We start from the raw sequence: 288,358 nt of genomic DNA, 5'->3' as shown, positions 1-288,358 counted from the left end.
GCGAGTTTGGAACAGTGCTAACTATTTTTATTTATTGCGGATTTCTTGCTCACAAAATTGCCTTTTGAAGCACAGAATGCAAGAAATCGATACGATTATGAGTTATTCCGGTAGCCCTCAATGACAAAGGACTGACCAATTAAACAGAAATGGATATTTCACGGAAACTGACAACCCAAACGTATTCAAATACTTTATTTTAAGCAGTACATCTATTGTTTATTACGGTAATACGTGCAAAAAGGGACATTACATTAATGGTCATTTTTGAGGCTGTAGACTGTAAGGACATTCTTGAGTATTTGACAGAAGCAAAAAATAAAATTTAAGTAGAACACTGATGGCCTCTGGCATGTGTCACCCCTGGACACCTCTCTTGAGTGACACAGAAGAAGAAAGGAGGCAGAGCAGGTGAGCTTAGGAGTTCTCCGTCTTGGGCAGTGACAATTGCTTGAAGCGTCTGACACCTTAAAGAGGCTGGGACACAGATGGGGATTTAAGACCTGTCATTGGTTTTTGGAGATATTGTCACAGGAACAGGTCCTCCTGGATGACATAAATATGCACAGATGAAATACATACGGAATCAGAGCCCTTTTACAGTGCAGAGCACTTTAAATTGCAAGACATTTGGTTTACTAAAAAAAAGTATAAAATAAATTACAATTAAACAAGTATAAATTATAATTACAAATAAAAATATACACTATATATATATATATATATATATATATATATATATATATATATATATATATATATATATATATATATATATATATATACTTAATACATTTGAATGAAAATGGTAATCCTTTAAGTCTTAGGTGAAAGCTATACATGTATGCTATTAAAGAAAAAAAAATGAGGTATTGTAATGGATTGTGAATAAGCTATGCCGAGTTGCTAAAATTATGCCTATATAGCTATTTGGCAATTGTATATTACATTAATGTAATCCAAAATCTAACATTACCTGTATGTCCATTTAGATTTTGTGCCTAAATCACATTTAATGACAAAACATTAACTAGTGAGGGATTCTTTACAGTGTGCAAGTGATAAGAAAATCTTATTGAGGACAGCATATTGTTCAGTGCCATTTCAAAAGCATAACATGAGGTCTTCACCCTGTGATGCTGCGATGCAGAGCTGAATCATGGGCTGTGATCTGCACTGTACCATTACTCCATGCTAGAAAAGGTCAAGAACTTATCTTGTACAGTTTTTTTTCCCTTTCTGTGCAAATGCTTTTCTTTTCACTTCGCTCTTTGCTTCCAATTAACTGAGTAGGCGTTTTATCCCATAATTAGTATCTTCATTTCCTGTCTGAAGCCTCATTATCAATGCAGCAAATTCACCCACAGTAATAGCTTCTAGTACTTAATGATGCCATTATTCTTAATGATACTGTTTTTAGCTACAAAGGAATAATTACAGTTCACTTCTACTGGATATGCAGTAGATATGCAAGAAAACGGTGTATATTTTTCCTGTGTGTGTGTGTGTGTGCATGTGCGTTTTGTTTTGTTTTAAGATGGACACTTGCCTGTGATTATATTTTTTGTTCTATTACAGGAAGTGTGTATTGGAGAAAAACATGACGAAATGGAGCGGCAGAAAGTGAGATATCAAAAGCTCCTCACTCCTTTTTTCCCCGTCGCTGTGGAGCACATTACGCATTCACAAACATTTATTAGATGATGTCACTAAATATTTAAACATATTTTTATGTAGGAGAGCTTGTTTACATCTTGCTTTTACTCATCCAAAATATCCATATTTAAACACTGGCTATGAACAAATTCACAAATACAGTTACAGTTTACTTAATGGAAAATTTCAGTTGTTTTATAATGTTTTGTAGTACATCCAAGAGATCTAAAATGAAACATTTCTATTTCACCAGTAAGTATATAATTTCAGCTAAATTAAATTGAAAATATTTTTTTTTCTATAAACTAAAAAATTGTATTTTGAACATGGTATATGTGGTGGTGTGATGAATTGTGATATATCTTACTTTGTCTCAAATGTGACAGTCTTCAAACAAATTTATCTTGTCCAAAGATGACACATCCAAAACAATGCACAATAGCATTGATAATATCTTGCATCTTTCTAAATAATAGTTACATAAATCTAATGCAATAAAATAAATAAAACAACACTCCAAGTAATGCTAAATATTAATATTACATACTGTTTTGCATAATGAAGAAACAAAAATCTAAAAATATTACAATTGATTTTAGCCATCTGTTATACTGTACATTATGAGATTTGCTGAATAATACACGCTTCTTCTTCCTCTTCTTGTTTAAAAAAATAATTAAAAAAAAAGATTAATTTTATAATCTAGATGGTGTCGAATCCTGACAATACCAAAAAAATGTAAAAATTCCCTAATTTTGACTGATAACTAACATGGCACCAATATAAAAATAATAACAAAAAATAAATTAATATGCATGCACACACACATACACAATAAATGACAATTTAAATAAAGAAAACATTTAAAACATTTAAATACACCATGTGCGAGGGAAATGCTGTTCATAGGAAAAAAAAAAAGTTTAAAATTGCTGCATTCAAAGTCTTGTTCCGATGCCAGTTCAATTTCCTCTAATGTCACCAACTTCCGACTCTCGGTACTTGACAAAGCAGGCCATATTAGAGTGAAGTCAGCCATTTTAACCCTCCTATTAAGCCTCTCTGAGTACTCATTTGACTTTGGATAGAAGTCTAGGTGTCCTGCTTCTGCGGTCCAGCCTCGCTCTCAAATGTCCCACTGACCAGATGTCCAAGTGTACGCCGCAGAACGGAGCAACATCCAGTCCATCTTTCTGCTGTTCGAGGTTTCAATGGCTCATTCTACTGCAACAGAAAGGGTTTCAGAAGCTATTAAAACGGAGGACGTACCCTACGCCACAGGCGATTTTAATGGGGCTTTGAGAGCCAGCATGTTACAATTGCTAATTGGTAGTGTGAAATAGCTTGTTGTGTTTTGCCATGTACACTGGGCCTGCCTTTACATTGCACAACCCTGGAGGCAAGAAGATTGTTTTAGAGTAAAAAGCGCGACATCGTTCTTCTGATACGGCAGCGTATTCGCACGCACTTACAAGCGGCGCATTCAAATGTTCACATTAGCCAGAAAGGCTGATGTGCGTGCTTGTGCGTAAGAGCTGTTCAGACATCAGGCATGAGAGGCTTTTGTTGAAAAGAAGGACTTTTGTCGCGTGTTTAATTGAAAAGATGCTCGAGACTGCCTAAGGTAGTCCTCCTCTTTGCTCGCAACATGAAACAGCATTTTAAAAATGTAATGCTAATCTGGACAGGACCAGAAGTTTGCATGCAAATGAGCGAATGAATATGCATGGCCGTCATCTTATGGTTTGCGAAAAACATGGGATTCTAAAGCAACTAAACAAAGGTCTTTGTTGTAGCTTCTCTCTGATACCTTGCCAGGGTAATTTCCATCTGTCTGCTCATGCTGAACTCCCCTCTCTCTCTCCATCTATCTCTTTTACTCCCTCTCTCTCTCGCACTCCTGCACCCCACTCAGTTCTGGCATTAGAACCACAGGAAACAGTGTCCGTTCCTTTACACGATGCGACAGTCTGTTCACCTACCCAGTGCTAACGCGGCGTGATGTGCTTGTTGGCTGATCAGAGAGCCGCTGAGCTGAAACTCCTGACTCGCACCTGAGACACTCACCCCTCCACCCGCATCTCTCCTCCTGTCCTGTGAACACACGCTCGCTCCTCCAGCCCGCGAACTCCTTCTGTCCCACTAAATAATGCACCTCTCCGACCTCACAGCCGCCCCGGCTCCTGCTGAACCCAGGTTCTGTCCTCTGCGCTCCGCTTTCCAGAGGAAAATGTTGTTGCTCAGTCTTCGGTCGTGTTTTGTAGAAATGTTAACTTTGCCGCAGATGTTTCTGCTGGAATTCCTGGAAAGAAGTAAAAAAAAATAAATAAAAATAGACACATATGAGACATGTGATAAGACTAAGGAACTATGAATTGAATAAAATGTGCATAGGACCTGTTTTTGTAAGAATTTGTTAAGAAATGTTTGAGATCAGACAAAGTTACACAAGGCTGAAAAGTCACAATGACAGTTACATACTGCGGTTTATAGTCGAATTTAAAATCGCTACTATGAGAAGCAATTGTGAGTTTTGAAGTGACACTGTAGATAAAATACTAATCGTTAGATATTGTGAGTTATAAAGTTTAAAAATTGTGATTTAAAGTGGCTTTGCAAGATATAAAATAATACTGTTACATAGTGTTGGTTAAAAAGTTGCAGTTTGTAATTTTGTGAGTTACAGCTATCAGAAAAAAAATATCAAATTTATAGTGGCATATAAAATAATATTGTTAGATACTGTGAGTTATAAAATGGCAACTGTGAGGGAAAAAGCTGCAGTTATTAGTTGGAACTGAAAAAGTTTTTTTTTTTTTTTTTTTCAAAATGATATGACTTACAAAGAATACAATTATGAGGAAAATTGTGGCAATTGTGGGAGTCAAAGTAAAAAGTAATATTACATATTGTTAGTTATAAAGTCACGATTGCTAGAAACATAATAGCAGCTATGAGTTATTATTAAAGTTGCAAATATGAAATAGAAATAAATGTTGCACTTGTTTTAGGTATTTTGAGCTATAAAGTTGCAGTCATAAGGAACAAGATGTAACTCAGAGATTCAAAGCCACCTCGCGAGATATAAAGTAATATTGTTACATATAAAGTCATAATTGATCATCATTAGGTCAAAAGTAAAGCCATAATTGTGAAATACAAAATTGCTTTTGTCTTATTATTTATTTATTTTTACTCTGAGTTTCAGACTACTAGTATCTATTTCTCATAAGAACAACCCGAGAAGCAGAAAACTTTAGCAAAGGACTCTATACTTTCTACTATTAAGGAAGTATCACTTGTGATTTGTCCTTCCCGTGGAAACTTCCTCTTCCTCAAACCTGCATAACACCCTTTCCCCAGTGATTTTCCTGCCAGTCTCTTTTGGTTAAGATGCTCGTCCTGATTCCAGCAGAGATTACACATTGACTACTTTATCTAAAACGAGCGAGGTATTCGCCGATCATCTCGGCAAATGAATATTGTCACTCAGATTTTTCAAATCCTCCGCTTGTGCTCTTTCTTTGATCAAATTTCTCAGTAAAATGAAGAAGAATCTAAGCGTGAGGGCAAGTCTACATTGTCCTAATTTCGCTAAAACTAGTTTAATCATGAGACATGGAGACAATGGATTTTCCAATCATCTAAAAGAAGCACTTTTGGGATTGCTTGCAGTGATGAAATGACGTTGTTTCGGTGGTCAGAGACGCTTACAAAAATCTTCAAGTCGAGCTAAGGAGATTGCAGTGACGGCTGAACGTATGTCATTTTATTAAGTTGAAAGCACGATTTAAAAAATATGCCTGGCCTTAAGCTGTAAAGCATGTTGAAATTGTGTGAGCATTTAATAAAGACACTCAGACATATGGCAGAGTCTTACTAAGACATCTGAGGTCAAGGGGGAAAAGTACTACAAGGCTGAAACAGCAGTTAGAGCACTAATCTCCCACATAACCCAGGAAATGACAAGCTATCGCATCTCCAACGATGAGCGTTCAATCATTCGCTGCATTATAGAGAACTTTGGAACAAATATGCAGTATTAATACCGCTGCATGATGCCAGCAAGAAATTATAGCATTAGACATACATTGATTTCTTCTTTTTAATTTGTTTAATAGTGGGCCTGCTGAACATATATTTTAAACGTTTCGTTTCGGTGCCTCACACCGAGCATGTTAGACAAGATATAAGATGGATCTCAGCGAATCGGTCCTTTAAATCAGATTTAAAAGACTTTAAAATGCCTCTGGGATGGGATTAGAATATGGCATGGAAGAAATCTGGAAAGTGAATCCTCCGAATCAATCAGGGATCCCGATGCAGAGGATACGACTTAACAAACTGCTTTGTGCTATATCTAATCTGTCAAAAGAAGACTTGGTTTTATATCAAAAAGCATCTTTCAGATCAGTTTGTATTAAATTGATTTTTAATGTTTTGGACTATATAGTCTATAGACTATGAAGTGAAAGAAAGGCTGTGAGTTCAATGTACTGTTGTTTAACAGCATTGTTCAGCTGACAAAATGTTTTTCCTAAAGACTTGGTCCCACTTTATATTTAAGTGGCTTTTTATCTACTATTTACTGAGTTATGCAATGCAGTTATTGGGTACGTACATGTCTTTACATTTCACTTATATTTAAAAAATACATACAAATGCATAAAAAAAATTGTATAATTACGCTTTTACACACCTGTTCTTAACCTTACCTGTCAAAACATATGAACGCAATAGGTACATTGCACTTATTTTGTAATGCAAATATCTAGTACTTAAAGCCACCTAATATAAAGCGGGACCAAAATCTCTATAATACAATTTAGAAAGTTTTTAAAAAAAATGCTTTTTAATACATCTACACAGTGCAAATGCACGCCACCTTGTTTTGCAACATGGAAATGAGCTGTTTTCAACACTTCTGGTTACGAAGCCGCTTCAGTACAAGAATAACAATGTGGAGTAAGCATTAAAACAATAAAAATGTGTTCGTGAGCACGCTAACACGTTCAAAGTAATGCCAGTTTGTATCAAGCAGCATAAAGGACCGAAAGCAGAAGCTAATGACGCCAGAATGACATTAAAAATAAGTGTTTGTTAATAAACTTGGCATTTAACTGTAAATCTCGTGATCGCTTTTAAACATTTCGAGCACTTAAAAAAGACTTCACTGCCATTCTCCACGATGGCATGCCTCGACCAGCAGGGGGAGACATGTGCTGTGTGTGTTGAACCGAACACCCACACACAATAATCTATTCTCACCTCTCCCCCCTTCTGCTCTCCTCTCTCATCCCCTCTTTTCTTTTAGAAATGAAGGCCTGTGGAGAGAGAAGGATACCACCCTCATAAAGCGTTTGTGCCGTGCGTAAGGGAAAGGGTGGGGTGGAATGTCACATCAGATAGGTCAAGTGCTAATTTTGCTCCTATCTGTCAAAACAAGACACAGTTTAGAAGCGCCACTAAATGCCAAAGTCAGATAGAGAGCACGGGTTACTACCTGCTTTCACCTTCAACTCTTTCACCTGCCCCTACCACTAATACGGACCAGCAGAAGAATGTCAATGTTATTCGTAAGAAACAGATCATTTGTTTTTTTTTGTTTTTTTTCCCTGCTCTTTATTGACACAGATCCGCTCGAGGGTAAGGGTCACACAACTTTGACTGTTTGAGACAGACTTTGGAGTTTGGCAGCGTGGAGTGATGGTTCTGACTGTGTGTGTACATGTCTGATTATCTCTCTGTGTTTGAAGTGCTGATTCACACACACTGATCCACTCTATCGAATAAGCAAACAGTGGCGTAGGGGGCATTATCACTCCCTGCAGCAGGACACATTTTGGCAAGAAGACAGCAAGATGGGTTATGATGTTTCTACGTGTAAAACAAAGTCTTTAAAAATACATCTGATAACGCTGATTAAAATTTGAATTCGGGCTGTTAACCTGCAGTGTGGCGTGCTGCACTTCATTTAAAACTAGTTTTAAAATACTTGTGTAATTATACACGCTGTTTTTATGACCTCGTATTAACTGAGTGGTTACAATGAATATTAGGACTGTTAAAATTCGGTTGTCACATTGCAGGAAAATTTAAGCCAACTACAAAAACCTCAAAGGGTAAAAGAAAAAACAACAACTGAAAGATTAACTTGATGGATAAAAATGATAAGGGCTGTTTTTTACCAATTTCTTGCTGGACATTTTTTTTTTCATACAGTTCACTGCTTAAATGTCTGTAACAATATAGTACACACACACACACACACACACACACACACACACACACACACACACACACACACACACATACAATCCATCAATAATATTAATTTATTTATTGTACATAATTACTATTTAATATGTAATCACATATAGTGTATAATATGTCAACTTTTAAAGGTTTTAGTAATATTTTAAATTTTTTAACCTGCATATATTTGATCAAAAATACAGCAAAATATGTTATACTGTGAAGTATTATTACAATTTAAATAAATTGCTTTCCATATGAAATTTTTTTAAAATATCATACACACACACACACACACACACACACTCACACGTACGAACACATACTGACCCTAAAAGATAGTGAATATATCTATTATAGCACATTATGAAAAATTAGATAATATATAAATTACATTGGGCTACACATTACATATAAACATTACATGTTTAACACTAAGGTGACGTACTACAATGATTTTGATCAAATCACGCACAAGACATGCGTGTATGTCTGCTAATGATCTGAGCAGTGTGTGTGGGCGCGCACATATGTGTGTGTGGGAGGTGGATAATGTAAATACAATATGTGTGTATCTCTCCCTAGAGGACGCAAGCATTTATAAGAGGGAGCTGCTTTCGGTGTCTCATTAAGAAGCAGATTTTACATTAATTAAATTTTCATTCAATTTCCAGGTGTTTGATTTTCATTATAAGCTGTAGGTCGTATTCAGATCTCCTGCCCTTTGGCTGAGGGTTACGGGGTCATCAGGCTGTATTTCGTCAGGCTGACCCCTCCCCGGCCCAACCCAGCCCTCAGGGGCGCAGTTAGCAGATTTACCCCCACCTGCCTGCCCCCCAACTGGAGCTCTTATCGCCCCATCAACTATTCCTCATTTTGAACATTCTCTGATGTTTTTCAGAGCACGAGAAAAAAAAAAAAAGGTTCCACCAATAGCTTCATTTGCGCTGACAGCTTTGTGAGTTCATGCCAAAAACAAGCCCCCCTTTTTGTCTTGAGTCCTTAAATAACATCCAGTGACAACAACATGGTTCAATCAAAAAAACAAACTACTTTCGAGAGACCCCCAGGACGGCCGGGTCGCCGTCTTTCTCTCGCCTGTCCGTGCGCTCTTTTGTGCTTCCATGAGGGACGACCGTGTGCGTCTCACATCCGTGACTTGTCTATTGTGCGAATATGTATTCAGAATTCATGTCGCTTTTTGTTTGACTGACTGTCCACTTATCTGCACGTGGCGACCTGGGAGAGGGGTTGCAAACCAGAGCAATCGTGAAAAAAGGTGCTATTGTTAGCGAATGCATCATGGGGACTTCATTTATTGCGGGTTGTGCCTTAAACAAGTGTGTGGGTGACGCTCACATGACTTAGACACGCTCACATATCTGAGTATAATGACGGGAATCCAGAAAAACGACGTGCGAGCGGAGATGAATTGGCCTCAAGTTTCAAAGAGAGTGTGTAATGAAGGCTGCGTGCATGAGGAAGCAGCAGCGCTGGGCATATTTGGCCACACCTGAGCCCCTGTTGAAGGATGCAGTGACATCCCCCAATCGCTTTCTCTCTATAACAAGACATAGAGGTTACTCACATCCAGTCCCTGATCCTTCACATCACAAGTGTCATGGTAATTCAAACACGTCTCTGCAGATTAAATGCAACTTTCAAATCATTTGCATCTAGTTTATATAAAAAAACCCACACCTTTATGTTAAGGTTGCCACGTTTTCATGCTAAGCGGTTGATCACCCTCACGTCGTTCCAAACCTGCAAGGCTTTCTTTCTTCTGTGGAACACAAATGAAAATAATCCGGTGTTTTGCTAAAACATTTTCAGTTCCCATTGACGTCCAGGTCTAACTGTATGGACAAAAAAGTACAGTGGAAATCAATGGGAACTGAAAGTTCAAAATAATTTTTATTATTAACTAAATCATACAGGTTTGAAACACCACGAGAGTGTGTATTTTCTTAAAGTGGACTATCCTTTTAATTGTGTATTTTTTATTTAATAATTAATAATGACAAATCATAATATTGATTTTAATTTCAGCTATAAAGTCTGAAATATGAAAATCACAATTACGAGAAATAAAGTTAAGATACAAAGTCAAATCGCAAGATATAAAGCAAAATTGTGACATAAAGGGATTTAAAGTCTTACTGTAAGACAAGCTGCAATTATAAGTCATAATAAAATATATATATATTCATTTACTAGAAATAAAACCGCGATTTCAAGAAACAATGTTTAAATTTCAAGGTATAAAGTAACATGATAAGCTATAAAGTTAACATTTTGGGTGGAAATGGGAATCCATACGTCAAGGAGAAGAAGTGATCAGTGACCCAAAAACAACAACAAAAATAATAAAAAGCTTTGCATCGTTTTGACAACGTGCTTTACAAGTTAAAGTATGCTGTCAGGGTGTCATGGCTTTAAGACACTCAGAATGGAGCAAAATATTTTACTTTTGAACAATGCAAATGTGCGGTTCCAGATGTGGCACACAGGCAGACATGAATTTGTATAGGTGTGTACATGTGTGATCAATCTCATGAGAGGCATGATCTGTCTCTTTGAGTGTAAAGTGACCATGTCTTTTATGCCGGGGCTCCCTTGCGATTGTCATGCACCGCTGTGCGTCTAATTGTCGAGTGACGTTAATCCCTGGAGAAACGCTCAAAATGCCATCAATGGAAAATCTACAGTATCATTTGCCTCATTAACATTAATATGTTCAATAGCAACACCAGTTTCATGTTTTATTACTTTACGACCCGTGACAAGATGTTTTTTTTTTCCTCATCACGCTTAAAGGGATAGTTTGTGTTATTACAAGCCGATATGACTTTCCATCTTCTGTGGAAACACAAAAAATACATATTTTTTCAATGTATGTTTCAAACTGATCCGGTTCACTGAAACAATACGAGATCTAAAACAACATTGTTTGTTTTTCTTGCATATTTCTATGTATGTATGTATGTATGTTTTACAGAAAGGCATTTAAATGACAAAAGCATGCAAGATGTTGATAAAAAAAAAAAGTAGATTCTACCTGCTTTACTAAAGCGAGCAGTTCGAGGTTAGATTAAGTAATAGCTTGAGGGTCACTTTTGGAGAAGCGTATATCAAACCGATAATACTTCTCAGAGAAGTGCACCCGTTCTTATTCCTCTCCACAGTCTTAAAAGAGCAAAGGGGAACTCCTTTATGCATGAAAGGAGAAGAAGTGAACAATCATGACAAAAGCACTTCACGGACACTTCTCGAATTTCCCTTTTTCAATTACCTAGAACTTCCTTTAAAACGCAACGCCACGGTGTGTTGCTCCTGACAAAGGGAAACGACTTTCTCCATGTCCTGAGCGTAATTGCCTGGGGGTCTGAGGTATGTTCAAAGTTCCAGTGATGTCTTACTTCAGTTTTTATGGTCTCTTATCATCTTTAAAATAAAAACACACACTTCAGACCTGACAGACACACTTTTGTGTCAGCATATAAACAACAGGTTTGAATGTGCTCCAGGCAGTATTATTTGTAGACGCTGTTATATTCGATGTTTGTTATTTTATGGTTTAACAGCGTCAGCAGATGTCACTTTGGGAGAAAGACACACCCAGCAGTTTCCTGGGAAGTGACTGCACCTGTCTTCTGCTATCAGATGGTGTAAAAACTACTATTATAAATAATTATTAAGTGCAATGCATGTAAGGTGTAAAATAAGAAAATACGGATGAGTCTCAAGCATAAAATTACATTTTCACTCTCCTTTTCAGCTGAAAGCTCAAATAGTACATAGCGAAGGAATAAAGGACTGAAAAAAAGAAATAAAAGCGTAGTTTATCATCATGATTTAGTCACTCCAATGTTTTTTCATAATTACATGACTTTCAAAATCTTTCAGACTTTGTCATATTTAATAAAAAAAATTGCTCATACAATGAAAGACAAACACACACACACACACACACACACACACACACACACACACACACACACACACACAGGTATGGAAATACATCAGGGTGAGTGAATGATGACAGAATTTTCTTTCTTTTTTTTTTGGAGGACAATTTCTCTAAATATATAATTAAAATAGCAAGTTAAGGACAAGTTACCCTTGAATGTTGCAGGCTAAGCCAGGTCGTTACTTTCTCTTTGGGTTAAACAGCGCAATGGCTGGATGGGTCTTTAGTAACCTTGGCTGGAAGAGAGCTGTTAGTCCCTCCCTGAGGTAAAGGGGATTTAGACCCAACATCCAGAGCTCTGCGTAGGCCTTCTCCCTGCCAGGAGCTCTAACTCACTCACTCCAGGCCATTGTGTTCTCAGCACATTCCCCTGGAAAAAAAAAAAAACGAAACAAAGGAAAAACAATGATGGACAAAAAAGCCCACACCGAGGGCCATCTGCTCTCCCCGGAAGCCGTGGAACTGACCTCCTTGTCACTCTCACTGTCCGTCCCATCTCCCTAAACGGTTCTGCGAGATGGGAGAACCCACCGGCACCGGGCCAGGGGAGGCATGTCCTCTCACCTTGAGAGAGTCGGACGAGACCTGACAGACTCCAGGACTCAATTTCACCTCTGCGAAATAAAAAGAGGTGAGGAAAAGAGAGACCGAGAAAAACAGAGTGAGACACAAAAGAGGGTGGCGGTGCAAAGGAGTGGAGTGAGGGGGCAGGGTGGAGGGGAAAAAAAAAGCCTTGTGTTGTTTTGCTTTGTAGGAAGGCTACTTCTGTTTTGCCACATTAGAGCAGTTATTTTATAACAAAGAAGAAGAGGAACTTATTAGGAATTCTTTAGAGGAGCCGTTTCTTTTCACCAGTCAGTCGTGTGGGAATTAATTTGCAGTACAATAGGTCACGCAGATGGTGGCAACAAATCTATCACCCTTATGATTGACACTTAAAAAAGGCAAAGTTTGAACAAATTGAACATCTTGAATATACTGTGGATAATTAACTAATGTTCTGTTGCACCATTTGGAGCTACATGTTTAAAACGTAAATAAATAAAACGAAAAAGTATCCCTTTGATTTCTTTTCAGATCTGTCTCGAAGCACATTAATTCGTGGTAGTTTGTACATGGGGTCTATGGAACCCCTTAACATAAAATTTTAAGTACTTAAAAACATAAAACAGACAAAAAACTAAAAGCAACGCTTAATAGAACAAAACGCAAACAAACAAAGATGAAAAGCAACGCACGATGAAAGCAAAACTCAAACAAACAACTAAAAAGCAATGCGAAACAAAACGAAAAACAGGCAACAACGAAACAAGCAAAACTAAATAAAACAAAAACAACTTTGTTTTTGTTCGCTCTTGTTTACAAACAAAAAAAAAGTTCGGCAAAATATCTTGGCACAACATAATGATCCCAGGTATAAGGGCAGAGAAAGATAAAGAGATAAAGAGAATGTGTGAGCTGAATTCCCATCAATCTGCTTTGTCTGTGTTTATTTGAAAGGAAAAACCAGGCTACAACAACACACTGTGTCATTACAGTGTTTCCTGTTGCCTTATGGAACGATATGAAGCGCTCTAGCAAACACATCTGTTCTCTCACTGAGCAGATAACAGTGCTACAGATCTTGTTTTCAGGTGCTGGAAGAACATCGGAGGGTGGGAAAATTGTATTTTATGAGAACCAGTTGTAATACTGTTCATATCGTTCTTCAGCATATCTGAGGGCAATTTATTTCTGTTGTATTTGTTCCTCATGTTTCCCATAGTGTAGCGTAGTTCCAATCAATATTATTATACTTTTTCTGTTTTTTTAATAATGTTCCTTTCCTGTGTTTATTGTTATGATGTTTTACATCGGAGAAATTGAACTGGAAAAAGCGAATGGATTTAAAACGGTGGTTTAAAAACTAAACCTGTATCACGAGAGAATATGAAATTCAATCAGGCTGCAATCAATGAATTAATCAAGTAATCATGAGTGCAAAACTCGGTAATTAATGAATAGTTTTTACATTTATTATAATTCTTAATGCTTTCTAATTTTGACACTACAAGGCGTTGGATGTTAAATGGATCTTTGTTTGGTTAACTGAACTAAAACCCCATCTTTCTCAAAATTACCATTGTTATTGTTTTGCACCAATGGGCTCCCTTCGTAAGATGTAGAATTATGTAGCATATTACAAACTGACGCACTTTATTACGTGAATATCATCCGAAAATTAACCACCTCATTATTGCAATTATGCATTACACACTTGTGCATGTGTTAAAAAGCTTCACCAATATTTGTTTTGTCAATATCCCCCGTCATCCATCTTACTCTTAACTTTGATGACCATTTATCCAATTATTGTGTCCATAATGGCTTTTCATCAGCTCATCTCTCCTTCCCAGAGATGTGCCTTAGCCATTTACCTTTCCTGGAAATGTCAGGTTGTGTCAGAGTTGTTGGCAAATGTTGCTGCAATTATCTTGACTACTCTGATTCCTTAGGGAGGGGAGCTGATTGCTGCTAATTTGTCAGTGTGAGCGCGGTAGGCCTTACCGTAGACCAGTAAGGAGAAGATGGGACGGCAAAGAGCGAAGGATAATCCTTTGAATCTCGACTCTAAAAGAGCGCCACTGTTTTATTTAGTAACAATTATTTCATTTAAACCCTACAGATTCTGTTTACCCCACAACAAAGCTTTCAAAAAGTCCATTTCTGTCCAACTGAAAAGAATATAAACAAATAAAAACACTTGAGTTTCTTCAGAAACCTTCAGAGAAACTTCATTGAAAGCTCGCCATCGACTGGCCCCCCTTAGCGCTGTCTTTACTTGGCCTTCTGCATTTAACGCTTGGACGCAATCTAACCATTTAGATTGAAGCCGGGCACCGTTTCGCCGTCTGAACGCTTCTCAGAGAAGATGGACATACTGTAGATGAGGTTAAGGTGTATAAAACAATACCTCTTTCCAAGTTGCTCCTTTCCACTTAGCTGCTGCTTGAAGGCAGCACCAGGTGTCTCTGCTTTCTCCTGGCACTCCTTCTCTTGAACCGGACCAAAAGAGGGGGGAAAAAAAATGAAGGAAAAACCCGACAGCCACTCAACCTTCACAACCCCCTCCTCCAGAACTACCCCCCAACCCCAGGCAAAATGTATCCATCTGATTCTCGCCGCTTCTTCCTTCACATGAGGAAGAAGTGCCAAGTGCAGCTAATGTGCTGCTGGAAGCGTGGAGCGTTTGTGACACTCCTCAGCGCAAACGTACAGCTGGCATGCTCACAGACAGGTGGCCTGGCAAGAAGCTCCTTCCAAAGGAGCCGGCACGGCCTGAAAAAAAAAAAAACAAAAAAAAAAAAAAACTCTCTTCTGTTTGCCGTTCCCTCGCTTTCTTTCTTTCTTGTGGCGCTAGTTTTGTTATAAAGTGGAGCTGCGTTTCACAGGGAGTTGCATTGTGTTTGCTGAGCATATGCGTTACATATGTTCAAAAATAGTTAAAGGATTGAAAAATAATAATGAGTCAACTGAGACACGCTAATTAGTTAATTGGGCACTGAGAGTGCTTTTCGCGTGACATGCAGTACACACATTAAACTAAACATCTTAATTATTTTTTGACGTCTACGATGTAAAAAATGTAAAGAAACTGTTCGTAATCATCTACTTTAAAGAAATATTCTGGATTCAGTACAAGTTTAGGTCAATCAACAGAATTTTGATTTCGACACTAAAATAATTTTGATTTGCTTTTGTGGTTGCGGTTATGACGAGGCGTTTATAATGGAAGTGAAAGGAGTCGGTATTTGGAAGACGTTTGATTGATTGTATGTGACTCACTGCAACCCAGATTTTTGCTTTTGAATAGAGTGGAAATTCATTTTTGTGCAATAAACACAATGCCACAAGTGCTGTTCATTTAAGCATAACTTGTACTGAACCCAGAATATTCCGTCAGGCAAATAGTTCAATCTGCATTACCTGATCATTTTAGCTTCCTGCTAAAATCATTCATGGTTTTGGTTTAAATAAACAAGCGATTAAAGAAGAAAAAACTACAGATCGTCTGTTAGGGATTTCAATTTTTATCTTTAACTAAAAGTGACTAACGTGAGAGAAAATACAGTTGCCTGTTGGGTGTGGGGAGACTGTGTTTATGAAGACAGACAAAGGATACACATCTTGGCTTTCTGCTTTGCTTTGGCACTTTCCAGTGGTGCCAAAATGGGCAGTGCCAGCACTTTGTGCCCGCTCTGCCTTCTCCTCCATCTGCTGGGGCAAGAGGCCTGAGAGGGTCAGTGCCCGCTACTCTGTTCTCCTCTTGTCTCAGCCTGGAGCTACTGTGGACACACTTAATGCAGCCTGCAAAAGGCTAACGCTCATGTTCCATATGTTCTTCATTTATCTCCCAACCAATCCCCAAGTAGTTACACATTTAAAATGGCGTTCATAGCAATAAACTGTTCTTTGTGTTTGATTTGCTGTAATAGCTTCAAGGAGCTTCCATCTCCCCCCAGACACTGCCAGTCGAACAAACATTTACAGAGTCGTGTTTCCATCTCCTTAAGATGAGTCTAAACTAGCCTAAAGCGATCTTAACTACCTCTGGGAATTACTCAGTACTCGCAGCACAGCGTGTGTAACAGCCTAGAAAATCACTTAGGAGATTTCCCCACTCCTCAGCGCCGATTTTGTCATTTCTTTTTTACCTTCATTCAGCTGTGATGGTCTTTGTTTTCAGTTCTAGTCTTGATTCTACTTGTATGTCAGCAGTAGCCACCAATGCCATGATAATACTAAAAAACTAATGTATTAAAATAAAATAAAACGATGAATTCAGAAACCTTCTTATCATTTGAAAGCTATCTGATTTTAGTTCAAAAGTTCAATAGTTCAACCAGAAGTGGAATTATGCAGATTATAAAAGGATAATATTTCGAATAATGTTATAGATGCTATACTATTAAAACTGTAATTGGGAACTGAAGCTTTTAAATGAAGCTTCTGAAGAAATTTGCTGGTTGTTTACCCTCAGGCCATTCACAATATTGATTAGTTTGTTTCTTCGTATAAATAAATTTAGAGCAATTTAGCATTACATCACTGGTTAACTAATACCCTCTACAGGAAATGAGTGCCATCAGAATGAGAGTCCAAAGAACTGGTTAAAAAACAAAAGGCTTTTGACCAAAATACAACTCTATAATTCATAATAATACTTCCTCCAGTGACAAGTGTGCCCTTATCTCACATCAGAATGCACCAGCATATTTTATTGTAGTGGTTCATCTGTAAATATTTCACTCCTGATTCAGTCAAGGTGACTTTTTTCACTGGAGAAAAAAAAGATAATATGGTTTGACATTAAATCTGGCCTGATGGATTCGTATATTACAACATGCAGCTCATATATTACTTTTTGTACTTGCATTATTGTAATATGTCTCATCAGCTGTTTGAACTCTCTTTCTGACGGCACCCATTCACTGCAGAAGATCCATTGGTGAGCAAGTGATGTAATGCTGAATTTTTCCTAATTGTTTTTCCTTTTTTAAAAAATCTTAAAAAATAAAAGTCTTTAGGGTTTATGACATATCTAGGTGTATTGATTAATAGATTAATGTTTTAGCTTGACTTCAGTTTAATTTGACTGTAATGAAAAGAGTGGCTATAGTGAATATTTGTCAAAAACAAATCAAAACAAAGAAAAAAACTAAAGAAAAAAAAAAGAAAAAGGGGAAAATATAAAGTAGATATATAGTTATTAATTTGTAAGGGCAAGAAATTCCTATAATATCACTTTCTGGGTAAACTCCACCTCCTTACGGTTTTACAGTAGCAACAATACCAAATCACAAAAGGATATGATAAATGTTTTGAAGTGACTGTCCTTTCCTGGGGCATAAGTCATACTGTTATTTAACATGTTCTCTTACCGAGCTTGGCTGTGGTGTAGCGTGTAGCTGCTGTGGGTTTCTTACACAGAACAAGAGGTCTCAGAGGTGCCACGGGCTACAAGAGTAACGAGCAGGGCAGATTAGAGTCTTTCTCCAGCTCCGCTCCAGGCTGCCCAGTCAACTGTCACCACGCTAACACGACCTGTCGCTGCTCTCAGCGCCTCTGTGCACTTCCTTTCCTGTCAGACACTGTTTAATACAAACAATTAGCATTGGGAGCTAACGGCTAGGAGTAATTTTCCAGCCGGTGCCTGGAGTCACTGCACTACTTGTCAAAGGATCTCACCAGAAGCTAGTGCTACTCCTGGCTGAGCATGATATGTCTGTTGTGTTGCTAGCAAAGTAATCGTTAACACATAACAGCGTTTTAAATTAAGAGGAAAACAAAACTGTATCAATGTGATTCATCGTATACAGGCTACTGTATATCATATATTTACTATGAGTTTGAAGATAATCTATAGCAACATAATCAGCATAAATTGTGAAAACACTTTTTCAAAGACAACATGTGGTCTAATTTTAAATGCGCTTTCTTCGTTTATATATACTTAACTGCTAAGCACAGCCTTGAAAAGCTTCTCTCTGAAATTAATTTTTTGAGAAGTTGAATTCCTCAAAAACTGCAAGAATGAAGACAAAACAGCCTGCCAGAGAATATTCCAAGCATGCTTCTCAAAGCGGTCAGAATTATAAACGGCCTCTTGGTAATTGAAATCTTGCGGCCCCCAAGGAGCAGGCATTTAACTAATGAAAGCTGTGTTCAAATGAAAGTGGGACTCTCTCATTAACAAGCATTAGAATGCTCTCAAAAGAGTCATGTGTAGGGTGAAAGCACGTCATCAAAACAGTCTTTGCTTGAAAGACTCTGGAAAAATATTGTAATAAAGCCAAGATCCTTGCCTAAACAAGTTTCAAGGCCAGTAAAACACAATTATAATGATTGCTCGGAGGGGGAGTCATCTTAATACATAAAATCTTAATTAAAAGGCTTCTCTGTGTGTGCGCACGATCTGCGTGTCTATAATAGGAGGGGTAAAACAAACGTTTTTTTTTTCCTTCTCCCCCCTCCCAAATATTTTAAACTTCACTGCAGGGTGTCATGCTGATATCCATTTGAAAGACTGACATTTTGTGGACGTGTGAAAAAACGACTTTGAATGTACCCAGAATGACACTTATTTTAATACGCACTTAAGCAGGCAAATCCATGGGGTAACCATGTCTGCCCAGTTGCCCAACTGATTTGTAAATGTGACTACAAGGTGAATGAGATGAAAACAAGCCAACCAGTTTTGGGGGATTAGGTATTTGATGTCATCATTTACATACATGCAATTCTTTATGAATTTATTCAATCCTATTTATATTACAGTCTGGTTCATACGTGCAAATAATGCCAAACCTCTTCATTTCATCTAATATGCAGCCTATAATTATTTAAAATTTTGTTTTATATACCCTTGTTATTTAAATAATGTATAAACAGTTATACTGCAAATACACAGCGCACAGAATATATATACAGAATATATATCCACAACTATGAAAACGTTTAGGGTTTTAATTAAAAATAGAAATTAATATCTTTATAAAAAATATAAAAATATTTTATTACATCTTATTTAGCAGGCTGACATCCATAAATATGTTTTAATGTTGAAATTAATTATTATGATAATTTACAATAATATAATGTAATATAATACATGCAGAAATCTAGAGTGAATACAAATGATTATAATCTCAATCATCAGGTTCATCTGCCAATCAAATTGTTTCATTTGTACCAGGTGGGTTGAGTCTGAGGCTCTAAGCGAAACTGAGACAGCACATTGTTTAATTTGTTAGTTGTTTTGCTTTATATTTGTATTTATATTTATATTTGCATTTATATTTATATTTGTTTTTGATTGCCTCTAGCCTCTTTTGTACTATATGTTTACTATGACATAACTGTGAGGTGTGATTTTTATAGAGTGCCCTATTTGTTATGTTATGAACACGCCTTGTATAGTGTTCTCTCATTGGCTGTAGGTTGTCGCCATCATTTCGAGTCAAAACTAGATTTCACAGGACTGTAAGACGCTGATAGGGCACCTGAGATAAATTTCTCTAGCCACACCCAGATCAAAAGCTACACTTCATTTTGAGATCTAAATTAATTCAGGAGCAAAAGAGAAAGAAAGTAATTGAGATCTATCTGTCTGGAAAAGGTTATGAAGACATTTCTAAAGCTTTTGGAGTCCAGCGAAACCACAGTGAGAGCCATTATCCACAAATGACGAAAACATGGAATAGCGGTGAACCTTCCCAGGGGTGGCTAGCTCAACAAAATTACCTCAAGAGCACAACTCTTCCAAGAGGTCACAGAAGACACCACAACAACATCCAAAGAACTGCAGGCCTCACTTGTCTCAGTTAATGTCTGTGTTTAGGACTCCATCGTAAGAGACAGGGCAAAAATGGCCTTCATGGCAGAGTTCCAAGATGATACCTGCTGTTGAGAAAAAAAAACAAAGGCTCATCTTAGTTTTGCCACAAAACATCTTGATGATCTCCAAGCCTTTTGGCAAAATACTCTGTGGACTGATGAGACAAATGTTGAACTTTTTAGAAGGTGTGTGTCCCATTACATCTGGCGTAAAAGTAACTCAGCATTTCAGAAAAAGAATGTCATACCAACAGTAAAATATGGTGCTGGTGGTGTAATACTCTGGGGCTGTTTCAGGACCTGGAAGACTTGCTGTGATAAATGGAACCATGAATTCTGCTGTCTACCAAAGAATCCTGAAGGACAATGTCCAGCCATCTGTTTGTGACCTCAAGCTTAAGCGAACTTGGGTTCTGCAGCAGGACAATAATCCAAAACACACCAGCAAGCGGAAAAAAAAAAACAAATAAAGACTTCAGAAGGGCCTAGTCAAAGTCCTGACCTAAATCCTGTTGAGATTCTGTGGCATGACCTGAAAGAGTTCATGCTCGAAAACCTTTCAATGAATTACAACAATTCTATAAAGACCAGTGGGCCAAAATTCCTCCACAGCACTGTAATAGACTCATTGCAAGGGATCCCAAATGCTTGATTGCAGTTATTGCTGCTAAGGCTGGCCCGACCAGTTATTAGGTTTAGGGGGAAAGCATTGTTTTCACACAGGGTCATATGGTTTTGGATTCTGTTTTCCCTTCATAATAAAAACCTTCACTTAAACTCTGCATGTTGTTTTTACTTGTGTTATCTTAATATGTAAATTTAGTTTAATTACCTTAAACATTAAAGTGTGACAAATATGTAAAAACATAAAAAATCATGTTGGGGGGCCAACACTTTTTCACACCACTGTATGTGCTGTAGGGGCCACTATAGGTTCCTCTTAGGTTCAAGCTGTCTTCTCCTCACAGATCAAGGAAATTGTTAATCAGATCTATATTTCTTAAACCTATATGGGTGCTGTTGTGTTTTGACAGGTTTGTTGAACCAGCTGTAGGGATGATGTTTCAGTGTGTCAGCTTTAATTAAGTTGATGCCTGTGACCTTAGGGAGAGGCTGAGGCATAACAATGGCCTTAGAGCCTTGAGTAAATACTCAATGACTGTCTTACTGTCATGTCACCCAACACAAAACAAACTCTCCTGTTCTTTATGAGTAGTGTTGACATCTGCTTAGTATCATAATGAATGTGATGAGTGTTAATCGGTCAGGTTACAAGGTACATTAAGATTTTATTTCAAGTTTTTAAGTCGGCCTTGCAGGGTAAAGGTTTATGGCAGAAATGAGACAACATTAGTGTATTGGGTTAGTTTAGCAGATGCATATGGTATTTTATGAATTCACATTTCAAAATGAACACTATGATTTGGATTGTTTTAACAAGTCTAATTTTTGCCTTGGATTGTGGCCACTCGGATGCTCTGTTCTTTCAACAAGTGCACTTTAATAGTATCATCTCCTCTTGTTTCACTGTGGTTGAGCAGAGCACTTGGCTTGGGCAGTTGTTGTTGCCACAAGCAAGCAATCTTCACACATATTCTCTCCAGTGCCCTTAATGGATACCTACATCAGCCCTGTGACATGAGCCTCAGTAATGGTTTATTTATGGTGACCTGAGTGTGTTCTGGATGTCTACTTCATTTTATTAATTGAGTCCCGCTTTGATTTACACAGGTTATTTATTTGTGTGCACCTCGATGTAATTTAGATTTGGTATTAGTTCCTTTGTTTGATTTTGCTGGGTTCAACATGTTCCTCGAACAACATCTTTGTTGAACCTGGAACAACATTGTGATTAACCAATCAGATAAAAAAAAACCCAAAACAATTTATAGTTTTTGTGAAGTTTAGGCTTACAATCAGTGTTTGGTGCTTGTACATCAGTATCATCATTTCCTCTAATTTTAGGCATTACTCATTAGGTTAGATTAAGGTGTAGAGATATGGTCAAATAAAATTTTTGGATTAAAATGTTCCAGGAACACATAAACCTCAATATCACTTGCTAACTAATTATCCTATTTAATATGATTTACTTCTTTATGTACCTGTAAAAACATTTTGTAGTGTACCAATATCTACAAAAAAACCTTACAGAAGATTCTGCTTTCTGAGCTGTTAAGTGCCACTCCTTGAGAAATTAAAAAAAAGGTTTTGTCTTATTGGAAACCTATTAGCTGTTATTTTATGGCCCAAATGGAAACCACACATCTTCTCATTGTCATAGCTTTGGTAATCAATAAATGCAGTGCCCATTTGGATAGATCAAATTTTATACCTTCAATGTTTAGACCAACTCATGATTTAAGACATCACCCAGCCAAAGTGAAATTCCTCTTTCCACTTTAGGCACTCTTTAGAAAACTGGATTCATCCCAGAGGTCACATATCTCTAGCCCATCCTATTTTAGATATCTTAATGGTCTCTTGAATAGCTTTGAGTTCTGGAGGCAAAATGAGATTTGGACAGTAATGTCAGATTTCAAGATACCTTCAGAAAAGCAAAAAGAGCGGGAAAAGGGTCATTTATCTCTTGAGGGGTTGGAGGTCGACACAGCATAAGTGTATCGGCGACATAAACACAATAAAATTCCATATTGACGCACGTTTGTGAGTCATAAATTCATTGATGGTCTACCCATTTCTTTACTTTAGATGCCTCTAAGCTGTGTCTGCTTTGATGCTAGAGGTTTTAAGTTACTTGGTACATTCTTGTGTTTCATCTAAACACGAGCAGTTCGAACTGGGTGGAGGTCACGCTCGCACACCCACGCACACATATTGAAGCAGGGCCGCTCTCACAAAACACCTGCATTGAAGGAGCACCTGTCAAGGGGACGGGAGGGAGGGGGGCCAGGGCCGTACCTCGTCTTGTCTCCACGTATTGTCCTGCAGCAGAGCACGAGAGGGGAAAAAAGAGCGAAGAGGGGCCACCTGTCTCCCTTCATCGCTCCCACTCCTTCATCTTCCCTTGGAGCGATTACACCAGGTCTCCGACACTAATCTAATTATACTGCTAAAAAGAAAGAGAGACACCGAAGAGGAGCCTTAGTGTGTTCTAATTAAGGCACTGCCAGAGGTTGGAGACAATGCGAGCCGTGCTTTTTTCACATGCGATTGCAAGAGAGTCATAAAGAGTTTTGCTCTCACTTAAGGCAAGGCTATTGTGATATGTAGGACATCCGAGGGGTGGGGGGAAAGTATAACTATCAGCAATCTGATGTAAAGGTCATGCAATGAGAGAAAGAGAGTGAGAACGAGAGAAATGGATGGAGGGAAAGAGTGCACTAGGGCTATATGAATCATAAGTTTTGTCAAAGAGGTAGTGGCAGGGACCGGTCTATACAAGCAAGGTCGCAGTTCAGCGTCGCGCCTCAGGACCCGCTGCTCTTAAGCAGCCGCAGCTGCATTGTTCTCGCTCCGCCGGTGGAGACTCGCTGTGTCCATCCGATTAGCCACTCCGTGACCGTCCTTCACTACAGTATCACATACTGTTTACTGCGAGGGAGACCTTTAGTGAGGAGACAGATTGTTCACTTTGAAAGAGTCCTCTAGCCGGCCTGAAGCGCCGTTTGTGCATGAGAGTCCTCCAGTCCTTCAGGAAACTCCCACACACGCTACTCTCCACCATTATGCAGCGACAAGAGGCTTTAGCCAAACAATATAACATGCTGTTATTTTGCTGGCCATTGTTCTGTGGATGTAATTGATGAAGTGATGGAACAAATGCGTAATTTTGTCTTTGTCTTAAAATGTTAAGCGTTTGTGGCACGCCGTGAAAATATTAAGGTATACTCTTAACGTTTAAAGGGACGCTTTAAACTCACACTGCGCTTTTCTGATGGGCTGTTCACACTCATTTTTTTAAAAAAAATGTTTAATCTATGTACATACAGGTCAGTTTTGTCGCATCTCACTGTTTTTTGTATTTTTTGCATCTCGCACCATGAGTACTGCTTTTAAGACGTCATGCCAACCAGCTCAATTTCTGTCTAGCTTTTTTAAATGTGTAAAGCAGATTTAAAAGTACATTTAGAATGCATTTACAATACAGACTATGTTTCTAAAAAGTAGAAAGAGACTTTTTTTTAAGATCGTAGGTGTTTGGATAGTTTCAGGATGAACTAACTAGGATGAAAACTCCTGATTGTTGCACTCAGTTGGGATGATGAATCAAAAACCATTTTTTCCTTTCAGAGTTCATCTTTGACCTTCACCACCTGACTGAATTGTAGCAACTACTTTACAAAAGACTGAAGATTAGAGCCAGTCTCAGATATTGTGCTATTTTTTAAAACTTGACAGGAAACCGCCTCTTGTTGTTGCTTCAAGACTTTCTACAGTGGTTTCTTTTTTTAGCTTTTACTATATTTCTTGTAGGACTTCATCCTACAAGACTACATCCTGGTGACGGAAGACTGTACTATATGCTGTGCAAGCACTTCCCTGGATTTCTTCCTGTCCCTAAAGGATGTGACCTTTTAAATGCTGTTCAAACTCTTTGATGGGCTACTCAAAACACCATACAAACTCTTTCGCTAGGTTTTCTGTCTGTTAGTTCTACATATTTTTAATGACATAAAAACAATTAGGTTACAGTATGTTACTATACTACTTTTCATAAGTTTAACATGCATATATTATTATTTCATCATGTATTCTTACACTTCAATGCAGGACAAGATGATACACTAGCCTAACCAGTACTTTCACATTTAACAACATTGCCATTAAAACCCAATCATGTTTGCATGTTTAACAGTGTTAAGATTAATGTATTTATTTATTTATTTATTTATTTAATGTTAGTTTTATTAACATTTTTTGACTCTGTTATTTATTTATTGTTTATATACTATTATTATTTTAACCTTGAGAAGCGAATGAACTTTTACTAGCTTGTCTCCATGTTAATCAATGACCTTGAGCTGTTCATTACATTATTATTGTTTCAGATTTATATATTCTACACATACTCATTCACACAAGTTGAAGTAAATGCATGTCATGCGCACTGATATTTGACCTTTCTGTTGGGAAACGGTAATGAAGGTTAATTATTTTAACCAAGTCATTCATCAAGGTGAATCTTGATTCTGCGTTCCAAGTCGGCATCAAAACGCTACGCTTTTAATATCAAAGTTGCTATTAATGCTTGTGAGTCACGAAGCAGCATGATCTATCTTCTTCCATGTGCTGCAATAAATGCTTCCCTTATAAAAGCTCATGCTTGTTCCACGATTGTCCGGTCCGGCTCACAGACGCAGCCAAGATATCAGCAGTCAGGAATCATTTTTTCTCCAACCCCTCCAAACCTCCCTCAGTGTCACATGCTGGGTTTGACTTTGAGGCACAGTCCTTCGTTCCAGCGCCATTATATCACATCTTCTTCTGTTGCCCAAGCCTGAGGTGCCTCGGGCGTCTAATGCCTTTTAAGAGCCATCACTGAAAAATGCAGGATCCATCAGTGTCCTTTGAGGCTGGCTGTTTTGGCATGGAGGCAGCATGGTAACAGCTTGCTGGAGTAAGGTGACATTTCTGGGTATGCAAAGTAATAGGAAGGGAGGGAGGGGAGGAGGGGGCGCCAGAGAGGGAATCCTTGCGGGAGAGGGGGTTGCTCCTCAAAGCCCTGCACCTTTTGACTTTGCTTGGAGTAAAACAGATGCTAACAGCCTTAGTTATGGTGTAGATACCACAGCGCACTCCAAAACAGGCCTAATGAAAGGAGGGGCGGGGGTTCGGGCCGAGAGAGAGACTAAAAGGTGTTCTGGAGGTACGCCGTCCTTTCTGAGGCTGTCAGGGCGGGTTATTTTTAATGGAGGCTGATGTGGGGGGCACGTTAATGAGTGATGTGTGGACAGCTCTTGTTTGTGCCGCCGCGGCGGAGAGGGGGACCGCAGAGGCTCGCGTTCGTTTGTCAGGGAGGGAAAGATGCAGGGAAATGGTCTGTGTGGACAAAGCTCAAGGTGAGACCAGAATAGTTGTAAAGGGGTGGGTTTTTAGCATCTTGCTGCTTGTTTTTCTTTTTCAAAGTCACTTGTTTTTTTCTTGGCCCGAGCATAAAGAAACAAAAACACAAAGATATGAACCGTTCCGGAAAGATTCTGCGGCGCTTTTAAACCTTTGCTAGACGTGCGGGTTACACAAAACACACCATTTATTCTGCTCGGAAAACAGCTCACTCTTTACAAATATTTGTAAAGATTCCATGGAGTCTGAACGCTGTTGCTGTTGTGTGCTCGTTCTTTCAGGATAATTTATTTACTCACTCCTTGCATTTTTCTGATGCCTCGCAGCGTCTCATACATAGGCCACATATTATAGTAAATTAGAGCTAATTCACTCATGCTTTCAAGATTTTTGATCCTTTATCCCCGCACACAGCCAACCAAGTTGACAAGGCTCTGGAATATATAGGGACATTATTTAGTGAGATTTTGTTTGAAAATAAATGTCATGAACAATTTTGGGCTATTTTCCATTCATTTCCTCCTATTTCCTTTTTCATAGGGTTTCTTAACATTTGGGAACATTTCCACAAAGGCAGATTTTTATTTAGTACAAATTATAAACAGATAGTTGTTGTTATGTAAAATAAAATAGAATAAAATCTTATAAATTAAATGTAATATATATATATATATATATATATATATATATATATATATATATATATATATATATATATATATATATATATATATATATATATATATATATATATAATTAATTACTAACCCTAACACTGACAAAATATTTGGTTACAATTTATTTTAAGGTGTCCTCGTTACTGTGTAATTATACATTTAAGTACTGAGTAATATTCATTAACTACTTGTACTCTATAGGAGTAGGATTATGGTTTGGTTCAGGCTTACTTCCATGTGATTAATATAATAACAATAAATTATGCATAAAATAAGTTCATGTAACACGTATAACAAGAAACCTTAAAATCAAGCCTTACCAAATATTTTATAGTATGTATTTTCTTCAAGTTGTAATTTTGCACAAAAAAGGTGAAAATATTAATAGTGTGTATTTACAGCAGCATACAAGACAAAGTCTGGAATTTTATTTCATGAAATGTTTTATGAGTTCGCCTGTCCATATAATCCTTATGTGATGTGAGTAAACAGATTTGGCTTACTGTTGGTAACGGAGAGGCTTGAGCACAAGATTCAGGCTCTAAGCTTCTCCTGGACCATTTAATTAATGAATAAGTACTTAATGGATATTAGAATCACGGTGATGATGGGGAGGAGGAGGGAAGCCGGAAGAGTTGTTAGGGGAATGAGGCAAGCGGCTGCTCACATACCCTTGTGATATGATTGACAGGATTACATGAACAAGCTCCTCATGAACATTTGTTTAGGACTTCATTTAAAAATGTCATTTCTACCACAAAATAAATGGTGATTTTTGATGTGATGAAAATTACATCTCAGTGGCCAGTTCAGGGAAAAAACTATTGTGAATGCGTTTTAAGAGAGTTTAAACACTGTAAGAAAAAAAATTGCAAAAGCTTCTGGTAATTTTCTGTCAGTATCCTTTCATTTCCTTTAACTCTAATACACTCCGTATACAATGTCGAATTCAAAATACAGGTAAAACACCCGTGAAAAATCCGTATGGTAATTTTTAATTTAGGTCGATGGTGAATCACAAGCGTTTTATGAGAGACTTACTTCAAGGCTCCCGTCAGCTGACCATGAGTGCTCTCTTTAAACTTTAAAGGAATATTCTGACTTCATAAAAGTTACCAAAAAAAATACATATTTTAATAAAATAAAATTTGACTTGGCCCTCATTTCCTTAAAAAAGCGAAGGCCCTACTAATAGAAGTACTGGAGATTTTAATAGCATAATGATTTCATAATGCACTTCGATATAAATATTCTGTTTATTAAATTTCCTTTGGTAGTAAGCACTATGCTACACAATTTGAAATGAACACAGAATATTCATTTATGAGTTATCTGAGCTTGCACTGAAAGTTTCCGAGCATGGGCTGAGAGCTTGGATACTGCTGCAGTCCCTGTCAATTTTATCTCAGACAGAGATGCAGCAAATTGTGGCACCCTGTTGTCTTCCCTACCTTGGCCCACTGAACCGAGAAGGTCCTGGTGCAGGTTCTGCTGAGCTCAGGAAAGAGGGATCCCTGCTGAGAGAAGGCCTTTGGGGGCAGTGTGGGGCAGACGTGCCAAAAGGAGGTGAGGTTTGAGAGACACGGGACACAGGGGGTCAGTGAGCGCTCTAACCCCTTTGTAATAATGTAGTCTCAACCTGCAAATGCGTGCGTTCATGCACAAGCACACGGCTAATGCGGGGTTGCAGTATGATGTCTGTATCAGACTCTCTCACTCTCTCTATTTCTTTTCAGTGTGCCCGTGGCAGCCCTGTGCACTGAGATCACAGACCTCGAGCTGGTGGGCCTGCGTCCCACTCCTGCTGTAAGAAAACCTGCTTCAGTGGCCCCTCGCTCCCCTCACTTGTGATGGAGAAAAAAGGATCGGATGAGGATAAACCAGAGCTGCTTAATTGGATTCCTGTCTAGGGACGGTCCAGTGTGGACACAGAGGCAAACTGTTTTAGCCATAAGCTGGTTGTGTGTGAAGGAGTGTCTGCGTGTGTCTATGCGCTGCGAAGAGAGCAAAGGATGTATGTGTTTCTCCATAGCCTAAAGCAGCTTTATGATGGCCTCGTTTCAGAAACTAAACTATCGTATAGAGATTTAAAACTAATGCAAACACAGACTAAGAAATCCAAAGATCCAAAATTTCAGAAAAAATTGCTTTGTGTGAGAAATAGTCCAGAATCCAAGCATTGCTTAATAATTTTTTTTGGGGTCTCTTTTTGGGGTATCAATTAAAACTATTATAAAGTAATTCCATTATGCGACATAAAGCTGAAATAGAGAGATAGAGAGAAAAGATGCTAAAAAATTGTGAGTAAATAAGTCTATATGTTTACATGTCACAAATCCATTTTAAATATACTATAGCTATGGCAAATGGGAAAAATATTGGTTTAGATCTAAGTTTAAAATCTAAATTTAAAATCATCTATGTTTGTGTTTTACAAACTGAACCGTATTTTGGCTAAGCTTTTCCTTTCAAGCAATTATTAAAAAGCAAACCTTTCGAATTAAAATGTGTTTGTTTAACATAATTTGATTTCCTGTTTTTCAAAATGTGTGCAACTTGAATGATGTCACAATTTAACCACTTTCAGCCTGATGGGTTCAACGGCAGTGCTTTGTCTTGTTCCAGATCTGAACTTATGTTATGTAGAATGTCATCAACAATAAGAGATAATTACGTGATACAATCGGCAGGACAGTGTGGGTTGTTTTTGACAAAGAGACGGAGAGATTCAGTGAAAATATAGCAGATAAAATGATGCAACCAAGACATTTCACCCCTCCGTGTGCTTCCATTAGTGCTCCAGAAATTAACTGGGGCCAGTAATTATACACAGTGTTTTTTTTCCCATCTAATTCTTTATTTAACCTTCACCTGGTACACGTCTTTTCATGTCATTATATGTGTGTGAAAAGGACACACAAAGGACAGGTTTTTAAAATACACGTTTAGCTATTGTAAGCCATCTTGTGTGAAACAATTCTGGGTATGTCATATCTAAAGCTTGATCTGTTCATGTTCATAATGAAAGAGATTTTAAATGGCTCAAACAATACCGTCTACGCCGCTGAGAACTAATTTAAAGTTGCAAAGGTGTTTTAAATGACAAAATTGCACTTCCGATCACTTTCGGACTGACAATGCATTTATTCACAATTATTTTAATGCCAATTGCAGTACAGTTGTCCTAAATATTGCCGCCAAAACGGTATTTGCTACAGGCAAACCGTAGCAGAAATGAAATTTTCATCTGGAGCTCAGTATTGAGCGCTCACACGTCACAATGCTCATTGGTTTCAAAGTGAGGAGGCAGTCAGACACACACTGTACGTTCGGGACAGGTTATACCTGTCACACGGCAAATTCAGATCTGCTCGTGATGCATACACCGATCCCTGACTGACTGAATAATACACACGCTTATAGAAAAGGGTCAGGCAGAGCTTGGAGAAACTGATGTTTTATTTACTCAGCTGAATTGTTTATTGGACCGACATTCACTTGCTGTTTAGCTGCTGTAACCTGAGATTCAGTGCCCTCCAACTTACTTGTCATGTTTATCTCTGTTTTTTATTGGGAGGATTTTGAGGAAATGATCGTTATATCGAGCACAGTTCTTCAGGTAGAGATTTAGTACAAGCGGATGATTCGTTAGGGGAAAGGTCGAGAAAATTTTGTAGAAATTTGAAAACAAAAGTGATTTAACATAAGGTTTCAAACAATATTAGCTTTTATTAAAAATTGTACTTGGACTTAGCCCTTATTGATGCTGTTATCTGACGCTATGGCAACACAAATAAACTATTCTATAATATCTATTCTCAATATCACACAGATCATACGGATTTATCGTTTTGCATTCTTGATGTAAATGAATAAATTACTGTCACTGTTTATCAAAAAAGTGCTTAGGTAGAAGATAGAGCCTTTAATCTTTCTAGTGATGCACAGTTTGTGACGTTTTAAAGTGAAACAATAATAATCTGAGGCTGCAATAATCTTTGCAGGTTTTCTTCAAATTATTTACTGAATCTCGACTGCATTTGATGTCATGTGTTGTTAAAGCTGTTTTATGTTGGAGAATGATTTTAAAGACTTTTAAAAACTTTTTAAAATTAGTTCTCATTGTTCTGTAACTTATTCTGTTCTGTAACTCCAAAACAAAATATATAAAAGTTGAAAATAAATAATTAACTAAAATTTACATTTTAATTTTCATTAATTCAACATAAAAGGTCTGTTCTATTTAGTCTTCCCATATATGTATAAATTGCTTTCATAAATATATAATCAGAACATATGGATACTTAAAAACACTCTATTTAACAGAACAGCAAAAAGTATTAGCAATTTAGCAAATTTTTTTACTTTTTTTTTCTTCAATAACTAACACCACATTATTAATTATATATGTGTTCATTGATTTCAGAAAATTCCACTATTTATGTTGTCATGCAATGTTTTATGATGCAAAGATAATTAAAGCATCCTGTTATAATATTATTATAAAATAAACAAGTTATTGAATAAAAAGTAATAAACAAAAAAGATTATTTATCTGGTGTTTATCATCAATGGAACATCAAAGAGATGATTGTAAGAGTGTAATAAAATGTTCCTTATTTAAAAATAAAATAAAATAAAATAAAGGAATGAATACATTGGTAATTTCGAATGATCATCAATGAAGAAAATTATTTTTTGTAGTTACAGTATGCAATCTACCATCAGAGGTAACTAGGCCACGCTTACCAGCTCTCCTTATGAAAAACTGAAATTATGTAGAATCTTCGTGAACTCATAACTTATTCCAACATTTAAAAGCATCCTTTCATCACAAATACAATTGGTCCAACAAGTAGACTATTATGGCGCATGATAAACAGACCAAGAAAAAGAGGTCAGATTTGAAACAATGCACAACTGATTTTACTGTCGTCATGTCAAAATAGTCATTCATGCGCGCTGCATTTTAACAATTAAAGGAAGAAATCGTGAGAAAAATCTTTTCTTTTCTCCCAAAACACACTGTTCTGAAACTAGACAGCTCGTCCCCGCCAACAGACAAAAGATCAGTCTGAAGTTCTTCTAGATCGCCTTGTTTTTGCTTGGCAGGGGTTGACAGTGCTGTAGTGTCTCATTACCATGGTAATATAGGGTTTGAAGTAATTACCCACCGCAGATGAATAGGAGACATATCGGAGCACACTTTGCAGTGGCCTCTTCCTGACAGGGTAGAATACTCGCCTCGTGTCCCTTTTGTCATCAGCAGCTAACTGGCTACGAACACCTTAATGCGCAGGTTAACGCAAATCCTGTTATTTAAGAGTAGAGATCCATTCTTTCACTCTCGTCAATTATCTCCCTTCACGAGTCGTTTCTGAGGAGCAGTCGGAGAGGTCTCTGGTTAACTCTCACTCCTCTGCCATTTACCTCATCCTTGTTTTTTAAGCAATGGGAAAAAGCTTTCAAATGCGACTGAAAATCATTGTTTATGGTCCTCTCTCTCTCTCAGGATGATGCTTTAATTTATAGCTGTCATACTGTGATTTGAAAGAGGCAGAGCAAAACTTGGGATCACTGTCTTGTCTTTTATGTGTGCTGAAGCAAAATACATGTAAGAAATGACATTAGCGTGACCCGCGGGATCGCGCAAAGTTTAATTGGGAGATATATGACATTGGTGTGGCACTAATCAAAACGCTTAGATTGTTAATTACACTCAGATGGTTTATCCAGTTGTATAATTCCTGTTCATTGTTTCAAGATAAGATATCAATTTCATTTAATAGCTGTAGTTTTTATGTCATCCTTCACTGAATGTCTGACAGTGTTGCAGTGACATGTTTAATAGTCAGAATGCAAATATGAACATGCATGTTCCAAAAACTAGTTTTATAGCTGCCTTTTTTAAAGCGACAGTTAATCCAAAACTGAAAATTTCACCATTTATTTTCATGATGTTCCAAACTTTTTCTTTCACAGAAAGCATACACTTGAATTTGTGGTTTACGGTGACTCTCCATAGGCATAACGAATAATTAAAAATAAGTAAATAATAATAATAATGTATTAGTTTTATTTAATTATTGTCAATTTTAAGAAACAGCATTTACAGAACTTTTAATCTACACTCTTAGAAATAAAGATAAAAGCTGTCACTGGGACAGTACCTTTTAAAAAGGAATACTTTTTATGCACACTTTAATTACTAATGTGTATCTTTAAGGTATCAAATATCCTGTTAAATGTACAGTAAAGAAATCTCTGGCTAGCATAAATATAATGTAAAAATATGGTGACAGTGTTTCATGTTCTACAAATTGTACTGTAATATTTATTGATAACCACCAGAATCATACAGATGGTAAAATAAAGTCACATGATGAAGCATTTTAGTTAATGCAAGAAGCCTGTCCTTAAAACAGCTGAATCATCAGCACAACATGCATGACTACAACAAAGTGCAAAAATTACCTACATAATAGAAAACTAAAAAAACGTCATTATTGATGCATTACCGATCCAAAAAAAAACAGAAAAAAACTTTTTTAGTTTTTAACTTCTAGAAACTACACATTTTATAGTGAAGTTGCATATAATGCCATCTGACTGTAAAGTGTACAGCGTTTGTGTACGTAACTTACAGTTAATCAATTAGTTTTTACTATTGCATTTTTCTCTATAAATTACAAACATTTTACAGTCTGGTTGTACTCTCCAGACTTTCTTTTCACAGAGAAAAATAAGTCTGAGCACCTTGTGTATCATCTGTTTTCCTCCATGTTGCTTTTTTTTTTTCCTAACAGCATATAGTTTCATGCTGATAGCAGTGTGGTTATTTCTTCTTTCCTGTAAGTGAAAAAAAAACATCAAATTGCCTTGAAACACATAGATGTGAGCTGTGAGTAAGAATCATATTACGTGTGATTTGTGCCTGAAAGTTTCTTACATACGTAACCTCAATTTGCTTGTTCTGACCTCTTTTCTCCATACTGCCATATGTTTAATACTCACACTGTCTGTCTGTCTCTCTCTTTCTCTCTACCACCCTCTCCCTCTCTTAGTGCATAGCCACACAATTGAACTATCCAGAGAATGTGTTGACGGCTTTAATGACATCCAATTTTAGAGTCCTTCACATCCATTAGTGGCAATTACCTTACCTGAGTTTGCATTAGTGTTAATACCACATTCTTGCAGGCAGGAATAATGAAAATAATATGACAGTTATGATATGAAATGTTGGATCAATTTTCATCATCCTGAGGAAAATGGGCAGCTTCCATGTTTTACGCTCCACCTTCCTCAACCTCAAATTACGCTGCCTTGGAGGTGCAAGAGGAGACGTGAGACTCAAAGAGAACACACTCTCCCATGATACTTTTAACTGTGAGAATTCTTTTTTTTTTTTTTTTTTTACATCTCCTTGACTTTCTGTTTGTAATACTGGCAAATTGACTTGCAAAGGAAAGCTTTCTTAGCTATTTACAACAGTAAAAGTTGTTACATTTATTACAGTAATTAATTAACGCATTAATTAATAAATAACAACAACAGCAACAGTGATAATAATATCAGATGGATGGTGTATGGCTTAATAACCATTCTAAATGGACAACAAATTATTAGTTTGTGTTTTTAAATGATGTTATGGACTTTTTATATATCAGAAACTTTATGTTGCCCTCTTCTGAATATGTAAGAGTTCTGCATTTATATACATATTTAAGATTGCAGTGATGTTTAATAATCAAACATGCATTATTATTATTATTTTATTTATTTACTGTATTACTCTTGAAGGGACGGTATATATATATATATATATATATATATATATATATATATATATATATATATATATATATATATTACTTTCCACTTTCCAAACCACTTTGAAGCTTGACTAGAACCCACCAGGCTTTTTCTTTAAATAAAATAGTATTATTATTCTCAGAACACCATATCTAAATATCACACACCTATAATGTTGTGGATCGACAAATGATACATTCAAGAAAACATATTGTGCCCCCCGTCTGATCTGTACAGGTAGTTTTGCGCATCAATTAGTGTTGACTGTAACGATGCCTCTGTGGTCATCTCTTTAATGTCTATCCATTCACCCCATCATAGCCCATGCGCTCACTCACGCTCCGTATGTAGTCATTGTAGTATCTGAGGGCTAGCCACAATGTTGTTTGTTGTGTGAGCTGCTTGAGCAGGGATAATGTGGAGAACACTTAAAAGCTGAAGTCAATGCAGCCCAGGCCTTGGGAAATGCATTTGCTCTGAGTACTGCTAAGGCCCTGTATGCTGGCTTTGTGCATCAAGGATGAACTCTGGCATTCTGACCAACAGTTTAGCACGCTGTTAACAGAAAGCGCATGCTCTTTGCATGCAAAGCTCTATATTCTCTGCATTCATGTTTTAGAAGGCATTCTACGATTTTATTTAAAATGTAATTAGACTACAGACACACTTTCTGGTGAGATCTTACAGTGTGCTTCTTTTATCAAATCTATCAAAATCACGTTATTAGCTCACCAGTGTCATTGAACGTTTTCTATTTGCTAAAGATTCCTGAAAAAAAATATGAAACAATTTTCAGCAATGTAATATTGTGAGATGTTTCTTTTTTATCACCAAATCAACATATTAGAATCTTTCTAAAAGATCAATTCCCACTAAAAACTGGAGTATTTTTTTCTGTATTTTATTTAATCAAATGGTCTTGGTGAGACTAGGGCATTTTAAAAAATTAAATGAAAATTAAATATTTAGTAAATATATTATATATATATATATATATATATATATATATATATATATATATATATATATATATATATATATATATATATATATATATATATATATATATATATATATATATATATATATATATATATATATATATATATATTCAGAAAAAAACCTTTATAATTGCCTCACTATCAGCTTGAAATTGGATTGAAATTCTCAAGTGTGTATGATCTGTCAGTCAAGAAATCCATCCTAATTAGGTTAAATTATGAATAACCTCAACTCTTGTGACAGCACTTCTTCACGACTTCATGGACTCTACAAGTTGAAAAAAAGATTATTCTGTTTCAGGGAAAATTGATACATTATCAGATTCTCTATTTGACTTTATTTAATAACTAATTAAAGGGGTCACACTTGTACCTTGAAGTAAGATTTTTAATGGCAAAGGTAATTATCACAATTGTCTAAATTACAGCTCAAACTTCATTTTCACACTTTTTTTTCTCCCATAGGTGAACAGTGAAACATACTGCTAGGGTTTCAGTACACTCTATGAAATCTACTTACTCATACAAAGTGTCAGTCTTACATAAAAGCCAGAAATGTTTAAACAATGGCTATTAGTTTGAAACATGCTTTTCTAGCGAGAACCAAATCTCTTGACGGTAAAGCGAGTCACATGGAGAAACGAGTACAGTGGAGCACAAGTAATCAAATAAAGCACATTTCACGGACTGCAACTGCAACAAGACCTTTTCATGAGAGGAACAAGGAGCGGTATGCGCTCGGTTAGCGCTGCGGGCCCTCTGAGAGTACGCTATGGCACGCTGTGTTTTTGAAGTTGTAAAAAAAACATGCATAACAATCTATTGAACAGTTAATAAGCTTAGTTAAAAAAAGAACAGCATTCAGGGATGTGAGTGTGTGTGTGTGTGTCCTCCAGTGGGCCGGATAATTATTGTCTTTACCAAGTGTTCAGGTGCCCCTGGAGTGCGTCGGATGGCTAAATGCCGGCAGTAAACAAATTAACTGGCTGACGTAGCTGCAGACTTAGCGCTCCTCACTACCCCGGCGTCTCTGCACGTCTGAGGGCCACCGTTCCTCGGGGACGGAGCAGAGGCTGTGTGCGGATCTTAGGATGTATGTCCATTCAACCATGCCCAACCATTATCTGCTACAGTATATTCAAGATGCTGGATCGGTTTTAATTACAACTTCAAATATTAAGTTTCAACTGAATCACACTAAAAATGTCATGTGGTATATCTAAGTAGATCTTTCTTTAATTTTTTTTCTTATAATTTAAATACACGTGTTAATTATTATCTTTCAAAGACTGTAAATATAAAGTCTTAAGTAAAAAGGTATAAGATTTTTGGTAAAAATTATTATTTCTTTTTGCACCACATGACATACCAGGGCTAACCTAATTTACATTGACACACAGTCACCTGTTTTCACACACACACACACACACACACACACACACACACACACACACACACACACACACACACACACACACACACACACACTTTACTGTTTTTCTAAGGTTTTCGCTTTTTTTTTTCTAATTTTGATAATGATGTCAGGACAGATGTATCATTGACTTTATCTTTTCCCAAAAAAAATTTACTCAGAAATTAATAACAGGTTATGAACATAATTCATAAAAGGTGTTTATGCAAGTCATTGTATGCAAACATTTGAATACATTTTTTAATAAATTATTAGGTATGACAACTTTATATAATTGGCCTGTTATCATGTTTGTATACAATATAGACATCTATTACCGTACAGTATAAAAGTTTGACTTTGCAATATCCTCCCCTCTGGAAGGTAACTGATACTTTTATTCACCAAAGGATGCAAATGATAATGGTTATTAAATTGATCAGAAGTGACAGTAATGACAATGATACAAAATATGTATATTTCGAATAAATGGCATTTATCAACTTTCCTGTTCATCAGAGAATCCTGAAAAAAGACACTGTATTGTGGTTTCCTGACTTGATATATAAAATGCATGTGTGTGACAGAATGTGTGCGTGTTAGGAGGAGCTGAGGTTGGTCTGTTGAGCTCCCTCTGCTGTCTCCAGCAGCACACACCGTCACACATTCGGCTGCTGTCAGATCTCCAGCATAAACCGCATGCTGGGAGAGGATGGAACGTTTGGATCTGATGATTAAAAACAAAGACGAATTGGCCGCACTGAATTTGATGAGTTAATTATTTCACAATGTCGGACCTCTTGAGCCTTTTATCATATTCTAAGCGACTCGCAGAAAAGTGCAATCCCAAATGAGGTATTTAATATCTTCAATGACTTCGCCTAGAAACAAATTAGATGAGATGGAGAACAAATTGAGGCCTTTGCTTTTCAAATGTTTGTCCTGAAAAACAAAAAGTTAATCTAACGTCTCCAGTTCTCAAATTTGAGAAGTCATCTCAGCAATGTCTCAAACGGTGCTCAGATGTGCACAGTATTAGCACATATGTAATAGCATTTTATACTATAGCAGACCGTTTCTTATTTTATCTCATGACATTATGGACATACAATTAGAACATTTTCTGAAATTAGTTGTTTATGTGAATTTTTCAAGTTAATGTTGAATCCTTTGTTGAATATTACGTTTTTTTTTTCATACACGCTGATATTTTGGGAGAAAAACAACAGTCGCCGAGGCTGTGCTTAATGACGCAAACAGCATGAACCCCTCAGACCTGTCTGCTGCTGCTAAAAGCGTCTACGTCCACCCCTGCCAGATGAAGACATACAGCCTTAACACCCTGATTCCAAAATCTGGCACTCAGCATAATCTCTAATCTGGAGATTTATCCCCCATATCTGTAAATGGAGCGAACTGCGAGAATTAGGAAATGATAATAAAAATAAATTCATCTAAAATGTGTCATCAAGGTGCCCGGCAAGACACAACCGCAAATGATGATCTCATTTTTGTCTCGTTTTCAGCACACCTCGCGCACCTCTTGGAAGCTCCAGGAAGCATTAGGCTTCGACGTCCCTGCCAGAGATGCTAAAAAAGGGAGCCAAATGCATATCCACACAAGCAGGAAGTGAGGAGGTTACCTGCGTGTTTGTCAACAAGAGCAAAACAAATATGATTTTTCAAAACTCGCCCTGAAACGCACTAGTCGGAGGCAATCCAATTTGTGTTCAATTAATGGGAAACGTTAAAAAAAAGGAGAACGCACAACAAAAGCAAGCACAACAAAAAGTACTTCCATGTAGAATCAATAAACGTTTTTCTCCCCCCCGCCCCTTCCCTACATAAATTTTGAACAAGACAGATCTGAATCTTGCATGATGAAGACATTATGTGTCATAATAATTAGGAGCACAGACAAAAGAACAACTAATCAGCATGCAAATGTATGCAGGCTCCAGTGTTTCAGATGAGGCAGATTTTCTACCTTTTTTTTTTCTTTTTCTTTTCCTTTTTTTCCATCTCAATTCATCTTCATTGCTAATCATTTGAGGGCTGCCAAATGTTCACTGACACTAATGTATTACAGGTCAAGAGAGGCAGGTCTTCACCTATTACCCCCAAAACAATGTGCTTCCATCCTGCTCCCACTTCAGCTTTTGCAGCAATTACTGCCAGATGCAATCACGAGCCTTGAATAGGAGCAACTGGGGCTTGTTTGTGGCTTGGATTCATTAAAAAGGAGGGCGAAGAAAGGAATAAATTACTTAATTGTAACAGGGAAAAAAATGCCAGCCAAGAGATGGGCAGTATATGGCCCAGTGCGTGAATAGGAGGCTAGTGCACTCCTGGAATGGAATTGTGGGATAGCTAAGTATGGCCCATACACAAGATTTTGGGTGTCCTCCAAAACAGATGGCTCCACATACCATCCGCTCTTGTCTTTGTCAGACGGCTGGCCGCTTTTGTTCGTCAGGGCTTTGATGCGAAGTTCACAAAGGAGACTTTTGGAGAAACACAGACAAACAGAAGACTTTGCTATATTCCTGTTGTGGGTTTTGAATTTTAAAATCAATCTGGATTTGTGCTCTTCTAAACGGCTGGGAGACTGTTGAAGAGGGACGTGTAGTTTGTGTACCGCCTGAGAAAGTAATGACACCGAGACGCCTGGATTTCGAGCTGTAATTGGAAAGTTCATGGCCCTGCCCACTTAGGAGGGAGGGGTCAGGGCGGTGACACGGGGTCCGTCTCACCCATTCATGAGCCATGAGATCACGTGTGGCCCCGCAGCTTGCAGGTCCACCCACTTAAAAAAAGATACATGGTGGATTTGCGTTCATTGTTAAGGTTCGTAATGAATACATTTGTTGATTGTGCGTTATGAACCCGGTGCACTGGGAACGCTGCGATATAATCGAAAAGCCTCCACAGCAGCGTAATGAAATTATTATTTATTATTATTATTAATTATTATTATTAATATGTATAGACTAATTTCATGCTGTTTGTGAGGTGTAATGTTCGGAATCCTTTGGTTACCAATTCCTGTTAATTTAGTACAGACTTATTGGTTTGTTTTCCTATGACCTGCTCATGCTCCATTGACCATTAGGTTTAAGGCTGGGGATGCGACAGCTTTGTTACAAATCATACATTTTCCCATAAATCACTAACCTGAAAATGAGCTGGTTTGAAAGCACCAACTGATGCCAGATTTAATGTCAACAACTTGTTTACTTGTGCATTTTAACCAATTGTGACATACCTATACCTTTCAATATGTATTGCTTTGAGAGGAAGACTTAAATGTTGGTCTTTTCCTCACGCAGCCTTATCACGTTGCTTCAAAAGTCAAACAAAAAAGGTTTTTGAACCCATACAATTACTTTGTGTGTTAATATTTTACTTGAGATGTATGGAAAAGAGCAGCATGACCGTTGTGCCCAGCGTCTGATTTGTGTTGTACAGATGAAATGGTACGATTTTGGAACGACATGAGGGTAAATTTTCATTCTGAGTGACTTCCCCTTTCAAGAGACACCCAAACTGAGATCGCATATCACGATTACTAAGATGCAGATGCAAATGAAAGAGAAACTGAAAAGGATAAAACAGTCTTAAAAAGTAGACGATAAGATTCTATCAAATAACCCTTCACAGCTCCGAGCGAATAATGTCTTGGATTCGTAGATGAGGCCCTGGAGTATGAACACTGTGTGAGGGATAATCAATTCAATCTATTAAGATCTCCGTCTGAAAATGAAAGCGCATAAACAGCACTCGAATCCCATAATGATGGGCGAGGATGTGAGAAAGCTCTTGGAAAGGGAATAATGGGTATAACAACAGAGTGCTCCACACAAGAAAGGAAATGAGGGGGTATTATAAAATCAACAGAGAGCAGCTCACTAAGATGGGCGGCCCTGTGTACACAAAGTACCTGCATATGTGAAGTATGCATGCATCCACAGTACTTGTCTGCTCATTGTTGCCAGTTTTTTCTTGTCAGACTCATTTTCTCCACAACGTCTCCTTGAACAACCCCACCCACCACCACCACCTACCCCCTCCGGTACCCAGAACCACTTGTCCGCCACTCCTGGTAAACAGAGGACGGCACTTAGATAAGCAAATGATGGGGATACTGGAGAATGGGACTGTCTTACGGGGAAGCTTTCAGAGCTTTCTGTCTGGGGAGGGAGGAGAGCTTCACACAATGAGAGAGGATGGGGAATGGGGGGAGGCAAGGGGAAGCTGGAAGACGCAAGGAGAACCGGCACAGAAAAACAGAGGGTGGGATGGGATGCGCTTGGGAAGATGCTCTTGGCCCGGCTCCTTAATGGTTCCTCCTATAGTGGCAGTCATTCAAGGGTTTCCATCACTCATTTACATTTGTGAGCCGTGTCACTCACACCTTCAGGCCTTTGTGCTGCTCTGACCGACACCAGAGCCGTTAGAGCTTTCAGGATCGCTCTGAGTGCACAATGACGCTGAAGATGAAGTTGTCGGAGCTGCTCAATGGTGCTTCAGAAGGGACATTGTTATAAATATAGAAACAGATTTCTTTAAAGGTGCGAATAATTCCACCTATAATAGTGCTCAAACAGGGCAGTGCCGTTTCCAATGCTTGGTTTTTGTTCTTCACAGTGTGGAACGTCTTTCCCAAAGGGACCATTAAAAAATGGAAACGGGCAAAAATACTGGAACGTATCAATAAGATGAAGAACAAAGAGACGAAAAATCTTGGAGCCTCCTTATCTTGGCAACCACTCAGCTTCAGATCAGACAAAGGAACCAAGACCATCCAGACCCACATGTGCTTTGAATACAACGTAGCCGTCCGCATATTCTTTGTGCTTCCTGTCTGTTTATACGCAGACGCACAATGCGTGGCTTTCTTGGCACGGTGGCACACGGGCTGGGGTCAGTGCAGACGTGACAGTGGCGAATCACACCTGATAGTCAGCCGTAGATATGCCCTTTGAGACCAATTATTTTCTAGCTGTAAGTAATTTTCAAGCGAAGGGGCTTCCGTTTATGCGGTGAGTCGAAGGATGATGAGTTGCCTCTTCCATAAGTTTGCGAGTAAAGTCTGGGGGGACTCGACAAGCGGTGTACCTCGCTGCATGGCATACTTCTGAATCATGCAGCAGTCGTTGGTAGACTGGTTTAGGAAGGGGGATACTGACCTTCTGGAGTCGTGTGACGCCTCAGGCAGGGTCTTAGGGACGCGGTGCCACTGTGCCAAGATGTTCAGTGCAGTTCGGTCTACTCTATTATCAATGAGCAATGTGCATTGATACCTGTCATAGGACTGAGACAATGCTCATTAATGCATTTGCATTTGGTATGGAAAGAAAGGTTATTGTTAGACAACCATAGGCCTTGTGGCCTTTTTTTGTTGATGCTTTTTATTTTTGTCCAGTGGTATGAAGTGCATTAATACGAGAGAAGAAGAGGGTCAGAAGGGGGATCTGCAAAATGGATCTACTTTTAAATATATAAAGAACTAGTTCTTTATTTATTTAGCCACATTTTTTTTTTGATTATTTGTGTTCACTATGAAGAATTGTTTTTGTAATATTCAACTAGGCTTGTTTGGCATCAGCAGTCTGTACTACTGCAGCTGCTTCATTTGTCTTGACGACGTCTATTTCCTTTAAAAATCACCCTGCTTATATTCTAGAATTTCAATAGAAGACGTTTCTGAGGAAGGATGAAGAAAAAAAAAAAAACTTTAGCTCGCCGCGGCACAAATCACAAGGGCACTGCTTTTTAATTTAATGTTTTTCCTTTTCAATATTTTCCTTTTTTTTTCTGCCCTCAGTTTTCACCAATTATGTACAATTATATCGTCCTACCCCATGAGTTGCTGAACATCGCTTTCCAATTTACAGTTGAATGGAAGGAGAAACAACAGGCGCAGCAGAATGCTCGGTTACCCGAGCTGCACTTACGATGGAAGGAGCTTTTGTGATGGCCATCTTTTGAATTCGCAGTTGAGGTCATTAATTAATTTAGAACCTCACATCTATCACAAGAAGCAGAAAGAATGCAAATAATACAGCTTCCTAATGTGGACAGACAAAAGATACCAAGTAACTTCTTTAATTAAGCAAGTTCTATAAATATGCCCCCTTAATTTTGTTTCTTTTCTGCAAATTATTGTCTCTTGCAGATGCCATTACAGGTGTACAGTATGTAAAGGATAAAATGCCCTGGTCATTAAGAGAACATAATGGCAATCTATAATAAAAAAAAGGAAAATAAAATCAACATAATAAAACAAATTAATAATCACTAAAACAATAAGAATGTCCCTCTGTCTTTGTTGACCTCATATGCCTTTGACTGAAGAGATGAGGGTTTTAAGCAAGGAATGCTGCTATTCTTCTTCATAAAGACATGGTAGTTATAAATGTAATCAAATGTTTAATTTTAAACTACCATAGAAGTACCATTTGTTTTTGTGTCTGGTTTGATAACAATATTAGAAAAATCTCCATCGTGTCTGTCTGTTTATTGAAACTAAATCAGTAAGTAAATTGAATTAAAATATGAAATTTAACATTGACTTATTTAACATTTATTAAATGTTCTGTTTTTCTGTTGTTCAATATGAATTGCATGTATCGCATGAATGTACTTCATAATTAAGGGATAATTCTACTGGCTAACAATATTATACACTTCAGTTTTCAAGTGTACACATGAACCTTTTGATGTCATTGTATATTCATGGCATATCCATATATGCTGATTCTCTATTCAGGAAGCATTTCTTTTTACTCTCAGTGTTGAAAACAGTTGTGCTGCCTAATATTTTTGTTTAGGATTCTTTATAGACTAGAATTATTTTTCTCTTTGTTGTTAAGATTTTTACTGTCACGTTTTGTTGAATTTCTTTTAAATCAATACAACTTTTTGAACTGCATACCAAATTTTTGAATGGTGGTGTACAGTATGTAAGTGTAAGTGACAGTAAATGGCTTCTAACATGTCATTTTGTGAATGAATGAACAAAAACTGTAAAAACCAGTGAAAACAAAGACACTCTTCAGACATTCAAACTCTTTGACTGACAGCAAATGGAAATTGGCAGGACAATTGTCAGTTTGATATGGGCTTTCATTGATTAGCAGTGCTATGAATATCAGAAGGACAGTTATATTTTTTATCATTATGTTGTATAACCCAGACTGAATGGAGGATTATACAGTCGTTAACTTCAGGTGAGACCCTAGCCACTCGTTAAGACCTGCTAGTCGATCATGTTGTCATAATCCAGGGCTTCATACCTTCATTAGTGACATTAGCAGTCAATGCAGGATAGCCTGCAGCGAGCTCTACAAGGTGAGACAGAGACGAGGGTCGCTAGAAGCCCCCCCACAGCTAATTACACCGCCTGCCCTCTCGCTGCAGGAGGGGCTAAAGATGAGGGGGAGGGGCAATATGTGAGCATACATCCATTGGTCGTCTTTAGAAGACCCTGTGAAATCAGTTTTGAGGCGTTTAGTCCATATCTGTCAGCTTTGAGGTCATCTGGAAGATAGCACCTTTAGCAGATACATGCATTTAAGGTTTACATTCTTTTTCCTAAGGGAAAATTAACAGAAAGTATTGCTGACATAATGTCCAATTTTCCAACCAAATCAAATAATGCTAACTGGCGATCACATTTAGCCAGTCACGTCCATTGCTGTGATGCAAGGCTAAAAGCTATTGGTTCTTTTTGGGCTTTTTTTTTGGGATAATGCATCCTATTTTCCTGTTTTAGTAGGAAATACAGCAACAAAATAGCACATGTAGAGGGATTCCATGTAATTCAGTTATTCGGTATCTTCTGTGAACTACAGTATCTTCTGAAGCAAAGTAATTTGCCCCAAAATTTCTCTCAGGAGTTGTGGATGAAAAGGCAGCCTTTTAAAGTCAGTAGTGTTGGATTTGAATTCACCTCGTTGAGTCTGAGTTGAATCCAAGTCCTTTTCCAATTACATTTGAGTAGGAGAACTTTATTAAGGTCTTGTTGCCAAAATTTTATGTTTGACTTTTTTTTGTTGTTTTTTTTTTCAGAATGTTTCTTACCCCCCCAGATACTGTTGCTATGTCCAACAAGCCATGCCGCTCTCACACTACACATTATGTGTATAATACGTAGCGAGGGAAAGAGAAAACTGACAGAGCAGCAACAGACAAGGTAGGTTTTATGGATATTTAATGTGACAGATCGATGTAGTTCATCTCTTAGTATTTACTAGTTATATCACAAAATAAACATGAATGCACATCAGAAGGTAACTTGTTTCAAGACATAATTACACACCATTTTTCAAATTCAAGGCCACAAATGTTAATCTATTCTCCTGTCTGGTTTGTTTGTAGATTGATTGGCATTATGATTGGTCGGATCACTTGTCAATCCTGACAAAGGGCCAGGGTCCAAGTACCCCATTACTTGAATACAGGCATATACTTACATGAGCTAGTACAAGCACTCTCAATTTGTTCATTTGACACTTGTTTTGTTTTCATAGTATTCATTGTGCCCTCATTGTTGTATAAGAAATGAGTAACAGCTCTTTCCATTGTGGAACCACACAAGAGAAGTTAAGTTATTGTGAGAGAATAAACAGAAAAATCAATAGCAACAAACCAGGCACTTACAAGCTGTCTGGACAAGATGTTTTTTTTTTTTTTCTGATTCACGGACATGAAGTGTCCCTATGCTCTACAACCACATTTCGCCGAAGGGGGCAATAGTGTTTATTGATTTCCTGCCTGTGCTGAAGTACGATCCGAACATGAGTAGACTGACCTCAGGTTGTTTTGTGAATGAAAAGGCGATAAACAGCAGGAACATGAGGGAAATACTACTGTGTCATGTCGTGAGTAAGCACCCCTCGTCTTTGATTTTGAATGAATTATTCGCCATGTACACAACTGCTGTACTGTCACTTTTTCAAGTCTTTAAATATTTATTAATTAAAGAAAAAATATTTGGCCTACTTGCTCTAGTCTTTTCTGTGAGAAACATTATGCATATTTTATTTAATTATGTAGCATATTTAAAGATATAGGCTACTGTGAATACATCAATATTACCACGAGTGATTATTTTACCCAAACAAAAGACGCCTGTTCTTACTGACAGCATGCTTCTCACTCTGATGGCAAAATATTGACTGTGATCTTTATCAAAGCGACACACATATTAATGAAAAAATAAAACATGACCATGGAACACAAAACCAAGTTCTTCTTTTTTTTATAAGCCTCTATTATATCTGTAACAGAGCCTTTGTATTTCATAATGAGAGCTCCTTTTACCCGCCAGGAAGGAATACGTCCCATTTTGCCGTCCCGCCAGACGAGATTACACGAATAATTGTTCTTTAGGTAGCACTCGACGTCGGGAATAAAACACACATATGTTTCCAAGTGTGAATGTTGACATTTGCATGGCGAGGAGCCACTTAGGGTCATTGTTTGGTAACAATATTTGAGTATGCCCTCAGGGGTTTTTCTCTTTTGTGCCGAACCATTTTCCATGAAGGCCATTTGGCCACATAATGACACCTCCAATGCACTTTCTCCCTCTAATAACTTTTTTTTACACTTGAAGTCTCAACTACACCCCTTTTGTGTCTGAGAGCCTGTTAATTTTTTATGATAAAAAGCAAGTAAGGTTCACTAATTCTAGGACGAGTGGCATTTACTGTATTACATACCCCTTGTTGAACACAAGCCTAGTTGAGATATTAGCACTGCGAGATGTCAATCACTCCAAAAATGAACTAATTCACAAAATGTAGCATCGTGCGGTTTCATCTGAAAGCATGCTCTGAGGAAATGTGTGTCTGTATAAACGAGACCGGGGCTTGTTGTTAAACTTTTTAGCTCTAATGAAATTTTTTTAGTAGATTATTTAGTTGTAAAGGTCAACAGAGGGACATTTTGTCTTTTGATATGGTGCGCGTTGTTACATTTGGGACCTGCCACTAAACAGCCTATTTTTTAAACCTTTGGCAAAAATTAAAACAGTAAAATCTATTATTTAACACAAAACAGCATATTAAAACAATTTCGGAAGAATCACGTGATACTGAAGACTAGAAATTTCAGCTTTGCCATTGCAGGAATAAATTACATTTTTAAATCGGAATCGTTTATTTTAAATAGTAATATTTCACAATATTATGGTTTTTGATCAAATAAATGCAGCGGTTACGTACAAAAACCCTACTAGAGAAAAAGCTAACTTTTATGTATTTCACAAATGACATAAAACAATACAGTTACTAAAAAAAAAGGCAATCTTTTGTTACATCATTTTTTGATGTATTCTGCTGCTAAAAATGATAAATATCTTGACATCTGTTCTGTATCTTGTCAAGTAGCGTGTCTGTATATGCTAGAATAACCTCAGCCCTCACTATCCAGTGTGACAGGTGGTACAGGGTTCTAACTGCTCTCTGCAATGACCATACAATCAACTCTTTCTCTAATAGCTGGTAAGAGCATTGTCTGCTGTCCAGATCCAGATGCCAGTGTCTGTAACATTGCAGACACATCCAGGTTCCAAAACTACTCGTTATGCCGCATACATTCAAATAAATATACGTTTCTGCTTATTTTCCTGCCCTCATTTGAGAAATGACTCACTCAGTGCACATACTTTTTTTTTTTTTACTGAACTACACGCAAAGGTGAATTGGTGTACTGTTTTAAGCAGTGAAAGTAAAATAACCAATGCAGATCGGTTTCACTGAATCATCTCACACGACCGAAACAGACAAACTACAAAACAATTTCAGCAACTGCAGAAAACAACCAAAAATGCAGCTTTTTAGCTCTTTGCATTCATATGCTGGTTTTTGAAAGCTGTCACCGAGCATCAACAGGAGGGGAATTGAAGAGAATAGAGCAAATAGTCAGACAAAGTGAACAATGGCAGCAATGAGGGCTCTTCAGAAATATGGCGAGAAAGAGTTGGCCGCAGTGGCGTGCGTGAGTGGACAGATGTGCTCTAATGTGTTTTGGCTGGAGATCAAGCGCATGGCTACACCCAGAGACGAGCTAAAACAAAGATAAAGATGTGGTAATTCTTCTGCAAGCATCATTCAGAGACACTAATAACTCCTGCTACAACAGGGTTATGAGAATATTTTGGACATGAAAGCGCCACATGTGTTAGCGGCATATTGTATGAGTAACTGGAGATTTTGAGGTTTTTACGTACTTGTCCCATTCTGTTGCTGAAGTGTGCGTTTGAGCTCGTCCGACACTTTGAAATGATAGAGAGAATCCGATGTTTGGGTTTTTTTACTCACCTAACTTTTTTCTCCTTGATCGAAAATAAAGAGTGAACTCTTCAACTGTCCAAAACAACAAGCACCGCAATGTGTTTGACAAAAGAACACAATTATTACAATTACAGTGTCTCTCTCATTAGCTCCAGTGTATTCCAGTGTAATTGATGTTGTAGCTGACACATCAGACATGAATATACTCTGCCTCCTTTTGTTTGGGAGTGGGGGGCCTGATTTGCATTCTGTGTGCTTTTCGGGTGATGAAGACTTCACTCTATTAGTCCATTAGAGAGAAAGGGAGGGAGAGAGGGAGAGGGAAAGAGAAAGTAAGACCGAGAGAGAGAGAGGAGCGCCGCAATCTGCAACTCGCCGCTTGTTTGAGACTCTGACCCCCTTAGAAATGCCACTTTGCTTCACACATTAGCTGCTTACAAAGAAAGAAAGCTAATGTATCATCTAATTGGGTGAGCCACTGCATCTGATTCCTCTCAATCAGAGTATTAGTTCGGTAATTACCCATCTGCCTCGGGTGGAAAATGGCAAGGCGAACACCAAGCTAATAACATGCTCAAGGGCTCTCCAGAGCTGACAAGATGAGGCTGATGTTGTGCGATGCAGTCTCAAACTATTTCAGCACCAGGGTGAAAACATTACCTAGACCCAGTTTGCCAACTTTCCCAAATTGAGTTTATTCAATTATTTACTTAAACACAGATTGTTCCATTTTTCTATTCTTTTTTTCCTTTCCGTCATTTTTTTCCCTCACTGCTGTAAACCATGGCCGCGCTCGTAAGTGTGCTCTTTTGAAAAAAAGAACCGATTTTCAAGTGCTTTTAGGATGGAAGAGAGGAAACAGCGAAATTATCTAATATTCCGACATTTGGCACCTTGTTTTTGCATCTCCCTTTCTTTTTTTGCGATGCCAAAAAGTGATTGAGGTGGTTAGTGTCTTCTTTTTTCAAATAGAACAGAGAATAAAGAATAAGTCCGCAATAAATGTTTACCAAAGGATTGATCAACCATTGAATTAGTAAATGTACTCCAGCTTTCTTCTCTGGTGTTCATGTTTTTGTGTTTGCAATTTGCAAAAGTTCACCCAAAAATTTTAATTGTAATCATTTACTCACTCTCATGTTGTTCCAAACCTTTATTTTCTGTGAATCTCTTATGATGTCAGTCAGAATATCCACATTGGTCTATTTCACATAAGTGAGTAAAAAGTAAAAAAAAATATATATATATATATATATATATATATATATATATATATATATAATCCCAGTTATATTGGAAGTCATATGACAACTTTGTGGAAATGAGCAAAATTTTATTCACTTTGTTGGTTAATATTTAAATGTTAATCAGTCTTCCTTAGAGCTCGTATTATCTCATCTCATCAAATTTGTAGGATTTGAAAGTGCATATTTCAAAACATATATTTAATATTTTTTAGCAAACATATATTATGATGATATGTTATTTAATAGATTATATCAAATAAATATTTCAATATAAAACAATGTGTATACATAAATTCATCACAATCTCACACATGCTGAGCATGAATGAGACCTAAACGCGTTTTTTGAATGATGGTGTGCATTCCAAATTACTTCAGGGGACTTAGAATATAGCACACGAATCACGTTTATTTATTTGTCATATTCATTGCATGGAAAAAGCAGCATGAACATTCTTCAAAAGTTCTCATTTTGTGTCCCATTGAAGAAAGAAAGCCATACAGGTTTGGGACAACATAAGGCTGAGTAAATGTTCACAGAATTAAAGCATTATAAGTGACCATTATGCGTTTTGGGGCAAATGCTAATTTAGTATATCACAGTAAAGAACAGCTTTAATTTACAGTTAATGTAACCTGTGAAAACATGCTTACACAAATACCGCAAAACACACCTATACAAGCCCACTGGTCATCATAAAGGTGACAATTGTTTAAACCAAAATCAGTCTTGGTATTAATTATTTTCAATTAACCGCTTGTCAGATGTGCAATTAATGTAATAATAGATGACAAACATTGTCATCATAAACAGGCTTTATCTCTTTCATGGAGGCCTATGTTAGATCGCACTGGAATAGGAGGATTATGATGTGTAACGTAAGCCATAATTCACAAAAGGTTTATTCTACTCTATGAATGCACGGACCATAATTGTGTCTTTTAGATGGCTTGATGAGGGAACCATAGCATCCACTCATAGATAAATTGCAGTCCAAGTTGGCCAGCAGACGTCCTCGTAGATCAATATCCGCAAATTACTCAAACAAAGGCCAATAACAAGACCTTTTTGTTACTTCATACCGTGCCTATGTCTTTCTGTTCTACTTGCCCATAATTAACAACAGTGAATTTCAAACGATTAGATCACTCAGATGTAATCTCTTATCGAGGGACACACAATGTCATTTAGTTGTCAATGAAGATCTTATCTACTTCCCTCCCTCTCCAAAACAAGTATAGATTTTCTTAAGAATGTCCATGGGAGAGTGAAGTGAAGGGGAAGAGAGGCTGCGCTGAGATCTGAACTAGGTCTCGGCAATGACTCTCATCACAGATTAATATAGAAAGTGATGAAGACACTTTGTTACAATTTGTACAAAATAGCTGTGAAAGGAAGCGGACATCATATGTTACTACACTTTATCTCTCACTATAATAATAATAATTGTGTGTAAATGTATTTTATTGTAATTTCATAGACAAGTATGAACACAGCAAACTACTGATTGATCTTATTAATTCAAATCTGTATCTTCTTTTTGTGTAAAAACTTTGGTGATGTAACAGGTCACCAGAAACTGGCAATATAACACACGCTGTATTTATATATAGTGTATATTTTTTGTGTTCCACAGAAGAAAGCTTTAGAATTATTAAATCCCTGCAGTATTGTAATTTTATCAATTAACTGTCCCTTGTGAACACTTGTAGTGTTGTAGCGCACCTGTAGTTAAAAAAAAAAAATATTTGGACTTAATATAATATTAATAATATATAAGGTCATTTAAGTATACTGTACTTAGATTGTTTCCTAACACATTTGATTGCACTTTTGTAATAATGTTAATTTTTACTTTACAATATTTACTTTAAAGTCTTACTATAAAGCAGATTTTAAATAATATCAAACAGCTGATTGACTTTCATTCCAATTGTCCCCCATATTTTTGTGCTCATCACAAAAAAAATTATACAGGTTTAGAACAATTTTTTGCATTATTTTGGGTAAACTATCCTTTTAAAGTAGACCTACTATATCTAGAAGTAATATAAGTTATTATAGTATGTTTACATTAGATCAGTGTATTAAATGACAGCAGAACAATATACCAGACATATACTGTTGTCTACGCTGTATGACCCAAACAATAAAAAAACAGAAGATCACTCACTCCTCTGGACAGAATAGCTTCTATAGCTTTAATAAGAAAACATTTCCTACTTGAATGCCGCTTTTAAATGTTCTAGTGTGTCCGTAAACATGACGTATTGTTTGCTGCTCGCTCAGGGTGGGTGTCGATCAGTGGTCGTGGGCGGAGCCTGTGCAAAGTGATGTTGTGTTGGACAGATTCTGCAAACAGCGTGTTCTGAGACACTGCTTATGATTTATGGGGATTGAAAAAGAAGCTGGTGGATTTTGTCATTATTGCTACTGCCAACACACATGTTGATCAAACAACATGTAAAGTTAATTTTACATAATAGGTGTCCTTTATGTCATACTTGATTCGAAAAAGCACACCAAAGTTAAGTGTTTGAAGTGTATTTGTCAAAGTAGACCTTAGGGTTCACAGAATAAGTTGACATATACTTGCAAAGTTTCTCATAGTCAGTACGTTGTATGTTGTGGACCCATTAAAATAAAGCGTTGGAAGATATCAAGCAGACTGTACTAATACTCTAATGACTGCTAGTTGACATGTAGTTGCTGTTACTAGAATGTCTAAAGTGGACTATCGAAATATGTTACCCCCTTTTCAATGTATGGCAAAAGTTTTTGCTTTCAACAAGGGCTCCCTAAGTATGACTGAAATGTCCAAACACTTTTTTGAGGCTGCTGTAGACTCTCCTAAGGTATAACACCATGTGATGTACTGTAGCAATTAAGAGGGTGGCGATATATAAATCTCCCCTGACAGGCACTGGGACATCTTGCATCATTTAAGGTCAAAACGAATGCAAACGTTAGCAAGTGAACCCCCTCCTTGAGCAGTGCCCTCTTTTTGAGTAGAGCTACTTTCTTTCTGTCCTGTGGGGGAGGACAGTCCCTGGTTTCATTATCTGTTAAAATACGCGCTAAACACTAATATGTACAATAAGAGATTGCTAAGGCCCTGGATAGACAGATAATCTGTTATTGGAAGGCATCTTCGTCTATTTAACACGTTTCAACTATGGGTCTCGATGCATTATATTGTGTCAATCCGACTGATCTGCTGGGGGAAAAGAAGGTAGATATGGATTAGACAAATCTGAAATAATCTGCTGAAAGCTCAAAAGCTTGAGATGTCTAGAGTTTGGGGGTTTTTTTGGTCATTTGTTCATTTTTAGGAGGTTGGCAGCACAAATAGAAGCTATAGACATGATGGACATCTGGGGTTGACAGAATGACAGTAACAAAGAAGAGTTAAGTTTTACTGCTCTGTAAATAGACCACATGATTTGACCTCTACGGGTCATGTTGATGACAGCTGTTTGGACCTGGTCATCACCCCTTGTTTACTCTGTCATGAACAGCTTCTTGGTTCCAGCACATAATCATTTGGGTGAATGGTGAAGGATTGTGTCACAGTTCAGAAATTTTACAGAAAATAAATCAGTCATAAAAACTAGAAGTGTTGCAGAAATGCTTGTGCGTGAGTTAGATATCAGTGTCAAGGTAAGCATGAGATGTCAGATGTGCTCTTGCAGGCTAAGAAGCCTGTACGTGGCCTTCAAAATATATGACCAGAAATCTGCAGCTAAAGACAAAGATTTGATTTTCAACAGCATTCCATTAAAAGTCGCCCTGAATTCTTCTCGGTTCTTTGACATTCGGAGTCTTCTTCAATACAAAAGAATCTTTCGCATACTTTGAATGTTATGTTTTGGCAGGAAACATTAGCCAACAAGTTTGTTTACACACTGAAGGACTGTGGGTACACGCTGACAATAAGAGAGAGCAGTGGACAATTCATTCGAAAAATGTATGATCATTTAAATTAAGAATCATCCATTCTGAAATGCTTGGATAAGGAAACACGTGTAAATAAAAAGACCAAAAGTCTAATAACAAAGAACATATATGAATACTTCAGGTGTATAATATAATATAATATAATATAATATAATATAATATAATATAATATTTCTTCATTTTTTCTGGTAAAGCACACAAATTATGATGGAAACCATTTTTGCAAGAGCTGGTATTGTTATTTTGAACACAGAATGTAAATGCTGATTTAGTTTGATTTTTCTTTTATTTTGCGTTAATTAAATTTAGCTCTCCGAATCTAAATAAAATGAAGAATTCAGACTTAAATAATTCAGACAAAATAATTCTCAGAACTTAGAATTGCAAGATCTAAACTAAATCTCAAAACTAAATTTCTGACTCAAGTCATAATTCTGAGACAAAAAGTCACAATTATTTTATTTCATGGCAAAACAGGCTTCCATGGTATTAGAAAGTGCACTGGAGAAAAAAAATAAATAAAAAAATCCAAGCTTTATAAATCCAAGTTATAAGTTGTGTTTTGAAGTCGCTTTAAGACAGTCAAAACAATTCGCTCAGAAGGACAACAAGAACAATCAAAACTTGTAATTCCTACAAAGGAAAAGAGGAAATACCCGAGTAGAATGTGAGAATACTTATGAGATTACAGTTTGGATTAGTAAATGACACTTGATTCACATAAGGATCTTATTCAAAGCCCTGGAGCTAAGCTGTCTGTTGCTTAAGATTTTCCAGCTAAAAGCCCCTTCGAGATGGCATATAATGAGACTTTTAATGTCATTAGGGGATTGCTAAGGACAGACAATTACTTGCAGAAAGCATTTGAAGCATTTGAATGGAAGAGAGCATCTTGCTGGAGGCTGGGAGAGGATTCTCCTTAGCATGTCTTAGAGATGCTTACTGAAGAAGCCATTGTAATTAGTTCAAATGGTCACCAGGGAGAATTGGGGCTGAAGAGCTGCAACCCAAGGTCTTGGGAGAGAGAGGGAGAAGGGTAATAATTATGACAAAAGGCCCTTGCATGAATGTAAACAGTGCACTCTTTCATAATAGGCTTGATCAAATGGTTATTATTTTCATATTTGTAGACTTCATCCTTTTTAGTCCAAAACCCCCAACCTGCACAAAGGGGCAAATCGGTGACCCGGCCATGATTGAATTTGCTTTGTCACTCTATGTTATTGGTTTTACGTTCATTGATGCAAAACGCTCTAATTAAGACATTTAAGGTAAAAGAAGCATAACTTAATTTGGTAGACATGCAAATATTTCAAGACAGTTAATATAATTAGATTTTTTCTGTTGTAATTTTTAAGTACATGCACTTCTAATTAAATATAAAAAATAATTATACAATAAAGAATTGTCACAATACAGATCAATTGTGTAACAGATATCTTTAATTATTTCATTATTTATATTTTTTTTTTATATGTATTACTCTGCTTACAGTATTTTTCGCAGTAATCACATGGTGGATGCCAAAATCCATCATAATTTTATAAATAATACAGTTTTTGTGTGTGCGCGTGCCATGGAATGCAGTTGTAAGAGTTTTTAGGCAAGAATGTAGTTTGTGGTTTGTTAATAAAGACAATGTCTATTTGAAAATTTGCCAGGAGCTGCCTGCGGCCTTGTACAGAATTAAATTTTATTATTTAATATGTAGCAGCACATGACCAAGAATTCTGTTCATGGATTTTATTGCATGCAGATTGGCTCTGTAAGACTTCACAGGCCTTAAATGTGTTCAGCACACTGGAAAAACTTGCTAGAGTGACAGTGAAAAGAATCCCAATCTAAGCTCTGGGTACAAGAAACCTCCCTGTGGTGAAAGAAGGAACTCTCTCACTTTATTTCATGTTCTTCATGGATTTTAACCCAAGGCTACGTTGGAAATGGAATACTAGCTTATTTCATGTACTTGAGAAATATAGATTTTCTGTATATGGAAGGCTAAGAAAGGTTAAAACTATCTCTAAGAATAAGTGTATTTAGTCTAATAAATGCTGTATGACATAAATTGTGAATTATTTTAGCTAAAGCAGTTGTTTTTCTGGTCACCAACTTTTGGAGGGCGTATACAAAATGTGCCCATTTGGATCCATCAGTGCCCCAGCAAGTACATCAAGCTCATGTATTTTTTTTTTTTAATGGAGTATCAGTTGATGGAAGTCCTGTTGCTTCATTTTCTAGATTCCTCTCTGTCTGGATAAGTTCGGTACATGCATACTACCAAGTGGACTTTTTGTTTTTGAGCAGCATGTACTTTACCACAGCTTCGCTTTAATACTTAACAATAGTATCTTCCTTCAGTTTAGTTCCAACTTTGCTCTAACACCTGTTTGTAATTTTCAAGTGAACCAAAAGATTTTGATTCGTTCATTCAGGTGTGTTTGATTAGAGCTGGAACAAAATTTAGCAGTTTCATTTCCATGAGCAACACTGACACACCTTTCACATGATTTGTTCCATCAGATGCCTTGTCTTGGCTTGCCAACAGTGTTACACTGCTTTACTGCCTCTATAAAAATGATTTACGAGGAAATTGAGATAATTAGAACCGAATTGAGGTGACAGAAGCTCTTACGGGGCATCTGGTTATTATGCTGGGAAAGAAATGAGTTTGTTAATTTGTAAAGGACAAGAGTAATTAAGGCGCTAGGACTGACGCAGTTACTTAACTGAAGTTAATGGGGGAGGGACCAAGTAAATGCAAAACCTCACGCCTCGCTCCTTTGCAGTGTAGATCAGAGATGATAGGGCACGACTGAGCATACGCTAAGTTGTTTTTAAACACTAAGGCATGGCTAAGAACGTGACCATTGCCCCTAGTCATTTTCAGAAGGATCTTAGTATGACTAAAGGCTGTTATTACAAGGTCTCTAAATTACTTGCTTCTGATTGGGCAATCGTGGTTCTATAGTTTGTGTAATGGCCATTAAACTGGATGTCAAAGAACCTCCTTAAACATTCAATTCACTGCAGGCTCCAACTGAAATCGACAAAATGGCAGTATACTTTATTTCCTTTTTACATAGATTATGATTTTGGGGCAGATTATTATTGAATAAACGCATGGTTTCTTACACAATACTATATCATAGCAAAACATTTTAGAGTATATGATTATTACAACTAAAATTTGCATTAGATTTGCATTAGTTTGCCCACCTGGTTCAGCATTTCCACAGGTCACATGATAAAAGAGTTGTAAGACTTGTAGAAACAGTGATATCAGTGGTTTAACCATAAAGTTATGAAGCAACGAGAATCCTTTTTGTATGCAAAGAAAATAAAAATAAACACTTGATTCAACAATTTGTGTCCTCTTTGACTCTCCTTGTCACTGTAGCACCATTTTTGAGAGTATCTGCTGGACTGCAGTATCTGCAGATACACGTTGTTCTGTGTAAGCTGCGACACGCAGATTCTGGGTCGGTATATGATAAGCATATAACTTTTAGATGTATAAAATATGTAATGAATATAACATTTTCAAGGTCTTGACCATCTTATTGGGTTTTTGATTTTGATCGCCTGGATGTACATTTAACCGAATACACTTTTTAACACATTCAGATTGCTGGTAGGATACTTCGATGCAAATCAGCTTTGAAATGCTTTTGATCTATCTGATCGTAATTAAAGATAAATATGTGAGGTTTTATGCCTGAACCCAGTATCACAGTGCAGCTGTAATCCAGCATTGTACTTGATGGGCGAGAAGAAAAGGGTCACTTTATGAGGCAAAGAGTTGTTGGTTTGTGTTGCAGATGCTTATGTTGTCTCACTGGGAGTCTCAGTCTCCTACCCGATGGCCATGGCCTTTGTGGCTCTGACATCTCTCATATCTTTTATTTACTTGTTGTTCAGTGAAGACCTCCTTCAGGCGTTCACCGCCCTCAGGCTAGCTGCAGGCGATCAGCACAGACAGGTCACTACAGCTGGGGCCGTACCATCACTCCTGCGGCTCATACCTTCTCCTCCCCCAGCTGCTCCAAGAGCAGTCATTCACACCGTAAGTAACAATTAATAAGATGCATTATCCCACATTAAAACACATCTAGCCCATCAACGAGAAATACAAGTACCACTTTTCTGCTGTAATGATGCTGGTGCTCTGCTGGGATATCTGCGAAACTCGTTCAGACTTGACAACCGTGTAATGACGGAACTGTTACTACAGGAAACAACCCGCCATAGCTGTCTTTGTTGACTAGTCCTGATCCTTTATTTGAGAACATAATTCAACATTAAAAGTGTCTTTATTCCACCACATGCTGGCCTTGACATACCACTAGGAAGGGGCATAAAAGTAGGAAAATAAATTATTTAATAATTTAAATAATTAGTAATAAATTACATTTAAATTGTAGATAAAAATTATTTTATTTCAGACAGGAAAAATAAATTGGTCAGAGCAATGCAACAGTAAACGCAGGAGTAACAAGAAAAAAAGCTAATTATTTATCAGCAAATTATATTAGCTGTGGATTCAGACAAAACAAATATGGGCACAGTCACAATATACAATATTTAACAATATATAAATAATAATAATTATTATTGCTTGAACCCAACTGTTTTTAAATTACCACCAACAAAGAGAGGTTTTAGCCCCAGAATGAGACTATAAAGTATACTTCTGTTTTGACTTGAGCGTTTAGTGTATACATACATACAGTAGTGTGCACAAACACAGGTGCTCAAGAAAGTTTTATCCCCAAACATTGTTTACATTATTTCTGTTGAGAAGTTATGACCAATAATGTCTTTGTACTCATTTAAACTAGAGTGTCTCTTAACCCTCTTACACCAGGATTGTTGTTGTTGCAATATCCAGTATTTTGTTGTTGTTTCTTTTTCATCTGTGAAACAACAATCCGGAGTGCATTGCACGCATATAGTGTTTGCTTAAATAGCTTAATTTGGCAATGCAGCCTAAAGCTAACCAGATAAACTCTGACCTTGCTGTACTTTACAACATTGTACCAGGTGTCTGGGACCAGCAGGTTTTTTAGACCGGAACCACCTTTTCCTCAGTGGAAACATTCTTAACTTCAAGTTTGTGTCTATGGAAAGAGGTGTAGGTGAGAAACTTGGTGGTGAGGATTGACCACTCCCTTCTATTTGTCCAACCCCTTCAGCTCAGTGTTGGTCCATTATAGTTGATAGACGGTGCACTACTACTTTTGGTGAAGCTCCAGCGCTTGACTAGTTTTCCTGTGAAAATACTAACTGGGTTGTGCTTAGTGAAGCCTACAATTCCTTCGCAAGCAGCTGCATCCTTTCTTGAGATGTGGCTGCTTTTTCAGGGTGTGTGCTGTCAGGTCGTTGACAATGAGGACAAAAATCCCCTGTGATTAAAGAGCAGCAGTTAGACTTGGAATGCGGCCAATGGTTCAGTCCAACTGCTGAAAACCATTTCCATGAGACATTTCTGTTATCCGTTTGCTTTAGCACACTGTCATGCCATCAGCTTAGCTCTATGCTATTACAGCAAACAAATAAATAATGGTTTCTTGGAGGTTTTTTGTTGGATGATAAACACATTCGCTCAGCGGTCTATCATTTCTTCATGTTCGTCACATGCAGCCCCTACAGGTCTTAAGTCTTAAACATTTACTGTCTCGGTAATCGAGAGTGAAAGGTTTCGACCTTCATGACCGGGAGAAAATGGTACTTTCCTACCTGAGCTTCTTCCTGTTTTGTCCGAAAGAGTGATTCTGCTCAGGGCCGAGTAATGTGTGTACAAAGCCACAGTAATGCTTTTAAAATGCTTAAAAATAATCTGCAAACTTTTCAATGGCATGTGTTATAAGAACAACAACAACAAAATGGCCACCAAAAAGTCTTTGGGACTCAAATTCTGCAAAATTGCTAAAGAATTGTATCTTTAGCCTTACATTTACCATACTTTGCTACTTGTTATATATAAGGGGTCAATATTTTCTTCTTTAGCACTGGTTAGTTACCACATGCCAGTAGCTGCTGTAAATCCACCTTAAAGGAATAGTTGATCCAAAAATGAGAATTCTGTCATTCCTGTCCTCAAGTAGTTCCAAACCTGTATGCATTTCTTTGTTCTGCCAAACACAAAGGAAGATATTTTGAAGAAAGTTTGTAACCAAGCAGTTTCGGGTCACAGTTGACTTCCATAGTATTTCTTTTCCTACTATGGAAGTAAATGGTCGACTATTCATTTAATGTTGTTCTCGAGCTTTCTATTCACCAAAGAATCCTGGGGGAAAATTTGACCGTTTTCACAAAATTATTAAGTAGCACAAATGTTTTTAAAATTGATAATAGTTAAGTAAATCACTTTTTTGTCTTCACTTTATTGTTCTATAAAGGAAAAAATATATATAATAATAATCGCCATGTTTATTATTCATACATTGTCAGAGTTGAGTTACCTACATGTTTTTCCATAGAGAGCAAATAATTGGCTCATGGGATCTTATTTTACACGCAGACCTCTGACACTCATCAAGAAACAAAAAGGCAAATCATAACTAGGACAAAGGCCCGTGCTATCAGCACTAAGTGATTCATGCCAAGCCAATTATTTTAAGTGGAGACTTCATTAAGACATTAATTAAAGAGTGCCCTGATATGTCATGTTAGCTATTGAATGTTTTGTTAGAACCAAATGTTTTGTAGAATTATATTTTAAAATTTAATTATTCCAGTCGGTGCACCGCTCTATATACAGGTAGTCAGGTTGTTCTTTAGGAACCAACTGCAAGTGGGCATTAGTTAAAAATCACACAGTAACGCTTAAGCCACAGTTACACTAAACTTTGAGAATGCAACATTTGTATAAGACAAAGTGTTTGATTTATTCTCTGTAACTGGTTTCTTTACTTTTTAATTCAATTGCTTAAGTGGTATGACATAATACAATTCTATTGTTTCAGTTATGTTATGTATCATAAAAACAGCATGCGCAAAAATTAAAATACAAAATAACAAAATGATGTTCAAAGTCAGAACAGTTTAAAATGAGTGGCCTTTTAAAGCTAACAGTTAGAACTCGACCTTTCGTATTATTTGCATAAATTCAACACTATAATAGAAACAACTTTTAGAATGACCTTACAGGACAGTAAAATTATACCTTTAACGGACAAGTTGAAGCTGTAAAGATGTAGGATACTTAGGGAACAATTATATATGAACTACAATATTTGTCAATTCATCATTTGAACAAGTGTCACCTTTTAGAAAGCGATTATCTCAGATTTCATATCAAATGTATATGTGCTACTATACTCTTGGGACAGAAGGCAACATTTCCAGTTTTTGTTTAGTCATGTAACTGTAACATTTTTCAATGCTCAAACAAATAAAAAAAATGTCTCCTGCCAAAGGAGGGCTGACCCTTAAACACTGCTTCATGAGTTCAGTATAGCTTGTAAAAATTGCTTACATTTAGATGGCTAAGAATTATGTTAAATACAAAAAAAAGTTTAATAATTGTGCCTAAAACTATATGAAGGTCAGTGTACTTCCCAACACAAATAGCCTGTCAAAGACTTTGTCAAACCACAACTCCATCTGACCAGGCAGTTAACCTTTTCTTTCAAGAGTCATTCAACTCTGTAAAACTCTCCCTTAAAATCACCTCATACATCTGTGCTTTCTTTTGAACAATGTTCCTTAGACCACGTACAACCTTAGAATGTAAATAGACAAATAAGCGGCGTCCAATATCACAGGGTTTGTCAGCGCCCTAGTATAAATATGATGTACGATCCAAGCAATAGATGTGACCTTGTCAAAGGCGGCACCTAAAATGTTGATGAATGAAAGGAGAGGGGGATAAGGTAAAGTAGGCAGGTGATGGGAGGGTGACAGTGATGGAGAACGCTCTCAGAAAACGCTGCTGTTTGGGGTGACAGGTGTTCGAGAGATCCCTCAGTCGTAGGTTCCAGCACGAAGAGGAGCGATCGGAGGCATTTAGCGGGGAAGGAGCCAGATTCTTCCAACGGTCATTTAATGAGAGGGAGGTGGTATCGGAGCGTGAGGTATCTATAAGCTATGTAAAGGCTGATAGGACGTTTCCAAGTCTGAAGATAGCTTTGATAGTTGGACACCAGCCAACCTAAAGTTAATAACTAGTCATAGGATACTTTTATTTTACATACACTATGTCTATCACATAACTGCGACATGGTGCTATCTTTTCATGGTGTCGTCACATACATCAGGTGAAATCTAAGCTGACTTCTAACTAATTCCCTCAAGAGATGTATTGGGGGGTTTCTATTACTATATTACCCTCATAAGGCTTGCTATCTCACGCCAAGATGCAACCTTAAGCAAGGACTCTGGAAATATCCGTCACATGGAATGAGCAGTCTGGCATGAGCTGGAAATAAATCATTTAGCTTGTATAAACTATCAGCGGGTTGGGAAGTTTATGAACTTCGAGGTGCATTGGGTCATTAATCATAACTGAGGCTGAGGACTTAAGAGGAGATTCTCCCACCCACGCTCACCCTCTCTCTATAGCTCTTTCTTCGTCTTCTACTCCTCATCCTCCCCTGTATTGTACATCCCACACTCCTTTGACAGCAGATTTTAAAAAATGATGTCAAAAGGTGATAATTCAGGGAGAGAATGGGGTTGGAATAGATGGATTAGCCTGGTATCTAGAGGTTGGATGTCAACCCCCAGCGTTCTGCTTTCTTTACCCTCTTTACACCTGTAATGGAGTGGTCAGAAGTAAATGGGGGTTAGTTTGAAAAGCTCTTACTCTGTGGAACAAAACTTTAACTTCCTGTCCACTAGTTAAAGAACAAAAACCAGCGTTGTGCCACTTAGATATGTTCGGTCGTCAGTCATGGAGCAGTAAACAAAAGGGGTTCGTTTGAAACAGGTTTATCAGGTTTACTGTTGCCACCAGGTACCGTGCAACCAAACACCAGTTAGGACAGGTGAAAATTGTCCTCTTTCAATTTCAGTGTCATGTCAATTTCAGTGCAATTTGGCTACTCTGGGTTTTTTTTTTGACAGTCTTTAGAATTCTATAAGTAGCTTTGCTACTACATGTGAACCAATTCTCAATAATTTGCAACTGCATGTCTACTAACTCTCAAGAGTGGACTGTTAGGGTAGGTTCAGGGTTAGAATAAGTTGACATGCTTGCAAAGTTTCTCATAGTCAGTATGTTATGGACCCATCAAAATAAAGTGTTTTAAGTGAAGATATTAAGCAGACAATCTAGTAATACTCTAATGACTGCTAGGTGGCATGTAGTTGCAAAGTTACATACTCTTAGTATGTCTAAAGTGGACTATCGAAATAAAAAGTTACCTTTTTTATCTCCTTTAAAATTTCTATATTTTCTTAAAGATTAATAAGTATGACATAGAAGGGCGTTTAGCTAGCAACGATTAGCTTGATGCCATGATTTTTACTGTATTATTTAGACCAAACTTTAATACATTTTTAACACATTGTATTGAGATTTCACACCGTATTAGTTAAGACTCTTATGTGCATAAGATGTGATATAATAAGATTAAAACAGGTTTTAAATTTTTCTTTGGGAAAAAAACAGCTGGGCTATGTTTGGAGACCAACTTAAACCCATCAAGATCATTTTATATCAGCATATCAACTTAGGATGGTTTAACAAAAGACTTCTTTTTAAATAACATACTGTCTATTTAATTGCTTCAATAAACAGTTGGTGTTCAAAATCAACATATTTCTCTCATTTGGTTTACAATATAAATGCACCTTAAAAAGCGATGCTAACCTGCTTTCAATGTGTCTGGTTATTCCTTTACCCGGGGTTAAATTGGCACATAACCTGAGGTTAAAAAGATGTTAACCCAGGGTTAAAAGACTATTGGATGCATACAGTAGACCTGTTTTATATGCATGTTAGATATTTATTAAAAATATTTGAATATTCCTAACATCGCATTCAGAGAAGTCAACACCTCTATGCTCATACCGAAACTTGAGAAAGACAATGGGGTCAGTGTTCACACAAAAAAAAAATCTTCATGCCGTTGGGAAAATTAGAGCTTTAATTAAATATGCTCCGTAGTCCGGGGTTCAAAGATCCTTGGCTCCTTGGTGAAGGCAGTCCATCTGTCCAGCAATCCCTCCAATTCCCACCCACCACCTTTAATTAGTGGTGGATACCCGTGCCTCTCACTAGCTGATCCCATCGCACGCGCAGAGAAAAGTGAAAGAGTGAAGGAATCCATCTGTCTTCTGCCTATGGTGAAGAATCACAGATTAACACACTTCTGTCCATTGAATGCTGGGAATTCCTCTCCTCGGGTGTGAGCCAGAGGATCCGCAGCTGTTTCGGCTATTAATAAATGTGGCGTGTGCATGCGCGTGTCTCTGTGTGTTTGTTTGGATAGTGTGACTGCCAAAGCGTGGCCTTGAGTGTAAGTCCAATCGTTAGAAAGCAGCGCCTTGAGAAATTGAGTTGAGAGCAGAGGAGTGTAAACTGCTCTTTGAGCCGTAATCCTACAGTGGGCCTGTGATCTCTAGTAATCACTCCTTCTGTTCATTCTCATCTCACTTGATCATGATCTTCTAAAATTCCAAAAGACATGAGGAAGTACGAACATGAGCACCTACACGATTCTACACACAGGCTGTTGAGCATTTGCTCATGAAGAGAAATTCAGATAACGGTGCCTGATGAGGATGTTTTGAATCCGAGTGCTTCAGCCTGATTACATTCAATATGTTTGGCACTGATTGGTTTAAGCAATTAGCAATGATGTATTAGCGACCAAAGCGTGCAGGTTTCTGTGCACGTTTCCAGCTCAACACCCACCAGAGAACCCCAAAGAATATTTAACTGTCAATACAGCGATATATATATCCTTTTTATAACTTTTTCTTTCAAAAGGTGTAAAATAAAAATATTTTCAAATGAATTCCCCATTTTAAAAAGTGAGCATAATCACTTTGGCTGTATCAAAACATTGCCCTGTCCTCTTGACATAGCGACATGGCTTAACCAATAACATGAGATTAGAGTCTGGCCTTCTGTTTTTTCTGACCAATAAAAAACATAGATTTGGGAAATCTGTTTGTGTTGTAATTTTACCCATAAATATATTTATGACATCATCTAATGTCCAAACTCATTTAACGCTGCATTTGAGGACTGAGTTCCCAACTGAGACTTCGCAACTGAAAAGGTGCTGAAGTGTTTTTTGTGCAGATTTTCACAAGGACAGTGCTAACAGTGTTGTGTTTTTGAGACCCATTTAGTATACCTTTCTGTGAAGGTACCAAATCCCAGGCATGTTGTTAATAAGCAGGCTCTTTAGCACCTTGTAAATGTGGAATGTCATATTCAAAATGTCGTACATGACTTTTGAAAGATTTCTCTTATTTCTTTCTCAGTAACATTTCTTTCAGCTAACTCAAACCTTCTTTCAGCTTTGCTCAATTCATTGAAGCGTCTGTAGTTCATTTGTATGTATGCACTTTTCAGACAATTTGAAATTTCTTCAAGGAAAATGGTTAATTAAAAGTTAATCTACATAGAATTTTCTTTGGTATGCTTAAAAAGGCAAGACAAAATCATTTGCCTTTAAAAAAATCACTCATCCAGGTAGTATGAATCAAGGAAATGTCTCCTTTCTTTATGTGACATTGTATATGCTACCATTATCTCAGGAGGTTTAAGAGAGGATTGTCAAGCGTGGACAACCTCAAGGCTGTAAGTCCATCTCCAGAGACCTTGATGTGCATATTTCCATCATATGTGAGTCACAGAGTGTTCAACTCCTGTCATCTGCTATCTAACTTTTTTTCTAGAAACATAAGATGACTGAATGCCTCAGAGAGAAAAATATAAAAGCACTAAGAAACCTGGAGAACTAGGTGGATGGATGGATGGATGGATGGCAGAAAAAATAGTCCAAATTCACAATTGCAGATTACTTAAAGAAGCAATTCACCCAAAATTGAAAAGTCACCCTTATTCACCTTCATTTACTCACCCTTGAGTAGTTACAAATCTGTATGAATTTCTTTGTTCTGTAAAAAAAAAAATACTATGAAAATAGGAAAAACAATACTATGGAAGTCAATGCTGACCCAGAACAGCCTGGTTACAAACGTTCTTCAAAATATAATTCACAAAGGTTTGCAACTACTCAGGGATAAGTAAATGATGACAGAATTTTCATTTTTCTGATCAACTATTCCTTTAATGCCAGAGATAGTTAGTCTACACAAATTTACACAGAATCACAACTGCTGTACATGATGTATCATACTGTCTAATGTTGATTATTGATTCACATGCACAAGAGTCACTCTGACTGATATGAAAGATAACCAAAACAGTCATATTACTGTATCATTTTTAAAACATGACAATAGTTTACAGTAATTTACAGCTGACACGTTAAATTGTGTTATTTCTATATTAATAATGCTAAGTATACAGCATCTGACAAATCTTCTGTGAACATGAAAGAAGTTTTATAAGAATGTTGCATGTTTCCTGGGGCCCTTCACTGAAGGTCATTAACATAGAGAATGCGTGGTGCGATCCTCAGACGCTGTTAAAATAGAATGCTGTAATGCTCTTAAAATAGAACAGAATTAGAAAACATTACGAGGTGGCTTTTGCAGCAGGAAAAAAAGCCCTCATGCCAGCTGAATGCAAAGCATGGGACAGACTATTCTTTTAGGCCCATCGTATATCACAGCGACTATCAAAAAAAGGTCACCCGTGTCTCGCACCTACAAAACACTTCTGCTTCTACAACTGAAGGGTAAAGAAGAGGCCTACTTGCTCAGGAAATTTCAAACCATTGTACCTAAAGAAGAAAGAAGCCTTTGAATGAATGCAGATTCCTTTCAAAGCAAAAGAAGGTGTCTTCAGATTTTTGTTCACGCCATCTTGTGTCCAACACAATTCCCTTTTCTTCGGATACTCAAGTGTTCTATTGTAGGGCGCTCTCATACGCTTATCATCAGAGCGCATACGGAAACTAACACCCAAGAGCGGACACACACGTACGTGCACGCACATTCACACCTTGCAGAGCATCATTCAGATGCACTTCCCCAAAAAGTGAACGTCCAACACACTCACACAGACTCACACACAAACTCATGGGCAAACATTTTCATGGCTGTCAGCAGGGACAAACATGTCGAGGGCTATAAAATTTACATATATGCTAAACACTTGAGTGGCAAATGCAATGTGCTAATACTGAGCTGATGAGATAAAGCAAAGGTGGAACTGACACAAGCCCCCTCTCAGCGCAAGTCAAAGTCAAACCCTGTCTCTCTCTCTCTCAGCTCCTCCACACGTTTGTCTGGCCGGATTAGCGCTAGTGTATTTACACGGGCATCTCTCTCTCACTCTCCCTGTTTCCCTTTCTTTCTCTCGCCCTCTGTCTTTCTCCCTCGCTCCCGTTCCCTGCGAAACAGATGCAGCCATTGATTAATGGGCTGATGGTGGTTAAAAAGTCGAAAATGTCAGCGAGTATCTTCTCCAGCAGTGTCACTCTCCTCTGCAACAGAACAATGCTTCTAACTGAGGAGCGGGGCCACGTGCCAAGTATTCCTCACAATGGGAGGTCATGTGCCCGCTCCCCTACTGCAAGTAGGCAGATATGTATACATCTACATAAGGACAAACTTGGAGGTTGGGTGGTAGTTGATGGGAGGGAGCGGTGGTTGAGGGGTTGGGAGTGTGCTGTGGCTCGATACGGGCTAATAATAGGGCATCACATGGGTACGTCAAGTCAGTTCGGACAAGTCCTTGCTGGCAGAGGTTAATCAAAGTGCTTAGAATTAAGGACCTTTTTTTTCACACTGTTGCCCGCTAACGCTTCCAGTTCAGAACAAGGCTTAGGGGCAATGCACATGTGATGGGAATGACATCGACAATCTGAGGCCCAGCGCCCCCGAAATAACCTTCAGATTTCAATACCATCGATCAGGGGGAGGAATGAGTGCCTTCTGCCCGCATTCTCCACCAGGACTAATTAAAGAATAGCCAGCTAATCGCGTGAATGGCTCAACCCTAACTTCTCTCTCCTACCGCCCCAGAGTGAACGGAAGGAAGTTTGAGGTCGAAGTTAGTGCTCTTGTTCTTCTTTAACCGCGCTGTGCACTCTGAGCGCGGGACAGCGGGATGAACCGAAGCCACCGCCGGCAGAAAGATTCGAACGATCTTTTTTAATTGCACATCGCATTAGTCTGCATGGCTTGAGAAAAGGGAGGCCATCGGATTGGGCGGGGTTGGGCAGTTTGAAAGATATTCGATTCAAAGTTGGAGACATCAAGATGAGAAATGCGTTAACGCTCTAGATAATGTTGCTTTAGAATAGCTATTCTTGTGCTATTAGCATAAATGCTGCTTGTGTCCGTGTATATGCACGTATGTGTGTGTGTGTGAGAACAGAAGTTTGAGTATTAGCGAGTTAAATGTGTGTGTCGTTTGACCTTGGTCACTGCTAGAGAGGCCTAGTTTCTTGCCAAACTAATCAATAAGCCAAACAGGCAGAAGATGAGTATTTAGAGCATGGGAAGCTAAAGTCAAACACAGATAGGTTATCTACCCAGCCCAGAGCGCACTCCTGTGCAAATATTTTGCTAACAAATTTTTCATGGTAACTTGCTTATAAAACGATGTCACTCTCTTCCTCTTTATCCCCAACCTCTTCTCTCTCTCTCTCTCTCTTTGCTTTCCCCGTCTCTCATCATCCAGTGAGTATGGAAAGACTGCTGGAGCCACGTGGCTTAGTGGCCATGTATCACAATGTTACCACAGGTCAACAACTTGTCTCTAGGGATCAGTCAAACAGACAGAGGGAATTAGAGTCATGGAGCAGACATAAGCCTTTCATATTCATATGGAAAAACTGGGGGATCCGATGCAGGGACAGGGTTAATATGTTACTCTTCAAACCCTTTGATTTAGCGGACAAGGTTTGCACCATTGTTTACCTGAAGTGCATCTGAAGTGCGGCAACCAAATTAAAATCTTTTACATGTTTAATCACACATACATTAACATAATGTTGAACCTTTAACATAAATAAATGAGGCTGTATTTTGTTGTTTGTCCAAGTTTACTTTTAAATTTTATTTTATTTGTCCTCTCTTTTATTTTATTTTATTTTTCCTCAACTTATGTTTACTTTTAACTAGTAAACTAACTAATTAACTAAAACCAGTGTGAGAAATTGGATCACAATGGGTTTTCTTCACTTTTTTGTGACAAGTAGTACTAATATTCTAAAAAGAAAATGTGTTTTTTTTTTTTTTATTGATTCATTCAGTGGCGAGTAAAGGCTAGAATACTCTACATAACAGAACAGAAAATCTGAACAGATTTTACAACACTAGGAATCATACATTTGCCAACTTTCTAAATGGTTACAGAGAAAAACTGGGCATCATAAACTAAATGACTGCGGATCACACAGTACCGGACTTTTAAGTTGTTCCGAACACAACAAACTGACGCAGAAACATGTGTCTCATTGCTAAGATGACAAATCAAAATTATATGCGTTCTATAATCAGCTCAAAATATCAAACATGTCTGATATGCTCTGACTGGATGGATTCAGAAGAATAAAAATTTTAAAAAAAAACCAAATACTGATCATCATTTCTGTGAAATCTCACAGTGTCCAAAATCTGACAACTGGCTCAGAAACTAGCGTCAACTTGTCCCAGACTTGTCCAGAAATCTGGGTAAAAGTCATGTAGTGTATTCTGCTCTTAAGAAATATTTATGGCCAGTAAATATTCTAATCCACCTGCTATTGGAAGGTGTGGCCAAAAGCTAATTTTGGATCGTGACTTCATTCATTTATCCTCTTTGAGGTTAAAATAGTGTTCTAAGAAAGTTTCCTCCCACTGGGTATGATTTTATGCCAGTGTTGTTCGAAGCATGATGCACATGTAAGTGTGAGATGAACTGCTCAGAATATCGCTGGCAACAAAGAAAACAGAGAGAACTACATTTCCAGTTGAGATGAATTGAGTTTTGTTTGCTCAGCTGACGCCACACTACAAGCCAGCGTGCTGATATAAAAAGAACCTGTCCCACTATTTACATTTATTTTCATAAAGTCTGTCATTATGTCTTTAATTGTAAGTCAAGGCTATGATCATTGCTGATGGTAGACAAGAGCAAACAATGGTGTTTTGAAGACTACAGCAATTTCTCCTCTAAAATCTTGCCTCAGGCGAAAATGTTGTCTCCGCAGCATTTTTTAAGACGTCGAGAATACTGTTGTTAGAAAACAACTCCTTTTTGCGCTGTATAAACAAATTGTGACCTATTAATGTCTTGTTAGATTAAATAGCTGTCCTTCTGTCCTGGATAAAATCCTGTAGCCTATTAGCAAAATGACTTTCACATCGCTTGGATGCCTCCTGTTTGTTTGCTTATTTTCATTTGTTTTCCCTTATTGTTATTCTGTTGGTTAACAGCGAACATGCATTCTCAGACTATACAGTACAGAATGAGTGTATCATAAATTTGTTTTTCTCTATTACCTCTCGCTCTCCTTTCGCAGTAAGATTTGTGGCAGTAAAGTATGTGATCCTCGGCAGGAATCATCTCCTCTAACATATGGGTGTCTCCTGGTCCAAAAGGCTTCTCTGTGGGCCAGGTGGGCATCTGCTCCTTAACATTCACACAGAGGAGACTGCTTTGCCTTCAGCAAGATGGACACAACAAACGGTCATCTTTACTGACTGAGACCTATTTTACATAAAGACAACTTTAACAAAGCTTCAACTTTCATTCGCCTTCGTACAGTAAATATCCAAATCATCTAAATGATACAGAAAACCTAAACGCAGGCGTAGCTTAATGTATTAGTTCAGCAGTGTCTGTCAGAGCAATTCAAGTCTGTAGGGCATTTGTTGTGCTATGTGTTTTATCCCATAGACTCCTGTTGTTTGTGCGCAACTGTAAAGGCTTTTACCCAAAGTGTTTTACATTGCTTTTGATGTACATATTTTATCAGTTCAAATATTCCCCAGGAATTAAATCCATGATTGTTGTGTTGCAAGCACAATCAGCAGCTATTGTTTGAGCTGCCACTGTTTTGATAAAATACTGTAAATGGAAAATACAGTAAATGGAAAAAAAATACTGTAAATGAAACAACCATAAAATATAAGAAAAACTTATTTAAAGCTGCACAATGGGTCAAATGTTTGACATAATATTTATCTGTTTGTTTATTTATGTTCCGCAAGGACCCATTAAATTGATTAAAAATGACGGTAATGTCTTTGTTAACACTTTATTTTAAGGTGTCCTTGTTATACGTTACTTGCACTTAAAATATAAGAATTAATTAGGCATAAATATAATAGCAATTAATTATACATAATTACATGCAAGTAACCCTAAACTAAATCATAATCCTAACCCCAACATGTAGATAATTAAAATTAGTTAGTACTTAAATGTATAATTACACTGTAACAAGGATACCTTAAAATTACCATGAATTTTATGATAATATTAGTGCTGTCAAACGATAATGATTAATTGCATTATTTGTTTACATATGTGTACTGTTTATATTTATTATGTATACACACACACAAAATATTTTAGAAAAAAGTGTTATGTTTATATTCTTAAAATATTGCTATAATATAAATCGTGATATAAATACAATATAAATATGTTTAAATATATACTGTGTGTGTGTGTGTGTGTGTGTGCATGTGTATGTGTATGTGTATGTGTATGTGTTTTCTATAATAAATATACACAGTACGTTATATGAACAATTAAAAAAAAATGTATTAATAATTTGACAGCAATAGATTATGCAAAAGATTTCTTTTAGAAATAAATGCTGCTCTTTCTCTCATTTTTTTTATCAAATAATTCTAAAAATAAGCCTGCAGTTTCTACACTTCATTAAGCAGGACAATCATTTTCAAATGTGATAATAAGAAATGCTTCTTGATCACCAAATCAGCATAGCAGAATGATTTCTCAAGTATCATGTAACACTAAAGACTGGATTAATGGCTGCTGAAAATTGATGGACTGCACATTACTCAGCAAATACATTCCCTTTAACGATCCATTATTAAATTATTCCATGCTAAACAGCAGTGACACATTTTCACAGGAGAAGGGTGACAGATCCTGATGCATGTCTCTCACTTCATTAAGTTGTCTTGTGAGGGTTTCACTGTAATCCTACGGCAAGTGCTGCCAGAGTTTAATCAAGATGATGGCTGCCATATGTCTCAGCTTGTGTTTTGAGACTTCTTCCCTCGAGCTCCTCATTCTCAAGAGCATTTTGCACAGATTAGTGCAGCTACTCTCTCTCTCTCTCACTCTCTCATTCTCGGTTTCTTCACACTATTAATCTCCTCTGTCTCTGTCGGTCTATCTCTTGAGAGAGGGAACACCAAGACAGTTCACACATGGCGTTTTGCTCAATTAATGTGCTCGATTTTACTGGAACCAAATCAAGGTGTGTGTTTTCTGTTCGCCTGCTTAATTTATTTCTTAATATAGTTTAAAGACTACAAATTAATCTGTCAATCAATTGAAAAATAATTACATTACATGCCTGGTATCGTCCATACAGTTAATGAATCCCAATTTATCACAAAATATCAACATATGCTACACTTTACTCTTAAAAATAAAGGTGCTTAAAAGGTTCTTCACAACGACGCCATGGAAGAAGCATTTTTGGTTTCACAAAGAACCATTCAGGCAAAGCTTCTTTAAAGAACCATCTCTTTATTACCTTTTTAGAATCTGTAGAACGTTGTTTTGCCATAAAGAACCTTTTGTGAAACAGAAAGATTCTTCAGATGTTAAAGGTTCTTTACGGAACCATTTAAACAAAAAGGTTCTTCTATGCCACCCTTTTTTTGTTCCACCATCATTTCAGAATTATAGAGTGTTTACGTATCATTTGGGTTGGTACTTTAAGAAAACTAGTGGAAAGTATCAAAGCTTGTAAGCCATGAACTTTTGCAATGTGATATTTCAGAGTTCACTGAGGGAAAATGTAGGACAGGAATCGATTCGACTGAAAAAAAAGTGGCACATCCTTGTCCGTGTGGAAACAATGCCGTGTTTATAAAGTTACAAAGTGAAACACCACTTTTAAAGATTAAATAACAATTTGTCACGTTGGTCAGGATAGTGACATCATTATTACAGTAAACTAACGATTAAAAATATTACACAGAGTATGGAAATAAACCAACAATATATTTATTTTCTCACAATCAATTAGCATATGATGTATTTAATACATGATTCCTTCTTTTTTTTTAATTAAACATGCTTTTAAACTTTTTGTGACAAGATCTTTTATGCTTTTATGCTCATGGCGAGTCTTTTATGCTCACCAAGGCAATCAAAAACACAAATGTTATTCATTTAAAAATATCTGTTATGTAATATATGTTTTCTTTCTTTCTTTTTTTTTTTTAAATGTCATGTATTCCTGTATTGGCAAAGATGATACAGTCATTAGTCATTATTCCAGCTTCTAAATACTGATTTGGTGCTCAGGAAACACTTTCTTTTATTAATATTAAAAAGAGTTTTCCCGCTTCCTTTCTTTTCTTGATGAGTAGAACGTTCAAAAAAAAAGATTTTGAAACAGAGTCTGTATAAAATGTATTGTTTTTCAACTGTTAAATGCAAAGACCTTTTCATGTTTGAGGGTGCGCTGTATGTGTGAGTGTGTGTGTGTGTGTGTGTGTGTGCCTTATCTTGCAGAGTCTGCTGAGCTATGAAGGAGGTGTTCCGGACTCTCTGCTCTCCTACAGGATGACAGCTGGTGAGGAGCCGGCCTCTCCAATGAGGAAATCAGCGACATGCAAGAGGTGAAAAAGTCTCTGTTTCCTCCTCTCTCCTCTTCCTCCACGGCCAGCTCATCTTTTGAGAAGCATTTCTTTTCACCGTGTCTTGTACAGAAGGTCACTGGCGGAGGATGTTCTGGGACAAAAATGTCAAAGACATATTATTTTTTCTCCGTCCATCATCCTTACTGTTTTTTTCTCTGCGAATTATCACGAGGATAATACGTATTTGGCCATTCTTTTGATAAGTAAGAGAGTGCTGCTAAAGTTTGTGAATACAAAGAGTACAAGGAAAAACATGACAAATAGACGCATGTGCATTATGCTAGCGTCCTCCGGGTTTATCTTAACCCGCTTATTATAATCACCATGGAATTACATCCACTTAGAAATGTTGCCGCATTCAGGCAAACCCACCCTTGACTTTAGTCGTACGGTTCTTCATTGTGCTTCCGTTGGTAATGTTTTCTTTTTGTAATTTCCCTCTTCATAGGATCAACGTTTCACACATTTCAGTCTGTGACCAAATGAATTAACACAAATTAAGGCGAAGCGTGCGAGCCTTCCTCTGTGTGCAAGTGCTGGAGGCAGATAGACACTTATCGTAAGCTCTTTACATTGCTGTATTAATTCCAGCCATTGAGGGGGAAAACAATTTAGAGGCGTTCTTGTCTACAGCAGACAAACTTGATGCGGAGGACCGCATTGATCAAAAGCCAGTTGGGTCGAGACAGCTGCAGTCATGTGGTTTTCCTGGCCAAATATTTTCTTTCTTTTTTTTTTTTCATTGTGAACCACGTTTGCGAAAGTGCTTTCGCGTCTGTGCTAAAAAGCAAAAGTGGAAAGAAAAGGGCCGAGTTTGCCGTGTCTCCCAGCGGGGCAGGGGGAGAGAGAGAGGGAGCGAGGATGGGGTCTCTACGGGCTCCGCTGGCTTCAGTTGAAGGTGGCGGGGATGTCACACGCGGGCATTGTGTCATGTAAACGTCTCTTCACTAATTAATTTCTCTCTGGGTTGCCGTGTGAAACGGCCCTGGTGTGATTCGACCCTGTGAGCTTGTGTTCATTGTCTGTACAGTGACAGGGAAAAGTGATGTTTTAGAGAGAATAGCGTGATGTCCCTCTACACGTAAGGGTCAATGACAAATAAAGATGTCCGAGATGATGAAAGGAGGAATCATTTAAAAATCTAGTTCACAATGCAAGTGCCAAGTTATTGTTAATGTTAATTTAGCACTTAAGCGATGGTGGTTACATCCAGTTGAAAACATTTTTTTTGTTTTTTACGTCATGTGGTGTAACCATCATGGTACAAGTGATCAAATATTATCAAAATAAAAAATAAAAAAACAAATTGAAATGAATTTAATCATGAACTTTTATCAAGATTATTCCAAACGACTTGAAGTAATTTTCAAGTTTTAATTTATTTATTTTTTATTAATTGTTTTGTTTATTTACTGTCTTTGACACAGTCATGAAAAACTACATGGTCTTACTCTGTAAAATAATTTCATGTTTTAATGTTTCATTTTTTTGTGTGTGTTTTTTTGTCACGTGACAACAAAATGACTTCTTGCATGTTTGTTACAGCAAAGAATATGATGTATAAATTAAAAAATATATAGTTCATATTTGAATCATTTATATATATATATATATATATATATATATATATATATATATATATATATATATATATATATATTTTTTGCTTTTTCAACTAAATTAAATATTATGTTTTTAAGTTTATTTCACCAGACAGTGACACCAACTAGACTTTACTTTAAGCACTACAATCAATTAATTACAAATTATATAAATAAATAATCAAAATAAATCTAGAAATGATTCTTCATAGACAGAACAAAAATCCAGACAAAAAGACCTGCATGTTACTGACCTGTATAACTTTCTCTCTGTTCCCTTCCCCCCGCCTGTTCTCATAAAATTCTCAGGTTGTTGACATACTTAAGACAGAAGCTCACTTTTCTTATGTTGGCAAACATGACCACCTGCCAAGTCGTATTCAATAGACAGACCTTAACCACAAATGATAATGCGTGCAATATAGAGACAATAGATAAAGAAAAATTAATACAAAGGAGCTTTCTGTTCAAGCCCTGTTTTCTTTACAACTACCTCACTGGAAGACAGGGGATAGTCCATTAGGGACACGTTGATAAGACAATATTTACTCAGGAGGAACAAGTTCAAAGAGACCATGCTTTTTAACCCCGGTCTTGAAGCTGAGGACATTGAGACTGGCAGGTGTTTTTTGCTGAGTTGTTCTGTGGTGATTCAAAAGATCTTTTTTTTCCTCGGTGGCATTAGGAGCTTGACGTCTGTGTGAACCACTACAGTTTGCATATTTGTCTTTATTTATTCAGCCTAGAGCATGACTTATTGTGATGTTGATGGGATCTATCATATAAATCCTATTTCCAGGGCACAGTTTAGCTTTGTCTTAAACAAATAAAGAGACAACAGTGAGGGTGTGACTCAGTCCAGGGCATGGCGTAGAGGAAGAGTTCACTTAAAACTGAAAATTTGTTCATTATTTATGTGCTTCATCCATATGTTGTTTTTTCTCCTCCAGTGAAACATTAAAACACATTTTTGAATAATCTGTATGCAGATCTTTCCATACAACAAGCGTTTATAATGACCATGTGTGTGGAAAAAGAGCATAAGACATAAGCAATACACTCTTAGTCTTGTAAAGTCATTAAGGTTGTTTTTGTGATACAAGGACTCGGCAGTAATTTGCCCTTATTCCAGTACTCAAAATGGTATGTTATGTTTTGTTAATATAATTTTGGTGTCATTAGTTAAAACATGATTTTTAAGAGCAAAAATATAACTACTCGCATCAGTTACTGACCCTCATGTTCATTCATCTTTAAAACACCTTAATATTTCAATAAAAATAAAAGATTTCTGTCTATTTGTTTTTTCTCATACATCAAGCTAATAAGAGTGAGCTTATTTGTCATATTTGATGAGTTCTCTGTATTATATATAGTGTGTATATTATTTAGACCACATTTATGTTTTTTGGGCCTTCTAGTTTTGTGGAAATGTTCATGTTTGAAACAACACGACGGTGAGCGAATAATATCCAAATGGTATGTTTTACTGAACTCTACCCTTAATCTGCATGAGAAAAAAACAAAGCAAATGCAACGGTTCCAGCGTTTTTTTATGGCTAACAGAAAATCCAAACCAGATATGCCATCATAAATGAAGCATATCACAAATGTACAGTCCATAACCATAATGATCATCTGTCATCCTACGGCACGGTGATTCTCATGCGAGAGTTGTACATGCGCAGTGTCTTTATGGTGTGGTAATACACTAAAAGCTCCAAGGGCACGGCATCCCTGTGCAGATGTGCTCTTTCTTCCTCATTACCCATCAGTGCTCCAGCGGAGCCCTGATTCGGCCGGCCACAGCAGGCATGATATCACCCATCCTCCGCACGCGCTTGTGTGTATGTGTGTGTCTTATCCATGTTTGTCCCTGGAACCCTTCCAAAAGTGGCTTTGCCACCCCGCTAGCCAAATAAGCAGAAGAAAGTGCAGTGTTTTTCTGCCTGGACGAACCCGACCTTTGCTTTTTCTTGTGCAAGCGAGCAAGCAGGTGACCGCTGCCCAAGTCGATCACCTCCTCCGGGTTCGCCCGTGTTTACCTTCCCCGGCGCTGTCGTTCTCTTGCCTCTGGACTTTAGATTCCTGTCTCCCTGCCAAAGCCCGGGCGCTTCCAGGGTCCCTTCTCCCGGAATCAAAAAGCAGCTAAAGAGGTTAATGCACTCAAGTAAGGATGAACAACCAGCTGTTAACATTCTCATATTTAATACCTAACTCATCCAGAAGACATCAGCCACAGAGATGGAAGGGAGAGAGTCTGGAGCTTATGGCGCTCACATCTGCTTTGTACATTTGGGTTGGGAAGAGTATCTTAAACACTTGAGAATGACAATACCCTGAGATGAGCTGGACTTAAGCAGAGATAAAAGCAGATAATGGAGGGTCAATGTAGGATGATGGGTCAAGAGAGCATAACTGTCCTTTTTTTATTTAGTTTCGGGTTGATGCTGCTTCTTTCGTATCATATTAATAGGGATAACAAAAATCAGCTCAGCAAAAACAAAACCGGCCCTTAAAATGTCATCGAGTCTATAATCGAACTAAAGTTACCACGGCAGATCTCACGTCCTGTGTTTGTCCGAAAGATCTCCGCCGCTACGTAAGCGATGCATCAGTCCGGGTCAGATCTCCGAGCTGAGACGGAGATGGAATAGGGCTGTTTTTCTAGTATAGCAGAGGTGGAAAACAACTCTTGGATGCAGCTGTGTGCCACTGCGCACCTGCCCTTGACCCCCTCAACCTGAATGGAAAAAAGGAGATTCTTTTTCCAACTTTCATGTGATTCCAAACAGGAAATTTTAGGAAGGAGGTAAGAGAGGTGGAAAAATAGTTGGCATGTAATTAGGTTTTATTAATTTCTTTTTTCCAGGTGGAGATTTACGACTTGATGGTGTTACAGTCAGATAAAAACACCTGCTTTCTTGGCCGTGACTCTTTGTGCAAATTTAATCACGCAAAAAAAAAAATGGGGGGTATAACAGAATACTGTATAAATTTAATCACGTATATTTTTAAAATGCCAACTGAAGACCTTGTACGGCTGCTTATGAGGGGAAAAAAACAAGTGCTTATTATTGAAAGAATAGCTGTAAAGATCCTCTCACATGCTTGTCATGATTTAGGGGGTGAATAGACATGACAGCTGAGACTGGAAGGAGAAAAAAAGCTCACACACGCAGATGCAGCCAGCACCATGCCTTTAGCCCATGACCGTCAGCTGTTTAGCAAATCTGTGTTCCTGAGGGGAGTCCTGTCCATTATACATGCCGCACTAAAAGGGACACTTGGCCATTTTTTTCCATCAAGACGTCCAGGTTATTGTACTATGCTATGCTATGTTTCAAAATCTAGTAAGACCTATTTGAGCCACGATTCCCTAAATACATAAGATAATCTCAAAGGTTATGCCACCTCATTTTAGTCATTCTCTGGCAACATCCCATGTACCATGTATTCATGGTGAATGTAATCCCAGAGTGCATTGCGATACATTTAATACTGACAAGCTTTGCATTTTCATAATTTTATAATAAAAAACACTATTTGGTACTAATCCCGGTAAAAAAAAACAGCATATGCTGGTTAGGTATGTTTTAAAGCTGGGATGCTGGTTTAAAATGGCCCTCTTGCTGTTTTTTCTCTGGTCCATTGCCAGCATATGACCAGCATAAATTAGCAAATGACCATCTTAAATGAGCATCCCAGCTTTAAAACATACCTAACCAGCATATGCTGTTTTTTCAGCAGGGGTAGGTCTTGTAGACACCAGTCGGTACCTTTAAGGTACTAACATGCAACCTTTTGGTACAGAAGTGGATCTTTTAAATGTGTACTGCCCGGAAACAGCCTTCGTAGCTTTTTCTCTTAAAGTAGAGAAGTACATTTGTGTTTAGAGTCTCACGGTGTTAGCTTAGCAGCATGCTAACATCAAACTATTAAAACTGAGTCAGGTTTGTTACTGCATGAGTTATGAGTAAGCATGCCGTCTTGAAAAGAAGCTCCCTGATTTAGTAGTGCACTACCTAGGGTATCAGTTACTTCTATTAGCACTGGTTTTAATGAGCAACTGTTTTGCAAGAAAATCATTCAGAGTTTAGTCTAATAAATCCCTTGCTAGTGTCCCAGTATGTGTTCAAAATCCACTGATTCACTGCGTAGTGAACTAGGGAGTGCACTGAGACATTTTTTGGGACAGAGCTCGTATTACTCTATGTGCGGTTCTTAAGAAAAGGCCTGCTTGATCCATTGTGGTGGCCTTTGAATGTGTATACTCAGATGTTTTTAGGTACTTCAGAAGAGTCTTTGTTTGAACTTGACTTGCAACCTAATAACTCTTATTGTGTAAAGGCAGATGCAGACGCTCACACACCCACACACACAAGGAGCTTTTGCCATGCTGTACAATACACGGTCAGTTGAGAAGACGAAAAGAGCCGTATGCCTCTGATTCATACAGCACTGTTTAGTGATATTTATAGTCCATTTAGGGGTGTTTCCTCAGTTCAAACACTTTAAAAATACACTTATTATTTGCAAGGGTACAAATGGGAATACGTTTTACAGTCATGCCAGAAGTCACTTGTACAAAACAACTGTTAGTACCTTAAAGCAAGGAGTTTCCAAATTAGCAGTACTTCTTTTTTACCTCAGTCATGTATACCCCTATGACCTTAAATATTTTATTTTCACTTTTTTTTTTTAATTAATGAATTTAAAATAATCTATGCATTTTATAATACATTTTTGTTAACCTCTTTCGGTTATACTTTATTTTAAAGTCGTCCTTGTTCAGTGTTTTTATACCTTTAGCAATATTAATTACCATTTATACTATACACTCTCTGGGAAAAAAAAGGTACAAAAGCTGTCACTGGGACGTTTACACCTTACTTACCTATAAAATGTGCATTTTAGTACCTCAAAGGCATAGATTTGAACATGAAGTATACATATTAGTACATAAATGGTATAGATTAGCACATTTATAAAAATATACCATCTATGTGACAGCTTTTGTACCTTTTTTTTCTTGAGAGTATAGGGTTAGGGTTAGGAACAAGGTTTGGTTAGGGTTAGTTGCATGTAATTAGGTATAATTTACTGTTATTACTAAAGTTTGTAGATGTTTTTTTTTTGTGGCAATGACACTTTAAAATAAAGTGTTATCTCATTTTATTTACTTAATACATCATTAACACTTCTTCCACAATCTCAAATTCATGTCGATGAACCATGTTTGGGACTTCTTGAAGTGTTGTAATTTTGTCTCTTTTTATCTTATTTTGCTAAATAGAACTCATTTGACATTAAAAACATACTCTTTTCATTTACAACAAGTTTTAAATGTAACTTTTAAAAATTTTACTTTTTTTATTATTAAACATTTACATTCACATTCACAGTTCGCCGTTATTATTCTGTAAACACTATGTACTTATTTTTGTCTTATATTTGTCTTATTTGTACATTTTCCGTACATTTTTTTTCTATTGAGTTATTATTCGAATGCATCATTATCACTTCTACCACATTCTTGTGGAAAAACTCCCATTAGGGGAACCCTATAGCGGTGCTGTTGTTTTTACGCTTTCCCTTTTTTAAAACTTTTCCAGTGGTCTCCCGTCTTTTATGCAAATCACTCTGGTGTGGTTTAGGAATTGGAGGACCATAGAGGTCATTTCATTGGCTGACCTTTTCTACAGGGAATAAAACAACACTGAAAACAAGGCGTGTGCCAGGGGAGCGAGGTGAGGAGGTGGGCTTCGCGATCTCGGAGGTGTGATAGAAACTTTGGCAGCAAACTGAGCCAGGTGGACACTGCAAGGCCCCCAAGTCACCTAACAATTTTGTCACTCTTACACAGCTCAACACGCCAAGCTGTATTGGTATTAACCCAGCGCCGTATGCGCCGGTGTCAGACAATAACAGCCTTCTGATCATGAAATTATGTGAGGGGATTGAAAAAAAAAGGATTGTACAACTAGTTCTAGTTCTCCACCCCTGTAATTGAAATCTACCTCTCGGCAAACAAAGAGAGGGCATTAGCAGTGTCCTCCCAGTGTTTAGAGGAGCCACTCAATATGTGCTGTTGGCAGAAGAATAGAATCGTTATATCACAACCTTCAGTATTCTTGGCCGTCAAACAAAAAGAGTCATGTGATTTTCTGAAGACATCCTCATGTGACTGTGAAAAAAGAGGACACTGTGCCGGACAATGACGGACACCGGCATCTCTTCCTCGTTCTGCCTCTCGCTTATGCCTCGTTCTGTCGTCTTTTTTCCCCCCTCTGCACATCGAACAAAGGCGAGAGGCTCGGCTGAGACGATCTGTGCACAAAGCAGGAAACTTTGTGGTTCAGAAGCATGTCATATCACAAAAGGCAGGGATCAGGAGGATGTGTTGCTAGGCGCCGTGATTGTGTCAGCACTGCTGGCCAGAACATTTCCTTACAGGTGAACTTTTAAATGGAGACTGACAGATATATGCTTCCTGCTATTTTACAGAACGGCGGAGCCCGAAGCAGCCCCCAAGATCCTTTGCATCACTCCTCGAGCCAATCATCTCTGTTTGAGGTACGTGACATAGCGACTGCCCTCCTGTAAAATCCGGGCCCATGGGACTGCTCTGTTTCTCTGTGTTTGGGCAGCTTGGCACGGTTCAAACAGGGTTCAGGAAAGTGCGCGCTCGTGAGGGTACGCGAGATCTACAGGAACCCCCTTCATGTGCTCGGTCTGCGTTGGAGAGACGGCCTCGCAAATGAAGAATTGTAGCACTTTTAATCGCAGGCGTCCAGTGTCATTACAAACACGCTTCCACTGTGACCCGCAAAGTTGAAAGGGCATCGCCAAATATGGTTTATGACGTATATTCCTGTGTCTGTCAGCGCGTGTCGCTCTGCCAAAGTTTAATTTGACCCCGTTTCAAAACAACTAATTTCCTGTGGAATTCACATTTACTCTCCCGAATTAGGCCAGATGATCTTTGCAAAAAAGGTTTTCAAAAGGTGGACGAGGTGTGGAGGATATATTTATGTCTTTGACGTATATCGCTGGAATCTGTTGCTTTTTAATTGCCACCTTGGAACTTGAGATAAAAATATTATATTTTAGTTATTTTTTCCATGTTTAAATGTGTGCGTGTGTGTGTGTGTGTGTACAAGAAAGTATCAGTATTGTCAGAGTTTTTCCATCTTGCTCCTTTTATACAGCAAAAACACTATAAATTGTTCAAAAGTGACAGTAAAGACATTGTTCTACTTCTAGTAATAACATAGAAATCTGTTATCTTAAATTGTTGAAATCCTTCAAAATATTACTTTTTTAATTTTTAAATATTACTATTACTTCAAAAAGTGCTTTTTATGTGTGTAAACATAAACAAAAACATATAAAGTCATTATTAAATATATTAAATATCTACTAGAAATTTACATAAATCTACACCATTTTCAGCAAATTTTCATTTTTAGGTGAACTATTTCTTTAACCATTAGTTCTCAAGTTTTTTCAATCTGCAGCGATCTGTTTGCAGACTTCTATAATAATAACCAATTGTCACACAGTTCACATATTTAATGCTGACTAAAGCTAATTTTTTTGTTAATATTTGAACTGTTTACCTATTTTTTTTTATTTTAGGCAGTTATCTGGAGCGTTTAATGTGAACACTTTCATTAAAAACAAAGAAACAAATAAATTAATAACTCGTCTGCTTCAGTGTGATCAGTAACATACGGGGAATGTTACTGATCATACTAATGCGAATGAGTTATTTATTGTCTAAGTGTTTCTTTTCTGTGCGCTTTGTTAACTTTTTTCACGTTTGACTATTAAAAAGTGTCTGATTTGTTAAATTCCAGTTTGTTTAGTAAACGATCAGTTAGTGTCGATCATTTACAGTAGTATATTCCCTAAAAGGTATGCTATAAATACACACAGATTGTTCTATACATAAATGGTTCTCGCGCGCTTTTTATGTCCGCGCTCAGAACAATTTTCACCAGCTAAAGGGTTAAAAATACAGCAAGACTTTGCAAACTTGTTTTTCTGCGGTAGACTAAATGGAGTCTTGAAGTAATTCTTCCCAAAGTCAGGCTGTTGAAAGATAATGCAACGGGGGAAATCCATAACGGCTCCCCACGATTATGTATCCAGGATGTCCCATTCTGACTGACAGTGTCCTCACTGGCGGGACCCCTGCGGGGGGAGAGGGAGGTGCAAGGAGGTGAAAGGACGTGCCAAGGTCAAATGTGTCTTTGCTCTTATTTTCTTCCTCTTTTGTGGGAGGAAAACATGTTCCAGCCAGATGGCCGAGCCGATCGCGAACGAGAAAGAGAAAAAAGTCTGATTGTTACTTGTATCTTAAAGGTCCTAAGGGTCAAAGTTACTGGATAAATCAGTGGGAACATGAATGGCGTTGACAGGTGTTTACTGATTATATTTAAAAAAAAAAACAAGCCAGTTAACTGACGTGTAAAAGGTTTTTATACTGTCAGATTTTGTCTCGCTGCCTTTTTTCTCTTTCTGTTTTAGCAGCTCCACGAGCGCAGCCTGAAAAAAGCATCTATTCTGAGGCATTTGCCTCGACGTTAGTCAGACTATTGACGCTTTCCTGTTTGATGTCTCTCCTAGCAGTAACATCAAACAATCAACAAGCAAAACCTCTCTCAGCGATGACCGAGCGTAAGAAGTATTCGTTTCATTTTTCCGAGGCACTGAAGTGCTAAACGTGTTTAAAGAAACCTCCACAATGCGGCCTCCCAGGAGGTATTTGGAGGCTAAACGAGGTTAAAAGGAAGTTTTGTTGTCTCAGACAATGTTGCTATCTGTCTCAATACACGATTTCCCTTTCAGTTTGCATGTTCTTTTGCCTCCGAACAATTTTCCTTCCCCTTTCATTTTTGCCCGTCGCTCAGATCAGGCATGCACGGCTGTTATGTGGCAGTCAAACCAAGGAGCGCCGAGTGCAAAAGCGCCGTTCAGTAAAATAACCTTGCCAAAGGGTCTTTCCCCCCACCCCTCGCGCACAAAGCTGGCTCCATCTTTGTGTATTGAGTGAGTTAAATCAATGGCAAAATGTTGGCACTTTTCACAGGACAGTGACCAGGAAGCCCTCCCCCGCGTGATTGACACTTGAAACGTGTGCGCGGACGGAGCCAGGGGCGCTGCTCCACGCTTGAAGTCTCTGCTGGGGATAACAACTGGTGACATCTGCAGAAGGGGCCGACAGAAAGGCAGTTGAAAGCCATGTTTGTTGCCTTGGCCCGCTCAGATCTTCCTGCTTTTATGAAGCCTCCACCCCCCCCTCCTCTGCTTTAATATTATGATTCAGCACCTGGCTCTTTTGAACCTTGCTTTAAAACTTCAAAAGAGGAGGGTGGCATTAAACAACATGAAATAGGTATGGAAGGGGGACGACGGTAGGGTGTTGGCAGTAAGGGCCGAGAGGGCACGGGGACGCCGGGCGGATGATTGAGGTAAAAGGAAGAAGGACGCTCCGGCGGCTTGATTTCGCTCTCTCATCATCTTAGCGGGGATATTTCTTTTTATTTTTTTCTGTGCGACCGCTTCTCTGCCGTCTTTAGAGTTGTGTGCCATTACCGTTTTTGTAACATCAGATAGCGGTCGGGCATAATGAGGGTTTTGAATATGGGGCCGGTGGGCTAATGCATACACAGTTATAGGGATAATAGAGACAGAAACCGATAGGGGTGTGTCTGCCAAAAACAAGTAAGGGATGCCGCGTTTGTAAACGACTGAGGAAAATGGTGGAGGGAGAAAAATAATGGAATGACACGCTTTCGTTTCACCGCCTCAGCCATGTGGTGTTAATAACTGGTGGTGGTGGTGTTCAACACAGTCTCGCGACTAATCGGTACGTATTTTATGAGGTGGCTATTTCGGACATGTTTGTACGCTCATTCTTACATTTTTTTAGACGGGAAGGTTCATTGCCGGGGTTAGGTGTAGGTCATTTGTACAAATTCATACGAATCGCCAACTCGTTTATCAGAAATCGTATGAATTTGTATGAGTGAGGTCGTACGGATTCGTATGAATTAGCCACCTCGTAAAATATGGACGTACTGCCGTGAGATCAGGTCGGTGTGTAAACCGAGGAGACTTTAATCGGCAAAGTTCACACGAAATGGAAAAATTATGTTTTCATTTACTTGTGACATTAGACAACTTTTTTTGCGTGTGTTTCTTTTAGTGGACCACAAAAGGAGAAACTTGAAACAATGTTCATGCTGCCCTTTTTTTTATAGAATTGGAAATCGCAAATGTCAAGTAAATTAAATTTTGATTCTTTACACACAGACATCACAGTATATCGGTAGCGGCGATAATCATTGCATTTAAAAAATAAAGTAGCGATATTCTCTGGTGAACACTCCAGCATAATAAGAGGTGGTTTTGCATCTGTCATAAAACAGAAAAAATAAGAAAGTGAAGCCAGTTAGAGACTCACACCTGTAAAAAAATAAATAAATAAATAAGATAAATTGTCTTTTCTAGTTTTGGGTTATAATTTTTACCTATATTGTTTTATTTGTACTTAAAATATTCAAATTTACCATATTGATTACGCTTTTAAGGTTTTTTCTGCCCTCCCTTTTTTGCCTTTTTTTTTGCTCAAAATTCCCCTTCTGCAAAATTCTTCACTTTGTGCTTCACAAAAAAACTCTTTAATGCTGTGTAAAATACATTTGGCAAATTAGGTCAATAGGTCTTTCTATGTTTAAAAATGTTTTAAAAATTGTTTAAAACTATCAGAAAAGTTTCTTTTTTCATCAGGTGTTGGTCTGATCATCACATATGCACAGACAGAATAATATATCCTAGTCACCCAGCTTAATAAAATCTAACACAGAGAAGACGAACTGTTTAGAGAGATTAAATTAATTTTTTTTGAATATCAACAGTAATTTTGTTTCATAGAAAGATGAATCCACATATTCCACCAAAGTAAATGTCCTGCATATTTTAAGAGCGCTAGCACTGGGAAGTGACTGTAAAATTAATTAAAGGCACATATTATACCAGCCTCCTTTCAGCCGAACTGCACATTCTTTTGACGCCACTTACCCTTGATACTCACTTTAATAGTGATCTTTATTGTGGCAAGATCTGAAAAGTCAAAAGTAATTACTTCAGCTCAGCACCATTAAAGGAAACTCTTCCTTTCCGCCCGATCCGTGCACCTTGCTCTCAGACCTGCCGTAGCCATGACGCCCTGAGCTGACCATAAAGGCCCTGGGTAACATTGAGTCAAGGACGCTTAATGGATGCTAAAGCACAAACAACGGAGCTCCAAGCATGCCAGAGCAGACCTAACCTGGGGCACAGACATCAAAATGCAGGTTGGAGATTTGACATTCCTGCAGGCACTAAATGCCTCGCCAGTGATTTAAAAAAAAAAAAAAAAAAAAAAGAAAAGAAAAAAAGAAAGGAAAAGTCAATATCCCCCTCCTGTTTCTAAACGCTCACTATCTGATGAGCACGGGTAATGCAGATCTGATTCTGCTGTGACAAAAGGGCCGCGCTAAGGACAGCCTGAAATGCCTCTCTCGCTTTTTTCCATTTCCTCTTACTCACACACTCTGTGCGTGTGTGTGTGTGTGTGTGCGTGCGTGCGCGCTCACACAAACGCTTGCCACTCTTTGAGCCCTTTGATAATAATAACGACACTGGGAAAGATTATCACAGTTGGCCGCTCCTGAACTTCAAGGTTAAAGGAGCACTGCAATTGTGGCTTTGTGTTTACCAAAGAAAGGCTAATGATGAATTAATTAGCTATGGACTACGTCTGCTGTCTCCGCATCTATCTGAGGACCTTTCACATGCACTAAGTGGAAGAATGCTTTCAGTCATAAAGAAACGTGAGGCACTTGTACTGTATGTAATGCGCTTAATATAAACCCCCTTATGAATATACATTAAATGAATTAGCATGTCTTCTAATCAAACGCGCTATTTGCATTCTTACCTACTTTGAGGGTTAAAGACATTGAAATGTCATGTTATTTACTAGCTTTATTTTTCTCTCTGTAATAACTAATGGATTTTCATTTATCGTCAAGACTTTCTAGGTTAGATAATAACAGCAAAACCAGCAAGTTGTAAGTCCTAACTCAATTTTGAATGTTTAAAGGATGGTGGATCAAAGACCATTCACATATTTGTATTTAATACCCTGTTAATTAAAGATGTAATGAATTTAATTCAAGTTTTAGAATAGTATATGAGCTACAGCTCTTTTTCTGTCCTAGATTCACTTTTTGCGATTTTTCACTGCCTTTTTTACAAATCACTTCATAAATGGCCTTTTTATTTGTCATTAGTTATGTTTTAGACATGCAGTTTTATTTAATTACTGACTTGGAATTAGCATTTGTACTTATGTACTAACCCGGTACAATTTAAAAAATAAATGAATAAATAAATAATTTAAGGTTAAGGCACTTACAATAGAAGCAAATGGGCCAATCCGTAAATATTAAAAAACATAGACAACAAGACATAAACAATAGGCATGCCAACGTGATTTTGGTCTGAAAAAAAGCGCTTATTAACCTTTTCTGTGTAAAGTTATATTCTTTTTTCTTAGTTGCCATGACGACATAATACCTAAAACATCCATGAAAAGAATGACTTCATAGCTCAGATAATAATAGTAGTAGATTTAATGTAATAAAAGTGCTTTTATAAAATTATAAGCTTCACATTTCTGCTAAATCCTCCAAAATTGGACCTCTTTATTTCCACTATAAGTGACTTGTTTGCATGACTTTCCATGACTTTGCTTCTTTAATTGATTGATTGATTTATTTATTTATTTTATTTTTTTGTTATAATGCGGAGGTGGTCAGGACTAAAGAAAGAGAAGATCTAAAACAAACCATAAGAAAAAGGGGCGACAGGTGTTTCCCTGAACAGTTTCGGCTCTCCTTCAGTGGACTCACAACTGGAAATCAGGAGTACAGGCACATGGGGTGGACAGTTTGATGGATAAATTACACAAGAAGTGGAACTTAAAACCTGCTGTAGCAGACTCATACTGCGCTCCTGCATGCTGGGATGAGGGCTAGAACAATCGCAAAGGCACAGTGAACAGGTCTCTCTCTCTTTCTCTGTCTGCTCAGCCATCGGCCACAGCTAACCTTCATTTACCTTTGCCTTGGGGGAATCTGGAACAATACTGCAAATTAGAGCTAAAAAAGTTTGGGTAGGAAAAAAAAAAAAATCAGGAATGATGAGGAATCAACAAACCATTGGACCTTCTATTTCAATTGATCAAGTCATACTTCAGTATATCTGCGTTTAAAGGAAGATGATCTTGAAAATCTTTTGGAGAAGTTTGTCAAAATCACACATAAACACACACACACACACATTACATACAGTACAAGTTCACTATTTAAAGTGAAGCACTTTCTGCATATTTTTAATAAGCAATCTTATCTTAAAACAAAAACAGGGGAAAGCGCGAGAAGGTAAACAGGAATAAAGAAGTTAATTAAAAGTTATGCTATTTAATTGAAATGTGTCGTTTCATCCTGCTCCTTTGAGACTGTCCTTGGAATCTTTTATTCCTAAAATAAGATGACACTCAAGCACGATACATATCAAAACAAAGCAGAGATGCTTTTGAAAATGCCTTAAGCATATCCTTGTAAGTATTTGTATGGATGCATTTCTCAAGTGCCAGAAACACACAATGATGCTTTGTCTTGAAACCTTGAAGGGCTTTTTCTAAGAAATCTTTTATGGTTTTGCTTAATGTGGATTTTGAGCAATGTTGTGTCAGGATTTCTTAAGCCAACCAGATATAAAGGAGTGAAATATGTACAAGAGAACATGAAGTCTCTGTTAATATTAACATAATACAAAAAATAAAGAGAAAACAAAAAACACTGAGAACTAAATCAGAATAAAATAAATAGATAGATAGATAGACAGATAGATGATAGATAGATAGATAGATAGATAGATAGATAGATAGATAGATATCCCTACTTATTGCAGAACTAGATGTTATATTATTATAATAATCTAAAATATATGTGTGTGTGTATATATAGATATATGTGTGTGTGTGTGTGTGTGTGTGTGTGTGTATATATATATTCTGATCAGTAAAGTTTTTTGCTCTCATTTAAGATATTAAGATATTTCAAACGATAAACTTAAATAATATATATGTGCTTTCTGGTGAAAGGTGTCATTATAACTGAGCCGAGGGAGGTGAATCGTGTTGGTTACAGCTGCCCCAACCTGTACTGAAATGAAAAGGGGTCACAGGGTCAAACTGATAGTGCCGCCCCTCTTGTATAAATATTTTACTCCATGTGAATCCCATCTTTCAAAGCTCAGGACATGCTGACTGAAGGTTTCTTCAGGGCGAGGCCACAGGTTGACGGACACGCACAAAAAACCGGGCCGACCAAACAAAGGCCATTCAAGTTGAGTGGGAGACAAGGCTGTCTACTTTGGTTTCTTCATGCACCGCCAGAAGTATTAAAACGGTTGAAAGCCTTCAGTGACAGAGTCTCTGAGCTGCTGATAATGTGAGACATTGTTCTCTTAATCATTGTGGAAAAGATGAGAGAGTGAGAAAGTCACCGGAGTGTCAGGGTCGAGGGCAAGCCTCGCGGAGGAACCGTATGAGGACCGTACAGTAACACGAAACAAGATTTCAAATAAAGATAATCAACAGTTTCAGCATGGTTCCTATTGTGCCGGGACACATCCTGTCTCGATCGTCAATAGAGGTGTCAAAATGCAAGACAATGCGCAAGAAGTGAAGGAGGGAAACAGTAGCTTCTTGTTATTGTGATGGCATGTAACATGAGCTCCTTAGAAGACTTCTTCTTTCATCTGAGCTACAGATCTTTTCTCATGCTGCCCTCCCTCCCACGAGGGGTCGAGAGATTCGGAGTTCACTAACAGAAGGAAGACCCTTCAGGTGTGCTGTTACAAAACGCGCACATTCGCTCTCGTGACCGTCTTTGACTAAAAGCGTTTTTGGGTGTATTTCTAATTTACAAAATGATTATTTAGTGGGTGTGTTTTACATTTAGAGATTACTGTAGGGTCATATATATATATATATATATATATATATATATATATTTAGAATCAAAATTTGGTGAGCACAATAACCACATATTCTAGAGTTGAACAGTTGGCTCCTTTTGGCTCCTCTTCATTTAAAAATATCCAAGTATCCCAGTTTTCCATATAACAAACAGAAGCTGTCTTTTGACTGTGTACATGTACCACAATTCCACGACAATTACATTTAAATGTAAAAAACCCCCAGTTATTATTGTATACCGTGGTGGCCAAAATGATTGTATTTTCACCAGATATCTCCAAGATACTCCTAGAAACATACCTGCATAAATAGATTTTTTTTTTATTAATGAACTTCTATTAACTAAACTGAATCAATATTTGGTTTGAGCATCCTTTATGTTTAAGCAGCTTTTCACCTCTGTGCACCTGCTCATAGTTTTTCAGGTTGCTTTGCAGGTAGGTTTCTTGAAACATCTTGGAGACGTTCCCACAGATCCTCTGGGTTTAGTCTGTCTCAGTTTGATCTGTTTCTTCATGCCATTCCATACAGACCGGATGATGAGATCAGATCTCTGGCTGTTGTCAGATTCCTTGTGCAAACAAAAATATCACTGGATTATTACAATTAATGAATGTTTTCTTTACATTACAATTAAACTCAGATTTCCTTTTGACACAGGATAGAAAGGATAGACTTTTTAACAATTTTTAGCTGGTAAAAAAAATACTAGCGTTCTAATTATTTTGGCCACCACTATAAAATTCTCTATGAATACTCAAAATGCGTTCTCTCCAGTTGGTCATGTTTGATCTCATGTAGGGTCAAATTATTGCCTATTGCCATTGGGGACATCTAAATCAATCAACCAACCAATCAGTGAACTATAACTAAAAATGAATAAAAATAAAAAGGTATATAACACCCTTGTTTCAATTTTAAGCGTCCTCTTGGTTTGTTGTGTAAAATTATAGCTCTGTCATTTATTTCTTTAGTTAATGTCTTGCAAAAGCAAGATTGCTCCTGATTTTTAACATCTATGTAAATCTAAACGCAAATTATAGCTGAATATTGTAGATGTTTGTCCATCGCCATAGTAATACACGTCTTTAGAGACAGCATCCACTAGCGTGAATGAAAGGAGGGCAGTATTTGTGAGTGGAATATATTTTAGAGAAGTTATTATCTCAAAGCCTCACTGGCTGAGGTGAGGAAAGCTTTCAGTGTAATTTGCTCTTTCCGCTAGCCAGTTAATGTACCTGCTCTGTGGACGGAGAACTGCAGTGTATAATTACCACTGCATGCACTCTGCTTACTAGCATGCCAATTATTCTCACCAGTTAGTCTAGTTCATCTAATCATGTTTTTTGTTGTTGTTGTTTTTATTTTTTTTTATTTTTTTCAAACTATCTGGGGGGGAAATCCGTTTTTACTCCACCAGCATTTTCATCCTACATCTGTGTGATTTGCGAAGTGCGCCAGTGAAAAGTATTCTATACGTATCACTGCTGTCTAAACGTTAGCGCTGATGCTAAGCGCATTTTTCATTGCTCAAGGCCACCTGTTTGATGGAAAAAAGAGTGGCTTGTTTCTTCCTAGTTGCCCAGTTAATTGTTAATTTTACATCTGCGGCACCAACAGCTAGATATTAAAATCTTAGCTACATTTGAGAAGCCAAAAAAGAGGATGCGGTCTACGATCAGATGTTGTAACAGACGGAGAATGTGCGCACGCTAATTTGTCGGGGTCTCTTTTGCCCGGAGCGCTCTATCACTTAGCACCAAGCTGTTGTTCTCTTGTTGGATAAGAACGGGTTAAAAATAAATAAGCATGTCGCAGTATGTCACAACAAACAGATGAAGGGGAGAAAAAAAACGCGAACGCAAGACGCGAATTTGGCTCAAGAGCCGTTCGGGGGTCTCCCTCTTGGTCTGAGCGTTCTTGCGCTAATTTGTGTGAGGGGAGTGTAATCATGACAAACATTTCTATCATTACCAGGTAATACGAGTTAATCGTTTGGTTTACACTCTCCGGCTGACATACCATTAGAGACTGTGCAGACACTGTAACTAGAGCATTAATAAATTCAAAATGTGCCTATTAGGATGACAGCTTTGGAGGTGCAAAGGAATAACAGTTATCACTTGGCAGAGGCTGATCTCGCCCCATCTGCTGAGACTTTGCATATATTTTCAGCTTCCTGAGCAATGATTAGGGCTGTCAGAACCTCTTTAACCTTCTAACTGCTGGTCCCAACTGGCCCTAATTAGAGATTAATGATTTCTAAAGACACAGGCTGTGATGGAAACTGCCTCTGCTGTTTATGTACAAATTAAGCACCAATTACTTTGAGCATCAGTGCCACTATTGACGTGCGGCTGAAATATCAGATGCGGAAAAGGCCAATTGCGAGACTACAAGCGAAACTGCTTCCGTTGGTTTCGCCGGATGAGTCGGTGACGGCGACGTACCTTCGGAGACCGATCCGGCCGGAAGAGACGCCCACAGCGCTCGCCTTGGTCAAAAGCCCGGATTGTCCCGAAAAAGCGACCAAGCAAACGAGTTGGCGTTTCCCAAAGCCCCTTTCCAGCGACACGCCCACATTCCTCGTGATTTCCTCTCGGTCAGAAGCCCAAATTCCTCCCGAAACCGACCCGAATCGGGCCAGCGCTTCACAGGGCCTTTTTCCAACGGTCACAAAAGTCATGAAATCAAACTACGCGCAACTATTTGATCTCGTTCTCAGATTGCTGTCCAAAGGCGCTCTCGAACAATCAACCAAGGTGCTTCTTTCATCTCCCTGCTCTCTCTGAGTGCTCTCCACTCGTCAGGAACGAGTAAACAGCGCTAGTATTGAAAATCACGGCAAAAGATGTGATTAATCTTTCATCAAAATCTCTCTTTTATTCCGCTTTATGATATGCAGTGTCTGTCATTCCTTCATTGAGGGAATGTGGAATATCTATAAAATATTTAGAGTGCATTTGCTTCCTTTTTGTGTGTGTTGGGGCTGAAATGTTGGCTGAGCCGTTCGCTCGACTCTTTGAGGCCATCTGGAGAGCCGGCTCACGTGGGAGAAATCCAGCGAGGCTCTCTCTTGCGAGCCGCCCAGCCTGCCCAGATGATGGTAACCCCAGAGATTCGGTGTCGCGCTGCATTGTGGGATCAGACAGCTCGCGGGGACGCCGAGAGAAACAAAGAGCCCCCAGCTCTTGCCAGATCAATCCGACGACATCAAAGAGGCTGACAACTACACAGCGCCTATCAAAAGTGCACCACTCCGCCTGGCTCGCAGGTTCGCTTTTTTCGGACGGCCCTAGTTTAGCGTTTCAACTCCAGCCTCACCCCTGCGAGGATACGGCGTGTAATTTCGTGCATCTGTACCGGGGGGGTGTGCGTGTGCAGATGCGGGTGTGAAAGCGTGTTAACGTGTAATAACTTCATTACGTGGATTCCTGGGGTCGCTGGGAGAATTGACATGACTGGCTTGGGTGAAAGAGATCCCGTGCACGCTGTATGACAGCTGGGCCGGTGGATCAGGCCACTACTTCCTGTTGTGTGATCATTACGGACAATTTTGCACAGTGTGACTGCGGCTGCATCGCTCTCTGTGGACTCCTTTTAAGGTCATGATGAATTGACCCTCATGTTCTTTTTGCAGACCCCAAGACCCTTTTAATTTCTCAGTGAACACGCTGAACCCTTACGAGGACTCGTTACACTGCAAGAAGTGATTCAAGTCAAGATGCATTTATTTAAGAAGAAAAAAAGTCTTGAATGTTTAAAAATGTTTCAGAAAATTAAGAGGGTTTAAGCTTGAAACAACAACAACAAAGGTGGCCAGTGGGGTAAGAGAAGTTACACCTAATTCAAAAGGAAAACAGTCATAAATTATTGTAGAACAGAGTTCTGATCAGAGTTTTGATCAGGACATTAAAATTATTATTTTCATGCTTTGTTATTTTTATGCTTCATTAAGGTCTTTGATTCCATAATAATAATAATAATAATAATAAAAACCTGAAAAACTGCTGAAAATTACATTTTGAAAATAATATATATGTCTCTGGTTCTGAAGCTTAAGTAATTGTAATTTCAGATTTATTTTCTTGTTATAATAAAAAACCTAATATCAAAAGAAAACTTAACATTTATGTCATTTTGCTTTTAAAATTACTTCTCTTGATTTAAGGAAGATATTTCTAGTGGAAAACACAAAGACACTAATTAAGCTCATATATATATACCAGAACTTAATTACACTTTTAATTACAATTTTATAAAGAACGAAAATGACATATATAATAATAATATGATAATATTAGAAAAATATAACAATAATATTTTATTATTATTATTATCATTATTATTGTTATTATTATTATTTTTATCCTTTTTTTTTCATTTCTTTAATGTTTTTTTTCTCCCCATGGTAACATTGATTCCAAACAGAAAAGGTTACAAAGTTAAACAAGGTGCCAGCAAAGAGGAATTAGTTATTAGGTCGGGAAATCTTAATAAAAAGCCCTGAAAGGAAATAAGAGGTTAATTTTGACGTTACTATTATTATTCGTAACATGTTTCATTGTGAGTTTTTTGGAACCCCAATAAAATAAAATGTTGAAGATAAATAATCTCTTTAGTGAATTAATGCCTTATCACCACTACAATGAAAAATACAAATATAAGCAGCCACTGTAATGATCCTGACTGAACAGGCCGCACGGACGCTTTGGAAGGCAGCAAGATCAGAGCAAGACTACTAAGACCACAGAGTAATCTACTCTCTTCTCTCCATGCTGATCTGCTCTTGTCAGGAGGTGTTGGCCCAAACCTCCTTAACTTGGCATGGCCTGGAAAGTCTCACGAACACACACTCCCACACACACAAGACAAAGAGGTCTGATGGCCTGCCAGCACTCGGGCACTTTTGTCATGTGTGCTCATGTGTGACGGGGTGAGATCACCCAAACCACATGCACCTGAGTCCCTTTTCTCCACTATTTATTCACACTAATCTCTTCACTTTGGAGGAGAGAGAGGGCAGCAGTCCTCACTGTAAAAATTAGGTGTTCGGAGAATGACTGTGACTTTATTGAGTTGAAAATATTCAATCATTAAAATAAAAAGTTGTGACTTAAAGCCTGCCATTTAACCGTAAATTGAGTATAGAAGATTTCTGAAGTTGTATCAACTTGCAAAGAGTTCTGTCTCAAATTGAACGAGACAGCTGAACTCATGAACAAATAATTCAAGGTCATTTTTGTGAACCATATCAGCCACTGCACAGAACAAACAAAAAATACAACTTAATAAAGAACCAAAAGATTTGTTCATGAATCACTATTACACTCAAGGAGAGCTAGAGTGGGTGCAAAGATTTTCAGCTAATAATGCAACATGAGAAAGTAAGTACAAAAAGACCATTTTATAATAATTCAAATTGTTTGATATTACGTATTCTATTCTATTCTTTCTTTCTTTCTTTATTTATTTATTTATTATTATTATTTTTTACAGAAAATCATTTATCATCAGAACAGACAAACATTAACTGAACCACATTTTTTTTAATACTATAATCAAATGAAATTATGGAAAATATGCAATAATCCAAATTCATATGTTATGCTTTTGACGTAGGTTTTTACTTATAGCTGAAAACATAGTTTATCTTAAACAGTTCTTAGTAGTTCTTAAACAGTGATTTTGATACTTTTTAATTATATTTTTGTCCATACAATGAAAGTAAAGTTTTTCATACGAAAAATTTGCTTTTGTGCTCCACAGAACAAAGAAAGCCATCGCATTAAAAATCAATAGACAAAGGTGAGTAAATGATGACAGAATTTTCACTTTTTGAGTGAACTGTCCTTTAAATTACAATTTCAAACAAAAATATACATTCAAACATCCACAAGAGCGCTTTTTCTTTAGATAAGGTAGACATGGATCCGTACGGTGACAAATGCACATTAATACTATTTCTGGTGTTTAATGGAGAGTTCGACTGTAACCGTGACATTCATCATTATTTTGAAATCAATGCATTTTCAAAAGCCCGCATCAGTTAGTTTTAAACTACAGTCTTTCATCACAGAATACTGGATAAGCACTTTAATAGAGGTTAATTTTTTTTTTTCCGAAGACCCTCAAGTGCAGAATATTTTGAGATTCACCCCATGAAGAATAAAACACTAACTTAATTGCAGTCAACAAGTCCTGAGTGGCCTTGGCAAGACCACAGCATGCTCACTCCTTTTTGAATTATTATTCCTTACGTCTTTGTTGCAAGGTAAATGTGAAATGTTTTTTGCTCATAGTGGGGAAAAGTGACCTTCATAATCTAAGGCCATTTATGGTAATTAGATTATGTTTTCAGGCAGGATTCATATGCATGCATAAAGCAATGAAGGCTTGAACAATGATGGTAAAGTACCGCACATAAGGAGCAGACCCTTAACAGACTTCTCTAAATTAAGACTAAAAGCACAAGTGCCCCCTCTCCACGTCTTTGTAATAAGACTTTTTAAAAGCAGCTCAAACTGTGTGTTTTTTTCTTTTTGTCTCTAATGGATTTTTTTATTTCTCTCAAACATGCATAATAATTAAGTTCTTCCTTATTAATTATAGATGCGGTTTTCTTTCATGTGATTTTTCCATCTGAGCTCAAAGCCTGTCCATAACGGCAATGCTTTGTGTCAATGACATGCAAGGTTTTCCTGTTATTTGCACAAAGCTGCTTTGCCTTGCTCTTCCGAAAGCATTACTTGAAGAAAGGTTTCTGATGAAGTTGGGGTATTAAACCTGTGGCCAACCGAACAAATAACATCAGCGTTTCTGTACGTTTCAGTCTACTTTGCTGGTTTCTTTCAGAGATGCCATTATGGCCAGTACTTTCCAGAAATGTTCTGTGCAGGGTTTTTTCTTCTTCCTGCCGGTGACTCACTCTCACACACACACACACACACACACACACAGACCGCAGAGCATTTCCTCAGGTCTGGGTTCATCTGTAGACCACTGCTAATGGCTGCTGACAGGTCAAGGTCGGGTCAGAGGGTAATGTTTGTTGGATTTACTTTTGCCTCACGCTCTTTGTGCTTTGCTTTAAGGTGTTAAAAGGTGAAATAAATAACAGGTGTAAAAGTTATTCTAAAAACTTTCTATCATATACATATTTATTTATACACGTATGTAGACATTACCAGTCAAAAGTTTGAAATTATTCTTTTATGTTTTTTTAAAGACGTTTCTTGTGTCCACCAAAGATTTATTTGATCATTTGTTTATTTTCATTTACATTTCTTTGTTTAAAAATGCAATAAAAACAGTAACAATTTTAATTGTCTTATTGTCTAAAATCATTAGAATATGCTGTTTTGCTGCTAAATTATTATTAGTTGTTATTGGCGATCAGTTATTAATAATGGTTCTTATCATTAATGTTGAATACCATTTATGCCACACAGAAACAGTGAAACATTTTTTTCAGGATTATGAACAGAAAGTTCAAAAGAACAGCATTTGGGATGTGTGTGTGTGTGTGTGTGTGTGTGTGTGTACAATATTAAGCCGTAAAAACATTGATAATGATAAAACTGTTTATTAATGCATGAAATCTGCATATTAACAGTAATACATGCTTTTAAAATACATTTAAAAAAAAGACAGGTTTCAACAGTGTAACAATATATTACATTACTTAACATTACGTAACAATATATTACATTACACATTACAGACAGACAGACAGGATACATATGGACATGCTATCATTTCAAAACAAATATAGTAATTTATTCAGATGATATAAACCATATTCTTAACCTGTGCTGTCAAATCAGAAAAAAGCAAAGTTGATCAGCGTCTCTAGCGGCTGCCGTTCAGACTTTAGCCTTCACTGGCAGTCCTGTATGTGAGAATCCTTGGCACAGAAGGCCATCCCAGATCCTTACTCAAGAAGCAGATGCTAACTTACTCCTAACATATGCCCAGGAGTAAGAGGAGCCACTGCGGAGGATATTAAAGCCATGACCCTCGTACCAAGCCACGGTGGAAGATTTAGAGTAGAAAAAGCCTTTTACTTTCTAATGAACGCTCTAAACGCCAAGCTCCTTCTCAGAGAAACCAGAACAGATGGCCATGAGACAGATTCCGAGAGAGACAGAGATAAGGATTTCAGCAATGTTTGTATCTAAGCAGGCTTAAGGTCTGACGATAGTGTTTACCGTATTCACGCTATAATACCGCACGCAATCTCAAATCATCTGACAGCACATGCATGTATTCTCTGATCTCGAGGCGTTCTGTTGTTTTTCTGAAACTTTGACCCAATGTTGGGGAGTAACTAACTTGAACATTTTCTAACTAAGTAAACTTTTTCATTAACAGTAGTAACTAGCTACAGTGATGTTTAAAGTGGGTTTACTGAACCAATTAAATGTAACTTTAGTATGATTCATTATGTCTTGTCAAATATATATATATATATATATATATATATATATATATATATATACACACCAACTATAGTCAAATGTAATTTTTTATATATATATATATATATATATATATATATATATATATATATATATATATATATATATATACTTTTGCAATAATATCACAGAACAAATGATTCATATATATTATCAATATATATATATATATATATATATATATATATATATATATATATATATACACACCAACTATAATCAAAATGTAAATTTTTTTTTATATATATATATATATATATATATATATATATATATATATATATATATATATATATATATTAAAAAATATATATATAAATAAATGAAGTTTATATATATATATATATATATATATATATATATATATATATATATATATATATATATATATATATATATATACACACACACACACACACACACACAATAAAGGATTCTCCATTACTATGAACCACCAGTGAGAAGGCCCTGGGAGACTGTCCTGGGAAAGTTTCACAAGCGACAGGCCTAGATCCTAAAGCACCCACTGGCCTGTGCTGAAGGGGCTTTTTCATTGTTTTACTGTATTATCTATAAATTGAATAATGCCTTAATCTGGGGATCCGATGAAAGGGATTTTGCCACGACATACAGCCGTGATAAAGTTCACAGTGCGAGGGGAGGGAGGGGAAGATTACTCGTCTCAGAAGGGGTGGCCCTGTGCAATGTAGGCTACATTTTAACATCACAGTTCTTGGGCGGTCATGCAAGAAATCAACAGCTTATAAAAAAGCATACAAGTTGCAAACTGTGACAGATGTCTCAAAGATTGAGATCCCCCTCCCCTTTACCCCACTCTCTAAGCTGGGAGAGGACATTATGTAGACATCCTTGACCTTTTACGTCCAAATCATGTGACATTCATTAGGTGTACATTTATTTCTATATACCTGAGTTGTATACTTATAACCTAAAACTTCTTAAGTAAATTTTGCACAATTGTTTGCAAAATCCATGTATTGTTTGTCCGTTTGCACCCTGTTCTATTACTTCAGTATAAACTAGCTCTCACACACAGTCTATTATTAAAGTATGCAAAGCATTTAATTAACCTTTACTGTAATTATATTGAGTGTCTTAAGGACTTAGTTGTTTTGAATTGTATCTTGATGAGGACAGTGCTTTAAGACAATGCTCTATTTATATGATATGTAAATGAGGCTTGGAGATTATGGATAAAGTTTTTAATTAGACTGATCTGCAATAACGGAATAAATAAACAAATACTGTTGAAGATCAGCTCGGAATAAGTAAACCCGTTTAATTTACGATGAGTTGCAAAGCACAGTACATTTTTAGAAAGTATGTAGGAAATTAAAATGTTATAAATAGTTCTAGCTCTAAATTCTGATTGGGTGAACTGAGTTGTAAACATAATCATAAATACACACCTGCTACCGTTAAATATTATTATATTAGAAATATATTAATTGAAGTAATATTGATATATAATTATTTGTGTGTGTGATATATAGTATATAAAAATAGTATATATATATATATATATATATATATATATATATATATATATATATATATATATATATATATATATATATATATACGCACAGACACAAAAATATATATTTTAGATCATTTTAACCCTGTAATGCAAGATCCTCCATTGCTTATTTCTTTCTAATACATGTAACTGCACATAAAAACAACAAAATCGTGTTCTGTGTGTATTAGCACCTCATGTTCCACTATATTAATTTCCCATTTTGTTTATATTAAGATATTAAATCAACTGCCGTAACACAATTCCAATGTGTCTGAAAATATTTCCTACTTCCTGTAAGGCCGTCTCCTATTAACCCTAATGATGTGGGATTATGGAATTAAGGCTCCATGTTGCACACACTCCCCCCAGTCCCTCAGTAAATACTGTAAGCCCATTCCTGCTCCACAAAAAAAAAAAAAAAAAAAAAAAAAAAAAAAAAGTGAAAGCTCACCGTCTGCTCTTAAGCTGCACACACAGAAGGGTCGTGATCCAATCCAGAGCCAGGGAGAGTATGAGAGAAGAAAGAGGTCTGACCATTTTTAATCCTTGTCCTTTTCATTTCTCCTACCCGTGGGATTGGAGTGATTTTATTTAAACTGTCGGCTTGAGCCAAGGGATTGAAAATCAGGATTTGAGTGATTATCGTTTTATGAAGAAAAAAAAAAAAACATTATGCATGTATATTGTGAGGCACTGGTGTGTACAGACATCCGGGCATGATGGGAGATGGGAAATCTCTATTGTCCAGGAGATTGTGGAAGTGCATTCTAGTTTAATATATATATATATAAGGGTCTATGACTGTGGCAAATTACCCGCTTGACCCTTAAACTGTATTTATTATGTCCTTTCAGAAACCAAAACAGAGAAATGGGGATAACATAGCACTTTCAGTTCAGTCTGCTGTGAGAGATTAGTCCGTGATGGAAGTGAAGTGCTCGCTGCCTTCGAAACACGTAACAATACGCCATCGCAGTGCTTTCTTTGTTCTGTCAAATCATTTCAGTACGCTGCGTGTCACTTTAACAAACCATATTTCTCCTTTAGACAATAGATACGATACAAAAAAGGAAGCAATCCAGTTAATTCTCAGAAATGGCCACTGGTCTCTTCCTCCCACTGCGGACTCTTGCTGGATGGCTGAATCTCCTCAGTTATTCCATCTATTTGAACAAGAATGGGTTTAAAGGTGAAGAATCAAGTATTTGTTTTAATGAGTTAGCCATGACTAATGGTTGGGAAAGATACTCTAAACCACTCCAACCGTTCAATCTCACATGAAACAAGGCAACTGTTTGAAACAAAAAGGACATCTGGTAAGTGTAGTTCACATACATTAAGAGGACCATTGTGCAAGCTTTTTTGGGCCTTTTAAAACTAATTGACACTTTTTGGCACAGTCCATTTACTTTGCTGAGAAGCAACATTTTGGCTCTGCTCAAGAGATCCTTTGCATCCTTGACACAGATTTTACAGAATTTAGAAAACGGAGAAAAATATTATTACGTTAAATCCCATTCGGAGGTATCTTACACTTGACTTTACATTAGCAAAACGAAGGTTTAAAATGATCCTGTATGAATGCCAAATTCATTATAAATAATGTCAGTGAAGTTTGGATCCATGCGCTTTTATTTTGGTCAATTAACATTTTAGGCAAAAACAGACATCGCACACTTAAATATGTTTAGCATAATTTATTGATTAAAATAATACACACTACTTTTTAACCTTTTTCACACATTTAATCAGAACAGAAGAGTATTCCCAACGCATTGTTTGTTCTAAAAGAAGCAAAAAATTGCATGCAATATGAGATTAAAATAAAGTAGAAAATACATTACGTAAGGCATGTTTGTTGTTTCATTTAGATGCATTATGTGAGGCATATGCACTGAGCCTCCCTGGTGTCATTTAATGATTCCGATGTGACAGATGTTTACTTATTATATCAAAACATGACTATTAAAACTAGCTTGTGCTTAACCACACAAATACATATGGTGAAATTTGTTGTCAGGTCACCCAAATCCTGAAAAATTATCTGTTGAATGACAAAACATTCTGTGGTCACCGAGCACAAAATATGAAAAGAAGGCCTAGATGAAAAAATAAAAATGGCCACGTTAGTTCTTTCAGCCTTTTTTTTCTCATGACATAACATTTTATGGCCTGTTGACGATTATAGGAAGATACACGGTTCTTCCTCTGTGTTTACTGCCCGACACTTCCCCATAATAGGATGAACAAAAAGGTTATCACTACACAATCTATCGGTTCTTTTCTTAAACCTCCACTCGAAATTACCTCATCATCCAAAATAAACTGCATGTCATCCCCATTATACATGACTGACTGAACCCAAAGAAGCTAGTGTCTGTTTGAGTAAGCTAGCCCATTATGCCACACATACATAATCCCCTTTAACATCCTTCCTGTTCTCTCTTCATCCCACTTGCATCCTCTCCACAGAGTCTTAAAACAAAGTACGAAACAAAAACGGGCTCTCCTTAGTCAAACAGCCATCGATTCTTTGGTGCATTTCAGCTGACATCCTCATAGAGGCCAAACCAATGAAGTGGGTCAAGATATCGGGCACTTCTGTGTCTTTGTGAGCTGAAAGGGAACGCTGATGCCAAGTCATTTGGAGTGGGGTGATTGTGGCAGATGGGCCAATGCTCCAAACTGATTCCTCTTCTCTCTGTTCTATTTTATGAGATATGATCACCAGGGATTATGGCTTGTCACAACTTCATACATAAGTGACTGTCCTCAACCCATAGTTAAGGATCAAGGGAAAATCTCCTCTTTGGGGACAATGTGAAATCATTCTCACTCTAGCAAAAAGTTTGATCTACTCAGTGCTAAAGATTTTTTTTTCCTCAACTCAGTTGTTGTGTCCTACAGCTGGGATCGGTTTTTCTGTAGCATGCATTTTCCCAATGAGATGTTCTGAAGGTTCTGTGAGCTTTGATTGTAAAAAAACAAAAAATAATAAATCGGCTCTGTCAATGATTCTTTCTGGAATTCTAACAAAGTAATATTTATTTCAATTCAAATTAGCAATAATATATAAATAACATATAACTCAGTTTAGTTTATAAAAAAAAAAAATTATAAAGCAGGCTCAATTATCTCATTATCTCATTTATGTCTTATGTACAACAATATCGTAAGTCGTAAGCAGATGCGTTTGATATTTTAAAAAAGAGAGAATCGAAAGGAATTTGACTCGAATCTTATAAACGAATCTTATGAGTCATTTGTGTGAGAATCTTGCAAGTTGCACTCACAACTGTGGTTGTGTATTATTTTTATTAAAAAGTGTCAATTACATATTAAGTGACTTTAACTATCGTGTACTTACATTAATATATAAATCAATAATGTGGTACAATTAACTTATTGTGTACACACGTTTTTACATTTTTAAAAATACCTATATATAGTTACATCTAATTTCTGTAATTACATTTATAATTACATTGTTGACCCATCCCTTACACCTCAACTCACACTTAACTCACCCATACCACCAAACCTGTCTCTAAACTTACCCGTATCCCACCTCAACAGCAACAAACGTGTTTTCCAAAACAGTATGACCACAATAAAGTATATCAGTAAATAAAAACACCTAATATAAAGTGCGACCGAGTTACTCGTTCAGGAATCATACTTCACAGGCAGTGCTTTCTGTTTTAAATTCACTAATCAAACTGATTCATACGAAAAAAAAAATATACAGTGTTTCCCAATGTGAATTCATTAGCTCTGTTATACCAACATTTCTGGTAAGACAACAAAAAAAAGAACGAAAACAAAACTTTTGCAAGAACCTCTATATATCTATTTCAGTTCGTTGTTCCAACATGTGCGAAATTCATTAATGCACGTCGGTTGGTTGCCGAGTTTTTCTTAAAAACCTCAAGCCCTTTTACCTCATAACAAAAGATATCACAAGGGTTTTTAGGTGTGATTTTAAACCAAAACATTAAAGTGTTCTGACTCATGGAACTTTTTAAAGTTAAAAACCGCTTGGGGTGACTTTTGACTTTCATCCATCAAAAAACTTGAGATGATTTGTGATGCCTCTTTACGCACAGAATAAGGCATCAGAGCATACTGTAGTAATTAGGGAGACTTCACGTATTTTCCGTTCCAAAAACACAAGACTTGCCTGCAGGGACTATTTTTCAAGCCAAAATTAGTCCCCAGGTACCAGCGCTGCCTCAGACAAAGCGCCGCAAAAATTAGACAGTGAGAGGCCCATCTTTCTGTTAAATGACCACTTCCCCTATTTAGCTCTTCAGACAGGAAGTAGTCACTAAGAGAGAGAAAAAAAGCTCTTCCTCAAAATGGCTTAAGTGGACAGACCCGTTTGAAGACAGAGTAGTTTAGACACGTGCTCACGCGCTCAGACGACCGGAAGTGACCTCTCCTGGCTCTGACACACAATATGCAGGATGTTATGGTTTACTTTACGCTTCACGGTGGTGTGCGGACAAGGTGCGCACTGCCCTTCACTCATGCGCTGCCATGATTTATAGCAGAAATGACCACTTTTTCCCTTTAGGAAGTCTTTGAGAGCTTTAACGAAGGATGCAGCTTTATGGTTCGGGGGTCTCCTTTTATACCTGGGCAAAATTCATGTCTGCAAGCCCATAAATCAGGTGTACGGAACTGGAAGGGGAAGGAAATTAGTTAAGATCAAGTAGTTAAGCTTCAGATAAAAGGATTAGAGGCGATTAGTGAAACAATCAGTCACGAGCAATTCAAAACATGTCAAAGTACAGTATATTCCGAACAAATTAGCCGGCAAATCATCCTCGCTGCTGCAACAATGCGGCCTTTCATGCTCATAAGGTGGCAGCAGATAGAATAAGACATGAAAGAGAGGAGGACACGGGTACATGCACCTGTTGTTTGTTTTTCTCCAGAAGGAGCAGGTTGAGAAAGTCGACCGGCTCCTTGGAGAGGCTGAGCTCATGGATAATGCATTACGCTCAGATGATGCGTGTCATATGGTCAAACATTGGTAATGAGCAGAACAACACATCACCTTAACATAAGGAACAACACACGCTTAATTCCTCTTCCCTCCCTCGCTCTCGCTATCATCCATTATCACCACTCGCTGAAAGACACTGATTTACCAACTGTTCCTATCTTAAAACAGTCGAGTATACATCATTATATATATGTGATGCTGCCATTATGGAATATTGTCCCTATACGCTGTGACAACTGTACAGTGTTTAATTTACAGCTATTATATATTTTTTTTAATGAGTGGAACAGTTACTTTAAATAACCGTACTTACAGATAAACCATAATTGGTTGCATTTTATTTTTTTATTAGTTGCGTAATGTTTTAAATAAAACAAAGATTAAGAATTTATCAATTCAGGCATCCTATTTTAAAACGTAACATTTAATTAAATTCATAGTGTTACTGGTCATTTCTATGTCATTTTTCAAGAACTTTGTTAGCATTTTGTGAGTTTTTTTTTCCTTCACAGTTAACCAGTGGAACAAGTGGTTAAACAGGCCATAACTGTCTTTTTTATTTTTAATTGATTAACCAGTCAGTTAATTGATTCATTTAATTATTTAAAACTTCTTGTTAACAATGTGATTAACACTGCATATATACCGAACTGAAAATTTAGATTTAAATGCACTTTGCATGAATTATTTTATTAGTTTTTTTATGAAATTAAAAACTCGATCCCATCTGATGATTCTTCAAAGCTTTCTTATCTAGTATTTAGTAGTAAGAGGTGAACCAGTCAGGCCTACTAACATAGATTCCATTCAAAAACAACAATACCTGTTGCCACTGTACACCAGCCAGATGTCCTGCTTTCTGTACATGCCCACACCACTGTTCAGAAAAAGACCACATGGTCTTTTTTTTCCCGTTTCACTGATGTTTTGAACTAATACAGCTTTGAAGAACTGCACTGTCATTTATTCTTATACATCTATGACGCAGGCCATATTACAAACTATAATAACACGTATTTATATTTCACATGGCAGCTCCGAGCGGACCTCTATGCATTTTTCTAAATGTCAGTATCGCATTGTAATTACGGAAGCAAATCTTCTGGGAGAATAATTATAAGCATCCCGTACACCGTTTTTTTTCCCTTCTGTTTTTCATTTCAGCGCCAAAAAAAAGCTTGTAAACAAACCGCAAAGCACCACGAGAGGTCGAGCAGTTTGAGTGCATCGCCATTCACCTGTACTGCTAAGGTAAATCAAGCATGGGGCATTTCAAAGACTAATTGCCAGGTACATCTCAGCAGAAAGAAGTGTTTATGGGTAATCATCAGCAGGTGGGGTGCTTAATATGGTGGATGGGTGGCCAAAAAAACCTCTCCGTTTTACCAAGCCATGGAAAATGACCCAAATAAATGCAGCACGCTCTGAAACCCTTGCATTAGAATGAATCCCTAATTTTTGACTAGTGGACGTTTCAAAGGAATCTGAGACTGATCCATAATTTTAATCACAAATTGATTTATTTTGATGCAAGATCAACATTTGATTTGTCCAAATTCCAGCAGGATGCCATTATCCAACTAAAATCCTCAAAGAAACGTGGCATATACTATGAATACAAATAAGACGATGAATGCCTAGACATAGCCATTTTTCTATTCATTTAAGTGTTAAACTGCAGCAAAAATAATCCTATACCTTTCTAACCTTCTAACCCATCATCAAATGGACACAAATCTCCTTTTCTGCCAACTAAACGCAGACATTGTTGCTTACAGCCGTGACCTGACGTGGCTCCACCCCTAATCAAATAGATTACCACTTGAGTCAATTTAAACAGTGCGTTATTTGATCCAGAGTCAGAAATAGACATATTAGTACTTGCATTAACATAATCAGGCATTAACCGTTGCATGCTCAGTACAGTAAGTAAAGTATCATGTCCTCCTTCAAGACAAATTTCATTCAGGTAGAGTGAACATAAGCCTAATTAGTAATTATTTACATATTTTCACTATATTATGTCGTCGTAACATCCTTGTTACCGTCCAAACAGCCTAAGGCTTTTCCTTACGTGCTTGTCGGAAGAAAGAGGCAAAGTGTATTGTGATTTCATTGAAGGGAAGAATAAGGATAATCCTAATTGATTTTCATTAAGTGCGCTGCTGTAGAGCCCATGACTGGCCTACTTTCTGGACGTTCGAATTAATCCTTTATCCTCATTTTTATAGGAGGAAAAAAAATTCCTAAAGGACTCTCTCAGTAGCGATTTATGTGTTCAGCAATTTGATAAAAAAAAAAACAGGGGATGAACACTAATTGTCTATTGTTTTTGTGATTATTCATTCTCCGGATCTCTGTCATCTATTTTTGCTATTGAAGTGTTCATAGCGCGCAGAATAATATATTGTGACATCATTTGAACAGTCTCTCTGTGATGATGATGCTCAAGTGAACAGTGCTTTTATACAAAAATGTAGCTCAAATAATTTCAAACTAAGCGTTGTTTAACTGGCTAGCGTTTCCTTTTCTTTCTTCTAATGCATGCAATGCAGAAGTTGATGAACACAGCCGAATAAGCAACCGAACCTGTGATCTCTCTTATGAAATGTACACATAAATGAACATTTCCCCAAACAATTTTCCATATCATGTAGATCAACAGATCAGACTGTAAAAAGGATTTTTTTTTTCTCGTGTTTTAAGCAAATATGCTCTTCAAAAAAATCCATTAAATAGCAACAACGTGTTTATTTTCATTTTATTCAGATCCACAAGCACATGCATGAGCTGACAATTTCATCAAGGCTAACACCGTGATGCAACAACCCTTTCAAAAGGTCCTCTCCCCTCAGTATTTTTTTCGGGGCCATTTCCAGCATTCTAGGTCTTTTTTTTTTCCTTCTTCTTCACAGAGTGGGAAACATGGAAATAAAACAACAAAAAATAAGCCCCCCTGACAAACTGGACGAGTTCAGTGAAGTTGCAGGAGGACTGGAGTGGAGAGGAAGCAGATAGGATTGTTTGCTGAAAAGGCTGCCTCAGTTCAGTGCACTGGTGTCTGAAGACCTCTATTCATTCTGAAGGCCAGAGGGGCCGTGGCAGTCTGGGTAGGGTCCCGCAGGCACTGAGGCACGGGGCCAGGCCTGGTCCTCTCCGCACTGCCAACTCGCCTCAAACCCTGACCTAACGGCCAGACGCGACAGGAGGGAGCAGGAGAGCGAGAGCAATTTAGTCTCAGCGGCTACTCATTCATTCAAAAGCTTATCACAGGCAGGGCTCACGATTGTGTAATTACGTGTTAAGTTTAAGACCTCGGCAGTGAATTTAAGGGGAAAAAACACAGCAGAGAAATGAATAAATACATATGGACACTATGGAATAAGCAACCGGTTAAAACGTTGGGATTGTTTTTGGAGGTTGCACAAATGAATAATTTTAAAAGTCTTCCTAAATTGTTTTGTGCGCCTTGAGACAGACAAAAAGAGGAGGATTTCGAAGTAACGTATTTATCTGTCATTTTCATGATGCTGAGCATTTGCTGACCCAAACTACCTGCGATTTAAACCTTATATTCCACTAGATATGGAAAGTGCACATGGCTTTCTTTTCAATCAAATTTTTTTCTATCCATTTCTACCTAACGAAGATCGCTCTCTCTCTCTCTTTCGATCCCGCTACCGCTTTTTTTAGCTGAAGAAAGTGACCTTTCAACCTAGAGTGTGTTTGCATTAAGGCTTCACTCTGTCCATGGCACAAAAACAGCATTGATTGTTAGTGTTTACCAGTAAACAGTAGGTATAATCGTGTAGAATTAAGCCGTTATATCTGATAGCACAGCCTGGGGTTCATCAGTCCCACAAGAGTCCTGAACTTACTTCAGTCACATTAAAGGGAACGCACGTTAAACACCTTACATGCTGTAAAGCCATCATATTCTGTTACCTCACATCTGGCCATCAGCCTGTTCTTTTGTTTTCCCTCCTTACTTTTCAGAGTGACGGTAATGGTTACATGTCGTAACATCGTTTTCACGTCCCGATATACCATATTCGATTCCCTGCTCCGACAGTCTTGTAAATGAATCAGGCATGTCACATTGTCACATCGAGAGCCTCCCATTTTCGCGGAGTACCAGGGGTCTCTTAAACACTGCCCACTCTTAGTGCCACATCCTTTTTCCTGAAGACCTCCAAGACCCCTTCAAGCATAAGAGCTTTTAGCTAGCCTGCGCTAATGTGTAGAATAATAGCTACTCCCTGAATCTTGATGGCCCCTGGAAGCTGACTGAATTTGTGCACAACAGCATCTACAGTGCAGTAATATTCCCCTTTTTATATCTATTCTTGTGTGCTGTCACCCCTAATCTAGTCTTATTACATCTCTCCCCTTCTATTCTCTTTGCCTCATATGGCCTTTCAATTTCAGCGTGATTAGTAAGGTGGAGGATATTATCTGTTCTGCTCAGAGACGTGATAGAATATTATGGAACAAGACTAATATTACAATTATGCAGTGCTTCACAACTAGAGACAAAGAAACGCATATTGCTGCCACATCAGCAGAGAGACTTTGAGGCAAAAGTCTTGCGAAAATGTCCTGCAGAGCGCATAAACTTACGCCAGTGCTCGAGGATTTTGTTTGTTTGAGCTTTAAAGTACATTTGAGAGCAGTTTTTCCATGGTGTCTCGCGTTAGGGTTCAGGTAGCAGGTCATAGATCAGAATGAAAGGGCAACGTCAGTGTCCACACAGCATTAGATACTGTTTATCTGTTGGCAGTCTATCCCACTGATCCTCTCTTTACCACTAGCCCCCAGGACATCTGTAATCCACAGAAGTGACATATGAAGCCCAGTTGACTTCTTTTTTTTGGCCTTGTTTGTTGATATTGCATCTGAATTGCTAATTTATTTGGGATATCAACTTTGGTCCTTTGAATAAATGTATGCTCTAACTGTGGGATGGATTAAAGTTATACAAACCCTCTCTCAGTCGGTTATGCAAACTGCGCCAGCTTACTATGAATAACTGACTCATCTTGGAAACACCACAGCACAAACTTATCCTGAGCAAAACGCGTTAAATAGAACAGAAATCCAATGTGATTCTGGATGGCCTTTAGATGTTGCCACCAAAAAACAGAAGGCTAGATTGTTTAATTTTTTTTTTTTTTTTTTTAAATAAACAGCTCAATTGAACCAAGACATAGAAAATGAAATATGTCACTGGGGTAAAGTCATACATTCTGGTCTAAAAGCAAGCATATGTCTTTATTTAGACTACAAAAATAATTACGTAAACCATAAAATTAAATAAACCACTAAAATCTCACTCAACTAAAATGATTAGCCTAACAGGAGCACGGGGGCGTAACAACAAAATGCATTTTTTTTGTTTTAATCAACAATTTGATCGCAAGTTATATTCGCGCTAAATGTAAACGCTCGCGAACAGAACCCGCCGGAACGCTCGTAACCATAGCAACAGCTCTTCCAGCGCGGTCAGTATCGGACTGCGCGTCAGTAAACGCAAGCGCTGTTATCATTTATCGCGATACCACGCAACGAAATCGTTAGTGTTTATTTAGGACGTTTTAAGGTACTTCGCGCAGCCGCTGAACATGCGCTAGGGGCGCCAAAAAAAACCACTCGAACCGCGCGAGACAGAACCCATCCGATAATTACCGACGGTCATTTTCTTTAAAAATGTCACCATCCTTAAAGCCATTAAATAATTCACAGAGTGGAGAGATGCAGGCTGCACGCGGAGTCGAGCCTAACTGATAGCTCTCCAGCGCAGGACGGATGCTGAAACTCAGAGGCAGAAAGCGAATAAAGTTGTAACGCTATTAGAATTAAACTCTCGTGCCGTTCCAAACAACAAAACGTATCTAAATTCAAACAAGCAGCCTAATTCACGTCGACATCTTCAAGCACTTCTTTTCTCGTAATATCTGTGGGCTGAGTGGAGAAAAAAAAGGTCTGTGGGAGAGCAGGTGAGCACGCTGTCTTCTCAAACAGACGGCGTCGAGAAAGCGGCGCGGTCAATTTGCTGAGATAAAGTTTCGTTTATTTTTTTCCTCACTCTCTGTAAATGCATTCAACATTGTGTTTCTAACTACGGTTTAACGCAAGAGTCGTCCAACTTTGCAAAGGCATCGACGGCTATTAAATCGTTGCGCAAAACGGAAACAATCACTTTCCGCAGACTTTTAACATTTATTGCGCTATTCGATGCGAGGTTTAAGTGCCCGGTCTTTTTCCCTCGGGAAACGCGAGCGGGTCCAAGACATCCAGCGCCCGGGCGTCCAGCAGAAAGGTGACAGGGAGATCAGAGGTGGCGGTGTTAATAAACAGGTTTCCTCTACACCTAAGAGGCGTTTTCCTTCTCCAAACACCACTGCTTTAATGTTGTCATGTATTTTTCCACTAAGCTCGCACTCCGAGTGTGCCTTTGGGGAAAGATGCTAACAAAATAAGTTGGAACACCTGTTTTGGAAAAGAAATTCACTGCGGCTAAAAATCCTGCCTTCCCAGTCGTTTATTCACTCACAATAACATTTGCTTGCGACATGGAAACTGAGCGAACAACACGCCTTTCCTTTTGTCCTCGTTCAAGGAAAAGAAAAAGGCTTGTTGCTGCGAGATTGAATCCTATTCTAAACTTGAAGGAAAGTTGTTGTTGTTAAGTTTTTTTTTTAAAAGAAGTTAAGAATAAAAATAAAACACATAATGCTTGTACGGAATGCTGTCGGGGGGGGAATACTCACCATCAGGTAAAAATCTCGAGGGACGCATGTTATTAAAAATACATCACATACTAAAATCGGCGATATGGATAATAACGCAAGCTATAATAATCGAAAATAATAATAATGCGCGTAATAATTTGTCTAATAATAACAGTAATTACTGTAACAAGTTTGGTTTTGAATGCATTTGCAGATGGCTTTTCTAACCCAAATTTGCTCAAGAATTTTGATCAACACGTACAGTAAATAATCTCATTAATAGGTCAAACAGCTGCGCCGCTGTCATTTGCTCTGACAGCCCAAACATGCTTTGGAATGAATGAGACCACTGAAATGTTCTTTGGAGGATTTTTCAATAGCGGGGTTTTTTTAGGGTACCGCAATTAATTACGTCCGGCATCACACGAACTGCTTGATTTATTTTACATGTAGGCTGGCATGATATGATTTGTTTAGCATCAATAAAAAATGTTTCAATCGTTGCTCACGATGCTGTGCTGGGTCACTTCACATCTCGTTTAAACGAGCTGTCAAAGAACGCAATGCGGTGGCTTTAAAACCACTATTAAAAAAAAAAGAAGAGGGGGAAAACTTCTACGTTTATTGAGGAAAACCAGTAATGTGCTGCGTTCTGAATACACTTTTTAATTTCGACAAAGAGCAGGAACGGCGACTGCAGAAAAGTAGGTTAAGGCTTTGAGAAATCTGCTTACATGCTGAAGCACCTGATAGGATGGTGAGAAATCAACATTTGATTGGCTAATGGCTCTCTAAATAATGTGTCCGTATAATCCTATGGGGTTTTTTTTTCTTCCATAAAGCAGAACTTTATTTTAGCGTGTTAATTCAAAGACAGCTGTAAATGCGAGTTAATTGGTAATGTTCACATGTGCTGCAAAGCAACATTTTCTGTGCGCAAATCAAACTTGGGATAGACAATAGACTACTGTTCTCTTTTATTATATCAGTCGAACGTTCATTAAAGATAGGGGCCGCTTACAAAATGCTGGTTATTTATGTACGCTTGCCTTAGTCATAAAAGCACAAATGATGGATACATGACTTAATTTACAATGAAAACATCCCGTGCGTTTTGGGGATAATCTTACGTTTTTATCCGATTAGGAAGAAGTCCATTTAACCGTATTCAGATAACAATAAGATCATGTCAAAGCTTGAGCATATTCTTCATCTGTTGACTGTGGAGGCTAGGAGGAGGGATCTAAAGTAAGAGCAAGGTCTTAAGTAGAAAGAAGCCCATAGCTCAAAGACAACCTTGGCAGGCAAAACTATTTTCACGAACCCAGGCACGCACGAGGTCGAGGCTGCGGTCACTTCTCGGGGCCTGCATACCACATCTCATGAATGTTGTGAGTTGGGTCTTATTTTTAAACATGGTGATGAAATATACTATTCGCATTTTTGAATTGCATGATATTGTAAAAATACGGAAATTATATATATATATATATATATATATATATATATATATATATATATATATATATATATATATATATATATATATATTTAATTTTCTGGAAAAAAAATTAAAGTTGCATTGCAAGGGCACTTAATAGTACACATAGGTGCGATTTATATTTAAAACGCATCATGCTGAGCATGCACCTATACTGAAGGAGTGTTATACATTTCAGTCAGCCCAAACAGCGCTTGTACGAAAAAATGTAAAGAATAACTTTAACAAAATCCACACAGAGAACATATTTTGGAAAAAGTGCATATCCTTACAGACATCCCACAAAGGTCCCCGTATCATTCGTTTTTGCTCGAGCGGAGTCTTCAACTTCACTTGTTTTGTATTCCTCTAAATCCAGCGGACTGCTCTTATTGGTAGGTGCGAGCGTTACATCACGATGATTATGACGCGCCGTCTTCCTGCTTCCTTCAGCCGCGTCTTAAAGTGAATCTTGTTGGTGCGAGCGCGCGCTCTCAGCCTCCTCCTGGCCGCGTGCGCTGAGACATACAGTTTTCATGCAGAGAGAGGAGCGGCGCACAAGAGCTCTTTCTCTATCTCACTCTCTTCGCTCTCGCTTGTCCCGAGAAATTACAATATTCATCACAGGGCGAACAACCCTCCGTATTCTCTGTTACACTATCGCGAAGAAGCTCAATTCGCTCTCATCTTCAGAGTAAGTAACCTTGTCATTTGCGCTGGCGCTGAGTTTTCTTCTACTGCTGATGACTTTTCGTGTGATGCGCCGTATCGCTTTATCGTTCGCGCTCTTCGTGCTGCTGGTAACTTTATCATAAACCCGTGTCGTTTTAAAGGGACTGCATCCTTACGTTTTCCGTAAAGTAAGTATAAATGCGCTCTTGTGATATTGCTCGCCGACTTTGGAGAAGCGACGCGAAACATTTACGTTCGGTTCTCAACTTGCCGCTTATTCTTCGCGATCGTTTTTTTTTTTTGTGGCGTTAATACCGTTTTTACATTTTCTGTATCTTTGTGACTTCCGTTTGCTTTTTTTTGTCGGTCGTCTGTTGTTTTATGGCAATAACAAATTACCGCGTCATTTACATAGATGCGCTCGCTGAATTTACGGTATGACGTAAAAATAAAGGTTTCGGTAGAAGACTCGTGTCATAGGAGAATCTTTTAAGTTTCGCAAAGAGCTTGTTATACGTTAGATGTTTAGAAAGCACGTTATAGCCTACTGCTTTAAAGAGCCGAGAAACAGTGGAGACAGTGAAGTGAATAACCTATAATGTACGCTAATATCGAGAACTTTTTTCATCTTCTAAACTGCCGGCTGCAAAATACTGCTTCTTGATAAAACCGTGGCTATTTGCTGAAACCGGGAACCCCTAATGAACCTTTATTTTTAGGAGCGTTAGCTTATACTGAGCCTCTGACTTTTACTGCCACTCCAGCTTGACGCGTTACTTCATCATCATCATCATCGTTTTCTGACGTGAAAGCCAGATACATCAAAGCTTCGCTTCAGTTTACGGCTGCATCAAAATCGCATGTTTAGGAAAGAATCGCCGGCGTATATAAAGCCGCAAAGTCTGTTTCAGATGTTTAGTGTCAAAATGAATGTCACGCATGTCGTTGTTTATAAAATATTTTAGGTCGGAGGTGCAGTGTTTTACTCTCTATTCCTCTTAAGGCAGGGGTTTCAATCAGGGCTCCGAGCAGAAAAAAAAAATATAAATCATAATTGTCTTAAACTTTTATGACATTTCTAGCTATGAACTAATCTTAAACTTTCCAACTTAGGGTATTTTAAACAATATATAAATTTTAATGTTACTGATGAAAAGAGACTGTAAAAAAAAAAAAAGGTGTTACTGATTATATCTAGCCTTTTTTAGGGGTTTTCGGCTTTGGCCGGGAGACCGAATGGGGGGGTTCTTGGGTCTTTAAAGGTTCAAAACTGCGATATCCGAGAACTTGCTGGTGACTAAATGTTTTGGCTATTTAACGCAGCAGACGAACCGTGTGTGTTAACGTATGTACTGTGAATCACGCTTTCTATCGCAACTTTTTGAACTGAAGTTGAACAGTTTGACATTTTTGGAGAGAAGAAGCGCGCTTTGGACGCAGTGGCCGCACGAGGTGAAAGACGTCTTAAAATAACAGTTTTTGTTGCCCTTTTTTTAATTGCCAGGCGTCTATATATAGTGACAAAATAGGCGCCTATAAGTATTTCCGATTTGTTTTAATATTGTAAATGTTATTCTACGACTGTTAATTGTTGCGTCTTGAAGCACAGTTGTTTTAAGTTTTAGGCTACGTCTTATATGGTGTATGTAACTCACAGTATAGGCTATTAAATATTTATTCTGGATATTTGAAAACGGTGGCCGTGCTGGTCAATATGAAGACGCTAATTATTGAACTTTTTCTTTTCCCTATAACATTTTATTTGTATGTTTGGAGGAAGTCGTCGCGTTATTCAATACCTGCTTAGCAAAGCTGTGCACTTTATGCTCAGTGCGAGATGAAATACCCTAGTCTATTTAAAGTGCGTTACATTCATAACTAGCAAAGCTACATATTTGCCTTTTTAATATGCACGGAGAACTCGTACTTATTATCATCTGATTTGAGCGCCATGTACAATGTTGGCCAAACTTAAATCACCGTCAACTTGTAAAACTGGCTTTTATTACACTATATTATCCACAAAAGGGGTTTGCTTTGAATTCATTTGATCGACCGTGAACCAATTGTTTTTGTAAACCCAGAATTTAATTGATGAGGTGTATTATAGCCTACTTGCTGTATTGTGATTTTTTTAATTAGATGAGGGAACATACAGTATATGCTTGCTAATCTCTAAAAGATAATATTATGGCCGCTAAGTGTCTTTGCAAATATCAAGGGTACCTCAAAACTTACCAAAGTGAACAAAGCCTGCTAGTTGGCTGTGTGAGCACAATAGTGGCAGTACATGTCTGGCTAAACAGAGCAGTGTGATTTTTAACCGGTTCTTACGTGAGATTTAGTTTTGCTCTACATAGATTTGTGTACAATGTCTTTTTTTTTTTTTTTTTTTGAATATATTATTCAAATAATTTGAATGACAGGTTTGTAACTGATCCTTTTTTATATAGTTTTTGCGGTCAACCTCTTTGGCATTTTTTATTAAGTATACTATAGGCTGACTTCAGATACTTTTAATACATTCTGTGTTGTTCTCTAAAACATTAGCCGATTTCAGATTGCATTTAACATTGGCCACAAGAAACTTGGAGACATATAAAGAAAATTATTCATCAGTCCTTTCTTTTTGGCTAGGTTCCCAGGGTTCTCGAGCTGTGCCCAGCTGACAGGCTTTCAAAGATGGCACAATAACAGTTCCAGTGATGCCTGACCATGACAGCACATCCCTCTTAAGCAGACAAACCAAGAGAAGAAGAGTTGACATAGGAGTGAAGAGGACTGTTGGGCAAGCATCTGTGGTTTTCACCCGAGGAAAAGCAACCTTTCTTAGTGCCATGAATCCCCACGGTTCCGATCAGGATGTTGAGTGTTCTGTGGTGCAGCACGCAGACGGCGAGAAGTCCAACGTGCTTCGCAAGCTGTTGAAGAGGGCGAACTCTTATGAAGACGCTATGATGCCCTTTCCGGGGGCAACCATCATCTCCCAACTTCTGAAAAACAATTTGACCAAAAATGGAGGCAGTGAGCCTAATTTCCAGGGAAGTGGCCTCTCGAGCACCGGTTCAGAGATCCAGCAGGAGGATGCTTGCAGCAATTCCTCACGGGGCAGCCCTCAGGAGTGCCTTTCACCATTCAACAGGCCCTCCATGACCCAATTTGAAATGGAGAGGCTAACAGATGAGCATCTTAGGGCCAAACGAGCCCGGGTGGAGAACATCATCCGTGGGATGAGCCATTCACCTAGCGTCACGCTCCGTGCAGGTGATAATGAGCGCGAGGGGGCAGCCCAGCCCCCGAGTCCTCGTGAGAACTACCGGGAAAACAAGCGCAAGCAGAAACTACCACAGCAGCAGCAGCAGAGTTTCCAGCAACTCGTCTCTGCGCGCAAAGAGCAGAAACACGAAGAGCGCCGGCAACTGAAACTGCAGTTGGAGGACATGCAGAAGCAGCTCCGGCAACTGCAAGAGAAGTTCTACCAGATTTACGATAGCACTGACTCTGAGAATGATGAAGATGGAAACATCTCTGAAGACAGCATGCGCTCTGACAGAATGGACAATCGCGCCCATGACTCTGTCCCAGATCGCTCCGACAACGAGATGTCTGATGTGGATCCGGGGCACTTCCTGGATCGAGCATGCGCACTTATTCGAGAGCAGACCATGGCAACAGAGGGGGACAAACCCAAACGTGATGGCTCACGAGGAAAGAGCCAGGGACCAACCTCCATGCATGCAGAGGGCAAACAGCTAGCAGAGACACTAAAACAAGAGCTCAATACAGCAATGTCCCAAGTAGTGGACACCGTGGTGAAGGTCTTCGCTAAGCCTCCACGCCCAGTTCCTCAGGTTTTCCCACCCCTGCAGATGCCCCCTGATCGTTTCGCAGTCAATGGAGAGAACCCAAATTTCCATACTGCCAACCAGCGCTTGCAATGTTTCGGTGATGTCATCATTCCTAATCCCCTGGACACTTTTGCTAGCATGCAGGTGCCCAACTCGAATGACCAAACAGAAGCCCTGCCTTTGGTAGTGAGAAAGAACTCCTCAGATCAGACTGGGTCTCTTCCCACACCTGGGGCTCACCACCATCCCTCCCTGCACCCCTCACCCTTATCTACCACAATGGGCTTTAGTCCTCCCTCTTTCCGCCATCCTTTCCCCCTTCCTCTAATGGGCTACCCTTTTCAGAGCCCCTTAGGTGCCCCAACAGGGCCTTACCCAGGAAAGGATAGGTCTTCTCCCGAGTCTCTGGATCTGTCCAGAGAGACCACCAGCCTACGGACCAAGATGTCGTCTAACCACCTCAGCCACCATCGTTCCATCTCACCAACACACCCAGGGAATGAAGGCTTGTCCTTGTCCCTAATCAAGTCAGAGTGCGGAGACCTTCAGGACATGTCTGACATCTCTCCATATTCAGGAAGTACAATATCCTTTTTAAAAAAAAAAAAATTCAATTGCATTGCATTTTATTTTATTTGTTTAGATAAAAAATAGCTCTGATGAGAGTGCAGCTTTAATACCATATGAATGACAGATAAATCTTGAAAGATGTAAACTTAATTTCAATGAATCTCCATTAATTGGCACACTCACAATCAGTGTTCCTCTAGTAGTCCAAAGATTAAAAAGAGCTCAGTGGATGGAGGCTTTTAAGTGTGCGCTATATGGAGAAGTGCTGAAAGGCCCCGCCGTGGCTAAGATACCTCCCATCTTCTCTGTTCTCACACTATCACAGGGAGACTCACAATAAAACCCTCTCTTTCATCACAGCACATGCAAGACTTTGTACATAAATGCTCAAAGCAAATCATATTTCAAAGCCAGGAAGTAAAAGGACAAGTGGGATCCTTTGCTTAGAGGCCCTAGAAAGTTGTGTTAGAAGGATGGTAAAAGATCTCTTGTCAGTGGAGGGGCGCTTCATTTAGGAGGATTCGTGCTCAGCTGGTGTTAACAGGCAACAAGGGTAAGAAATGTCCCTACTGTTGAGCTGCGTAATTTTAAAAATTAATTCTTCCTTTATTTTACATTATATGTGAGCTCAAGAAAACAACAAAGCCTATTTCTTATGAACAGCACCAGCTTGCTTTAGGCAAAGGTACACTGATATCTGTTGCCTGGCAGTAGGTCTTTTCTTTTTATCCTGTTTCTCTGGTGTGAACAGGTGTTTGCAGGTAGCTGCTTTTCTTTCATCCCTTTCTCTCTTTTTAACCTTTTGCCAAACGGCTACTAGATTTTTGATAAGCTTTTCATCAAGTCAAAACGAACAAAACTAAATCGGCAATATAAAGTATTTAACAGTAACTTTTGAATCTGAAGATTAAACATTAAATGATTTCATTTAATAATTAAATGACTGCATTATTTATTATAATTAACTAGCAAAATAGTTGATCCAAACGACGCAAAGAGACTTCACCAAGTAAGCGCTCTTCAGTTCAGACAGAGTCTATTATTTCTGTAAGTATACTTGCACACCTGCACAGTTGGGACCTGAACAACAACTTCTCAATATTTGCAAAATAGGGTGTTTAATCAAATATGAATTTCTATTCAAATTCTAGAAGAAACAAGCAGCCAATTATCTTCAGCCATGGGCAGCATGATCTTCCTTGTCACGTGCTCTCTTTGCATCTCAAGAAAAATAGCCTTGTTCAGTTTCCCCCATCATTTGCATATAGAGAGACCGAACAGCTCTGGCACAGGGCTGTTGTAAGAATGGGGTGGGGGTGGGCGGCAGGTGAAGCCAGTTTGCATGTCTAATATAGTAGACGAGGACAGAGGTTCACGGTTGCGCTAGCTCCATGCTCAAGTGCTGAGGCAGCTATTGCACATAGATTCAGGTTTCATCAATTAAAGCGAAGCAAAGAAAACGTGCGCTATGAAGACATCGCTCAGATCACTTTTCAAACTCGCTTGCCAAAGTGGTTTAATAAAAGACCTTCTCGATTTCAAAATCACTTTGCCAGTGAAATGACACAATTTGAGTCCGTTCTGATTTATATATTTTTATGGCAGAAGATTGCCAAGTTATTCATCAAAGTATTTATTTTTTTTGTCCTGCCGACAAATCTGAAAACGCTTCCTATTCTATCTTTCTAAGCAAGAGCTAAAGTCTCTGCTGTAGTACATTTGTTGCTCTAATCTTTCGTATTGCTGAACAGATGTCTAGCATTAATTTATGGATTTAGCATCCCTATGTCCTTTTTCCCTCCTTTCTCTCCTTACACCTGGCTGTTGGATCACGTTTCACTAGTTATTGTCTCCCTTACATGCAACATGCTTAATACAAAACCAGACCTAAAAAAGCCTGATGATGCAGTGCATCTACGGTGGCGTTGTTTATGTAGTATCTCATTTGGCTATAAACCACAGCTGCCCCATTTTTCTCCTCCCCTGAAATACTTCATATTCATGTTTGCATTATGTCCTTCATTCATGTTGACTATGGGCCGGCTTGTCTTACACTGAGTGGGCCAGTGTTTACTCGATCTATTTTGTCATTTCGCATATTTACGTATCCTAGAAACAGCTGTATTTTTCTTGGAAGCCAGGTCTACTTGTAGGAAATGTGCGTTAGTTGAGTCAAGCCTTTCGAGTCATCCTCAACACATTGTTCCCAAGATCCGTGACTGTTTGTTTTATTTAAAAGTAAATGTCTTGAATGTTAATGGCACTGAGTAATGAGATACCTGGGATTTATGAATGTTGTTAACAGAGCAGAGGAAGGGCAGAATGAACTGATATAATCGTGGCTCTGTAAATACTGCGTAGAGATTGAGCAGTGGCGACGCTTCCTCACTGCTTTCAACGTGCGACGCTCATTAGATTAAAGAGCATCTCAATGTGATTAATCTCTCTCGACAAAAAAAAACAAAAAAAGAAAACTATGAAGGTGTTTATCAGCCCTCTCGTTCCAGGCTCCAACACGGCCTATTATTCGCTCCATTTCATGAAGAAGCACTTTTGAGAAGCGGCCCCGCTGCTTGGGCTTTTCCCTTCTCTTGGTTTTTAAATGAGCCTTTAGGTCCTTGAAAAATCTGACTTGTTGTGAAAAAGACAGCTTAACTCTCTCTCTCTCTCTCCCTCCCTCGCTGTCATTCACTGCTGTTATTTGCTGTATGCATTATGACAGATGGTAGGAAAGAGAGTAATGCTCTTTTGGTCTTCCCTATCAGCCTAATGGAGGTCACCTAGGGTTCTCCTCCTCTCCTCCTCTCTTGGCAGAAGGAACACGTCAATCTACATACACACCATTATTAAAGAGGCTCACTGTTGAAAATTGCACAGACAGTCCATTTTCACTGTTCCTTACATGTAAATGCATTTATTGTTGTTATTCTAACTTGCGACCGTTCCAGTGCTTATCGTTTTACATAACAGCCACGGTGAGGTAGCGTATTCGGTGCGAGCTGCCATGACGGTGCCATGCTTTATAGCGAATGGGGGGGGGCAGGCGAGCGCTGGGTGAGCCTCTTAATTGACCTTGTGGGGGCCCATTGATTTAGCCCCACATGCATCTTCATTTTTGATAAATTATAAAGCCGTTAATTTGCAGAGGAAATGGCTGGGCCAGTCTGGAGCGCAGATGTGGCTAAAGCCGGCCTAACTGGCAGAGCGGGGGCCGTGCCAGGAGGCTCAGGGTAGAGGGTTGGGGGTTGGGGCTAATTGTAATGGGTAGATGGCTCTGGTTAGCCACGGTCTCTCCTGGGACCCCCCTCAGCTGCCCTCTGTTTACCAATCTAGAGGGCAGTGCCACCTCCAGATAAATAGCGCTTTTATTGGGATAAGCAGACGTTTATTGACTTGCAATGCTACATTGACTGGGACTCTGTAGGTGTTAATATGAAGTCGTCAGAATACAGAAATAATTAGGGTTGGTTGTAATTATTGGCTTTTTGATAAATACGCGTAAGGCTGGCTTATTTTATGATTGTATATTGCTTGATATTTTAACAACGTAAAGAAATACAAAGTGGTTTGGTACTGGTGAATGTCTAAAAATAATCCTGTTTCTAAAAATTTCCTTGACCTTCGATTTTCAAATCCAAGAGGGGCTTTCTCCGAACCATCTGAAGAAAGCCAAGCTGATGTTCTTCTACACACGCTACCCCAGCTCCAACATGCTGAAGATGTTCTTCTCAGACGTGAAGGTGAGTTCGCCGTTGACCGTTAACTATGTCGTGTGAAGTAGCGCTGTCCCAGTAGTCCAGATGGGTCCTAAACAGACGGCCAGCTCCCCAACCCCTCCACCCCCAATTAAAATAACTGGCCTTAATCTCAGAGAGGAGAAAAACACAGCATATCACAAGTCCCACTTTCCCTTTTACTCACTTGCGCTTTCATTTTAAACACTGATAACGGTTTTTACCTCTTTTTTTCGGTCGCGTCACTACAGACAACTAGTCTCTGTTTCTGTTAACTTGTCGGGACGATAATTTCAGAGAGTTCCCATCCTCAACCGATCTGTGGAAGTGGGAGGCAGAGGGTGATAAGAGCTGAGAAAATTAGAGGTTCGGCAGAAACGAACAAACGAAAGCGGGAGGGGACGGGGAGGAGGAGGAGGGAGACAACAAACAAAATGGAGCACAACAACACAAACAAAACAATGGCAGCGATTGTCTTTTATTTACAACTTAATTTGTTGTTGATGCGTCATACAGGGAGCATACGGAGGAGAAATAATGTGACAGATTCAGGCCACATTATTTAAATGAGGAGAGCAGGGTCCTCTCACTCCCAGCTGCCCCTGTGCCGGGTCCAGGGTGACCACCTCATCCTCACACACATGCTTCTGTTGCATCCATCTAAATCTGCCAGCAGCTTAATACTCATGAGAACGTACTGCCATTCATCGCTCGCTGTTAGCGCTTATGCTCCGATAGGGAATGATATAATGTCTTTACAGTAATATGAATGCCGATTTAGTGAAAGACAGACCTTTTTTCATTTTTAACTTTGATTTTAAGAACTTAGCTTAATTTTCAAGAGAAAGTTAATCAAAGCCTTAAATTAAAGACGGCCCAATTATAATTCCCCTTTAGACAAGGCGGTGGAATTCTGTACACATTAAATTAACATTTTGCAAAACAAGGTCAGTGTCCTGGGAGAGATGGTTTTTCAGGGCTGCTTAAGCAGACGGGAACAATGGGTGGCATGTGTTTGTTGGATCAACTAGTATGTATGTAAGGGAATTAAGCATAAATTACTGACTAATTACGGCTGTATAAGCCCACGAAAGTTACAGGAATTAGTGATTAAAGACGTTTAGGCACCATAATGATGGGATCTAAATAGGAAATAATGACTGTGGGAAATAGGTTGATTTGACAAATGTTTTACCTAAATTGTCTGTAATCGGATGATAAAAAAAAAAAAAAAAAAAAACCTTCTGCCTTTGTACTAGAGCGACTATTTAATGGCCTAATTAAACAAAAATGTGGAATTAACTCTTTCTGTTTGAAAAAAGTAGTGTAAATGTTTAATAAACTACAAATTAGAAACAAAATAAAAATCACATTAATAGTGAAGATATATTTGTAATAAGCTTGAAAAACAAACATCCCAAAACTTTTTTTTATAATTCTTAATTTTTTTTATGCTACAAACACACAGTCAATACTGTACAGTCTGCTGTTACAGTGCAGTGAATGTACTAACGCTTAAAGAGTGAGTCAGAGAGAATTTGACTTTAACCATGATGGTGATGATAGATTATAACTCAGTCAGGAAGAGGAAGCCGCTTCTTACAGGTAGCGAGCAAGAACATTTCCCACTTATGACTTCACATAGCGAGCCAGTGGTCATAAAGAGATTAATACAGCCTCCCTTCACAGGAAAGCTACAGGAAACTGTGACAATCCACTGATTTTAGCTCTTATGTAACGGATAATACTTTTGTCTTTCCTCAATATCTCTTTTTCACAGTTGTTCCTTGAACTGTTATCTGTTATCATATTTGTCACACAGAGTATTATAGGTCACACTCACTATGCTTGTGATGGGTCATTATCCTAATGTGATTTACTGCCAAACTACCATGTTCATCCTTTGCACCTCGCTCGCCCCCTGTATTTCTTCCCAATTTAATCACCATAAATCTCTTATGGCGTATTCGCATCATAGAGAGGTGGTCCACTGGGCTGGTTACAGTAGCCTTTGAGGGCTAAATAAGAGAGGGTCAAAGGTTAAGAGGAGTATTAGCAGGAAGATGGTGTGACACTGATTATGAGCAGTCAAAGCAAGTATGAGCGGGGGGTTATGTCTCCCCGAAAGGGTCGAGGCGTATACATTTCAGCAGGACAGCTCCAGTAAGGTCAACCGTAGGTCAGGGAAATTATTTTAGCCGCTCTGGCTTTGTCACCAGGCTGCCTTTAAACATACAGCATACCATGTACCATTAACAGCCGAATATCAAGTAACCTACTGGGGCACTTAGCTTACTTCCCCCTATAGAGCTCAACTTTTCCCAGATTCGCAATCTAAGTGCATGCTGTGTGTAAGGGGGGAGACTTAAAATGCACAGACCCCCGTATAAGTAGCGTCCCCACCAGGCGTGCGTGAAAGCCTGTATTGTCCATGGCTAACAGAGGAAACGTGCGGAGTGACAGGTCAAGTCTTCCCCCGGTGTCTTGGAAAGAGCGGATCTCTGTCACCAGAGGAATAATCTTTCACAGGCCCGTGAGCAAGAGTGTGTGAAACGCTCTTTCGCTCCCGTACGCTCTTCTCTGAGTCAACTGCTGCCCGGACACATCACAGGCGTCAGGCTGATTTGTTTTATGAATCTTTTGAGCGTGCTCATTGGATATATAAGGTTTTTTGTGGGGGTAGAGAATAACAGGATGAGGTGTCCCATGGGAAGCATCGAGTTTGGTGTTCTTAGAACAGCACTGGAAATCTTTTTTTTTTTTTTTTTTTTTATGAAACTAGTGTTTGTGCGAGTGCAGATTTTTACATTTACATACAGAGGAATCTTGCTGATTCGTCCTGCTGATCAAAGCATGTGCAAGTGGATTGTGACTGCAACTAAAAAAAAATGTAAATAAAATTCATTAAAATTAAAATTAAAATTGTGCAGTTATAGCTATATGCTCAATTCTTCTAGAAACCGTCATAAAAAAGTCCATTAGTTATCGTGCATGAATTATTTTATATATATATTTACATAAAGTTGTGTAAATGCATAAATGTTTTTATTATTATTATTTATAAAAGTATATATTATAGCTAATATTATTAAAATTATTTCAGTAGTTTAATTAATAAAAGTATTTTAAAGTATTTTTTATTTTAGTATCAAAACAATGTATTTGTTTATAATAATAATAATAATTATAATTTAATGAAACAATTAGATTTTATGTCTGCCATGTATGTAATAATGTTTTAAAGCATAATATTGTTCTAAATGTTGAGTTGTTGCAGTCATAAATAAGTGTATTTATTATTAATTATAGTTGCATTAAATTACAACATGTCAACACTTTAAAAACTTTTTTAAAAAGTTACTCGTAAAGAGCTCAACACGGAATGCAAAAAAACTTTCTGTGCGAAACCAGCCCCATCTCACTTTCTCTCTCACAATCCCACCAAGACAAATGAGGGTTCGCAAGTGTTTTTTGTGCTACGACGTATCATTTAGTGTTTTGTTCCGTGGGGTGGCTGAGAGCTGAGAGAGCTAGACTGGTTATTTTTGTTTGACAAGCAGATGACATGATCCTTAATTGCTGAGTTGTCACGTTCCAGCAACGCGGCTCCATTGTCCCCCGAATCTCTGGTATTTCTATTCGGCAACAATGCTTTTTAAATCTCCCTTTATACAGCGCTGCCAAACGATGTCATGCGGACTTACTTTTCTGCGCTCTCCATTATGTCATCCACTAGCCATTCTAGAAAAAAATTTCCCCCCTCTCTCGCCTTTTATCCATCTCTTCTGCAAGCCCCACTCATATGAGACAATGTCTTATGACAATAGAAGAGCCTAATCTCCATGTCAAAGCAATTTTCATTCCCCAGTGAGCAGTCTGCTATCATTTTGTAATGTTTTGTTTCTTATTCTAAAAGAATTAAGGGGGTGGTTAGGGGCTGGAGTAAGTCGTCACGGGGGCCGGGGGTCCTTATCTCAGTGTCTGGAAATTTGGACAGTGCATTTTGCTCCGCAGATAAAGCGGAAAAAAAGAAGCCCCTCGAGTTCAGTAGATCCTAATAGGTTTAACGTCTATTGAAACGGGGGTAAGCGAGAGATCAGATAGCCTTGCTTCTTTGGTTGTTCTTTTTTTTTTTTCGCCTCTTTCTTTCTTTCGTTCTGTCTTTTCAACCCCTGTTCTCGCTCGCTGTTAGACCGAAAGAAGGCAGAGGCGACACACAGGCCAAATGTATAATTCCTGGATAGGTTAAGTACATGTTTGAACTTCTGCAGACTGATGCCTCGGGATGACGACTTAATCATTTTCTGCTGAATTATGGGAGAAGAACTCTCGCGGTGGCGCGGTAATTATGCTCTCGGCTGGCCTTTTGGGGAAACCTATCAGCCCGTCGTGGCTTCTGACTCTTTCTCCGACTCGGATTCCCCGCTACGATTTCTCGTTCGCGTCATTATCTTAAATTTGCAAGCACGGAGACAAGTTTCTACACGGTAATTACATCTACCCTCGGAAAACACGGCCTCCCTCCCCCCTCTTTGTTCCTTGTCCTTCCTCTTTTTTTTTTTCTCCTCATGCTAGATCTCTCTCTCCTCAGCTGTCATCTAAACAGAGGCCTGCATGTTCTCATGGCCACAGATAGATAAGTGCTCGCTGTTGATTTTTGATTAATGCTCTTTGAGGGTATGGAAGGGGAGGCAAAGGCAATGAAGGCTTGATGAACACCCGTAATGACAAAAGGCAGGAGGCTGCATGTCAGAGCAGCCAACAGAAAGCCCGCTGGATTTATAGCTTTTAACTTGGCTACATTCAACTCAGCTGTCCTGTACATTCACACTCTTGGCAGCCGTAGCTTTCGCGCACACACATGAACATACACACGTAGCTGCGCGCACACAGAAAGAACCAAAGGCTGTCGCACAGGTCATTTGCTGAGGTCAGGGGGCAAGTACACGGGGCAAACGGAGTACTGTGTATTTACTGGTCTGGGATCAGGCGCTCCAAAAATAGCTCCCACAACATCGTACGAAGGCCAGCTTTGAGCTGCCGAGGTGAACCATTCAACTAGAGCCATACTTGTTGCGAGGTTTTTTATGTCATTTTAGATTTCTTCACTTGCTTCACTCGATTATTAATGTGGGGAAAAAAAACCCCGAGGCGTGTCGGAATTAACTCTGCTACTTGATATGTAAATTTGCCGTTACTGCATTACGGGCTATTGACACAATTATAATTTCATCTACTCAACCCTGAACTGTTTGCATTTGCGCACAACAGCAAATATCCACACCGACTGTGTAAGCCTTGTTGGAGAGAAAAAGAAAAAAAAAAAAAAAACACCCCCTGACCAATCTGTCTCGGCTACGGGTTTGTTTGCTTACCCATCATCCTCAAGGACAATGTGAAGTAAACACGTTTGTAGAAACAAATGTCTTATCTGTTGTCCTGACATTTAAGGGTCTCACTGGCTAACCAGATTAGTGGTTAGTCACACCTGATTTTATTAGCTTTCAGTAAAAACAGATTTAAATAGTGGGAACTTTTTGGTACAAGTTTTTCCTGAAGAAATAAAAATATAATAAATATAATAAAAGGATTATATATACACATTTAATATTTTTTCCCATATAAAACTTTTGATGTGCTTTTTACAAAAAAACAATAAGACAAGTGAGGCTAACATTAAATCTGGTAAACCAGTTGGTCCCTTAAATGTAAAATTGTTGTTTTTTTCTTGTGATATTTTTCATGTAAATAGCTTGTATATGAGGGCTGAAAATGCATATCAATGCATACAATCCTTTTCTTATTATTAATCAATAAATAAATAACATATCTACTGATGAACACAAAGGCACTATACAAATATCAAATGCGTCAAAAATGACAACAAGTGTTTCTCTTTCTGTCTTTCCTCCCGCTCTCTCTCCCTTATAGTTCAACCGCTGCATCACATCTCAACTGATCAAGTGGTTCAGCAACTTCCGTGAGTTCTACTACATCCAGATGGAGAAATTCGCTCGGCAGGCCATCAACGACGGCGTGACAGGGGCAGATGAGCTGAGCGTGAGCCGGGACTGCGAGCTTTTCCGCGCTCTTAACATGCACTACAACAAGGCCAACGATTTTGAGGTGAGCCCTCGTCCATTCTGTGTTTCACACCACTGCATTCACCTTATCAGGCCACATCGCATTCCGAGGTGAGATTCAGACAGCGATGCATAAGGTATTACTTTGAATCCTTTCCGTTAATGTTAGCACAGTTCAAAGCTTTAAAATTAATACAGCTAAATGATCTCTTTATATGATTAGACAATGAATGGCAAGCTGTTCATCCCATAAGCCCCGCCTTTTTTCCTCCCCCCGCCCGCCATACTCCTGGGGTAAAGTGAACAAGATTTTTTTTTTTCACTTTTTTTTTTGGCCGAAACACAGTCATGCATCTGTCTGTTTGATGAGGCAAACAGGGAGCGATGCTTCAGGCCCAAGTGTCCTTGTCAAATACAATTTGCAGAGCTCACATTTACCGCTCAGCTCACTATCAATATCTGCCCACTGGGACTCTGGTCATTCAAACACTATCCTTACAACATCATCATCATTTAGCTGACTATTAGCAAAAATCTGCCCCCGTCCCCTTCCCCTCGCTTTCATTTAGATCAGGTCAAAGCCAAGGTTTATTGTGATTGCAGGTAGAGAGAACGAGCGCCACACCTTTCGCGACCAGGAAGATATTTAGGGACACGATCCCTATTTTCATATATAAATGCAAGATTTGCATGGCTGTGGAAGAAAGTGCAGGGCACCATGAATAAGACTGTTGTTGGTAGAGAAGTCGAACTGAGGGAGAGATTGTTTTGCATATCAAGAGCCACAAAGGCTGCACAGGTGTACAAGCAGGACGGCCTGAAAGACTTTCCCAAATGCTCATTTTCCATGCAAGGAAAACTCGATCTTTAATGCAAATTTCAGCGCCCTAGTCTGTTCCTTTTTTCCTACCGGGCCGACTCGCCTCACGTGGCGTCTCGTCTAGCATGCGACGACATCCCACAGCAAGCCCGTGCCGCAGAGAGAGGTCACACAACCTTTAGCGGTGCAAAGGGACACTTCATGCTGAGGCTTTTTTGTACTAAATTTTCTCTTCTCCACCTGTCAGACTGCGAGGCATGAAACTGGAACCCTCGCCGATTCAGCAAGTCGCTCTTTCTGCCAAATTTAGCATCATCAAAGTTCCACCTTGCTAGCTCCTCCTGAATGAATATACCCTCTGTTGTGCTGATCGTTTGATGTTAATCTAGTCTGTCAATGTGCACCAGTAATGTGCTTCCTCCTCCTTTGAGACTTTCTTTTTTGTAGTTGGGCCCTGTCATTTCTCTCTCCCTCTCTTTCATTGCACTTCCTTTCGCTGCCTTGTGTCTTTCATCCTCTTCGAATGTACTCACCCCTCACTTTCCCATTACAAACTTTTTAATGACATAATTGTCACATTCCTCATGGTGGAATGAGCAAAGGCCGTAATTAAAGGAGCTTCATTAATTGCCTTCAATGCACTTGGTGTGTTGTGCTCACCAAGCTTGCTGTTTTCTTTCAAGTTGTTTATCCTTCATTCGACTCCTCCTCCATCGCGCTGTCTCGATACGCCATCGTTTCTCTCCTAATTACTGCTCTGTTTGTCTTAGCTGGACAATGGCACAAATGAACACAATCAAGGACATTTGCATAGACACAGCTTATGATGTCCAGACCCTGAAAGGCGCCCAAAAAAACAAGAGAAACCCCCTTTCTCGTCTTTTCTCCAAAACAGAGCCGCCAGCAATGTGGCAAGTGTTATCTCTTCGCTGAAGGGGTTTCTCTATGTACAAAGCAGATATGATCAAGCCTAACAGGCCTGCTTAACTGTTGTCTGGGAACATCATTTGTTTATCCTGCGTAGCTAAATGAACACATTAGAATGATATTTTATTAAAGGGGTTGTTCACTTGAACATGAAAATTTGGTCACTATTTTCTCTCTCCATGTCGTTGGAAACTTGTTACTGTCTTCTGGTGCAACCCAAATAGCGCAAATAAAATAAAAATAAATAAAGATTGTCTGATATATTCAAAGTGTCATCATAGCTTTGTGTGAGGAAAAAAAATGATTAACTTAACACTTATAATGAATAAATCTTAAATAAAAAAAAGAAGATTGTTAAGTGCTTAATAATTGAACTCCTCATATAATGCTATTGTATGGCTACTGAAAACATTGGACAATTAAACCAAATCCTGTCTGGACCACATTTGTGATGTTTTTAGAACTTAACTGCTCTTGCGTGGAAAAGAGCTCCGTAAACTTTCTACAAAACGTCTTTTTTTGTGGTTCACGGAAAACAAACAGCATGGAGAATTGGAAAAATAGGAGTGTGAATAATATCTGGCAGCCAAATCCTTTAAAATCCAAAGAAAAGTTACAGAGCATTTAATCGCATGAAGAAAGTGAACACCTGTTAAAACTTGCAGCACAGTTACGCATTGTTAGCCAAAGTGGCGTTTCCTGGCCCTGTAATTGTGGCATCTGGTTCTCAGGAGCCGTCTTCACACTTACTGTATCACATCACAGGCACCATTGAAGAGTTCTAAGAGGGGTGGGGTCCACGGGCTCCACTGGGATAAGGAGACATTTTTATGACAGCTCTGGGAAGGTCTCATCTTTCGGCCACAAAATAGTTCAAGGCTCTTCTGTCAAAACCCCTGAGTGCCCCCCAACTTGCCCCAGACCCGCCTTGTCTTCAGTCCTTGTACCCTCCTCCCATGAACCGGCTGAGGAGAGCATAGAGGAGGCTTAGTCTCTCGCTCTCTTTCTTTGGTCCCTGTGATCTCTGAGCCTTTTTGAAAAAGTGTTGGTGGCCATATACCCACAGCACACTCACACAGACCTCCTTTGACTTCAAGAGTTCTCGTCTTGGTATCTTCAGGCTATCAGGTGTCCGTGTCTATTATCACATTGAGCGAATGAAACTTCGAGACTTTGTTTGTTTCCCACTCACATATGAGTTTTGTTTATGTGCTGAAATTTCAAGGTTAAAAAGATACCGTTATAGTTGAGGGAATACTTAAAGGTGAAGTGTGCAATTTCTGCGCCGCTAGCGTCAACAAACGGAACTGCAAAATTAATGGCTTTAATTAACAAACTCTCCCCTCATCTGCCATTGGTCGGCCAAACAGACTGTCCCCGCCCACAATACAAGCCATTGGTCGATCCGATGTTGCTGTTGTCGGGCTGCGCAAACAAGTGTTTATACTTTTAGAGAAAATTCTAAAATTCTAAGGCTTACTTAAATTTTATATTACGGTAGATATTAAAAATTGCATACTTTACACATTAAAATATCTACAAGTAAAGCATGTAATGTAAATGATGCAATATAAGATGTTCCGACCAGCAACACTCTCCCCCTCGAAAAAGATCAATTATCCAACATCCAACACGTCCCCCTCTTCTCCAGGTTTCTCTTCCCTTTTGTTTCTTCTCTCGTCTCCTCTTGTCCATGCCTGGTGTGACCTACCCCAAAGGCCTTCATTATTAATTGTCCTTTGGAGACAGGGAAAAGTTCAAAGACTGCGCGGATGGTCCCTTTACTGCGACCGTCTATTGTCTAACATTCATCTCCCTTTACCCTTGTTCCAGGAGTGTATTATCTCCCCTGCCTCATGAGAAAAGAAGGTTATCAATAAGAGCGTAGAGAGCTGCCATCGTGACTGCCAGGAGGTCCTGGCCTCCCAAGTCCACACACAGCTCCCCCACAGAGGGCTAGTTTACTGTTGTTTATCTTTGAGCTCCTAGCTTGTGCCACGCTACACTAGCACATCTTAGGATCGGGCTCTGGTTTCACTTCTTCCTCTCTGACCTCACACTGACCTGCAGTGTGGTCTGCCAGCTCACCTCACGCTCCCATTATAACGCCACTCAAAGCTACAGGCAGTGCTATAAGACAGTGGTGGACGTTTAAAGGACGCATTAGGCATGCTTTGACTTAACCTTAAAGCTGTAACTGTTTTCTGGGGAAAAGCAAAAAAAAATAAAAAAGTGTTTAGCATTAGATTTTTTTTTTTTTTTTCTACAGGCCACTAGCATCAACAAACTAAAGGACTGTTTTCAAACAGGTTTCCTTGAACACTCCTCCTTCTGTCATTGGTCCTCATCAACTCACACCATTGGTTGAGCCAGTGTTGCTGTTGTCAGGCAGGTCAGGATGCTCAAACAAAGTAATGTTTCGAAAAGCATCACAGAGCCACTGTCTTTATACTTTTAGAGGAAATTAACCTACAAATGGCTTACTTATGGTTATCCCTGCAACAAAAAAAAAAAACACCTGTCAAATGTTCAAATTAAATTAGTAATACTTCACTTATATCATTTATGCCCTAATTTGAAAGCACAGAAAACCATGTCCAACAAAAGTGTAAAATTGTTGTGATATTCAACCTGCATGCAATACGCAGCAAAAGTGTATAAAATATCTGCTTGAATGAAACTGAAGACAAAGTCGGACTTGATGCCCTATTGTGTGGCAAGCGCACATGCAGCTGGGATGGCACCCCTCACAATAAGTGTTCTGTGGTAAACCCTTAGCCCGTCATGTGATATCAAGAGTCACTGTGGTCAGATGATGCAGACTATTGTCTTCAAGGGCTCTTGGGTCACAATCATCTTCCTCTGTCTAATTAGATCATACTGTCTGATTGACTGACACTTACAATTACAGGATAAAAACTGTTTTACAAATAAGAGAATTTTAAAAGATGTATTATTAATGATACAAATAGCATATAAAAATACGCCTTTACTATCAAGTACAATTGGTTTAGCGATATGCCGCTAACAAGCTCTTATGCTCAGTGTTGAATCAATTCATCATTGGAAAGCTGACGGACAGGAGACTATAATATATTTCCTCTCTTTTTCACTACTGCTTTGCTATAAATGCCACGCTTCAGAGCTCCCCGTCACACTGTACATCCCCAGCCGAAACGTAATGGAGCTCTATGAAAACAAACTCCCATCATATTAGCGTAGTTATTACCATGCTTCACGTCAGAGGAGCTCTAGTAATCTAGTTATAGGACGACACTTGGGTTCTGTTCCCATTGCGGCCGCTGATAGAATAAGCCTCACACTTTATGTTTTTATTGAATGCACTCTAGGCAATATTTTAAAATTAGACTGGTAGATAGGGAGTTTAAGAGTATTCGAGTTTGACAAAAATAGGTTTTTTTCTTTCACCTGCCATTTAAGGGAATATCCGTTCCCGTATCTCTGTTGCTGAGATCACTCGCAGGGGCTGTGTGATTTCTTCTCATGCGGCTCTTGTGGGAACTGAACTTCCTCAGCGCGCTGGTTAATCATTAGTGGAGGTGACCTGGAGAAGGCTACAGTACAGCGCATTACATCCAGTGGCCTTGACTGTACTTACCAAGGGACGGCATAATCGCTGCCATCAAATCTGCATTAAAGACTTATCTTTTGTTCGTTACTAGCACAAATAGCAACATCAACAAGGAGATGTAATTTAATAATTCATAATGGAAGGTGCAACGAAAGCACGCCTACTTTAGGCTGCTTCGCTTACCAAACACAAAGAGTTTTTTCAGCCTAACTGTCTGGTGATGGCAGTTTAGAGGGACTTAAAGCCAAACTGCTGTAGGCACTCTATATTGTATATTACTCAGAGAAACAGAGACAGAAATTAGATAAGAGTGTGTGATGCTTTCAGGCAATGTTTTTTTTCCAGACAAAATGACTTATTAATGGTCACTAAGTTGCACAGAGGGACCAAGCCCTGCAGTCTTTAGCACCAGCCAAAGAAAACTGCTACACACACACACACACACACACTCTGGCACATACAGAATAAATCATAGATGTAGTACATACTGTTCAAGTTGAATTCTTCCCCTCATGCTATAAATCTAATATGAGTGTTTCATTTAACTACTTAAGAATTTATTAACTTCATATCATACTTGCTCAAGAACATGTTGTATGCAACAAAAATTATTTTAGGTTCTTCATCCTGTTGAAAAATCCAGTGAAAAAAATTTGAATAACTTTAAAGCCAAATTATCATTTTTATATGTACTTATCTTACTTGTATTTCACATTGTTGAAAAGAAAGACTTTGTCTTAAATTCACTTTATCTTTTTGGTCTTGTTTTATTTACCTCAGTACATTTGTTGGATTTATTCTTAAAAGCAGATATATAACGTATTGGTACCATATTGATTATTGGCTCAAATTAGAGATTTCTTTATTTTTATAGTTTTAGATTATATTGAATATTTGTTTGTAATTTATTTACTTTTTCCACCATTTAACATGTAAAGTTAATCTTTAAGACACAAATAATTTAATAAAACTGTTAAGTGTAATCTTATTATATAAATATAATCTTATTATTGCAAAAAGAAAATGTAGAATTTATAAAAATAATACTTTTTTCAAACATTGATGTAGTAAGAGGAATTATTTTTTTTATTTTTGAGATTAATTGTCATTTCATTTAGGTAAAACAGTAAATATTTTTACAGATTTTTATTTTTTAAAGAGAAAGATTTTGTATGAAAATACAGTGTAATGATTTTTTTTTAGTCAGTTTTTTTTTCTGATTAAAATCACAGGATGAACTTGACCATGTCCCACCAACAAGCATCACATGCTTCCTGCCCTAAAGTGTGACATTGTGGTGCTGAATGTCCACTTCCTTTAATTGCCTCTCAGCGTTAAGTGCAGCCTGCCATGGGCTGGAATTCTGTTGTCATGAAGGGACCTGTGACAGAACATAAACAGGGCGTTAAGTAGCTTCTAAAGGGTCTGCAAGCTCGCTGGAACTCCTTCCTCCTACAGATAAGTTCCTGAAGTGGCACAAACTGAGAAACACCTGCCGGTGCCAGTGCCAATCTTTATGGCTCCCTACAAATAGCTTTTGATGGAAAGTTCTTCCACGGGCTAGACGGGCCTCTTTTTTTTCTGCCCAGACTCCTTCCATGTTCTCCCATGTCACCTTGTGTGCAGTCTGCTCAGTGACACCACTGGTGATTATGTCATTATTTTGCTCCAGGGGGTTCAAACACATCTGTAGCACTCGTGCACGGCTTTCTCCAAACCCTGGCACATCTCCCACCCAACCGCCCCGTCTCTGTCTCCCTCCCTCTTCTCTTCATTAGTCTCGGTGCCAGATCCTTTCTTCAGCCAGACAAGAAAGACCCAACTCCAAGCTGCCTTTCTCCTCCTCCTGCCTGCTCCAGTCCTTAGGCCATTCTGTCCTCCCTCTCCCCCCTCCTTCTCCTCCAGATGTCCCTCTTTCTCTCTTTCCCTCCCTCAAACACTCTCTTCTTTCATGGGGTTCAACTGCAATTTGAGACAAATGACTTCATAACCTTTAGCCCAAGCAGGTTTGAACCCAGACCCTCCTCTAGGTCAGAGACCCAGTGCCCCTGAATTTGAAGTGCACATGTCATTGTGGCATTGTTTGCTTTAGTAAATGCAATGATATAGAAGGGTGAAAGGACACCGTGCTCATATGGCGAATCAGATTTGGCATAATAAAGGAATATTTCACCCACAAATAAAAACTCATTATAACTCACTCTTGCTTTAAAGCTCTATGACTTTCTTTATTCCGTTTACTTTTACTTTATTTCTTCTCTTTACATGTACTAGTCCTTCTTTTTCAATAAAATCGCAACACATTCAAAAAGACACAATAAAAATATGCCTACAACTCTGCACTATATTTCATGTTTTTAAAATGCATCTAAGAATTATAAGCCACGATTCACAGAATATTAATTCTGTAATTTGGAGATGCAGACCAGTGCGATTTGAACTGAATCAACTTTACATTGAAAGATTTGTTCTTTTCATATAAGCTTGTAAGCCTTTTGTGTTTCAACAAGAAAAAAAGCTGGTAAATAATGGCAGTTTTGTTTTTTGGCTGAGCAATTCCTTTTTTTAATGCTTGTTTCGTCTTCTGCGAGAAAAAAAAAAAAGAAAAGAACCAGGGAATGACCTTATTTAAAGGTGAGCGCAAATATATCCACTCACGCACACACTCACTATGTGCCAGCGTGCCTTGAGAAATGGGCATATGGTGCTTGCTCAAAGTTTTCTTAAGTATGAAAAATAGTTTTCATCAAGGCCAATGCAGAATCAGCAGCAGCATGCGTATGTTTGTCCAGCATTTGCAGTGAGAACCTAGGCCTGCTTCAAGGTTGTCGGGACAGTTTGTGGAGCTCAGTTGCATCACAGTGGGTTTTGAAAGAATCTTTATCAGAGAGGGAAACATGCAATCTGTTTGCCTGATTGACACTCCAGCCAAGAGTTTATCAAACTGCAAGGTTTTGCTTTCTATGTGCTATTGATTAGCTGGAGCCGAATGTCCAGCGTTCAGTGTAACGTTTCACGTTCAACGGGATGTTGTTCTTTTGAAGTTCAGTCTAGCTCCCGGACAAGCAGTGATAGAGAGAAACTGAGAGCGAGTGGGTGGGAGGCGAGTGGGGTGGACTCTTATGCTTTCAGCCCCCTGGCCTTGAGACTTGTTTGCTCTCTGTCAATCCATTATCTCCTAAAAAAAAAAAAAAAAAAAGAAAAGAAAAACCCTCCTGAAATAGTCTGCGGTATTTAGATGTTATTTTTTATTTTAAAAGGTCTTTTACTACAATATACGCCTTAAATGTTAAATAAATAATATATATTTTCTTTTTTTTTTTTTTTTTTTGAGGATACTTGCCATTATTAAAAGGGAAGTGTTCACTTCTCAGGTTAAATATTGAGATAGGGAAATAGTGATTATAAAGAAGCATGAAATGTGAGTGACAGGCTGCAGAAAGTGAATTACTGAAAAAACAATGATGTTTAAATAGTTTATTATTATTGTGATGCATCACTAGATATTGGCTTGATTTCAGTATCAGTCATTACCACTAAGTCTAAATGCTTTAGACTTGTGAGACTTGTTTCTACAATCTCTGAGAACTCTTACTGGCCAGCAGGTGAATTTATCACCTTTGACTGGACGGCTTGGCCTGAGCAAATACAAGCAGTGAGATACAACAGCTCCAAACAGAGGCAATATCAAACAGGAGCTGCAATGAAATGGAAAGTAGACTCTTCCCCTTTAATGATTAACTCTGGTGAGGAAACCAGGACTTTCTTCCCAAGAAGAAACTCTTAGTAGGGACAGAGAGTGGGCCTGGGCTTTCAGTTCCCCACTCTGTGGCCTTTTGAGATACAGAAGTTTTACAGGCCGTGTCTTCATCTGCGGTACTCATCTCTGACATTTCCCACACACGCATTCGCTCAGCCCTCCCCCCCCTCCCCACGCAGTCCTTGATTTGTATGGCAGTTATCAGGAGGTAAGTCTCTCCTCAATCAATATTTACCCAACAAACAGAGTCGATTCGGGGGCAGTTTGTATAGAGGGCCCAAGTGCACACGCAGTGGGGTGAATGAATGCTGGTTGAAGTACCGGGGCTGCTGATCATGTCTGCTGTACATGTCTCCCCCCCCCCTTTCACCTCTTGTCTTGTGTTTCTCAGTGGAGGGGTGATATAATATCCCTCTTTTCATAAGACGGTCTCTGTGTCCTCTCATCCTTGGCAACAGCAACGCTGAGGATGCAGTGCTGCCAGAAAACTGATCAAGCTGGGGGGCAGGAACCAGTGGCCAGTCTTATTTGTAATGATACTCCAAAATTAAAATCATGCAAAAGTGGTTCTTCAGTATAAATTGAGCTTAACTGACAGAATTCGTAATTTGTTTCTCATTAAAAAAAAAAACAAAAAAGCAAAAATCAAGGTTATGACGAGGCAGTTATAAGAGAAGTGAATGAAAATATGAAGCTAGTCCTTTTACGAGAAACATTTATGTTAAATCTTGTGTATTTGTCACTTGTATAATTGTGAGTTTAGGGTTTAAGAGTATATGACACTGCTTTGGCAAGGCAATGAAGTAGTAAAGTTGTATCAGTAATGGTTAGCAGGACATTTTCTAAAACTAAATTTTAACTGATAGTGATTAATTTCGTGGCTATATCATTAAAACAATAAGCATTTTCATGTTTGCATTTGCCATATTCACTTCCGCTTTAAAGTCAACTATATTTTTCGTGGCATCGACCACAAACGCTGTCAACTGTGCAAACCCAGAATATTCCTTTAATAAGTAATGTTGTTTCAGGGACATTCGTTTATTAATATGACGTATTACCACGCATAGCAAAGAAATTCGGAAGTTGCATCTGCTGGAAGTAATTGAGTAATCACTTACGCTTTTCACACTTTCACATCATCTACAGCCAAGAAGCGAAACACAGCGTGACAGCGTGCACAAAACACGGCAGCCACCGACACACATAGTGTTTTCTTTATTAGTATTAATTTTCTCCGAGGGCTCTGTGGGCCATTTAAACCGTGCCCGACGTATTTTTCCTCTCAACTTGACTGAATCAGGAGTCCTAAAGAGGGCATATGAAATATTGATGTGGAATTGTCTGCCGTGCGATTCAGCTGTGTTTACCGCACAGCAGAGCGGCCTTAGAGGCTTAGCCTACACAATAGCCGTAACAAAAGAACAACAGCTGATCCGTGTGAGGCGAGGAGGTGACAAAACAGTTAAAGCATGCTGCTGGCTATGGGCAAGCAGTCAGCAGATGCAGACAAAAGGGTTTGTGACAAGAATAACTCTCCCTCTCCCTCTCCCTCTCTTTTCCTCTGTCTCTCTCTCTCTCTCTCTCTTTCCAAGGCAAGCAGTCAAGAGGATCCAAAATACCAATACCCTTTTCTCCTTGACATTGTCTTCTTCCCTAGTCAGCATTTTACTGCCCTTTTATGGTAAAAAAAAAATGAGTTGGAGAAATTCCTCACAGGAATATTCTTAGCAATGCAGCACTCCTGGGCTTTACCCTACGTTAGCATCAGCGGCTACGCAAAGGAGTCAGATTTGATGTGAACATATCTCGCTCACAAATCAGATAAAGACAAATCTATTAGCTATAAAATCTTCACATTAGCACTAAACAGGTGCACACACCTGCTCCATCCAATGGTGTATTAGACATTTTAAAGGGGATCAGTGGAAGACCTGCCTTTCTATTAAAATAGTCAATCACGTTTAGGACTTGCACGCACATTAAATAAAAAAGTAGCTTAAAGAAACAGAGAGATGATTAAATCAATCAGTTAATCGTTTTTTGAATCAGTTTACTAAAGCGAATCATCCAAATGAACCGAGTCACTTAAATGAATAAATGAATGATAAGAAACCATTCTTTGAACTGTGTGGATTCTTCCTGAAATAATTAATCATCTTTAAATGGTTCCCTAAAATGTAATCATCCAATTGAACCAAATCACTGAAATAATTCAGCCTTCATTATGCTGTTCAGGAAAGACATTTTGTCAAGATACACCACAACTTGTTGAAAACTAGCTTTTTTCAGGAATATCTGTTCCATTATGCTGCATTATTTTAATGTAACTCTTTTTCTACTGTAGGAACAGCATGTACAGCTTTTTTAATAGAATTAAGCTTTTTAATTGTTTAATCTAAGCATTTTATTCAAACGTAATCTTGACAAATCGATTTGAAAAATGTGTCATAGAGCTAGCCGAAGGTATTACCAAGATGGCCGCCAACCAGACTGACTTGCCTTTAAGGGACTATGGTAGCATCCAAAAGAGATAGACTCCCTTCTGAGACCACACAGATTTGAGAAAGGCACCTTTATCACTTTTTTCTTTCTTCCTGTGTGTAATTATTCTGTTGTTTTTCCAGAAAGCTGCTGGCCATTGTCTGAGGGGGTGGAAGTCTTATAAAAGCGTGAAAAAAATAGGGGAGAGGGTATGTTGCAAGTTGGGGTGTTGGGGAGGTTGGATATCTATAACCTTTGTAATCCCCACCTCTCTTCTCTTTTTCTTTCTCACCCCCTCCATTCCATGTGACATTCATTCATCAGCCAAGTGCGTTTGGCAAGCCCTTCGCCTATGAGCGCCGTCCCAGTGACCACTAACCTTGGTATGTCCTGACACTCGTGATGAGTATCTGCAGGACACAGAAGGCAAGCAGGCTGCTATGTCAGGCCTTTATTGTGTACTGCCGAGGCTGGGGACAGTCAGCATAATCAAACAAATGACCCCTGAAGGCTGTGCCCCTCAGGGAGGGAGAAGTAGAAGGAGACAGAGCTCTGGCCAAAAGCACTTGGGCAGGATTTTTTTTATCTCCTCTTCTTTTCTCTTCCCCCTCCCTTCCTATGATCTTGCCCCAGGAGAAAGAGAGGAGGAGGGGAGAAATTACTGTACGGCACTGTACAAAAATGTCACCCGTTTGAGACGGACAGGGTTCAGACACAGCAGTGTTGTGGAGATACTTTGAAACTGTCCTAAGCTACTTGTAATTTAACGCAGTCATGCTGCCGGTGAGAAAACATAGCGGTCGATAAGAGGTCGATACATGTAAATAATGTCATATATATATATATATATATATATATATATATATATATATATATATATATATATATATATATATATATATATATATATATATATAATTGAAAACAAACAAACTTTAATGCATATAAATTTACACTAAACAAAAAAAATAAACAACACTCTACATTATCAGAACTTGTGCCAATCACAAATTAATCCTTAAACATTTTTTCAACCAGTTCGTTAAAACAGGTCATTTAAACAAACCACCAAAATGTTATTTGAAAAAGACAGTTATAAGAACAAAATTGAGTGGTAACTCAAATGAATCGATTAAAGGGATAACTCACCTAAAAATGAAAAATCTGTCATTAACTCACCCGTATATAGTTCCAAACCCATAAGACCTTCGTTCCACATCAGAACACAAATTAGGATACTCTTGACGAAATCTGGTTGAAAGTATTCTTTTCTTCATAAAGTTACGGTTGTACCACTGTGAAATAGTCACATGGACTATTTTATTGATGTATTTACTACCTTTCTGAGCCTTGGATGTATCAGTTGCATTGCTGTCTATTCTTTCTTATGTGTTTCAAACTATATGAGAGCAATTAATGACAGATTTGGGGGGGTAAACTATTCCTTTAATCATTTTAACCAGTTCATCTTTTAAAATCATTTGCCAGAATGAACCAATTCACTAAAATGAGTCAGACTTCCCAAAGCCATTTGAGAGAAATGGTTCCATTAAGAAAACTCATTGATGATTGAGCTGAACCAAACAATAATCTGAACAAGTTCATTAAAGTGAATAATCCAAATTAACCAAATGAATCAGACTTCCCAATGCTATTCAAGAGAGGGCTACTTGTTGAAAACACTAGCTTGTTATTGAAAAAGCTATGATATTATGTTTACTCAATTCAGTTAGCAACGTCGCTACTTTTAGCTATTTACTCCCTAACACCGGAACACATCATAAAAGGGAGGTAGGCTAGGGCACGTTACAGCATATAAACCCAATCAAGCCATCAACTACACTCCGGTGAATCATACCATCTAGTTTAACTGCCATTATAAGTTCAGTATTTATAGCCATGCTATAATTTAATACTGCATCACAACCAAAAGTCAAGCACTTATGATTGTGGCGGCAGAGTGAAACATCTTCCACACCGGTCAAGGCCTTTCAGACAAGGGTATGCCTTTGATGACAGTATATTTAACACACTTAATGGAAAAAAGGGAGCTAGGGATGGTGTGGGTCGCATGGATGAGATTCTTTGTCCAGACAACTGCTCACCTGGCAGGGCCTTTGAGGAGCAGTCAGAGTCTGATTGATAGTACTGATGCCAAACTAAGCGCTGATCCCGATCCACGGGGGAGGGCTGCATTGATAAAACCAACTATAGGACTACAACTTTGACCTTGCAGTGAAGGATGAATATTAGATAGCGTCATGAGCTTTGTTGCAAATACGTTGATTTGGGATGGTTGGAGGGAAAACGGCTCTGGATATTTCTATACCCTAAAAAGCATCTTAATTAGATGCATCAAATAAAGAGTAGAACGATCCGTACAATAAAAGTCAACAGGGTCAAAAACAACAAACATACATGTTTGGAATGACATCCATTCCTAACGCATCCCTCAAATGTTAACGCTTTTACTCTGACCTGTAGTACCACTTTTATTATGACAGCACTATGTTTTTGCAACCTTTGTGTCTGTTTCTGTGTGCCTGTGTGCCTCCTACCCCATCTGTGTTTGAGCGTGTGAGTGTGTGTGGCAGTAAGCACCATGTCTGGGAAGTGTCTTGTCTAGCTGTAGGGGAGGTGACTTAGTTCTTTGCCTGGCTAATCATCTCTGTAGTGAGAGGGACTGTCACTGGTGCTAAAGAGATCACAGGGCCAGTCTACAGTACGCCCCCGGTCTTGGCCCTCTCTCACGAACAACAACATCACGCCAGAAAGGATGTGTTCTGGTTGTAGAAAACAAACTCCTCAGCAGTGCCCTACACGCTACCTGACTGCAGGAAAACACTGCTGTTAGAGGTCCAGACCTTGTCCAAGAGCACCAAGTTTATGGATAACTTTCCTTGAATTCTTTCACTTGTACATAGGCTACAACCTTGGTACCCAAGCTATACGTGTTCGTTACAGAATCTAGTTTCAATGGAACTCGATAAGAAGCAAAGCAAAATTTAGTATTTTATGGACCGCTGTCAGTGGCAGAATCTTCTCCTTCCTCTTCTAGAAGTGGAAGCGTATTGAGACAAAAAGACGTTTTATGAGACACTGCTAACAATCTTGTGTCAAATAAAGGGAAGTCAACAAATTATGTTTCGTTCCCTCTAGGAAGTAGACTCTAAAAGAGGAACAGCTCAGGTAATGTTTAACCCAATGAGTTCCTCTTGGTTACAACCTCACAAATTCTGCCACGTTCAAAACATTGACTGTAAGGTGTTGTTATGTGCTGGTTTGACCTGTTTCGATGGAAAAAACAAAAAAAACGTCCTTTTGCTTTTTTCACTGCAGCAATTCAAAAGCAAATAATACTTTCACGTCCCCTGATGGACAAAAAAAGACAATTGATATAAAAGATTTAAAAGACTAAACACACGGGTATTTAAGTCAGCACCACCAGAATGTGTTTCAGCAACTAAAACAAAGAGGAATTAGTGTAGTGACTATATTTGGGGCCGTTCTTTATGTCCTCTCAGACTTGGCAGCCCTTCTTTGCATTTTCTGCCAGAAGGGTCTTTCGGCTCTTCAAGTGTCCTGCTTGTGTCTCAGTACAGAATCTTTTTTTCTTGTTCCTTTGTACTTGTCTCTTTTTCTTTTTTTCTCTTTTTCTTTTCTTTTCTTAATCAGAGACTTGGGATTGAAACCTAATATGTTTATTAATGTCATTGTCTCCTTGTGTATCAGCAGGTTCCGGAGCGATTCCTGGAAGTGGCACAGATCACGTTACGGGAGTTTTTCAATGCCATTGTGGCAGGCAAAGATGTTGATCCTTCCTGGAAGAAGGCCATATACAAGGTCATCTGCAAGCTGGACAGTGAGGTCCCAGAGATTTTCAAATCTCCCAATTGTCTGCAGGAGCTTCTGCATGAGTAGTGATTTGAATTGCTTACCAAGTATCATCCCTTCTTTTCCTGAATCATTACGAAGTAAGAGGTAGCATTCCTATTTTTAAGTCCCGGCTACTTTTGAATGACTTAGCTGTTATTTTATTTATTTATATTTTTTTTGTGCTTCTTTTTGGGAAAGTCTATAAAATTCTTGATTGTTTTGACTGTATTCAATCCTTACCCACTTTTTTCCTTGCCTTTAAAACGGGCATTACTATGTTTACCACACAATGGTTAACAAATGGAACTGACTCCCTGATTTTCTCTCTTTTATTGGTCTTTTGGTTTTTTTTTTTTGTTGTTATTTTTTTTTTGAGGGCTTTGTTTTATCCCCGGATGTTTGCAATGTGTGATGGTTTTACTATTGCTGAATAAGACTTGCATTTGTAGCTTGTATAGATGTAATTATTATTTATGATTAATATAATTATTACCATTAATGTTATTAATGCTTGCTGCAAAAAAGGAAGAAAGGAAAAGAAAGACAAAAAATCAACATGTGGTATTCTTGTTTCTCATGGCAATGCTACAGAAAATAAATTATTCTTTGGACAAAAAATAATAATAATAAAGAGGGGTATACATTTTCTATGTGGGAAATTCATATATATAATATATATATATTTGATGTTATTCTTGAAAGAAACAGCATTAACTGTTTTTTGGTTTAGCCATTCTTCTATGTTGGCTAGGGTCCAATGTTCTTGTGTTTTGTGTCCACATTGATAGCACTGGCTCTAGGGAGGGAGGCCTACTCGTAGGTTTTTTTTTTTTTTTCCCTTCACGGAGCAGCCTCTCTTGTAACTAAGCAACATGGCCATTTCATACTGGGGCAAGCCAGTTCGGCACAAAAAAAATGGACGCCTTCCCACTGAGAAACCATTCTTGCTCATAAAAAGCACACTGTCACAACTGCTCACATAAACACACACACACAGACCACTCTCATACATACACGGTAATTCACAAACACAAACACGTGCCGTACGGCGTCAAGACAAGAGAACTGTTGTTGTTGTTGATTTTCTCCACCTGCTAGCCGGGAACACCTCTATAATTGGACCGTAAATTTGCTAGATTATCTCGAGTTTGGTTTACACAGGCTGAAAATAATTATTTAAACATTTGCGAAAGTAAAACTGTTTTTTTTTTTTTTTTTCTTTCTACGTACTGGATTGTACATAGTTTATTTGTTAGAAATGTACAGATTTGCTTAATATTTCACAATCATCTGATTATGCTATGGCGGTGTACAGTTTATCAGTAGTGAAACTTCATGTTAGCGAGAGTTTGTTTGAGTTCAATTGTACATTTTTATGAATCATATGAAGTTCTTTGAATTGAATTTTTAGAAGGCAAGCCTGCTAAGAGATCCAGAACTAATTACAACGATTAGCCTACCCTATAGGGGGGGGGAGCACAGTTTCTTATCAAAACAGTGTCCACAAAAGAAAAGAGGGCCTTCAGACTCTTTGTGCATCCCTTCCTAGTTCATAAATAAGAGTCGGCAGTAGAGGGCAAGGGCTGGACATGTGATCTGCTCTGGAAGCCTGTGCCGTTTGCATTGGGCAAATCCAGCTGATGAATTGAAACGCAGGCCGGCAATTATTGTCAGCACAATGCCTTAAAAAACCTGCTGACTTCTAGATTAATGGGCACAAAAGAGCATGAGGTGCTGTCATTCTGTCGCCAGGGCTGGCATCATCCACAGCCCCCGGACAACGCACAAAACGCCAAGCTATTCACTATGCATTGTAAAGAGAAGGAAAAAACAAACCCAAAACAAAGTTAGGAGATGTTTGGCCCCGTTCTATTCTCAAGTCTCTTGCAAGGCTGTGCTGACATACATTCTTCTTTACATGCATTGTGAAAAATAAACGATTCTTTCAAATCGTAAGGAATTCTGTTATCACTATTAATTCATTTAAAGGTGATGCTTTGCAGCTAAAAGTGAAGGTTGTGTCAATTTGCGCATGAAGTGGTGCTCAGTCCAGTTCAGCTATACAAGCAGGCATTGTGTGTTTTACGCACTTAATGAATCTGATAATTGCCTGTGCCTAATGTTAATTACACCAGCAAATTATTTCTCTTTTTTAATATTTATATAACATAAAATGTAACCGAAATGATACGATCTGACTACTAAATACGGAACAAAATAGCACAAATTGCAACAGAGGGTGATATATTCCTTGTTTTGAAACAAAATGCCCTCAGTAATAGGTTCTGGGTAATGAACTACATGCAAAGTCCAGGGAAACGAATTTTTACAGCCCATTTGAAGAAGAACAAGTATGACGCTTAGTTCCACATGAATCTGATGTACTTTAAGCCATTTAACGTAGCACAGAGGCAATACGTGTGCATAAGTGTGTGTGCGTGCTTACCTGTGCATGTGCGTGTTTGCAGGGAGTGTGTGATATACACGCATGGTAGTACGTTAGTTTTAGTTCCCATAAGGACTTCTGTTTATTTTCTTTTATCTATTGTTTCTCTTTTTGGACTTTTATTTGTATTTATCACTGTACTGCATCTTTAAGACAAACCAGAGGGAGGTTATGTTCAACATCTCAACTCTTCTTTTTTTTTCTTGCTATTGTACTTTTAGAAGTGTTATGATGTTTTAAATGTTTCGAGTGGCTCTCAGTCGACTATTTTCTCCCCTTCATCTCACCACCTCTTGGTCTGCATTCATTTGATATTGAAATGAGATGGATCTGTTTGCGTGGTTACACAGGGTCATTTGTTGCTTTGTGTCGAAAATCCTAAATGTAGCCGTGTACATTTCGCACTCCATTAAGGACACTCTATAGAAGAAGAAAAAAACTCTCTGAATAACCTTGATTCGAAGTTTCATCTCACTTGTGATACACTATTGCGCATTTACATTTGACATGAGAATTTTTTTATTTGTTTTCATGCAATGGAGAAAAAAAAACAACAAAAAAAAAAAACTGTCATGTAGTGATCTGTACAAATCAATTGCCAAACTCGGTTTGGGACTGTTTTTTATTACAAAGAAATATGTTACAAAGAGAAAAAGGAAGAAAGAAACTTTGTATATGACTATATTTCTGGGAAGGGGAACAATTATTTGTACTGAATGCAATGTGTTGTACAAGACTCTTGACTCTTTGTAGATTTGATGCTGTATTTATGAGGTGTGTGCTCCCTGAAGGGTTTTAAACATGATTTCACTAGCTTCGACATGTATGTAAATACAAACCGAAATGAGAAAACACTGCCTTTCTATGATTTAGCAATATGATGTAAATAGCATTGTTATGCTTTTTTTTGTATGAAAGAATTCTTTGATTCTAGTATGGTAATTCCAGCTGAAACTGTTACGATTTTCTTTGATACGTTTTGAAGGATACACATACATTGTTAACGGGATAGCGTTGTGGATTTTGTTGTCAATTTGTCATGCAGAAGTTTCATAATTTATTGGTTTAATTTATCATAATTTATTTGGTGATGGTGTACAATTTTTGGTATTTTATCTGGGGATGTATTGTAATATTATTTGGTAGACAGAGACAATATAAACGCCCTCCTAAAGATCCTTAACTCTGTAGAGACATAAAGAGACACTTATGTCCAGGTAGCCATTGTAATTTCAGACACTGTAGTCATAAGAGACACTTGAAAAAAAAAAAAAAAAAAAAAAAAAAAAAAACCAAAAGGAAAGAAAAAGAAAAAAAAAAAAAAGAAAAAAAACAATGTACAACAAAACTTTTCTTCTATCTTGTTTGGAAGGTGAAAAAATTGTGTGTTTTGAAGTTTTTATTTCTAATCACTTAATCAGACTTTTACCTTTGCTTTTTACCACCTACACAATACAGTAGTCAAAGTGCCTCGTGTGCCTTCCATCTCCTCGGAACTGAATGTATGTGCAGTATATATGCAAGCTTGTGCAAAATAAAAACTAAGTCCTAGATCAGGTGTTTCCTTTTGCCATTTGTCATCATTTAGATCAGCATGTTAATCGGTGAAAAACCAAGGAGATTTGGAGTTGACAGAAGATCTGATAGGATGCAAATGTGAAACAATTCTCATAGCCCTGCTTTGGGCTTAAAGTAATATTTTGGGTTCGAGAATTCATTCAACAGAACTTTGTCGATAACGCAAAAAAAAGTTTTTTTTTTAAATGTGAATATCTTGTAATGTAAATAATGTTATAATAATATAGTGCAGCCAATAATACAATATGGTTTCAAAAGGACAGCCACAAGATTTTAACAGCGGGGAGAGGGAAAAAAAAGCTCTTCTGTGTTGTTATATTATATTTTCACCACTTAAACTCCACAAGGACTGCAAAAATCCGGAGGGCAACTTTACTGCTTAAAACATAATAAAGTTTTAACACAAGGATCATTGTAAGATATTTTATAAAATGTACATTTATGCTTCAAAATTTGTATAATTTTTTTTTTATTGCTGAGAAATGTATATAGGTCTTTTTTCCTATTTAAATCTAATTCTCAATCAGGCCTGTTATTTCAGCAATCTTTGATTCATGCTTAATAGATGTTTCCTGATGAAGCTGTCTTTGTCAAAACACCAGAATAGTGTCATTTCAGCCAAATTAATATGAACAATCCGAAACGGAGACGAAAAATAAATAAAGTGCTTTAAATACGCACATCAACGCTCAATCTTAATTGCAAAGAAAGAGGGCGGAAAAAGGTGCGCGTGGGGAGAAAAGAGCAGCGCTCGTGCTATTGTGGCTCATGCGGCGTTGTGGAGGGAAGCGGGGCGGCCGCTGCTGTAATTTATAGTCTGATACAAAGAGGCACTTTAGCGGGCCCGGACCGCTCCAGCGGCTCCACTGAACAGGAGGTGGGGTCAGCCTCCCCCCCCCTACCACCACCACCACCACCCTCCGCGCCATAATGACGAGCAGAGCCGCTCGCCGCTCCCCTTCTGTTTGATTTCATCATCACGCCTTTGAAAAGCACATCTTAACAGCACAACAATAAAACAGCTGTGTTTGTGTTGGCCCATTCATTGTTGAAAATTTTACCACCATCCCCTCTTCTCTCCCCTCCCTAAAGAGATAACACGAGAATAATGTCGCTACCGTGATGCTCTCTCAGAAAAAAGAAAGGAAAGATCGCTGTTATTAATTGGTTGTTATTAAGGCGGAGGGTGGATAAAGGTTTTGTTCGATATTCTGGCAGGCCTGTCCGTGAGGTAGAACGAATTTTGATCGCTATGTTGTAAGCGAGGTATTTTTTTTTTTTGGATGAAAAATTGGAAAGAATAAAACACTTTTCTCAAGTTTAAACATGCTAAAGCTCATGTAAGCGACACGCTGGCTGACCTCTATCATTCTGTTTTGGTTATGTAGAACTAGCACTAACAGGCGTGTGTGACCTTCCCTTTATCAAGAAGACAATGACCTCACGATTCCTTCTGGCATTACATGCACCTTCAGATGCAGCTGTATCGGTTTGGATCCAGAGCTCACGGTTGAATCCAAACCACGTGGACAGACGTGGTCAAAAGCGCCGGGCTCTCTTCTTCAGGGTTCTTTTTCGTTCTTTTCGCGAACCTCTGGGGCTTCCCGCCCCAGCTCAGAGCCGACAGGCTCCTTGCGGTTGGGCTGAAGCAGCATCCTTGCATTACACGAACAGTCTGCTTCATAATCAAATACCATCTGTCGCTACATCTGAACCTGTTTTTAACATCTGTGCTTTCTGGTCTTAACAAAGCTTTAAAAACCAATTCACAACTTTCACAGCTCACCGAGCTGGATGTGTATATTTACTACCTTTAATACATCTTTCTGCTACTTTTATGAGGGCTCTGCTCTCTCCCAGCTGGGGGGCTGTTAGGAGGGCTGCTGGTGGGATGATACTGCCTTGCTCAAGTACCAACTGGCCTGCCACGACTAGCCAAGTGCAGAGCACCGCCGCACACCGGGTCACGGAGGAAAAGGAGCGAGACGGAGGGAGGGAAAACAAGGCGAAATGTGCCCCGATGAGAGAATGAACACCTTTTGCCAAAACAAGTTTTGTCCATTTGCCCCTCCGATGAGGAGGCTTGGAGTTGATCACGCTTGAAGCCCTATTACTGGAAATGGCACTGCAGGCCGAATGACAACCAAGGGGAGAATCAGGAGCATGGAGCAGAAGTGTGTTCTGGGTAAATGGGTAAGTGAAAGGTTCCTCCGAGGACAGATCGGTCTGTCACCTCGCACATGCCGAGGAATCTGCCGAGTGTCTTCTACAACTTCGAACCCATTCGCCGGCAGATGTTACCAGTGAGGGTTCCAGAAAACATGATGGTATGTTCGGTAAAGCCAAAACTAGATGTTTTCTATTTGCCATGCCTCGTATTTCCTTGAGCTCAAGCGATCACTATATTCAGTTTGTGTTCTTATATCGTAATGAACCATTAAATGAGAGTATATGAAACAAAACGACATTAAAAAGCCAATACTTTTTCCTCCAAGTTCTTAAAAATAGACTCTTTCTACTCATGTAGGTTTCGTATGGTTTTGAGCTTTCAGTGTAATGACTTTATAAAAATGTCATGTGGTGTAGCCATCGAGTGAAAAATACTTTTTTTTTTTTCTTTCTTTCTTTTCCTTTTGAACACGTCAGCATTCACCGAATCATTCATTTCAAAGCTTTTTGGGAGGTTGCACCAAATGACATTTTAAAAGTAAAAAAAATAAAACAAAAAAAACTTTATATACAGGACACACAGTCATGTGGGTCTGCAGGGGTCCCATTTATGATATTATTTCCAGTTTAAAATAAACGTACAAATTTCTATATAATCTATGTTGTTCTCACGATGAATGAATGAACAAAATGAATGGATGAATTGCTCGCTGTGAGAAATGCAAGCTGAGTGATTCAAGTGATAAACAGTTCCTGTGATGATACTGGTAGAAAATAAAGGACATTTAATTCAGAAATTAAAAACATGCTCATCATGAAAGAGGTGTATTCAAGTCATTATATGCACTGTTGAATAAACTAATAGATATGGGGGGGAAAATGAGCATAATATCATTGACCCATATAACAGAATCTGATTCAAATGTTTGTTTTGTAACATGTAATACTACTTAATTTAATTACATAAAGGAAGAAAAAACACCCTTTTCTCCCTCAGTGTCCCTTTTAGAAAAGGCTAATGTTTCAGATGACTTAGTGACACCTGGTGGCAGATTCATTACCATGATCTCTGCTAATAGAGTCGGTTCCCACTCCTCCAGCATTGGGGGAGGACAGACCACAAGCCCGTCATTAATTAAGAGCCACATAAGATCATTAAAAAGTCAATAGGGCCTTTCAAGTCTGTGAGCGTTTTCAGCATGCCAACTCAAAGTCGGACCTTTTAAATCAGAGAGGCAGAATAGCCACAAGCATTTCACTTTCAACTGGCTTCTGTTTCACTTCCAAGTCCTCCTCCATTAGCATTTCCAGAGTTTTCTTATGCAAAGACCATCTCATATTTGATAATGTGCCTCAGTGGTATTCTCTAAGGGTAACTCTCTTTTCTTGATACGTATGATGTGTATGGGTGCGCATAGCCTTAGAGTCTGCCACGACTACTTGTCTGTGTTGTGTATTTGAGCAAAGACATTCTGATGTGAAGACTTCTGGACAATCTAGCTTTATCTGGCTTTGTATCATGTGCTTTGAAAACCAACGTGATTTACTTTGCGTTAAAGTCAAAGTATGTTCAGATGTAATGTTAAAGTGATCTACGCAGAGAAAAAGGCTTGCTCAAAGGTAGTGCATCAGCATTTGAGGCCTCTTCAGTATGAAAGCTTGTTTCCATCTTAAAGTAAAATATAAAAAGGTAAATACTCACTTATTTAAAAAAGCAATGCATTTTAAGGTTAAAAAAAATGTAATTCCCTTCTGTTGCAAGTGGGGATGCCTTGATATTATAATTGTGGCTGATACTGAAATGCTGATAATTATTGTCATATTCTCATTATTTCACATTATTAATTTATTCCACACAAGTTTAGTGTTTTTTTATTAATTTAAGTCAAAACTAAAGTAAATGTATACATTGCAGCATTATAAATGTACAGTATGACGAATTGATATTCCTTCACTAACTTCATTTAATCATCTAGAAATGAGAATGTACAAATAAAAATCCAATACCACTAAATAATATCTCTAATAGGCTATCTGACAATAAGCATTTTAATGGCACCATGCATTTTTATAGTTGGTCAATATCAATGGCAAAACAACTGTGATGTGGCAATTAATTTACACAAACCCTAAACTTTAGTGTTTAAAGTTTAGGGTTTGAGTAAATTAATTGCCACATCACAGTTCAAATATTGATATGAGAAGTTGGGGTCTATTAAAATGGCTTAAAAACACAATCAAGAGTTGAGGGACAAACTGTGTAGCATTTGAAGAGCCACCAACTCTCATTCCTCCTAATTGTCATGCCGAGCATTACGCTTCTCAGACAATGGATAAGAAAAACACAAGGGAGCTCTGAAGATGTGGAATGGCATGCTTGCAATGTGCCTAAGAAGTGTGTGTTATATTTTCAACTTTTACAAGTTAGTTCTGGTCCTCCTAAGGAATAACCTTGCCCTGTTTGTGTCAAGGCAATGCATGCCTTAGAAGGAGATATCCTCTTGACAGAGAAGGCCTCTCATTCCTAACACACTCCATGGTACTCTTTTAACGCTTGGGTTACAGCCCCCTTAATCTGAGCTTCCCATGAGTGATGCATTGATATGGTTGATATTTATACATGTTAGACGACCACAGGTTAAAACACACAGCGGGCTGTGCCACCTTATAACATATTTCACATTATCGCACCAAAAACATTTTTCAGGGCTCAGCACAAAAAAAGAGACGAGGAAGCCACTGAATCCTAGACTTATGAAATATCCTAGTAAAAGTTTCTGATTAATTTCGTATCACTTATAACATAAAAATGACTTGCAGTTTAGTGGGTGAGTCAGTTGTGAAAGAAATGGTTCCTAAGAGTGATCTGTTCACAAATCAGACATCATGGCTGGTGCTGTGTTCAACGGTGCGCGAAAGAAACGCTGGTACAGGTAATAGCATTGCTTTTGTGAGCCAAATCCAGGCATAAGTATCCGGGCTATCTGAAATTTTGTGTAAGGTCAGGACATGAGGTTTACGTTTCCCATCTGAATGCTGCTTAATTTCAAAGCGATCTTTGATTGAGAAGTGCTTTGTGCATCACTATATTACTGACAATGGATAATTGAGCTTTTTTGCTGGTAAAATTTTACTGATGTTTCACTAATGTGATAGTATCACATACGTAAAGAACATATGCTTTACGCATAATGTATGTGGTACTTTCCAAAATGGTGCTCTAAGATGACACAGAGGAGACAAATTGCGGAATGAAGTCATTATTTTTGTTTTCTTTGCTCACAAAAGGTATACGCGTAGCTTCGTAAAATTACGTCTGAAACTATGTCCTTACTACATTTCTGAGCCTTGAATGTGTTAGGATTCTTGCTATCTTTGGAGGGTCAGAAAGCTCTCAGCATTCACCAAAAATGTGTAATCTTGGTTCCAAAGATGAACAAAAGTCTTGCGGGTTTTAAATGACATGAGGGTAAGCAATAAATGACAAAATTTTTGTTTTTGGGCGATCTATATCTTTAACAACATTATGTCTGATGAATACACACAAAGTGTTCCTTTAAATTATTAGCACAAATTTGAATTTTTGTCATTAAATTTGCAACAATTTCATTTGCACTCTGGAGTCCGTTTTCTGCAATGTGAAGTATTGCCAAATAGCTCTAGTGGGTGGTCTCTCGTGTAGCAAACACAGTGTGATTAGCTCCCCTAATGATATTTTCTAGGGGTGTTTCTGAAGATTAGCATATTGTGATATTACCATTGAAAAGAGTGGGAGGCCCGGGGGGGGGTTGTAATATCGTAACACACACTCATACCCCAGTCAACCCCAATAATTCAACTGGGAATTTACCTACTGAAGATTAAATGATCATAAAGTATTAATGTGGGGAAATTTCATTAGGGTCCACGATAGTCAGATTAAATCTAGTCGGAGAGTAACTAGATATTCAATATCAATTCCGACAAGGTTGTTGTATGGTAAATCCATTTTGTTTGCTATCCCTCCTGAAACCAAGGCTAATTCATTTAAATTTAAAGATGTCTATACAGACAAAACTCAGTTTATTATGAAACAGTGTAGTTTGTGGGATACAGACTATGCTGAGATGTCTAGAGATTATCTATAAAACCGCTGGCATCATGGTACTCTGAACCCACGCCTCTGACTTTGCCAATCTCCTTCTGCATTAGAAATGCCACAATCAAATCTATGTGAAATCTTCTTATGAGTAAGCTAAAAAGATTAATATCTTTTTAACCTTGCAGGTTATTACTTACCTTACAGAGGAGGGATTATTGCAAACCTGTCTTCTTCCCAGGAACTATTTCTGAGTATGATTATATTTTATTGTAAGCAGGACAGGGTGACCAAAGAGAGCTGGACTTGGCATAACAAGGTCTCTTGTCTTTGATTATACTGTGACCTACAACCCTCTTTGTAAGGTTCCGAACCTGTTTATCAAGAAGGCCAGACAAGTAAAGTCTTAAAGGGACAGTTCACCCAAAGATGAAATTTCTCTCATCATCTACTAACCCTCATGTTGTTCAAAAACAAACAAGTACTGACCCATTTATTCTTTTTACGAAACGTGAATGAGGGCTTTTCAATCTCTAAAATAGCAACAAAAAAAATGTAAGGAACAAACCTAAATTCAATATAAAACATAAACCAAATTATTTTCATTATTCACATAAATTGTTCATGAAAAAAGTCAGATTTTCTTTCAGTGCACCAGCTGATTCAATTCACAAAACTCAATGAACTCAAAGATTTGGTCACACATGATTAATTACTCAATATAGCTGGAAAATTGTGTGATTTACATGGAACAATATTTTTTGAAGTTTGACCACCCCAGTCCTCATTCACTTTCATTATACAAGGAAGACATGACCTGAAGACCGTTCACCTTTTGTGTTCAATGCAAGAGAGAGTCAGTCATCCATTTTTGAAAGAACAGTAAACAATGACAGTATTTCCATTTTTGGTGAACTATCCCTTTAAGGAACCCCAACATTGGATAAAGCACCTCTCTCACGTCTGAAATATGATTTCCCAGCTTCATTATTTTTCCAGTTTAATGGCATCGCCGCTTGTGACAGGGCGTAATAGACGGTAGCCGCCAAAGAAACTACAAACTTAACTCCTTTTCCAGCTCACATGTCACCGCGCTTGACAAAAGGTCTTTGAGGTGGCCGACATCAACTATCTACGCTCTTTGTAACCTTTGTTTGTGGGATAAATGTGTGAAGGCTGAGGTGCCATAAGACAAGGGATGACAAGCTGGACAGCTGCAGCCTGCAAACTCTAATCTTTAAGCTGCCTGGCTCTCTCAGTCCAATTGTTGCGGGCATGGCCAAGGAATTTCATTTATCATGAAATAGACACCCCTCCAAGAACTCTCCTCCTCTGTACCTCGCTATAAATAACCTCCTTTTTTCCTGCAGTAGAAAAGCGGCACGTAACATATCAGAGACATAGCATTCCAGGTAAAAAATATAAAAGGGTGGCTATGGATGGGTGTCGAAGGACTAATTGGCCAGAAGGGATCGCAATAATCTTGACCTGCTTGTTGGCTCCTGAATGACATTTCAGAAACGAAGAGTGGCGGTACCAGTGATGGACACGCCATCTGTCATTGTTTAATCGTATTTTAGAGGATCACCGGAGGTAATAATTGTATAAACAGAGACGATCCCAGTAATACGCTAATGCTTGGGGTGAACCGGGACTCCTTGGATCAAAGTGCGCTCAAGAGAAAGGATCAGAGGGGGTGAGAGCATTGGACGTAAATGTTATCTTTGAGAAGAGACTCACTAAGGCATCTGTGGCTTGCGTTCCTCAACAACTGTTGCCAAGCTAGTTAAGAGACAATGCAGATCAAGCCCAGGTATCCGACAGCTGTTAGCCAACAATAAATGGAAGAGGAGAGGCAGCCATGGAAGAAGTTACAGCATAGAGCATTTAGTCAGCCCCCTTCGCAGTTGTCACTTGGGCTATGTCCATCAAAGTCCAATTTAGGTTGGCTATTGAGGGAGATGGACAATGCGGTTCTTTTTTTTCCCTCCTTGCTTCTTGGGATGCCAGGAAGATGGTGCCGCTCAAACACACATGGCCGCACGAGCTCTCACACACACCATAAATAAGACAATGACACATTGTTCCCTTGAAACCATGAACGTCTGGGCTATGAGAAGGTCAGCCGAAGGAGAGCTCTTGTTGTGGAGGCATAAGCAACATGGAAAGAACACAAAAGCATGCCAACTGGCACCACGGCAAAGCTCATTCTCAATCACTATCAGAGTGTTGACATGACGTGATACGTCCGCAAGAATCCACTAGGAAGTCAGAAAGGTGTCACACGTCTCCTTCCTGAATAAAACTTCTCTAGATGTTCGAGAAGCTTTTTTCTATCCGAGTAATCTGATCGTTTTACCATTAGGTTCCCTCATCTTACATGTTCTTGGCATCCTTACACATATCAATTATTTATGTTCTCTATTTGCCTTTCTCAAGTAGCTCTCTTCGGAATATTGTCTAGACCCATAACAAAGCAGTTTAATACTTTCCACAATATAAGAAACTTAATGACTGGATTAGGAGACTTCAGAATCCACATATTGTGAAACATATTGTTTTTGCATTTTGATCTTCTTATCTTACGAGTCCAAGATTGAAACACTAATCTAACCCAAGATTAGGCTCAGCTTGTACCAATGGTTTTCATCCACAGTGACCCCAATAGTATTAGGATACTTAAGAAAATATATTTTAATATACAAAATGTTGCTCTGGTTTCTGATACCTTTTAGTTTGTTTTTTTTTAATAAATAATATGTTTATTAGTATAATATGTTTATGATTATGTGTTAAAATCATCAAAAGTGACAAAATGTTATTAGAATGGTTTCTGACGTATATCATCCAAAAAATACCAAATCATAATTTTGAATGGTAGTGTATACAGCGTATTAGTGAACCCTACATGCATTTAAGTAAATATGTATGTGAACACACTGGAACATGTCCACTCTAACTGCAATTAAAATTCCAATAAAATAAAATTACTGAAAATTACTGGGCTAATAAAAAGGGTAAATAATATAATGTCACTCAATTGTAAGTGAAATTAACTGTCATTACAGTCCCTATTTGTGGCCATTTCATATCCCTTTACCAGATACCACACCACAGTTTGTATCATTTTGCTCTGAGTTTTAAGTAAGCATGCCTGAATATCACATGTTTGGACTCGCATAACCCCTGAACAGCAACTGTTCATTGTCAAATCCTCTATTTTTGGGCTCACTATGCATAAATCGCTATTAGCCATACCAATGCAGATGCAATTTAATTTTTCATAAACAATATAAGAGGTTACACAACATTCTTTTATGAACATCACCTATCCTAGGAGGACTTGAAAGGATTTCATCATGTAACAGCAATAAACTAAATGCAATCTAACCCAGACACAATGAAGACATTTGGTAAATGTAATATTTTCTGACGAGGATGCTTCTGTCTTTGTGTTTAATCCACAAAGAAGCCTCCCCCCCCTCTCTCCTCAGACAATCTCATCCTTTTCATTCAATCAAAAGATAAGCACACAAGAACATGGTCAATTCATCAAATCTGTACGCTAGGACCAGTTCAATAATATTAGGTTCTTCCACTCCATGATGGGATGATTTTTGGAACAAGCCAAATGCTTATAAAGGCAAGTAAAACAAATCATGCTTAAGTCTATTCTTCACGTCAACTGCGAGAAGACAATATGTGCCAGAAAAAGCGTGACAGAGAAACTTGTAACAAGAAGAGCATTTTGTGCCAAGACAAATATATAGCTACTTAATCGTTAGAAATTATTTATTTCCAATGTTGATCTTGTTTAACAAGAAATGTCCTCATCCATATGAAACAGGTCATATGAACATCTGTAAATGGTTATAAAACAGCATCTGTTTAGCACACATAATGGCTCGCATTTAAATGTCCAGATGTCCCGTTTTACCCATATTAATAAAATGATTGTGGTGGAGGAATTAAAGAAAACTGCTCTCATCAGCTCAGTAGAGTGTGGGCTTGTAGAAGCACAGCAGGGCCTACATTAATTCAAATGTTTGCCTTAAATGTTCTTATTTGACATCGGAAAAAAATATGAGCACCCACCCATAGTTAAAATCAATTTCATACGTGTGCATAAGCTTTAATGCCTTTATTGCATTTCTACTAAAAAGTGAAATTTCAAATGTCCAATTTATAAAAGTTACATAAATTTTAATTGAATTGAATTCTTTAATTGTAGTTTTAATTGTATTCTAACGTCAAAGCAGGGCTTAAACTAAAACAATTAAAATTACTGTTGTTGTTGCTGTTGTTGCAGGTCTAACTAATTTTACTTCAGCTGGATGCCAAGGCATCGTTTCATATAGTTTATGTACTGACTGAACTAAAACTGAACAAGAAATAGAAATTAATAGCAACCATAAAATACCTTTTTTTATTTAATAAATGTAAAAACTAATAGAAATAACACAATTACTTCAACCTTAGCTTTAACAGAAAATATAACAAATTTAATTTAAAGTTAATAATAATTAGTATCTGTATTAATATTATATTCATGAAAACTATAATAGTATCTCAATAATAATCAAAATAATACTGCCTGAATGACAGGTACTCACGTTATGACTAGCAACTACCAGAAGATTTTATAAAATCTGACGTCACCTGAGGTGAGAAATTCTATTTTAGGATCTGTGGTGTGCGTTCTAGTCATGCCAGGTGAGAAGCATGTTATTTGAAATGCAGCATCATTATACAGCAAGTTAATTAAGTGTTACGATTACCCTAACTACTGTAACTGGGGTCATTTAAATTGATATTTTGACAGTTAAATAAAGTATAAATGTAAAATATCCTAGACTTTAACCACTGATGTACAGCACCTTTTCAAAACAAATGTCACAGGTGTAATGGTGCTAACTGTACCGCACTAATTTTGTCACTCAAAGCAGAAGTGAGACCATCACCGGCTTCAGCTGACGTCGGTTTTGCACCTGTTTTAAGGGAATCGCGCAGTTGAATTCAAAGCTCCACAGTGAAAACAGAGATCAGCGTGATGATTCGAGGCCACAGACTTGGCACTTAATCTAAGCGACCGCTAACAACAGCGCAGGGCCTACAATTGAGGGGAATTTTCTTAAAGCACTTTATGGGCCAACAATCGCACATTACTCATGTCTGCAACAGCTGCTGGTAGATTTCTGTGAAACTAAGATGTGCCCTAAAGGAACTGTGGAAGAAGAGTGTGTGAAACCAAGACAGGAATTTTTGCAAGCATGTGAGTGAAAGCCAAGCTACTTGTATGATAATATACACTATATAAGTAGTTGTAAGTGTACCTGAACATCCAGCCTGTACCTCTGTGCACTATTTGTGCAACACCGTTTTTACGTACCTTACTGCAAGTTTCGCCCAGAAATGTCCACTCAGTGGAGCTAAAACACAGAACCCTGGCACATTTTTATTACATTGATATAGGTATATCGCGGCGCTTCAGAATGGAAAAATCTGTGCACTGATGCTAAAAGCTAACGCTCCATCATGTTGGAAACATGCCCTACACAAAATCCAAGCCTAAACCTACCCGACAGTGTTAGCAAATGCAAAACCGATATAAAAAAGGCATTTGTTGATGCATAATTTAAACTCGCTTTTACACAGATTTGAACTGTTTTGTTAAACTGAATTCAAACCGGAGCTCCATCTCTGTACTCCGTGAGCTACAGAACAAACCAACCATCTATGAAAACCCACAGAAATAACTCTGGATATGCGTGATGCTAACTAATATTCCTCAAGTAATTGCGCGTAAAAAGGAATAAAAGGAGTTTTACTGCCTCTAGTGCTCATTTCTTTTGGAAACGGCAGTGATATGGAATTATTGGTAAGTATTTCGTGTCTCGCCAAAAAAGTACAAGAAGGTATGTCTATGCCACAAGACCAGGAGGCATAGTAAACGGTTGGGGATGTTAAAAAGAAAAATATCAGAAACAAAAATATTCCAGACAATGAAAGATAAAAATATGTATGTTTTTGCATTTATGGTCCAAACTAAATGAGCTCAGAGTGTAGCGTTAAGCCCTACATGTTTGTTATGGGGAGATTTAAGGGTTCAGACTGCTCTCTGTCATCTGCACAGATTGAAGCATTTTATCATATCTGAGTCTCCTTGAGAACTAAATCTACTTATCATTTTTTTTTCATTCCTTATCATTTTCTTTAATTCAAAATGACAATCCGGACTATCTAATCCATCTTCCTTTTATTAGAAAAAAAAAATTATTATTATTATTCCCATAGGCTCTGCCCTTGCTAATATCAAAAATGATTTAGTATTTAGGACATGACGACTAGGGAATGCCAGAGAGGGGGTTAGGTCCCAAGAAACATCGCATTACACATTAATCAAGAAAGAAATTAAAATGATAGCATTATTCACAAATGGATAGGTGTATTCTTCTTTGATGGCATTATAAAGCGCTGTGTCTTTAGATTAGAACTGCTAAGAAAAAACATTTTGATTGGGCAGCAGGGCTGGGTAAATCCTTTAGGTGCATGTTCGTGTCAGATCCTTGGGTTTATCTGAAAGGTGATTTTCTAAAGAACTTTAATACGGAGAAGAAGAGGACACAGAGGGAATTTTGGGAGTCGTTTCTTAATCTTTGATCCTTTCCCCGTGTCTGCTTCGTGAGTTGAAAATAAGGCACGGTGAAGTCCCACAGAATCCCCCTGTCAAATTTCACAGTGGAATTCAACTCAAATCCGATTCAGCTCAAAGACAAAATAGTTTTTTGGGTTTTTTTTGAAAAAGGAAAAAGAAAGCCTTCGCATTCTGTTTAAACGGTTCAAATGTCTTTCCTTGAAAGAACGCAAAACAACAAGCAACAAAAATGAATAAAATCGCCCAAGAAAATGAAAAGGTCTGATGATACAAGCGTTGGCCGCATTCACGGTCTGTAATGTTGCCATATCCAAACCATATAAAAATATATATTGATCCGGGAGCCAAAAGCTACTGCTTTTATTACAGAAAGACGAACAATTGTGATGAATTATTCAACTCTTCTACCTCACTGATGATAACTTAACACAAAGAGCTGTTCTGTAACTTTGCCAATCGGACTAATTGATGATTTGCATGTGAATGCTGGCCTTACATTTACCACCCTTTAATGTAGGATCAGCTAGAACCATTTCAAAATGAAAAGCTCAAACATCTTTGTTTTTGGGGTTTCTTTTTTTTCATTAAAAAAAAAAAAAATACCCAATTGATGCAGTGGTTAGTTTTTGTTTGCCATTCATGTATTGACCATTTGGCTCCTTTTCCTCATTATTATTGGAATAATTTCTCCCCATGCAAATCTTTGCCACAAATATATTCAGATCGATACCGGAACACAACATTTGCGTTCACAATAGCGACTCCTCTGCCTTAAAAGACAAATCCTTTCAGGCTTTAATTTTCCTTTGATGTGGGATACATAATTCTGATTTAATAACTCTTAAGTACAATATCCAGGACATGAGAAAACAACAATCCCAGTGGGGCCCGAGTATTGGAGCAATAAATTGTCATCTGGTTGAGTATAACTTGCTCTTACCAGCAGATGGAGGTACTGTTTCAGCATGGAGCAGTGCACTATACGGTCAGCAGATGGAGGCAGACATCAGAGAGCCACCAAGTGTCTTATAAACAACACGCAGGCTTCTTTATCCCTTTGACTATACTGTAAGGAAAGAAGAAAGTAAGACAGTTCTGTAAATAACCTTAAAGCTGACCGGCAACAACGCTAACACTACTGTATCAAATATGATAAATGAATTCATAAGACCAAATATGCTTGTTTTGCACAGTCGACTACATGCTTTCTGACTGATGCATGTCTTTTAGCAAGTAAAAGGCCTTTTAGAACAATCCTAAAAACATCTGCCTTGAGGTTGTTGAGAAATATTCAAAATAAAATTATAAAGTTAACATAAGAATAACCTTTACATCGCTATTATTGATATTTCGAGACACAACTTTTTGCTTAGTATGTGGGCCTATCAAATACTACGGCCTTTTGAGGAACATTTGTTTCGCATATTAATCAGCATTGTATTGAATTGCATTATGTTGTCACCCACAGTGAAAACTACAGAGCAAGTCCTCTTATGTTATTTTTAGGCTGTGATGACTGAGATGCAAGACAGCACCAAACGAGTTTATTAAAAGAGAGAGAGAGAGAGAGAGAGAGAGAGAGAGAGAGAGAGAGAGAGAGAGAGAGAGAGAGAGAGAGAGAGAGATTTGCATACATTTTCAAAGCGAGCTGTAAGTATGAAAAAAAATCGCAACTGGTGCTTTTCAGCATATCCGCACTCACGTGCTTCGTCCGACAAATAATGTTTCCAAAGGATATGTTTTGTGGGTACAAAGACATCAAGGCGCGTCCCAGTTCATTTCCGTAACATCAAACTAAAAGATTAATTAATCTGTTCGGATTTGCAGCGTTTCGCTGTCTATGATGTCCCACAATCCTGTGCGGTTATAACCGTGATTTGTTTTCCTCATTTATTTCATATCAGTGCCACGTTATTACGTCAATAAAAAGCCTCAATACACGCTGACGATCAAAATAATTAAGTGCATAACAATAATAGTGATATGGTGAGAGAATTATAAAAAAAAATGCTTAAAATATTACGACTTCTCTATTTAGCAATACGATAATGGAAGAAAAGCAAACTTTTTATACATTTCTAATCATGTATAAATGTTTGTTGCTTACGTTTTGGTTTAAATATGCAGTTATTAGCAGGCCTGTGACATGTGACCCTGGACCACCAGACAATATCTGTAGCAATAGACAAAATAGCTGCGTTGTATATGGATCAAAATTATCTATTTTTCTTTCACGCTCCCAAATTATTAGGATATTGATGTCTCATTAAGATATTTGGTACATTTTCTGCCGTAAATACATCAAAACTTTTTTTTGCATTAGCAATATGCATTGAAGAATCAATTTGGACGCCTTTAAATACTTTTCTAAAAGTTTTACATTTTTTGCACCCTCGGAGTCCAGATACCAAATAGCTGCATCACGTTCAAATTATCACCTCCTAACGAAGCTTATTTATTCGGTTTATTTATTATTTATATACCTCAAAAGTCGACCCTCATGACTGCTTTTGGCACCAGTGCGTTCGGCGGCATTAGCCCGCTTTCCGGCGCAGTCGTTGCGCGTTTCGGAGCGAGAAATTCTAGGAGAGCCACCGGATTATTTCCCGATCGCCGTGCCTCACTCCCGCCCGATGAACGCGAGATGGCGCCACGGGGCCAAATAACGAGGTCGCGGACGGCCCGTGGCTCGCGGACGGGCTCTAGGACCGCTGGGCGCGCGCGTCTCCGCCGCGAGCCGCGTCTCTCCGCTTGGTGCAGCTCGGCGTTTAGAGCCGTTTCGCCGAACATGTGGTGTGGCAGTGGCGTCACTACACTTGCCGCAGTCGCTAACGGAACCGACTGAGACCGAGACAGCGCTTTCGGACGAGCACGAGGAAGCGCGACACGCGAGCAGCAGGTCAAGAGCGATGAAAACCGAAGGAATCGAGGGCGCCGAAAGGTTTCTGAGCCCCGGGAAAGGCCGGGGACTCAAAGCCACAAAGCATTTCAAAGTTGGCGATCTAGTGTTCGCCTGTCCGGCGTACTCTTACGTGCTGACCGTGAACGAGAGAGGCGGACACTGCGAATGCTGCTTTACCAGGTCAGCGCTCCTTATAAGTCCAAGCCTGACACTCCGCGTCTTTGTGCACGAGACCAGAGGACCTCACGGCGCGTTGTTTACGGAGGTTTCGTTTGACGAGCGCGTACGCGCAACGCGGCACAGCGGTATTTTATTAACTTTCAAAATAGTTGCCGAACATATTAGGTTTGAGAATGACGCGTTTGACAGGCGGGTGATCTGCATTCATTTCGGGGCTGATCCCTCTTAAAGATGGCTGGCACATGTTTTTCTGTTTGCACTGCTGTTTAAATGCTGCTGGGTCGCGCACTGGGAAGGGTGACCCACATCGTGTTGTGTACACACGGTTCCAGCACGGCCAGTGAGTGCTGTGGATGAATGTTCAGTAAAATCTTTATTTCCAGTCAGTAAATGTTTTCTGCAGACCTGTGTGATGGATCTATACTAGATAAATCCACAGGGTGCAATGACAGCTTAGGTAAAGTATGACTTTTTCCCCATGGAGCAAGTAAGGAGATGTTAAATTTAGCGTGGGGTGAAAGTCGTTCTTGTATATTTTTGAATTAATAATGTCAATGTAATTGTAAAGAGACTGATCGTGCATATTTTTTAATTGTGACTTGATTTTCTGGTGTCCTTCTCCAATTTGTTGTCTCTGCCTGCATGTCAAAATTCAGTCCAAACAAATGGAAGAAAAAACATTTCCCAAACTCCCACTCTTTATTTTTTTTTTTGGATCTAGTTCTACTTCTAGTTCATTTCCACTTCAAAAGAATAGCACGCGCAAAACAGAAATTTCTGTCATCATTCATTCACATTCATGTTGTTTTAGATGTTTATGTCCAAGACTTTGATTAATCTTCGAAATGCAAATCAACATACTTTTAATAGAATTTCTATTCCTCTGTTGAAAGTCCATTCTACCAAAACATTGATGCATCAAGATTTTCATTTATATTCACATGAATCGGGTTATTTAATCCAAGCGTATAATTTAATATTTTGCCAGTGTTTACTCAACCTTTGCTCAAAAAATGTAGAACTTTCTTTTGTGGGATATAAAAGATGATGTTTTGAGAAATTTATTTGTCAGTGGACGTCAAAACGGGTTACCGACATTCTTAAAAATATTGTTCTTTATGTTCAGCAGAAGAAAGTCAGGTTTGTAACTATATCAGAACAGAAGGACAGACTTTCATTGGAAAAAAAAAAAAAAGATGCAAAGGTGACCTTTGTTGTCATTTTAACATAACGTTTGTGTTCCCGAGAATAATGGAAATGTTAGAAGTGAATAAATGATGACAGAAATTCATTTTTGGGTAAACATGCAAATAGTGGCACACTGAAGAGAGAACCGAGAATAATCTGACCAGTTAAACTATTTGTTGTTTCATTCACAGGAGAGAAGGGCTGTCGAAGTGTGGAAAATGTAAACAGGCCTTTTATTGCAATGTAGAGTGTCAGGTAAGTCTGTGTCTGTCTTCTTAATAGGTTGAAATGGAATCGCAGTCTTGTGTGTGGGTTTGCTCCATTGACTGTTCCAAAATAGATCACTCGGAGATGAAAATTATATCATTGCTTGCTGGTTCGTGTAACGTGGAACACAAAAAATAAACATTTTCAAGCTACTCTTTCCTTGCCAGGCAGTCCGTGGTTACCGGGCTTACGAAAAGGAAATTAAAAAAACATCCACCATGGATGCTGCTTAGTGATAACGTGTGAACTGATCAAAGCTGTTGTTATGTAATGGAATGTAACCTTGGAATGCTGTACTGACCAATCAGAAGCTGCGGCCGTAATGAGCTGTTCTGTAAAGTTAACATTGCTCTGTCAGCATATATCAGAGTTTTTTTTCCCCCCCTACGCTTAGTACTTACACTACAGTGCTCTAATTGTGAGGACGGTCCCACTGGAGCAGCCATAGCTGAAGAGCTTTTTCCTGTGTATGAGTCAGAATGAACTCCATATTTAATAGACTCTCTTTACCTGGAATCACACCTGTGTTAGCAGCTCAAAATCGGCCGGACCTCCGCCACTCTTTCCTGCATATTTAAGAACAATTTTGATCCATCCGTTGTCCAAAGCATTTATCCTGCGTAGGGTCACAGGGGGGTGGCTGAACAGTTTTCATATGCGGTAGTCAACATTTGAAGCCGAAAGGCTTTAAAATATTTATTTTATCTCATAAACGTTGTAAGACGGCACAGTTGACTCATTTCCTCATTCGGGGATAGAGGTCTATGGAGACGGCAGCCAGAGTGACAGCTCTGTAATTGATCTTTGCTTGCGAGCGCCAAGCAGAGTCGAAAATCCAGCGCTGAAAATAAAGATCATCAATAATCCATTTGCACTCTCCACCAAGCCCTTCTGTCTTGTCCCTGCTGTTTTTGCGCGTTGTACAAGTTGTGGCATCAGAATCAGCCCATCCATCATCATTCGGCTGTTTGGTGTTTCTATTCAGGCTCGTCAATTTAGGGGTCCTTGTTTTTCTGTCTGAACTAAGTTGCAAAGCTACGCATTATGTGTATGTGTAGATAAGCATTATGTGTTAAAGGGTTAGTTCACCCCAAAATGAAAATTCTGTCATTAATCGCTCACCCTCGTGTCATTCCAAGACCTTCGTTCATCTTCTGATCACAAGTGAAGATATCTTTGATGAAATCGGACATCTATCTGACCGTCTGTAGACGGCAACAAAACTGAAATGATCCCAGATCCAGAAATGTAGTAAAAACACTGGTAAAGCAGTCTGTGTGACATCGGCTCTTTGATTTAATCAAAAATATCTTAATCTGTGTGCTGAAGATGAACGGAGGTCTTTTGGGGATGGAATGACATGAGGGTGAGTAATTAATGACAGAATTTTCATTCGGGGGTAAACTAACACTTTCTAAAAATGGGTCATCTTAAAAAATGACGTTTGCTGAGTATTTACTTACCATTAGCCCTCCAGGACGTATGTGAGTTTGTTCATTGGATCCGTGGGTTCATTGCAGTCAATGGGTGCCGTCAAACAGCTGACAAACAGACACAATAATCCACAAGCAATTAACACAATGTCTTGTAAAGCAAATAACTAATGAATCCATTATTAATACATTTAAACTTTAAGCTGTTACTTTGAGCTAATATAATACTCTTATCAATAATATTGCTTTCTCCAGTGAAAAAGTTGTCTCGTCTGAAAACAGTGGATTTTAACGCCAGAGGACAACAGCAGACTTTTCCACTGGAGACAGCGTTATTATGGATTATAGACTTTTTTTTTTAAGACCGAGGACACAATTTAAAGTTATAACACCTTAACGATGGATACGCAGCTTTTCACTTTTCACATTTGCTTTTAATAATGCCAGTAATTTCTCAACCTCATGCCATTCTAAACCTGTAGTAGTAAAGACATCTATAAAATAGTTCAACAGTGATAATATGACACTACAGGAATACTAGTTTTGTGCAAAGAAAACACAAATAATCACTTGAAGCTTTATCAACTTAACCCGGATCACACAATTAAATTTTTAGGCACTCTATCCCTTTAAATTATTCCATCGTTATCATCAGCTTCTCCAAGGAGGAAACGTAAAGCATGTTTGTTTTGTCATCCCAACTATGATGCACCGTTGTCTGCGTAAATGACTCCCAGGAAGTCGCACGCCGAAATCACACCGTTGATTTTGACACTGTCTGACCACGGTGTTCAGATAAACAAGGAATAACACCACAATGTTTACAGTCCTTGAAAAAGAAACCACAAATGGTTGTCATTGGCAAAGAATGAGTATTTTACTGCAAAAAAAAGCCTTTTGTCCGCCTAAATATAAAAAGAGTCAAAAAAAGAACAGCAAACCAATATAGCATAAGCAGTGATCATGGAGCAAGTCTGCGTAGCCTGTTTATTTTAAGGGACTTGGTCGTTGCTCTATTCCTAAATTGAGCTGGAAGGCGTTCTGGCCGCGCTGTTGCTATGACAATCCATCTCGAACGCATTAGGGATCAGTTTCTGTTTGCTCGCCAGAACACAGGATTTAGTTTATTCGTTGCCCAGTAGCCTGTGAGGCAGGACGAGAGACTAATTCAAAGTCTTATCTCTCAGGAATTCTCGTATTCGCCTCGAAGCTCCATTCAATTTGAAAGCGTGACTCATCAAACGGAAGCAAGCCGACATGCGATAGGTTATATCAAAAGCATATCATCTCAAAAAGAATAGCAGTGACCCTTCATGGTTTCATTGAACTCTGTGTGTGTTACGATATTCAGCAGATTATGTTATGATCTGCAAGATGCAACCCATTCTCGCTATTAATTAGTTGCTTATTAGAATGCCTACTATTAAGCTGTTGGTTGTTTATTAGTGCTTATAAAGTACGTCTGCATTACCGTGCTCTACATCCCTATTTCTACCCAATACCATAACCTATTATTTACTATTAAGCCGCAAATTTGGAGTTTGAGTTAAAAGTTAACGGTTTGTTTATAGCTAGAACTGGACCTTAAAATAAAGTGCTATATTTGTGTGAAAATAAACATGTCCTTGTCCTTCCCTCAGAGAGGAGACTGGCCCATGCACAAGCTGGAGTGCTCGGCCATGTGCGCGTATGGAGAAAACTGGTGTCCATCAGAAACAGTGCGACTGGTCGCCAGAATAATTCTGAAACAGGTGAGGATGGCCTACTTTTTTGGCATGACAGCATAACTCTGTTTTCATAATTAGTTCACACCCAAAAAATGACTCAAAATAATGGATTTTAAAAAATGAATGTCAGGGGAATTCAAAATGTCATTTTTGTTATGCTTTTTTATTTCTTTCGTTTAAATATTTCTAATAATTTATTATAATTTCTATTTTAGATAACGCTTCAAATTAAACATTTTATTTCAGATTTAATTTCATTTTAATGTTTTTTTTTTTTTTTAATCAAATATTTCTTTCAGTTTTTTTTCAGTTAACACAAACAGTATTAATAGCTTTAGGTAAGGGCGTTTACGCTGCTTTTAAGGTCACTTACTTCTTGGTTACTTTTCATGCAGATTATTAATACACTTAATCGTATTTTGCTGACTAGCATGCTGTCCCTTGTTGAATGTTTACAGTGCATTTAAAAGGTAGTTATTACCTTTGAGTCTCCGCTACAACTTTACTGCCCGTTAGAACTTAAAACAGTTTTTGGCTGTGTTTCTGCGATGAGGAGGCAGCTCTCCAACAGTAATAATGTCTATAGCTACAGCCACTCTACTCGTGAGTGCTTCAGTTCACAGAGTAAGAGAGGTCTAGTGCAGCCACAATCCTCACTCGCCAATTACATCAGTTGTTTTGCGGCGCCACTTCAGTAGTTTGCAGACTTAAATCTCTATTGAATGTTTTCATATCCTGCAGCTTTACATGAAAGAATTATGTTCTCTGAATGTTGAAAAAAAATTGTGTTTGTTGCAAAGAGGCCAGAGAAGAGGCAGCTTGCTTAAAAACAAACATCTGAGGAATATAATCACCTCATATATGTTTGTACTGTTACACGCTGTTGGTGCAAAGCTGTATTTTCCAGCTATTAGTCCAGTATTTTCAGAAATGATATATATTTATAATGCGTAGTATTGTTTTGGATACCGTGATGCACTTTTTCCAGCTTCATTAATGAATAAAGTTAAAAAGAACAGCATTTATTTGCAGTAGAAATATTTAGTAAAATTAGAAAGTGGTTTTGTTTTAGCTTGTGAGAAATATATGATGGATATTGTTATAAAAAATTTTTAAATGAAAGGGAAAAATTAATTCAGCAGTTTTATTCATGCGCTTGAACCCATACGCATAATAATGTGGGAGATCATAGGGAGCAAAAACGGCACACATGTCTTCAAAATCCAAGTAGATCAAGGAATTTCAGACAGCAGGATATTACACACACATTGGATTTAGTTGTGCCATGTTGCCTTCCTACCTCCATATGTTGCCTATGAAGGCAGCATTTATCGTGTTTCAGACACGGCCAGAGGGAGTTTGAAGAAACTCCGATCTTCCGGCTGCACCTGTTACATTGCACAGATGATTAACCTTCACAGGTGTGAAAACATGGATTGGTTTTCTTTTCTATTTCTTTTTTTTTGAAAGGTCACCGGTAGTAATACTCAGCCTTTTTTTAAGAATCCGTAAAATCCTGCGTGCAGCTGATGATTTAGTCTAAGTTTAGACTTAGATGCAGCGTTTTCAGTGCTGCTCTGGCACATATGGTGCTACCATGTGTTTTTCATGGATGTCTTTTTCCTGAATGCATCAGCCCCGGCAGCTCTCCCTGTGACTCACTCAGCCGACACATGGCGCTTTGTGTCACACAGCAAGCCTTGTTAGACAGTTGGCCAGAAAACTGTTGTCTTATCAAACACTGAAACGAGTATTTGTTTTGCATGTTTGACAGTTTGCACGGGTCACATCAGATCCAACTTTTGAACATTTTCTTGTTTTTCAGAAGTGCCAAACAGAAAGGACTCCTTCAGAAAGAGTGTTGACTCTTAGAGAATTGGAAGCACGTGAGTGTTTATTTGTTCTCTGAATTAGCTAAACATTATCCTTATATACAGTAGGTTTAAAAATGTGAAGGCTTTTGCTTAAATGAGGGTTTGAAGTTGAAGTCAGTAAAGCCAGTGACTTTCCACACCTGTTTAAAGACCCTTACCAGTTGCTCTGTTGGCCGTCTCAGATATATGACGCCTGGAGTAAGACTTCAGACCTATATCTGTCTCAAATTGTAACTAGTGGAGCCACAAAAAAAGGTCTGACATTGCGCTTTTCATGTAGAGAGAACTATTTCTGCTGTTGCCCTGAAATTCAATTATACATTATTTTTCGATCCAAGTTGTGGCATAATTTGGATAATGTAAGACTGGAGCCTTTTTGAAAATGAAATGTTAATTGCCTATTCTGTGCATGTTTGTCAGATCTGGACAAGCTAGATAATGAGAAGAATGAGATGAATGATACAGACATTGCTGCGCTGCACCACTTTTACTCCCGACATCTTGATTTCCCTGATAATGCAGCACTTACTGAACTCTTCGCTCAGGTAAAGTGAACAGATTTTTCGCTCCTGTGTAGCTTTGAAACTTGTTTCTTATGTAAATGAATATAGAGGAATTATCATTTTATTTTATATGGTTTCTTGCATATGCACCAGTGAAACAATGCATTAAATCATGCAGACGTATTTGAAATGGCTCACTTTTTTGCTACTGAAGTAAACACTGCTGCTTTATTTTATATCGCTAACAGGTTTTATATATTAAATGGGAAAACCAGTTTTGTTTTGTTTTTTTTGTTTTTGTAATCAAAATGTCACCCAAAAAAAAAACCTTGTCATTTAGTCAACCTGTAAAAACTGTATGACTTGCTTTCTTCTATGGAACTTTATGAAAATTATGTTTTGGAAAATACCTCATTGTTTTCACCGCCAGTAGTAATTAAACATTGTTTTATTTTACCCACAGAAGAAAACGGTCATACAGGTTAGGGAAAATTCTCAAAGTTGAGAGGATTTCTCAATTTTTGGTAAACTTTAAAGGCAATGAGTATATTACTTTCACTGTATGGAATGATTTTGACAGTCGTTCTGTCTAGCATTTCAATTAATGGAAGACAGAAAGTATTACATTTTTGGAAAAATCTAACAAAAATAATTTTCACTCCAATCCATATACTCCATTAATGGAAAGTGTGTGTGTCCATGACATTAATGCGGTGAATGTTTCAGGCAAACGCATGTTAATTCCTCTTTTTCTACACCATAGGTGAATTGTAATGGCTTCACCATTGAAGACGAGGAGCTGTCTCATTTGGGTTCTGCTGTATTTCCAGAGTAAGGTTCATTGAAATCAAACCATTGCCATGATCTCAGTATATGCTAAATATATGCTAAAGTAATTGAATGTTGTTGTTTGTGGTAGCGTTGCTCTGATGAACCACAGCTGTAGCCCAAATGTGATTGTGACCTATAAAGGTACAGTCGCGGAGGTGAGAGCTGTGCAGGACATCAGCCCCGAAGAAGAGGTGAGACGAGCCGTGTCATGAACAGGAGTCATTTTAAAAGAATAAAAATTATGTTCATGAATAAAAAGTTACTTGAATTATGCGCTCTGTTTGCTGTTAGCTTTAGTCTATACTGACTGGCCAGTTACCGTTGTAACATTCAAGAATTCTTACTTGGTGTACTATTAACTGTAGCATTATAGGCATTGTAATTAAACTGTAATATGAAATATAAAATTCTTTGCAATATCTTCTGGTAAGTCAGTATTGAATTTCCTGACATCTGTCATATTATAGGTATTGCATAATCATCTCATTGCTAATTAAATTGCAATATATTGTGTGACAATCGTCTTTGTTTCTCTTGTATAGATCTTCAACAGTTATATTGACCTCCTGTATCCAACAGAGGATCGAATTGAACGGTTGAGAGATTCTTACTTCTTCACATGTGACTGTAAAGAATGCACCTCTCAATCAAAGGTACCATTTAAACTCTGTGATAAACAAGAAACAGAAACAAGACTGATGTAGAAAGACATAGGAAAACATGTTCAGTTTGTTGCACATTATATTTTTATGTGCATTTTGGAGCAGGGTAAAATGTGTAATAACGGTTTGAATGGAGGGGAAAAAAACTCATTGATGTGTGTGGAAAAACACCCTCTTATTATTTTTAGGACAAGGCCAAAATGGAGATCCGACAGAAGCTTAGCACACCTCCGGAGGAAGAGGAAATCAAGCAGATGGTGATGTATGCCAGAAATGTCATTGAGGAGTTCAGAAGAGCAAAGCACTACAAAAATATCCTTCATTGGCCTTTTCTCCTTTTGGATTCTGGGGTGGGTGGATATACGTGTGTAAATGTTTATAATTCTGTGCTGTTGCGCAATATTTTGAATATGGGGCAATCTAGAGGCAGCGAGATATTTTTAGTCTCTACTTGACGAAGCTGTGCTATGCTAGCCTTTGGGATATTGTCTGAGAAAAGGTAGACAGCAACAGATCAATACTGCTATAGCTTTGTCATAGACGGTATACACTACTATTTAAAAATTTGGCACCTGTGTGTGTGTGTGTGTATGTGTGTGTGTGTGTGTGTGTGTGTGTATATATGTATAAAAAATTACATTCATTTATGTACTTATTTATTTTTGAAAGATATCAATGGTTTTTTTAATTAGCAAAGATGCATTAAATTGATCACATTGTGGAAGTTCCTTAACTGCTTTGTTACCCCCCAGTGAACTGCTGGAAATCTGTGAGCTAAGCTTGGAGAAAATGGGTTCTATCTTTGCCGAAACCAATGTATACATGTTGCACATGATGTATCAGGCAATGGGGGTCTGTCTCTATATGCAGGATTGGGATGGAGCAATGAAATATGGCGAGAAAATTATCCAGCCCTACAGGTAATGTTGATCCCTGTGCATTTCCTCTCTAAAATGGTTTACTTTTTTAAAAGGCAAATAATAATGAAGTCCTAGTGTGTCTATTTTAGTAATAGTGTTCAATCTACATATCTTTCTAGTGTGCATTATCCTCCTTACTCACTGAATGTGGCTTCTATGTACCTGAAACTTGGAAGATTGTACCTAGGACTTGAGAAGAAGACACAAGGAGTTAAAGCTTTAAAGAAGGTAAGACGCCAGCAGTGCTAATATGATAATGATAATGCTGTATTAGATGTCGGTGTCCCCTTTGAAATCCAAATGGAAAATATGAATTGCTTTAGATATGTTTAGACTTTACAAATTGTGTTAATGAATTTGTCACAGGCTCTTGCAGTCATGGCCGTTGCCCACGGTAAAGACCACCCATACATCGCCGAGATTAAGAAGGAAATGGAAGAGCAGAAATAATGGGAACACATGGAGGAATATGCATCAAACGCTGGCATGTGTCTTATACCTCTCCCGAGAATATAAAAAAAAGTGATGTCAAAATTGTCTGTTCATCTGAAATGTCATTTAAATGAGTTTTTGGTTTGTAAATAGATGGCCTGAGTCTGAAATATTTTGTTGCTTGTATTGTCTGCACTTTTGAAAAAGTGTGCTGCACTGTTTTCTGTAAAGAAGGGCTAAGAATTAAGAATCAAGTATCATATCAATATATGCCAGGATTTAACCAATATTTTGCCCTCTCATGTAGCAACAATATTCTTTTCAATAGCTAACGAATGTAAATCATTTATATATTCTCAATAAGGCGAAAGGCTCTGATCACCGACTCTGTTTTACTTGTCTGTTTGCATGGATATTGTTTTGCGCTCATCAAAATATATCATGGATACTGCTAAGATATTGGACTTCCTATCAGTCAGTGCATTTCATAGTGTTACTTTCATTATTGCTTATTTGTTTGTTAAACATTTGTTTTAGTATTGTGCAATTTTGACAGGTAGCATTGGCAAAAAAAAAAAGAAAAGGAAATGTAAAGAAAATATGCAGTCTGCCACATGCAAAATTTTAATGTGACACTAAAGTAATAAATTCCTTAGGACAAAAACTGAGGACTTTGATTACAATTTATTTAATGTGTATATATATATGCAAATTAAGACATTTATCGTATCACTAAATACATCCAGGGACTAATCACCATCATCTGCTATTGTTTTTTGTCATAAGTCTGTACATAAGCTGTGTCGTATCTCTGGCAGTAACCATGGTGATGAAATCCATATATGGCTCTCATACCATCTGCTATGACCCAGAGCACGTGTTTGGCAGAGACCTATGGAAGCAGTATGGTGCCATTCATCTCCCCACAGATCGTTGCGTTCAGGAAGACAAACAGGAACAGAAGTGTAACCATTCAGAAGTGCATAACAGCAAGGGATTAAAAAATCGTTGCAAATAATTACAAATCATATGTGGTGCATTTATTGCTATCGCCAGTTTGCACAAAGAATAATGCGGAGAGATTGCTTGAAATCGTTTTTCTTAATAAATATGCATGTTAAAGAAAGAGGATGCATTCCTCTGAAGCGATTATTTGTGTGTACTATTTTCTGCATCTCGTCAGTTGTCTGCATGTTTGGACGAGAGCTAAATAACTCAACTGCCCTATTAGTCATTCATTTCAGGGCCGAGATTACTGTTTAGCAAACAATGGGTGGAGTTACATTCGAATGGAGAGGAGTGGCCAATCAGAGCCCGATGTGTTCCTACGTCATTTGTCAAACGGGCCAATAACAACGCTGCATTTCGTCAACAACGAAGCTGAACTCTTTTTGAATTTTCTACTCTAGTAGTAACTGAAGGACACAAACGAAGAAGAACTTTAGGGTAGTGGCAGATTAACCGTAAAGGGTTCTTCTGGTAAGATTACGTTTTGTTTTATTTTCGTAGAATGTAACATTAGTGTGTTATTGGTGAGAGTTAGATGTGTCTAAAGTCTTAGTCGTTATACATTTATTGGTTGTTAAAACCAACCGCGTGATGATTTTGTGTTATGTGTCATGATAGGTTCAATTATTAAATCATATAAACATTTTATAGTCTCTCACAACTCTATTTATATAAACGAAGCAAACTCGTTTCATTTTAAAAGTTCTCTTTGCAAATTTCACGTTATGAGTAAATAATTACAGTGCATGTCCTCAGGATACATATAACGTTATTTTTCTGCTATAATAATACATTTATGTACTAGTGAACTGTTGTGACGTAAGCTCTGTCACATTATTAAATGTTATAATTACTATTATTTTAAGTACTTTCTGTTAGTAGCAAACTAAATTACTGCAGTATTTAATAGATTATTTTGTGTAGATGGTCAAAATCCAAAAAAAAAAAATTCTCAGATTGTGCTAAAAATCATTTTGAAACCGTGCTGTATGCTATTCATTAACTGCAGTGAATGATAAATTTGCCAATATTTATAATAAATGTTTTTGATCGTTGAATCTAATAGTGCATGACATTAGGTGAATGAAAAACACACTAACAAAACATTAAATTATATCGTATAAACAGACTGAACTAACTAATAATAATTAACGTTTTAAATAATTTTGTGTATATTATTGTATTGTGTGTGATCAATTGTATATATCATTTTTGTTTCTGTTTTATAGTCTGTTTAATGTTGTACATATGATTCTGTGATGTTTAAGCTGTGCGATTGGTGGTTTTACAGAACAATTGTCTCCTTTATTGCATTTTTCAGAGCATGCCAGAGTTTCTCTGATGAGCAACACCGCAATTTAAGTAAGTATGAGCTGGGCTGTAGAAGAGTGGAAGGATGGCCTTCCTGGAAAGGCCTTACAAAAGATCCAAGAGATTGAAGGGCAACTTGACAAGTTAAAGAAGGAAAGACAGCAGAAACAGTTTCAGCTGGATTCCCTTGAAGCTACATTACAAAAACAGAGGCAAAAGGTCAGTTACCTGAGAAACAATTGAGTAGATGTCCACTATAGCGTCTCAATGAATGCAGTTAAATTTGCATTGTGTGTATTATATTTCCCTACAGATGGACAGTGAGAAAAGTGAAGCTTCTGCCCTTAAGAGAGAAAATCAGTCTTTAGTAGAATCTTGTGAAAGTCTGGAAAAGACTAGACAGAAACTTACACATGACATCCAAACAAAGGAGCAACAGGTGAATTATTTGGAGGGTCAACTTAACTCGTCCAAGAAGCAGATTGATAGACTAGAACAAGAGATCAAAAAGTAAGTGAACGTTGTTTAATACTTCATGTTATGCTAATGTAATACCATGATTATATTTTATATATTAGTAAAGAATTAAGTAGCATTCAAATATTCTAAGCATATTCTAAATGGTAAGATTTGTTTTGGCTTCATTTGACTCTTTTCATTCAGATACAAGCAGGAATTGGAACGGTCCCAAACTTCACATGTTTCAGAAATCCAACAGTTCAGTACGCCACAGAAAACTTTTGCAACTCCTGCGACACCTAATCATTGGCAACAGGGTAAGTTATAAGTAGCAAAAAATGCAGTTCAGAATGGATGCAACACACTGTAACGCTGTAATAACCCCATTTTCAGATTCAAAAATAAGTGACCTACAAGAAAAGTACAATCGAGAGGTTGAAGAGCGTAAAAGGTTGGAGGCTGAAATAAAAGTCATGCATGTAAAAGTAAGTAAAATACGTATTTTTTTTGAGCCATGTAGCTAGTTGTTATATTAATTTATTAAATAGTGAAAATGCATCTCTTTTTTTGTAACATTTGAAGCTTCTGAACCAGTCTGCAGTGAGCCATAAAGATATTGCAAGACAGCAGGCAGGGTCCTCAATTTTCCCTTGGCAGCAAGACCAAACACACAGTCATCAGTCTCTGACTGTGATTGAGACACCCTCTAGGAGAAGAAATGGACCCTCTGGGATGTCATGGTCCTACGATGACACACCAATTAAGCCCCACCAACAGTTCACATCAGGTGCTCAAAGTGACACAGCTGGATCACAGCAGATGGAACAGCTTAAGAATATAAATCAAGGTTGGTCTGACCTTACTTACAGATGGATTTATTTTTTTATTATGTACATGAAAATATGCTTTTGAATACAGCACTACAGTGATTTTCACATGCTTTAAGGTAACACTTTTTTTTCCCACTTCTTATGCTGCTCAGATCTGAGGTCAAGGGTTTCTGAGTTAGAGCTCCGTCTTCAGGCTCAAGAGAAGGAAATGAAGAATCAGGTCAATAAATTCAGTGAAATTCAAAGTCAACTTGAAATGGCCAAGAAAGATCTGGCAGAAAAAGACAAACTCTTCAGCAAGTCCAGAGATGAACTCACAAAGGCCACAGGACAGTATGAGCAGTCAGTTTCTAAGGTATAGGCCAACTTAATGAATTTATATATTTTTTTAAGCTGTTATATTTAGTTGTGTCATATACAGTGGCCACAGAAAAGTACTTGGAGACCTAAGGCACTTAAAATATATGAATGTGTTTGTATTATATTAGAAAATATTAAAAGCACACTTTCAGGAAAATCATTGCACAAAACTGTTTAACTTTTTTTTTCTTCTTTTTTTTTACGTCAAAATATTCAAGCGTTAGCTGTCCATTTTTAGAGGCCACTGTATGGTTGTGTGTTGTGCAGTCTTTTTGTTAAAATATGTTAAATCATGTGGATATAGTAGTTAACCTTTGGTTGATTTGGCTCCTCAGTGTTCATCTCTTGAGATGAAGCTGAAGCAGGTAACGGAGGAGATGAACTGTCAGAGACATAATTCTGAAAGCATGCATAGGTCTCTGGAGCAGAAAATCAAGGACCAGGAAAGAGAGAGTCAAAAGGTCTTTATAATTAAATTAAAATTAAATTAAATTAACATATGTTTTATATCTGAATGTTGGATGTTAGTTAAAACTAAGAAAAAGTTTGTCCTTTCGCTCATTTCAGGAACTTGCACAGCTTCAAAGCTCCCATCAAGCTCTTGATCAGCAATTTAACCAGGTGAAAAATAAAATGAGTATGGAGATCCAGCAAGCCAAAAAGGAGTACAACGTTTTGCAGTCAGATAAGGATAAGGTAATTTGAAAGTTCAGCTATAAATAAGGTCATAAATAACCCATTTCTGTTAATTATATTAACAGTGAACATATATTAATAGTAAACATGCATAATCGCAACTAAATGTCACTGCTTTTAAAGGTAAATGCTCAAAAGATTCGTCTGGAGAAAGATTTGGAGGAGCTGAAACAGAAACTTCTCAGGTCTGAACAGGCATTGCAGGCCAGTCAAGTGAAGGAGGCAGAATTAAAGAAGAAATCGGAGGTAAGTTTTATGGGTATCTGTTATATAACATAAGATATTTAATAATAACAGTATTAAAAAAAGTATTTTATACTTTATAGAGTATGCAGAGCATGCTAGCATTTGAATGTGTTGTTTCTTCTCATCCTAGGAGTTGCATAGAGAAAAGAATACGCTCAGTTGTCAGTTAGATCAAGGAATGAAAAGGGTCAAACTACTTGAAGACGAAAAACAAAATTCTGAGCAAAACCTTGCCAAAAGCCGTACAATGGTGGATGATTTAAAAGGCATGTTTCAAAAATGTATTAAATATTTATCGGTTGAATGTATTGCATTATCAATTTTTAAAAGCAAATATTTCAAAAATAATCTAAAGAAATACCTTACTTTATTTTTTTTTTTTTATTGGTACTTTCAGTTAAGACGCAAACTCAGAGTGACGAGCTGACTGAGCTTCACAAAAAATTGGACCATCAAAGTGTATCATCTGCTCAAGAATTGGAAAATGCCAAGAAAACTCTGGCTGAAACTGAAGCAAAGAATATGAAGACTCAGGCAGAGTTGCAAAGACTAGTTAATGAAGTTGAATTAAAAGCCAATAAAATTTGTACTATGGAGAAAGAAACTGAAGACCTCAAAATGACATCAATCTCTTGTCAGAAAGACGTTGCAGAGATGAAGAAAGAGTATGAGGCCCTTCTGCAGTGGAAAACTGAAAAGGAACTGTTGATTAATAACACTGAATCCAACCGTGAAGAAATGTTCAGTAAAATTGCAGATCTGGAGAATGATAAAACCAAACTCAGTGATGCTCATGATGGTCTCCAGAAAAGGCTGCAGGATTTAGAAAATGAGAAGATTTGCCTATCTGGACAGATTGATTCACTCAAAGGTGAACTGCTCATAAAATGTGTGGAGCTAGAGGAAAAAGGTAGAGTATATGAGGAGCTTCAACAGCAGTTATGTGAGACACATCAGAAACATAATAAGGAAATGGATAATTTGAAGCAACAAATCACTCTGATGCAGGAGAAGGTGAGTGAGCTTGAAGCTACTCTGCATCAAGAAACGAGTAAGGTGAGAGGAGTGGAGAAGGCACATGGTCAACTCCTTGCTGAATATGAAAGTGCTTGTGACCTTGCTAAATCAAAGGACTCTATTATTGAAATGAACAGAACTGAGATTGAGCATCTTCAGGAAAGCTTTACCTTGCGAGAGCAGGAATTAGAGAAATTCAAAGAGGAGAAAGACATGTTAGCTAAAGAATGCGAAGACCGCCTTGTACATAACAAAGAGCTGGAGCAAGAAAAACTGAATGTGGAAACATCCCTGCAGGAGGTACTTCAGAAGATAGCCCTCTTGGAATCAGACCTAAAATGTCAAAAAGATTTAAATTCAGATGTCCAAAGAAAGTGTGATGATATTTCTAAAGTCAGAGAAGATCTAGCAGAGAAAGTGTCTTTAGCAGAAAAGAGAGAAAAAGATCTTATTCTGGAAGTTGAATCTCTGCTACAAAAGAATAAGTCATTCTGTTCTCTTGAAGAGCAGTTCAATTGTCTTGTTTCTGAGGCAGAAGAAAATAGAAGTTCCCTGGAAAAAGTAAAGGAACTTCATGTTCAGACCACCACTGAGTTGGAAAATCAGAAGACCATAGCTGAGAATCTTGCAAAAGATATAGAAGAAGAAAGAAGGAAGGTGTCAAACTTAAAGGACAATAATGCAGTACTCAAAGTGAAACAGCAAGAGGTTGAAAACAAAGCTAATGATCTAGCTGAGAAGTATGAAAGCCTCCAGAAACTCCATGATGTTGTTTGCCAAGAGAAAGAAAATCTTCTTAAACAGGTTTCTGAAATGACAGGAGCACTTGCTGAAAAAGATGCAGTGGCAGAAAAGATTGTGTTAATGCAAACTGAGCTTGAAGCCTCAAATCATTTGTCCACCAAACTTAAGAATTTACTAGAAAGTCTTCAAAAACAGTTTGACTCATCTGCAGAGCTGAATTTAAGTCTGGAAAAAAATTTACAAGGCATATCTGAAGAAAAAGCATTATTAGAGACGAGCATCAAGAAGCTCACTGAAAGATACAACAAGGAATCTGAAGCTCATGTGTCTGAAATTGAAACTCATCTTAAAAAAGAAAAGAGTTTAGAAGAGCATGTCAGTGTACTTGGGGCAGAATTACAGAGCAAATGTCTAGAGGCCAAAAATGCTTCAGCGAAACTAGAGGAGGCTGCTCTTGAAAATGTAAAGTTGAAGCAAGATCTTGACTTATCTAAAGACCAACTCAGGGAGGTCACTGATTCCTATCAGAAAGTTGCAAAAGAACTTGAAGACTTGAAACAAAGTGCATCTCCACAGAAGATAGAAAGTCTCAAAGCTGCTTTGGCAGATTTAAAAAGCCAAGAATCTGCAAAATCCTGTGAGATTAAAACTTTGAATGGGAAGCTTCTGGAGGCTCAAACTGAGCAAGCTAAAGTATTAGAGGCACTGAACGAAAAAAACATTAACATGAGCAAAATCAAAGTACAGCTTGAAATGTTGCAGATGGATCTGGAAGATAATGAAACCTGCATTAATTCATTTGATGCACAAGTAGAGACACTGCAAGGCAATATCAGTGTTCTTGAAACAAAGTTAGGTGAGAGTGAGGCACAGAGGTCCATCATACAAGCAGAACTTGAGTCTGTCAAAGAAGACTATGCAAAGAGCACACTTGAAGTTACACAGCTGTCTGCATGTTTAGAGGAAACACAGAAAGAACAACAATCTAGTTCTGCATTATTCGCTGAGTTAGAGTCTTTACATGCAACATATGAAACACTTAAATTTTCCCTAGAGCAAGAGAATTGTAAGCAGGCAAACCTTGAAGCAATGTACAACAATCTTTTGGAACAAAAACTTAAGCTGGAAACAGATTTTAAGGAATTAAAAGCAGATGCCAAGAATTCCCGTGAGCAAATAGATAAATTAAAGCAGGCAAATGATTCTCTGGTATCTCAAATTGCACAACAGCAAACTTACATAGAACAACTACAGTCTGAGAAGATTCTTGTGGTAAACTCTGCTGCAGACACACTGAAAAAAGAGCAAACTGCAGATGAGAATGACCAGGATATTTGCGAAATGCCATTTGCTAACACATCTGTTTTGCCCTTTGAAGAAGATATTGCTGTCCTGGGTATTTCATCACCAAGAGAGCATCTTGATTCACAAGAAGAGGTCCAAATGCCATTGTCAGCAGATGAGGATGGCAAACACATACCGCTGAAAGAGCAAATGCAAAATAAATCCAGGGAGCTTGAGGAGATGCCTCATGTTCTTAAGGAGACTATCAGAACCACGGAGGAGCAAACAGAAATTAAAATAGAACAACTTGAATTACAGCATGCTAAAGAGCTCAAGAGGATGGAGGCACAAATACTCAGTATCAGAAATGAGTTGGAGGCCAAACTTAAAGAAGAAAAGCAACATGCAGAGATCTTATCCTCACAACTAGAGGCAACCATGCAACAACTGCAGGAAATGGACCTTGCATCCTCCTCTTTGCTGGCTACTGAACCTTTCCAGGTAACCTATTTATTTCACAGTGCATTTCATTCCGACCTATGTATTCCATTTTTAATTCCGAATGAATGAACAAAATCAGTTTAACAACTTACTGTATTTTAATTAAAGTAAATTGATCATGACTTACTGATCTGCACATTTTTACAGTGGCACTGATAGGAAAGAAAAATTGCAAAAGGACAGATTGCACCTTTAAATTGCTGCATTTTGAAAATTGTTTAAATCACTGCTTTTATCAAAATCAATTTTATTTAATTTCTTCCCCATTTTGATCAGGAAATGGAAAAAGTGACAAATGAAGCACAAGAGAACCCACTGCATCAACCTGAAAAGTCAGACTCCACTCCAGATATTAGCCCAGAAATTGAAACCTCGCTTAAAACACTTAAGGAAACTCTAACAAAGCGAGAAGCAGAGCTTGTTCATTTACAGTCCCAGTTTGAAGTCTTGGAATCTGAAATGGCAGTTCGAAAAGATTTGTGCTTGGACTTGGAGGGCAAAATTCGTGAAATGGAAATGGAACAGACAAATGGCACAGACAAGTTGACATCAATCACACAAGAAAACACGAAACTGAACAACCACATTGGAGAGTTGACAGAAGAGATTGAATCACTGAGACTACAGTTGCAGACCTCTAAATGCCAGCTCTCAGATGTTATGGAGATGATGGAAAGCTTAGAGATGACAAAAGGTGAGTGGAATGAGAAGTTTTTCCAGACTGAGAGTGAACTAAAAAGAGTGCGTTCGGAGAAGGCTAATTTAGAGAAGCACATCCTCTCCATGGAGGCTGACATAGAAGAGATACAAGAACAGAAGCAAAAGCAAGCAACAGAGCTTGAAGCAGCTAAGAGGACAAATTGCAGCCTTGAACAACAACTTAATATAACTATGGCAGAAGGTGGGCGACTTAAAGAAGAGCTTATTTTGTGTGCTGATGAAAGGGAAAGTGAAAATCTCTCCTTAATGAAGTGGAAAGAAAAGGCTGAGCTTCTGGAGAAGAGAGAAACCGATACGCGAGAACTTATAAAAGAGCTAGAGGAGGACATTAGGATTGGGAAAAGAAAAAATGAGGTGACGGCTAACCAAATTGATGCTCTGCTGAAAGAAAAAGAGCAACTCATACAACAGTCTCAAAACCTTGAGAGTACAATGGCTTTTCTGAATGAAGACAATAAAAATCTGTCAAATGAATTGAATGGTTTAAAAAACAATGAAAATTTAGCTTCAAGAGAGTCTGAAAACATGTCTTCCAAGATCCATTCACTTGAGCATGAGAATATCAGGCTTTCCCAATCACTAGAATCATCCCTTTTGGAGAAAGGTGAAATAGCCTCTAGGTTGATTTCTACTCAGGAGGAGGTAGCTCAGATGAGACAGGGTATTGAAAAACTGAAGGTACGAATTGAATCTGATGAACGGAAAAAGAACCACATGAGTCAGCTGCTCAAAGCTGCCCAGAGGAAGGCAGATGTTCTTCAAGACAACATTGAAAAGCTTGAGAGAGATAAAGAACTTTCTGAACAGAATCTAGAAGATGCCATTCTTCAAGCAGAGAGTGCCAAAGCTGAGCTTGAGGAAGTACAGGCTGAAACGCAAGATCTTACCAAGAAAATTGAAGAGATGGTCAGTGAGCTAAAAGATCTCAAAGAGGAGAAGTATAAACTTGAGCAAGACCTTCAACAAAAGAACAACCTAATTGATGAATTGCAGTTGTCCAATCAAGCAACTACTGAAAAACTTAAATCTGTGGAAGAGGCAACAATAAACCAGCAACAAATAATCAAGGACTACCAATTAAAAGTTAGTACCATGGAGGAGGAACTTCAACTTCAACGAACAGAAGTAGAATCGAAAGAACTGAAAGCTCAGGATTTGAACACTCAGTTGCTGTCTTTGCAATCAGAAAACAAGGAATATTCCCAGAAAGTCCTTGAATATGAAAGGTGTCAAGCGGAGCTTCATTCCTCCAATCAGCTGCTCTTGAAAGACTTAGAAAACAAGCAGCAGGAGCTTAACAAAGAAAACACACAACTTCAGTCACAAATAGCTGAGCTGCAGGCATTATCTTCAATTCGAGAAGAGCGAGATGAATTGAAAAAGGAAAAGGTTATGTTGCAGTCTACTATTGCACAATTGGAGGAGATGACACAGATGCAGTCTACCAAGATAGAAGTACTGAAAACAAGTGTAACTTCTTTGGAGAATAATATCCAGCAGCTGGAGAGCCAATTTGATGCTATGAAGCTCATGAACTCCGAACTAACAGAAAAGGTTTTTTTCTTCTTCTTTATCTGTTCTTATTTTGTTTTTGTTTTTATTCCACATATATCATTATTCATGTTTCTTTTCAGTTAAATGCAGTACAAGAAAGCAGTTTGCACCTCCAGACACAACATCAGCACCAACTGTGTGAGGCAAGGGAAAGACAGAATGCTTTGGAGATTAATCAAAATCTATTGACTTGTCAACTACAGGAGTCTAAAAAGCAAATCGAAGCGCATGAGGTATGAATAATTTTTTTACCGTGTTTTACTGGCTGCATGAATGCTTAGTCTCTGCTTACACTCCATTTTATTGCACATTCCAGCTCAGCCTAGAAGCACTGACAACAGAAAAAGATGGCCTACAGAGAAATGTATCTGAGATTCAGGAAAGTCATGATGTTCAGATAAAGGAAAACAACAGGCGGCATGAGGAGAACCTGAAACATGTACAGCAGAAGGTGGGCAGATGTAACACCGCAACAATAGCAGCAACAATGTTCTGGCAAAGGGTGTTATAGTATTAACGCATAAGAAAAAATGAATGCTTTTATTTTTTAAAAATACAAATAGAAAAGTTACTTTAAACTGTAATACTATTTCACAACATTATTTTACTATATTTCTGATCAAGTTCTGTATTTTTTACAGCATGAGATGGAGCTTAATAAACTGAAGGAAGAAATTATTGCGGTTGAAGAAAACCTCAATAGCTTTAAGTCTCAAAGTTCAGATGTGGACTCTAAATTTAAAGAGTTACAAAACAAATTAGAACTTTGTGAAAAAGAAAAGGTATTGTTTTTATTTTTCCTATTCTATATCATATTTTTAAACTGTGTTTGATATTTTAGTTTTAAATTAATTAAATAAAAACTGTCATATTTATTGATCTTGCTCTATGTAGGCAGAGTTAGACTCAAAGGTTGTGCGCTTGTCCAAAGAGAAGGACAGTGCTATGAGTAAGATCAATTTGTGGATGAAGTCATGCAAACAGCTGGAGAGTGAAAAGCAGGCACTTCAGGAAGAACTTCAGCAGCAGGGGCAACAAATCACAGCATTACAGGCCTCTCAGAAACAAGGTATGAATAAAACTCACAAGAAGATAAGCACTTGGTCTAATATAGGAAATGTAAAATATAAAATATATAAACAGTTAAAACATATGAATAATGTATATGGAAAAACAGAGCATCTTTATTGTTAACAGGTGATGCCTGCAGTAGTGACACCCTGCAGGAAGAGCTACAGGAGCTGAAGGAAGCTCTGGAGGAAAAGAGCCGTGAAGCGGATGATAGCATGGACCGATACTGCAGCCTCATGGTCAAAGTTCACAAGCTGGAAGAGACCAATGAAACCCTCAAGAACCAGCTCAAGCAGTTGAGCACACAGACAAAGACCCCCAAGACCAGGAGGTCCCCCAGGTCCGAGAACACTGACCTGGAGAACAGTAAACCAGTGGCAGACAAAGCCAACTTGCCAGCAGGAAAGAGACAGAGAGCAGCAGATGACACTCCTAACAAAGCACAGGAAGCCCTGCACAGTATCACCAAGAGACTGAAAGCTGCGGCTGCCACACCGAAAGCCACACTAGAAGTAGATGAGGATTTCAAACCAGAGGGTTTGCCTGAACTTGTTCAGAAAGGTGAGAAGTTTTCGCAATTTGTCATTCGATGTACTGCACATGGAGTCGTTGTCCATACAGGAATATGTTATTGCTTGCTATTTTTACACATCTATATCTTTCTGTATAGGCTTTGCAGATATTCCAGTGGGAGAAATGAGTCCATTCATCATTCGCAGAACCACAGTGCAGCGCTGCAGCCCTCGTCTGGCCAATCGAATGACTGCGGCTCAGCAGAGCTCGGTTTCAGACGAGCATCCTGTGCAAATTTCCAAAAAGACAACAGAGGGCAGAATTTCAAACACTGTGAGTAGAACTGCCTTTGTCTTTTTCCAGTAACCACATCTTTTAAAGTGAACAATGAAGAAATTTCTTCAATATAAACGTTTCCTTGAAATAAGTGCAAAATAAGATTTAAATTGATGATTGTGATATTTATTTCATTAACGTTTGTGTAATATTAAAAACCGATCATTTTAGTTTTTTAATTGTAGTAATTTAGTTGTTTTCAGATTTTTTTTGTGTAGGTTTTTTTTTTATTTGAACTTAAGCATTTCTATATAATTTCAAGTTACTGGTTTGAAAAAACACAAGCAATTTCTCATAAAGCAGCCAACAATATCAGCAGTACAGTAATATCAAATTGTAAGAGTAGACCACAATAGTTGCTAAGCTAGAAGTGTTTTAAATGAGGACTATGCCATTAAAAACTAGCTGAAAACATTTAGTTATTCTTCTTTAACCACAGGAGGGCATCACAGACCCTCAGAAATTTTACTGCAGCATGTAGTTAACTCCTATACAACTCTTAAAGTTACTGACCATGGAAGTATTTTCAAATGGTCTCTGCCCAACATTACAGATTAGACGGAAAGAAGTTAAGTGCTCTGAAGCATTAAAGCTCACCTGTCAGCTTTTGACTTCCTTCAAAGTTCTAATCATGTCACCTTACCGTTTCCTGGAGATTTTCCCAGTTATTCTTTTAAGAATTCAAAGGGAGTCAAGACCACATGCTGTAGAGTAGCTTTCATGTCCCAGATATATGATTCACAACGTTAAATACCTGATTCGAGATGTAGTTAAGCTTTAATGAAGGCTGAAGTTCTGCATTCCTGCTTCAACCTGTCAATTTATTTTGGGTTCAGTACAAGTCAAGCTTAGTATATTTAATCTACAGTACTTATGGCATTATATTAATTGCCACAAAAATTAATCTAGACTTGTCACTTTTACAAATATGCGACCCTGGCCACAAAAGTTGCTGTGGTATATTTATAGCAATAGCCAAAAATACATTGTATGTGTCAAAATGATTAATTTTCTCCTTTTTCTGACAAAAATTACAGGATATTAGCTAAAAATGTTCCATTACGATATTTTGCAGATTTCCTACCATAAATACATTAAAACGTAATGTTTTGATTAGAAATATGCATTGCCGAGAACTTCATTTGGACAAGTTTAAAGGTGATATCGTAGTATTTTTTTTTGTTTGTTAGTTTTTTTGTTTCCTCTGATTAGAAATTTTCACGAGATTTGCTTGTATCTCTACCAAATACCGTCCTAACCTAACAAACAACACATCAATGCAAAGATTATTTATTTAGCTTTCATATGTGTATATTGCAGATGCGAAAAATTGACACTTAGGGCTGGTATTGTGGTCCAGAGTCACAGATAGCAAGAATATGAGTTACATTGAGGCACTCGTAAGTGAATAGCATTACAATATAAGTGAATCTATTGGCGATACTTTTGAAACATTGTATAAACATTTCTGCCTGTAGACCCTCCAAAAATTGGCCCTTAGTTCCAAAGCAAGAGCTTCACATGAAGTTAAAGTTGTTTTACATTTGGCAGACTTATTTAATGACTCACAAAAGCTGAAGTTCTTAATGAACAGTTAAGCTCCGAGTGAAACAGATGCAAGCCTTTGGCAGGGTGCTTAGGGAGGATGAGCAAACCATTAGTCAGCTTGCAACACGGCCAGTTTTCAATTACTATTCAGCACTCGTTCTTCTCCTTAAAGGACATGCTGGGTTTACGGGTTTGGAGAATAGAGAAGATTGACTGACTGATTGATTGCAAGATCTTGTGTTTATACATTTATATTTGTCCACACTTTGACACTTTCCCCCGGGAAGTTGTTTTGAACACTGATATTGCCGTTGGGTATTCTTGGCAGACTAACATTGCTCGCTCCTGACATCATGTTCATGCACTTTTAGGTCCAGGTGCCTAAGGCGATCCAGAGCAATGCGGCTGTATTATCTCCACTCACCAACGGTCCACGGGAAAACAGCTGTGAAAGCCCAGTGCCCGCTATAGAGCAGAAAATTAGCAGGCGCTCACGAAGCTTCAAAAAGAGCCCGGAGAAACAAGAACGGGTCAGTGCCTCTCCTAAACAAAACGACAACTGCCAAGTTCAGTGATTAGTGGGAGGCCATGTGAAATTTCCTTTTTTAAAAAAGAGCTGTATTTTTCGGAATGTTTATGCACTAGCTTTTTATCTTTGTAAATAATATTCAATGGCAGCTGTATCATATGTGTTTCGTTTCTGTTACATTTCTGATTTCTTATCTTGTATGTCATTTCTTTTTTACTGTTTTTAACACACAAAATGATGTTTTATACTTGTATACAGAATAGCTGTATCATTTTATTTGTATGCATTATATTGAGCTGATTTTTTTTTTATCCTTTTGAATTATTATTTTTTATTTTAGAAACATAACAACTAATCACTCCGTTTTAATGTATATCATTGCTTTTTTCGGACTGCTCTACTAAAGTTCACTCTGCTTTACAAATATGTTTGTTTGTGTACTTCTGTTCTCTGTAAGTGGTCTTTTGGCTGTTTACTCACACACAACCATTGCAGCAGGCTTTATTGGTAAGGAATGATAAATTACAGTCTGAAAGCATTAAGCTGTATAATATGTATAGATTTATATGCAGACTGTCTAATACAGATGTATCTTTTATTGGACGCGTAACAAGCAGGGATCTAAATCTCAATCATTTCAAGTTCTGACTCAACACAGGACTCTTAAATCAATACCTTTGCTTTTAAACAGTCTAAAATCTGCTTTGAGTTTTAATAAGTTTTTTAAGTTAAGGTTTAATTGAAAGGATTTGTGAAAGAAATCCAGACTACTATATGATGCACAATAATTTGAGTTAACATTTTATGCGCTTTTTAAATATGCCACTATTTTATTCGTATTAATTTCAATTTTAGTGTAGTCGTATCTGTGCTTCAATTTGTTTTATTTTAGTTGGTTACCAAGGTGGTATTTCAATGTAAAAACAAATAGATTTTGTACTATTTTTAATAGTTTTCTTTAATGCAACATCATTTATGATGCATCACTGTTGCTGGAAATAAATGCATACAGCATCATTTTTTTTCTTGCAGTGCAAAGCAAGAACATCCTCCAGTGCACTGAAGTATCTGCTGGTGCATCAGTGTACAGTAATACATCATGTCATGTCATCTTTTAATAATTTCAGCAAAATGATGCAACATGCAGTGCCTATAATACTCCACAGATGTCCTGATCACATAATATGTGAATTATTACCTTGATTGCATGAGGGAAATTGTGGTGATTTACCAGTAAGATACTGTCAACACTGCACAGTACAGAATTCTACATTTATATAGTAAACTGAAAATGAGAACGCAAGTTATTTTTATTTATACACCAAAATTGCATGTCTCTTCCATAACATCACATTATTATATTATATTGCACCTCTTGCAAGCTGACATTTATGACTATTGTTTTGAGTTTGAGGTGCTGGCCTTTGGATTAGATCATAGTTCAATATTTCAGGACAGACAGCTTTAATATAAAATATAAATTTGAATGTCCACACAGACATTTTTAGAAATAGAATATGGTGCCATATTAAATCTCCTTATTTTTGGTCACGACTAGACGGTGTATAATATAATAAATTGTAAGGTAAATATAACTTGACATAATCAAAAACAATTCACATCTGCTGTAAATTGATAAGACACATTAAATGCAGAGACGGGCAGTGAATAAAACTGATTATATTGTTACAATGGGACCTGACAAGGGGTGATATAAAGAGATTTATAAGCAGAAAAATTCTACACACATCTGCTGTTCTGTTACTAAGTTAGAATTTTGATGTTATATATACTACTGAACATAAATGGTGTTATAAAGGTGAGTGGAGCAGCAGATGGTGTATCTTTTCTCTACCCAGCAAGCAATAACTAGCTTTGATATATGACTCGCTGATGTTGAACTATTTTGCATGCTTAAACCACATTTTTTCTTTTTTAGATTTCCAGAATCATAATCATAAAATAAGAGGCTACTCCAGATTTTCTAAAGCGTTCAGCAGCAATCCTGGTAATTGAAAAAAATATATTCTTTAGTACTGCTGAGGAAAATTCCATTACATGAATGACTGTGCTGACTCTGCTCAGAATAATACTGATCAAAGTCAAGGACTGTGAGGACAACATGTTAAATGAATCTGCTTACAATCCGTGACAGACTGTGTATGCGCTATCTACTAGGTGAATAAAAATGCAGCCTATATTTTCAGGTCAATAAGGTGCCAACACTGTTAACTGTCTGAAGAGTGTTCAGAACGCTGCTGAGCTGTGAGTATATAAAACAGCTAGATGACAAATCAACACCCTTTTTTCCAGTCTAATGAAAATGCATAATGTAAAAATCTATGCACTTTTGCTTCACCAAGAATAAACACTACAAAAGCAAATAAAGACGGTTCTTCATAAGTAGATGATTTCTATGATTTCCCAGTTAGTTCCAGTCCTCAGATTTGATTGTCTGAGCATTGTTCCAAGAGTGCTGATATACAGTAAGACAATCAAACCCAACATTAAAACCACTGACAGGTGAAGTTAATAGCACTGATTATGACATTACAATGGCACTCGACTAGGGGTGAGATATACGGTTTTACAAAAAATTAAGCGGAGAATCCATTTGTGAATTTCATGTGTTTTCAAACAGTGATGACTAGATGTCTGGGACTCCAAAAGTTTTGAGGATGTTCCTGGTGTGCAGAGGTTAGTACCTACCAAAAGTGGTGCAAGAAAGGATAACCAGCTCACTGATGCATGTGAGGAATGAAGACTGTCTGGTCTGATAACACAGAAGAGCTACTGTATCTCAAATTGCTGAAAAACCTAATACTGGCAGTGGTTGAAAGCTTTCAAAATACAAAGTGCATCAAGGGGGACTGTATACGAGGGTTCATGATGACCCATGTCCACATCCGAAAGCACCTATAATGGGCATGTGAGTGTCAGAACTGCACCATGGGGCAGTGGAAGAAGGTTGCTTGGTCTACTAAATCACATTTTCTTTTAGAAAGAAGAATCAGGTGGATGGCTTGGTGCATGTACGCCATCCACCTTGGGAAGAGATGGCAGCAGGATTGGGAAGAAGGCAGGATGGCAGTGTTATGCTCTAGAACAGGGCTCACTAAGTTTGGTCCTGGAAACATTGCTTAGTAAAACTAAGCAATGTTTTGCTAGGTATACTTGAAACTTCCAGGCAGATGTGTTGAGGCAAGTTGGAGCTAAACTCTGCAAGACACTGGCCTTCCAGGATCAAGTTTGATGACCCTTGCTCTAGACAATGTTCTGCTGAGAAACCTGGGGTCCTGGCAGTCATGTATATGTTACTTTTGACTTTTTGCTGCAGGCCACATACACTCTATCATATGGTGTTTTCTGATGGCAGTGGCTTTTTTTTAACAGGGTGCATCTGCAAAAATTGTTTGAGGTGTTCAACTCCCCAGATCCGACTGAGATGTGCTAGGTCAACAAGTCTAATCCATGGAGTCTCCGCTCAACTGATTTGTTTAGAAATGCTGATTCACGTCACGTTGCTCAAAAATGCAGATCAACTTTGGCAAAAATATACAAATTAACTGGCGACAGACAAATCCCAATTGTGCATCTCAAAGCCCTCCTCTCTCTGAAGGACAGAGCCCTTGACCTCAGGACTTTGGCCAATTGTGTCTCCAAATTTAGTCCATCGGAATGTGTACTTTACATTCACGCTAGTTGAAGGGAGCAATAAAGAGTTATTATCTTCACCTGAATTGTTACCATGACAACACAGCATGGCATCCATCACCCCATTACCCTGTACATTGCTGTTAGTTCAGTTGTTGCAAATAAATTTTGTAAAGCATTTTGTAATTTTTTCCTCTCAAATATATGCAACTAATATTAAACACATTTCTTACCAAATGTAAACTAAAGTTTGCACAAGGACTTGCTGCCCTGGGAAACACAACAAGAAATGGCACGGGTTTTTTTTCTTAAGTTAATCATCTAACATATCCTTCATGAACAGAATTGTGAAGCAGGGCAGTTGTGGGTGTTGAATGTGGAAGAGTGTTACCTACATTTGCTACCTGAACTGAGAATCGAGCCTGCAACCTTCCTCTTACGAGTCTGATCTCTAACCATTAGGCCACAACTTCACAAAATACCCTGACCATTTGCATAAAGCAGTGTTGCAGATATAAGCATCATGTTGGCTGACACAATCAGACTGCTTTAAAATTACATTTTTAAGAAGATGTTATATAAGATGTTATATATTTTCATTTTAAAATGCTGAAAATATAGTAATATTTTATAAGGAAAGGAAGAGGTTTCATATTTTGATACTTTTTTCTCGTGCTGCTAAATGATTAATCACTTATTACATATGTAGAAAAAAAACACCCATGCAAGTATACATTTCATAAAAATCTATTACATTTATATAGTAAACATTATGCAGGTAACACTTGTAAACTATTAACTACGAATCTTCTAAACTTCTAATTTTTCTGCTTATTAATAGTTAGGAAGGTATTTTTGGTATGATTGGGGATGTAGAATAAGGTCATGTAGAATGAGGCATTAATATGTGCTTATTTAGCTAATATTCTAGTAATATGCATGCTAATAAGCAACTAATAGGTGTAAAAGTGTTACGCACACATGGATTATGTAAATAAAACTTTTATTGTGGATGTGATTAATTGTGATTAATCATTTGACAGCGCTATTTTTTTTTTTTTTTTTTTCTGATTATTGCTACAGAAGAGCTCTACACAAAGAGAGAAGAAGTCCACAGCAGATTCACTCGTTTGCATTCACTTCACAGAAAGAGAGAAAATAACCCCCCCCTTTTCCCTTGCTGCAGCCTCTGTTTTGAGTTCTCATTGATATTTTATTTCGGCCTCTCTTTATAATGCTCCCCTTCACCTCACTCTCAGTCAGCAAGATCTGGGCGAGAAAACCAATTGATGCTGAGCCAATACATTAATACGAGCTATAAATAGAACACACCTCACCCTAGCAATGGGTCAGTGAAATATTCAATTAATCTAAACACGTGCAACCTCTAGCTGCCACCTGGGATTCCAGCCAGCCGCCTGGTTAAAGCAACACGCACGTACACAGAAAAAAAAACTAATAAATAAAAGATTAAGTGTAATTGTCTGGGAGAAATTCAAGAAAGCTAATTGAGAGAAGCTGTGCAAGTGAAATTTAAAGGGGCAGAATAGATGTTTCTGAAGGGTTTCTCTGGGAGTAGCAGTCCTATCCTTGACTCTACTGGAATTACAGTCTAAACAGCATGTGCTGACTGCTCATCCAGTCCAGTCCCAGAGGAGACATTATGTCCATTCTCATCCTTACCTTCGACTCCAGTATCCCCCAGTGGAGCTGTAGATAAGCAGAAAGTGACATGCAACTGGAAGTTCCTGATAAGCCTCATCTCCTCAAGCTCAGGCAGAAATAGGTGACAGCCAATCAACATTCGTGTGAACTGAGATATTTCTTCCAATCTGTTCCTGCAAACAAACAAAAAGAAAAACCTTTTATAAGTTAAGACCCTCTTTTTCTTCAACCGTATTTTCCACTTTACATTCAAGGCTATCAGTGTTTTTTTTTTTCTGGAGTTTTGTATTGCTCAACAGCCCTGAATTTCCTAGAGGGCTGTAATGGGCTTTATAGCCATTTGTATTTGCTTTGGCAAAGTGAAGGAGGCTCTTAACCTCTGTGAAGCCTTCTAAATGGTTCTGTATATAAGCACACTTATATTCCGCAACTAGTGCTTAGCAATATAAGGCAACTGGTTAGATCATTACTGTCAGGTGAAAAACTCCGTTTTGGAGGCTGGAGGCTGCTTCAGTGTCATCTTGCTTGATGTTGTCAATCAAAGGATGCACTCATAAGATCTGTGGGGGAAAAATACAGTTTGCGTTATAGAGAGAACTCGGACTCTTGAACTTAGTGGCTTAACGTGACATTAAGGATTATCCTTCAACGTCATTACATTTTTTTAAATGATAAAATATAAAATCCATTTATACAAGGTGGAAATTATGATCATAAAAAGACCATTTCAAAATTCATTGGGTGAAAATTACTTTTCAAAAAGGATGTTTTTCAAAAGTTAATGTACTTCTTTACCATAAGAAATATATGGTACATATAAAAAAATCATGTTGCATGAGAAAAATGGGAAAATAATGTGCCCTATTTTCAATCAAATTGTACTTTTGTTTGTTTTATTATGTAAGCGTGTGCATGTAATGTATTAATAGGCTTATTCAGGATACATAAAATGACATTGGCCTTAGCAAGACAAACAAGTCAGCCATTTTTTATTCTCATGTTTTTACAAAAACATTATTTCCATCAAGATTGTTAATAAGCACAATATCATTTAGGATTGTGGTAGGAATTTTCATGACTTTCAAAAAAATATGACAGAACAGGGAGGGACATGGATAGAGACTTCCCCTGAGATGTTTATATGTTATTGCACATTATTAATAGACCAATTAAATACTACTACTGAGAGTGTGAAAAGTGCCTTAATAGAGCTTATCTTAGGGGCCTAAAGTGAAAAGCAGCCATACACTGATTATAAATGAATAAAGATAAACAAGTGTTTCAAAATTATTGAATTGCTTTTTCAAGGTAATGTGTTTTGACATGGAGATGTTTGCTCATGAGAACGTTCCCATTGACCACACTGTATGGTGACCCTTCATGCAATGTCAGTGTTTTTCTATGGCATAGCATAAGCTCATTCACGTGCATGGCAAACCAAATATTTTTTTAAACTGGGTCAAGGGGTTGCTTCTCAAAATGTTATGTAACATGGATTAGAACGTTATCTTGCTAAGATCAGAAAACTGGCCTCTATTTATATACTGTGAGCCCCTAAAAAAGAATAGGCACTGTTTAACTTTGCAGTGCCGGAGGATGTTCTCCCTGTCAGTCAGAGAGATGCGCACTGAGTCAGCAGTTTGACATTTGACCCGAGTGTGTTTTCAAGTAGTCAAGTGAAGTGAAGAGAGAAAGCCAATAAATGGACAGATGCTAGTAAAGAGCTTAAACCCAAATGTGCTGTGCGTAAACATTACATTTTTTTCCATTCTGCAAGGTGAAGCGGCAGGAAGCAAAGGCATAGACCTACTGATAGACCAGCAGCCCGTGCTGATCTAACAGGTTTAACTTACATAAAGGGTAAGTAAACAAATCTTCTTTTTTGATTCGACTGTTCCTTTAAGCCACTTTGAATTAAAGCTGAAAACTGAAACATGATTTAGACATGCTTCTTTTATAAATGAGGCCCACTGAATTCAATATAAGAACATTTAACCATTCGCATTGGATCTAGGTGAACTGACTGACTAAATTAATCAAATTCGATCTTACATTTTTTATTTTAATTCCCTCTTATAGACTTTCATCACTGTGACAATAAACACAGCCACCTGGTTGTTGAATGAAACTTTTTTGAAATTGAATGTCTGAATTTTTTGTTTTTGACTTTTATTTGCTCCTCTTTGGATTGTTTTAACATTAATTCTGCCAGAGGTATTCAACAAATCATGAAAATTCTGCAGAACAACCCTGGGTCTCTTACGTGGAAACTCTCTGATGTTATGAAGAAAAAAAAGAAAGAAAAGATATGTGAGAAATAATATTACAGGAACCTCATTTGCAGTGCATTAAAAGGAAGGATGTGCTATAAATAGAAAATGTGCCCCTGTGTCCCTGTACCTTCTGACCTGAAATATAGCTTAGTGGAAATGTTAAAGTTCTGGAGCAGGGCATGGTTAATTTGCCTTATGTTTTATTTATTCATATTCTTTTTTTCCTAAGACCTATACCACAAACAGTCCCTTTTCCCACTTTTCTGTATCACATTCATAATCATGCTATTGCTCTATATGTCAACATAGCTTTGACCTGCCAGCCATAAATGAGATATAACTAGATACATTACATGAAAATACATTACATGGTACCAAAACATTGTGTGCTAATCATCACTAACTGCTGTCCTCTGACTCGTCTACAGTTTCAATACAAAAACAGGGGTAGCATTTTTTCCAGTCAATGGCTGTAAAAATGGATTTATGTGGAAGACCATAGGTCAAATTCTTGTTAAAAAGTTATCTCTAATTAGAAGTACGGTATAGTAAACACATCACTTCTCTGCGGGAGTCGCAGCCCTTCCTTTAGTTTAATGAGAGCTTGTGTATGTGCTGCTCAATAAACTAAGCCGACAGGAGTCAAATGTCGCTGTTTATACCCTCCTTACACGCTGTTACTAAATTACGGGTTCTTGAAGATGGTGACAGGCACTATACCTAAGACTTATTGCATGAGAAAGCAGATTTAAACCCTAAATGTAATCTTTTACATTGCTATCGTATTTGGCAAGTAGATAAATGTGAACATATATGCGGAGAATAATGTACAGTCAAGATTCAGTTAAATTAAATTGCAAATATTACTATTTCCTACAATAACACACCGGCTGATGCGTCATCATCCAGCACACGCTAAACTTTTATGTAAATATCTTACAATTTGAAAAGTAAATGCATTTTTTTTTTTTAAAGAGGTGCATCTTTGCCGTTCTTTACCCTATATTAAATAACCGACATATTAATTCTGATTGTTACCAAAATGAATCCCATTAATGTGACACTTGCAGCTGAGCCAGCCAGATTCATTTTGTTCGATATGCAAGATACGCTCACAGAGCTGCAATTGCTCGAAATGAGATCCATGCCAACATTATGGCCAGTGTTTGGTATGGTGATTCCAAAATCTAACTTGCAGGGAATAAAAGCGGCCCATGAAGGAAGCCGATGAACTGCGAGCACGGAATGTAAGAGCACGTGTGCCTTTGATGCGCTTCTGCAATTCCCAGAGGACCCATAATTTTAGCCACCTCAGTGAGGGAAAGTATGATTGCCAAGGTGAAATGACAATGGGAAAAAGGAAAGGGAAGCTGGCATGGAAATGATGGTAACTTTTTTTAAGCTTTCAACACATTTGTGCATCTTGTGCAGTTAACACGGGCAGTAGCTAGGCTATGCAAAGTTAAATAAACTATTTATAGGCGACGCATCACATGCAAACTCTCTGTACGTTGTTATTGTCGTTTGGTATCGATAATCCCTCTCTGTTCATGTTTAATCAAATATATGGGGTAGGATGTTTCTTCCCTTAAGCAACATTGTGTCTTTTCATTTTCATCTCAATGGGAGATGTATTAGGAATGCAGGGCTTTAATACACTCACAGCTGGAACATTGCACGCACCAAAGTTCGTATGGAAATTTTGTTGTAGTGATGGATGGCGTGAATTAGAACGACACAGAAGAAGAATATGTATTAGTCAGTGCAAGTTGTATAAATATTTGAAATGCGCACGAAGCAGCCTTGAACCGTGTTTTAGAATTTCTACCGCTTTTACCGGTGGCGAGCTGTACTCTAAAAGCAAGAGAAAATATACCTTGCTGAAAACATATCTATAGATAGAATAAAGATAAACCCTAAAGAGAATCAAGAGGTCTGCGGTTATTATTTGGAGATCTTTTCACGTTTATTTCTACGCAAATTAAGTGATTTTAAAGCCTAGTTGTGAATTAATGAAAATGATTAGTCTTTTGTGCTCTATTCGTGATACACTTAGATTAACATAATGTTTTGGACATGACCACTTTTTCTTCATGTATTTTCCATTGAAATGAAGATAAGGCCAAACAGTGTGACCAATGCAGTCTGATTTCAGGACAAATAACTCATTTTAATAAGAAATACAGCAGGGACACTCATGGTAGTAGGCCTAACCATGCTACCAACTCGTAACCATGATTTTTGGTTATTTGTATTACCAAATAGTACCCCTATTATAGATTTTTGACCTTTCATGCAGTGTCTGGACTCCAAGCGATTGAAAATATCCTTCAAGGTTTTAAATAAAGCGCACCGTGTATAAAGTCACCGAAACGAGTCATTTTTAAAACGGGTCAAAATGAAACGTTAACTTGTGGGTCTTTTCTCGCTGGTCTGAATGAAAATGCAAATTCATTTTTTACCACAAGGCGCCGCTTAAATGAAACGCTGCCTTAAATGAAATCAACCAATCACCGGAGAGGTTTAGAGTCCTTTGACAAATGAGGTAAAAATAAACACATTTAAAGAACATGAACTTTTTTTTTTGACCTTGCGTGTATGTGGACCTGTTGTTTGGAGCTCCTAAAACCCAGCATTTCATAACCCATAATAGGGACACTTAAACCAGGTAAGTTTTCTAATGTAGTCAACACTCAAAACACTTTCATTCAGGCCAATTTCTGGAATTGGCTAATAACGCACGCACTTGGCTATTTAACAGCAAGTTTGGTTTTGTCATTTCCGCCTCAAATCCGCGACAAGCTGAGGGACTTTTCAAACCTCAAAAGCGCCGGAGCCGTTCGCGGAAGAATTGGAGCCGGCACAGAGCATTTTTCTCGCGATTCCTTCTCCCCACGACTGTGACCGACACGAGACGTGACCTGCGGCACAGAAGAAGGGACGCGCGCGAAATCGCGAAACCTGCCCACGGCTCGCGAACACAGCGCGCGGAGAGCGCGAGCGCTTACGAGCGTGGAGACGGGCAGCGAGCGCGCTCATGATGAGAACAGCCAGTCCAATTATCCGTGTTCCTCCCGTGGACACTCCCTTCTCACTTCAGTGCTTACTCAACCACGAAATCCAGCGCTGGATTCCAAGATACCGCTCGCGTGGAGATTTAAAACTGGACAGAGGCATGACCGTCCAGAAGAGAAGACGGAGGGACGCGAGTGCGTTTGGTGCCATGATTAACGTCCGGTTTTTGCTCGTGTGCTCCTGAGAAGAACGAAAAGGCGAGAAGTCAAGCGGTCTGGCGCTCGAGACAGCTGATGAGGAGCAGCGGGAAGAAGAGACCTGACAAAGTAGTAAGTGCGCGATGTTTGTTTGCATAATTGAATTGTTTATCATGTGTTGCATAGTAAATTTGGCATGGTACTTAACCCTTTCGTGACTTAGTTAGTTGCATTTGTGCACGAAATGTAACCATAATAAAACTTGATAATTATAGATAGCCTGTTTGCTCAAGTTGAAGTTACAAATTCAATGTAGGTTGCATTACAAAAGGTGTAGTTTAAAAATAAACGATAAATAGGCTATTAATCAAATAAATGAAAGCAAAAAAAAGTGTTGCAATGCACTTGTTGCGATGCTGATGGCTGTCAGATTGCGTTCAGCGGGGTCTGAACCTGTAACCTTTCAGTGACCAGCTTAGATTATGTATCAGGGCTCCACACCACCCACACCACTTTGACATGTTTCCAGATTTGTAGGAGGAATATTGCTGGAATCACATCTATCGGTTTTGCAGTACAGCATAGCCTCTTCTGCTCACACCGGGACCCGTCAAAAATAATAAATATACACTTTAATGCAATATAAAGGCTTTTCTTACAGATTCAATGTTAAACACTTGCGTTGTTTTAAGATATACACTTGGCAGTTCTGTTGGGAACAAAATACATTTAAAAACAAAGGAAATGATTTGAACGGATCTGCCTGGGTTAAAGTTTTTTTTTGTTTTTTTTTATATCCTCTGGAAAAGAATGAAAAAGTGGACATGCTCTGCTGGAGCCCCCTGGGGCTTCAACAACTAACAGATCATTAATAAGCATTGAGGTCTGAATTATGCACAGAGGGAAAAAATCTGTAGCTCTGTAAATTAGTGCTAAAACTTGTGTTGCCTTGCATAACATACTTCCACACGCCGCATACTGGATACTAGCGAGGAGAACATTACGTCCGCTGTCACTGGTTCGCTAGAGAGGCTTTTCACACTTTGCTGAAACACTGCAGAAGTCAGCGGAGAGAGAAACTGATCCGAAGCCTCACGGATGAAAGGCCAGATTCACTTAAATAAAAACCAAGACTAAAGTGAATAATCAAAAATGCTGAATGTTTCAGAATAATAACAAGCTAAACGTAAGTCCGTGATCTAAATCGTGTTCGTCACTGTTTTAAAACCCTGCAGCCGTCTGTGCTTTTCATAGCTGCTATTATTTATTAATGGCTCCATGTAAAAAACATGAATGCGTTTTCATTCATGTACAAATGTTATAAATATCTCTAAACAAAGGAGAGCTGTTTGAATTGAAATACAGATAGCTATAGGCTTACTAAAGATTCATCAGCAGTCATTTTTTTTAAATTATAGCTGTCTTTTATAACTCTCTCTTTCTCTCTCTCTCTCTCTCTCTCTCTCTCTCTCTCTCTCTCTCTCTCTCTCTCTCTCTCTCTCTCTCTCCATCTCTCTCTCTCTCTCTCTCTCTCTCTCTGTTCACCCCAGTGGCTGCACCTGATCTTTTAGATCCTAAATCAGCCACACACAACACCAAACCACGGCTGTCGTTCTCCTCCAAGCCCATTGTATACAACTCGGGGGATGATTGTGATACCATAACCACCGTAATGAAATGGAAAACAGTAGTGGCAATCTTCCTGCTGGTTGTTCTGTACCTGATCATCGGAGCCACGGTGTTCAAAGCCCTGGAACAGCCCCAGGAGAGCTCGCAGAAGTACCTCATCGTGCAAGAGAAGATTAACTTCCTTTCCAGGCATACCTGTGTTAACGTCTCCGAACTGGAGGACCTGGTCAAGGTACAAACTCCGCTTATTTACCCGTGTGCTTGAAATTTGAATTCAAAGCATCTGTTTGTATAGGTAAAACTAGCCCTCCGGGTATCGATCGGAAGCATATAGCGGTTTTGTCTGCAGGATGTTGGGTGAATAGACTAATCTTTGCCAAAATCAATAATGACATCTCGGAAGTTGGCAGAAACAATCCGTAATCTCATTAATTGGAGCCAGAAAACACTAATTGGACATAAATTGTTCAGTGCATGTTGTTCTGTTTCTAAACAATGATGCAGTCTTAAAAATACTAAGACGGTTATGCCGAAATCATAAACATTTCAGACCAGTTTGATCTGTTTTAATACAGTATTCATAGGTTTATAGCTTTATGCACTTAATCTGCTCTTCAAATTGGGGTTACTGGCAGTCTTGTCTGTTATAATTTAGTGAGTTCACTTGACTCTAGTTCACCTGTGTGGATATTAAATATGCTCTTGACATTACATCGCTAATTAGTCTTCGCTCCGATTGAATATAAAATGACATTTTGTAAGTGCAGAGTTTATTGTCTGCTGCAAACTGTACTAAATTATTGTAGCACCAATTTAAAGGTCTTGGATGAATGTGTGAGCTTGTTTTAAAAAAAACGCCAGAATGTTAATCCAATGTCTTGAATCTGCATACAGTTATTAACGCTTGGGATGAAAGTGCTGCTTTATTCATAATGGGTTTTTTTTTGTGTGTACTGTAAATAAATCATTTTAATAACAAGTTCAAATTTAATTTGCAAACAGCTAGTTTTATGTTATATTTATATTTACATATAGGACCCTGGACCGTAAGTCGCTGGGGTATATTTGTGGCAATAGACACAAATACAATGTATAGGTCAAAATGATGGATTTTTGCGTTCACCTGCTTCCTATCTCTTGATTATTGGTGTTACAACGTTCACACACCTCTGAACGAATGTTCATTCCTGCCAAGCTGCTTTGCTGCCAGCAGCCCAAGTCCAGTGGTGATTGTGCCGACACCTGGAAGGTGTTCACAAACTGAAAAACCTCCCCATGGAGCGAATGGCCTCTCTTTGCCTCTCACTTTTGGCTGAGCTCTCGTGCAGCCAGCTGGGAGCAGGAAGCGTTAGGGAGCAGATGGGATACTCTCAGGGCTCTCACAGCATATCTGTTGTACAGTGTGTAAGCTAGGAGAACCTGCACATCCATGTGCAGATGTTTTTGAACATTGTTCAGATTTCTCATTCAATACTTGAAAGTGAAAGTGTGTCCAGTTTTCTAGGCTAGTGAAAATATGACATTAAATATGGATTGGTTGAGCATGGCCAACAACTGATATACTCACTACAGAATTAAAAGAGATGTAGATGCTTATAGAGCTTCAATGTGATGCGGTGACCTAATGTATGAAATATTTCCATTTTTGGCCTCGTTTTTTAGTGCTTTAATTAACCATAGTTAAAAGTAATATAAATATGCTTATTTCACACTATGTACTGTATAGTCCAAAACTATTAACATATTTACTGATTTATCGGTAGAGGCTCGCTGATATAAAACATTTTACTCTTTTTGGAATGCTACTTCTTAATATTAAGCCTAAAATGTCAGTATTGATATGGGGTGTGTGATATTTGGGTTATATTGTCTTTAAAGTGTACCTGAAGTATGCCTGCAATAGCTCCACTTTAGTACAATCAAATCTACTTCAGTGTAGTGTTGGTTGGGCTGCAGCAGTATATCTGCTATGTTTTATAGTAGTGGTACATTGACTGTTTGTAATGGATTGCACATTTTAATTTTAATTATTGAATTATAACTTTATAACTTCCCGTTTTATAACTTTTGTTTTGCAGTGCAACTGGCTGTTTGGATAATGGTTTATTTTTAATGTTTGCCGTGCCATTTTTGTTATCTGGACAATTATTTCATAACTGCAACTTTATTTTTCAGTCTAACATTACTTTAACATCTCCTTATTACAACATTATTTTCAATCTTTTTTTGTTTGTTTTTTTGGATATTACAGTTGCAACTTTATTGTTTTTTAATTTGCAATTTAATTTTGCTTTAAATTCAATTTATCTTAAATCAGTGTTTTTATTTTATTTTAATTTCTTTTATTGTTATTTAAATCTTGTAATTATTTTATTTCCTCTTTTGTAAAGCACTTTGAATTACCATTGTGTATGAAATGTGCTATATAAATAAACTTGCCTTGCCTTGCCAATGTAATGTTTAAATTCTTTTCAATGTTCCATAATTTGGTTACATTCCATATCTGCAACTTTACTTTTAATCTTAGCAGCGCATTTTTTAAATTATTATATCTAATTGCTGCAATTTATTATTGCATGTCATGCAATTTACCATTATTTTAACATTTAATTTTATCGTAACTTTTCTTTTTACATTTAGCAGTATCGTTTATTATCGTTTATTGTTATTTTGCTCTATCATTCTGTTTTTTGATATTTCTAACATCGTATCTCAAAATAGTTATTTCCATAATACATTCTTGCCACATGTACATGTACTGTACAACCCCAAGTCATATGTGTAATAGATACAGAAATAGTGAGTGAGCTGTAAGTTAAGGACCTTGGACAGCTCCGCTTTTTGTCCTTCACTTAGTTTATTTTCTAAAATATACATACTTATGAAATTGGCACAGCACAACTCCAGCAAAGCTTTGATCTTCCACATACTTTTTGAGTCATTTGAGTTTTTAATGGTGAAATGAGTTCAAATTGAGTTAAAAAAAAAAAAAAACTCTTTAATGACTTTGAAATCAAGTCACTTTAGGTCTTCTGGAAACGCAATGATCAGAGAAAGAGGAATATTGATTTCAATTACGCTATGATCTATTTGTAAAAAAAAGAAAAGAAAAAAAAGGCGCAGTCTGGAGCTGCAAGAGGCATAATATTATCCCTGCTGCACAAACACAGGGGCACACATTTGATAAGGCAGCCATTTACTATAACGGATTTGAGACTGAATGAAATTACAGATTAAATTCCGTCTTAACTCCCAGCCGACTCTGTAACGTGTGACGTAAAATCCAGAGATGCTGCGGAAGACTGATAAAGAACAGATCCGTGTCTTTGTTTGAGGCTCTGAATGCAGGCAGTTGGAGCCAGTCATCCTGTTCATTCAGAGACATACAGTCTGTTGTAGATTTAAACATGTTACACACAGTCGCAGCTGGGCTAGAAATGGCATTGTTGAATATGATTCAGCCCGGGTGAATGGAAAATATAGCTGTCGATTTCTAAATAAACATGTTTTATATTAATTTAATAGTTCACCCGCTGAGCACTTGTCATGTTTTGTGTTTCACAAAGAAAATATGCTGTATAACAGGGCGATCTAGTGCTTAAATGTCTTCTTTTCCTGTCCACAGCAAGTGGTGTTTGCTATCCGGGCTGGGGTCAATCCCTCGGGTCACCCCTCCAATGAGAGCAGCATGTGGGACCTCAGCAGCTCCTTCTTCTTTGCAGGGACTGTCATCACCACTATAGGTGAGTAACAGCTGGACAAATTCTCTGAATGATTATTTCATTGATTAGTGACATTTTGAACTTCATTATCATTTCATTAAGGTGACAAAATCAACTTGAGAAAAGCTGCTTGGCGAAATAATTTTAACTCGGGGAACCTTGAAAATTAATAGATCAAAAGTAGGGCTGCGTAATGAAAAAAAGTAATAGTTGCTGCAGTAATTAATTGTAAAATGTGTAAAAGCTTTTTTTGGAAAGAAGCCTCTTATCATCACAAAGGCATTTATTTAGTGATAAATACAATAAAAACAGTAATGCTGTGAAATTATCTTAAAATGTAAATAAACATTCAATTTTTTTATTTTAATATATTTTAAAATGTAATTTGTTACTGTGATGGCAAAGCTGAATCACTTTAATATCCTGATGCACAAAGACATCTGATGATTATCAATGTTTTTTTTGTTTTTCTTTTATAACATTCTAGATGTTTTTATATCAATTTAATTTCAATTCATAATTTCTTTCAAAAAAAGATTTTTGACCCATATGACTTCTTCAGCAGAAAATGGGTAAATATCATTTTTTAAAATGTGTTGTTTACATTATATTTTGTCAACTCTAATAATTGCAGTTGAAATAACAAGGGTAATAATCAACAGGAAAATAATGATGGGACTTATTTATGTTCACATGGAGTTATTTATCTACACACGCGGTATATTATAGATTCATTTCTCAGTAAATAATCAGCAGCAGCATTTTTCATTTGGACTTCATCACTAGGTATGTGTAGGAAATTGTTTTAACATTATTTAATAAGCTTGATTAACGGACCTTAACTAATCTGTTGGATTGGACCGTTCTTGAGTACGAGTGTACAACACCTTTGAAACCTGCTGGAACGGAGCCAGCTATTGGATTAAAGAGCAAGCCCCCCTTCATCAATCCCCCAGTGTCCCTCTTAGGTTGTGAAGCATAAAGTACAATTAATGAACCCGAGCGGGTCTGATAGCTTGACCTTTTATACGCCGATGAAAGAGGCCAAGGTCTCGGAGCTAGCCCCATTGCATAAGATCTCCAAGTTCTGCATAAATATTCAAACATCTTGGCTCGCTAAGATTTTTTGTTTAAAGAAATGAATATTTCTATTCAGCGAGGAAGCAAATATTTGATCACAAGTGACAGTAAAGTCTTACATTGTTGCAGAAGATTTCTATTTCGATTTAAATGCAGTTCTTTTGAACTTTCTATCCATCAAAAAATCTTGAACCACAAATGTCCCAGTTTTTTACAAGACATTAAGACGCACAACGGTTTTCAGCACTGACCATAAGAAACATTTCTTGCACATCAGAATAATTTCATTTGACAGTGAGCTATTTCAGTTTCTTTGTGTTGTTTGTGTGATTTTATTATACACGAATGAACATCATCCGACATCCTTCATGTTTGTGCCACCCAGGGAAGTCAGTCACAGACTTGGCCTGTTGTAAATGCTAATTTGTTCAGGAAGAGACGATCAAATGATCCTTCTTTTTGTAGAATAAATGTCATTTATTATAATTTGAATGAAGACCTGTCAGTTCCCCCTGTCCACTCCTATCAGCACAAGCCCACACACGCTTTGGAGTGTCCTCATGCGGTCATCTGTGGGTGAGGGCATCAGCACATGAGTGGTGAGCATTTGCTAGTGTCGCGGCCCTCACAAGACACACTTATGTGCTCATTAAGCTCATTCAGACACTGTTGTTACATCAGGTCTGCGTCAGTCACCCTGTAAGTAGAGCTACTTTACTAATGAGGGTGCCTTGACATTTTTTGCTCCTTGTGTCAAACTGACTTGTTTTGTGCTCAAAGTCAGCACATGACGTTCCTTTCTCACCAAATTGGATGAGATATCAGGCGGTTTATTGCTGAGAGCAGATACTATCCTGCTTTCTTAACTCATAATTTGAGTCATTTAGGTGTTATGATTCGTGAGTATGCTCATGGTGGTTTTTTTTTTTTTTTTTATAGTTGCTGGTTTTATGATTAAATCAAATTATGAGTATATTTGAGTTTGCAAGACATAAATACACATATACCCTACCATGCAGAAATGTGGGGCTTTCAAAAATATTTGTTATTTAAAAATACAATGATTCTGTAGGACAAATATGACAGAAAAAATGTAATATGTTGTTTTAAATTGCAATAACATTCCCTTATTTAAATTCTGTACAAAACATAAAGAACGTTAATGACCCCAGATTTTAAACTGTTGTGTATGTGATCAACAAATGTAGGACTTTTGACACCAGACCAACTGGTGTGTATTCAGCATAAATGTGAGTGGATTGAGGATGCTGACTCATGGTATGTTGATCACACATAGTCACACTGTTTGTTTGTGGTTAGCGAGCACAACTTTCTTAATAAATTAGACGCATTGGTTAAACAGGGAGATTAAAAGCATAGTCCATTTTTCTTTTAAGGTTTTTTTTTTAAATAATCGATTTCTCTTGCTGTGCAAGACTCAGTAAAATATTGGATATGACACAATCGCTGCTGATTTATTTTTGGAAAACTTTAATCAGGCAGAGCAGCTGTTTTTAAATCAATTGGAGGGATACAACAAATTATTTGCAGACCACCACTTTGGGTTCTTATCAAGGGTCTCTGACGTATTATCAATTATTACAAGTTGTTTGTTTCTGTTTAAGGTCAGGAAATTAGATTTTAACTGAACAATGATGAGTTTGCTCACAGTGTTATTTGTATCAGGAGAAAATAGAAATACTGAAGCCATTAACACACGTTATAAATTTTTACCGTGTTGAGAAATGCACATCCTTATAGTTAATCTGCCGGAACAAGCATGATATTTTTATCCAGCCATGAACATGTGGGTAATTTTTCCAGTAGACTATGTGTAAAGACATTACAGCTATTCGTCTCCATTGTGCCATGTGTAATTAAGGTTGTCTCACAGAGCCAGTTTTTATGGTTCTTTCAAGGTTTTTTGATTTAATTAGATTTCAAAGAGGACAGATTGCACGAGGAGTGATTGAGCCCAGTTAATGAGCTTCAAGGAAAATGGAGACATAATTGGATGGAGGCTCTTGCAGAAATGCCCCCCACTGCTCACCTTCACTCAGGGTGGTTCTGTCCAGTGGCTTAGCTCTTGTAATTGCTTACATTTCTGCCGTGGTACAACCACTACTCACGGGTGTTCTCATTGTCTCTGACTACCCCATTATAAAACTTTCTGGCAAAACCATCAAGTTACCTTTATTTCTGTAGCGCTTTATACAAGTGCAATCAGTTATGGAAAGTCAACTATGACCAGACCAGACCATATACTGCTACAAAACTGCTCTACCAGACAATAGGGTCATTATTTTACTCGAGTCAGTTCAGTTTAGGTTCAATAACAGTGTGGAGTTTATCAGATTGAAACAAGTGTAATATGTATTTCCAAAAGAGGTCCAATCGTAGTACAATCAAAAATAACCAGCATCAGCAGTAGTCTGAGTTATAGTCTGAGTCTTAAAGGAATATTTTAATAATATGCAATTTTTTACTCACTTTCTCTTGTTGATTAAAAGTAGCCCATTTACTGTTGCAATGGAAGTAAATGAAAGAAGTTTTGGAGGATTGAAAAGCGTAAATGTGAAGGTTATCATTTTATAAAAACACTTGTGTATTTGTAGAGGTAAATACTTTCTAATTTTTGCCATTGTGTTTTAGAGCTTTCAGAATTTGGTTTCGTGGCAACAGAGTTATAACATCGCCACAAGTTCTGTTGTTTGAGCTTCACTTGCACTGAACCAAGAAAATCTCTTTAGTTTAACCCAAAGTTTGAATCCTCAGCATTATTATAAAACTTCCTAAAATAATGTTGAGTTTGAATCAAGGAAAAATTACTTTTTTAATAATGCACTTTTTCCTCCTGCTTTCATGAGGACTGAATACATTTCAAAATGAAAGCATTTGTGCAGCTGAAATGCTTCCTGATTCATAGCATTTAAATTTCTGTAACGATTTCTCTCTTGCGCTTTAGCTAAATGTAGTTGTTGAACAGTCTTCACGGAGAAGCTCTGATAATACAGCCCTAATGTTTCTGACAGATAAGTAAGGCGTCCCAACACAAATTCCCATAGAGCTGTCTGCACGCTAAATTAAATAAAGATTTTTTTAATGCACTAGGGGAGTATGATTTAAACTTTTTTTGCTGTTTGGCATAAAATGTGCTGAATTCTGTTTGACTCAACAAAATATCTTACAAGCTTTTGAAACAATGTTTCAGAAAGCACGGTATTAACAGTTTGTTTGGCAGATTATACCCACACATCATTAAAGGCTTCCTGACAGAATGACTTTTGTTTCTGTTTCAGGCTTTGGAAACGTTTCTCCACACACAGAAGGAGGCAGGATCTTTTGCATTATCTACGCCCTCCTTGGGATCCCACTCTTTGGGTTCCTGTTGGCTGGAGTGGGCGATCAGCTGGGGACCATATTTGGTAAAGGAATTGCCAAAGTGGAAAAGATGTTTGTGGTGAGTGTTTCATCAAACTTAGCTAAAATCATTGCTTACAGGGTATTCATCATCAACGCATCTTCTACAATTTTAATCCTCATATCAGTAATGTATTGACCTGCGCAGTGTAAATAGCTATTGAAGTTTAAAACAATGGATTTGACCAGTTCTGGGAAATATTTATAAAAGCGCACTGTGAATTTACCTCAGTGGCAATCTAAAAGCAATATTAATATATTATTAATTGAGAAAAACAGACCGAGCACCTCAAATCCCTTTAATCAGAAATGTACTTTGTTGCCTTCACTCAATAAATCTCCCGCGGCTCTAAAATAATGATTGTTTTGCAAAAAGGCTTGCTGACTACTGTTAACCTTGTTCTGTGGTGCTGTCACATTTGATGATTCAATGTAATCACTTAAGTGCCTCTGGTGGCCATCTTGTTTACACTCGTTGCACATACGCTCTTTAATTCTCTGCTGAGTCGTGGTGTTTTAGCGCAGGAACAATTTGGAGCGTTGATGTGTGCAATGAAGAGCGCAATACAGTATTTGTCAATGCAGTCAATGCAGCATAGTGAATTATTTATTGCTGGTGCACTCATTCTTGTGTATAACACGTAGTAAACAGTTTCTTGAAGGCTGAAAAGAAAAATGCATCTGTTTTCAGGACAAGTGTTTATTTCTCAAGCTTTACTGAACTGATTGCAGATTTCTGTCCTGCGTTGACACGTCTCCACGTTTCACGCTCTTTAGTTATATCACGAGTGATCGTTTATGCTAATGGTTGGTCGCAGCATTTGTTTTGACTAAACAGTGTTGTGCAGCAAGAGTTTTAACGATCTGTGTTTTGGTCCTTCTGTTTTCGCACATTTTAAATATTCATATCAGCCATTTCTCAGAAATGCACTTAAGAAAAGTCTTACACTTTGACTTGAAAAATTTTTTTAGTTGTAAGTAGGAGTTACCTAAGAGTAGGAGACATTTATAAAAGAGCTAAAAGCAACTCTGAGTAAATTCTAAGGACTGCAAAAGGACTGCAATGATTCCAACACAAAATGTCCTCTGAATCAGCCAATAAGGAGTCACTGAAACCTAATATTTCAAAATAAGAAAGCTCTGCATTGCACAAAATGATCCTATATTTGAACTCCCAAATTTTGCTCAAACTTTGATGTTCTGAAATAATTTTCTCAACATTTCATTTTCTCTTTGTCAACATACTGTATGTGTCCTTATTTATAATGAACTGCCATATCACCAGTAGTGGCCAAAAAGTAGTTTGGCCTAGGAAAAAAATCTTTACCCTTTTTTTCAGTAATGATGGTAATAATACAAAATTTATACAGGTTTTTCAAGCACATTGCATCATTTTATTAATTATTATCATGATTATTATTATGAATATATATCTATTTAATACAAAAAAACATCTCTCTGAGCATCACTTCTTTTGATTGTTGGTTATTGATTGTGGACACACCAACTCTAATACTTAATATCTGTGTTAAAAAGTGTTTGGTCTCCTCCTCTGTGCTGCCATCTTGTTACCCCTAACTAGGTTAGGAGACCTCCAGTCTTACATAATTTAAGAGCTGAGACCTACTCTTAACACTTAGGATCCTTTATAAATCAGGCTTATTCTTAAGTCGAAGTATAAGAGTAAAATGACGAAAAGAATTTTGATACACTTAAGACTAAAATTTTACTCTGAGCTGCTTTATACATACGGCCCCTGGTCTCATAAATATGTGTACATCTGTGCAAGACTATTTTTAAGTGCCTTACTGCATGTTTTGCCTCAGCTTCAAAGATTTTCTAGTATATTTGGTGAGTTTCAGGCAATTAGGCAATAATTGTAGATTACTGAACTTGTAAATATTGTACAAAATAAATGCTAATTTATATTATTGGTCATTTATTTATATGAACAAACCATTAACTATGACTTTTGTCTCAAACTCCTAATTTGCTGCTTATTAATAGATTATAAAATATTTGTTAACTTTAGGTATTGGGTAGGATTAGGGATGCAGAATATGTGTTTTTATAAATACTAATAAACACATAATAATAGGTATAACAGGCATTCTAATAGGCAACAGGTTAATAATGAGAATCGGTCCCTATACTAAAGTGTTACTAATAAAATCTTACCAACCCCATACTCTTGGACAGTGATGCCTTTCTGTTTTTCATGTGTGAAAACGTAAATTAGAATGTTTTCAAATACGTCTGTCAACCGTGATTTCTAATGAGCTTAATTGTATTTCCACCCAGCATTCTCACCTGCCTTCTCCTCTTTGTTTTCCCCCCTTTAGAAATGGAACGTGAGCCAAACTAAAATCCGTGTGACATCCACTGTCCTGTTCATCCTGTTTGGGTGCCTGCTGTTTGTGGCCCTCCCAGCCCTCATCTTCCAACACATCGAAGGCTGGAGCGCTCTGGAGTCCATCTACTTTGTTGTCATCACTTTAACCACTATTGGATTTGGGGACTTTGTGGCAGGTGAATGAAGTCGCTACTTTGCTGAATGCAGTGACTACATTTGTTCTTGAAAGCAAATAAATGGCTAGAGAAAAAAAAACACTTCATTTATCTCATTCAGGAGGCTCTGAGATTGAGTATCTGGACTATTATAAGCCCATCGTGTGGTTCTGGATCTTGGTGGGTCTTGCCTACTTCGCTGCAGTTCTCAGTATGATTGGAGACTGGCTGCGAGTCATCTCCAAGAAGACCAAAGAGGAGGTATGTGTTTGCTGATATGCTTTAAGAGAACTGCACTTCTCTTGAGGAAAAATCAGAACTTCAGAAATGGCTCACTTTCAATTCCCGAGTGTGAATTGAATTGGCTGTGAACCACAGGATACCGAATTACAATATGAATTGGAAAAGAAATTTACTGGATTGAGACATTCAACACAATCACACAACAGGGGAGTTTTATTTGTCCGGCATAACAAAATGGTTGCGTTGGGAAGTACATAAAAAAAATAATAGGCTTATTAAATATTAAAACCCATGATATATTTGCCCAGACCGTTTTATCTTTGGAAATCACCCCAAAAATCTATTTACCTCAGGTATTTGGATATAATAAAATCTTAAAAAAACAGGAATTAATATAATTCATGCAGTCTAATTTTATACTTGTATACTTTTAAGGATAATACAATAACTTAATAATACAATAACACAATACTTTATATATGTCAAGGATGCATTAAAAATCTATTAAAAGTGACAGAATAATTTTATAAATGTAATATTTTATAAATACTATAGCTAAAAATAGTATAGAATCCTAAAAATAGGTATCAGCTTTCCACAAAATATTAATATCTGTTTTCAACTTTAATATCTAATAATTGCAATCAGCCAATCTGTAAATGAAAATAAATTTTTGCTAACACAAAAATGTTGATAGTGTCATTTATTGTCATTTATTTTGTAATTCTTAAATGATACTTATAGCAGTTATCCTATTAACTACAATTTTGCGTTTTGTCTGCAAACTAAATTCAAATTCAGAAATGAAATGTGCAAATTTGGGGCGTTATCAATTCAAACATAAATGCTAACACACACTTTTTCTATACATATAAATGTTTGCCAAGAAGTTGCCCAAATATAATATGTGATATTCATTTCATATGTATTGAGCTGTATTACTAAACCGTCTAAAACCGTATAGACTTTTCTTGGTAATTTTGGATTTCTATCAAATTGATGTCACAACCCCATTGTATATGATTTATGAGGCCTGTATAAAATGTTCCAGGTCATGTCAGAGAGTTCATTATTGTGGCTTTGTTTGCTATGTAGTTCACAGTGTAAAGTTCCAGGGTGCCAGGAGCCAATCACTGCTCAGCGCCGTGTTTAGCTTTCATTCACTCCAGTGTATGAAGCGAATGATGCTTCGGCCTGGAGAATTATGTGCTTGGATTAGCTGGAACAGAAGCTTTGCTCTGTCTGAAACACATAATGAGACATCTTCGCCGGACCTCTTGTGCTTTTCTGACGAGATTATAAAAGTGCAATTTTCTGACATTCTATTCCGGTATCACAAAAGATATAATTAGCGTTATGTTTAGGAGTTGTGAATTGTCCCTTAAAAGAACATGCAAGATAAGTCTTTCACAAAAATGAGACTGTAGGCCGCAGTATTATGCAGCTCCGCATGAAGCAACCGAATACTGTAAATCTGTAAATCACAGCGAAGTCCATTATCACGTCTCACCAGAGAAGGAAGTGGAGGGTAGGATTTATGTGAATGAAAGGTTTGAATGACCCAGTTGTGTTACCTGATTCATAATGCATCACCTTTCAGGGTCTCTTAAATGCAGCAAAGGTGCTGTGTAGTACATACTCCTATTTTTGTCCTACATCAGAAAAGAAACTTTCCAAATTAGAACTTTTTCAAGAGTCCTTTAGAGAGCCAACTTACCATCTAATGCCCTCATTACAGAGGAAATCAAAGGTGTCTTGTTTACATTTGTCAGATTTTCTCATTAGTTTGCATTCACTCAGGGTAGTTCATTTACCCAACTACTGTTTTGAGAGGCACTGTTTCATAGTCCATCCAAGTCTTAGTCAACCTCATTTCTTCCTGGGTATAGTGATAGTTATACCTGTATGTTTTAAGAGGCATCCTGGTAGTGATGCAAAATGTTAAGCACACAGCTGAGAACATTAAAGAGATCATTTCTGTACGTTTGTGGTATGTAGGTATGAACATTATTGATCCTAAAATTGTGATGCATTTTCAGATCTGACAATTACACTGAAGCCTGCTGTGAAAAGTGTTTATTACATATATTCACTACTATTTAAATGTAAATAAAAGAATGAACCATTTTTCTTGGGTTTTAATAGACTTTAATGTTACAAACGTCTAGTTCTAGGATTAAAAAAGCTGTATTTATGCAATCTCTAGGTTCAGCAAAAATTAAAAAATAAATAAAAAATGCAGCTTATGCATGTTAGTTTATGAACATATTCAGCTGGTTTCATTTCCCATAGTTCAGCACTTCCAAAATGTGTTTGTGTTTGTTCATTTTTAATAAAAAAAATTTTTCTTAAGTCTACAGCGACCTGCTAATGCAAATACTTCAGTGACTGAAAAACTGTGCTGCTGTTTCCACACTTATAAAGAACAATCATGTTCAAGTATTATAATAATAAAAGGGTCTCAAATACTAAAAGAGCACACTAGAATGGTTCCTTAAGGATTATATGACAGGTTTCCACCTACACTGTCTTGACTATCTATCTATAAAACTATATAAATGGTGTACTATACAATATATACATTTATTTATATTAAATAAATAAAAGGAATTAAAGGAACACTCCACTTTTTTTGGAAAGTGTTTAGCCTCATTCTCCAACTTCCCCAGAGTTATTAATAAGTTGAGTTTCACTGTTTTCAGCATTCAGCGGGTCTGGTGATAGCACTTTTAGCATAGATTGAATTGAATCCAATTAGATTAGTAGCATTTTGTTCAAAAATGATCAAAGAGTTTTAATATTTTTTTCTATTGAAACTTGACTCCTCTGTAGTTATATCATGCACTAAGATCAGTAGAAAATGATATGATTAGGAACTATACCCTAATACTCTAATAATCAAGAAAATTTGATGCCGTAACATGGCTGCAGCAGCAGAAGAGTCTAGTTTTAAACGCGATGCTACTGGTCTAATTGGATTCAATGATCTCTGTTAAGCTATGCTAAAAGTGCTACCGCCAGACCCGGAACTCGGTTGAATGGATTCAAAAATGGTAAAACTCAACTTTTTAACTCTGGGCCTGAATTTCTTTCTAAAACACTCCCAGTAGCATTGCGGCAGAATCAGCCCACATGCTTCTCGTTCCCTCGAGCTGAAACATTTTCACAGAAAACAGGTTTGCAGGTTCTGATTTGCACCTCTTAAATGCTTCTGAACACATGTGACACTCGACTGCGTTTGGTCCCACTGAACATTGCTTCTGTTCCAGGTGGGAGAGTTTCGCGCTCACGCTGCAGAATGGACGGCTAACGTGTCGGCGGAGTTCAAAGAGACTCGGCGCCGCCTGAGCGTGGAAATTTACGACAAGTTTCAGCGGGCAGCGTACATCAAGCGCAAGCTGTCATCAGAGCTAGGCCAAAATCCAGGTCAGGACATGATGCCGTGCAAGAGGACCCTGTCTGTAAACTTCACGGATGAACTTGAGAAAGAAGGTCTCCCAACCTTGACCAAAAACGGCAGCCTGTACCTGAACGGCCTGACTCCGGACTGCCCAGATCACGGCGAGATCTCCATCATTGAACATCTCAAATAAAGCTCAAGCTTCTTCTGCACAAGATGCATTTGTGTCTACAGCTATGTTTCTTCACAAAGCTCTATCAGAAGCGTTCGTATCTTTCTTGGATGTAGACTGGAATCAGTGAGCGGGTGACTTTACGCCTTGTGCCAGTCAATTGAATCTGTCTATACATTTTGTAGGATAACAAAGTCTGTATTCTTAAGCGAAACACGACAGCAGCTTTTATTATCCAGTGAATCATATCTGTGCCTTAAAATCACCAGGAATAGACTTCCCAGAAGCTGCTACACTGAATGATACTAAGAAATGTATTGTTTTTTTTAGAGAATGAACTCTTTGTCCAAACACTGAACAAACCTAATTGGTTTTTGGATGTGTGTCCCAAACCCAGCATGTGTGAGTGTCTGTGCAAAGGGTATGAGGCAAGAAAGGCTGAGGCTTTATGATATTGACTCAGCTGTGATTGGTGGTTCACCAATTTACTTTAAATCTTGCATTAGCACATGGATTTTTTTTTTAAATCCGCATACGCGTTCTGTTTTTAAAGCAGTATATAAAGAATAAAGAAAGTTGTGTGTTCATGCAATGTTATATTTTTCAGCATAAATTTTGTAACATTTTATGGCAGTTATATTTGCCTTTTTAAGTGATAGCTCAACCAAAAATGACTTTCTGGCATCATTAACTCACCACTATGTTGTTCTAAACCAGGGTTATTTTTAGTTAACTAAAACTAAAAATTAAACCATTGGAATATTTAACAAAAAAACTACTGAAAATGAAATATTAAATAAGAATATTAAATACATATTTTACATATTTGACAAGACAGCATGTCGCTTTTAGTTTAATTGCATTTACTGAAATAACTAAAAAAAAAAGAAAAAGTAGATAAATAGAGAACACATTCAATATTAACTGAGTTTTCACTCAATAAACTCCTAATTTGCTGCTTATTGATAGTTGTTTGTAGCGGTTATGTTTAGGTTAAGGGACCTAGAATACGATCATGTAGAGTAAGGTTTTAATATGTGCTTTATAAGTACTAATAAACAGACAGTATGCTAGTAATATGCATGCTAATAAGCAACTAGTTAATAGTGAAGAGTGTTCGGTAATCTAAAATGTTACCAAAACTGCTAAAATTGACAAAAAAATACAACAGGTAATAAATATTTGTGAAACTATAATAATATATCATTTATGACTTCCATAACATGACTTTTTTCAGTATAACACAACAAATCATTCTTTGGATTTGGATAGTGAATCGGTTTATTCAAAAGACGTATGGAATTATGGTGAATAAATGATGACAGAATTTGACTTTTAGGTGAACTTTTCCTTTAAATTCACATACTTTTAAGCCAAATGAAATGCCACTTGTTGACTGTGGAGGCTGGTGGACCGAGGAATGGCCAAAGATAAGTGTTTTATCACCGCCTGAGAAAAGTTCTTGAGACTGTTCAGTTACAATTTATTTTGTCATTATGTTTTTAATAATAGCATACAATATGCCATTAAGTGACGCTTTGAGGACAGGAGTAATGTACAGGAGGAATGACCACGAATGTTCAGTCAGATGCATATAGGCTTTGTGTCAATGCTAAGTGGATAATGTACCATAATAATCGAGCCCAGACAATTAGCCTGCATATGACAACCCACAGTATACTAAGGGAGAGGGGGGGGGTCATCAAGGGTTTAAAACCTTTAAAACTTTTTTTTTTATTGCAAAAGCTTTATTTTTGACACTGGCATGAACTGAAACGATGTCTGTAGCATCTCCATGTAGTGTATTATTAGCAGTGGTACATGATTGGAAAGATTTTCAACACCAGCTTAACATCCTTTCTCAATATAGAGATGTGGTTTATTCATACAAGATATATGCATTTCATTAAGATCATATTTTCTGGTTTGCGAATGCTGAGATGCTGGAAAATCGATTTTCTTGCCTGGATTTTCCCACATTTGTCGGCTGATTGTCAGAAGAGCAGTGCCAGACTAACTGTAATAACAGTATGTTCATCTTGCCTTTGCTCTGTCTTCGCCTCTCAAGCTAACATTTCTTGAAATCTGCTAGAAGTCTTGCTTGTTAAGCTTGGATTGTTCTTGTTATGCTATGACATTTGTATTTTTTTTTTCCGGCAGCGTTTTTATGAGCGTTCCCTGAGCATTATTTGTGGTGTTTCTACACAGTTTTACATCTTGGTGCTTTGCCTTTTAAAAAAGCAGAATAAACAAACAATATTCTTATTCCTCTGAGGATTAAGAGTGTTTTTTTCCTAATCGGTGTTGGCATTTTTAGAAAAGTCTTTTGTTTCTGAACTGAAGACCTCTAGATCAGGTCTTTGTGGGAAAACGGGCTGTATTGTGGGAAAGAGCGATGCTACCGTAAACAAGTGGCACACACTCACGGATCCCGCTCTCATCGCTGATACAGTTGGAAGCTGACGGTAAATCTTGCCGTCATCACGAGCCAATCAGGACTCTGCACTTCAAGCATGAGCAGATGTTATGTAAGCATGTCTGAGCGTCCAAAGAAAACAAGAGCTGCAGTGTGAAAGAACATTTCCACTCATTAAATCCTGCTGCTATGCCACTAGTTTGATCAGAGGACATCCTGAACAAAAACAACACCAGACTTTATATCTGTAAACACAACCTGTGTGAACTTCAACAACTCCACTGACTCATCTATCTATCTATCTATCTATCTATCTATCTATCTATCTATCTATCTATCTATCTATCTATCTATCTATCTATCTATCTATCTATCTATCTATCTATCTATCTATATCTGTGTCTCTTCATCTTTCTATCTATCTGTGTGTCTCTTCATATATCTATCTATCTATCTATCTATATCTGTGTCTCTTCATCTGTCTATCTGTGTCTCTTCATCTATCTATCTATCTATCTATCTATATATCTATCTATCTATCTATCTATATCTGTGTCTCTTCATTTATCTATCTGTCTGTGTCTCTTCATCTGTCTATCTGTGTCTCTTCATCTATCTATCTATCTATCTATCTATCTATCTATCTATCTATCTATCTATCTATCTATCTATCTATCTATCTATCTATCTATCTATCTATCTATCTATCTATCTATCTATCTATCTATCTATCTATCTATCTATCTATCTATCTATCTATCTGTCTGTCTGTGCATCCAACAAGCTGAACTTGTGTTTGTTCTCATTTATAATTTAGATGCGTGGGAAGAACTAAATGTCATAATAAATTATTTAATTAACACCGACTGTCCCCATAAAGAATTATATTTTAACAGGCTCACTTACAAAAAGCCAGTAAAATCAAAACTGTCTTAAAAGGCGATTTGCTTCCAATATAACATTACATAACATATCAAATAATCTCAGATTTCTTGTAAATCCAGAAATGTAACAAAACAAGCAAACTGTTGAGTCAGTGTGATTTACAATCCCATTCGGCACGGGAGGGACAGAATCACTGGCTTTCTACACGGTGGTGTTCTCTGCACCTTTTACCTTTTGTTAACGGGTCCGTTCTGCTTCCATTGTACTGTTCTATATTTAACTGTTACCATGGTGCATTTGCAGACAAAAAAAAAAAATGTAGCAGTCTTGGGTCATGAGGGTGGGAAGAAGTTTTATTTGTATTTACAAGACTTGATTATACTGTAGGCAGCCTCACAAAACAACGAATCAAGATCCAATTAACAAATGCAACCCTTCACAGAAATGATATTACATTTGGGTTGAGCATTGATTTCCCTGGCCAGACCTCTGAGCCTGCACTTTGCACACTTGAGTTTGAAGTGAGGATATTTCCGTGTGGCAGCGGTGGGACGCCTCCGAGGGGTTCTCTAGTGTCCTGGACTTTGATGTTACAGCAGACATGCTTCTACATTTATACTTGTTGATATTAGCCTGATGTTTTCATCATCTGACTTTTAAACTTACATGTTAATAATAGCCACATTTATTTTTTTCTATCAGAGGTTTAGTTTACCGCGACGTAAAAAATCAGTCATTAAGCACTGACCCTCGCGTCGTTCCATACCCGCAAGACCTTTGTTCATCTTCGGAACACAAAAGAATATATTTTCAAAGAAATCACAGAGCTATCTGACCCTAACTAAAATACAGGAGTTATTTCTTCTGCCATTTTAGAGAGTACCACAACACATACGTACGCTTTCCATGAGCGCGCTATAACGTTAAAGTGTGCGTATGCGTTGTGATGCTCTCAGGGGAAAAGAATGGTCGAGTAAATGATGTTATTTATGTTTTCTTTATGCAAAAATGTGTTGCAAAATTGAAGTTGAGCCACGGACTGTTTTAGGTTTCTGGATCTGGGAACATTTGAGTTGCGTTGCTGTCTATTTCAGTTTGTATGATATATTTGGTTGTGTTCTCAGGATGAACAAAGGTCTTTTTCATTTCAAGAACTTTCATTTTGCCGTGAACAAACCCTTTAACATCTACCCTTTAAACTCACATTTCAGCAATATTGTGCGCTAATACATTTCGTAAACCCTTTGCGCGCAGTTTCGACTGATGAAACACACCAAAAAAAATCCAATATTACTTTTTCTCCCTCTTCTGTATCCATGAGCGGTTCTCTTAATGAGAGCCCTGAGAATGCTGAGTTACGGCAGCTCCCACTAGAAGCCGTCGATCGCTCGGTTCTCCGGGGAGCTGAGCGGCCCACTGAGGCAGACAGCCTGTACAGCAGCTTCCCATGATGCAGCAGACCTCCGCCGTCAGTTAATCCAGAGTCTGAGTGACAGCCAAGCGACGCACTTCCTCTCACAAACACACGGCTCACTTTCCCAAAGGTGATGTCTGATGAGAAAGCAAAACATTCACACACTGCAACATGCAAACAGAGGAAAGCCGCTGTGATAATAGACCTGCTTATACTGAAAGCATCAAAAAACATTTTACATAACAATTCTTCTTCTTATTATTATTGTTACTGTCCTGGTTAACTGGTCTGATATTATTTATTTGTTATAGTTTTGCGTTGTCAAACGATTAATCAGGATTAATTGCATCCAAAATAAAAGTTTTTGTTTACATAATATGTGTTACTGTACTGTGTGTGTTTATTATGCATGTATAAATACACACATATGCAGTATATATTTTGAAAATATTTACATATATACATTTATATTATTAGATTATATATATATATACTTAATATATGAACGTATATCAAAATATACATGCATATTTAAACAAAAATATTTAATTTGTGATTTATTGTTTGACTGCACTAGTAATTATTATTTAGATAATAAATATTATTTAACATATTTTAATACGTATTTACTTATTGCTGATTTCAAAATGTAGTAATATTTAACAACTAATACCATTTCTTTTAAATAATGTTATTATTGTTGTTGTTGTTTAACTATAAGTTTTTGTTAGTATTACTGTTGTTTATTTAAATTATTATTTAATAGTATTATTTATTTATTAAATCTTAACTAAAAAATCTAAACATTTTAAATCTTAAGCTAGATAAGAAGGTATTAATCTTTCAGGTCAACTGGGAAAGTCTAAGCTAATCATCTCTAATCATCTACACATTCATCAGTGCGACTAGAATAACAGCCGCCTTCCTGTCTATAAGCACTTCCTGTTTATTAATTAGACTGTTATGTGCAATCACTGTGCTTTCAGTTTGAGTGTCTATTCAGCAGGATGACTACTTTAAAACAAGTTCCTGAACGTAACCCAGCTGAACTCACGTAACACTTAGAAGAAATGTCTGTCCCAGTTGAGGAGCACTTTCTGACAGGGTTCTGTTTGTGCCGCTCAACCCGAAGACAGCGGGATCGGAAAGAGAAAAGAAAAGAGCGGCTCATGCACAGTGTACAGAATGACTCTTCACACCTGTCAGAACAGTGAGAATATGCTCGTCATCTTCATCATGCTCTACTTATCATTGGCACTAATTTCCTTTTTTTGTGGATAGAGACGGGAATGCACTGGTGCTCCTCTCTGTCTCTACTCTGGGTTTTAAAAACATCGGCGTGTGTTATTGGGGTCGTTCATTTAGCATCGCACTGCGAAACATTTCCAGCATGATCCACGTGAATTCTTGTTAGATAAAGTGTGTAATGCACAGGTTGTCACAACTACTGATAGTTTAATAATAGTTCTGTGTTAATGTGCTGCATCACACACACACACACACACACACACACAGATATGCTGGAGTCGCTTTATAAATACGCAACATTTCTTTTTACAGCATGTAACACGGGCACATGATTCTGAACAAAAAGCTGACTGGCTCTTGTTCCGCTGAGGGGCTTTGTATTTTTGTCGCAATGCATCATTGTATGCAACCTGCAACTTGTTGCATTTAGCTTTACTGTAACTGCACCAGAAGTGAGCAGTGTATAGTGTGGTGCAACAGGCTTTAAACGAAGCTATTTTGGCTTCATCAGTACGCAGGCTTAATTCACGAGCATGTTATCTTGTGCATGCAATTTACAATACTGTTTCTGAATGTCACCATCGTCACAGAGGTCACTTCTAACGATGTCCCTCATTTCTTCAATCACTCCCCTTGTTCTATGATTCATTTTTCCAATCCCCTGCAGTCAGAATCGTTTGTAAGCTTTTAAAGCTATAAAAGCAGGCCTAATGGAAAAGAACGAAGTTGCATTTTAATTCAGACAAAAGACCAACAAGTGTGATGGCAATATGCTAATATTACGATACATGCAATATTTTATTTTGCCGTCAACATGAAACGGCTTGGGATTCGTTTTAAAACGACTCGTTTCAATGATTCAGAGTCAACTCTTTCTTTTGAGAGACAACAACTTTATACACGGTGCGTTTTCAGATTTGAATCTCTGCAGGATGTTTTCAGTCACTTGTGTTACACACTGTACGAAAGGTCGTTTTCCAAAATCCATAAACAGTAAAATAAAAAGACTCATGTTTTCCCCAACTGTTGGTTTCTTACACAGACCAATAAGTCACATGGCATTACAGCTCGGGTGAGTGACGCAATATAACCCCCATGAATACAGATGACTTCCCGTCACACGCTTCTGTAGGGTCCTGCGCCGTCTGTGTAATGTGTCACTGAGATAAATGAGACTGCTAACAGATGTGTAACAGGTGTGGACCTCCATGTTTGACTTTCGGTTAGTTAATCATTCCTTGCAACTGTTTCATTTGTCATTGTTTGTCAAACTATGTACGTTTTCGTCTTAAGGCCAATCACATCTCAGCAGGCGTTACTGATTATTTTATTTTCAGGAAATATCTCGAATTATACTAAGTTAACATCAAACTACAAAGCAATTTTGCTGAATTAGGCTTACGGAAATTAGTATTTATTTTTCAGTTTAATGTTGATAAAAACGAGATGTAGGTGTGTAGCATAAATACCGGAAATATTCCATCCGCTTTGACCTTTGACCTGACGCCTCTGTGATCTACTAACAGCAACAATTATATCAGTCTGCTCAGGCGTGGTTAAACAAACAGAATTTAACCATAAGGAAACGCTCGGTTCCTATAGCACTGGCTAAGAAGGATTAGCATAAAATTGTTCATAATGTTTGTGAAAACACAATAGCATTTTGGCTGAACTCTCTATCTGGCAGCGAGGCAGAACAGATGGTACAGAAAGCAATACATGAAACATGCACAGCTGTTAGGAAATCGAACATCATCCACGCACAACACACACTTGTGAGATTTACAAAAGAAAAAAAAATTAAATTTATCATCTAAGTAACTAACTGTATTTTATCAAACCCGGTGAAAACAACCTAATCACATAATGCTTAACCGGTAAGTGTCCATGAGAAATGCGCATTATCACATTATGACTCTTAGCAATTTATAAATATGCGCAACCACGAAAATGCCATGGAAACATTTGTGGCTTTACCTCCATGTGTTTGTGACGGCACCTCCTAGTGACCTCTGTCCATCAGTGACCTCTGAGATCAATGAGCAGCTGGACGCAGATGATATACAACGGGGAGAAATACATTAGATTCACATACAGTGTGACTGTGAGCAAGACAGGCTTTGATTTACACAAGCATGTGTGCACTTTGAGTTGATCGACTCTGAGTGTGTCTAAAGATAGATAGATAGACAGACAGATAGACAGACAGACAGACAGACAGACAGACAGACAGACAGACAGACAGACAGACAGACAGACAGACAGATAGATAGATAGATAGATAGATAGATAGATAGATAGACAGATAGACAGATAGACAGATAGACAGATAGACAGATAGATAGATAGATAGATAGATAGATAGATAGATAGATAGAGATATAACTTTATAACTCAGTATGTGAGTAATCTTTTAACAAAAAAATGGCTTTTATAAAATAAATTAAATAAATAAAACTTTATAACTCAGTATGTGAGTAATCTTTTAACAAAAAAATGGCTTTTATAAAATAAATTAAATAAATAAAAAAACTGTTGTAGCCTTTAAGACAGAAGCAACGCCATCGTGCGGCAAACCTGTGTAATTTTAGTTTACAGTAAACGTATCGATATTATTTTTATTCTTTTCACAGTAATTTATCATTAATTGGTTCTTAATTAATTAATTAATTACCGAATCAACGTTTTATCATTATTACTGTTATTAGTATTGTTGTTGTTATTATAATCATCACAATCATTCTCATTATTATAGTATCACGCACTGGTGAGTGTGTTTCAGAAAGACACAGTATTGTTCCTTTACAGTTGCGCGCCACCTTGCGGCTAAACTGTGCAAAAACCATTGATTTTTTAATTAGCAGGAACGGGCATATGTCAGCAGCAGGGCTTTTAATAGGAAAAAAGATAAATAAAGACATTTTCCGCCGACGCCCCGTGCTCTCTCGCTCTCCAAAGGCTAAGATAAGAAAAAGCTCACTGGTGACTGACTCGCAGGATTGTTCTCCCTCGGCGACGGATCAGATACCGCGCGCAGAAGAGGCGGCGCGTGCACGAGCCGCGTGTAGCGTGCAGAGTCAGCGACTCTACGTGGCGATGGTGGAAGCCGGCGGAGAGCGCGAGGAGGAGCCGATCTCATCCGGTCAACGACACGTCCGCGGAATCCACGTGCAGCCCGTCAGCGATGCAAACACACGGGGCTGCGCTCTTCTCCTCAGCCGGGGCGGGTCTCATCGTGCGGAGACCACTGACCGCCGCTGCGAGAGGTACGGCCGTGCACGCTTCCGTCTTTAGGACGCGCACAACAAAATAAAATACACGAAGAGTAGCATTTACTGTTCAGTCGAGGTCGTACGCGCTCCTCGTATCCGACAGAATCATTTTGGCGTTTGATTCGGACATCGTCTCTAATGATCGACGAATCGTTTGCTTGCGGTAACAGGTACGGGAAAGCGATCCAGTGGAGCGGTTAAGATGCTCGCGACGCGTCTTCTGCTCCTGCTCATCCTCCCTTCACTGAGCCTGTGTGCTCCACAACTTCAGCAAACACTCAGGTAGGCCGCATCAACGCCGCGCTAGTTTACTGTACTGTGACTGTAATATATTATAGTATTGGTGCCCCCCAGTGGGATTTTGCTGAAAACATTTAAACATTGAGAGATGATATATATAGCCTATGTATGTAGGTACCATTTGCTCATTTAGATGTTAACAATAAATCAAAATTAGAATTAATTTATTATTAGGCACTATTATTATTAATACTTTATATTAGAAAGTATGTCAATAAAGCAAAATGCTATATAATATTTTGGTTTAGCGTAGTGGAAAATTCTATATATTTTGATTAGGATGGATAGATAGTTGTCCAGTAGCAAATCTAATTAATCTGGAATTGTTTTGGGGTTTTTTTTATATGTGAAAAATATTGCAATTGCTGTTTTTCCAGTGATGACATTGTCGTACCGGACCTTGCGAATCCTTTTGGCTCCAGCGAAGACAACCGCAGGTTAATTTTTTGACTACTTCTACCCGAGCCCTGCTTTACTCTCTTCAAGGCCGCCTGGTTAAATAAAACAGCACGGCTGCCCCAAGGGTCCAAAGTCGGTTTGACACATCAGAGATAATGCTGAGATTTCCACAGCTGACAGACTCGCGTGCCGAACAAGCAATAGATAAAACTAAATCATTGAAGCTTGTGCCTTCTTCAAAAAATAAATAAGTCCCAAAGAAAGACGTTACGCCGTAGTGCGCGTTTAACACAGTGCTTCCAAGTATTTGTCTTTAAAGTGTGCGTTTTAAAATGTTTCAATCCAGGAGAGTACTGCATGAATTCAGCTCCTCGCTCTTTCTCTCTAGAAATACTGTAATCGTGTAAAGCGGAAGTAAAGTGGTCTGTGATCTTTGATTCTGTATGACAGGCTCTTACAAAGCTACATCAAGAGCAGCCTGAAGGAAGGACAGACCAGTCCAGAGCTGAACACAAGGGAGCAAGGTTAATAACAGTCTCTACAAACCGCTTTATTTCCACTGCTTTTGTGTGCTTTTCCATTTTGCAGTTTAAGATAGAGCTGGGGAATATGGCCAAAAAATGGTCTTGATATTTTTTTTTTTCATACCGATAATTATCACGATAAATTATCAGACATCTTTGCTCAACTGTGGTCAAATGCAAAAACCAGACAGTTAATTGTGGGTTCAAAGCACGGTCAAATCATGGCATTTCTATGTTTGTAATTAGAAACAGTATCCGAGTGATACTCTTAGAAATACTTACTATTTTGATAGCAGCTTTAGTTAGGATACAGATGCAAATGTATGTTCATTATAAAAATCTGTAATAGTTTTTAAACTACTGGTCTACATTTAGTCATATTGTTATAGTTAAAAATCACAAATATACTATAACACCATTGCATTTAGTATAAATGCATTAAATGCTAGGGTTAGTCACAAATATACTGCAATTATATTCCATTACTCCTCCAATACACTTAAGACACATCTACGTTAATAATAAAATTGGACACGAATACCCCTATTTCTGACTCACTACAATGGTGCAGTTTGTTACTATAGTAAACATGGTAAATCGTGTTCTATCTGTTGATTACAAAGTCATTGCAAACAGTGTTTCTCCTGTCAGCGCTCTATCATTTGGCTGTAAACAGTTATTTGTTTTCCTTGAAGATAAACAATTCTGTTGATAATTGCCTTGATTATATTGTTGGCAATACATCTTTGAAGTGACATTTGTGAATACAGATGTTCTCGGTTGTGCTGTTTACCTCGGGTGCTCGCTAGTTTTCATAAGCTTCTTATTGTTCTCTTCTTGTCACAGAGGTATTTTTCCTTTTCTCTCTGTACGACTACGACAGAAGTGGGCAGATGGATGGCCTTGAACTGATGCAACTGCTGACAGATTTTCTGGCTTATCATGAAACGTTGCCAAAGTCTGCGGATTCTGTGAGTGCTGCTTCATTTTGTCTCAACATTTAACGTAAAAAAAAAAAAAGCTTTTGTACTCTGTTATGACTAAGTTGTTCTCACTTTAGGTTGTATCTTTGGTGGATTATCTGCTACAAACTCAAGACCTGAACCAGGATGGCCTACTGGCTCCTTCAGAGCTGTTATCCACAATAGATCAAGAAAACAAAATTGTTCCCCCTGATGCACCTGCTGAGGAAGCCTTAAATCGAGAGCAAACGCATACAAACCCAGAGGACGGAGTTTACGAAACTCACCAGCAAGATGCAGTGGTCAACCAAGAACCTCGACATGAAAGTGAGACGCAGGACATGGAAGCTGAAAATCACCACCAGACTCCTGAAAAGCTTGAAGAACATCAGCCTACCGGAGAACAGGAGCTGCACGATGACCATCAGGAACAGAAGAACATACCAGTCCATCAAGACCAACCAGAAATATAGTGCCAAATTAAGCATGAAGTGCAACTTAAGAGACTTGTACAAATCAGCCATACATTGGAAACCACTTACTTGCCCGCATATACTGTACAGCGGATGCATAATTTAATTCTGGATATACTAAAAGTTATGAATGAGTACAAGAGCATGTGTTAATGATTAGCATTGCGGTAAATATCAACTTGTGATCTTAATTACGGAACCAAAAACAATCATTTGAATTAGTTAATGCCCCTTTTAAACTATGCAAACCCATAAAGTACAGCTTAGCTTTATGAGGTGTTAAGCAGAAATCTAGTCACAGCCAAGGATAAATCACCATTAAAAAGGTTTTATACCAAGGTCTTTGCATATTCCTATAGCCAGGCCCCCTACCCCTTTTTTTTTGGAAATTAAACCACTCTGAAGCCATTAGAAGTGGAGATAACATTAAAAGACTCTGCATGCAACAGATTTGGGATGTAGAGGACTGAAATGTCACTGCAGTCACTCATGCTACATTTCCAGTACAGATTTATCAGCTAGCTTTTCTTCTATACCAAATGTGAAATCCCACTTTTAGATCTGATATTCATTTTCTTGGTTTCCTTTGTTATCCCGGCTTGTTTTAGGGAGAGAGGAAAAAAGAAAAAACCCAACATTACATATCGGTTTTAATATTTATTACATTTTAGACAGTGCATTAAAAATTAAGACAAAAGTAAAGACTAAGTAAAAACCATTCAAAATCGAAGGCAAATAATAAAAGAAAAATCCAACATACAGGATAAATGTGGCAGAGGCATCAAGTTGTGCTGAAATTTTATGGCCTAAAACTGACACAATCTGGACTACCATTAACATTTTGCAATTCATTAAAAAGGTCTCTCCAGTTCTAAAACATACCTGATCAAGGATCCTGTCTAAAATGACTTTCATATAAAACTCACTGATTAACAAAGTAATCTGGGGAGAGAGGATGGCAGTCATCTTAAGTTGAAGACATTCAATGTCTACATTTTGAACAGGGCGCTCATTTCAGCTCTTCTCTTGCAGTTTTTGGTGGTTACTGAGGGATGCCACCCACAATTTCAGATTCAATGCCACAGTGGTCCTCACCTCTGAGGATCTTGAAATATCCTATTTACAAAAAAAAAAAAATATTGTGAATTATATTTGGAATTCAAGTCTGGAAATGTGTTGGTACAAAAATAAATGAACACTTCCTTGGAATTTCATTGGGTTGGGAAACTACAAACATTCTTCATAGAAATAAATGCGAGCCTCACCATTATCACCCCAGTCAGTGTTCCAGGAGTTAGCAGCAAGCCAGTAAGGGACGCCATTCTCCTCTCCCCAGCCCAGGATCTTAATGGCATGACCACCTAGTACAGATCCACTCACGTGCTGATATACACCTACCCCCCCCCAAAAAAAAAAAAAAAAAAAAAAGAATTCCCATGATTCACTTGTACACAGCAACAGAGCTTGTAATAGACGGAAACCAACCGGATTTATAGAGCAGGAAGTCTTCATAGACAGTAAAAGCTCCCTCTACTGGGCCATTCTTGTAAAGTTCTTTCATAATGTCCTTTTGATTAGATGGGACACTATAAGATGTCTTTCCTGCAGTGACAAAGACGAGCAATTTCAATGAATTAATCCATCAGAAGCAGCAATAGATTTAAACAAACTAAAAAACTTCCCAGATCCAAACTGTTAAAAAAAAAAAACTATTGAACAGCAAGTTCTTACCAAAGTGTTTGTCCTCCTTATAAGTGGGGCTGTAGCCAGGTTCACAGGACATGTCACAGTTAGGGGTGTCTCCACCTTCTCCAGTACAAGGAGGGCGACTGCCATTCACGTGATGCTCACAGGGTTCAATGGTGTATGGACGACAGCCTAAATACAAGCTATAATGAGCTCCAAGTTCTCCAAGATGCAAATTAACGAGGATAGTCACTCACCAATATGGGAGTTATAGAGTCCCCCAGAGACCAGACCATCTGAGGTCCAGAAATCCCAAGCAGCAGAAGGGTATCCACCATTACATCTTGAGAAAAACAAAACCTTGAATTAATCTTGTACCTGAGCAATGCCTGGCGGAAGTATTTTACAAGAAATTCAAATCTCAAATTGGTTGTAACTCATCAACAGCTAGTTCTTAAGTTCGGTTCTATAGAAACTGCGCGACATTTCTGTAAATGAATAGGAGTTAAGGGGGGTGGGGGTCAAGGGACAGAAAGTAGCCCATTACTTGTATCATGTAGTTGTTTTTCAGCCTTTGATCAAGCATTCAAACTTCAAATACGCCAGTGTATTAAGGCGGGAATAAAACAAACTGCTCGTTGAGTCTTGACCTCGTCAAATCTTTTATGCCATACATGGCACAATAATGGCATTTAAAGCACACACAGGCTTTGTTTTATCCAAAAAGCATTAGCATAAAAGGGGCATTGCAGCATTGTGACTCACCCCATACCACAGCTGTCACAGCAGGTAAGCAGGTCCTGAGCAGAGATCTCCACACTCACTTTGCCATTGCTGTGGATGCATACTCTGTCGGATATGGCTTCCGCAGCACCAAAAGCCTGCAAAGAGAACGAACCTCAGTGAAAACCGTATTAACAATATTACACCTCATCCATCGTAGACAAGACCTCACCCAGCATGAGCCGCAAGAACCCTGGTCTCTGATCTCTTTAAGAGTAGGGCAGTTGGGCCACTGCTCTCTGGCATCAAAGTTAGTGGGGAGCTTGAGGTCATTAGAATACTGTACCCTGGTTGAAGAAAGCAAGATCTGTTATAAGCAATGCAGAAATGAAAGCAAGGAGGAGGAAACGTGAAGAACAGCTTCATATGACAAAGTAGTCATGAATATCATAACTGCAATGTTAACTAGTTGCGCTTCCTCTTTGGTTCCCTTCCACTCATTTGAAAAGAAACTCAACTAAACTCACATGACGGGACGTTTAGGTCCTTTCAGCCAAGTCCCACACAGCCTCTTCACATAACTGTAGTCCACATCACGGAAGTTGTGTCCAGCCTATAGGGTCACAATCAAGTGGAGATGTGAAATCATGCGAGAGGCGCTGAAGAAAACCAATACAAGGTTTGGCCAAAGCAGCTAATTTTTCCTCCATCACCAAACAGAGGCTTCTTACCTTCCAAGTAGTGTTTGCCTTATTGATGAAATTGACCATCTCATGGGAGAGGGGAGCGAGGCGAGGACGAGCCCAGCTAAACGAAAGGGCTGAGACCACGCAAAGGAAAGCCAGCCGCCACATTCTGAAAGAAATTTAATTAAAAAAAGACTTTGAGCCATTTTAATAAGTGCACTAAAGACGTCCATGTATAATTTCAACTAAAGAAACTCATTTAACTGTTCTAATCATCGCCTTAAATCAGCAGTCATCAGGTGACTCAAGAACAGCTCAGATCACTGATTACAGTAGTCCTCTTCAGACTGCAGTCATGCAGAAGTGAGAGCTCTACACATCTTAAACACTAGTGGTTACACAACCAGACAAACAAGCCTTAAAACTAATCTGGTAAGAAGTCTACACACATACATGTTCCCCATTGACTTACAATCTTGACGCCTATAGCGAATTTACACAAATTACTCAGTATTTTCATAAATGCTGGCTTGCGCTTCCTCCAAAGAGGCATTTACTGACATCAGCAATCATAAGACGTGTGAGTCAGCAAGTTACACCGAGAACCTGCAAATGTTGAGAAGGCCTGCCTCTTCTGATCTCAAACCTCGCGGGAACCTCACAGACTTGTCAAACACTGCTTTAACGGTCCTGACGCCGTCAGAGGGCAAAGTAACCGCACAGAGTGCAAACGAAAGGCATTTAAGGACCCCCTTACTGTGGCGGAGTGGGGCGTACATGAAACAACGTGCGTTTGAAACCCAATACTGTATTTGTATGTAAACGAGCAGAGAAAGTGTCAGTAAGAGCAACCGAAGCACTCAGATGCGTTTAAACAAGCTCTGGTTTCCAACTCTTTGCTTTCGTTTTTAACTTCAGGCCTTGTTTACAATGAGTCCATATTTTAAAATAAAGGAGGAAGTCGCTGCGAGCCTTCAACGTTACACTTCAAAGCAGGAAGTGACAGATAAAAGCATGCGTCTTACCAAATTAAAAATTTACCTAAATTCAAACTTTCCCATGACAACAGAAAACAAGCTGCTATATGGCCATAACCTTTTTGTTTCAATAACTACATGTAGTTAAAATCATAAAGGAAATATCATACGACATCGTGATTTAAAAACAGATTTCACGAACAAAGTCCTACCTGTTTTTCAACTGCTGGCAAGTGTTCTCTTTGAAATGTGTGTCTCACTCCCCCAAAAGTTAGAAACAAACAGATGAAGAGCACGCCGAGGGCTTTATAGAGCGATGACAGATCACGTGATAAGTCATGTGCGCTTCGGGGGTCCCATGACTGTCACGTGATCAAATCTTTTTATTTGAGTAATCACGGTACTGTTTGTTAATTTGGGCTCGTATGCAAATAGTATGGAAGCCAAGGAAAATTATAACGGCGCAAATCATGAATCACAAACTATGGCATTAAAGGTCCAATTTTCCACGTCATAATTATTGTCATTGTTTTTGTAAGACGTATGACGTTTAGGTCATAATTTCGAATTTTTGTCATAATTGAATTTTTTTTTCTCATAACATCGCCTTTTACGTCATAATTACACAACTGCCATTAATTTAAGCTTATATTTAGGTTACCGTGAATCCCAGATAAACGGCATAAACGGGGCTTTTTTTTATTGTTTCATTTCATACAGAATGTATTGCAGATAGCAGGCCATAATAATAATAATAATAATAATAATAATAATAATAATAATAATAATAATATAAATACAATTAAAAAGAAAGAAATGAAATGCAAGTATTTAATACACCAAACAAAGCAAAATAGATATCATTAAAAAACATTCAGGTTTTATTATTTGTTTTTTTAATACAAATAAAAAAAGCGATACAGCATTGGGTTAATTTCAATGCTTTAACTTACTTTTCGTTCAACTGTAATATCGCTCGCCGCGTGACGTCACATTGAGCGGCAACCTCCAAAACCCGAGACACCCCTCACAAAGCGAGCACAGACTCACTGTCCCCGAAGACCCGCACCACACACCACTAAAACACGACTCGTTAATGCAACGATGCAGAATCGAAAGGGAAGTGCGATCACATGGAGTCACGTCTGCCTCTACTCTTTTTCGGGAGTCATTGCTTTATCGGAGAAAGCGGCACGTAAGTTGTTTCCCGACGAATCGTTCGTCCTTTCCAGACCGCCGTGGGTGCTTATTGAGCATATTCTGCCAACTGCATCGGCACGTGAATCTGGTTTTGCCTGTTTGTTCCGTTTAGTCATTGCACGTTATTGCAGCTATGGTTTTATAGCGTTTGAGCGCCTTTTTCATGAATGGAGAGCGGGGGGCGTGTCCTGTCACACAGATGCTTTACATTAGACACACACACACACACACACCGAGAAGAAAGAGCGGGGACGCTGACACAGATCCAAAAATAATTGTATTAAATTATAGAATACTTCACAGTTCGTTACATTATTAATTTGTGCATTAATTTTGATTAATTTGTCAAAGTCTCATTATGCACGCATTATGCGTTAAACACCATTCATCTATTTAAATGTTTCTATTATAAGTGTTATATGTTATATCATTAGCCTTTTTTGCGGTGCAATCACACCAATATGACAAATAAAGATGATTAAAGATTAAATGCTTTCAAAGCTGTTTGATGCAAGAAGAAACTGTTTTACAGCTTCATCTAAATTAAATAAAAAATATTCTCTACAGAAAAAAAGCAAGTTTACAAACTTTACAGCCAAAAGTCAGTCAGGGTTGATTTAGTTCAATAACTCTGTAAGGTTCATAGATAATGAAATAAGCTGTAAGCAGCCGTACAGAAAACAACAGCGCCGTTATTCAGTGTTGCTGTTGAAAATAGACTCCGTTGTTTGACAGACCTGTTGTTTATGTCTTCAGTGGCACTTTGCTTTACTCACTACCTCTGGACGGGACAGGAGCTGCTGGCCTGGCTGACCCTGGCTCTGTGTCTGCCTCTCACGCTTGTTCAGCTGCTCAGTCTCAAGTGGTACATCGCTGATGCAGAACCATCCAAGCCCTCGCTTCTCCTTGTGCACTGTCTGCATCTGGGCATCTATCACAGGTCGAAAACATCCTATCATTTAGAACCGTTTTAGTTAGTCCTAAATAAAGGTTTACATGACATATTACATAAAATAGGTTTGCATACTGTGTATATTTAATGTATATAATATATAACGCATAGATATATTTAAGAAAAGTTATTTTTAAAATGTTATTTTTATCTATTAAATGCATTTATATCTAATATAAAATATAGGAATCTATCTAAATCTATAAATGCATGTATATATATATATATATATATATATATATATATATATATATATATATATATATATATATATATATATATATATATACACACCACACACAGTACATACACATATAAAATAGTTCTGGATGTAATTAATAATTTAAAAGCACTAGTTTTAACTCTGTTACAGAAAATGAGGGGGAAAACTGCTCCGAATTACTGTGCATTATAATGACAGTGATGTATGATTGAGTGAATCCAGGTCGCATTTGTCTCCAAAGTCATTAAAATGTCACAATGTAAAACATCTTAAAGAAATATATAAAAATATACGGTACATTAAATTGATTAAAAGTTAAGTTTATTCTGTTACATAGAATTGTGTCATATACATATTCATTATTTATTATCATAATTTTAAAATATATATATATATATTCATCAAGAAATTGTGGAAAAAAATGTATCTTAAATTCCACAAAAAATATTTAGTACAAATCAGGATATTAGAATGATTTCCGAAGGATCATTTAATACTGATGACTTAAGACTTTAATACTTTAATACTGATGTAAATGTAACTTTGCCAACACAGGAGTAAATTATGTGGTTTTTTGTATGTATTTAATATATGTATATATTAAATATATTATATTTTGGTTAGGCTATTTTAAATTTGATATATTATTTTACGATTTAACTACATTTTAAATCAGAAACATAATAAAACATGAAATATAACCAGTGCAGGTTTCGCTCAGTGATGTTATGTATCTTAGAATAGGCTACTTGTTTTTGAAATGTTTCTGTTGTTATGTTTGCAGGTTATGGTGCTGCATGAAGCCTCAGGCCGGGCAGGTTAGGTTCGGTGCGTTATTAATGCAGCAGGCTGATGTGTCTGCTCTGTTACTGATCGAGGCCCTGACTCTCAGCCTGCCTCAAAGTCTACTGCAGACCTACAGTTTATTCACCCTTCACCCTGGCTTTCTCTCACCAGGTACACAGCTTCCTGCTGGCACAGAACAGAACTAGTGTTACGTCAACAGTTTTCTGTGGAAGTAATAAAGTGGTGACTATGATTGAGCGAGCCACTGAGCAATAAAAAAGTTTTGTTGTGCTTTTCTAAATGTTATTATGGTAACACAAGACTCTACAGTGCAATTGTGAATCTGTCGCTCTTGCTGTGCACAATACGTAAAGTTCACACAAAAAAAAAAATTTGCTTAACTTGTACTCACCCTCTGGCACTTCAAGACGCGGATGAGTTTGTTTCTTCATCGGAACAGATTCAGAGAAATTACAGCATTATGTGACTTGCTCTCTAATGTATCCTCTGCAGTGAATGGGTGCCGTCAAAATGAGAGTCCAAACAGCTGATAAAAACATCGCAATAATGCACACAACACCATTTAATCAAATAATGTTCGAATTCTGATGCGAGAGTGAGTGAAACGGGAGGGATGTTTTCACTGAAGGGAACGTTGTTATAGATTATGGATTGGTGTTTTATCCAAAAATGCCTTAATAATGAAGCTTTTCACTTTAGAAAATATTAATTGATGGAGTTATGTGGAGTACTTATGTTTTTATCATTTCTCATATTCTGATGGCACCCATTCACTGCAGAGGATGAGCACTGGTGAGCAAGTGATTTAATGCTAAATTTTTCGATGAAGGAGCAAACTCATCTAAATCTTGGATGATCTGAGGGTAAATTTCTAGCCTTTTTATACATATTTGGGTAAACCTGCAAAAACATAGCAGCCTGAAACTGTTCCCTGCATTTTTTAAAAACTTTTTTACAGTGGTCTTATGTGTCGGGCTGAGCCTGCTGAATGTGTCCTGGTCGCTGGTCCTGTATAGTCGCTCATGCTTTCTGCTCCGTCCCGGTCACTTGCACATGACTCCCGCTTCGATGCTGTGCCAGCTCATATGGAGAGGAGGCATGCTGGGTGCCAGGGTGGCCAGCCTCATGTTCTTCTGCAGTGTGTTTCACTGGTGGTCCTGTGGAGTCACGGGTGAGTCAAGCTACGTGTTTTTGTGTAGACGTATCCTGCACGCACAAAAGCTTTCACAGTTAGTTTGCGTGACAGCCATGAGTGCTTTTAAGTAATTTGTCATTGCTCAACTCTTACCTGGAAAGGGATGACTTGTTAATAAATGGCTTCTTTGTGGTTGTCTTTTTAAAACCCTGCTCAGGTTTCCACTGGCTCATTATGACATTCTGGCAAGTGTCCCAGCAGACAGACATCTGCATTAACCGTGCTTCCTGGCGGCTCTTCAACTTTATCTTAGGGGCAATGCACATTTTCTTCTTTCTTAACGTTAAAGATGGGCCCTCTCGGTACCGCATGACTGGATTCTATTTGGTTGGTGTCTCTGCACTGCAGTGCTTTTGTATTATTATTTATAAACTTTAATAGTGTTTATTTCTTTGAGTTTCAGTCATTTTATTATTACTAAATAATTACTTTAAAAATATTTTTAAGATTTTCTCTCTCTCTCTCTCTCTCTCTATATATATATATATATATATATATATATGTATATGTATGTATGTATTAACGTACAGATTACTGACCCAGAGCTTTTATCTGTGTTGTAGCTAATGTTGCTGGAGAACACATTCCTTCTGCTTCTGGCGTCAGACTCGCTCAGCGGGATTTCGTGGAACAACATGAGTGTTCCTCTGAATGTCTTATGCAGCTTCCTTATCGGTAATGAATACACTAATATAAAAATGCCTAAATAAATTTAAATTAAAAGCGAAAAAAATTTAATTAACAAGTGGATAACTATATTATAATCAGTGCTGGGTGGCGACCAATTACAGTACATGTAATTTTAAAACTCTTAATCAGACTACAGATATTTTTACTGATAGATTTTATTGATAGATGTTACACATTATTCACATGGTCACATGAATTGCTGGTTAATAGGTATAATATTTTAATTTAACAGTATTATTTCAATTAATATTAGATATGAAAACTCATGACCCCCCCATGATTAAAATGTTAGTTTGGTTAAAGTTTTTGTTACGTAATTTTGAATCTGTAACAAACTCCATTTTCAAATTAATCTATTATTATGATTATATATACTGATTATAATGTAATGTCTTAAAAAGGATATTTGTTCTGAAATTGACTTATAATTATATTTAAAGGGTTAGTTCAACCTTATGTTCTTCCATTTATCTTCAGAACACAAATTAAGATATTTTTAATGAGATTTGAGAAAGCAATGGACCTGGCATGTTCAAGGTTCAGAAAGGTAGTAAGGACAGCATTAAAATAGTCCATGTGAATAACTGACATGAAAGAGAACAAATTGTTGAATTTATTAAGTTTATTTTGAACACAAAAAGTCTTTATAACATTATAACCACTGAAGTCACATGGACTATTTTATCAATGTCCTTATGACCTTTCTGGTTCTTGTTGTTTTTGTTGCTGTCTGTGCAGGGTCAGAAAGCTTTTGAATTTCATCAAAAATATCTTTATTTGTTTTCTGAAGATGAACAAAGGTCTTAAGGGTTTGGAAGGACATGAGGGTGAGTAATTAATGACAGAATTTAAATATTTGGGTGAACTATCCATTTAACAGTGTCATGAAATCATTGCTGTTCGATGAAGGCAAGGAAAATAAGTATGCACAATTAAATATACTATATATTAAATATATAGATACTGATCAATTAATAATATCATCTAAGAATCAGTTTGCTATATATATTGTTGCTATATATTGTTATAAACAACAATCAACAAATCGGATGTAGTCTAATGTAACATTACAAATATAGTTCAGCCCTTCACTTATACTGCATCTACTAAAGATGCTATGGGAAAACTCAATTTTTCCTCTTAACTAGGAGGTGTAACGATTCGCATATTGTGTATTGTACGATTCACGGCCATTTTCCAAATCATAAAAGTGATCATCCTTATCCCCTAGTTAGTGGAGACTTGAGTGAGCAGAGCATGCGCATGCTGTTATTTAATCATCTGGAATGCACTTGTCAAAGGGAGTCAGCTGGGATGTTCAAGATTCCATCAATACACTGTCCTACCCTTCGGCTCTCCATGGCTCCTTGCACTTTTTGAAGTGTATGGATGCGGCGCTCTCCCCTCTGGGGTAGATGGGAGTTCACGTCCTCAATTATCTAGACAACTGGCTTGTTCTAGCAAGGTCAGATAAAGGAACTTGTAACGATCCTGGGGACGGTAATAGACTCCACATGCATGAGAGCATGGATCTCGATGGAGCGTGCCGTGTCCCTCACTCAGTTTACATCCTTCAGGATTTCTCTCGCCCCCTACATCTTGCCTCCTAGAATGGGCTTAGTTGAACCTCGGCTCAGTACGAGTGATTCCTGCCGAACTGAACCAGAGAGCAGACATGCTGTCTTGGAGCAAGGTTCCCTCAAATGTGTGGTCCCTCCATCCCCAGACGATTTGGCAGCATCCTCCTTTGACCATTTCCCCCGACCTCTCTGATCCCTCAGGTCATCAGGTATCTTCATGTATGGCCCCTCGACGGGAGCCTGTCTGCCTTTTCGAGTGCATCCTAGATACCATTTTACAAGCTAGAGCTCTGTCAACGAGACGAGTCTACATGCTATAATGGTCTGTTTTTTCTATTTGGTGTGCTATCCAAGGAGAAAGCCCAACTTCATGCGATGTATCTGTTATACTATCATTCCTGCAAGATCTGTTTGGACAGGGGCCGCTCCCCGTCCTCTCTAAACATTTATTTGCCGGCCAAAGTGGCCTCGCATAATCTTATTACAGGACAGTCTGTGGACAAAGTCGATCTCGTTGTCCATTTTATGAGAGGACTAATGACTCTGAAGTCCTCCTGTAACCACCGCTTGTCTATGTGCCTAAGGTGCTCTCCACACCCTTCAGAGCGTAGGTGGTGTCTTTATGAGCACTACCTCCCACAGGGGGAGATTAAGGTTTTACCCCCTTTGCCCAGTCAGGGCATCGAAAGCTTATGTTGACCATAAGTGGGTTGTTGAAACTATCATGCTAGCCTACTTTTCTTTCAGCCTGCAATTTCCCATCGTAGTAAGAGCCCATTCAACTAGAGGCTATATGTCCATATGTTCAGCCTTGTTATGGGCGTGGTCTACAGGTATTTCCCTAACAGAAATTTGTGAGGTGGCTGTTCACTTTCATTATTTGATTGTCCTTCTATTATTAGCATGGCGTGATTGAACTGTGTTCCTATAGCATCTTTAGCGGACGCAGTACGAGTGTTCAGTTCAGTGTCGATAGGGATTGTATTGGTTACTTCCGTAACCTCCGTCCCTGAGACACAGGAACAAATAATGCGTTCTGTGCTATAACATTTGCACAACTACAGTCGACAGGCCAGGTTCGTGCATCACCTCTGCTGAACCATTGGTTCGTTTTCTTATCACTGCATGAACCGATGGTCGTTTTCCCATAAAAAACGAAAGGAGTTTTCCCATAGTGTCTTTAGCAGACGCAGTACTCGCTCCCATATCTCAAGGAAACAAGGTTACAGAAGTAACCAATTACATTCGCTTTGTTCTCTACTTTCTAGGTGTGATATTTGTTGTTCTTTACTACCGATTTCTTCATCCAAAATCTACGGAGATCCTCCAGAGTCTAAGACTCCAAATGAGCCTGACGACTATTGAAACAGCAACCGATGTGGACCGCAAGGACACAACACTCGGATCCTCCACCAGCAAGCACGGCACTTTCTCAGTAACTGGTTTTCCTCCTGACAAGCACGCAGGAGGCCCTTCTGTTCAGCCTCTAGAGGGCAACTGGCACCACCATCATATGTTAATACGTCTGGCTCTCAAAACTGGAAACGCAGACAAGATCTACTGCATGTATGGAGACAGAGGGCTTTCGGTCATCCTGGAGAATGATGACTCTGGAGGGGGCGACTGCAAGCAGCCAAACGTAGAAGCTGGTGAACAATCGAAAAATTCAGCTGCAAACCGTGAGGGATTTTCTGTTGCTGAAGAGAGACAACAGTCTCCAGAGAAGGGAGTGTATAACACCTGCCCCGCAGACTGCAGTAGCACTGTTTACTTCAGTGCAGAACCGCACTCCTCTGATAGCGTCGGCGAGGCTATGTTAGATAAAGAGAGCATGGCTGTGATTAGTCCTATTATGAATGGAGCTGAGCTGCACCTCACTGCCAGACAGCTGTTAAACCGGAATCCATGTTATACCTCAACTCCAATACCAGACTTCAAAACACTGCAGAGTACAAGTCCTCGATTAGGAGCGGTGAGAAGACAGGTACATTTTTAATACTAGGTTTTATTTGGGATAAAGCTGGTAAATAATATTCAGTTTACTAGATTTCTGCAGGTCTTAAAGATTTACAATTCACTCTCTTGCACAATTTAAGGCCTCAAATTAGAGAAAAAAATTATCGTGGGAATATGTTGCGTAATTTGCAAAAAAATCTAAATCTTTCTCTGCATTTTGTTTTCCAATACAAATGTCTAAACAAACTTTAATCAAGATTCATTTACTTGAGATGTAAATGAAAAATTTAGTCTTCAATGTTGCAAAATGAAGTGAACTAGAACAAATATTTATCAGTGGGGTACGAAAACTTGTTTTTTGGGGGGAATAAGACAAATACCGAGGAAGAACATCGCAATTTTCAGTTTAATCCTTTTACTTTGTTTTAAGTGGTCTTTAAAAATATTTCATTTATTTTAATTAAACCTGTAGAAACTGGTTTGTTGTTAGCAATTATAACCACTATAAGCTGGAAGTTATCTGTATCTGCAGTTTGGTACCATTAGCTATAAGCTCAGTGAATTAAAATTGGTTTACATTTACTGTAAGTTACATTGACATATTTTACTTGCTGCTCTTTTTTTCATATTGTTTGATACATTTTTATGATATATACAGTATATATATATCTAATTTTTTTTATATTTAGTATAATTTGACCTCAATTTTATCCAAAGGGAACACTTTGTATTTTATAACAGTTGTTTATATTTATATATAATGTTTTTAAAAAAATAATTGTAGAAATCACTGTCAAAATAATAATAAAATATTTGTAATAAACATTCAGCATTTACACTTTTTAGAACTCTTCAAACACTTAAAAGTGTACTAATATAACGCACGTACCATTTAGCGCTAATTTAGATGGTCTTTGATTTCTTTATATTTATGCTGCCTATCTATTTGTCTGCATGCCATCAGATGGGAATAAATGTCTTTTAAAATGTTTATGATTCTGTCATAGCAGCTGTTCATCAGATCACGCAGCAGAGGGCACAATTGCACTCGATTATGTTTTGTGCAAAGACACGTTCAGAATCAGGGCATAAACAAATGTTTTACATATTTGTTTTTATTTTATGGAAAGAGTGACTTTATCCACAGACAAACTTTTGGCACATTACTTCATACACATTCAACACAACCATATTAAAAGACAACCAAATGCAAACTGATTTCTAATAATCCATATATTTATATGAAATTAAGTTATCGTTGAAACACTGACACTGAATGAGTGTGGAATGAGACAGTGGAACCATGTGAGCCTCTTGCTTACATTATTAAAATGCCGCATGTGTTTTACACCAAAGGGTGAAATAAGGACAGGAACGTATCTGATATATCTGACACTTCTGGACCATAAAGTTGGACTAAACTGTGCTCGCGCACGGATGGACTTTCACTATAGCACCTTGTAGAAAATTGATCCTGTGAAACTATCCTGTGAAAAATCTAGTACAAACAGAGGTGATTGTCTTTCATGCATAATTAATACTTGCTTGAAGAAGGCATACACTGTAAGAATGAAAAGCCGCACTGGCCCTTTAGGAAAAAGCATCTATAGGATTTCCAGTATCTTTTCAGTTTTACAGTGAATTTTTTTATAAAATGAAGGCACAGACCATCATTTTGTTTTGTCAGCTGACAAACTATGACAAATGAAGAAAAATCCTTCACGGAGGCCATGAAAACCCTGAGCTCCACGACAAAGCTTTAGTATAATAAAAGTGTTTGTAACAGAAAGACATTTTGCTTAAATAATAATACAAAAAAAAGATAGCCAACTAAAGAATGACGTCTCGAGGTGTCTGAATCGTCCAACGTCAACGTGGCCAAACCTAATTTCAGTCGAAATTCATTCTAACTCAAAAATACAGTATTTCAAGTCAAGCATATCCAAAGCTCAAGCGTGTTATTTTTTCTTCCTCCTGTTTTGCATGTCAGTGTGAATTCTCAATTAAAAGGTGCACTCGGTAATTTTCCCTCGTTAAAGTTTTACACAAAAAAGTGAAATGAACAGCGATTTAAAAAAAAAATGTTAGAAGTCAACAATCACTTAATAAGAACTTATTAGAGTTAATTACTCAATCTCAATGGCAAAAGGGTCCCAATTTACATGAACGCACCCCAAAACGTTGCTTTTTCATCCACGCCACCAGGTGTCAGTATGTGTCTTTAGTGCAAAACGACCATCAGCGCAACATAAACTAAAAATGTACCGAGTGCACCTTCAAAATCACGATTGCTTCACTTGTAGTGCCGGTGCCACCAGAGGAAATGCTCCAAAACGTACCGCGAGTGTTGGCTTTCCCCATATTTCAGTCCCTTACTGCATCCCAAATATTTGTAATAGCTATTGTATAACGTTCCCCCGAAGACTTCAATAGTAGCGGTTGAGGCTGCGCGTGGCCGGCATGTCCGGCTGTCCATTCATCCAGATCTCCCGGATGATGCGCTCGCGCTCCTCTAGTCTCTGCGCGCGCTCCAGCTCCTCCGCCGAGGTGAACACGTTACCGAGCGTCCGTTCAAAGCGCCGGTGGCGGCGCGCCGACAGGTCGGAGCTGTTGTCCCAGTCCGAGTCGCTGTCGCTCGTGTCGCTGGTGCTCTCTGCGGTCTTGCCGGGCTTCTTGGCAGCCTGCTGCGTTTTGCAGTCGGTTCGACAGGAGATCTGCACCACTAGCGCGATGAGAGTCAAGACCAGTCCCAAACACACTCCACACACGAAATACAGCGCCGCCCGTTCCGGGTGATCTGCAACAGTTCAGAAGGTAAGTAACAGCTTGTATTGGACCACTAAAGAAATACAAAGTAGGCCCCTGGTTATAATAATTTGTTTATAGCATAATAATTGATCATTTGCACAAGCCACTTTAGTGTTTGTTTTTTTGTTGTTGGATTTTATACATTTATATTAATGTGTGTGTATATGTAAAGTTGGGCAACCCAAAGTTTTTAAGCATGTACAGTAAGGCTACTCAATTCTGGCAAAATTATGATTATTTTGATTAAATTGAGATCATGATTATTTAACACAGACTACTCACTGACATTAATTTCAGACAATAATTAAACCTTTCTTCCCCTCTTCATCACAGTGGATATCCTTTTACTTTAAATATAATAAATATAAAGAAAACTATAAAAACTAATAAAAATGAAACAAAGTAGAAAGTAAGGTTTAAATATATATATATATATATATATATATATATATATATATATATATATATATATATATATAGTATATATTAAAATATATAATATATATATAAAAAATTTTTACTTGAAAATTCATAACATTAAAAGCTTGTTCCATTTTTTTTAAATTAATAATTAAAAACAATATTTAACTAATGATTAGTATTGTTCAGAAAAACATGTAAAAGAACAGCTTTATTGATGACTGTTAGAAGACAAATTTGTAATAGAAAGTAAAATTGAATTAATCACCCAGCTTTAGTACAGGGTATAGTTATGGGGCTGTTAGGGCACCAAACCTGTTTTTACCTGCTATGAAGGAGTAAGCAGCCAGCGCATTGCTTACTAAAGCCATCTCCTCCGTAGCGGCTTGCCTTTCATTGAGGAAAGCTGTAACCATTTCATCCACAGACACTCTCTGGATCACTTATAGTGCGGTACTGAAAGAAAGTGAAAGAGGGAGAGACCGCAAGTTAAAACCAGTCTGAACCCACCTTCATTTTTTTAAATCCCTATAAAGAGAAGCGCTGAACCGTAGCTTATAATGATGTTGTTTTAAAGAGTGTAATTATATTGGGATTTCTCCCTACATTTAGGCTGTACCGTAACCTCATGTGCAGAGAAAACTATTTTTACAGACAGACTGGAAATTTCCGAACAGCAGAATAATGCTACATCTTGCCGTGCAACCACAGACATTAGCAACAACCTAAAGTTTAATTTCTGCCCATCAAGCTGTCACACAAGATCAGACAAAAAAAACATTCAGATCCAAACGTATGCATTATTATTGACTTGACGGGATGATTGACGATTGCAGCTGAGACAATCGTAATAGAAATTATAACCTTGCATAAAGAATTAATTATAGAATGCCATCCTGCCCCTGACATTTTGTCATTCTCTCTCCTGCTTGTAAAACCACTTCTAGGCATCGGGGGAAAGTTTAACAGGAAGTTACTGCCAAATTGCCAGGACATATTGGCTGGGTTTTGTCTTTCATCGCAAGAAGAAGAAAAAAATTCTGAGCGCAAACGACGTAGAATCGGTGAAGCAGGATGAAGCGAAAGCTTGAAGTGGTCAGATGTTTTGAGCAGTAGTCTGGGCTGAAGGTGGATGGCACCGAGGGCCAGTCATTCACGTAGGTGTAATGGAATGCAGTCTCGGTCTGTCTCACTTCGAGGAAGACGGGCTCCTCTTTAGTGTAAATGAGGAATTAGACTAGAGGCACTTCCAGCAAGTATAGGTACACATTGGCAATGTTAAAAACACATGCCTGTGCCCTTAACATTATCAGAGGACGTCAGAGGAGAATTTATTTGATTGAAATAATTAACGCGTGGCCTACGATTGAATTTAAAATATATTTATGAACAATAACATTTTTATTAGCCATTACTTCGGTCACACGATCCTCTATTTCCTATCCTTATCGGCGTTGAATGTTTGTCTTTATTTTAACGTTTGTTATACGCTTTTGTCTTGTTCTGTATGTTACGATAACATTAATATAATATTAATACTGCACAAATTGCTAGCCTTAAAATCAATAGCAAATAGCTTGTTTAAAATTTCGCTTTAAATCTAAAAACCTTATTTCGTACCATATATCTAAAAAAAAAAAAAGTATCTTTTAGCAAGCTTTCCAAATCCCATTTAACTGTTGAGTCTATTCTTCTGTGCAGTCTTACGTTACGACGCTCTACATTCACCCTCATTACTGTCTTATAATTATGAATCTCTCCCAGGCTCTGCACCATAATTTGAGGTATAAACAGTATTTTCGGTTGTAAATACTCAAAACACCGTGGAGCCTCTGTGCGAGGCATCCTCATAACCTTTCACAAAGTGAAATGTTTATACTCTCTCACAAGAATTACAGCAGCATGAATGAATTACTATTACTAATGCTTAATCTGCTGATTTCGTGACTTCAATCAGTCATTCATTTTCCCCCCGATCAACACCATGAATTTAGCCTTACCTGGAGTGCGTCGATGCATTGTGGTCCACATTTGCGATCTCACACTGCAGAGAAAAGAGAACAAAAGTAAGACGAAACGAGAAAGAAACTTCAGCATCCTCCCTTCGGCTCTTCAGAACTGATGGACGAAACAAAGGAAAAAAAATAAACGAAGGGCTACTGTATGAGTCATAATGATCTATATAACAGAGCAGCCCCCTCAGTGTTTCGATAAGACCTTGAGTGGAAAAACTCCCTTTCCCGGTCTGCGTTCCCGTGTTTGTGCGTGTGTCAGAGATCGTACATCACACAGTATCACTATGAGTCCTTTTCCGGTACACGCACTCCTCCGTTCGACCACAGTGATTAGTCAAGACCAAAACCCTCCCTAACTAGACAGAAAAAACTAAAGCGTGTGTTTAGGTTGTATGGCGTTCGGCTGAGCCAGGCCAATTAACTGACTATTTGAAAGCCACTGTGCGTAAACTACAAATAAATAAGGACACGAACTTGCACGGATGAATCATATCGGGATATGAGAGCATTATATTGAGAGATGAATAGTCAGTGAGCATTCCTTTACAATTATTCACACTTACAGTTTAAAAATCATTATCCGTGGACCTGTATCTGTAATTTGGGCTGTTTTTGTGGTTGGAAAACAGAATATGTCTAAAGTGTTGTTCTTCTGGTTCATATCTTTTCATGTTTTTGGAAACTGCACTGGACTTTTTCCAGGACAAGTCCTTCTTTCCCACAGAAATCTCTTGGGTCGTATCCTGTCATCATATTAAAATAGATCTAAATCGCTTAACTTCTTCCAATATCAATAGAAGGCTAAAAGAGGCCTGGAATTTAATCTTAAAACTTCAGAAGGATAATTACGTCAGTTTTACTGACTGTAAATAAAGTTTTACACGGCACAACGTTTTCTGAGCATATTAATTAATGAGAGATGAAACAAAAGCAAGGGGAAATTTAGCATTATCGTTTTCTTCAAATGACTACACACTCCCAGCTAAGAAAAAAAGGGTCTTATCTAGTGAAACGTAAAAAAAAGAAAAGAAAAAATAATAGAAATGACCCAGTGTTTACAAAGCAAAGTCAAACTCGCTTTACACAAAAAGTAAAACAATGATTTCAGACCATTTTGAAGTTGGAGGAGAAAATGAGATTAGTTTTTTTTTTACCCTACCTTACCTTCTTGAACCGGAGCACACAGACAAAGAGATAACCACACATGCATTTTGCAACGATTACGTAATGTGTGAGGTATTTGTTGTTAAAGTTTTTTGTTTTTGTTTTTTTTTCAGTAGACTGTTTCAGTAGATAAGACACATATTTTTCGGGGCTAGGATCACACAGAGCCCATTAAAGGTGCACTGAAACTAGAGCCAATTAAAATCACATTGAGGAAATATACATATATCTATATATATCTATATCTATATCCTCACAAACCTTAATTTCTTTTTGACTGATGAAAAAAAGACATAAACATTTTGAATGGCATGGTGGTGAGTAAATGATCAGCAAAACAGTGTTTGCTTGTGCGTATTTCTGTCCTGATTCAATCAAGACAACTTTTTACTAGAGAAATCAATATTATGGATTGAGAAACGCATATTTTAGTAAAAAAAATCAAACATTTTGATGGATTTTCTTTCTTACAAACATGCAGCTTTTCTCTTCACAAGACATTAAATGACGGACTGAACTGTGTGTGGATTTTTGCGATGTTTTTATCAGCTGTTTAACTCTAATTCTGACGGCACCCATTCATTGCAGAGGATCTACTGGTGAGCAAGTGATGTTGCACTTCTTCAAATCTGTTATGATCAAGAAACAAACTCTTCTACAACTTGGATGGCCTGAGGGTGAGTACATTTGTAGCTAATTGTTATTGTAAATGAACTATTTCTTTAAGTATTATTAAATTAAATTACATATGACTGAAATCGTGTCTCTGCTATGATCTATCTGTGACAGATTTGGCCGCAAACGATTCAGTGTAAACATTAGTAAGTCACTGAAAGAAAGTTCTGCATCTATTTTTCAGCACATGCCTCCTAATTATTTGTTGAAATGCCTAAATGCGTTCATCATAAATCGTTTGTATGAATCTTGGTCACGGGACCCATAATTCGTGAATGAATTGCCACTATGTTTTCTTAGAATTGTCCGTACAAATACTTTGAGAGAGCTTTCACCATTGTCCTCCAGATGGAACCACCCTTATGTACCGCAATCAAGAGAGGAAAGTGGCAACTCATTTTTGGCCGGGCTTTATTGAAGCCAGCAGCCAGTAGTATTTCAGGGCCTTGACCAACGGAGCCTGGCTTTAATCAGACACAGAGCCAAACCTGAGCTTCAAAGCTGGCATGAGCCAATGCTCTTTCATTTGACTTCGCAAATAGACGCCAAGCAAACGAGTCGCTTTAAAATTATGCCGTTCCTCGCTGAACATGTCAAGCAGCGTGGCTGTTCTCTCATTTCAGCTCTCGCGTAGTCACAAATAACTTATTTTACTTGTGCAGGCTCTAATAGTTTTAACAGGAACCCCGAGCACCTGTTTCTCAACTATAACATGATATTTAAGTTGAGACAATAATGGGCTCACAACTGCTGTCATTAGTATTCACAGGCAGGGTTAAAATGAGTCAATGTCAACTAGACCTCCCACAAGCATGCCATCCAGCTTGCTGCAAAGCTTTGTTGACCAAGCAGGTCACTTTTAGCTGGCCAGGCATTTTCCTACGCTATCCGTGTCTATTCCTCAAGAACAAACAAACAGGTGGAGCGGGAAGCAGGTGCATTTTTTTAATTACTTAAAGGAATAGCTCACCCCCAAAAAATGATCATTTACTCATCTTCAATGCAAACATGTATGACTTTTATACTACTGGAAAAAGACATTTATACTATACTAAACTTTATTGGAATCGGTTAAAAAAGTCCTGCTTCTCCACGTGTTAAAGAGAGAGAGAGTTTCCTACAAACTTTTCTTTCAGCATGAAAATAAACAGAAACAGACCACATCTTGTGGAAAAAAAAAAACATTGCATAAACTTTTTCATCAGAGGACTGGGATACAAACTGCGTACAAGTGCAAGGCCATTTAAATCCCTAAATATCAGAGGGAGCCTCTTATTGTCCTTATGAAGTGGCCTTATAAAAATATGTCCTCTCGCCGGGGTCTGTTTATCATGAACTTATGAGATCCGGCAGAGAAATGAAAGAGCAGAGGGAATTGCTCATTGTTTTTTTAGGAGAAAGACATTAAACTAGTCCTCGCGAAAAAAGATTCGTTAGGGAGTTTCAGATTTCTATTTTTAGAGGAAATGTTTAAAAATAGAGGACAACATACAGTTTTCCAACAGCTGTTTCTGATCAGAAGCGATGACAAAATGGAGCTCTGCTATATAAGAGGTATGGCAATAAGACAAAGGAATCCCTCAACTAGTCTTGTCTTTGCTACGAAGTATAATGAGTGGGTGAACATTTCATCAGACAGCTGAATTCCCGCCACTAATGACCGTTTTTTGAACGATCGTTCAATTTTTTTGATCCTATCCAGAGTCGGTTGTAATCACAAACCACTCAATCTTCTCACACCTCATAAAGGAAGATTAGGAGAGACGGCACACATGAATGCTCAAAATGTCTATGTCTGATCACATAATCCAACACACACATTTGACTTTGCCTAATAATTCACTTCACCTAATCCACTATGAGCCCGCATGGGTTAGACTAAACTGAAGTGCACATTTACAGAGACACTGTCGTTAAATAAACAGAATGCTTGGTACATTTTCTGTAACTAAAGGATAAATAAAAGGTGTTTTCTGGTATGAATTGTTTTTGATGGCTTTTATAAGGAAAAGTATTGACCTTAAATCTCATGAATGGCATAAGTTTTATAGACAGGAATTATATATTATATAGAATTTATTTTATGGAAATATGTATTTCCAAACTATATTGTTCACTTTATACATATAAAGCTCCATAATTTACTAACTTAATAAATCTTGAGATTTCAGTAGTACTATTTTTAATAAAATTCCGAAATATTAATATATAAAAATGTTTCTTGTGATTATTGTAAGATTTATTGGATGGACATTGTCACTCTAAAGATCACTTGATTAGTATTTTGGTTAATTTTACTAAAATAATTATTTTATATATAAAATATAATAATTTTTGTGTATATTAGCACTTGTCAACTTTCAGAAGTACCCTTGCATATGCAAAGCAAAAATACCCGCGTAACAAAAGTCCGATTTCAAATGTAAAGGGTCTTTTGGAGATTCGACCTTCAAAAACGTAGCTGAAAAATACCAGAAACTAAAACGAAATTAAATCAGTATTTCATGTTAGGACCTAAGTTCCTAAATACGGCCATGATTTATTTGACTCTCATTTGCCTGCGCCACACCGCTTCACCCTCATTATAATCACAAAACATGACTCTGGGCAGATTCATTCGCCGGTCTTAATGCTACACTTCCTCTCTGCCTTGTTTTTTTTTTCCTTTTCTTTTTTTTTTTTCCCTTGCTTTTTTCTTCTCTAATATTAGGTTTCAGAATGCAGGGCCAGTCTCAGCTCTCTCCAACTCAGCCTCTGTTAGCTCAGTGAAGCAGAACAGCGGAGCTGGAGGACCTAAATGTACTTAACCCCACACAGATGGGAAACTAAAGCTTTTCCATACCTCAGCTGCCTAGAAAAGAAGAGAGACGGACAGAACGCTACTATTATTTGATCTCGCTATAGACGTTTTCTTTTCAGAGCTGTTTTTATATTGCCACGTTTAACTGTTTATTGTCACGATGAGAGATTTAGCTGGATGGAAAACAGAGGGCTGTTGAAGGATGTTGCCCTTTTGTACTGATTTAGCATCACTTCCTTTGACCCATAACCACTATGAGAGAAAAGTGGGTGCTTAGGAGAGCCGTGTTTAACATGCTGCTGGTTTTTGCTGTAAAAGCAAGAAAACATGATGAGTTCATTTAGGGCTGGCTTCCTGGAAACAGAACGAAGCTTTTGACTAAAGAGATTTTTTTTTTAGTAGAATCGCCTCTTTTTTTGAGCACTTTAGTGGAGAACTGTGTTCAAACCGGTCCTGAGGGATGGCGGTGCGTGTGTGTTCTATGTTTGTACGGCTCTGTGTATTTTGGCACAACATTGCCAGTTGAATCCTATCTTCAAGTCAATGCTTCTTTGAGTTTGGGGTTATGGCCAATTATTCTTCAAATGCACAACCCCCATATGGGCATAAAATAAGTAGTTCATCCGCAAACATATAACCAGAGGCTATTGAGCCATGTTGTCTGCAAGTGAAAATAAATAAATAAAAGAAAACGTTTAAAAAAAGTAATGGTGACGCTTACATTTAAAATACTAATAATACTCACACTAAAGTACGGATATGAATTATTGTTCCCACAAATGAAGAATTCTTCAATTTAATTTTCTCATTTAAGTTAAATAAGCACCACCATTTTTGTAAATGACGGCAACATTCTACTAACTGATTTCCATCTTTTTATTAAAACATGGCCACATTTATTCACTCCCTGGTTTTAATAAGTTGTTGTAATGAATTAAGATTGCATCTCACAATTTCTCACACAATGAATATATTTTCATCTGTCCCGAAGTAATAATGTATACCTTCTAAGCTTCGTACCGTTCCACTGTCCTTCACAAAAGTCCTGTCTCTGAGAACACAGACCTAGCTTTACCACGTAAGCAAGCCGGAGGCCAGATTATGCTCTTACTGACAGATCACACGAACATCGAAGCGCATGCACACACATTCAGAGCAGACCCCACAGGATAAACAAACATTCAGCCAGTCCTCTTACTATCGTAGCGCGCGTGCTACACAGTATCCTCTTTGATCGGGCGTCTGAGAGGGCTATTTGAACACCTGATTTGTAATTTTATTTATTATCAAAATCTAAGAAAACATGTTAGTTGCCAACATGTTGGTTATCCTTGAAAAGAACCCCAACCAATTAAAACAACCGTCACTTGCTACACTGTGCGTGAAATAATCTCCATTCTGAAAGAAAAGGAATCTGTTGTGTAGTAGCGATGGTTAGCTGCGAACATCTGAACTGTTGCAGTTGACCTGCTAGAGGCGACGTGCACCTGGCTCAGAATTAAACAATTAGCTTCTTCATAATTATAGGTCAAAGAGTCAGCTCTGTTGACATCAGACATTAACCAATCTGTTTCACTAGGAAAGAAACGGTCTTTGTGGACAGATGCTAAGTATTACCATATTTATGCGAGATCAAGCTTGAACAGAAACTACGATCAGTTTCTAATACAGATTAGACGTCCTGGCTGCCACCGCCACAGAACTGTTAAAAGCATTTGGGGTCTTATTACGCTGATCCTGTTCACCACACAAGCTCATGAAACCCCATATGAATTTCTCCCACAGAACACAATTAAATGAAGTTTTTATTTGAACTACTTTAATTAATGAGGTCTGAAGCTATGAAATGCCTTCAAAATTGTAATGTGCGTGCTGACTTCACACCCGACGCAAGCTGGAAGTCCTGTCAGAAGCAAATAAAACCAATATGATCAACAAAGCTGTCTGTCTACACTTTGCAATGCATCAATTACTTATCAGTTAAGTGCTGTATTATTTGTGCTTGCTGCATGTGTGCAACGACACATTTGAACTTTCGCTCTGATGCATACAGCTGCTTTGTGGTGTAGCAGAAAAGGTGCACCTCCAACCTGTACATTCTTTAATTCTAAAAATGCTTTATATTTTTGTTTGTTTAACACATATTTGTTTTGGAAACAGTGTGCAAAAGTTATCGAGACAACATGAGGTGGTATTTATTTTTTAAAATGCAAACATTTTGGATTAAAATTTCAGAAATGTTACGCCCTTGACCGTATTGTGATGCCCTGTTCTGGTGCAATGACACAAAATCAATTAAACCCTTCATAAACAAAGCATTTGTTGCATCCAGTGGGGATATAAAGTGGTTGTAATGGCTTATAATGTCTTTATATGTGTTGCATTGCATTGCGCCTCGTAAACATTATCATGTCTGCATTTGTAATCAGAGAAACGACAAACAACAAGCGGCAAATCCTTGAAATATGAAAAGCTAGGTACTTACAGGCTGTGAGTATAATAGCTCCACCTTCTTTTTTTGCGTAAACACGGCTGTGTTTTGAAAATAAACTCACTCAGTGATGTAGAGAAGTGGGGGCGTGGTTAAACGAGGTGTTTTAGGGGGGTCTGGAATCACAAACTTTATAAAGAATATCTTTTTGTTTTTGAGACTTTAGCAACTTTAGGGATCTTATCTATGCATGCTATGACAGCTTGTAACACTCCAAAGAGAAAGAAAAGCTTGAAATCACATCATATATTAAAACACTTGAAAATGGTAAGCAAGACATTGAGGTTTTGAGGCAGGCTTGTTTTAAAATGACGTAAACCTTAAAAAAGACAACACAAAGGCCCATTGTTTTTGGTTTGTTCCTACGTTTTTCTTTTTAACCATAGCCACTTGTTCTTGTTTTCTTTTTAATTGCTTAACTGCAGCCCATTGGCAGAGCTGCTGTATGCTGAATCATGAAGGCATGCGATAGGCCAGCCGTGGTGTGGCATAAAACACATATCTCATACAAAACATAGGCAAATCCTTGAGTTTAATGGCATAGGGGCTCATAAAATACCACTCTGCTCCTTGCCAGAGTCCTGTGTATTATTGAGCCTGATTCATACTGACAGCAGGCTTTTTTTCCACTTTGTTGAATTATATTATAACATTGGATAGTGACTTTAACCAGCCAAACCAACAGGGAAAATATTAAATTAAGTTTGGAGAACAGCTAAAAAATGAAAAAACAACAACAGGAAATATCAGAAAATATCTAAAAATATAACATGCTGGTGATGAAATATAACATTTTTCAAGTACTTTTTAGGAATTATAGAGTACTTTTTTTCTTTTATGGATCTGGACAGACCCTATATTTACTGTAAGTGTATTTCACAATGAACAGAAAAGAGCTGCAAGAACATTCTACTAAATATCTCCATTTTTTGTTTCCACAGGAGAACAAAAGTCATACAGGTCTGGAACAACATGACCATTCAGTTAGAAGTCACTGGTCACTAAACGCACTTCAACTCAGACCTGTTTGAATCCTGTGTGTCCACCCTGTTTCACTAAACAATGCCGCCCAGTGTGTGTTCAGGGCCACTGGCCCCACAGTTACTGCTCTAGGAACGGGACAGGAGCTGACACAAAGCAGCTGTCTGAGACCACTAGAGTGGCAGGAAGTCCTACCAACATCTGGTCCTTCTATTAGAGACCCTCGAGAACCAGAGCAGGCGACACCAAGCAAACTCTAAAGGTGAGTGAAAGTATTGTTTCTAGTCATAAGGTCTGAGGCCACAAGGACGTCACGTTCTAACAATTGGCTAGGTAGCTATTAGCTAATAGTTCAATTATGGTTTAGACATAGAGGTCTTTGTGTATTTGAGGACAGAGGTATAAAATAGGAGGAATGACTTCCTCTCTAATGACTCCGGTGACCAGCACAGAGAATCTCCTGTTAGATAAGAATATAATGCTAAACATCCAGATTGAGCCATCTGGGCCTGCAGTTGTGTGTTTACATGAAAATTCTGTCTTAATACTAATTCAGATTATCAACAGATACTATCTTAACTTAGTAGCTGAAAGTATAATTACTTTTACTACAGCATTTAAATAAAAAAAAAAATAATATATATATATATATATATATATATATATATATATATATTAATACGTTTATAAAATTTCAATGTGTTGAAATTAGCACTGGCTAATATACTATGAATACTCACGAATTAACAATCATCAATATTATGTTTGTACATTAGCCTACATTAATAAGTGATGCTGTTTATTGTTAATGCATGATACATTACGTGCGAACAAACTGTACTGAGCTGAACCTTTAACACTTGACACTCGTAAAGTTTTAATCAAAAACCCGCCCTAGACTTGTTTTAATTGCTTAGGTAATTGTACGAAGTATCTACAAACAGCCATAATTAACATTTAGGTTTTGTTTCGGTCTCAGTGGGTGCCTGGTTGTGCTCGAGGGACAATGTTGACCCTGTTCAGCCCTCCCGAGCAGAGAAAGACATCAATCTAATGTGAAGTGTTAAAGGAAATCCTGCGAGCGTGCTGTTGTTCAAACAGAGTCCAGAACCCCTGAGAGTCATTCAACAGCTTTTATTTAACACAGAGAGCAAAGGTGTTCCCTTTCAACTTCAACATGGCGCTCACTCACGAACCCCCCACCTGAGACTGATGAACTGACTTTCAGTCTAATATACACCTGTGATGTATACACAACCTGGCACAAAAAAAGATCTGCAGTTAGGAAATTGGTGTGTTGTGCAATTACATCTTCCATAAATTATCTTCCTAGTGAGCTTTCAACCCATATTAATAGGGTAGACTGCTAAGGTTATATCATGTCTGTATATATGACCAGAAACAGGAGAACTGTGCTGAGGACAACCTTGCTTCTGACTATTTATATATATATATATATATATATATATATATATATATATATATATATATATATATATATATATATATATTTCTTATTACAGTTGTAGTTAATCAATACACCGTTTACAGTCTTCTTGTGAAAACTGGGTTATTGAAAACTTTAAAGCAAGCAGAAGGACTTGTGAAGCAGTTTTAGAATAAAATCAAAAAATATATATGATATAATTATATAGTAGTATATATTTAATAGGTGTAACATTTAATTTAGTTTGAGTAACTGTTAATCCACAATCACAATGACAACACGATCATCATTTAGTTGCGCTCAAACTCACCCAATGTATTCTGTCCTCTCTCTTGTCCATGCACACACATCTGAGCTGAAGCCATAAAACTCTTTTACTTGAGTATTCCACTGTTTGTACGTTAGCTTTCTGTGTAAGTGAGTCTGTATGCAAAAAAAAAAAACTCAAAGAAGGAAGGAAGAAAAGGAAAAGTTAAATTCTCCTGAGAGTCTGTTTGCTTATTCAAAGAAGTCACTGGAGGTAAAAGGTGATCATAACGCCGTGTGCGGATGCATACTGGAGCTCTGCTTCTCTTTATAACCCATGTCAGGAAGAAGCTGTGCCCTGGAAGCTGGAATGTGACACGGAGAAGGCAGGAGGCAGAAATATTCACCACATTGACGGACACAGACGAGTCAGAGTGGAACTCTGGAGAGCAGTGAGTATGAAAGAAAGGGAAAGAGGGAGGTCTGCGAGATTGAGAGAGAGAGAGAGAGAGAGAGAGAGAAAGAGGGAGGGAGGGAGGGAGTCTGGAAAAGAAGGAGAAGGAGGGGGATGGTTGGACGACTAGTAGAGAACACGACATGACATGGGAATTTCATTCAGCCTGGACTCGGAATTTGCCTGTTAACTTTTGCTGGGAATTCTGCCCTGGGGCTCTCTGGGAAAAAGCATTTTTGTACACGTTTATGTGTGTGCATGTGTACAAGAGGGAAATTCCTAGAAAATTCATGCTCATTAAAATGCATGACCATCAAAAACAACCATGAAAAATACACACAGAACGTATTAGTACACACGAACCACAACTAATAATGTATGAATTTCTTTGCAGTGTAGCACAATATCACATCAAGTGGCTTTTATTTGAAAAAAGAAAAGGTTTTAATAACAAGACATCAGATATACTGTTCAGAAATTTGAACGTGTGTCTGTAGGACGTCTGGATGAACTTGAAGGAAACAGAACACCATTTAAAAGTAAAAAAAAATAATGTACCTATGAAATTGATCAAAAGTGACATTTATTATGTTATTTTTGTATATATTTCAAATGCATGATGTTCTTTTGAACTTTCTCAGGAAAAAAAATCAGGAAAATGTATCACAGTTTTCAAAACATTTTACTGACCATGCATGAATTTTTCATTGCCATTTTCACTAAGCCTGACTTTTCAGGAGCAAAAACGTCACTAAAAAGTGAGTCTAGGGAAAAGTCTGTTTACAGATGCCACTTGAAATTGTATTAAATGCAATGAAATTCATACATTTTTTTTAAAATAAAAAAACGTGGCTTACATTTGCAAATGTTTTTGTCTTTGCATTGAACAAAAAAAGTTTAATGCTTCTAAACGCGCATTTGTCCATATAAACAATGAGCAATTCCCATGACCTTTGAGCACGCTCACTAAGCTGAGTTTGTTGCTTTTATAGACCATAAAAGCTTCAGATAGTCTTTGACCTGTCTCCCCTCCTAATGACCATCTTCTTCTAATCTGATGGGAGCCAATAGCTGTCTGTCTGTGATTGAGACCTGAGCTTTTGATCGCTCAGCCTGATCTTCTAACAGCTCCACCACCATCATCCATGAAATGATCAAAGTCAGTTTACACAATAATAAATGTGACTAGAACGAACTTTGGTTAAACCAAGCAAAACCACTAATGAACTGTCTGAAATGTGATCTGAATCAATGTTGAAATAAGTGACTAAAAAGTGTATCAAATTTGCACAACAAAGTGTAGTCGCGATAATGCATGAGGGCACATGATCAAAGAGTAGCCGAGGGTTGTCATATCTCAATTCAAATGACTATTGATATCCGGACTAGTTAACAGCTGGTAATAAAGCTATTGGAGCGGAGATAACCAGTTATAAACAAGCAAGGGAAAACAATGAGCTCTGTATACATTGTTCTCTTGCCCGTATTTTATTTTAATTTCTCAACAGGTTGAAAAACACTGCCACTAACCAGTTAAACTTAATGGGGCCGTCATGATTGAGAAAACCTCTTTTCCCAGGGAAGGTAATTAAGCATTTAATGGGCATGTTAATAGTTCACCAACAGCACATGAGACCACGTGAGCGAATAAAAGCAGCGAGACAGAGCCGTGCTCTGCCAGATGAGATCCACAGATTCTGAAGGCACATTATGTAGCAGATTGCAGAGCTACTGAAGTCCAAAATCACTCATGGAGATGATTTGATTAGCGTGATTGTTCAAAAGCTTTACGTAACGCTGGAGCATCGCCGGGAAAAAAAATAATGAGGAAATGTTTGCCGGGTTCAAAGATTAAATCTACAGGAAAAACCATATCGACAACGCACAAAATTGAAAATGCAAAGTAAAAAAAATAAAAAATCAATGCCTTCAACTGAACTACGTAAGAATGCCTTTAGGGTCTAACCCAGGAAAACACCGAAACATTATGACTTACCAGCTTTGCGATTTAAAATGAACTTTCCAGTGGATATAAGCATAAAACACATCCTTAACCACATCCCATCCCCCTGTTGTGTTCCTGCTGAAACAACGGGCATGAGGGTCTGCTGAAGCAGCACAATTCAGCATCAGTCATTCAGCTGCCTCATGTGCTGCCCTTTATTGCCCTGCTGCCCAGAGTCAACAAACCAGGGCTGATAGGGTGTGCCTCTGATGGGTCAGCTGTGGAAAAAACACTGAACATTCATCGGTGTTTAGTTCAAGTGTGCGGATAATGGCATTCATCATTTTTTCAGCGCTTCGCACAGACTGAGATTTTGATGGCAATGTATTTCATCAATTTAATAGTGTAACATTTACGTTTATCATCTTAAACTTAATTACATACAGAAAATGCATTAATCCTACCTGGAGTTTTCCTTCTGTGATGCTAAAAAAAAGATTTATTAGGGTGGAGAGGATCCTCATTTATAAAGTAGACGTTAGCAGCCAAAAAGACATATTTTCAGTTCAGTAAATGCATAAATCCTCACAGTTGTTTTAGGAAATAGGACACCCTCCATACAGAGTAATAAAGGTTTGGAATGTGTCGTCATTAAAAAATGTTTTGTGTGCGATATACAATTCTGTATCCATAAGATATGATAGATTATATGTACCACACAACTAGCTTTTTTTATTCATCTTATTTATTCAGATGATGTAAAATCATACATGATAAAAGCATACATAAAAATGCATACATAATACAATTCTTTTACCATCATCAGGTTAAGCTTTACAAAAATGTCCCATTTATTTATATTAGGTACAGTAACTAACTAACAAACAAACAATATTAAATACTTCTAAAGCGTTTCTTTAATTTAATTTCCGCATTTACTAATACATTACGAAAATCAAATCTGCTAATAATATTCAATAGACCTGGGCTGACATGAACCTAGAATGAACAGTTGCTTATCGTTAGGAAGTTAAATGCAATAACTAACGCTAACCAATCGGGGCTGATTGTATCTCAAATTGTTATTAATAATAATTACAAAATAAAAATGTGCATCTTGTGGGGGGAAAAATGCTGCCAACAAAGTGCTTGGAGATGAAGCTATTCTGGTCTCATGACAGGCTGCCTGAACAATGCCCACCCAAGCATTTATATGCCCTATTTCCTACTTTTCCTGCTGGCTATGTCTGCTTTCATATGAAATGGCTTGGTGATGATTTTCTTACTGATATACATTTAGTTAAGCATCTTTAAAATCTCTCCCTTTTTAGAAATACACAAGAAAAAAAAAATGAAAACACATCTAATATAAACTAACATTCAATCTCTTGTTTAAATCTGTGAGCACACATAAGAGATGAATGAGCGTAATTCCAAAATGTTTATATAAAAGCAAGCAAATAAACAAAGAGATTAGGATTCAGAGCGCGGCTTCAGCGCTAGACGTGGAGTTGCTTTAACAGTGCTTGACATTTGGAGTCCTGCTCTGGTTGCCTCCAGATAGCGTGTGTTAGCATAGAGTTGACAGTACAGTCAGAGTGCATTAGACCTGAGTGCCCTTAACTCTCTCCTGTCTAACAGCCTCGCCAGGAGACACACAATTAATCACATCCTTTTGGCATGACACAAAAATATGGACTCCGTGAAGCTAGCAGACAAATATTACCTCAGTGTACAGTGGGGCTCAAGAGTCACATTGAAGAGCCGGGATTCAGTTTAAACCTGGTAGTAAACAGAATATTAAGGATTTGAAATGTTGAAAACAAATAAGTGTTGAGGTGCTCTTTGGGACATAGAGTTGTTTATGCTGTGTGCGGTGTGTAAAGGCTGTATGTTTGAATTCGCTTTACTCTTAAAAGGATGGTTCACGTAAAAACGAAGCCGAAGTTTGTTTCATGTTGACGTCAAAATGAAAAGGCAGTGATTTTGTCATTGGCCTGAATGAAAAGTCAATGAAAACAAATTCATTCTTTGCCAGTAGGTGCTTTTGGAGCATGAAAAGCACACAAACGCAGCTTTTTAATGAATTGGACCAATCGCAATTAATAATTGAACAATTCGTTTGAAGTCATTTGACAAATAAGGTAAAAATAAATGCATATTATAAGAAAATAGAAGTGTTATTAGACTTTGCGTGCATGCCAGCCTAAACCAAAATATGAACTTTTCACAACCCATAATAGGGGCAAAGAATATCATGTACATAGATGCTTACATTCTTGTGTTCAACAGAAGAAATAAATTCATAAGGCTAAAAGAGACTAAGTAATTAATGACAGAATGTTCATTTTTTGAGTGCATTGTCCCTTTAAATGTCTTGGCAAAAGGCTCTCTGTACAATGTAACGGAAGAAATAGGGCTGATGATATAATTGTACCTTGTGACTTATAAGATGGAGAAAACCGATAAGAGAGTTCAGGATGAGCGAAATGCATGCATTCAGCAACTCCCATTAAAATGTTCAGCCTTTGTTTTCACAGAAGTTGAACTCTGTGTCTGTTTTAGTCATTAAGAAGGATTACCACCCCCTCCTGACCGGGACCGGAAAATTTGAATCCTCATCAAACCCTACCCCTGGGATAACCTCTGTAGGTATTTTGTGTAACCAAAAAGACATGAATGAATCAAGAGAGGCACAACAAGGATCAAATGCCTCCGCCTGAGGGGAGGAAGACAAAAGGAAAAGAACTGTAGTTTTATGAGACCCCGTCTTGTAGAAAATAAGTACTTGGATCCTAATACGAACACCTAATTCAATTTGAGAATGGATGCCAAATCCCAGCCTTTGCTTCAGATCTACTTTTCATGAGGTTTTTAGACCATTTGATCACTAAGTGTACATTTACAGTCCAGAGTTGGCATCTAACGTTCATGCCATTGCAAATCCTGGATCAGAGCGTTTCTACTGCAAACCTAAACTTCAGAGAAAAGATCTTCGGGGTGAGAAGGTTCAAGTCGGGGACATTGTAGGTTAGTTCATGAAAGTACTGAAACTTCTTAACGCGAGCAGTTTTCTTTCTTGTCTTTTTCCATTGAAAAGAATTGAATATTTTTTAAAAAAGGCTGCACTTATTTTATTAACTGTATAGTAAAATATTAATAGTGTGAAATATTATTAGAATTGAATATTTTTATATGAATACGTCTTTAAAAATGTAATTTATTCTCGTGATAATAAAGCTAAGTTTTTTAGCGTTATAACCAGCGTCTTCAGTGTCGCATTGTCCTCAAGAAGACACTTTAATATGCTGATTTGCTGCTTAAAACTAAATATTGCAATCAGAAGTTGTGCTGCTTAATAAATCAGTGAAAACTGTGAGGCATTCAATCAATAGAAAAGTATGTGGATGATGAATGTTTGATATCTGAGAATATATTCAGCTCTGAGACCATCAGATGAAGACATCAAACAGAACCCCTGTGTGTCAGTACAAACCAGCTGAGATCTCATATGTCATGTGATCTATCATCTAGCAGAACCTCTTTCAGCATGACAAAGCACTTTACAGCAGAGCTGATCAAGAAACGATTATATTGATTCTGCTGCGTCAGATGTGATTCAGAACCTCGGAAACTCATGTGATATATCACATGACTGATCAGACTACTGTTAAATGCAAGATAAATGCCTTTTGTTGCACATCAATTCTGCTTCCTGTTTCACAGTCTCTACTCAGTAACAACAACAAATCCTGATGCGCTCGGTCATACCACACACAGGATTAAATGATATTTTAAATATCAGTTTTCAGTGATGACTTTTGAACCCTACTTGCTACATTCATTCCCCGTTAAGCAGGTTATTCCTGTTAGTTTTTCATCCGATTGTTAAGATTGCAAAACCCCACTACAACGGTCAAAGGAAATAAAAGTAAATATTACACGGCATGAACAAGATTGTCTTTGGAGTGAAGCATAGTTTCTCAAGAGGCTATTGGTTGGCACTATGCCAGTTATGGAATCATTTCACGAAATATCTCACCGTTGTAGAATCAAAGAGAAATATCCAGAGTGAAACAAACCTCACAGTGCAGTGACGGAGTCGTTGAGAGGTGAGAGATTACGGTTCTCACGGTGAGCACAGGCAGATACTGAGCATCTCTAACACCACTCATATTCAGTACGCTCTTATTAGCCTGTTAGACATGCATTCTGGATATGCAAGTTGTCTCTGAGGATCCGTTCAATGAAATGCCATTGTTTGGTTTAGCGGTAATGATGTCATCCTCATAAACCGAAGCACGCACAGGAGGAAAACAAGCCACAACTAAACAATAAACCTATTTATTGAGTCTCTACTGATAAATAAAAAGACCTGTAAAATATAACCAGACTTGTATATTTTCTGGATATTTTCGTGACACTTGCCCGTGCAAATCTCTTTGCATAAATCTGTGTGTTGCTATGTATTTGGTGGGTTTTTTTGTTGTTTTTTCAGCATGCTATGTGGTTGCTAGGCTGTGCAAGATGAAGCCCATCTCCAAGTCTCTATTCTGGCCTTTGGCTATCTAGTCATTTTTTGTTTTAAATGAAGTATCTTATGTGACTTATTATTAGTGTTGATAAGCAGTTGTGCCGCTTAATATTTTTGTGGAAACCATTATACTTTTTCATAATTATTAGAAAAAAAGAACAACATTTATATGAAATGGAAAACTTTTGAAACAAACATGTTTTCCTGTCACTGATGTTTAAATTAAAACGTAGAAGTAACCCAGCAGTTATTCTCTTCCACTGCATTTTTGGTAAACGGTCGTTCAAACAAACGTGAGAACCAGTGATGTCTGTTTTTGTGTCAAATACACACCTTGCAGCTTCAGTTACAGCAAGCATTACTGAAATATATGGCTTCAAATTGGGTGAAGCATGTTGCGGTGGTCAGCTTTTCGCTTTGTGTAGATTTGGAAAGCAGAAGTACAGAGCTTATTTAAAAAAAAAAAACTGAAGAAAAAACACTATAGTACACTGTACATACTCATACTATACAATACGGTACATACTGTACATTTGGGAGGCATGAGGCTGTAAAGGGTGGAGCTGCCTTTTAAAGGCACACCAAGGAAGATAAAGATAGCTAGTTGTAAAAAAAAAAACATTTGTAATATTAAAGAATAGCAAAACATTAAAGAGTCCAAAAATATCACTTTCAGAAAAAAGAAATGTTCCCAGCTGATGAACATCAGTTATACTTCTGGCGGAATAGCTTCTCCGTTTCAAACATCTGCGAGAGCATTTCCTTGGAAGGCCGAGTTACTTCCCAACAGGAATTCTTCGTTCACGGTTACTCTCAATGGTATGTCTTGGTCTAAGCCAGTAATATTTGATCCAAGACGAGAATTATTCCAAGCCCAGGAAACAGCTCTTCTGGGACATGCGTTCCAGGGATGTCAGACCATAATATATGTGGCATGCATAAACGGGTACAATGAGAACCAGAAATCATTTCATTTCAAATAACTACATTGTGGAACAGTGAAATATTTCATTTTTCATAAATTTCATAAACGACAGTTCTGACCATGGTTAAGGAAAACGAAAACCATGTGGATAAAATAAAACATTTTATTCACTATACATACATATATCAAAGTGACTTAAAAACATCCGACACAAGATGGCTGCTACGGGAGAGTTTTTAACAGATCCTCACAGTGATATTTTTCTGTTATAGTCCTAATGCCGTCATGTGCCTTTATCTTCTTGAGGACAAACAGCACATCAGATAAAAGTGCCCTGGGGGGGAAAAAAAAGCATTAGAACTATAAATAATTTGACTCCTTTTCTTACAAATGCCATATTTATCCGAATCATTTTATTATACATTTGCACATATATTGTGAAAGGACTGCTGTGTAATTCTACACAAGTGTGAGGTTCACTGCATGTTACCGAGTGCTGCTGGGGTCACTGCTGTCCTTAAATAAGACCCGAGCGGTCTGAAGAAGATGTTTGCTGAAGCTCTGCAGCTGAGGAAGTGACCACCCAGTGATCCCATCAATGAACCACGATTCAGGAAAACAATCTGCAATCTTTTCAGAAGAATTAAAGTTACTTTTTTAAAATGAACTACATTACTACTGTTGAACTAGCTTTATAGTGAAAAATTTCATTCAATTAAAAAAAAGATAGGCACCTTTTTGCATTTGTGGACGGTGTGTTTTGGATCAGATTCATTAAGGACAGTTATCATCAAGTAACGGCCGAGAAGTTTCTCCAACATCAGCTCTTTAAGAACATGTTCATGAATTAAACCGTCCCATAATGCCATATTACCAAGCAACTGAAAAACACCGATATAGCAGTCAGCATTTAAACATAACAAGAAACATTTAACACTGGTTTGATTTCACGAACATACTGTATATTATCGTCAAAAGGTTTGGGGTCAGTAGGATTTTTCCTTTGCATATAAAGAAGTCTTAGGCCCATTTATTTGATCAAAAATACAGTACAAAGAGCAATATTCTGAAATATTTAAAAGGTAGGTGTTTTTAAAGCTGAATTTTCAGAAGCATTCATTACTTGTAATTCATCTTTGGTAAGTAAAGTACTAATATCTTTAAAAAAAAAAAGTACTTGGAAATAGCAAGGGCATGTTAACAGTCACAACATAACCAGAAGTGAAATGTCAAACCTTCACTGCTGACCAAAACTGTTTGTTCTGAAACTGGAACTGTGGGGACCGTTTATCCTCTAGAAACCTTAGCAAAAACACAGTGTCTTTATTAACCCGTTAAAACAACTTGACAATCACAGACAAACCTATCCAGAAAAGCACACAAAGAGTTATCGAAATGTTATTCGAAATCTTAAAAACAACACAAATCCACATAAAACATACTTTTTTGGGTACAGTGGGACAAAGACGTCATTATCTACAGCGCTCCTTAACCTCTGAATAACTGCTTCTACAAAGGCCTGCAGGATGAAAAGCCGATTATATTCACTGACATTACGTCCATGAAGTTACGAGTTTTAATGCGTCATAAGACAATACCTTGACAGGTTTGCTTTGTTCACCATCAAATACAGAATAATCATCCTGTATTCTCTTGCAGAGTGTCGTGAGGGTTTGAGACTGCCGCGCGGACAGAGGGTCCCACACCAGCTCCACGAAACCTGACGGAAACGAGCTACGCTTTAATAAGGTAATTCTGGATTTCTAATCGCCAATGACAGCAATCAGACAGCCAGAGCAAGACCTTCTGATATGCTTAATAGTACATTCAAATCAAAAGTGGGATATTAAACGATTCTCTGAATCATTCTGTTCCCAAACTGAATGTAAAATGCAGAAGGCTGATGGGTAATAAAAAAAGCTGTTAGTGTAATTATGTGTAAATGCCATAGTCACCTTGAACTTTAGAGAGGATCGTCTTCTCAATTATGGTAGGCAGCGTCGTCTTATCCATGTTCTCCGACTCCTCATAACCCTGACCATGACAGAACCTCTCAACAGCAGAATACCACGGCAATGTTTCGAAGTCTTCGTCTGCCTACAGGAAAAATATACAGTATGTGTGTGTATATATATATATATATATATATAAAATCAATCGGCAAAAATTAAAAAAATTCTGTCATTAAATGCTGACACTCATGTCGTGAGAAGCCCTTCAGTCACCTTCAGAAAACTAATTTAAGATTTTTTAATGAAAAAATTTTTTTTTTAATGGAACTTTCTGACCTGCATACATGGACTGTTTTAACCGTGTCCTTACAACCTTTCTGGGCACTAAACATGTTGCGTTGCTGTCTATGGGAGGGTCAGAAGGCTCTCAGAATTAATCAAAATCATCTTTATTTGTGTTACAAAGACGAATGAAGGGTTTGAAGGTTTGGAACAACATGAGGGTAATTAATGACAGTGTAGTGTATGTATTAGTGTAGTGTAGCAATGCAGTGCTGCAATTTTAATAATCTGTCAGACGTATGACAAATTGTTGAATCATTTTCTGAATTTCCTGTAACGATACAATACACAGTAGACAAGCCATAGATCACCTGAAGAGGATTCCAGCCAATAAGCTGGTGTCGGATCAGGGGTGCCAGGAGTTTTGGGAGGCATAGGCCAATGTAGGCATTACTGTAAGAGTCCTGAAAGGAGACGCGCCACTCATCAAATCTAGAGAGGATTTTCTTCACATCCCAGAAGTCCGTTTGAACATCTGCAAACACTTCCTTCGCCTTTTTCAGCAGATCATCTGAAAATGAATCCAAGTTATAAAAGCAGTGACATATTCGGTATGCACTCGAAATTTAAGTATGGAAATTTTAAATCGTGCTTCCACGAAGCCTCTCGCACCTCTTTTCCTTTGTAGCTCTGCCTGCTGCTCAGACGCGGGCTCCCAGTCACACGGCACACACCCAGCGTCTTCTTCAGACAAGCTAGGACACGAAAACACGTAGGGAATTGAACAACTGTTGATAAATGATTTTGACAGCTGTAATTTACAGATTATGAGCATCTCAGGAAACCTGTAATCATAATAAGTATCATAATGTCAGGCTTACAGAGCGTAATATTTACAGCAATAACAGTCAGTGACGGTGAAAGTGCAAACATAGTGATTCATCTCACCAATTCTGCCAAGTAGGGTTAGAGTCTCCGCCTGTGTCACCGTTGTCGTGTGAATCAGTGTTATCTATAATACACAGTATTATATGAATCGATGATCGATGGATCGTTATAATCGCATTGAGGGGGCATAGATGCAAGCCGTCCTTTATAAAAGATCACATACTACAAGGCAGTAGTCAATTGTAATCTTACAGGTTATCTTCTGAATCCTGGAGGACTCCTCCTGCAGTGCTTCTCTTCTCTGACTCATCAGCGCCTCTGCCTGGTCAATATAGAGACTGTGCATGTCCAGCTCAATGGAGTTTATTAAAATCATCTGAAAAACAAAGCACACCACCGAGACTTTATAAACCGTATGTAGTTGTATTAAATCGAGCACACGGTTAATTCAGCACAGGCTAACCTTCTCAGACAGGCATTCCAGTAGGTTTCGTGAGAATATATTCATGGTGCGGTAGAAGCGCAGCTTCTCATCCGCAGCATGATTTTCAAGACTCTCCAATGAGCTCTTGGCCATTTCCATATCCAGCTGCATCCTCCTTAGCTCCGCCTCCCGAGCCCTGTGCACCTCTCTCAGTGAAGCTAATCTGGAGCAAAACATTTTCTATTTGTTTAAATGTATATGTAAACAATATATGTACTACACACATACATACATTTATATTTATATATAGTATATATACACACACACACTAGTTTTTCCGCCAACTAAAAATTTATTTTATAAGTTAGTTATTTCTATCTTTTGCTGTAGTGTGTCCCGAGGAAATATATCGGTTTATATTTCCAAACATTAATTTTACCATTAATTGTAATAATCCAGTGAGAACTATATAATAATATATTAATATATAAAGTAATAAAACAAATGTAATGATGTAAAATGATGTAAATTGCTCTCACAACCAACGGAGGGTGCTAAAGCATGCACAAATAATTCTATGCGAGTTAAAATGTCTTCTTATATTCAATCTTTTAGTATAATATTTGGATAAAAGTTAGGATTAAGTGAACTTGAAATTATCTTTTGGTTATCACGCTATATGCTGTGCTGTTAAAATATTTATTGAGATAATTATTAAACAAACTTAAAATGTGAATAGTAGCATTTTACAATATCAGAGACGGTGTGGCGCAAAAATATGGTAATCATAATGATATTATTATTATATTGTTATTACATTTATATTTACACACTAGTTTTTCCACCAACTAAAAATGTATTTTATAAGTTAGTTATTTCTATCTTTTGCTGTAGTGTGTCCCGAGGAAATATATCGGTTTGTATTTCCAAACATCAATTTTACCATTAATTGTAATAATCCAGTGAGAATTATATAATAATATATTAATATATAAAGTAATAAAACTGCAGCTTACTTCGAAATGATTCTCTTCTTAATGACATCGATACTGACTGGCGGCAGGGATTCAGGGACGTTCATTTTCTTCTGCCGTGCCGGTCTAGGAGCCTGCCATTCCTTCTGAGAACACAAGGAAAGGTCCTTCAAACACCATGGAAGCAGTGTGTAATAAAAAGTTATGTTATTTAAAACGCTATAAGCCTTAAGGAGAATAATTGAGCCTTCGCGTCACAGTGGGGGGGGGGTCTCACTTGGTGTCTTTTGACTCCTTTTCCGATTTGCTGTTCTTCCCATATCTGCTGGTCTTCCTCCTCTTGGCTATCAGAAAAACTCTCTTCACTATCACTGCCTAGAGAAAACAAACAAAACGCATCCATCTCGATAGCATCCACTTCAGGGTTGTTGTACACACAAGTGCTGTAGCAGCACAGGTTTCTCACCCATCTTGTCAGCCATTCTCTCTCTCAGAGTCTTGGGTTTGGGTGCAAACTGGATTCTACGCTCATGATCGTCCAGCTCACTGTCACTGTCTTGTTCTCCATTGCTCGGATCCTCTTCCTGTGGGCTCCCAGGAGTTCGGGGTGAATCCAATGAAATGTAATCCTGCTGGGCTCTGGCTTGTCTCCTTTTCTCTTTGGCAGCGCGAATCTTTCTAGCGTCGGGAATGACGACTGCGGCGTTTGACAAAACGACAACATCGACATCCAGGCTTAAGTGTCAGTGAGCAAATAACGGCAAATTACACACTTCAGTGAACCGTTGCTTAAACTCTCTGATGGTCTTCATTTAACTGAAAGACGGCGTGAGATGCATAGTTTGGAAAAGTACCAAATGTTTTTAAAAAGGTTAGATGTTCTAAAAAAGTTACAAATTTACAAACGCAGGAAATAAAAAAACACAGAGCAATTTTGGTGGTACACAGCCCTCTCTCTCTCTCTCTCACTAACTAAAAAAAATAATTTCCTAATATATGTTTTGTGTTACAGAGAAATAAATGTTGTGTAAATTAGAAATATTATTAAATATCACAAGTGTGGCCCCTAAATGGGGAGCTCCATAGGATTAGGGTTCCTAAGAGACAAACGATGTAGTCCAACCTCTTTGTGGTTTTGGAGAACCGGACGAACTCGACAGGGTAGAAGAACTCCCCTCGTCGCTGTCAGGAGGAACTTCTTCCACCGATGAATCAGAATCGCTGTCAGATTGCACACGGACATCTTCACTCTTCTTAACTGAAAACAAACCGAGTGTTACCGATCATAACGGTCACTCTGCAGAACCGCGCCGTTATTAAGACGACGGACTCACCCTTGGAGCCGAGCGGCGGCGCGGGGGAACTTTCTTTTTTCCGAGCCTGGAACACAACTTCTCTGTTGACCGAGCGTCTCACTGTAAAACTGCCCTCGGTGGCTGTAAAAGTCAAGTTTCTGTGTTAAAACCAGTCTGGGCGATGCTTGCGAGAGGCTCACATAAAATACTCACAGTCTTTTTCCTCAAGAAAGCTGAGTGTGTTGCTCTTCGACCGGTGTTTTGTGTCTGAGGACTCCTCAGCATCACTGGAGTCGCGCTCGCGAGCCTTTGGACTGCCGTTGCTCCGCGGCGAAACCGCTTTCTCCGTTTCCTTTCCGGCGTCACCGCTGAGCTTTTCGTTCTCATCTTCATCACTGGATTCATTCTTCCTTTGCCTGAAATTTCTGCGTGGCTTTTTGTTAAACATTGTGAATCCAATCCAACGTGAACGTGAAATCGACGACTTCAGTAACGTACTGACGTGGTTTGTACTTCCCGGTCGTCGTTTAGAAACATTTCATAATAAAAGCCCCGCGCCTTATTAACAGACCTGATTGTATATATTTCATTTATTGTGAAAGGAGTTGTTGGAGTTGTGGCAAAATCAAATACATATGGCAAATATATCCAAACTGTGCCTTGTCGATTTGAAACACAATTATTTAAGACTGATCCCCCTAAGCATGTATGTATATAACTGCATGGCTGTTTTGGTATATATATATATATATATATCTGTAATTTTATATCGTACTGTCAGGGTTGCCTGTGTTCACCTGCGGTCCGAGAGTCAAGCAATTTCAATTCTCTGTATGCATGTGCTGTAGTTATGGAAGACAATAAATTCTATATAATAAAATATATAGAATTTAGCCCTTTATTTACTGTGTTATTGTTTTAATATATGCTTCTGCACAACTACAACTGTAAATCCTTTCTTCAGCGTTTGTGTCCTTATTTATATAATTTATGTAATAATAAAATGATGTAAATTGCTCTCACAACCAACGGAGGGTGCTAAAGCATGCACGAATAATTCTATGCGAGTTAAAATGTCTTCTTATATTCAATTTTTTAGTATAATATTAGGATAATAGTTAAGATTATGTGAATTTGAAATGATCTTTTGGTTATCACGCTAGATGTTGTGCTGTTAAAATATTTATAGATAAGATAATTATTAAACAAACTTAAAATGTGAACAGTAGCATTTTACAATACCAGAGAAACGTGTGGGGCAAAAATATGGTAATCATAATAATATTGTTATTATATCGTTATTATTATTAATAAGATCTATAAAATATAAATATTTAATTTTGAAGAATTGAGCTTTGAATTATATCTTTGAACCCAACATGAAAAAAAAACAACAAAAAATTGGTTTATAAAATGTAATTAAGCATGTTACATAACATACATAGGGCATAAAACATTTTCACAAGGCTTCTGTGAGACTAAAATTCATGGGAAATAAAAAAAAAAAAAAAGAAAAGAAAAAGAGAAGAAAAAAAAATCAAAGTCACATACACAATAGAATAAAAGACATAAAGGAGAAACAAAACATGTAATAGTGGTCGAATCTATAATGACACTCTCTGGACAATCACACACACCTGTGCACAACGCACGGAAAAGTACTGAACAGAACTTTAATATTGGCAATATGGCATTTCTCATTCCAGTGTTCTGGACATACACAGGCAATGTTATTTGCCACCGACACAAATTCACCACTAGCATTCAGAATCAAGATACTCGTTCTTGGTTTCTATCATTCATAACATGCGTTATGTGAAGCTAATTTCTAGAGTGGGTCTTTTATACATGACCATCAAAACCATATTACCAAACTGTGCCACAGATTGTGTCAGAATTGGTCTGCATGCTAGTGGGGTACTGCTAACCAAACAGTTTCACTTTTAACACAGCATCACTAAACAAATCAAATTAAATATGCCCTAAGTCGTCTTACAGATGGTTTCAAATTTCTATGGATGATTTCGATTTCCGTAAAATAAAAGCGAAGGGAACACTAAACAGGCCAAAATCAAGTGAAAAACAGTAAATATATTATTAAACCGTTTATAAACTGAGGACCGTCAGATACTACATACCACCGCAGATGCTAATATTTCCAAGTAAAATCTGAAATGCAGCTTGAAACGTACGCCATTTCGACAAGTGTCTTTTTTTTTGTTTTTTTTTATTTCCATATCGAACGATCTAAAGCGTGACTGACCACTGCTTTCAGTGGAAGTGCACAACCCGTGGTAGTGCTGAGGTGAGACAGGTAAGAGTGTTAAAGTACAAGATACAGTAGGTGTATATGGTTATCTAAATGCTTTTAATATCCCTGCAATTACTTTTTAGTCTCAGACTTACCTGTGATGAAATGCATGTCCTTACTTTTAATTTATTCATTAATTTATTTTCCATTAACTATTACTTTAAGATTATGTTTGTATAAAATGACACTAGTCATACTTCTCTACAGCAGAAACCTACTTATGGAAGGCCAAGACAGACAAACTAAGGAACAGGGTTTCTCCCCAAATATCTTTCTTTTCTTGTCCAAAAGCTGCACCGTGAAAAGACTAAATGATTTTTTTTTTTTTTTTTCTCATAAACAGCTCTTCATTAATCATGGGTTTGATCTTTTACTGGAGGAATTCTGGCATGGAGTGATAAGGAATGGAGATGTGTAAAAAGGTCATTTTCTTTGTTGTCGTTTTCTTTGTGGTCTAGTTCTCTCCTCCCTCGCCTCCTTCTCCCTCATCTGGTGCGTTGTCGGATGTCCATAACTGGTGGAGGAAGAAAATATAAGACACGGTCAATACACATTCAGTGATATTTTAGTGTTAATTAGACACTATTATAGTTTTTCTGAATATTTTCAACTAGCCTTTTTTAGTTTTCATTACACATTTAATGTCTACTTTTGTTCAAATTTCTAAATATTTTTATTAATTTTTTTTTTAATTAAAAAAAAAAAATCAGTCTTAAGTCACTGGGATGTATTTATAATATAATGGGTCAAAACTGTTTTTATTTTAAATTCACTTGAAGCTATCTTGCTCATTTCCTACTGTGAATATATTAAAACTTAATTTTTTTATTAGTAATATGCATTGCTAAAAATGCAACCCTCAAATTCGAGATTTATTCAGATGACATATAAAGCTCAGTTTTGAAAAAAATCGACCCTTATGACTGATTTTGTGGTCCAAGGTCACAAAAGTTTTTCATAGTTAGTTGTCCATTAAATTGCATTTCTCTGTTTTTATGGTACATCACAGCACTCTATCAAACCGTAACCGGTCATCTTTGCCTTCAAAAATCGAATCACCTTTGAGAAAATTGAATTTCTGTGCCGTTACTTACTGTGAGGTTGTCTCTCAGTAGCTGCATGATAAGAGTGCTGTCTTTGTAGGACTCTTCATTCAGCGTGTCGAGCTCTGCTATGGCCTCATCAAATGCCTACATTTGTGAAAAGACACATTTGTAAGAAATGTAAAGTTTACCTATCATAAAATTAAATATCTACAACAAGCACGGTAATTTAAGAAGCACCTGTTTAGCAAGGGCGCAGGCCTTTTCTGGAGAGTTGAGGATCTCGTAGAAAAAGACAGAAAAGTTGAGGGCCAGACCCAGACGTATGGGGTGTGTGGGCTGCATCTCTGTCTTGCTTATATCGAACGCTTTCTGATAAGCATCCTGAGAGTTCTCTATGGTTGCTGTGAATAAAAATAAAATACTTTGTTAGGCTCGCAATTCATATCCGCTACAAAAATGTCCAAGAAGCGCTCAATAACGTCACAAAGTTTCCGGCCAGTGCTGATTTTACTTATTTTTCTTACATTCGCTGATGTTGTTCGTGCATTTGTCGTACACTATACTGTTGTCTTAAATTTTAATAAATTAATACTTTTATTAATATTATAAATACGTTACTTGCACCCAAATTTGCTTAAATAAAAAATAATGTTTATGCATTTTAAAATGTAAAAAAAAAAAAAAAAAAAAAAAAAGATTTCTTGTATGTTTTTGTGGTGAGGCGAGTGAAAATGTTACGCCAGTAGAAAAATATCCTTACTGTTGATGCCTGCAAAACTACAAAAGCAAAGTGAAATGAATAAAATGAGCCCCGATTTTATAGAGAATGAGTATTTCTGTTGAGCAGATAATGATCGGCCTATACTCAGACACAAGACAAACTTCCCCTTGTTTAGATGTTTCCAGTTACATCATACCAAGGAAAGTCCAGTCCTAGTTTTAACGGAAATGCATGTAAAACCCACAAAACCAGCAGTCAAGAATTCTCACATTTCTTGTCGTCTCCTGAGGCGACTTCAGCAAGGTATCTGTAGTAGTCGCCCTTCATCTTCAGGTAGAAGACTTTGCTCTCGGGATTTGTGGAATTCTGGATTAAATATTTGTTCAGCAGCTCCTGTAGAAGAAGAATAAAAGAACAGAAATTGAACGCATTTAGTCTACAATTAGTCCAAATTTAGAAACTTTCATTAGGCCACCGGAAACCACCAGGTGAGTGACCTTAAATACAGGTTAAATATCAGCTCATCCTCCTGTTAGTGCTGGTCCCATGCAGACTCAAAGCAGTTTTAAGGGATTTCCCTCCTTCATTTTAGTCCGCGATTAAGCTTAATCTCTGTCTCAGAGACTAGCCCCTAGCTCCGTCTCTGCATCCGTCTACCCGTCTAAGACTGCTTCAGCAGTAATCTGTTTCAGTGAAAGCAACAGCTTTAAGGCATGAGTAAATACCAGATTAACCACCACACCAAAGATGAAACAGATTACCACAGAAAGGCCACCACAACATCACAAGGTATGACCCAGTCCTTACCACACGCTATGGTAAGAACAGGTCAGAAAATACACATCAAGAGCTAAATATTTCTCTCCATCCTCCTACACTTCACAGCATTCTGCTTTGCAAACCCCACAAACACAGTTACAACCAAAATCATTAGGAAACGGATCAGTAGAGGTTTGCTCAAATCTAGGATAGTCCAACATTTTATTGCTCTCTCTGTGATTAAAGAGATAGCTAAAAGAATTACAATTGTGTCAACGTTTACTCACCCTGAATGGCTTACTTTATTCTGAGGAACATGACGTGTTTTTGACCTTACGTTAAAAAGTCAATTCACTTCCATTGCACAGGTTTGGAGCGAAATGAGTGAGCGAGTAAATGACAGCATTTCCCTTTAAGTTATGTTTTAAATTACTGGGGAGAACAAACTGCACACAGAAGCTTCAAAACAGACAAAACCGAAAGCATGAGAAACGTCCTCTGGCATGAGGGCCTGTTTCTTCTTGCTTGCCTGAAGAGAAAGTCCTGCCAGAGGATTTTTTTCATTCTTCACACTTGTCAAGGATTCTCAGCACAGAGATGCCAGTCATTGATGACCAAAGCGGAGAAACAAGGTCAATGCTATTCCGGCATGCCATTTCTGGCCTAAAAATGTTCTAATACTAAAAGCAGATGCGCATAAAATAGCACACAATTGAGCATCCGAAGCCCAACTCTCGTCGACCGTCTTTGAAAAGCCTAATTTATGTGAATGCACTTGCATTACATTTACAGAATTTTTTTTATTAAAACACTTATTCAAAGTAAAAGACTTTCAAATCGTTGCAAAAGATCCTATTTAATTTATGTTCTTTTGAGCTTTCCATTCATCAAAGAATCCTAGTTATAAGCTAATAGTTATAATAAGAAATGTTTCATCAAATTAACACATCAGAATGATTTCTGAAGGATCGAGTGACATGCAAATTCTGGAGTAATAGCTGCTGAATTTCAGAAATAAATTATATTTTATTATATTAAAACATATCAATATATATTAAAATAAACTATTTTAAATTCTTAAACTTACCAATTTAGTTGTTAACTGTTTCACTTAATACTTTATAGTTAAGTGCACAAAGAATTAATTGTTTTATATTTAAGTGTGCAAAGTAATTTCTGTACTAAACCCCTTTCTGAGAAGTTACGTTTCTAATTTCATCCCAGCTGTAGCGAAAGTGCTTTTCCACCACATTATACAATAAAATGCTGACATAATTATGATCGGACTCGAATATGTTTAGTTGTTGATCGTGAACACGATGTCTTCATGCATTCCCCCGATGTTTAAGAAGTATAAATCAATGCCGAACGCAGGAAAGCCTAGTTGAGTGAGCGTAGTCCTCCCTACTGAGAGTATGAGAGCTGGCAGCATGTGGCAGACTGTCTGGACAGGTGGGGGTGTGGAACAACCTTGATCCCAGAGCAGATTCAACAGTGAGATGAGTCACAGACACACCCTCAGCCATCACATAAGAGCTGGGAAATCAAGCTGGAGTTCTCGCTAAAGCTGTGCACAGAATCGGCCATGACTCACTGCACAAACACAGTTCAGCACTTACATGGGTCCGGACTGGACTAGGCTACGACTAAACTACTGACTTACCAGAAAGACAGCAACTGACTGTAATCGCTTTCTATTTCCACGGGAAGCATTTTTGGAAGTCCGGGGTAGAAACGATAAAACGGATAAATGTTCTGTTTCTCTTCGGGTTGTGGCAGGTACTCGATAAATGTGCAGAGTTGGCGTGAAATGGAAATCCACCCACCTATATTCAAACTATTGCGAACGATTGATCCGTGTGTATAAAAAGCGCTTTTTTAGAATAGAATTAGAATTTTGATAAAGGTTATATAAAGTCACAATATCACTGTTTAGTCAGAATTTCAGTTACAGCACGACTTTAATATTCTATGCTTTTCTGTTTGAATAAATTACCTAATGTTGTAAATGCTACATGGATTTAGGCATCATAACATTGCGTGTAAATAATAGAGAACAATATACAAAAAACATATAATGTCAAACAATACCTATCATTTTTAACCAATAGTCTATAACTCACATGATGTGACTAAATTGTATTAAGCATATATAACCCACCTAGATATCACCTCTACACTGGCATCTGCCATTAAAAAAACAAAAAACACACATACCTATTGATTGACCTATACATTTTACAATATTGTTCTACAATATTATCCATATTGTCTATACAACACCCATAAAACACGGTCTAATACAGCCTAATGAATTAGGGTCTTCTCTATGAATAGACCATAATAAGAGCTACCATTTCAACTCTTTCTGTAAGAAAATAAACCACATCCATTTTTAGAACAAGCCTCCTTCAGGCAACATTAAACATTATTGCATTTATTTAAAGAAACAAAGTGTCTGCGTGGATAAAGCTGAAGCATTCCACCAGCAGCACAAGCATTGAGAAAGAGGAACTACACAGCTCACTATTACCCAGCAGGCATTCGGAAAGCGTTACTAAACTGCACCTGAACGCACCTTCACCCACACCCACTGCTGAACTTTGATCATTTCATCTCAGTCAGGGCCATGATTTGATTATATAAACAAACACTTCCTTTTGTGGGAAGTGTCTATGAGGAAACGCTTGTCTTTTTACATCGTACCAATTAGATCACGGTGGGTTTGCTTTACATAACGCCACTAAAAACTGCACGGCTTCAGACTCTACATACGCTACATATTCTAGATATAAAAATAATGAGACGGTGACTGTCCTTGTGTAAGACTGTGCATGCTCCCCTTAATATAGACACCCTCGTCTCCAGCGAGAGCCAAAACTGGGCTGCTGTTCCATCAGAAAAGAGGACATATTCTCTACCATGTTACGTGCAACACACACGTGTGGTGAACACATACAAATAGGATACAAACATATCAACATGGGCAAATCATATTCAAAATGTTATTAATTCAGCGAGGACCATTGAATGCACGGATTCCAACAAACACAAAACGACATTCGTTTGCATACTGATTAGTATTTATCAGACTTTTATTTTTATTTGTATTAAACCAGCAAGTTATTTTGGCAGAAGACTGCCAGAAGCCCTCGAAGCCTCTCTTTTGTTCACAACAGCCATCTTACAAGCATTTCATTTGGGAAGATGGCACACTGCGTTCCCAAATGCACAACATAAGTGACGCAAACAGAGAGCACGTGTAGAGATGAGTTTGTGAGTTTTTTCCTCCTGTAAACACCAGCTCGCGAGCTGCTTGCGTGGAAATGAACACCGTGCCGTGCTTAGCTTTAAAACAAGTCGCATTTAATTCATTCGTTGATAAATCGCCCTAAGCCATATCACGGTTTTGCTTTTATTTCAATTAACTGTGTAATCCTGTCACAGACCTTTCTGTTCTCTTTCTTCCTGTTCACCCATTGCTACTGCAAAAAATGCTACCAAAAAGAAAAAGAAGACGCTATTGTTTTTATATTGAATGAACGTGGGAACTCACCAACACATCGTTGCAGATATCCCGCAGTTCAGACTCCACTTTCTCCCGGTATTCCTTCACCATCTGCAGTTTCTTGTCGTTTCCTTCGGTCTTCTGCTCGATGCTGGAGATGACCCTCCAGGCAGACCTCCGGGCGCCCACCACATTCTTATAGGCGACAGATAGCAGGTTTCTCTCCTCGTTAGACAGCTCGGACCCAGCTTCGGTCACTGACTTCATACAGGTCGCCATATCATCATAGCGCTCGGCCTGCTCGGCCAGCTTCGCCTTCTGGATGAGCTCTGTTCTGTCCATCCTGCTGCGTTTCTTTAAGTCTGTGAGTGTTTCTAGGTCTATGGGAAACTCGACTGATCAATGGAGGGGAATGAACCGCTGCTTAATCCCTGAAGAGGCTGAAAGAAGAAAATGACAGTCAGACTCCATATATTGAACAGAGAACAGTATTTGTGAATCTTTTATGCGCACCGATCGTTCCATTTAATACCATACATCGACGATTCATCCTTTTGAACCATGTGACTATTTTATCACTTTAAAGACAAGCTTTCAATAAAAACGCCATTTACTGAACAAATCAATGTTTTGTCATGAACGAACTGAATAAATAAAGAGAACCGGCTAATAGAATGATTCGTATCGAAAAACAAATTTGTCGCCATCTACTGGCGTAGAGAATCGAAAGAGTCGTTTGAACGAATCTGTGAATGAATCGTTTTGGCAAATGATTCAAAAGATTCGAAGCGCCGAAATGACTCAAAACGCTACAAAAAGCCCTTCCGTGTGAATCTTACACATTCATTCTCCACACACGTACAATTCGTCTTAAAACCTAACAAGCTGTCTACCAAAACCGCGTTTTGGGGCGCGTTCCGACGGATGTTGTCTAGGTAGGTAACGTGAGGCGCTAGGTTTGGAGGCACGGACAAGGGTGTGTGTGCTGCTTAACACATCTGTGTCAGTGTGATCCGTACAGCCCTGCCCTGTTCGCTAAAATGTGCACATCTTTAAAGTGGACGTGCTGTTTTAACATCGTCTCGAATACACAAAATAGAACACCGCGGTTCAATACAACGATCAAAATCACACGGAGTCAATGCGAATCAATGAAATCCAGCCTGATTTCCGTAGCAATGAGGTTACTGGCTCTCTATACAAAGCGTTAATTTGACAATCTCAACAATCGGATATGCATACTGCCATATAAAAAAAATACATTTAAGGTTACAGCACAAACAGCTCCATCTAGATCAAAGTACAGCTATATGAGTATTTTTAGAAATATTTTTAAAAAGCAGTTTGGAAATCTGACGACCCGCCTTTAACAGCGACGGTTCTCGTCTTGTCCGATACATGGTATTATTTTAGACAATACATAACAAATACAATACAAGCGTCCGATATAACGGGTAAATAAATGTTTACTACATTGTAATAAGCGAATCAGCCCTTTTTCCTGATCGATACGGACGCAGTTCGGCAGCCCCTCCTGCCTCTCAACCGAGGCAGCGCGGTTTTACCGATTACGCCGTCCATTGAAACAATAAAAATGGCATATAAGAATATAAGCTTGCACAACAAATAAGCATGAAACGTCACAGCTAAAATATATTAGACTGCATCTCACCTCTCGATCAATGGTTGACTCCGCCGGATTGATAGCCTTTGAGCTTGGATGGTTAGGGAAAAAACGTAGTAGAGGAAGACAATCGAAAGTGTTACCGCAGGACGTCGCTAATCCCGCCTGTCAGCCAATCAGATGCCGCGCTTCACCCCTGTCACTCGTTAGACTTCAAACGACCGTCCAATGGCTGACGAGCGCGGGGAATGGGGCGGGACGATACGAATGCGTTCGGTTGCCCCGTAGACTCTGACTTGTAGCCACGGGGTTTCCTCCAATTAGAGCAAGGGGGATGACGTCACTATTGCTATGGTGATCCCCCCTCCTCCTACTCATCCCCAGCATCACCATCAGCATCATGATTGGGAACTGGATGCAGCAACAGCAGATCTAGCCTACCTACTGAGACCCAAATACCATCTCTCTAATTAATCAGATTTCTGAGGTAATTGCTTTGGTTCCTTTAAGGGCTAGGCAAGCCTGTACCAGATGTGTTTGGGTTTTGCGAAAACGTGTAGAGCTCGGCTTTTCTAAGAAAAGAAAAGAAAAGATGCTGTATCATGTACTGTATTCTGAACATAACAATAACACATAATAATGAAGTAGGAGTGGCCGTTTCACTAGGCAAATATAACCATCTTTACTAAAATCTTTACAAAGCTGTCACTGCAGCCCATTTAACTGTGACTTCATTCACAATTGTCACCAAGTGCATTTTTTAAAACTTTTGCTTGATAATAAAATATTGAGGACACAATTTTTCATTGGGTCACTATCTTCTTGTCTTCTTAAGATCCTGCGTCCTCATATGAAGACATTATATTTTAGTGGATTTCTGTCAAACTTTTAAGTTGGATGTCCTGTACAGAGCACATTCAAGGCTTTTTTTAGAGATACCAAATAATTGGAGGCTTCACCAGGACCACTACCTCTTCTTGGTCTTGAAAAATGAATATGACTCCTATTATTACACTTCTTTTTTCATTACATGTTGCCCCCAAAACATTAATATGCAAATTAGATTTTGTTCATAGATAAATTGTATAATGAGAAAACCTGTTTATGACCATTTTGGTCAGAAGAAAAATGGTATATCGATCATTCTGCTATAACATAGCATAGAGAATTGTCTTCATACAAATTTTGATTAAACTAATAAACTAAAAATCTATCGTTTTTGCATATGCACGTTTATTCATGACTTTTTATTTTTTAAAGAAACCAATGTCCTCTAGAGAGTACATAGCATAATTTCTGAATTAAATATAATTTTTATTTATAATTTTTTTACATTATTTGTAATGCTGAAAACAATGTAAAATTCCTAAATCATTTTTCTCTCTGGTCTTCAGAGGTTATGCCCACTTGATCAAAAGTACAGTAAAACTGATAAATTGTAAAATATTATTAATATTTATATATATATATATATATATATATATATATATATATATATATATATATATATATATATATATATATATATATTATAATTGTCAGTTCATTACCACAGTCGTTTGATTGTATATAATACAGTTTTTATATTTGTAAAAAATGAAATAAAATAAATAAAATACAGCAGAGAAAAAATTATTAGTTTAATGATCCCTATTAAGCCTAATACCCCAAGAGGCCTTTTACCTTTGTTGAAGCATGTTTTACTCTCCACAGTCAATTTCCTGTGAGGTAACTTTCAGACTGAGTAACTGGGTAGGGCTGAATGCATGACAAATTTGGACATCCTAACTTTGTCTGAACAGGTTAAATTATAGTCATGCATTTTAACACGCAATAACTCACAGTGACTGTGGTTAGTCAAACAAAGTTGGTATAATTTTTTGCAGAAATTATGAAAGACTTCAAGGACAAAGAAGGAGTGAATCAAAATGTCACAATTTTTTAGATGGGAATTCGGGAATTGTAGCTGCATTTATACAACTCACACCCTACTTGGCTTTAGAGCAGAAGCTCATCTATTTTAGAAAGAGGCAGGAAGCAGCCTGCATGGGCAAAGACCAGGCTCAGCTCACAGAGGAGAAGACTTGTTTAATCCTTTCTGAAAGGTGATGTATTAAACTCCAGCAGGTCATGTCATGTCCTTCAACCCTACACAAACAAAAATATATCCCAAATCCCAAAAATATAGTTCAGTGTTCTTCAGTGTCACATCCTCCCTCAGGAATCACTCTAATACTCTAGGAGCTGGTGTTCCCGTGTAACTGGGGCTCACTTATTAATGGTTCTTATTATTATAGATGTTGACAGTTGTCATCATTTACTCAGCCCAATTTCTTTTGTTGAACACAATATATATTCTGAAGAATGCTGGTTGACACTGCCTTCCATAGTATTTTAGTTTTTTTATAATATGAAGGCCAATGACTGCCAGCAACTATTTATTTAGGCAAGGCGAGTTTATTTATATAGTGCATTTAAATAATCGCAACAAATAAAAGAAGGAAATGAAAAACTTTTAAAAAAGAACTAACATGGATTGAATGATCAAATGAATTGACAAAAAGTTAAGAATAGAAAAAACTACTACATAAATAAATAAATAAATTATAAATAAATAACAAACTATATATAAATTACAGAGCAGTCAGTTCGGACATTATCTGTTCTGAATTTACCATCCTTTTTTTGGAAAATATCTTCTTATGTCAGACTCGTATTTTAAAGTGTTTGTTCCCCAATGTTTCTGTGTTCTCTTGTTTCTACGTGTACCTTGTTGGTTTCCTTGGTTATTGATAAGCTCCTCCCCCTTTGTTAGCTTGTTATCCTGTCTATGTAAAATCCACTCAGTTCCTGATCAAACCGCTGAGTATTGTTTAGCACTTATCACTGTTAGCTACTCTACAGAGCCAATTTCCCTGTTTCTACATCTAGTCCTAGTTTAGCCTTGTTTGATTCTTCCATGTTCTGATTTCTGCCTGGTATTTGGATTATTTCTTTTGTATTTGGATTTACTCTTCGTTTAGTGTGATAAATACGCCACTGATGTTTTACAAAAAGCTGGGATCTCTGAAACTATTCTCCTTAACCTTCCTGTTCTTGAACTGATCCACCTATCTGAGGCACTTCCTGTGAAGGGGTTTGCTTTACGGTGTGTTTGGGCTGCATACACCATCAATGAAACTTTAGAGACGGCAGCGGCCACTGCGATGTCTCCAGAGGTAGGGGCTGATGCTGTAGAACCTCCTGGGGTGGTGGCCTTCACTGTGATCCCCAAAGTGATGGTGCCCACTGCAGTTTCTCCAGAGGTGGCAAAGTAGGCTGCAGAACCTCAGGAAGGTGCACTGATTAATAATTTTTCCTGCTCTCCCATCCCACGTCATGTTGGCCGGGGTGGGGGCACTGTTCTGCACATTTCAAACAATTGTAAATACTCAACTCACTCCTCTATGCAGTTATGACTCATTTGAATCCCATGCTATTACTGTAACCGCTCCTACAAAACTACAGATTGTAGTCATTTACCGCCCCCATGGGCACATTCTCGCCATATCAACTTGGGTCAGAAATCTTGGCGTAATCTTTGACGACCAGCTGACCTTAAAAGAGCACATTCCAAAGACTGCTCAAACTTCCAGATTTGCATTACACAACATCACAAAGATCATTCTTACAGAGCATGCTGCACAACTTCTTGTCCAGGCCCTGGTCATTGCGGGGCTGGACTTCCTGCAAGCACAATTAAACCTGTACAGAATGCAACAGCATGACTACTCTTCAGTGTGCTTGTTCTTTTCCCCATCTGCTTTACCAGACCTAGTCTGTGATATTGTTTATGAACTGTCATGTCTAATTTTAGTCAATGAACCAGATATTGAACTGTCACCCTATCATATCTCAGTCAGAGAACAGGTTTGTGAACTGCCTACTCATTCTGCTATCAACAGGGAATTCATTGAGGAACGTTTTGTTTCTCCTGCTTTGATCCTTGATGCAGTAAATGCTCTGCCTGTCTCTTATGTCTTGTTTTTTCCTAGGTCCCAGTTTCTGCCAGGGGTTCCTGGTTCACCTGGTATGTTTTAGTCATCTTCTGTTCTGCTCTGGTGGTCTTCTGCTTCATCTGCCCCACTGAGGTCTTCTACTCTGACGCGGTGGTTTTCTGTTTCATCTGCTCATCCTGGAGGGCTCCTACTCTGTCTGCTCCGCCATGGAGGTCTTTTGCCCTGTCTGCCCCACACTGGTGGGCTCCTGCACCATCTGCTCTGCCATGGAAGTCTTCTGCTCTATCTGCTCCACCTTGGAGCTCCTCCGACCCATCTACTCTGCTGTGGTGGTCCTCTGCTCTGTCTGCTCTCCTCTGCTCACCCTGGTGGGCTCCTGTTTCTTCTGTTTCGTTGTGGAGGGCCCAAATGCCATCTGCTCTTGGTTCTTTGCTCCACAAGGGTTCCAAGTCTCGCCATTTTCACCGGGGTGCCCTGCTGTGTCTCAGTCATCTGTCTCTCCACTTCCACTTGGACCTGGTCCTCCATCCCTCCCCTGTTCTGCCTCTGCTCCACCGTCCTCCTGGACAATCTTGGAGTGTCTGGAAGCCACTAATTTGAGGGGGGGTTTGTCATGATTTCAGTCTATGTTCCTCTATCTTGATTTTTGTGGACTCTTAATTTAGAGTGTTTGTTCCCCATTGTTTCTGTGTTTCTTTGTTCCTTTGTGTACCTTTTTAGTTTCCTTGGTTATTGATTAGCTCCTCCCCCTTGTTATCTTGTTATCCTGTCTATTTAAAATCCACTCAGCTCTTGATCAAACCGCTGAGTATTGTTTAGCACTTATCACTGTTAGCTGATAGCTGATAGCACTGATAGCTTAGTCTTTCTAAGTCTAGTCCTAGTTTAGCCTTGTTTGATTCTTGCATGTTCTGATTTCTTTCTGGTATTTGGATTATTGCTTGTGTATCTGGATTTACTCTTTGCCTGCCGTCTTGGACCCTGTGTAATCATCGCATGGACTATTGCTCATTTTATCTCCGGATTATCACCCTCTCTTGCCCTATTGTATTAAGTTTGCAGTGAACTGACCCTTGCTTGTTTTTCGGACTGCTCTCTGGTTTCCCCATGTCTACCTATTTGCCATTGTTTTCACCCTGCCTGCTGTTGACCAAGTTTTTGAATAAAGCCGCAGCAAAAATATTTTCGACATAAATAAAAATAAGAATTTTTTTTGGAGCAGCAAATCAGCCTATTAGAATTAGAAATTCAAATTCTAATGATCACGTGACACTGAAGACTGGAGTAACGATGCTGAAAATTCAGCTTTGCCCTAAATTACATTTTAAAATATTTCAATCTAGAAAACTAGGAAATATTCATCTTTAAATTGTAAAAATACTGGTCAGTGCCAATAGCCTTGTGGGCCGTGTGCTGATATACAGCACCGTTAGACCATGTTACTAAAAATTGTAATTATATAAGTACGTGAAATGTGCTGTGTTGGTGAATGAAGCAGCATTGAGCAGTCTGTCAGTGATGGTGCTGTCACTGTGACTCACAGGTCGTGTGTCTACGGTCACACCGCCTGAGGGGAATCAATATGTGGCGTCAGTGTTCTGTCAGAGAGGAACAAAGACATTCGCCGACATACAACAAAGTCCTAAAAATGGCTGCTTGTGTGTATATGGATATATGTCTCTGCACCCATCTAGGACACAGAAACAGAAGACTAATAGAGCAGACGGACAACAAGCTTTTCTGTCTGCACTGACTCTTCCCTCAAAGACCAGCACATGGTGGTTGATGACTGCCCTGGTTGAACAAGCCTGCAGAAGGTCTATTAGTTTTTTTTAGCCTGTGGTCTTAGAGATCCATATGCAGTAGCAACTATGGAGTTGTTAAAAGACCTGTTCTACATGAAACGAACAATCCGCCCACCCATAAGCACAAACACCAAGCTATACTGCATGTAAAGACTCAGACAAATGGTCAGTGTTGCACTTCACCCCGTCTAAATTTCCTCCAAACCACATCTTTACCATTTCACACAGTACCGACATGATCAGTTTAACTACGCTGGTTCAATACAGTCATCCATCTTTACTCAAATTAGATTCTGTTCTAATTAGCATGTGAAAAATACAATAACCTTGTCTCAGTGGATACATCAAAGCCCCTGCTGAAAGTGCTCAGACCTGGAGAACTGATTACCTTATTGCTTTCCCACTGTAAACGAGGAGACCTGGGGGATGTAGCAGTTACATAGGTGGGTGGGCTCGGGGAGTTGTGTAGGCAATCTGATTGAATGAGACGAGGGTGTATTTCGTACTCTGCATGGCTGTGTGTGAGTGTGTAGGAGTGAAGGGGGTGTAATTGGCCCTTGGCACTCTAATTTTCTGTCCTTTCACCATTGTGATCATTGTCGGTGAGTATGTAGCGTTAAAATCCACTACTACACAGCTTTAACACAGCAACAAAGAGATCTTTTCGTTTCTTCTTCTTGCGTCATTTGTTACAGCCCATTCAAATGTACTCTGTTTACTTTCTTAATGCACTTTACTTTCAACTTAATTGTTATTTAAAAAAATATGCTTATGCCCATCTTTCTTTTTTTTTTTTTTTTTTTTATCAAAATATAACCAATTTTGAATTACTTTTCTTTTTGGATGGCATCACAAATCCCTCTTCTGTTCATCCTCTCTAACTAACTGGATCCATAGTAAAGAACACATTAAACACAGAAAAGCTTACTTAATAATTCTGAATAATTTTCTCGCTGAATAATCATTTTGAAAAACGTCACACTGGATACCTGATTGAATGAATACATTTCTAACTCAGCTTAATTCTGCCTAAATGTCTATATTCAATATGTAAGTAATCTTTATAAATAATTTAACTTAAAGGTTGTTATTTATTTTTAGTGTGTAGTGTTGTAGTGTATGATACTTAATGAATTCAACAGTTATCAAAACACTTAAAATTGTATTAAATTATAAAGTAATTGAAATAAAAAACTGTTTACTATGAAAGCTGGCTTCTACCATGGTATTTAAAAATAAGGAATGAATGAACAAACAAAGGAAACAAATGAATGTAGGTAATTGGTCCTTTTTACCCCACAAATTAAAAGTCATAATTGCAAGTTACAAAACATTTACAAAAAAAAAATATCACAAGTACCTTGTTTTATTTTTAACTCCATTACAAAAACAAAAACAGCATTGCAAGATGTAAACTCAGAATTCAGAAATATAAACTAATATAAATATAAATATAAAGAAATTACAGATTTCCAGACTGTACCTAATGCATTAAAGTGTTACCAGAAACATTTATGTGTAGCTAAAAACTTATGGATGAAGCGAAATGGCTCTGAAAAAGATGCCACTTTGTTCACTGACAGGCTACTACCAACACTGTAACAATACAAAGTTGAAAATCTGTCAACTTATTCTTTAATTTGTAATAACATTTAAAGACTGTGTTTGTTGCTGTGCAAGAATGCTTGCATCTGTGAGCCCTGCCCTATAAATAATGCACCCACTAAGTGCAGAATGCTCACAGGACCTTAACCACACAACTACATGTGTATATTAATGCATGTGGGCTTGTGTGTGTCAGTGTGTGTTTGCATGCGCTATCTTAAGCTTAGGCTTAATGGTTCCTTCATGCTTTTTGCATTTAATTCATTCTGTTCCTCCTCTCGCGCTCCTCGCATCCATCCTATACACCTTCCTTTCCTCTTGCAGCCTTGCACGAGGTGTTAGTGAAAGTTTCTCTTGATGTTAAAGGTGTGATATTAGCGTCAGTGGTATTTTTTGCCTTGTTCAAACCTGCCTAGACTGAGTCACAACCAGGCGCTCAGTCAGCTCCAATAGTCTTATGGATATATTTTCGTACCGTTACCATGGATGTGGATCACCTCTCCATTTGAAGTGATGGGTGGATGCAGAGATGAGAAGGACATGGGAAACAGACTATAAAAAAGCACAAACAGAGCACTAGTTTGTTTGAAATCACAAACAAAAATCTGTATTTCGAGATTTACCTTTTGCAATAGCTTGATTGACTGGCTGACCAATCATAATGCCAAATTTGCCATTTTGTTTGATAAAAAGAAAAGACAGGAGAGTAGCTAGATTAACGTCTGGATGTAATTTGGAGAAATTGTGTATTGGCATCTTTCCACGGTCGAAAAAAAATATGTTCTGATGTTCATTAATGTATATTTCGTGCTTTAAGTAAACATGATAAGTAAACATTTGCGGTACAGTGATCTGGCATAACACATTAAAGTAAAACAAAAAGAGAAACTGACATGAAACTTCTAAAATGAAACAAAGTCTTAGTTTTAAAATTGTAAGAAATTCAAACATTAAATACCATTTGTGATATGATATGATATGATATGACAGATCATTTAGCACCTCAGTTAAAGCGGCACGTGAACCAATCATCTTTTTATGTAGTAGTAAAAGCATTAAATAAACATGAATGAACATCAGAAAGTATTTTATTTCAACTCAAATTCAAGACGTCGTACCATTTTTTCAAGTTTAAATCCACTGGTTTATTTGTCAGAGAAAATAGTGAATTTAGCATTACGATTGGTCAGATCGCCTGTCAATCAAGATAAAAAGTCACAATTACCTTTTTTATTCATTGGTGGAAATGGGCGTACGACCCATCTGTGGGGTTCAGAAACGTTTATGGTTATCACGGGCTCATTTTGATGGGATAAGAGATCATCACGTCTCTAAACAATTCAATTAATAGAGCTAATGTTAGCAGAGGAAGATATAGATGGGCATGGAGCGGTTAGGAGGACGCATAGATAACTTGTGTGAGGCAATAATCTGTGCTCTCTGTACAGTGTGGAGGTGGAGAGCTGTTATGTAAGAAGTGGGTGTCCTCCTACTAGCTGCTGTAGATTTCACTGCTCAACTCTGCTGTGTGGGACGAAGCGCTTTTGTCCCTTTTCACTTTCTCTCTTCCTCCTTAGCCTTCCCACCTCCTCTTTTATACTTACTTTCTTCCAAACTCTCGTGCCAAAGGTCACAACTGCATTACGTAAAGCGCACACACTGTACAAACGTCTTCACGGGAGGAATTTTGTAGTGCTGTGTCAGCAACAATGCTAAGCAACCGCAGGACAAGGTTCTTCATGGTTTCATAGCAACCCGTTTCATCTGAGAACATAAATACTACTAAATATAGAACAATTTACATTTAGTGTTTTTACGTTTTTCAAATCAGCTTGTTCCTTTGAAACCTTTGTTCATTGACTGGGGTGCAGAGTGACTAATTGTAAATTCTCAAATGGTAAAAACATTCCTTTTTTTAACAGTTTTTATATGATTATATATATATATATATATATATATATATATATATATATATATATATATATATATATATATATATATATGATTATACTTATATACAGTATATATATGTGTGTGTGTGTTGCTATGCAGATGTTTTGTGTGGTTGAAATGCACATTTACATTAGACAATGGAAGCAATCAGATTGATTAAAGTCTGTTAATTTTCAGTCATGTGTTCTGCAGTGATTCACAAATGTGATTAAAAGGCGCCAGTCATCAGAATCAGAATATAA

The 288,358-nt window shown here is 37.8% G+C and overlaps 10 protein-coding genes and 4 long non-coding RNA genes across 20 annotated transcripts; 6 read left to right on the top strand and 8 right to left on the bottom strand.

Moving 5' to 3' along the window:
• Positions 1 to 63,624: 63,624 nt before the first annotated feature.
• LOC122361847 lies at positions 63,625 to 71,374 on the bottom strand. Its single transcript, XR_006253034.1, has 2 exons — positions 70,277 to 71,374; positions 63,625 to 63,980 (listed from the first exon to the last, which is right to left on the bottom strand). It is a non-coding gene; the product is annotated as an uncharacterized LOC122361847 (long non-coding RNA).
• A 29,054-nt stretch (positions 71,375 to 100,428) lies between these two features.
• LOC122361848 lies at positions 100,429 to 163,493 on the bottom strand. 2 transcript variants are annotated; one of them, XR_006253035.1, is made up of 3 exons: positions 163,358 to 163,493; positions 161,815 to 161,940; positions 100,429 to 101,523 (listed from the first exon to the last, which is right to left on the bottom strand). It is a non-coding gene; the product is annotated as an uncharacterized LOC122361848 (long non-coding RNA). The 2 variants fall into 2 exon arrangements; XR_006253036.1 differs by lacking the exon at positions 100,429 to 101,523 and adding an exon at positions 136,116 to 137,006.
• On the top strand, positions 112,100 to 147,947 carry prox1a (prospero homeobox 1a). 4 transcript variants are annotated; one of them, XM_043262893.1, is made up of 5 exons: positions 112,100 to 113,493; positions 116,892 to 118,687; positions 122,305 to 122,412; positions 128,338 to 128,532; positions 143,805 to 147,947. In XM_043262893.1, the coding sequence occupies exons 2-5, from the start codon at positions 116,960 to 116,962 to the stop codon at positions 143,991 to 143,993; spliced, it is 2,220 nt and encodes a 739-aa protein (XP_043118828.1). In that variant the 5' UTR covers positions 112,100 to 113,493; positions 116,892 to 116,959; the 3' UTR covers positions 143,994 to 147,947. The 4 variants fall into 4 exon arrangements, with proteins under 4 accessions (XP_043118828.1, XP_043118827.1, XP_043118830.1 ...); XM_043262892.1 differs by lacking the exon at positions 112,100 to 113,493 and adding an exon at positions 113,702 to 114,276; XM_043262895.1 differs by lacking the exon at positions 112,100 to 113,493 and adding an exon at positions 113,706 to 114,276 and having other exon boundaries at positions 143,808 to 147,947.
• A 140-nt stretch (positions 163,494 to 163,633) lies between the features above and the next one.
• On the top strand, positions 163,634 to 174,457 carry smyd2a (SET and MYND domain containing 2a). The gene is made up of 12 exons (XM_043262896.1): positions 163,634 to 163,956; positions 165,336 to 165,399; positions 168,485 to 168,595; positions 170,397 to 170,457; positions 170,866 to 170,990; positions 171,712 to 171,779; positions 171,868 to 171,970; positions 172,322 to 172,432; positions 172,630 to 172,753; positions 173,187 to 173,361; positions 173,481 to 173,589; positions 173,728 to 174,457. Exons 1-12 carry the CDS (start codon positions 163,784 to 163,786, stop codon positions 173,809 to 173,811), a joined length of 1,308 nt encoding a protein of 435 aa, XP_043118831.1. The 5' UTR covers positions 163,634 to 163,783; the 3' UTR covers positions 173,812 to 174,457.
• Positions 174,458 to 174,599: 142 nt separating this feature from the next.
• On the top strand, positions 174,600 to 188,938 carry cenpf (centromere protein F). Its single transcript, XM_043262891.1, has 20 exons — positions 174,600 to 175,272; positions 176,123 to 176,331; positions 176,426 to 176,622; positions 176,776 to 176,888; positions 176,965 to 177,056; positions 177,154 to 177,418; positions 177,554 to 177,756; positions 178,097 to 178,222; positions 178,329 to 178,457; positions 178,581 to 178,703; positions 178,834 to 178,969; positions 179,101 to 182,249; positions 182,526 to 184,523; positions 184,604 to 184,756; positions 184,840 to 184,974; positions 185,165 to 185,305; positions 185,418 to 185,592; positions 185,721 to 186,155; positions 186,265 to 186,440; positions 188,363 to 188,938. Exons 2-20 carry the CDS (start codon positions 176,170 to 176,172, stop codon positions 188,564 to 188,566), a joined length of 8,112 nt encoding a protein of 2,703 aa, XP_043118826.1. The 5' UTR covers positions 174,600 to 175,272; positions 176,123 to 176,169; the 3' UTR covers positions 188,567 to 188,938.
• Positions 188,939 to 193,804: 4,866 nt separating this feature from the next.
• Positions 193,805 to 199,037, bottom strand: LOC122361780. Its single transcript, XR_006253023.1, has 3 exons — positions 198,933 to 199,037; positions 194,310 to 194,399; positions 193,805 to 194,012 (listed from the first exon to the last, which is right to left on the bottom strand). It is a non-coding gene; the product is annotated as an uncharacterized LOC122361780 (long non-coding RNA).
• kcnk2a (potassium channel, subfamily K, member 2a) lies at positions 198,958 to 217,763 on the top strand. The gene is made up of 7 exons (XM_043262738.1): positions 198,958 to 199,456; positions 200,875 to 201,185; positions 204,579 to 204,696; positions 209,055 to 209,215; positions 211,518 to 211,704; positions 211,805 to 211,944; positions 215,196 to 217,763. Coding segments are annotated over exons 1-7 (1,242 nt in total). The 5' UTR covers positions 198,958 to 199,455; the 3' UTR covers positions 215,520 to 217,763.
• A 1,368-nt stretch (positions 217,764 to 219,131) lies between these two features.
• LOC122361779 lies at positions 219,132 to 224,568 on the bottom strand. Of its 2 annotated transcripts, none has more exons than XR_006253021.1 (3): positions 224,442 to 224,568; positions 221,268 to 223,507; positions 219,132 to 220,350 (listed from the first exon to the last, which is right to left on the bottom strand). It is a non-coding gene; the product is annotated as an uncharacterized LOC122361779 (long non-coding RNA). The 2 variants fall into 2 exon arrangements; XR_006253022.1 differs by having other exon boundaries at positions 224,453 to 224,555.
• cgref1 (cell growth regulator with EF-hand domain 1) lies at positions 224,460 to 228,130 on the top strand. Its single transcript, XM_043262741.1, has 6 exons — positions 224,460 to 224,727; positions 224,904 to 225,015; positions 225,411 to 225,470; positions 225,883 to 225,956; positions 226,803 to 226,927; positions 227,017 to 228,130. The coding sequence occupies exons 1-6, from the start codon at positions 224,646 to 224,648 to the stop codon at positions 227,389 to 227,391; spliced, it is 828 nt and encodes a 275-aa protein (XP_043118676.1). The 5' UTR covers positions 224,460 to 224,645; the 3' UTR covers positions 227,392 to 228,130.
• ctsba (cathepsin Ba) lies at positions 228,036 to 231,832 on the bottom strand. The gene is made up of 10 exons (XM_043262739.1): positions 231,676 to 231,832; positions 230,532 to 230,655; positions 230,328 to 230,413; positions 230,033 to 230,147; positions 229,843 to 229,958; positions 229,335 to 229,420; positions 229,123 to 229,269; positions 228,877 to 228,993; positions 228,657 to 228,785; positions 228,036 to 228,507 (listed from the first exon to the last, which is right to left on the bottom strand). Exons 2-10 carry the CDS (start codon positions 230,652 to 230,654, stop codon positions 228,434 to 228,436), a joined length of 993 nt encoding a protein of 330 aa, XP_043118674.1. The 5' UTR covers position 230,655; positions 231,676 to 231,832; the 3' UTR covers positions 228,036 to 228,433.
• Positions 231,833 to 232,419: 587 nt separating this feature from the next.
• xkr5b (XK related 5b) lies at positions 232,420 to 240,955 on the top strand. The gene is made up of 7 exons (XM_043262737.1): positions 232,420 to 232,658; positions 233,420 to 233,603; positions 234,623 to 234,795; positions 235,604 to 235,816; positions 235,998 to 236,167; positions 236,404 to 236,515; positions 239,379 to 240,955. The coding sequence occupies exons 1-7, from the start codon at positions 232,568 to 232,570 to the stop codon at positions 240,104 to 240,106; spliced, it is 1,671 nt and encodes a 556-aa protein (XP_043118672.1). The 5' UTR covers positions 232,420 to 232,567; the 3' UTR covers positions 240,107 to 240,955.
• A 208-nt stretch (positions 240,956 to 241,163) lies between these two features.
• On the bottom strand, positions 241,164 to 255,537 carry eva1a (eva-1 homolog A (C. elegans)). The gene is made up of 4 exons (XM_043263758.1): positions 255,178 to 255,537; positions 245,295 to 245,338; positions 243,620 to 243,750; positions 241,164 to 242,863 (listed from the first exon to the last, which is right to left on the bottom strand). Exons 3-4 carry the CDS (start codon positions 243,708 to 243,710, stop codon positions 242,493 to 242,495), a joined length of 462 nt encoding a protein of 153 aa, XP_043119693.1. The 5' UTR covers positions 243,711 to 243,750; positions 245,295 to 245,338; positions 255,178 to 255,537; the 3' UTR covers positions 241,164 to 242,492.
• A 7,583-nt stretch (positions 255,538 to 263,120) lies between these two features.
• On the bottom strand, positions 263,121 to 269,656 carry gcfc2 (GC-rich sequence DNA-binding factor 2). Of its 2 annotated transcripts, none has more exons than XM_043262696.1 (18): positions 269,000 to 269,656; positions 268,826 to 268,927; positions 268,615 to 268,749; positions 267,958 to 268,188; positions 267,769 to 267,866; positions 267,534 to 267,634; positions 266,557 to 266,740; positions 266,346 to 266,469; positions 266,154 to 266,217; positions 265,878 to 265,960; positions 265,577 to 265,776; positions 264,927 to 265,068; positions 264,570 to 264,691; positions 264,414 to 264,490; positions 264,207 to 264,273; positions 263,706 to 263,852; positions 263,462 to 263,601; positions 263,121 to 263,305 (listed from the first exon to the last, which is right to left on the bottom strand). In XM_043262696.1, the coding sequence occupies exons 1-18, from the start codon at positions 269,232 to 269,234 to the stop codon at positions 263,194 to 263,196; spliced, it is 2,364 nt and encodes a 787-aa protein (XP_043118631.1). In that variant the 5' UTR covers positions 269,235 to 269,656; the 3' UTR covers positions 263,121 to 263,193. The 2 variants fall into 2 exon arrangements, with proteins under 2 accessions (XP_043118631.1, XP_043118630.1); XM_043262695.1 differs by having other exon boundaries at positions 267,534 to 267,637; positions 269,000 to 269,652.
• A 531-nt stretch (positions 269,657 to 270,187) lies between these two features.
• On the bottom strand, positions 270,188 to 278,944 carry ywhaqb (tyrosine 3-monooxygenase/tryptophan 5-monooxygenase activation protein, theta polypeptide b). The gene is made up of 6 exons (XM_043262697.1): positions 278,804 to 278,944; positions 277,180 to 277,571; positions 273,134 to 273,257; positions 272,381 to 272,544; positions 272,192 to 272,287; positions 270,188 to 271,611 (listed from the first exon to the last, which is right to left on the bottom strand). Exons 2-6 carry the CDS (start codon positions 277,471 to 277,473, stop codon positions 271,552 to 271,554), a joined length of 738 nt encoding a protein of 245 aa, XP_043118632.1. The 5' UTR covers positions 277,474 to 277,571; positions 278,804 to 278,944; the 3' UTR covers positions 270,188 to 271,551.
• Positions 278,945 to 288,358: the final 9,414 nt, after the last annotated feature.

The sequence above is a fragment of the Puntigrus tetrazona genome, chromosome 17 (assembly GCF_018831695.1).
Source record: "Puntigrus tetrazona isolate hp1 chromosome 17, ASM1883169v1, whole genome shotgun sequence".
NCBI classification, from domain to species: Eukaryota; Metazoa; Chordata; class Actinopteri; order Cypriniformes; family Cyprinidae; genus Puntigrus; species Puntigrus tetrazona.
The sequence above is the reverse complement of the archived record's forward strand: the minus strand, read 5'-3'. Positions and strand labels throughout refer to the sequence as shown.

What these genes read in the sequence shown, in the direction of transcription:
- prox1a (XM_043262893.1), top strand. Translation starts at nt 116,960, where the DNA reads ATGCCTGACCATGACAGCACATCCCTCTTAAGCAGACAAACCAAGAGA. An exon ending in CTCCATATTCAGGAAGTACA is followed by an intron (nt 118,688 to 122,304) that starts ATATCCTTTTTA and finishes TTCGATTTTCAA; the next exon opens with ATCCAAGAGGGGCTTTCTCC. An exon ending in TGTTCTTCTCAGACGTGAAG is followed by an intron (nt 122,413 to 128,337) that starts GTGAGTTCGCCG and finishes TCTCCCTTATAG; the next exon opens with TTCAACCGCTGCATCACATC.
- smyd2a (XM_043262896.1), top strand. Translation starts at nt 163,784, where the DNA reads ATGAAAACCGAAGGAATCGAGGGCGCCGAAAGGTTTCTGAGCCCCGGG. An exon ending in ACATCAGCCCCGAAGAAGAG is followed by an intron (nt 171,971 to 172,321) that starts GTGAGACGAGCC and finishes TCTCTTGTATAG; the next exon opens with ATCTTCAACAGTTATATTGA. An exon ending in AATGCACCTCTCAATCAAAG is followed by an intron (nt 172,433 to 172,629) that starts GTACCATTTAAA and finishes TATTATTTTTAG; the next exon opens with GACAAGGCCAAAATGGAGAT.
- cenpf (XM_043262891.1), top strand. Translation starts at nt 176,170, where the DNA reads ATGAGCTGGGCTGTAGAAGAGTGGAAGGATGGCCTTCCTGGAAAGGCC. An exon ending in GCTTAAGAATATAAATCAAG is followed by an intron (nt 177,419 to 177,553) that starts GTTGGTCTGACC and finishes TATGCTGCTCAG; the next exon opens with ATCTGAGGTCAAGGGTTTCT. An exon ending in TGCAGTCAGATAAGGATAAG is followed by an intron (nt 178,458 to 178,580) that starts GTAATTTGAAAG and finishes CTGCTTTTAAAG; the next exon opens with GTAAATGCTCAAAAGATTCG.
- kcnk2a (XM_043262738.1), top strand. An exon ending in AAGTGGAAAAGATGTTTGTG is followed by an intron (nt 209,216 to 211,517) that starts GTGAGTGTTTCA and finishes TCCCCCCTTTAG; the next exon opens with AAATGGAACGTGAGCCAAAC. An exon ending in ATTTGGGGACTTTGTGGCAG is followed by an intron (nt 211,705 to 211,804) that starts GTGAATGAAGTC and finishes TATCTCATTCAG; the next exon opens with GAGGCTCTGAGATTGAGTAT.
- cgref1 (XM_043262741.1), top strand. Translation starts at nt 224,646, where the DNA reads ATGCAAACACACGGGGCTGCGCTCTTCTCCTCAGCCGGGGCGGGTCTC. An exon ending in ACTGACCGCCGCTGCGAGAG is followed by an intron (nt 224,728 to 224,903) that starts GTACGGCCGTGC and finishes TTGCGGTAACAG; the next exon opens with GTACGGGAAAGCGATCCAGT. An exon ending in GCTGAACACAAGGGAGCAAG is followed by an intron (nt 225,957 to 226,802) that starts GTTAATAACAGT and finishes TTCTTGTCACAG; the next exon opens with AGGTATTTTTCCTTTTCTCT.
- ctsba (XM_043262739.1), bottom strand. Translation starts at nt 230,654, where the DNA reads ATGTGGCGGCTGGCTTTCCTTTGCGTGGTCTCAGCCCTTTCGTTTAGC. An exon ending in AGGCAAACACTACTTGGAAG is followed by an intron (nt 230,414 to 230,531) that starts GTAAGAAGCCTC and finishes GTGACCCTATAG; the next exon opens with GCTGGACACAACTTCCGTGA. An exon ending in GGACCTAAACGTCCCGTCAT is followed by an intron (nt 230,148 to 230,327) that starts GTGAGTTTAGTT and finishes TTCTTCAACCAG; the next exon opens with GGTACAGTATTCTAATGACC.
- xkr5b (XM_043262737.1), top strand. Translation starts at nt 232,568, where the DNA reads ATGCAGAATCGAAAGGGAAGTGCGATCACATGGAGTCACGTCTGCCTC. An exon ending in CATCTGGGCATCTATCACAG is followed by an intron (nt 233,604 to 234,622) that starts GTCGAAAACATC and finishes TTATGTTTGCAG; the next exon opens with GTTATGGTGCTGCATGAAGC. An exon ending in CTTATGCAGCTTCCTTATCG is followed by an intron (nt 236,516 to 239,378) that starts GTAATGAATACA and finishes TCTACTTTCTAG; the next exon opens with GTGTGATATTTGTTGTTCTT.
- eva1a (XM_043263758.1), bottom strand. Translation starts at nt 243,710, where the DNA reads ATGGTTACAGCTTTCCTCAATGAAAGGCAAGCCGCTACGGAGGAGATG. An exon ending in TGCTTACTCCTTCATAGCAG is followed by an intron (nt 242,864 to 243,619) that starts GTAAAAACAGGT and finishes GAACTGTTGCAG; the next exon opens with ATCACCCGGAACGGGCGGCG.
- gcfc2 (XM_043262695.1), bottom strand. Translation starts at nt 269,234, where the DNA reads ATGTTTAACAAAAAGCCACGCAGAAATTTCAGGCAAAGGAAGAATGAA. An exon ending in GATCCTCTCTAAAGTTCAAG is followed by an intron (nt 264,692 to 264,926) that starts GTGACTATGGCA and finishes CGTTTCCGTCAG; the next exon opens with GTTTCGTGGAGCTGGTGTGG. An exon ending in GTCCCACTGTACCCAAAAAA is followed by an intron (nt 264,274 to 264,413) that starts GTATGTTTTATG and finishes GTTTTTGCTAAG; the next exon opens with GTTTCTAGAGGATAAACGGT.
- ywhaqb (XM_043262697.1), bottom strand. Translation starts at nt 277,473, where the DNA reads ATGGACAGAACAGAGCTCATCCAGAAGGCGAAGCTGGCCGAGCAGGCC. An exon ending in CTCAGGAGACGACAAGAAAT is followed by an intron (nt 272,545 to 273,133) that starts GTGAGAATTCTT and finishes TTTTATTCACAG; the next exon opens with CAACCATAGAGAACTCTCAG. An exon ending in CCTGCGCCCTTGCTAAACAG is followed by an intron (nt 272,288 to 272,380) that starts GTGCTTCTTAAA and finishes TCACAAATGTAG; the next exon opens with GCATTTGATGAGGCCATAGC.